Raw genomic sequence first — 281,534 nt, forward strand, 5'->3', positions numbered from 1 at the left:
AACGTATATCTTGATTTTAGAACTATCAAAGGTCAGTATGTACTCCAGTTGAAGCATTTTATATTTGATTTTTATGTATTATCAATACATTATTGTGAAGTCAGAACAGGGATATTAGCATCTCAACATTTTCTTAGAAAGTGATTTTTTTTTTAACACACCTGAGATGGCTAGTGAATTTGAACTATTTTCATTTAAATGTATATCTTCATTTTAGAACTATCAAAGGGCAGTATATACTTCAATTAAAGCATTTTATATTTGATTTTTATGTATTATCAATACATTATTATGGAATCAGTGCAGAGATATTGGCATCTCAGCATTTTCTTAGGAAGTAAAAAGCCTGAGAGTGAGGACGAAGGTAGCTTTCCCTCTGCTTGTCTCTTAAGGAGACTGAGCCCTCACCACTGTTATGTCGTATGTACTTATATATCATTCATTCTGTGTATGTATATATATATATGTTGATATATAGCAATACTTGTATGAACATATATATATGAATATTCTATGTACAGAGTATATGTTTTGGAGATCATCAAAATGCTTTCCATGGCTTTTAAATTTTCCAGGATCAAAAACAAATTGCATTCTTATACCATTTATTTTCTTAGATATGTGAAGTACTGTTTCACATGCTCATTATTGACTCTGAGATGGTCTACATCTTATGTACTCTGTAGATTGTTTATGTTCTGTACGTAACTTTCTAAGTATACTTAGAATAGTTAGGGACTGTGCATTTCCTGATACTAGTATTTCACTAGTAAGTTAATATCTTAATAGATTACTTAGAATCCTACTTTGATTACACATTCACTAGATTATTGTAGCACCATCTAGCTACGACTTGCAGATGTCTCAACGTTTTCCATTTATATTTTAGTGCAGAAAACTTACTAAGGAACAAAAGGGATATGTCTGAAATTTAATTTCTCAATGTTGGAGGTCTGAAGCGTAGGTAAACTGAGGGGTCAGTGAAGCACACGGTCTCGAGGCAGTGGGCGCAGAATCGCAGCGCCTCATCCTTGAGCTGCGCGGTCCCTCTCGGTGCGGCCCCCTCACCTGCACACGGTAGATCAGGGGTCACTGAGCGCAGCCCTTGGAGGCTGGAGATGCCCTGTGAGCCTTCCCCGATTCAGTCCCCCCCCTTCATGTGCGGTGCTGGCGTGAGGTCGTCTGAGGGTCGGAGCCTCTGACCGAGGGCGGCTGGCTGACTGCATCTCCTCTTTGTTCTCAGGGGACAAACCAGCAGATCAAGGCCCACGAGGCCAGCTCCGCAGTGCAGCATGTCAACCTGCTGAAGGAGTGGAGCAACTCCCTGGAGAAGAAGGTACGCCCCGCCGTTCCCGGCCTCTGCTGGCTTCTGACAATTTCTTCCTGTTGTGTGAAGAAGAAAGCCTTCTTTTTATTTAGTAATGGGTTTTGGATAAAAGAAACAGCATGAAGTGTCAAAAAAGTAAATTCTTCTCAAGCGATCTTGAGTTTATAAATGCAGGTGTGTGGTTTTGCTAGCTTGCTTTTTGTTTTTTAGTTGCCAAGTGTGTATAAAGTGCTTTTTAAAAAACTCACATGGTGATTCTCTTAGTATTGAGTTAGAACAGGGATTGTCGCTTCCAGTGTCCACCCCCCAACCCTGTCTTTTTGTAAATAAAGCTTTATCGAAACGGGGCCACGCGCACTCACTTCCCCATTGCCCATGGCTGCTTTCAGACCAGGACGGCAGCGTTGACACGGAGACCGTGTGGACTGCACAGCCCCCAAATACTACTCTCTGGTTGTTTACAGAAAGTCTGCCAGCCCCAGTCTGGAAGGGTACCGGTGTCACGTGTGTGACCCTGTAAGAGACAGGAGGAAGGGACGTGTCCACATCACCAGTGTTACTGTTGTTCGTTGTGCGTTTTTGTTTGTGGACCGTGCCGGGTCTTCACTGCAGTGCACGGGCTTAGCTGCCCCGCAGCATGTGGGATCTTACTTCCCCAACCAGGGATACCAGGGTTACAGTTAACTGTGGAAGTCTGGGGGGCCACACAGCCCCTCCCCAGACACACCTGCTCTCCTGGGCGTCTCCTCGAAGCCCCGCTGTGGGGTCTGCACTCCCCTCCTTATTAGCAGGCACCTGCCCACAGAACACTCCTCCCGGGGGCGGGGGGGGGGGGGGGGCGGGGTTTGTTCTGTGGTGCTCAGATTGCCAAGCCTGCTTTCCCAAAGAAAGGATGAAAACCTCCAAGGCTTGACAGAGAAGGTTATAGATCTCCCACTGTGGCTTATGGCTTGTATACAAAAATAAGAACTTAGTTTGATATTCAACAAACATGTGTTGAGGACGTGTGATGGGAGGACGCTGGGATGAGTTTCGGCAGCCCGGGGAGTTGATGTTTGCTTTCTAAAGGTTTGTAAAGATTTGAATATCTTGTTTTGAGTGTTAAACCCAAGCAATTTAAAATGTAAATGTGCTTGAAGGAGTGTAAAGTTTTAAATCAAAAAATGTTTATTAAATATGACATTAAATATTTTTTTAGTATAAATGCTTAAGCTGGAGATGAGAAGCTCTGAAAGGCTTTGTGTGCTGTGTGTACCACGCGTGGGACAGGAAGAGCCTTCTGTTTGACCGTGAAATAGAATCTGTGTCACATGAATGATTTATAACTTTCCCATGAGCACATATTTGCTCTGAGTTCAGCAACGGTTTACCTATGAATCCTTTTTTCTCCTCTTGTTGAAGAAGGCGTTGTTTCTGCGTTTTCAAACTATAGGCGTAGATCGCAGGGCTTTTGGTCTCTCACAGATACAGCTTCTCATGTATCTAAAAGGTTCTCCCTTTCCTGTGAAGTGTATTGGTTTTGTCCCAGCTGTGCTGGTTACATAGCTGCGGGCTGGGGGTGTGCTCACCCCCTCGGTTGTTGGTGGGGCTGTCAGGAGGGCTCCCTGGATGCAGGAGGGGGAGATGGGGGTCATCCCGTCCAGGATGCAGGAGGCGGAGATGGGGGTCATCCCGTCCCAGATGCAGGAGGGGGAGATGGGGGTCATCCCGTCCTGCGCCCTCCTGCCCTGCCACCCCAGCACCCTGAGGGCATCCTCTTGGCACTGTTGGAAACCCCGGGACCCGGCTACATGGCCCACACCCCCTCCCCGGCGATCCTCCCCCTTGCACAGCACACACCAGCCGGGGGGGCGGGTTTGAAACGTCTGCTCCCGTGGCTTTGCTCAGGGGTGAGCCCTTCCCTGAGCCCACCCCCCACTAGGGACAGCCAGGCCTCCGCCCTGCGCACCCTTCCTGTGTCCGTGAGAAGCTGGCATCTCTTCTCTGGGCCCAAGAGCAAACCTGGACAACAAATGGAGATGTTTGTGTTTTCTTCAAGTGGGAATTTGTTTCTCATCATAGAACTATTCAGTTGGATCTTGAGTTATTTTGTTCATCTAGGTTAGAAAATAGAACATTTGAGTTGATTCGGAAAGACCAATTATTACATGCACAGTCCAACTAAAAAAGAACAACAAAACTGTTTAAAGTCAGGACCTGAAACACCCATCCTACATTTTAGGAAAGCTTAAGTCACAAGGAAGTCTTAGGGTGCCCCCAACAGGCGGGGGTGGAGGGTATGTTCGGGGAGGAGGGTCTCGGGGGGACCCTGCTCGGTCTGCTGTGTAGATTCTGGGAAACACAGCTGCTGGTGGGCTTCCCTCTGCCTGTGGCGTCACCTGGTGGGCGGGTGAAAGCGAGGGTCTGCTGGCACCCAGGGGCTGGCATCCTTCATTAAAATATGTAAATAAAGGAAACTAAGTTTAAGGGCAATCCCTCTGTAAAGACATCAAGAGTGTGATGTGGCGGACTCCCCTGGGGGTGCAGTGGGTGGGAGTCTGCGGTCAGTGCAAGGGAAACAGGTTCAACCCCTGGGTCGGGAAGATCCCATGTGCCGCAGAGCAGCTCAGCCTGCGGACCCTGGAGCCCGTGCTCAGCAGCACAAGAGCCACCGCGGCGGAAGGCCGGAGCCCAGGAACTGTGTCCATCTCCAACGGATGGGAATGAGGGAGTGGTAACTTTAGAAAAAGCAAGGTACCACTGCCAGCCACCCATGCCCCAGGCTGGATGCTGCAGGCTGGTCCTTGCAGGAGGCCGAGGACCAGTGAGACAGCATAGTTTAGGAAAGAGAGTGCATTTGTGCTGAGTGAAACCCTAGGGGAGTTGAAATATATATTGCAGGTTTTGTATTCTTTTGTAAATATGTTTGTTATAAATAAAACAGACTGAGACAGCACCCGAAAGGTACTGCCTCCAAGCAGGACGCTGACTTTGGGCTGGTGGTTCCTCAGAGGGACGAGGTCAGGAATCCAGAAGTCACCTGAGATGCCCGTGAGCTGTCGCGTGGCTGGGTGGTCCTCAGGTGCTGGCAGTATGAGGGGGCACCTCCGAGTAGAGCCGCGGTGGAACGCACCGTCTTCCGGGCGTGGGAGGGCCATGTGAGAGGGACCCAGCGCTTGTGGGCGGAGATGGCCTTTGGCAGAGGAGGTTCCGAGGATTGAAGTGCCCTGGAGTCTCCTGCTTGGCAGGTGGGTTCTTTAACCACTGAGCCCCCAGGGCCGTCCAGAGTGCCCCTTGTGGAAGCATTGTGAGAAGACACCTTGTAGAGTTGTCCTTGAATTCCTCACCCCAGGGCTTTTAAGTCCTGTGTAAATTGGTTCTTGGGAGCTGATTATTTTTCAGAAAGGAACTTTGAAAATGTCAAAGGTGGGCTTGGAACTGCCCCCAGCAGGCCCTTCCTGGACCGCCGTGGTCTCCTGGCATCCCATCCCCTGGTGCCCCTCCCATCCCCCCAACACCGCCATTCCCTGGCACCCCCACTTCCCCCGTCCCCCGGAACCCCCATCCCCTGGCACCCCCACTTCCCCTGACACCCCCGTCCCCCGGAACCCCCATCCCCTGATGCCCCCAGCTCCCACAACACTCCTTTCCCCCGGAACCCCCATCCTCTGGCACCCCAGTTCCCCTGATACCCCCATCCCCCAGAACCCCCACCCCCTGGCAATCCCAGTTCCCCCAACACCCCTGTCCCCCGGAACCCCCTTCCGCCATCTGCATCCCCTCTCTGTGGGGTGGCAGCCTGCCCCAAGGACTCCCTGCGGCACATGTGAGACCCCTCCCTTCCTGCTCCCTCATTCTGCTGAGAGCTTCTCAAGGGTGGCGAGTGGCCCACTGGTGGCTGTGAAATAATTTAGTGGGTTGCAACTAGCATTTTTAAAAGTAGAATAAAATAGAAAGTGCCAGGTACGTTATAATTGATTAGGACGGGTTTGGTTTTGTGATCCTGTTTTAGGAATAGGCACATGTGTTCAAGGTACGTAGCGAGGAGGTGAGGTGCAGGGAGGGGTTTCCCACTGTTTCCTCATCAGAGTGTGAAAGCCACTCTGATAAAAGATTTATTTGTTTTCAGCAAAATCTTTAGAAAGTCCTGCTAATTCTGAAAGGCACTCAGCTCATCTTACTTGACTCCTAGGAAAGGTTCTGAGAACTGCGGTTCATGTCCCTGTTGAACGGACAGGACCCCCTTTCCTGTGGGGAGGAGCTTGTTCCTGGAACTCCTTCCAGTGAGCGGACCTGTTGTCGACATTTCATTACTCGTGCTAGAGTTGTTGTTAATTCTTGTTAAGATCATGGTGTTTGCTTAATTGGAGACTTTCTTTTTTCAGGTTTCCTTGCTGCAGAACGAAAGTGTAGAAAAAAACAAGAGCATACAGAGTTTGCACAACCAGATATGTAGCTTCGAAATTGAAATTGAGAGACAGAAGGAAATGCTTCGAAATAATGAATCCAAAATACTGCATTTACAGGTAAGAAGTGTAAGACTGTGGCTGGGTTGGAGGGAATGCGTCCGTGTTCTCCACCAGGACTGTCACAGGGAGGTGTCCGAGCCAAAGCCCTGACCTTGGTCCACAGGGCAGCTTGTTTCTCTTGTTTAAGTGAAACTCGGGGAAGTGGCCTGGGTTCGTGGGGTGCCCTGGGTTCGCGGGGTGGCCTCAGTTCACAGGAAGGCACGGGTTCGTGGGGCGCCCTGGGTTCACGGGTGACCTAGGTTCGTGAAGCGCCCTGGGTTCCTGGGTGACCTAGGTTCGCAGCTGGCCTGGGTTCGTGAGTGGCTTGGGTTCTCGGGGCAGCCTGGGTTCACGGGTGACCTAGGTTCACAGGGCAGACTGGGTCCACGGGGCGCCTGGGTCCGCAACTGGCCTGGAAGGCTGCAGGCACCCTTCCTGCCTGTTCCTGGAGGCCCAGCCCCATCCCCTCTCTCCTGTGCCTTTGCTTCACTGTTGGTGAAATAAGACCAGAGCCTTGGTTTTTTAAAATTAGCTTTTTATGAATATTATTTAAGATTTCATGTTGTTCCTGAGTAGCTGTGTAGTTTCACTTCCTAAAGTGAACTGAAGCCAAACTGTTCTGTTCTGAATCTTCCAATGACACAGGTACTCACATCACTTTATCTCACCATGGTGACCCAAAGGTACCTCCACCCCAAACACGGAAGCCCTCGCTGCTCTGCGAAGGGTGACGCCCAAACACGCCCGATCAGATTGTGGCTCCCTGTCTCTGTAACCCACTCGGGCTTCCATCAGGTACTTGCTGTAGGTTATTCTTCCAGACACTGTCCTCACATCGGCTGACTCGGGTGTGCCTTCAGGGTCATAGTTCCTGTGTGTATCACACACTCCAGGCGAGAAGCACTCCTGTGTGGCCAGAATGGTCTTCCAGTGCTTGTGCCCAGGGTTTCCCTAAATTACCTGGAAGATAAAATATTTCTAATAGCTCAGAGTCACAGCATCTTTGAGATCATCTTGCCTCCCATCTTATTGTCGAGGTTAGTTATAATGCTTTGAATTGCATAGGGACTTATTAATTTCATTTGTATTAAACTTGGTGATTGTCCAGAGACAAGGAAAAGCATAATGAAACATTAGGCTGTAGTAGAAGGGTGCCAGTCGCAGGTATTGAATCAAGCCAGAAAAGCGCGATGCTATGTGGAACAGCATCAGGGCTCCTGCGGGAGGCCCCCTGCGTGCCGCCACTGGCCCGGAGGCGCTGGTCAGCACGCCGGGACCGAGGCCGGCGTCTCGTGAGCAGGGCCCGTGTGCACAGGCTGGCGGAGGTGCACGGGAGGGCTGAGGAGGTGATGTAGTGTTTGAAATGATGTTAAGCCTGTCAGCAACTGAAGGAAGGATGAGTGGGCAGGGGTTTGTTTTTCTTTAAATTTAGTTCTTATTTTAATGTAATGGTTTCCAGTCTTGTGTCGGCTGCCGCGGTACAGCAGGCTGACTCAGTCATACATATAGATGTCGTCGTTCAGCCGCTCAGTCCTGTCCGACTCTGCGACCCCATGGATTGCCACACCCCAGGCTTCCCTGTCCTTCACCATCTCCCGGAGCTTGCTCAAACTCATGTCCATTGAGTCAGTGATGCCATCCAACCATCTCATCCTCTGTCGCCCCCGTCTCCTCCTGCCTTCAGTCTTTCCCAGCATCAGGTGGGAAAGTGGGTCTTTTCCAATGAGTCAGCTCTTAGCATCAGGTGGCCACAGTGTTGAAGCTTCAGCTTCAGCATCAGCCCTTCCAGTGAATGTTCAGGGCTGATTTCCTCCAGGATGGACTGGTTGGATCTCCTTGCAGTCCAAGGGACTCTCAAGAGTCTTCTCCAGCACCACCATTGGAAAGCATAAGTTCTTTAGCACTCAGCCTTTTTTACGGTCCAACTCTCACATCCATACATGACTACTGGAAAAACCATAGCTGTGACTAGATGCTTTTGTCAGTAAAGTGATGTATATACATTCTGCCTTTGTCTAACTTTTTATTTTGTATTGGGGTATAGCCAGTTAACAATGTTGTGACAGATTCAGGTGAACAATGAAGGGACATAGATATACATATACGTTCTTTTTTGTTAGCGTTCTTTTCTATTATGATTTATCACAGGATATTGCATATCGTTCCCTGTGCTATATAGCAGGACCCTGTTTATCCATTCTACATACAGTAGTTCTCATCGGCTAACCCCAGCCCCCATCCATCCCTCCCTCAACCCCGTCGCCCTTGGCAACTATCAGTCTGTCTCTGTGTATGTCGGAGTCTTTCTGTTTTGTAGAAGAGTTCATTTGTGTCTGATTTTAGATTCTACATATAAGTGATATCATATAATATCTGTCTCTTTCTGACTTCACCTGATAATCTCTATTTTCATCTACTTTCATCATGCCATCTGGCATTTCACTCTTTTTATGGCTGTGTAGTATTCCATTGTGTGTATGAAGTAGTAGGTTCATTTATAACCAAAAAAAAAAGAGAGAGTCCATAATGAGGTTGTGGATGCACTCCCCCACCGTTTCCACAGAGCCTGGCTCAGCCCTGCACCTCAGTCCTCACCTCAGAGCCTTCCAGCCACCAGGGGAGGGTCACTGGCTGGACCACAGCTCAGGACGCCGCCTGCCTGGCCGCTGTTGAGCGTGGCCGCCTAGCCACTCTCTTCGCGGCGGGCCGGACCTTCTCCCCGCCTCCTGTCCCGACTCTGGCTCCTCCTCGGATGGCAGGGTAGATGCCCCCTCCTCCAGGAAGCCTTTCCCCAGCCGGTGCCTCGGACCACCTACTGGTGACAGGCCTGTAGCTCTCTGCATCATGTCTTTCCCGTCTGAATCCTGCGGACTGGCCTGGAAGGAGTCCACATGGAGGGCAGTGTCCTGACGGCCCCGGGCCGAGCAGGCAGAGGGGCTTAAAGAGTGGAACCAAAGAGTGTGTGTGTTTCCATCCCTGGAAGGGTGGTTTCTTGATACTTCACTTGTGAAGACATTTCTGTTCTGTTTTCTTGCATGCCACGCGGCATGTGGGATCTGGGCTCACTGACGGGTTGAACCTGTGCCCCGGCACTGGAAGCGCACGGTCTTAACCGCTGGACCGCTGGGGAAGTCCCTTTCTCCTTACACAGTTGGATGACACAGTGGTCCCCCAGTCAGCAGGTCCCACCCTGTCCCCGGGCCCCTTGCTGAGCCCAGAACCCACCCGCGTCAGCCGAGTGACTGGCAGCGATGTAAGCGCCAAGGGGCCCGAACGCACGACGGAGGGTCTGGCGCCCTGTGAGCAGGTCTCCTGACGAGGGTGTGCGTACGTCGTGAGCGGTCTGTGCATGTCTCAGCTCCTGAGCCCTTTTCTCTAATAAAACCCTCACCTGCATTTAAGGTCTGTGTTTATAGAGACCCTGCGGCGGCTGGGCAGAGGTGGCTCGTCAACCATGAGGTCATGTTCGCCGCATCCTCCAGGGAAGGCGGGGCTAGGTCCACGTGCTGCCCTCACCCGCAGCCTCGACCCAGCAAAGGGGCTGCTTGACAACCGCGCATTCCCCTTCCTGTAGGTGGGGCGTGTGTGTGTGTTCACATTCCCCTTCCTGTAGGTGGGACATGTGTGTGTGTGTTCACATTCCCCTTCCTGTAGGTGGGGCGTGTGTGTGTGTTCACATTCCCCTTCCTGTAAGTGGGGCGTGTGTGTGTGTTCACATTCCCCTTCCTGTAGGTGGGGCGTGTGTGTGTGTTCACATTCCCCTTCCTGTAGGTGGGGCATGTGTGTGTGTGTGTTCACATTCCCCTTCCTGTAGGTGGGACATGTGTGTGTGTTCACATTCCCCTTCCTGTAGGTGGGGCGTGTGTGTTCACATTCCCCTTGCTGTGAGAGGAGCGCCTTCTAGGTCATGGGTGGGCCTTGCCTATATGTGTGTGTGTGCGCGCGCATGTGTGTGTGCCTGCGGGTCCCATGTCCCCTCCTGCCGGGGCCCGTGTGTGTGTGTGTGTGTGTGTGTGCGCGCGCGCGCGCGCGTGTGCACCTGTGGTCCCGTGTCCCCTCCTGCCCGGCCCCGCCCGCGGACTCCTCGCCCCTGGTGTGTAGTGGGGGCGTCGCGGTCGCTTCTGTCCCCAGAGCGCCTCATGGCCTCAGGCCGCTGTCCCGCGCGGTCCCCGCTGGGGGGCTCGGACGTGAAGAGCAGCTGGCCTCGGCCACCCCGCCCTGCCCCGCGCTCACCCCGGGCTCCAGCCGCCCCGCGGGCCCCCTCGGAGCCATGCTGAGCGTCTAGGTTTCTGTCAGCGCCCTCCGGCCTCATGAGCACCCACGTCAGCCTGGGTGGTCGCTTTGTCACTTGAGCGGGTGGAGAACAGTCAGACATGCATCGTGGCTGTGAGTGTTCACACGTGTCAACAGCACTGTCCCCAGAAAAGAGACTTTGTGAGCCAGCCGTGCCTCTCGCCATGTGTGTTTAAAATGAAGTGGTCTCAGTGTGGAAAGACGTGTTCTTTAGAGAAGTCATCCTTCCTTTTTAGATGTTAGCTGATATCAGGGTTTCTTGGAAAGAAGAGGAAGATTAACACTGTACTTTTTACCCGGAAAAGTAACCCATGCTTACATGTTTGTTCCTTCACAGCTATTAAGAGCCAGCAAAGGCGCTGAAACCTCGAGGTTTAAAAATAGGGCCCCAAAAGGAGAAGTGATCTCGGCAGGCCCCCGGGGCTCCCCCTGCTCAGCCCGCGACCTTGGGGATGGCCCCCTCGCCCCACAGCTCCAGGGGCTAAGCCGCCCCCTTTCAGGTGCTCTGTTTCAAAAATGCAGATTGTTTTCGAGGTGAAAACCCTTCAGGTCCTGGCTTCATCTACAAGTGGGCAGGCCAGACCTGCCAACTGGACCCCCCAGTTCAGCCCCAGGCCCCCCTCCAGTGACGGCTACAGGTGTGCTGGTCATGTGCTTCTGGAAAAGGGGGTTTCTGAGTGATTTAAATCAAGCCTCACAGTCGACAGCCAAGTGTTTGTCAGCAGAGCTCCTCTGCCACGGAGGCACAGGGCACTGGGCACCGAGCGCTTCGAGGGAGAGACCCCCCTGCCATGGGCACCGGCCTCTTGGCTTCACCCGGGGCCGAGGACCCACCACCCACTGGGGTCCTGTCCTGCTGGGGGGAGGGGTTCTCTCTGCAGCAGGGGCAGTGCGGGGACCCAGGGGTTCTGGTGCTCCCGGCAGCTGCAGAGACAGTGGCCCCTCCGGCCCTGGAGGCTCACAGTTCCACCCCTGCTGGTCACTTGACCTTTCATGGGACAGAGGCCCTCACAGACCCAGCTAAGACGCTGGGAGAGAGGGACATGGGGGTTGCGTGCCCTGCAGTTGGGGCTAGGGCCTGGGTCCCTGAGGGCCCGTGGGTCCCTGAGGGCCCGTGGGCCTGAGCGGAGGCGCCCTGTGGGGGCCGGCAGGGGTCTGCAGAGGCGCGGTGCTCACAGCAGGTCCTAACCGTGTTCTGCCTTTTTGACACTTTGATTTGGAAGCGAGTCATCGACAGCCAAGCAGAGAAACTGAAGGAGCTGGACAAGGAGATCCGGCCCTTCCGGCAGAACTGGGAGGAGGCGGACAGCATGAAGAGCAGCGTGGAGTCCCTCCAGAACCGGGTGACCGAGCTGGAGAGCGTGGACAAGAGCGCGGGGCAGGCAGCGCGCAACACAGGTGAGCCGGCGGGTCCCAGTGCTGGGGCCGACTGTGCGTGAGAGCGGGGCGAGCCTGGGGGTGACCAGCTTCCTGCGCTAGGCGCGGAGGGCAAGGGCGGACGCCGGCGGAGCGGGCCTGCGGGTGGAGGTGCGGAGCTGCTCAGGAAGGCCAGGGGACAGAAGACGACCAGCAGGCGGCGGGGGACCCGGCCAGCCCGGCAGCGTGGCTGATGCCTAGAAGCCGCCGGGCCGTTGGAGCAGGGAGAGGGGTTGCTGAGGGAGCGTCCTAAAACCGCCTGAGCAGGATTAACCGGGAGGAGCGCGATTACGGGGATGCACGTGGGGCCGGATTAAGCCGGCCAAGGACGCGGTGCGGAGAGCGGAGCAGCTTCAATTCCGGGGGGATCGCCCCAAGCTGGGGAGCCGGGGGCAGCAGGCCGGTGCTCCGGGGTGTCCCCGCCCCGCAGGCTGAGGCTGGGGGTCTGGGGCATGCGTCTCTGCCCCCACCCCGCGGGCGTGGGCGCACACCCCCCCCCCCCACCGCGGGCCGGCTTCCGTGGGTCACGTGCGCGCGCCCGCCGTGTCTCCCGCCAGGCCTGCTGGAGTCGCAGCTGAGCCGGCACGACCAGATGCTGAGCGTGCACGACATCCGCCTGGCCGACATGGACCTGCGCTTCCAGGTCCTGGAGACCGCCAGCTACAACGGCGTGCTCATCTGGAAGATCCGCGACTACAAGCGGCGGAAGCAGGAGGCCGTGATGGGCAAGACGCTGTCGCTGTACAGCCAGCCCTTCTACACGGGCTACTTCGGCTACAAGATGTGCGCCAGGGTCTACCTGAACGGGGACGGCATGGGCAAGGGCACGCACCTGTCGCTCTTCTTCGTCATCATGCGCGGGGAGTACGACGCGCTGCTGCCCTGGCCCTTCAAGCAGAAAGTGACGCTCATGCTGATGGACCAGGGGTCCTCACGGCGGCACCTGGGGGACGCGTTCAAGCCGGACCCCAACAGCAGCAGCTTCAAGAAGCCCACCGGGGAGATGAACATCGCCTCCGGGTGCCCCGTCTTCGTGGCCCAGACCGTGCTGGAGAACGGGACGTACATCAAAGACGACACCATTTTTATCAAAGTCATAGTGGATACTTCGGACCTGCCGGACCCCTGACGCGTCCCTGGGGAGGCGGATCGAGCAGAAGGCAACTCCTCCGGGGGGTTTGAACCGGCCGTCTCCGCCGAGGTCCTCGCGCTCCGAAAAGGACCTTGGGGGACGGAGGAAGCGGCAGAAGGCGGCCGCGGGCCGGCGGGAGGAGCCACGCGTGAGGACACACCCAACACGTTTTGTAATAGACTAGCAACACTTCACTCTGGAGAATTATTTATCCTTCGACGAGATAAATACTGCTGTCAGAGAAGGTTTTCATTTTCATTTTTAAAGATCTAGTTAATTAAGGTGGAAAACATATATGCTAAAGAAAAGAACCATGAATTTTTTTTCTTCCTTAAACTTGAACACCAAAAAAAAAAGAACACACCACACACACACACACACACACACACACACACACACACCTGGGGATAGCTGGACATGTCAGCATGTTAAGAAGAATTTATGAAATAATAATGCAATTCTGATATATTCATTCTAAAATTCAAGAGTGCAATCTTGTTTCAAATATAGTATATTGTCTATTTTTAAGGCCTCATCTGGTCTCTGTTTTAATAATTTGTTTGTCAGAAGACCCTGAAGTACACCTAGGTCTTTTTTGAAAGTCTCTAAATTCAGAATCATTTTTTAATTTAAAGTTCTAAGATAATTGTTACTGCAAACATTTTATTTTAAAACGTTGATAGACTGATATTTCTTGGAAGAAAATGTAAAATATCAAACACTGGTTATCACTTGTGATAGGAAAGAGAATATTCAATCTGTTGTTATTTCTCGTTAGAAATGTAAACCTTCAATATCTGTCGTAGTTAATGACACTACTTCAAAATTACTATGAAAGGAAAATTGCTCATGGATGCTGTGCATCATTTTCAGATTTATAATTGTTTTCACCCTAAAATAGGGCATTAGTTGAACTTTGGAGTTCTAAACAAAATCCTGTAGGTTTTTAAAATTCTGCCCCATGTGTTCAGACACGTTCTCTCTTGCTGACAACACCGACTTCCGTGTCCAGTGTCGGGGGGTGGGCAGGCGACTTCGCGCTGACGGCGGCCACAGCAGAAAACGTGTTCCCCATCCAGTCATAACTGCTGCATTCGCTCCGGCCTTTGCGTAGAGATGGTGGCGTCCTGTACACGTGCCTTAGATGTGACTTGCTGCTTCTCGACCCCAGCTCTGTGTTCCCCGTGATTCCAGAAGGCGATGGTTCAGCCAGACTCTCTCTTGACCACTAACTAGACCTTTGCCTGCTAGGGGGCCCTCCCACAGCCCCGTCCGCCGGGCCCCCAGGAGCCTCCGCCGCTTCGTCATCCCAGATTCCAAATCTCTCGGGCCCACGGGCTCAGGCAGGGCCGGGCAGGAGCTGCGCCTCTGTGTCCCGGGCGCGGGCGCCCCCACGCCCGCCGCGGGGCCCTCTGAGCATTCCAGAGACCGCCACCCCGGGCCGCGGAGCTGGGCCACAGGCATCCCGGGGCCACCCTCTGGCAGGGAGGGCGGCCCCGGGGCCCGTCGTCTGGCCCGCGCCCGCCTGGGGCGCCTCTCACCCCGTTTCCTTTCTCTCAATGGTCCAACTGTGAAGAGCGGGCCTGCCCTGCGCCCCTGCTATGCACCCCGCTCCATGGGTGCTCTTATACTGATGGGTGCTACACGTGACGGGTGCTTCTTAGGCGAAACCAACGTGTGTGAGCCGCGCATCTGTGCCCGCGTCCAAAAGACGCGCCCACGGCGGGCCAGCCGGGCCGCGCGCCCCAGACTGCCTGCCACGGGCTGCCGGCGGCCGCGGGGGCGGCCAGGGGTGCCCGGCGGCCCCGCGTCTCTGGTGCTGCCGACCGCCCTGGGTGTGCCTTCGCCCCAGTGCCTGCTGGAAGCACCTCCTCTCCACCGCCTCCCCGGGCTTCCATAAGTGACCTCATGGGTTCCCAGCACCCGCCCGCACACCCGCCGGCAGTTACCACTCCGTCGTCTTCATCTCCGTGTCTTTCCCTCCGCGCTCCCCCCACCCCCGCAGTTGCTTTGAGGGCGGATCGGCGTCCTCGGTCCCGCCCCCGGGTCCTCACGGAGGAGGGGCTCCTGCAGTTGCTGCGGGACCACCGCTCCCTCGAAGGTGCCTGGACTCCCGGGGGAGGGGGGCCGCCCGGAGGCCCCCACCTGGCCTCCAGAGGGTGTTCCCGGGAGGCCAGAGGTGACCGATGGGGACCGCCTGCCACTTCCTCCTGCTCCACTAGAAGGACGGACAATACTGACATAAGCAGCATCTCGGTCTGTTATAAAACAGTTCTTTCCCCGCCCTGGGTGGGGAGCCTGTTGGCAGCACCCCAGAAGCATCTGGCCGGGGATGGGGTGGCGCTTTCCAGGAGCTCCTTCTAGTGGGAGATGCCCCTCACCCCCACCCCGGGAGCCGTGGGACCCGGCTCACTGTGCCCGGGGCGGACACTGGGACGTGGTGGGAGCTTCAGGCCGTGGTGACAGTCAGCGGGAACCCGCGGCCACGCTGGGGGCAGCCCTCTCACGCTCCATCTGATGTTGGGCGCCCTCCGGCCCCCCACCCCCACCGGGCCCTGGTGACGAGGGATGGGTGTGGGACGCGGCACGCGGGTGCATTTTTCACATTAACTCAGTGACAAGTTCCCCACGGAACAAGCCGTTCCAGTGCTGTAGAGGAACCGTGGTGAGTCCCACGCAGGGTCACCCCGCCTGCGTCCCGGCCCCGTTGCCTGGCGTGGAAGCGGAGACCCGCCTGGGCCTCTGTCACAGGTTTTGTCGGCCAGGTGTATCAGTGGCACGGAGACAGCAGGGACTCCTGTGAATTGTTCAAAGGCCCGTCCCACGGGAGGGCAGCACGGTCACTGCAGGTGGACGAGGAGGGCCGCCGTCCACCCACCAGCCCCGGAGCCCCGCCACCAGCTGAGCAGGCAGCTCCTGGCCGGGCAGCCCCCCTTGCCCTCCAGTCGCCGCCCCCATCCTGGAGGTGGGCTCCACCAGGCCCTCAGGTGGCGGCAGGGGGCCCACGTGGCCACCCTGGCTAGGAAGAGGCAGCCGGTCTCCGGACAGCTCGTCTCCCACAGGGTCCCCAGCCGCCTGGGGGCCCGTGTCCCCGTCCACCCCCCGGCACTCGGTGTCGAGGGGACAGTCTCCCGTGCCAGGCCTGGCATCCAGCCTGCAGCCCGTGGGCAGCTGGCTGAACCCTTAAACACAGCAGGCGCAGGCCCCCGAGTGTGCCCCAGGGGCACACACCTCCAGCCACCCAGGCCCGCTGCACCTCCCCGCCCGCGCTCGGAGGGGCGACCGTCACCCCGAGCTGGGCGCAGACCGCTCCAGTCCCAGTGTCTCCGCCCGTCCTCGAGGCGCGGGCTGGGGACCAGGAGCCTCGTGGGGCTCAGCCACACCTCCGCCCTCCGAAACCCACCCCTCTGCTGGTGCTGACCACCAGGGCTGGAAAGGGCTCGGGCAGAGCTGGAAACCCCGCTTGGTAACTTCTAGTCCAGACCGTCAGTGACCGGGCCGCTGAGAAGGGCTGGGGGAATCCAGGCGCTCCTTTGCTCCGTGACCTGATGTTGGGTGGGGGGGTGTCCGTCACCGTCTGCTGCTCAGCCCAAGACCATGGTTCTGCCTTCTGTTCGCAAATCTCGATAGCTCTGTTTCTTCCAAAGTAGATCATGTCCCCGCCCGAGGGTCCAGGTCGGACGGGGTTGGCTCGGGGCTGCAGCCAGGGCAGCTGGCCGGGCCATCTCTGCTGGTGGTCGGGCAGCGCTGGTTGCCCCCGGGGAGCTGGGGCGGCGGGGGTGGAGGTGTTTTCTGCTGGCCTCGAAGAGCCGGGGCGCGGGGGGTCAGCCCCATCAGCAGAGGCCCGAGCGAGTGGCCCGAAGCAGGGCTCGCATTTCATTTCTGCTGCTGCTGCTGTGTCTAGTCTGTCTGTGAACTCGCAGCTAAAGAGGTGGAGTCCAGGATGGCTGCACCACTCCTGCAGTTAGTGGTGATCCGATCCCAACCAGTCCCCTTAGACCAGTAAGATAACTTCCACAGCAAACTCAACGACTTAATTGGTAAACACAAAAAGCTGGCATTATTTTCCAGGATTTCTATGAGAATTACCTGTAGAGTTAACAGAGTCTGTGGTCAAGAAAGTGTACATCCACGCAGACACTTTTGAGAATCGGTTCTTTCTCTGATGGCACACCTCTGCGTTCAGTTCTCTTACCCAAAACAAAGACCAAAGAAGGCCAATCTCTCGTGTGACTCTGTATTTTTAATCTGCCTGTTTTAAAAAAATTAAAAAAAAAAATTGCGTCTGTACAACCGCTCGCTGTGAGGACCCATCTTGACAGTCCAAGTGATTGTGACCAGTGATCACGTCCCGTGTTCTTCTGCTCTTCTGAGAAAAAAAACACAAAAGGACCGTGTAAGTTATTGCCCAGCAATAATCATGTTGTTAACTGTGGGTCAACAACATGTCTGACTTCCTGATAGCATTATTATGTTTGATATTTTTGTTTACTGTATATCGTGTGTGGTTTTATTTGGTATTTATTTGTGTTTTGAGGTCTTGCAACGTTTTTGTGTTCCTGATGCTAATAACTGAAGTTTGTAAGAGTGTAGAATGCCCAACTTTGAAATGCTGAAACTGTCTCATTAGAGGAAAATAAACCTGACTGAGGAGTCTCGGTTTCTTTCTCAGCTCACTCACGGAGGCCCAGCACCACAGGGCCAGCCTCCCCGGGTGGTCAGGGGGGTCCAGCCCTGGCGCAGGAAGCCCTGCTCATCCCACGAGGCTCCCCCCGAGTCAGCAGGCGTGGGGGCTGCCTTCCAGCACCCCAGGCACAGCGCGAAGGCCCCAGCTCCGCCCAGCCCTCCCCACCACCCCTTCCCGTCCGTCACCGCACAGCCTTGTGGCCACCCAAACCCACCCTGCGCTCTGCGGTCTCTGCGTGGCTGGCTTGTGGGGCGCCGGGGCCTCGCGGGGGTGCTTCCAGGTGAGGACTGACGGCCTCTGCATCCCCCTCCATGCAGCATCAGTGCTGCCCCGGTGGCGGCCCGCGTCCCGTGTCCCTGCAGAGCTCCGGCGGGCTGGGGGCCGCATCCGGAGCCTGGGTCTCTCCATCAGACGCTGGAGGTTGAGGGGAAGCTGTGAGGGGCCCAAACCCCGCGCCCAGAGGGCAGAGCTCAGAGACCCGGGATCTGAGGACCAGAGGGCAGCTGACCCCGGGTGGGGGTTCGGGGCTGCGGGCAGGGCCCCCGCTCCGGGCACCGCTGTTTCATCTGCTCCCAGACATTCGTGAGGTCGCACAAGACCCAGGGCAGGGGCGCGGGGGAGGGGGGACACGCTCCTCAGTGGGGCCCACACCCCTGGGCAGAAGCGCCTCCCGGCGACCTCGGCCTGCTGGACGGGGTGGGCGGCCTGGACGCGGGCTCCATCGTTCAGCTGCGAGTCCTCCCGCCACAGATGGCATGGGGGCAGGAGGGACCCTTGGCGTGGCATGGGGGCCCCCGACGCCCTGCCGAGTTTGGAGCCTGGTCACCTGTAGTTGGCCCTTGGGTCCACTTGCTTCTCGCGGCCCGGCCGGTCCCCGGGGTGACTCCCCTGGGCCCAGCGGCCCGTGGTGTTTCCCCTGACGGACCACCCCCCCAGACAGAGGCCGCGGGGGCAGGCGACAAGGTTACCCCCGCTGGAGGGGGCCCCTGACTGACCCTTGCCAGAACCCTCCCCAAGGTGGGGGTCTCAGCGACACGCTGGGCGCAGTCTCCCGGGTGTCGTCTGCCCGGCATCCGCAGGTGGAGAAGGGGCGGGCTGGCCAGGACTTAGGCCCTCCCGGGGCGCCCTTCACACGCCCCCCTGCCCCCCGGGGCTGTAAGCAGGCACTGCTGCCTGGCTCTGCAGCCAGGGGAGGAAACGGGCCAGCTGACCCGCCGGCCCACAGCACTCACACCGGACACAGCCTGCGTCCAAGCCTCCGTCTGAGCCTGCCCCCCGCCGCCATGGCTGAGCCGCCAGCCGCCCTCCGGCCCCCCTGGCTGACAGGTGACCAGCTCAGCCCCTTCCAAGCCGCGGAAACCCTGGTTCACTCCCTCCCGCGCTCCCCCACGTGCCCGCGGAGCCCAGCCCCCAGCACGCCCCGCCCACCCCTGTGCGCTGCTGCCTCAGGCCCTTTGCACCTGCTGTTTCCATCCAGGTGCCCCTCCTCACAGAGGCCTGCCTCCCACCGTGCCTGAGGGCTCGCACACGCCCTGCCCCTGCAGGCCTGGCGCCAAGCCAGGTGTGGATGAAGGAGCGCCCACCGAGAGGCCCAGAGGTTGGAGGGAGGCTGCAGGCCACAAGGAGGAGTTTCCCAGGGCTCAGAAGCCCTGGGCCGGCAGGACTGAGCGGACCGCAAGGCCTGGGAGGTGCCGGGCCGGCCTTGGGGGAGGGCCAGCCTTCCCTCCCCTTCGTGGAGGTCTGGTGTTCCAGGCGGTTCCCGGCAGTGTGACAAAGCCCCGGGAGCCCCACAGGGCAGCGGTGAGTGACAGACGCTGACAGTGGGTGTGTGTGTGGCCAGGGTCGGGGGGTGGCCCTGTGCGGACACCTGAGAGAAGGGGGCCCTGCAGATGGGGGTCGTCCTCACCCCTCCCCCCCGGATCCAGGAACCGAACCGTGCAAGCCGGAGCCTCGGGCCCTCCAGAGGGACACTAAGGCCCAGAGAGGTGCAGGAATCCGCCCAAGGTCACACAGCTAGTCAAGGACAAAAATGCGGGAGACGGAGCTGGGGAACTGGGCTGGGGGTGGATCTGTGCCCATGGAGTCGCGGTGCGGGGGCAGCCTGCGGACCATAGCTGCGGGCAGGGGGCCACCCCCACCCTGGGGGCAGCAGGACAGTCGCTCGCGGTGGCCTCAGCCAAGGGGCGCTGCAGTGGCTGCTGCAGCCACGGGACTGGCGCTCAGCCGGAACCCGGACCCTCCGAGGGCGCGCTGTGGCCTAACCGGGGCAGGGGCGCTCCAGCTCTGCCTGGGGAAGGTGACCGCAGAGGGCAGTCCAGCCAAGACACAGCCGGACAGACACGGGGACCCTGGACCCTCCCGCGCCCGAAGCAGCTGCGCGGTGAACCCCCTAGTTACTGGAAGAAGTTCCTCGAGATGTGCGTTTTTTCTCACTTCCGTTGGAGTCCTGACCAATCGGGAAGCACGTGCGCACCTCTGTGCGTGTGCGTGTCCGGGGCCTGTGCAGCTGCAGGCTTCCGGTGATCACGGGTCACCCGCACTGTGGTCCAGCCACTCCTTGCCGCGTCCTTGCTGCTGGGTCATCCCGGGGACCCTGTGGAGGCTCTGGGTCAGGGCCGGTGCCTGCCTGCTGCCTCGCCGTAGGCACCTCTCCGGGCTGGCCTCCGACATCTGGACCCTATCCTGCCTCCGCTCAGGATGGCGTGTTGGGCAACAGACGCTCCTACCCCGAGCCCAGCAGCTCCGGCTCCTCCTGTTCTGCCCCTTTCAGTCCGACCTGGAACTGCAGCTGTGACCTCATACTTCCAGTCTGGCTTTAACACCACGTCTTCCAGGAAGCCCGTCTTGACTGCTGTGAAGGATGGAGCTTCCCGTCAGCCCTACAGGTGACCAAAGTCAAACTCAGGACCGCAAAGACCCACTTTCCCTATCCCAGGCTGGACTGGGGGCCAACCCACCAGGCAGATCCTGCAGCGCTGAGCTCCTGAGTGCCCCATCCCACCCAGGAGAAAGGGTGGGACAAGCTGGGGGGCTCGCTCCCTCCCTCCCAGTCAGAGAAGTCCCTGTCCCATGGCAGAAAGTGATCTGAGTGCCCCCAGCGGTGGGCTCCATCCTTGGACGAAATACCTTGTGCCCGGCAGAAGCAGAGACCAGTCAGAGAGAAAAGCCCTCAGAACAGAAGGTCTGCAGGTGAGGGTGGCCTAGAGACAGGCCCGGGGGAGTGGCTGCCCTTCACCCCTTCACTCCGCCTACACACCCACCTCCACAGTCTGCCCTTTGACCCGTCTTGCATTTTAATTCATCAGCCACCAGGGCATCCTGAAGCCAGGGGCCCCACCGTTCCTTTCCCGTCCATCAACCACAACCAAGCAGGCATCATGCGTTGGTCTCCCACCATCCAGCGATCACTCCATTCATCTCACCATTCATTCACAGCCCGTCCCCTAACAATCACTTCACCATCCACCCGGTCACCCATAAACCCGCCGTCCAGTTTACCAAGCCCCATCCATCTGCCCACCCACTCCCTCTCTGCCATCCCATCATCTTCCACATCCCCCATCCTCCACCCATTCACCCACCCTGCACTCATTCACTCTGCTCACCTGTCCACCCACCCACCCATTTATATCTGGTCATCACTCTGTTCACATCCAGCCAGCCACCACCGTTCTACTGAACACCCAGGTTCATTCACCTGCATCCCGCTTGCCATTCATTTATCTGCCATCATTTCATTCATCCACCATTCAGCTCATTTACCATCCATTTCCATCCTATCACCATAAAAATATCCACAAACTTTTTTTCATCATTCAGGTATGACCTAAATCAAATCCCACTATACAGGGGAAGTGACTGTTTGAAGGAATTATATATATATATTTTTTAATATATGTATAAAATATACAATATATGTTTATATATGTATAAAATATACAATATAATCTATATTATATTATTTATATATTATATAATATATATTATACATTATATAATATATATTTATATAATATGTATAATACACACATATAAATATATATTCTATATATTACAAATATATTTATTATATTCTATACTATATATAGAATATAATATAAAACATATATAATATATAAATATATAATATATATATTTTATAATATATAATATATATCATATATACTACATATATGTACATATACATGTATTACATATGTGTATACATATATATTACATATTTATATTATGTATTTATATTATATTATATATAATATAATATCATTATATTATAAAATAATGTATAATATATATTATATAACAATATATAATTATATGATATATATTATTATATATTATATTATATATTTAATATATCAAATATTCAATATATATTATATATTATATATAATAATGTATTAATTATATATAATATATATAATATATTGGGGATTGGAATGAAATTATATATTTATGAAAATATATTATGAAAATATATATAAATGAAATTTTATATAATATATTGAATATTCAATATATAATATTATATAATATATAATATATAATTATATAATAAATAATATATAATAATTATATGATAAATAATAAATATATGATATATATAAATAATACATACTATATACTATATACTATATGATATATAATATATAATATGTATGTAATATATGTATATATGTGTATATATTACATACATTTATGTATTTATTATATACATATACAATGTATAATGTTTTGTTTTATATACTGTACAGTATATATATCATATATATATCATATATGTTATTATATAGGTTATATATATACATATAGATTATATATATATATATAGCGAGAGAGAGAAAGAGATTCAAGGAATTAGATCTGATAGACAGAGTGCCTGAAGAACTATGGACGGAAGTTCGTGACATTGTACAGGAGGCAGTGATGAAGACCATCCGCAAGAAAAAGAAACGTAAAAAGGCAAAATGGTTGTCTGAGGAGGCCTTACAAATAGCTGTGAATAGAACAGAAATGAAAGGCAAAGGAGAAAAGGAAAGATATACCCACATGAATGCAGAGTTCCAAAGAATAGCAAGGAGAGATAAGAAAGCCTTCCTCAGCAATCAATGCAAAGCAATAGAGGAAAACAAAAGAATGGGAAAGACTAGAGATCTCTTCAATAAAATTAGAGATACCAAGGGAACATTTTATGCAAAGATGGGCACAATAAAGGACAGATATGGTAGGGAGGTAACAGAAGCAGAAGATATTAAGAAGAGGTGGTAAGATTACACAGAACTACACAAAAAAGATCTTCACGACCCAGATAATCACAATGGTGTGATCACTCACCTAGAGCCAGACATCCTGGAATGCGAAGTCAAGTGGGCCTTAGGAAGCATCACTACGAACAAAGCTAGTAGAGGTGATGGAATTCCAGTTGAGCTATTTCAATTCCTAAAAGATGATTCTGTGAAAGTGTTGCACTCAATATGTCAGCAAATTTGGAAAACTCAGCAGTGGCCACAGGACTGGAAAAGGTCAGTTTTCATTCCAACCCCAAAGAAAGTCAATGCCAAAGAAACTTCAAACTACTACACAATTGCCCTCATTTCACACGCTAGCAAAGTAATGCTCAAAATTCTCCAAGCCAGGCTTCAACAGTACGTGAACCAAGAACTTCCAGATGTTCAAGCTGGATTTGGAAAAGGCAGAGGAACCAGAGATCAAATTGCCAACATCCGCTGGATCATCGAGAAAGCAAGAAAGTTCCAGAAAAATATCTATTTCTGCTTTACTGACTATGCCAAAGCCTTTGTGTGGATCACAGCAGACTGTGGAGAATTCTTAAAGAGATGTGAATACCAGACCACCTGACTTGCCTCTTGAGAAACCTGTATGCAGGTCAAGAAGCAACAGTTAGAACTGGACATGTAACAACAGACTGCTTCCAAATCGGGAAAGGAGTATGTCATGGCTATATATTGTCACCCTGCTTATTTAACTTATATGCAGGGTACATCATGAGAAATGCTGGGCTGGATGAAGCACAAGTGGAGTCAAGATTGCTGGGAGAAATATCAATAACCTCAGATATGCAGATGACACCACCCTTACGGCAGAAAGTGAAGAAGAACTGAAGAGCCTCTTGATGAAAGTGGAAGAGGAGAGTGAAAAAGTTGGCTTAAAGCTCAACATTCAGAAAACTAAGATCATGGCATCTGGTCCTATCACTTCATGGCAAATAGATGGGGAAACAGTGGAAACAGTGTCAGACTTTATTTTTGGGGGCTCCAAAATCACTGCAGATGGTGACTGCAGCCATGAAATTAAAAGACGCTCCTTGGAAGGCAAGTTATGACCAACCTAGACAGCATATTATAAAGCAGACATTACTTTGCCAACAAAGGCCCGTCTAGTCAAAGCTATGGTTTTTCTAGTAATCATGTATGGATGTGAGAGTTGGACCATAGAGAAAGCTGAGCTCCAAAGAACTGATGCTTTTGAACTGTGGTGTTGAAGAAGACTCTTGAGAGCCCCTTGGACTGCAAGGAGATCCAACCAGTCCATTCTAAAGGAAATCAGTCCTGAATATTCATTGGAAGAACTGATGTTCAAGCTGAAACTCCAACACTTTGGCCACCTGATGCCAAGAATTGACTCATCCGAAAAGACCTTGATGCTGGGAAAGATTGAAGGTGGGAGGAGAAGGGGACGACAGAGGATGAGACGGTTGGATGGCATCACCGGCTCGATGGACATGAGTTTGAGTAAACTCTGGGAGTTGGTGATTGACAGGAAGGCCTGGCTGTAGTCCATGGGGTTGCAGAGAGTTGGACACGACTGAGCGACTGAACTGAACTGAATTGATCCGGGTCAACAAGCCATCCATACATAGACACATCCATTTAACACTGACAGTTTATTTTTCACCCACCAACCATTCATTTATCCAATCACCATTCTACCGTCCACCCTTCCACTATCCTTCATCCAGCGACCATCTACCATCCATCACCTATCTTCCAATCTACTCTATCCATCCATCCACTGTCTGTGATCATCCATTTAGCCATCCACCACCCATGAACAGCTATCTGCATTCACCTGCCACTCTTCACATCTGTTCACCACCAACCATTGAGCATCTGTCCACCAGCCACCATCTAGTCATTCATGCGCCTCTCTACCATCCAACACTCATCAATCACACACCACTCATTCTCCACCCACTATCACTCCATTACTGTCCACTCATTCATTCCCTCACCATTTCCCATCAGTCCATTCCTCCTCATCCATCCAGCAGCCAGCACAATACCATCCACCACTCACCATGCATCCAGGGTCACCTGCCCACCATCCTCCACACACCGGACACCAGGTACCAGCCGTCTGCCACCATCCACAGTCCACCAGCCTAGGAGGCAGGAGGGCCCTTGCCTGGACCCGGCCAATGCAGGCAGCTGGGTGCAGCCAGCTGCATCTGGGGCAGGGAGGCGCCCCGCCCCCAACGCACCGTTTCCTTGGGAAGTGGTCCCCCACAAGCCCCCTTTCTGAGCGCCCAAGGTCCTCAGGTCCTGGAGCTGGGTGTGTGGGAGGGGCCCAGGAGTCGCTGCGGGCGGGTCGGAGGTGAACGTGTAACCCTCCCGGCCGCCCCCACCCCGCCCGGTCACGTGGGCCCCGCGGGGCAAAGTCTCAGGGTCCGAGACGCCGAAGTCCGGCGGGATGGGCGCCCCGGGCCGGGCGCTGCTGTGGCTGCAGCTGTTGGGTAAGGGAGTGGGGGGGTGCGCCGGGGGCCCGACGCACCCGGAGACCCCTGTCCCCGAGGGGCGCGCGGCGGGAGCGTGATGGGCTGTGAAACCCGGCGGCCGCCGGGCCCCTCCTCGCGCAGCGCCCGCGGGGCCGAGCGGGGGGCTCCTCGGAGACCCCGGGCCAGAGCGACGGCCGGGCGCGCCCGCCCCCCGCCGGAAGCTGCCGCCGCCGCGCCCGCCCCCCAACCCCCAGCCCCGGGGCGCCTCTGACCCCCGCGTGGCCCCTAGGCGGGGGCGTGTCCGCGGAGCGGCCCCCTACGCCCCGGAGCTGTAAGAACTGCAGCCCGGTCCCCGGGCCCCTCTCTGAGCCCCTGGCGACCCCTCCAGACGCAGCTCCCCGGCACAACCGGCCTGCCGCCCGCCCCCCGCCCCGTCCCCCAGTTCCTTCCACTGGGCCGAGGCCTCCCTGCCCCGACGGCCTCTGTCCCGTGGTCGCCACCATCCTGGCAGGGTGAACTGGGGGCGGGCGAGGAGGCGATCTGCGGGGGGCGGAGTCCCTGAGGAAGGCGCGTTTCAGCGGGCTCTGCAGATTCAGTAGAAGTTGGGGAGCCTGGGGCCAGGCTCCCGCAGGGTCCGGTCCCACGCCTGGACCCTCCAGCTCCAGGTCTCTCTGGATAAGGTCGTCCTTCCTGGGCACGGGGGGTTCCGGGCGGGAACCCCAGTGCTCAGCCGTCCCCTCCCCAGCCCTGACTCAGGCCGCCGACAAAGTCTGGGTTCCCAACACCAATTTTGACGATGCCACCAACTGGAGCCAGAACCGGACCCCATGCGCAGGCGCTGCTGTTGAGTTCCCCGCGGACAAGGTGCCTGACCCCACTCCTGGGGCCGTGGGGGGGTGTCCGCGTGGTCCAGGCCCCAGGAGCCCAGTGAGGGGGGCACTCGCTGACGTCCCTTCTGCCTGCAGACGGTGTCGGTCCTGGTGCGAGAAGGTCACAGCATCTCAGACATGGTGAGCAGGGCTGGGAATGGACCCCGGGTCAGAAGGGGGCCCGCGGGACCTGCCCTGGTCAGCTTGACGCCTCTTTCTTGCTTCCTGACTGGCATCCACTTGGGGGGTGGACCCTACAATCCGCCGGCCCTTAGCCTGTGGAGGGGTTTCTGGAAGGGTGGGGAACCACATGGGAGGGAACACTGGTCCCACAGTTGCAGCCCAGGCTGTGCCCAGCCTCAGAAGGGATGTGGCGGGCACCCTCTGTCCCTCCTGCCCCTGCCTCTGGGCCCTGTCGCCCAGGAGTCTGTCCTCGCTAAGATTTGCCCCAGGGAAGCCCACCTCCCTGCCCCACCAAAGCCTTTCCCTGGCCTGTGCATCGGAACTCAGGGGACCTTTTTCTCAAACTGATTCACAGTGTGAGTTCCAGGGTGGGGTCGTCACCCGGAGGCCACTGGACCTCATGGGTGAGTGGGGGCCGCCGGTGGCCTAGGAGGCCTGGGCACCACTCACTCTGCTGCCCAGATGCAGGGTCTGGGTGCGCCTTATTTCCACCTGGAGGCACCACCTGGAGGCAGCTCGGTTAATTGATGGTTTTCGAAAGCGGCATCAATTCTGGGAGTCTGGCCCCACTGGGGACAGGGCAGGAGAGTTAGAGACCCCAGCCCTCACCTGCAGCCTGGGAAGGGGGCCTCGGGCAGGATGTGCCAGTTCCTATAGATCCCAGGTCCAGACGCCCTTCCCACGCGTCCAACCCAAAGACTAAGGTGTGGAGGGGGCAGTGAGGGGGAGGAGGAAGTGGCGGAGCCAGCGAGGGGGGCCCAATAGCTGCACCCAGGAGCCCCCACAGCCCTGGTGACCGTGGCAACCAGACAGGGGCCTGGAGAAGGCGGTGGTGGTGGTGGGGCGCCTGGAACTGGCGGGAACCCACGAATAGAGGAGCCAGTTGGAGATGGGGGTGCTGGGACCTAGAGGTCCCTTCTGGCTGTCTTAGTTGCCTTGATGATCTCCTTGGAGAGTGCTTGGGGATCTCAAAAGAGACAACAGTCATGCATTCATTCATTCTTCACTCCCTCTTTCTGCCCTTTCCTTCCCCTGGCCCAGCCAGCCCTCCTCTTTGTCCCCGCACGTCTGTACCCCTTGCACAGCCCCGTGGGGCGCCCCCCTCACTTCCCCTGCCGATGCTCTGCCGTGAGAGGGCAGCCCCTGGAGGTCCTGGCTGGAAACAGCCCAGGGGCACAGAGACGGGGCCGAAAGCACCCAGTGTGGTCTGAGGGCCCTCCTCCAGCCCCACCGCGGGGCCCCAGTCCAGCTGCTGAGATGTCGCCTGTTAGGAGACACAGCAGCTCAGGTATTTAATTTGCATTTCTTCCCTGTGGCTCAGACGGTAAAGAATCTGCTTGCAATCCAAGAGACCAGGGTTCAATCCCTGGGTCAGGAAGATCCACTGGAGGCGGAAATGGCAACCCACTCCAGTATTCTTGCCTGGAGAATCCCATGGACAGAAGAGCCTGACGGGCTACAGTCCATGGGGTCTCAAACAGTCAGACACAACTTAGTCAGCAGCACTTTCACTTTTCACTTTGGTTTGGAACTTCTCTCCCTGGGATTTTTCTCTTCCTGAACACCTCCCCTCCCATTTCTGGGCAGATTGCCCAGGAATCTATTATTTTCTACCCATTAATTGTCGAGTTACTGCAAATGTCTTCTCACTATGGACTTTTGCCTGTGTTTCCCTTTGCTGATAAGAAACCCCCGTTATCAATCTATCAGATGCAAGATCAGTTGCTTTATACCTGTGTTTTCCGTGTTTTGTTTAAGCACCTCTTCCCTGCTTCTCAGTCACAACCATAATCAACCTTAGATTATGTCTGTCCGGTCATGGTTTTCCCATCAGGGGCACCTGTCTGAGTCGGACACTAACTAGGGAACCAGCTGTATTCTCCTCCTTGGATCAAGCCTGGTTTCTGATGTCCTCCTCCAGCCACCAGCCTTTCCCCTTGCTCTGCGGCACTGGGGTCACTGTTCGCCAGCTGCCCAAGGTGTGGTGGGGATTTTGCCTGCAGTTCCTTTGATCTTTCTGCCTGTTCTCCTGCCAGCACCACAGTGCCCCCACTCTGAGGCTCTGTGAGTTGTCTTAAAACCCACCGGGTCAATTTCCCCTGCCTCTCCTCCACTCTGAGAGGTCAACCCTCAGAGGACCCAGGTGGAAACCACCCACCCTGTGCCTTCTTCACCCTCTGGTTCAAGGCTGACTAGTTCTTTGTGGATCTGACTGTTGCAGAGAAATCATGGAGTAGGTTTATCAGGTAACACCACCACCACCCAAACCCTGGAATTTGATTGGGAATGACAACTTTATATATGCAAGTCATCCACTTGAGAGCATGGATTTTCTCTTCAAATATTTCAGGTCATTGGCCATAGAACTCTTTACTAGAGTCTTAAAATGGTGCACATAGAGGTTTTGTGTTCAGTTCAGTTCAGTCGCTCAGTCGTGTCCGACTCTTTGCGACCCCATGAATTGCAGCACGCCAGGCCTCCCTGTCCATCACCAACTCCCAGAGTTTACTCAAACTCATGCCCATCAAGTCGGTGATGCTATCCAACCATCCCATCCTCTGTCGTCCCCTTCTCCTCCTGCCCCCAATCCCTCCCAGCATCAGGGTCTTTTCCAATGAGTCAGCTCTTCGCATGAGGTGGCCAAAGTACTGGAGTTTCAGCTTCAGCATCAGTCCTTCCAATGAACACCCAGCACTGATCTGCTTTAGGATGGACGGGTTGGATCTCCTTGCAGTCCAACGGACTCTCAAGAGTCTTCTCCAACACCACAGTTCAAAAGCATCAATTTTTCAGCGCTTAGCTTTCTTCACAGTCCAACTCTCACATCCATACATGACCACTGGAAAAACCATAGCCTTGACCAAGCGGACCTTTGTTGAGGTTTTGTGTAGTAGTGACTAATTTATAAATCCTTTATATAGTTTGGTTCCTATTGTGAATGGTGCTCTATTTTTAAGAATGATATTGTCTAGGTGGTTATCTTTGTAAATAATGACCATTGTTCCTCTTCCTTTCCAGTCAGTCCCAACTCCTTTTATTTCTTTTTCTTTCCTTATATCATTGTCCAGGACATCTACCCCTATGTTAAACAAAAGTGACAAAAACAGGCATTCTTGTCTTGTTCCAGCATAAAAGAGAAGACACGTCGAGGTTCTCCACTGTGTGTAATGTTTGCTGTAGGGTTTTGCAGATAACTTTAATTGTGGAAATTCTAATCTATTGCTACTTGGTGGGCAGCTTTTTGAAAAATCATAAATGGGTTGTTGAACTTCCCAGTTGTTTTTTTTCTTACATTGACTGAGATGTAGCCCCCCCTCCTGTAGCCTATTAATTGGGTTTTCTGAGGCAGAACCGTCCTTGTGAGACGGACGCCTTCCTGGCACCTTCCTTCAGGTGCAGGTCTAAGCGCGCCTCTTCGACACTTGCCTTCCTTGTCACGCTGGTTTTGGTGGCACAAGACTCTCCACCGCCATCTGCTGGGACACCGTCATACACGCTGCGGAGAACGTGGGATGGGGGCTTTTCTCATCCTTCCTCCTTCCTGCGTTCTTGGGACGTGATACGTTATTGGATCCAATCAGCTAATATTTTATTCAGAATCCTCACATTTTTGTTGTAAGTCAGCTGAGCCTATAATTTTTTTTCACTTTGTCGTTCATTTGGTTTGGGTTTATTTATTGTTGGTTGCCGTGGGTCTTTGTTGCCGAGTGGACTTTCTCTCGTTGCAAGGGGGGGGGCTCCTCCTCTTTGTGGCGCATGGGCTTGTTGCAGTGGCTTCTCTTGTGGAGCACAGGCTTCAGGCTGTGGAGCACAGGCTGTGGTGCATGGGCTTAGTTGCTCTGTGGCATGTGGAATCTCCCCCAACCAGGAATTGAACCTGTGTTCCCTGCATTGGCAGGTGGATTCTTATCCACTGTACCACCAGGGAAGTGCCATCATTTGGTTTTGGAATGAAGATTACAGTGGCCTCATAAAATGGACTGGTGATTTTTCACTCTTTTTCTGTTTTCCAAAACAACTTCGGGAAGAAGAAATTAAGTTTTCCTTGGAGGTTTAGCAGAGCTCACCTATAAAATCCTTGGTTGGACTGGGAATTTGGGGAATAGGAGGTCTTTGACTGACATTTAAAATTCTTTAATGCTTACTTGTCAGTTCAAATTCCCTATTGCCTCTTGCATCAATTTTGATATTTTAAACTTTCCTAGAAATTGGTATATTTCATCTAGGTTTTTGGCAGTCTTACTGATTTGTTAACCTTTTCAGTATCTGTATTTTCCCTTGAACAAGTGAGGTCTTTACTGTATGCCCATGACCTTGCGGTCTCTCCCTCCCCATCACATTTTAGTCCTTGATTTAAACATTTATTAAGAGACAGCAATAAGTATTTTTGTTATTTCATCATTAAAGTATTTCACAAAAGTATTTCATCACCCTCGTTCCCATTTCTTTTCTTAGCATCTAGATTCTTTCCTTACTTCCTCCAAGCATGTTTTCAGGGTAGGTCTCTGTGTGGCAATCTTCTGAAGTCTTTATCATTTTATTATCCTTCAATATCTGACACACTATTCTGGGGGGCAGAGCCATGTCCAGGGCAGATGTCTTCAGGCAGCCTGTTCTGCTGTCTGCATGCGTCATTGCTGAGAAACCCAATCCTTGAATGTTTTTCCTTCCTGGGTGATTTCTCTCCCTCTGCCGCTCTTACGGCGTTCTCTTTGTCTTTGATGGTCACAGACATAGCATTCTGTGATTTTCCTTATTTGGCATTCAATGAGACCTTTCCTTTTTAAAATATTTTTCTTTTTCACATACATAATTGGCAGTGCTGTGTGTTAGTTCCTTGACCAGGGACTGGACCCCAGCCCCTATATTGGAAGCAGGCTTAACCACTGGACTGCCAGGGAAGTCCCCAGTGAGACCTTTCAACCCGAGGTTTCCCAGCTTTGGTCAGATGCGGAGAATTCCTCTTCACTGTCTCTTCGGACGCGCCCTGCCCTCGTATCTGAATGCTGGTGCGCCTGTCGAGCTCCCGCCGCCCGCGCCTGGTTTCTCTCTCTCGGCCCCTTCCTGCTGTCTTTCAACTACGGCATTCATCGTGTATTATTTACACTCCCCCCTTTGGTTGCGTTGAAAACCAAGTTCTTGTTGGAGCGTCACTGCGGACACCCACCGCCCCTCCCGCGGCGCCTGCGCCCCTCGGTCCCCAGGATTCGGCCCTGGTGCCTGCGGGGGGCTCTGCCTGGCTGGCACGGGACTCACCCCCAGCCGCGGACGAGGCTGGCCCGTGACCTCCACTCTGCCCGGCGTCAGCCTGCCGAGCAGGCCCAGTGCCTGGGGGACTGAAGAGCAGACCCTGTGGAGCAAGCTGGGGCCTCTCCCCCGAGGTGTTAAGCGTCGGGGACCCCCACACTGAGCAGCCCCCCGGTCCCGCCCTCACCGTCCGCCCCGACCCCACGGTGGGGTGGGGTCCCCGGGCTGGGCGTGGGGCAGCGGGGGAGGGCGGGCGGTGCCCCCCTCCGAGCCTTCACGCGGCCTCTGACACCCGAGTCCTGGGCGTCTGTGGAGAAGGAGCTGCCCGCGCTAGGGGGAGGCGCGCGGCTCCACGGCCCCACCGCCCCGGTTCCCGCTTCCCCAGCCGCCCCGCTGCCCTCCCTCACGGTCAGGGCTGCTCCAGGGGCCCCGGCGGCTTGGCTTCGTGGAGCCGACGGGCCCTTGAATTGTAGTTTCTCGTGGGGCACGGCGGCCCTGACGAGAGCCACGCTGCCGCAAACTACCCCCTCCCTCGGCCCAGCGGACCTCAGCGGCCCAGTCTGCGGCCTAGACTCTCCCGCCCACGGGGACGGGGCTCGGGGGTGGGCGCACAGCCGGACCCTCCAGTGCCCACCCGCCGCCTCAGCCTGTGCTTCCCGCAGCTCTTGCCGCTGGACGGGGAATTCGTCCTGGCCTCGGGAGCTGGATTCGGCGCAACGGACGCCGGCTCGCGCCCGGACTGTGGCACAGGTGAGGGGGTCGCGCCAGGGGGCGCGGAGTCAGGGGGGCGCGGCCGCGGGCGGGGCCGGCCGGGAGGGCGCGTTCCCGGCGGAGCTCAGGGTCGCGCGCTCGCCCAGGCGCCCGCGCGCGCTTCCTCGACCCCGACCGCTTCCTGTGGCTCGACCCGCTCCTGTGGCGCCCCGGGGACGCGGCGCGCGGCCTCTTCTCCGTGGACGCCGAGCGCGTGCCCTGCCTCCACGACGACGTCGTCTTTCCGTTCGACGCCTCCTTCCGGGTGGGCCTGGGCCCGGGCGCCGGCACCGTGCGCGTCCGCAGCGTCCAGGCGCTGGGCCAGGTGGGGCGCGCGCGCGGGGGGCGGGCGCGGGTCTCCCCGGAGCGCCTCCTACCCTGCTAGCCTGGTCGGTTCCGGGCGCTCAGACGCGGTCTCGTGCTCCGGCCGGTTCCCGGGCTCGCCGGGCCACCTGCAGACGTTCGCGCGCGAGGAAGACCTGGCGGCTTTCCTGGCGTCCCGCGCGGGCCGGCTGCGCTTCCACGGGCCGGGCGCTCTGAGCGTGGACCCCGAGGCCTGCACGGACCCGTCGGGCTGCGTCTGCGGCAACGCCGAGGTGAGGGCGGCCCGCCGCGGGGCGGCTGGAGTGGCGGGAGGTCGGGGCTGTGCCGCCGCGCCCCGCCGTCTCGCCCCGCTCTCTCCCCGGGCGCGCGGCGCTCTCTCCCGGTCTGCCCCTCGCCCTCACCCTAGCTCCCCGTTTGCAGGCGCAGCCGTGGATCTGCGCCGCGCTGCTTCAACCCCTGGGTGGCGGCTGCCCCCAGGCCGCCTGCTTGGAGCCCCTCCGGCCCGAAGGGCAATGCTGCGACCTCTGCGGTGAGCGCCCCGCCGCGCCCTTCAGAGCTGGGGTGGCGCGGCCACCCGGCCTCGCCCCAGCCTCAGTTTCCCTGCAGGGCTCGGACCTGCGGGGCTGACTCCTTCTTCCCTTCCTGCTGCAGGAGCTGTCGTTTCGCTGACCCACGGCCCTGCCTTTGACCTGCAGCGGTACCGGGCGCGGCTGCTGCACGCCTTCCTGGCTCTGGTACTGCGGCCGCGCCCCCAGCCCGGCCCCCACCCTTCCGCCGCCGGGGTCGGGGAGCACCCCCTCCGCCTCCTCCTTGATGCGTTCGCTCTCCGCCTGCAAAGCGCTTGTCCCTGCCCGCTTCGTCCCCTCAGGTCCGAGGGACGGAGTCCCTGGGCCAACTCTGTTCCCCTCTCTAGCCCCAGTACCAAGGGCTGCAAGTGGCCGTGTCCAAGGTCCCGCGCCCGCCCGGGCTCCGCGAAGCCTCAGGTGCGAAGGCGGACACGGAGATCCAGGTGGTGCTGGTGGAGGCCGGGCCCGAGACCGGCGGCGCGGGGCGCCTGGCCCGGGCCCTCCTGGAGGACATCGCGGAGCACGGTAACCGCGGCGCCCCTTTCCCAGTTCCCGCCCCGGTCTCGTCCCGCCCCGGGATTCTGAGCCGGCGTCCTCCGTTGCAGGCGAGGCCCTCGGAATCCTCTCGGCGACTGCTCGAGAGTCGGGCGCGCCTGTCTGGGGCGGCTCGGCGGCGGGGCTGAACGCGCCGGCGCGCGCGGGGCTGGCGGGCGGCTTGGTGGCCGCCGGGCTGCTGGTGCTGCTGGCGCTGCTGGCGGGGACGCTGCTGCTGCGCCGCGAGGGGAGGCTCAGGTTCGCGGGGCTCGGGGCTCCGGTACGCGGGGCGGGGGTTCCGGGATCGGGTGTGTCGGGCTCACACGCGTCCCTGCTCCAGGTGGAGGAGGCGCGACGAGGCGGCCACCGCGCGGGCCGGGGCGCCTCTGGGCTTCCACAATCCGGTGTTCTACGCGGCGGACTCCGCGGAGGCGGTGAGGGGCGCCCGGGGTCGGGGGTGCGGGACCTCTTCGCGATCGGGCACCCTGACTCTGCGCTTCCGCAGCTCCCGACCCCGAAGTCGGACCAAAGGAGCTCCAGCCGCAGCTACTTCCTTAATCCGCTGTTTGGCGAAGCGGAGGCCGAGGCCTGAGCGGCCGCGTGACCGGCCTGTCGCACCCCGACCCCAGCCCCATCCAGGGGGCATCGCGGGCCCCGCGGGATCCCCCACCTTCTGCTGGCCTAGCCCAATAAAGCGAATTCTTGCATCTGATGTCAGCGCGGACACCTCGCGCATATCATACGCCCGTCTGCCCCTGCCTGGTCGGAGCTGGGAGGGCCAGGTCGGATGGTGAAGGGTGGTCCTCAGAGCCTGTGCCCGCTGGCGCCTAGCCACCCAGGGCAGTCCTGGGTGCTGCCTGTAGGCTGGGGCGGCCCGAGGCTTCCGGCCTGAGAAGGCCCTCCCAGAGCCAGGACGGCTTACCGTGTTCTGGAGGAGCCCAGAAAGAAGCCCTTACTAGGGGAGGAGGGGTCGGGAGCTGCGCCGAAGACGGTGGCGGAGCCGGCTGCCAGCTGCTCAGGCCCAGGTTGCGTGGGCTGCGCCGGGGCCAGACAGTTGGGCCTGGACTTCCGCGGGGCTAGGGTGCCCAGCGGGCTAGCCCAGCGGCACAGTGGGTCTGTCCCCTCTGCAGGCGGGGGCAGAGCTGCCCGCTCGCTGTGTTCGCGAGTGGCAGCACGCCAGCGTGTGTCCTGCCGGGAGGGGGCTCTTTGGTGTTGGAGGCCTTGAGGCCAGGACTGGCCCGCGCCCCGCTCCTGCGGGCGGCTGAGGTCCGCGGTGGGTGAGGGCTGAGCCGCTCTGGGTAGGACCCTGACTTGGTAGGTAATGACGGGCCGGCATTGGGACAGTGATGTGTGTATGAGAGTGTATGGACAGCGTGACCAGCTTGAACTGTCGGGGAGACACCTTCGTGCTCAGCATTGGGAACACCGCCCCCAGGGTGACTGCCCGCGACCTTCTGACGGTGAATTCACTCTTACGCCCCCATCGCTCTGTGCTCCGTGGCCAGCACCTTGTGAAGCTCGCCCACTTCGTGGGCGGTGGTTACTCTTGGTGCTATTACAATAGCTAGTATTTCATTTAAAAACGGCTCACACTTGTGCACCTGTGTTTCAGGCCGGAAACGTGCTCCTGTGGGGCAGACGTCCGGGTGGGTGGGGCAGGGTGGGGGGCAATACCCCACTGCCCACCACCTGCTCACTGTGGGCCTGCACTTGCATTTTCTAGGCGCTGGACGTTGCCTCGGGGGCGTCTGCCTGTGCCTTGTGTAGGGATGGGGGGAGGCGGTTCGCGGGGCTCCTGCTCCCCCTGGGGCAGTGGCGGGCCCACTGGCCGCGCTGACTGGTGGAGCTGCAGGGGGCCCGGGACGCTCCCCAGGAACTGCGTGCCAGCTCTCTGCATCCTGCCCATCCTCAGCGCCCCCTGCCCACATGTCACCAAGAGCTTACTGTGGGTCAAACAGTGTACCCAGCCCGCCACAGGCTCCTGGGTCCCCAGAGCCCCTGAGTGCCATGTACCCACCCAACCTCCCCGTGAGCTCCCCCTCCTGGGGATGGTTGGCCAGTCCTGTTTTCTCTCTCTGAAGCCTAGCAGGGCCACTGGCCAGACAGACCCTCCCTCCAGCCAGAAGCCCACCCCAATGCAGGGCGTCCCTGGAGGCCCCCTGGGACCTGGGCAGGCGAGAGGTCCTGGCCTCCAGGCCCTGCCGTGTGGACTCCGCCCCCCACCACTGCAAGGCCAGCTGGTTCTTCCAGCACAGGCATGCCTTCCGGTGCTGGCGGCCCCAGGCAGCAGCTGACTGCAAGTGCATTCAGACAAACCACCGAGAACTTTAAAACTGCCGTCTTCTGCTTTATTGACAGGTAAATTGTTCAAAAATGTTCTCACGATTCAATAATTACAAAGACTCAGACTTACATTAAAAAAGTAAAAACCAGAACCCCCAGCAGGTGCCAGCCCCCGCGGAAGGCCCGGGGGGCAGGCAGGCAGGCAGGTGCTGGGCGCGTGCCACGCACGGGCAGGCCGTGGTGCCCACGTCACTCAGCGCCGACTCACGGGAAACGCACGTCTTCCACAGCGTGGCGAGGACGTTGGCTGGCAGGGGGCAGAGGGAAGCCTGCCGGCGGCTCCCGGCGAGCTTTCAGAGACAGGCCGCGCCGGGAGGGGAGGCAGAAGCGCGCAGGGTGCTGGGGGTGGAGTGTGGCGGCGTCTACAGCATCCAGTAGCGGGCACGAATCGCGGGCTCCATGCGGGGCGGGGCGCCCCCGGCGCGGCCTCTCGGCCTGTGGGCACGGGGCCCAGCACCCGCCACCCACGGGCTTCGGGGCGGGAGGCTGAGCTGTGGAGGCGAGCAGGACACAGAGCGCGGCTGACTTCACAGTAGTAGAGACGGGACACGTGTGGTGGTGACAGAGCGGACTGACGCGAGGGCCTCTGTCCACGGCTACGAGGTCGGCAGGAGGACTTCCGCCTCTGTGTATGGGCTAAAGGAACGAAAAGGCCACGGACTAACCTCCACGTTTCCTGTCTTCAAGACTCTAGTGACACTGGGAATGATGTGTACAACTTCCTACGATGCTCCTAAGCGCCTAGGAAACGGTTTCAGGGAGCAGGGCCAGACGCGGCCCCGAGGCCGTCCTGAGCTGCCTGCATCCGCGGGGGCCGCGGCCGGCCTTGGGTGGGCGGGAGGGGCCGGGGCGTCCTTCATGTGCAAACAAGCTGTATCGCCTCACAGCTATGCAGAGGGTGATCTGGTCTACCGCCAGACAGTGCGGCACGGAACTGATTGTTATCATAATAAAGCATTTTCTTCATCTCCGTATCTACACGTCGAGTCCACATTTCCTTGGACAACACTGGAGGCTCAGGTCAGTCTTGGCACTGGCACTGCAGACCACCTGGGCCCCGGCCCTGTGGCGGGAGCCGGCGGCCTCAGGCATCGCAGGACGGCTGCTCCAGGCCTTCGAGGGGCAGCTGGCTCCTGTGGGGGGAGTTGGGGCTCGGCGGGCCGCTGGGGTTGGAGCTGTTGGATGGAGTCGAGTGTTTGGTGGAATCTGAATCGGGCTGTGAAGACAGAACGGGGAGAGCGTGAGAACCACTGTGGAGGGGAGCTGTCTGGGCCGGGCAGCCCCTGCCGTCTCCTTCCGAGTTACGGCGACACGCCCTCTAAGGCTTGTCACGTGGTCCCTGCAGGAGAGATCGCAAACCAAGGCCCACCACCCCCGTGACTCGTGTAACTATTACCAAAAGGAGTAACTGCCATGAAGAAACCAGGCAGTGTGGCGACCAAGTGGGCCAAGGTCACAGACGTGCGGCTCTTTCGTGGTAAAAGCACGGGGAATAATAGAGAGGAACTTTCTCCACATGACAAAGGTGTCAGTGAGCAGCCCGCTGACTTCACGCCCAGTGGTGAAAGGCAAAGCTCCCCACTCAGAGCAGGAACAAGGCCAGGTTGCTGCCGTCACTGCTGCTCAATACCGTGCTACAAGGTCCAGCCACTGGGCAAGTAAAGACGGCATCCACCAGGGAAAGGAGGAAGTAAAAGCATCTCTGCTCACCGCTGACCCACCTCTGTAGGGATAAAAACACTAAAGCGCTTAACGAATTCAGTAAGCTGCAGAATGCAAGGTCATCACAAAAATCAGCTCTGCTTCTAAATACCAGCAATGAGCAATCTGAAAAAGAAACTAAGAAAACAATTCCATTTACAATAGCATCCAAAAGGATAAAATATATCTAAGAACAAATTTAACCAGAGATGAAAGATCTGTATACTAAGACTATAAACACTGCTGACAAAAATTTAAAAAGACCACCTGAAGAAATCGAAAGGCATCCCATGTTCACGGACTGGAAGACTACTGTTAAGATGGCAACTGTGATCAACCTACAGATTCAATGCAATCCTTACAAACATTCTAATAGAGTTTTTGGGGGAGGCATGGAACTGGAAAAGCCAACCCTCAAATTCACACAGAACTGCAGACGACCCAGAAGAGTCAAAAGAAAACTGCCTAAGAAAAAGCTGAAGGCATCACACTTCCCAAATTCACTGCTTCACAATGTACTGCTGGGACATCCCTGGTGGTCTGGAGGTTAAGAACTCGCCTGCCAATTCAGGGGACATGAGTTCGATGCCTGGTCAGGAAACTAAGATCTCACATGCCGCGGGCCAACTAAGCCCATGCTCCACAGCAGGAGAAGCCACCGCGATGAGGACTGGGCACCACGATGAGAGAGCAGCCCCCACTCACTAACTAGAGACAGCCCGGGCAGCAACCGAGACCCAGCGCAGCCACAAGTCAGTCAGTCTGAAGGAGAAGCTAAGAAACTGTCCTGAAAACGGGGAACGAACAGATGCGTTGTGCTCCCTCAGGTTACAGGTGGTGCAGCAGAGGCTCCAGGAATAGAAGCACGTAAACAAAAGAAGTTCACAAATACTAAAGGGTAAGCGTACAGGATGGCGGGAAGGAAGCGGTGCTGGGTGCTTTAGAGAGAAAGCGGCTCAGAGCCTCACCCACACACGCCAAGACACACTCTCACCCCTCAGAACACGGTGACACAAAGGAAAAGCCTGCCGGGTTCTCAGAGTAAGAGAGAATTTGTCTTAATTGAAAAAGATAGACTGTTCAAGAACTAAAAGTTTCTATGTGTTATAGTTCTATATGACAACACCCTTACAATTAAAGACAAAATTAAAATGTCAGTGATACTGGGAAAAGTACTTGCAGCAGGTAACACCCACAATCTATGAAGAGTTTCTGTGAACAAGTAGGAGACAGTCCCTCAAGAGCAGCCGGGTGAAGGGTGCAGAGGGGGACTTGGAAAGGGCTGCCCCACACGCCTCGAGTTCTGGGCATGCCAGGAAGGTGAGGGACTCTGTGGTGCAAGCCGTCTCTGCCATCACCGTGGCAGCCCCACGCCCCCGGCCTCCGTCACAGGAGTGCTGCCGGGGCCAGCCTCAGCACACTGCCTCCTGCTTTCCTTCCCCCACCACACGGGGGACTGAGGACACTGGATCCACGGGGCTGTTGGAGGCGGAGGAGAGAGGGCAGGACACACGAGGCCACCTGTGCACCTCCTGGGGTTCCAGCCATGTGTGCAAGGCTACGCAGAAACGTCTCGACGGGAGCAGCCTCCCTGCATGCTCCACACATCCGGCCGCCCGTCCAGGCAATGCCTAAGAGCAGCCCTTGGCCGCACCATCCTCAGCGAGGCCAGGGGGCCAGGCCACTGGCAGCCAGGCCTGAAGGAGGCCTCGGTCTCCCAAGGTCACGACGCGGAGGGGAGAACCCTCGTCTTTCTCCAACAGACTCACAGCCGCGGAGCCCGCGTCCTCCCGCTCTGGGCGCAGCCCGAGCAGCCCAGAGAGAGCGGTTCTGAGGGCTGCGGAGGCCCGAGGTGGCCGCTCCAGGGCAGATGGAGCCTCAGGCCTGGGGTGTCTGCCTTCACCAGGCGAACCTCACCTCTTTGTCAAAGTCCTGGTCAGGGTCAGACATACTCCTTAGTGGCACAGCCACTCCAGGTTCAGATCCCCCTGCAAAGTGAAGACGGCCGTCACCCTGGGGAAAACAGTCGCGAGCAGAGCTGCAAGCCCTGGCCCCGTTTCTAGGCCCCACTCTGGCCCCTACCTGATGAGGGCCAGGAGACGTAGGGCTTGTTCCTGGGCGGAGGGGGGCGGGATAGGCTGGCAGGGGCGGGGCCTGGCCTCTCCTCCTGGGCGGCGGGCACGGCGCTCTGCACAGAGAGGAGTGTGTCAGCTCGGGAACACGCACCAGCTGCCCGAGGCGGGTAGCCAGGCCCCGGGCAGGGCGCGCAGGCCACGTGGGGAGCCTGCGGGAGCACCAGGCTGGGGCCCCGGGCCTCTGGGGAAACAGCTGGGAAGGCCCTCTGGACAGCCCTGTCGGCCAGCTTTGCTCCAAGAACTGGCAGTGAGTGAGGGCAAAGTGTGCTACCTGCCCTTACTGCGCTGTTCCAGCAGTCATTTTTGACAGCGATTTCCTCCTGACACCGTAACAGACGGCCAAAGACCCTCAGGGCGCGTGGGGAGGGGTGCGGCGGGGCAGCCGGGGCTCACCAGAGGCAGGTCCATGAGCACCTGCATACCGTCTCCCGGGCCCATGTGGGCCACGTGGTTGAAGTTGGTGGGGTTGGAGATCATCTTGGACCGCAGCTCTGGGTCTCTGAGCATCTCTCTGCAGAGGGAGGTGGAGGGAGGCGGCGTGAGGCCCGGCCCAGCCTCGGCCCCGTCCCGCCCCTCCCCAGCGGCTCCTACCTCCGCTGCTGCAGCCGCTCCTCCTCCGGGACCTTGAAGACAAAGCGCCTTTTGCTCCGGGTCCGAAGCATCTGCTTCCGACTGTTGTCCGAGGTGTCGGGCACGTTGAGCACTGTTCCTGCGGGCCGGGGAAGGGTCGCACGGCTGCTGACTCCTGGGAAGTACCCCCACACCCCCCTCCATCCTCTGCTCCCTCCGCAAGAAGGGCTCACCCGAGGCCTTGCTCTTGAAATAGATCAGGCGGGGAGGCTCGCAGTTGAGGAGGTTGAGGCTGCCTTCCAAGTTCAGGGGCCGGATCTGTGTTGGAAACCAGACGGGTGAGGCGGCTGCCTGCGGGGGTCGCGGGCACCGCACACGCACCCCGAGCCTTACCCTGCGCAGGCCGACCGTCTGCACCCACTCCATGGTGCGCACGTCGAAGACGTCCACGCCGTACTCACTGTACACCGTGACGTGCGTGGGGCTGCAACCTGGCGCAGACGGAGCAGAAGGGTGAGCCCGGGCCGCCCTCCGTGCGCGGGGCGGAGGGCACGTGCACGCCCACTGCGGAGGGATCCTCCGCCCCTGACGCCCTGACAGCGTTTTAAACACCACGCGTTTAAAGTGTTGACGACGACCTGCTCAAAACTTCGTTTTGCATTTAGCTTGCTTGCTATACAGCTACAGCAGAAACTTCTTATTGTTACTTCAGGCTGAATGCCCCGCAAATCCAGGTAGGGGCCTAACGTTTTTTCCTTAAGGCAAACTCCTTCTTTGAGAGATGCCAGCAAGTCACACTTATGAGTAAATAGTTAAAATCTCCCCTAAGAAACGACCGCTATGCTCCGGGCGAGGTGCTGGCCTTCCCCGAAGGTGTCTGCAGGCCGCCCCCCTGGACACAGACGCGGAGGAAACGCTCACTCTCCTGCCACGGGCTGGGGACCTGCTGCTCTCCCCTCCCCCCGAGGGACGGGCCACCGCACCTCTGGATGGAGAACCCTCCCGGGACACCAGGGCTGGAAGCCGGAGGCCTGCGAGCCCACCAGCACCTGAGGTCCACGGGGACTATCCCGCCGTTAGGACAGCAGGGAGGACGTGTGAGCCGGCCCAGACAGCGCACTGTGGAGGGCGCGGCAAGGTGGGGGCCCGACTCAGCCTGGGTCCTCTCAAGTCCCAGGGCTGAAAGTTACTCCTCACCATGTCACACTTAACTAACCGAATTTCTAAAAACCTTCTGCTATGTTGCTATTAGATTCCAAATGGGCTGCCTGATCACCCCTGCTCTTTGGAGCACAAAAAAGAAAATACAATAGGATTCAGGAAACAAACAAAACATGCTGAAACCAGTCGCCAGACTGTCCCGGAAGTGACATTTCAGACAAACCGTGAGGCCTCCTGAGTGCCACACATGAAGATGGCCAGAGGCGCAGAGGGCCCTGAAGGACCTCGGAGGCCTCGCCCACATGGAGCCTCGGGGCGCTCCCCTCATGCGGGAGCACGTGGAGCTCCGCCTGCAGACAGTTTACCAACAGACTGATACACTGTGCTGCCCAGTTAAAAAAGACATAACCAGTTAAGTCAGCAGGAAGGCCCCTGCTGTGTGGTGGGCAGGTCACCTCCCCGCGTGGCTCCCAGGCTGCTCCTTAGAAGGATGGGGTGGTGTGTGTGTGTACACACGCGTGCTCACGTGGGGCTCGCGATGTGCAGGAAGCAGTGCTAGTTCTCCACCCTGAGAGCTCCTGAATGATTGCTCTAGAACTAGCTGGTGTCTGTACTGTGCATGGAGATGAACCGAGCACAGAGGACGAGAGAGGGCTGGACTTGGAAGAGAATCCAGCAACCTCGGTGCCAGCTCCCTCACGGCCAAGATCAGAGAGCGCGGCCCCAGCGACCTGCATCCCGCTGGAGTTACCAAGTGGCCGTGAGCCCATTCCTGCACCGGCCGCCCACGAGGACGAGGGGGCGCGGCGGGGGAGACCAGGAGGGGAGGCGCTGAGGCCATGGCTGCCCGCACCGTGCCCGGGCCCCAGCCAAGCGCGAACAAGGCCGGGGAACAATCAGCTCCCCTTGGGCCCCGGCTCCTGGTCCCAGCGCCCGTGGGTGTTCTGCCAGTTTGGTGAGGCCAGTGACGAGGTAGACCCAGGAGGGTACTTTTAGGTAATCAAGGAAAAACAGAACACCCCCTCCCACCCTGCCAGCTTGAAGTTGACGTGTGACCCGCAGGTGACCAGCTGCTATGCCCTGTATCGAGCAGGTGGAATCTGAGGTTAGAATCTTTGACACGAGAGCAGACGGCAGGCCGGCAGGGCGCGGAACACAGACTCCAGCGGCCGGTGCTGTCATCCTGTCAGAAGGGTGCTCGGTTGAGCCACCTGGCGCGGCTCCTGCCCGCAGCCTGGCATCTGTCCCGAGAGGACCCCGGCCCAGAGGTCGGGGCCGAGTGCTTTCTGCCCACAGAAACGTTTAGCTTGTTATCATGACCGTGTAAAGTTTACACGTCACCAAGAACGTCTTTTAAAAAGTAAAACAATGCAGGTCCTTCTCCCATCCACCTCGCCTTCCCCCCGCGAGGGCAGTCGTCTGCTCGGCTCCTCGGCTGAGGGCCCCCCGAGGGAGGGGTGGGCAAGCCCAGCTGGATGGCCAGGGAGTGGCCCCGGGCCCACCCTGTCCCCCGCAGCAAGATGGGGAGTCCGCCTCTCCTGCTGCCCCCCGAGCACTCGGCTGAGGGGCAGGAGGACAGACCGAGACAAAGAGGACACGTGCTGATGGCGGGCAGCAGCGGCGACGGGGTATGGCAACAGAAAACATATACATACTACAGGCAACGGGCGCCGCAGGCCACATGAGCTCCTGAGCGCGTGACCTCCGACCTTGTGGGTCCACGTACAGTCCCATGTGGCTGAAGCAAAGCAGGTACTCCTCACTTTTGAGCTCCACAGCACAAAGGGCATCGAAAGACTGCTGTGAGAGGAACGTGAGCGAGGGGTCACTGGGATTTACCAGGTTTAGAGCTTGCCCATCTCCCTGGGTGCTCAAGAGCGAGAACCCGGAAGGGCAGCCAACACAGAGCTTGTCCTTGAGCACGGCCATCCACTGTACATTGCCAGGCGCCACAAGCTCGCTGAGCTTCCTGTGGAAAGGCTTAGTTCTCTGGATCTCATAGCAAAGGACCAGCCGCTTCACTGCCACAAACAGGCAGGTGGGGCCGCTCTTCTTCAGCGTCCCGGTCGCTATGAGCTGGCAGCCTTTTGTCTCTGGAAGCTTGATGTCCACGTTGCTCTCTGCCCCATCGAAGGAGGACCATGGACAGAGGTGGACGTGGTGGTTCCGGCCACACAGGAGGACGGCGACTCTCTCTTTGGGGGCGAGCTCGATCTGGTACACCTTCTTGTAGTCAGCCACACGGACGATCACTGCGGGATGGGGTGGGAGCGTGAGGCCAGGGCTCTGCAGACGCCCCCCCCCGCCCCCTCCAGGAAGCCCTCCTGGTTCACACGCCCCGCTGTCTCTGCTGCTGCGTCGTCTCACTCACATCCCTGGCCCAGAACCCTGGCTGGGAGGTGCTGAGTACAGGGAGGCCCTGAGAATGCACCCTGGATCCCCCCTCATCCCTGAACCCAAGACCCCGCATCTGGACAACAAAGGGCTGTCTCCAGCTTCACTGGAGCCTTAGATACACTCACGGGAGGGACGCAGCCACCTGTTCCTGGGGGCCCAGATCAACCCAGGCCCCTCGACACCCTCCCTAGGTCAGGACCTCCACTGGGGTTTGAGTCAGAGCCCTGGGTCTGGATCCCGATGGGGAACAGCTCTGCAAGAGCAGCTGCCACCCCAGGGCCACACGTGCTCCCCATTCTTCCCCGGGGCCAGAGTGCTAAGACCCCAGGCTCCGGGGAAGGGGCCACTGCCCCCTCAGGGCAGCCCCCTGTTCCCGGGGGAGACCCCCGGAGCCAGGCCCGGGCAATTTTCCGGGAGACTTGGGGATATTCCTGCTGCTTCTTCTGGGGGGAATGAAAGGTCAAAATGTGAAGCGAAGAAAGGAGTGTTTTGTCTGATAAGGCCTCGGTGTGCCGGGGAATTAAGGACCCGTCTCCCCTTGAGGACTCTCGAGGCTATACTCGGCGTCTCACTGGACCAGGCGGACCCCGCCTGCAGCCCATGGGGCAGGCGGACAAGCGTCAGACAGCTGTCCACCGCCTACTTCATTTGTGGCCTGTTCCTCTCCTCTGTGAAGCTCTCTGACGCGGAGACTGGACTCTGCCATCCAGGGAACCCACATTAATGCCCGTGCATCCCCAATGCTGACCCTGCCTGTGGCCCCGCGGACGGCCCGAGCGCCCCATGCACTCACCGTCCCGGGTCACCTCTATGACGTAGAGCCCTTCCTCAAGGCCAATGGCGATTCGGTCCCCGTCTGCAGACAACACAAAGGAAGTCACGATCCTCTGTCCCCAGAGTGACTACGAGCTCCCACTCTGCCCACCCGCCCCGGCCCCCTGCGCGGGACACACACCCAGGATGGCGGCCGTGAGCACGGCCTTGATGAGGGGCAGCGAGCTGTCGTAGGCCTCCTGGGGCACGTGTACCGCCTGGCTCTGCAGGCGGTTCTTCTGGAGGATGGCCTGCAGGCCCTCCAAGATCCCCACCCACTTCCGCTTCTCGTTCTCGTTCTCCGTCAGGATGAGCAGCGAGCTGGTCTTGGAAGGGGCACCTAAGAGAGAGGCTGTCACCTTCAGGACAGAAAACAAGACAAACGAGTCGTAAGACAGTGGCACGCGGAGCCAGCGCCACGCGGCCCGGAGGGCTGAGCACGAGGCCGCTGCCCGGAGCGCACCCTCCAGGGGCCGCTGGGGTCCCGGCCCAGCCGCCCGCAGGGGCCGCAAGCAGCCTGACCTCTGAGTGCAGGGCACTCCACTCTCACCAAAACCGGCCGACTGTTCACTCTTAACTGCTCTTGTCACAGCCGGGAAACCCACTCTCAGAACGTGTCCAGCTAGGGTGGGAGCTCACTGGCAGTCCAGTGTTCAGGATGCCACAATCTCACTGCCAAGGGGCCCAGGTTCAACCCCAGGTCAGGGAACTGAGATCCCAAAAGCTGCACGGTGCAGCCAAAGCAAAGAAAAAAGACAAAAAGAAAGGGGAAAAAAAAAAGCATCCATGGACAATGGACTCTTGCACACCCACCTCTCTGGGGGCTCCCCAAACACCAGGGAACGCACACAACTCTAGTTGCTATAGAATCATCTGGGCACACAATGATGGCGATTCTCTGTATTACATACAGAAGCAGGTTCTCAATAAAGACGTGATTTAACAGAAAATGATCCGTGGTCTTGGTTTTGTGGTCAACCAAATTTTACTGTAGCTATGAAAATTCCCAGTGGAGGGGGGAACTCAGTCTTCTGGAAGCTTCCTGAAGCCACAGCACCCACCACCAGTCCAGCAGGGGGTGCCCAGTGGAAGGCGCCCTGCCTCCGCCAACAAGACTGCTGACAGCAGCATCTACCAATTTCTTTCCTGCTTTGCTCAGGTTAACGGCCAGTGAGTCCCTGGGAGGGAGACCAAAGGGCCCGTTTCCTTTATAGCCAACCCGTGAGGCAGCTTCAGCGTCCAGTACCCTGGATGGAGGAGCCAAGACAGACTGACCGAGGATGAGGATGGAGCTGGAAGGCCTGGCACTGGGGGACTGGTTGCGGGGAGGGGGGTGCAGTGGATGGATGAGCAGAGAGGCTGACAGTCTGGAGACACAGGAGGTCCCTTCACGCGAGCCCCTTGCTACCACACTAGGAAATGCTCATTAAAAACCCTTTCATTTTAACCACATGCACTTCTTTAATGATTAATGAAACATGTTGAAAAACCAGGAAGAAAACGTACCCTGAATATACATGGAATATCTCGGCGTGAGGCGTGTATGACGTCTGAAGCCAGGACGGAGCTCACAGAGAACTCTTCATCTCTGTAAGAAATAACACGATCAGAACAGGGGCCTGTCCTCCACCCGTGGGACCATGATGGGAGAGGACACCTCTGGGACGACCTTCCAGAACACAATAGCGGCTCCCTGCCTCCACCTGGATAGGAAACGCTGATACTGACAAGGCCAAGAGTAAGAATCCGAAGAGTAAGAATCTCGCGTGCGCTTCAATGGTGCGGGGTGTCCGGGACTAAACCCCTCCCTGAGTCGCACTGTTCTGGCTGGGCCAGGCCACTCGGCAGGTACACATGCCACGTCTCTGCCTTGTCCTCTGCTTGGTCATAAACAGGGCAATGAAGTCTGCGACAGCAGCCAGGGAGTCATCCCAGCTGCTCTCGACCCTGGGCTGCGAGCAGCAGACGCCCGGGACGCCCAGCACATCCCCAGCACATCCTCAGCACGGCTGTGTGTGTGTGTGCGCGTGCGTGCGTGTGGGGGGGTGGCAGGACCACCTGGGGACATTTCCAAACTACAGGTACCCCTGGTTACCCTGCCCCACGGGCCCCCCAAGAACCGATGCTGCTGAGGTGGCCCCAGGGCAGACGCCAGAGCAGGTGGCCAGGGCGGGGGGAACAGGCTCTCCACATGGGGGATGTGGCCACCGCGGCAGCTGCACCCCCAGGCTCTGAGCTGAGCTCGCCCTGTCTCGTAACTGGCTCAGTTCTCCCAGAGCCCCGGGCCTCAAGCATTGCTATTCTGCCCATTTCAAGGAGCAAGACATTAACCACGGGGGGGGCGGGGGGCGCACCACGTCTTCACGTGTCGACAGCAGGAAGGACCTGACGAGAGGCGAGGGACTTAAGAGAGGCACCGCTGAGCGGACGCTGCGGCCACAGGGAGTCAAGGGCTCGCGGAGACAGAGCACACAGGCGACCCCAGGCTGCGCGGTGCGTGGGGCATGCTCTCTTTGTTCCGGGGTACAGAGTTTTGTCATTAGATGCCTGTTTGGCAAATCTTTCAGGGCAAAAACATCCAGAGAAGGAAGGTTTCTAGCGGGCCCATTTCAGAGTGGCACGACAACTAAGGAGGTGAAGGAACGAACAAGGTTAACGACGACCAAGCAGCGAACCCGCTCACGACAAGTCAGGGGACACCGCTGGACGAGGGCGGGCGCACACTGACCTGAGGTCCAGGACTTGGCTGGCCAGGACGCCGGGCTGGGTGGACTTGCCCTCGGGCAGGTCATACAGGAAGAGCCTGCAGTCACAGACCACCGCGAAGGCTCGCTGCCACCCCTTCTTCACCCCGCTTGGTTTGGGGATCTGCAGATCAAAGTGACCGTGTCCGCCAGGGCCAGGGCGCCGGCCACACGCAGTGGAGGGGCAGGCCCGGGAGACTTTATGGAGGCGGCTGCCGTGCTGGGGTCCTCCCCTGCTGCTGCTGGGCCAGCCCGGGCTGGTAGCAGAGCTGTGTCTGGGCCCAGCAAAACTCAGGACACTGCTGGGGAGGGGGCCCCCCATGACCAAAGGGGTTGCAGGAGACAAGGTGGGTGACTCAGCGGACGGGCATGTTCACAGCAGACGTGGAGGGTCATGGAATGCTGGGCCCGGCACAGCGCCTTCAAACGGCACTGGGCTTAAAGCCCATCAGCCCAGGAGGTGGGACGAGAGGCCTCGGATGAGTGTTTCTGCGGGGTCCTGAGGACCTCAGGAGGGCAGGGCACCCGGAACCAGCACATGGGGCCAAGGGGAGGATTTCCAGCGCAGCCGGGCATGGCTGTGGTCAGCAGGCTGGCCGCCTGCCCAAGCAGGACCGTGGGTCACGTCCTACCTTCACGTAGCCCTTGTAGGCTGTTCCTATGCCTCTCTGCACGTCCACACCCAGAGGCCGCTTGGACTGCTCAGGCGGGATGGGGCACACCTGGGGGGCGCGGTCTCTGCAGGACACGTGGCAGGCGAACGAGCACACTGGAAAAGCACGGGACACGCCTGAGGCCTGCAGCCCCGAAGCAGCGGCCGCGGGGGACGCGTGCACACCCCCAAAGGGGACGGCTCCCAGACACTCGGGGACGCGGGTGTCGAGTAACGTCTGCACACACTCACGCACCAGCCTGGGGCAGGCACACAACCCGGAGCCGTAAAGCGCTAGTGACGACAGACCCGGGAGAACAGACACACACGGCGGCGCTTCTCTCCAGACGACTTGGTAGTGAAATATTTTAAAGTTTTTACTCTGCTTTCCCTCACTTCGGAGAATAGACGTGGATGTTACGTTTTACAGCAAACAGGGGTAAGCAGGTGCCCTGGCTGCCCCGGAGCAGCGCACTGTCTGCGGCAGCAGCACGTCAACCTTGGCTGGGCCTGGCTCAGCCAGCGGGGGAGCCTGTGGGGCCCCCTCCTGGTGGGGCCGCCCCGGGCTCCAGGCCTTCACCATACCCACCCCTGGGCCCTCGAAGCGGGCGAGTGGGCACACTCACCGTCGCAGGCATAGCCCTGGCGGATCAGGCCCACCATCAGGGAGGTGCAGTGGCTGCACTGCGTGGGGCTGGAGAAGGACTTGATGCTCAGCTGGTGCGCCTTTGGCTGTAGGAAGGATGTCCAGGGTGAGACAAGGAGGTGGGGGTGGGGCCACCTGCTCGTGAGCAAACGTTTCAATCTCCGGGGCGCCACCTCGAGAGGCTGAATCGCGTGCTTTTACCACGAGGTACGCGGTTTCCAGGGGCGCCATCCACGGAGAGGCTGACCCAGCGAGAACGAGTCCTTGCTGCCCACACCAGTGAGGCTGGCGGGCCGGGGCGCAGCAGAGACACCGCTGATAACACACTGGCACGAGGCCCTCGCCTGCAGGGGCTCCAGGGCTGGCCTGGGCCACGTTTTGGTGTGCACAGCCCCCCCACAGCAGCTCATTCCTCCCAGGAAGAGCTGGAAAGACCCAACACTCCTCATTGGGAGAGCGGACAGGGGACGCCATGGATAACAGAGTGAGAACCACAGCGCTGATGAAGCTCAAGGCAGAAAAGAGGAGGAATCAGTTCCCTTCAGGGCACAGAAGATGTAGAGCCATTTGCCAGAACGAGGGCTCGACCAGCACAAAACCCAGAGCCCTGCCTGCTCTCTGCCTCCCTGAGAGCTGCAAGCCCAAAGCCTGGCTGTTGGCTAGTCTCCAATGAAACCAAGCGCCCTGTCTCTAGCAGGCACGGTGTCTGCAGCTGAAGTCCTAAGAGAGGCCATGCCTACATTAAAGAAGAAAAGCACCCAGCACATGAGGCCAGACGCCTGCTGAGCTGGGAACCGAGGACCACCTCACACCCTGAACGTCAGGCTCAGCTCTCCACGACACAGTGACGAGCAAGACAAGTCAGGAAGTGGCACGTTGAGCAGCTTTCCATTTACGTGGAGGGAAAACTGCCTCCCATAAACCACATGGTTCTCTAGGGCTCCAAGTGCAGCCAGATACACGGGGATACATGTGAAGCAGGGACTGAACAGACACGTAACACGGAGTGGCACGTGAGTGGGGAAGGAAACGCGGTCTGGGGAGCTAGGGAAGAGGACCGGGGAGACCAGACTCCGAGATTTTCCAATTAAAATGCGTTCATGTGTCACTGGTTTAATTAAGAAAACACAGGGTCCTGACCCTTTATGGCTCAACACGCTACTCAGAACAAAACATTACTGTGTAAATGAAAATATTAAGTTCGGCTTGTTTACACAGAAGTCGCCTAAAAGCAAGAAACCCCTGCCTCCTCCCAGGGAAGAGCAAGGCCCCTACCTTTGGTCCCGTCAGAGTGAGGGTCTGTGCGGTGGGCAGCGGTGTGGCAGGTAGCCTCTGAGGGGCCCGGGCCATGTCCTGGGGACAAGCAGGGACAGGTAAGCAGCGTCCAGCTCAGCACGCCCCTCACTCAGCACACTGATTAGCAGGAACGGTTCTGCGGTCTTGATATACCGTGCTGTCGGGACAGCCGTGGAGCCACCCTGGGCAGGCTGAGGCCCCGACAGGAATTCTCAAATGAGCCAGCCTCAGAGGGACAGCTGTCAAGGTAGCGTCTGCGAGGGTCCGCAAGGCGCACAGACACGGGGCGGGGGGGCAGATCCCGCCTCTCCGGGGTTGACGGGGCGATGCTCACCTCCTGCGGCTCTGCGCCTGTGGTCACAGAAACCGCTAAGGACGCCTCTGGCTTTGGAGCTTGTGTTTCTTGCTCACTAGTGGAGCTGGTCTGAAAACAAAGGCAGAGAAACACTGTGGGGATAAGGGAAGTCAGAAGCTAACTGCACGTTCTTCATTTAAAGAGTGCGTTTCACTGGGGGCCTGGGGTCCCAGTCCAGACTCAGTCCTGCAATGTCCCACCATGGACCCCACCTCACTCACAACTGTCTTGCCTTCCCGAGACCACTGCCCTCAGCGTCCTGGGGTGGGGGGCGACTGTGAGGCAGGGTTACCACCAAGGCCTCACCCTCCAACCGCAGCCTGGCCCGCCTGCCCTCTGAGCTCACAGGCCGTGACCCACTCTACACCCAAGAGTCCTAAGCTGAAGTGGCCATGCGCTCCAGAACCTCATTTCTGGGACCGAGAATAAATTCTAACATCAAAAAGGGCTGTGGACCTATGACCAGAAGGAGGAATTTCCCTCTAAGTTCCATGACACAGGGAAGCAATGCTTGGTTCTAAGAATTCAAGACTCTCAAATTACTTTCACAAGCTGAAGCTAAAGCAGCATTCTAAAACCACCTACAGATGACCTCAGGACTGCTCCCGACTCGAATGTTCCCTCGTCACCAGCAACTATGTTTTACGAACGCACACAATTTATGTAGCCTCATCAACAGGTGACCCAGGGTGGCTGGGCAGGTAGTTCCACACCGAAATCCCATCAAACCACATCCAAGAAGCATTTTCCAATGGCTTGAATTAGTCAGGCTGCTGCCTAAGGAGCCAAATTCACCCGGGCAGGCAGGGTGCACACAGAAACACATGCATGACTACGTACTGCGATATGTGAATCTGTAAGCAAACTCGTAAGGGAAAGGCCAGATCAATCAGCCACAAATACAAGCAACTTTCCCCCATAAACAAGGTATATAAGTGAGTTAGAGCTGCATTTTCAGATAAACGAAGGGCAAAAGAGCATTTCGTAATTTAACTGTAGCCGAGGAACAGCCTCACTAGTTTCATTTAGCTAGACAACTAATCAAAAGGATGCAGATGGGATGGGGGAGGGGTCCGCACTTGGAGGCAAAGAGGGCGGGCCCGACGCTGGCAGTGACTGACTTCTTTCCAAGAGGCTGGCAGAGACGACCCGCGGGAGGAGACAGAGCCCTCCACTGTGCCAGACGGGAGGAGTGAAAACCATCATTCGCACCCGATACAAACCTCCAGGAAAATCTGCTGATTCAGTGCTGTGGCCAACATTTTAGTATAAACTACAGCTTCACATGGGGAAAGCAGACCACGAGCTTTTATCAGAAGATTCTCAGGTCTGCAAACCCTCCTAACACATCTGACTCTGACCAAGGAGTTTTCCTTTTCATCAGTAACTGTTCTTCCTAGTTAAGTCACGGGGTAGTGAGGGATGAAAATTAAATGTGAAAAACGGCAGGAGTGCTGGCTACAGGGGATGGGGTCTAGCGATCACGCGCAGCCTGCTCCTCTGGCCGCCCCCGGCGGCAAAGGGACGTGCTAGAAACCACCTGGCCCAGGGACTGCTACCGTCCACCAGTTCTAGAGAAAAGCCACTGCCTTCTGGCCACCCCATCCTGTCAACGACCCGAGTCTCAGCCTCTTTCTGTCTGGCTCTGTGGCGCTGGGAGGAGGCACAGGGCTGACCAGCAGCGGGTGTCTGGAAGAGCCGCCAACGTGAACAGTTATATGTATTTGCTTCTTAAAAACTGAGGACTTAAGGGAAAAGGCGGTATCACAAATTCAATACAAAACCCCCTGACAGGTGCAGGTAAATAGGTGGGTGCCCAGAACGCTGTGAGCAGCACAGCTCTGCTTGGGTTTTGTAACCACTGGTCTAGGCTAGGACCACAGTGGCCCGCTAACCCGCGGATGACCACTGGTGCCTCCTGCGTCCCGCTGGGGCAGGTCCGCAGACGCCACGTCCACCTGAGGGCCAAGAAGCTTAGCGTCCCCCGTGCTGAGCCAGGCGGCCTCCACTCGCGGGAACACACCATCTCCGGTACAGAGTTCACGTCATAACGTCCAACCCATGTCTAATCAAGAGGAAGAGTGGAGGACAATCTATAAGACAACTGATCTGGACACTACAAAAATATCAGGGTTATAGAAGCGGGGGGTGGTGGGGGCGCGGGTCCAGACGGAAGGGGACCAGAGAGGCGCTGGCTCCTGGGCAGAGGGGCGGCAGCTGTGCACACCGTCCCCGCGGGCGGCCGCACTGTGCTCAGTGGCCTCAGGAAGGAAGCACCAGAGAGTCTGGGGTCCGGGGGTCATGATGCCTGCAACTCACGCTCAAAAAGCTCCATGTGTACACACAGGGAGAGCAATGGGCAGAATGCCAGGCGAGAGGCATGTGTATGTTCACTGTGTTACTTTCAGCCTTCCTGCAGGTTTAAAGTTTCTGGTAAAAGGCAAACAAAAGCAATGACAAACACACCAGAGGTCCCGTTAGTGAGACTTGCCATCACTATGTTCACTGGCTTGTCTCGGGGTGGCCAGGAAGGGTCCACCCTGCAGTTTGGAGGAAGACGGACCGACTGCCCCACCTCCAACGGGTGCTGTGAAGAGCCTCAGTGGCCGAGGAGGATGGGCCAACTGCTCCCAGGAGCTGCTTCCTGCGCCACGGGGGCTCTGGCCGCCTCCGGTTCGGTCACCCCCGAGTGGAGGCGCTGAGCTGCATCACCAGGACCTCAATAGGGGGCCCGGAGCCGGGCTGTTCTTCCCTACCACCCACTCCATCCATCGGCGAGTCCACACAGAAGCCACTGTAAGGGTAACGTGACCGGCTGCAGGGGGAGAATGTGTGTTTTAAAAACTGCCTGAAACACTCGCTACCCAGGCGGGGGATGGCGGGGGTCTCTTCCCTGAAGGTGCCGAGTACTTCCTTCACCCCATGTGATTTGAGGAAGTGGGAACACTTCTTCGGGTACACTTCACGCACCTTAACCATCTCAAACCTCACACATTCAGCATCCCTGGTCAACAGTTGAGATAACTGTCACATGTTAACTTACTGGTATGTTTGTGATCACAAGTAGCCAAACCATATTAAACTATCAATATTTCTAATTTATCATAAATTCATTTGTCACTTAAAAAAATACTTACTCTAAATGTCAGATCATGTGCAAGAGGTGCAGTGTTGAAATACTCAAAGATAGAATCCTGAAAATCTGGAAGTTTGAGTCCTGTAAGAATAAAACGAGACTTGTCAAGGTACAAAATTTAAGACTATTTCTTAAGTTTTATGAGAAGACTCAGTATCATGAAGACAGCAATTCTCTGTAAGTGAACTGATAAATCTGACGTGATTACACTAAAAATACCATTAGACTTGCCCCAGAGCTGGACATCTGGAGTAACCAAGGAAGAGCACCTGGGAAGTCTCTAAAAATGAGGGGGTGGGAGGGGAGGAGACCTACCAAATACTAACGCAGATTCACTGAAGCACATGTTCTAATTAGAAGCATGGGTCCTGCCCAGGGACAGTGAACAGAGTAGAAATCCAGAAACAGCCCCCAGCCCCCATGACAACTCATCTCATCTGTGGTGAGACTGACATCTGAAGTCAGTACTGAGAGGAACTTTTTAATAACTGGCATCAGACAACTAACAAGTCTCAGAAAAAAGGCAGAATGGGTCCTCCTCAAACTGTATATCACAGTAACTTTCCAGTGGATCAGTAATCTAAATTTTAAAAATGAAGCCTTAGAAGTATCTGAAAAAAACATGGGCCAATTACTTGAACAACTGGGGATTTGGGGAATATTTCCCTATGACTTAAAAAAAGGGAAAAAACGAACAAATCTGACACACAAAAATTAAAATAACGAAACAAAATGAAAACAGTAACCAAAAAAACACCAAATGCTTGGCAAAAAAAACCAAAAAAACAGGGGGCCTCTCTGGTGGCCAGTGGTAAAGAATCTGCCTGCCAACGCAAAAGGCCTGGGTGTGATCCCCGATCCAAGAAGATCCCACTGGTCGAGGGGCAATCAAGTCTGTGTGCCATGACTACCACGCTCTGTGCTCGAGCCCAGGGGCCGCAACAAGGGAAGCCCGCGCGCCCCGGAACCCATGTTCCGCAGCAAGAGACGCCACAGAAACGGGAAGCCCGTGCAGCAGTGAAGACCCAGCACAGCCAAGAACAGACAAAAGTGAAAAGGAAAAAGCAAAGTAAAAAGACAAGCTAAGAAAAACATCTGCAACTTTTGTCAAACAAGACTCTAGTCCTCAATATATAAACAGCTTCTAAGATTAAAAAAAAGCCACAATCTGAACTTTTAAAACTGGGTAGAAAATACGTATCTATAAACCACAGAGTGAGGAACAAACTGCCCTCAAACACATGAAAAGATGTGCAGCCTCGCTCGTAAGAAACGTGAAGGTGGTGCCCCATCTCACCCACTCCGAGCGAGGTCGTCCCTGGCGGGCAAGGCTGCAGGGCAGGGACCCTCGCCTGCCCGGTGCGGGGGACACAAACCCACAGCCCAGGAGCAGAACCCAGACCCAGCACGGCTGAGCCTGAGTGTGCACATGCTCACCCTCCACCAGCAGCCCCGCAGCAAATGCCACACACACGCGGCATGCCCCGCGGCTGGGGACCGGAGCAGCAGGACGCCCAGCGGGCGCCGTGCCGGGCCGGCTGCACAAAGGACCTGGGCCAGGCAAGCGCCGTGGCCTCGCCCGAGCACAGAGCAGGGCAGGCCTCTGTGAGGCCCAATGATACAGACACAGGAACCTGCTTTATATGTTCACGATGGAACAAAGGAAGAATACACCGAAAACTGTGACTACCTTTTTGGGAAGGCATCTTTGGACATACCCTATTTCAGAATTTGGGCTTTGGGATTAGGGTAAGTGCTTTCCTTATAGAACTAAAAACCATTAAAATTAAAAGAAATTAAATCTAAAATAGAACCAATTCATTAAAAAAGCTTTATATGTAAACAATTCAGAAGCTTATGATCCTAATTTACCAGTATCTGCTCTAAACTTTTCTTCCATCTTCTTCTTCAAAATTTCCATTTCTTCTAGTAGTTCTCTGTTTTTGGCTTCAGAATCTTTTAGTTTGCTAAAATACAAAATAAAAGGCTTTAAGTGCCCTGAGCTCAGGTCATCTCTGTGCTGGCTCAGAGTGTCAAGGTAGGTAGTAGGGTGTATCTGTGTGGGTGGGTGGGGTGGTGGTGGTGGTGGTTTATCCCAGGTGTCTGCGAAAGCAGCCGGGTGTGTGTGTGTCTGTATCTGTGTGTGTGTGTGTGGGGGTTATCCCAGGTGTCTGGGAAAGCACCTGGGTGTGTGTATGTGTGCATCTGTGTGTGTGTGTGTGTGTGGGGGGGGTTATCCCAGGTGTCTGGGAAAGCACCTGGGTGTGTGTGTGGGGGGGTTATCCCAGGTATCTGGGAAAGCACCTGGGTGTGTGTGTGTGTATGTGTGTATCTGCGTGTGTGTAAGTGCTGGGGTGGGGGGCAGGGTGGGGGGGGTGGGTTGCGCAGTGTTTATCCCAGGGGTCTGGGAAAGAACCTGGGGGTGTGTGTGTGTGTATGTGTGTATCTGTAAGTGCTGGGGCGGGGCGGGGGGTGGGCACAGTGTTTATCCCAGGGGTCTGGGAAAGCACCCAGACCCACTGGACAGACACTCAAGCCCACTCTCGGCATCAGCTGCCACTCACTGCGTTATGGATCATACACGATCTTCACTTTAAAAGTTACAGTTTACAAAGTATATCTCACGAGGCCCTAATGGAGTCCCCGACGGCCCCCATCTCTTTCTAAATGCGTCCTCTGAGGACACGCGGCTCAATTACTCAGCTGTCAGACCCCTGAGTGTCTTCCCCGAAATGAGCGTGACAGCGGGCTGCACCAAAGGGCCACACCACTGCCCGAGCAGCGGGGCCTCTGCTCCCAGTGCTGCAAGGAGGGGCCAGAGCCGGGCCCCGGCGGGGAGGCGAGTGGCACAGCCCTCGCTCAGAGCCCTGTGCTGACCATGGTGACGCCAGGAGAACTGGCTCACCGCCGCCCCTCATCCCCCCTGCGTGAAGTGGGGGGTGGTACACGCGCTTGCCTCTCAGGGATGCTGGAAGGGTCATGTGCTTTCATAGAATAACGGTATCACGGCAGCTCCAAGCACAGAGGCAGTGTGTTAAATAGCAGCTGTTACCATGATCAGTTTTTCAGCCCCTAACTGACTGTTAGTGTCACCAGCACTTCCAGGTCTCCCCCCGCCCCCCCCCCCATGATGACATGTCAGAGCTTAGCCACCCACGTGGACAGGTCCACCGCAGGCAAGGTGGCCCGGCTTTCCTAAGGCTGCAGCTCATTACAGATCCTGAGGGAACAAAACAGAACCTGCAGACGGTGGGCTCTAATCAAACGTTTGCTGAATTCACTGCCTTGTCAGTGTTTTCTATGACTGCTTGAAGGTGGGGAAAAAATTCTGAATATTTTAGTGCGCTGATTTTAGCTTTTAAAGAAAAAAGCTAAGCTGAAGAAGTGGACAGGCCTGAGGTGGACAGGAAGGCCAGAGAGGTGTCCACAGACATGTGGGTCCTGTCACCCAGTTCAGGGCAGCAAGCACCCCACTCACACTCAGAAAGAGACACAGACGCTTCACAACTGCAGACTCACACACGCCCATTCAGTCCTGAACACCCTGCATGCGCACACCCGTGCCCCAGGCCTGAGCACCGAGCGTCAAAAACTCGCTCTGCGCGTCCCAACAGCCCCGGGTTGGCAGGCACCTTTCAAAGGAGAGGTTCACGTCCTTGACCTTCCTCAGCTCCTCCTGGACGAGCTGTTTGGCCCGGATCTCTGCCTCCAGGGCCGACTGCAGTTCCAGCCGTGCAGACATGTCCAGCTTCTGACTGCGGCGAACTTTCCAGAGGGGGTCCTGCAGAGGTGGTTTCAGATGTTAAAAAACACATTCTGAACCAACTCACTCCTTGAACAACATTAATGCTAACAGGTAATTTATCTTCACTGAATCTTAAGACTTTATTATGTTTAAATATTAACTCTTGGATGTTGTCCATGGGACCCAATTTTAGTTTTGGTATTTTGTGACTTCTTTCTTAGAGGTCTTCTAAAGAATAAAATTTACTTTCTTAAAAATTAAACTGACCTGACAGGGTAATTTGTCTACATGGCTCCACTACACTCTTTTACCAAGTTAAGCTATTTTCTAGGGTCCCAGTTACTCTTATTTTCATACATCTTGAAACATCGTGCCAGGTTATCATCTTAGTAATTACATCATTAAAAGACTAAAATAATAAGAAAAAGGAAGAGTGATGGGATGAACTGAAGGATGAAGCTACAGTGAAATAAACTAGTTGAGGACAGCATTCTTTCTTATTGAGATGCCAGATGTATTTCACTGACTTTCAAGAGTATAACAGAAATCTGGAGAGACTGTCTTGGTAGATTTTTATTTAAGTTTTCATTGAAAACAGTTAAGAATTTTTCATTTTTCCTATCTAGGAGGAAAGAGGAGAAAGCTGAGTGAGGGAGACAGCCAGGAGACGGCGGGGGTGGGGGGCAGGGTGAGGAGGAGCAGAGTGGGGTGCCACCGAGTGGTTACAGAGGGACCAGCCACGAGGAGGCTCAAACACACTTCTAAGGATGGAGCGGCGAGCGACCAAGAGGAGATACCCCACATCCAAGGTCAGAGAAACCCCAGTAAGACGGTAGGGTGCTGAGAGAGGGCATGAGAGGGCAGACAGACATAAACCACAATCACAGAAAACTAACCAATCTGATCACATGGACCACAGCCTCGTCTAACTCAATGAAACTATGAGCCATGCCATGCAGGGCCACCCAAGAGCATTCTGACAAAACGTGGTCCACTGGGGAAGGGAATGGCAAACCACTTCAGTATTCTTGCCTTGAGAACCCCATGAACAGTATGAAAAGGCAAAAAGATAGGACACTGGAAGATGAACTCCCCAGGTCGGTAGGTGCCCAATATGCTACTGGAGAAGAGTGGAGAAATAATTCCAGAGAGAATGAAGAGACAGAGCCAAAGCAAAAACAACAACCAGTTGTGGATGTGACTGGTGATGGAAGTAAAGTCTGATGCTATAAAGAGCAATATTGCATAGGAACCTGGAATGTTAGGTCCATGAATGAAGGTAAATCAGAAGTGGTCAAACAGGAGATGGCAAGAGTGAACGAACGTCGACATTTTAGGAATCAGCGAACTAAAATGGACTGGAATGGGTGAATTTAATTCAGATGACCATGGTGTCTACTACTGCAAGAATCCCTTAGAAGAAATGGAGTAACCATCATAGTCAACAAAAGACTCCAAAATGCAGTACTTGGATGCAATCTCAAAACAACAGAATGATCTCTGTTCGTTTCCAAGGCAAACCATTCAATATCACAGTAATTCAAGTCTATGCCCCGACCAGTAATGCTAAACAAGCTGAAGTTGAATGGTTCTATGAAGACCTACAAGACCTTTTAGAACTAACACCCAAAAAAGATATCCTTTTCATTATAGGGGACTGGAATGCAAAAGTAGGAAGTCAAGAAACACCTGGAGTAACAGGCAATTTGGCCTTGGAGTACAGAATAAAGCAGGGCAAAGGCTCATAGAGTCTTGCCAAGAGAACACACTGGTCATAGCAAACACCCTCTTCCAACAACACAAGAGAAGACTTTGCACATGGACATCACCAGATGGTCAACACCAAAATCAGATTGATAATATTCTTTGCAGCCAAAGATGGAGAAGCTCTATACAGTCAGCAAAAACAAGACTGGGAGCTGACTGTGGCTCAGATCATGAACTCCTTACTGCCAAATTCAGACTTAAAATTGAAAAACGTAGGGAAAACCACTAGATCATTCAGGTAATACCTAAATCAAACCCCTTATGATTATACAGTGGAAGTGGGAAATAGATTTAAGGAACTAGATCTGATAGAGTGCCTGATGAACTATGGATGAAGGTTCATGACATTGTACAGGAGACAGGGATCAAGACCACCCCCAAGAAAAAGAAATGCAAAAAAGCGAAATGGCTGTCTGAGGAGGCCTTACAAATAGCCGTGAAAAGAAGAGAAGTGAAAAACAAAGGAGAAAAAGAAAGATGTACCCATCTGAATGCAGAGTTCCAAAGAATAGCAAGAAGAGATAAGAAAGCCTTCCTCAATGATCAGTGCAAAGAAATAGAGGAAAACAATAGAATAGGAAAGATTAGAGATCTCAAGAAAATCAGAGAGAGCAAGGGAACATTTCATGCAAAGATGGGTTCAATCAAGGACAGAAATGGTATGGACCTAACAGAAGCAGAAGACATTAAGAAGAGGTGGCAAGAATACACAGAAGAACTGTACAAAAAAAGATCTTCACGACCCAGATAATCACGATGGTGTGATCACTCACCTAGAGCCAGACATCCTGGAATGTGAAGTCAAGTGGGCCTTAGGAAGCATCACTATGAACAAAGCTAGTGGACGTGATCGAATTTCAGTTGAGCTATTTCAAATCCTAAAAGATGATGCTGTGAAAGTGCTGCACTCAATATGCCAGCAAATTTGGAAAACTCAGCAGTGGCCACAGGACTGGAAAAGGTCAGTTTTTATTCCAATCCCAAAGAAAATCAATGCCGAAGAATGTTCAAACCACTGCACAACTGCACTCATCTCATATGCTAATAAAGTAATGCTCAAAATTCTCCAAGCCAGGCTTCAACAGTATGTGAACCGTGAACTTCCAGATGTTCAAGCTGGTTTTAGAAAAGGCAAAGGAACCAGAGACCAAATTGCCAACATCCGCTTAATCACCGAAAGCGCAAGAGAATTCCAGAAAAAAACATCTATTTCTGCTTTATTGACTATGCCAAAGCCTTTGACTGTGTGGATCACAAAAAACTGTGAGAAATTCTTCAAGAGATGGGAGTACCAGACCACCTGACCTGCCTCTTGAGAAACCTGTATGCAGGTCAGGAAGCAACAGTTAGAACTGGTCATAGAACAACAGACTGGTTTCAAATAGCAAAAGGAGTATGTCAAGGCTGTATATTGTCACCCTGCTTATTTAACTTCTATGCAGAGTACATCATGAGAAATGCTGGGCTGGATGAAGCACAAGTTGGAATCAAGATTGCCAAGAGAAATATTGATAACCTCAGATACGCAGATGACACCACCCTTATGGCAGAAAGCAAAGAAGAACTAAAGAGCCTCTTGATGAAAGTGAAAGAGGAAAGTGAAAAAGTTGGCTTAAAGCTCAACATTCAGAAAACTAAGATCATGGCATCCGGTCCCATCACTTCATGACAAATAGATGGGGAAACAGTGGCACACTTTACTTTTTTGGGCTCCAAAATCACTGTAGATGGTGACTGTAGCCACGAAATTAAAAGATGCTGACTCCTCTGAAGGAAAGTTATGACCATCCTAGACAGCATATTAAAAAGCAGGGAATTACTTAGCCAACAAAGGTCCATCTAGTCAAGGCTATGGTTTTTCCAGTGGTCATGTATGGATGTAGGACTTGGACTATAAAGAAAGCTGAGCACCGAAGAATTGATGCTTTTGAACTGTGGTGTTGGAGAAGACTCTTGAGAGTCCCTTGGACTGCAAGGAGATCCAACCAGTCCATCCTAAAGGAGATCAGTCCTGGGTGTTCATTGGAAGGACTGATGCTGAAGCTGAAACTCCAACACTTTGGCCACCTGATGGGAAGAACTGACTCCTTGGAAAAGACCCTGATGCTGGGAAAGATCGAAGGCAGGAGGAGAAGGGGACAAGAGAGGATGAGATGGTTGGATGGTATCACCGACTCAATGGACATGAATCTGGGTAAACTCCAGGAGTTGGTGATGGACAGGGAGGCCTGGCGTGCTGCAGTCCATGGGGTTGCAGAGTTGACACAACTGAGCGACTGAAATGAACTGAAGAATGAAAGGAAATATTTTCTCATCAAGTTAGTCCTTAGACTCAAAGAACTGTCCATACAATATTTTGCAATAAGAATCTCAACAATTCCATTTTGCTATAAGCTATGATAATATTCTTTCATCTTTTATGAAGTTTGTGCACAAAATGTATATAAATGAAGTTTTCTAAGTACCAGTGAATTTGCAAACACAATGGGAAGAAAAAAGTAGAAGTGAAAAACATAAATTGCTTACTCTAATTGGTGTTTATAAACATAAATATATTTTCCAATCACAAAGAACACAGTTGTTTTTTTTCCTTCAATAAGATTATGAACCATCAATGTTTTCCAAAGTATTGTGTTTTAATGATGGAAGCATGAGAAGAGCGAGAGGTGAGGATGTACTAGAACCCGTCCGGGATGGACTCCCGAGGTTCCGCGTCTACGGGCCGGGTGTGCTGCGGGCTGTGTGTGCTGGGACAGGCAGCTCAGTCTCCCCGGCCCCTGCCTCAAACCAGGAGAACACGGAATGAAACCGTGGGCCCACGAGGTTTAATTCTAGCTGGGATTCTAACGAAGCTTCCCGGCACTCGCACCCTGCGATTCTCACAAGGTAAGCCACACGTGCATGTTTAACCAGGGGGACCGAGGAGAAGAGAGGGACCAGCACCACCAGCCTGGTGCTGGCCGCACTCCGGGCTCGCAGAGTCACACAGGCCACCGGACAACGGATCATCACACTAACCAAGCGCCCTCTCCAAGGGCGGAGTCCCGTCCTAACTTAAGCCTGCTAACAGGGATTTGCTGAACAAGTGTGTGGTGGTGAAGCAACCTGTGATCCCTGACAACTGACAAGGTGCTGGCTGCGGGTGGTGAAGAATCCACCTGCCAATGCAGGGGACGCGGCTTTGACCCCTGGTCTGGGAAGACCCCACCTGCCGCAGAGCGGCTAAGCCCGGGCCCCACAGGAGACCCGCCACAACGAGAAGCCACGCAGCACAACGAGACAGCAGCCTGCACCGCGACAAAGACCCCACACAACCATAAACTATTAAATAAAAACAAAGACGCAGGCCTCACAGGAGCCTCTCGCATCACTGAACTCACGTCAAGGAGGAGCCACTGACAGCCACACAGCAACACAAATGCGGCTTCCAGACCCAGACCTACCAGTGTTCTTGACCCCAGGCTGGAGCTCCGCAGCGTCTCGAGCTCTTCGGTCATCTTAGAGGCCAGGGCCTGCAGGTAGCCCCGGGCGTCCTTCTCATCGCTGACCCTAGAGGGGAAAGGGCCGTCTTGTGAGCGAGCACTGCCTGCTGTCCCTCCTCAAGACACGGAGGCTCAGCACCATGCCACCCCAGGCACTGTGACCACCGACTCCTGGTCAGGACAGTCCCAGCTCCCTCTCCGGGCTCCCAGAAGCTCTGCTCCGGCTCCGCACGCAGGGGCCAGCCCAATCCACACCACATGGGTGTGCTGCCTCCCACCTGCAGTCCCATCTCACGATCACTGGACCGAACTGCGGCCCCCAGACATTACCGATTTGGGGGAGAGGGAGGCAAGCTGGGTACAGAGCCACAGAGGAGCAGTGTGAGGTGTGAAGGCGGGGGCGGCGGCTGGGGAACCGTGACTGGGCGTGGGCACGTACCACTGGATGATTTCCGCGATCTGCGCCTCCCAGTGGGCGACCGACTCCTTCTTGGCTGCCAGATCCTGCAGCTCGTCCTCCAGCTGCCTATTCTGAGCCGTGAGCTTATCCACAAAGGAACACAGCTGGAGGGAAACAGTCGGGACACACGACTCATTACTCGTTTACATGTGATGTCAGCACTGCAAACTGCAGGCTCTTTCGAACGGTCTTCACATTTTCTTTCCCCATCATGAGGGTTTGCCAACCTAACTTCCAATGTGGGGTTCCTGGCCATAGATAACTTAAGCCCCGTTTCAATACAAATGTGAGTGTCAAAGTGATCAGAGCTAGTGGTTTCAGGTAATCAGCAGCTTGTAACTAGATGAACACATCCCCCTTTAAAGAGCAAACATATTCCATCATTTAGAAATTAAGTTACTTAAAACACCCAACTTCTAAGACTCAAGAGTGAAAAGAATGACAGCTTCCAGAGAGCTACAGCTCAGATCCCTTCAAGCACCTTCTCGTTCTCGGCAGTTAACTTCTTGTTCTCCTCGAACAGCATCGCCCTCTCCCGCTCATACTTGTCCCTGACGGTGCCCACAGCCTCCTCCATCTCGCTGTGCCTGAGGACGCAGACAGGCATCAGGGGCCCCCCCGCGGGCGAGCGCTCCCGCCTCCCCCGAGCCGGCCCGGCCCCGCTCCGCTCCGCCCCGGCCCCGCCCAGGCCCGCTCCGGCCCCGCCCCCGTACCGCCCCGCCCCCGCCCCCGCGCCGCGCACTCACCGCTCTCGCCTGGACTTCTCCAGCTTGTCCTTCAGCACCATCACCTCCTTCTGCAGGGCCAGCTGCTGGCTCTCGGAGTCGTGCACCTCCTTCTTCACGTTCTTCACCTCCAGCACGTGGGAGGCCTCGCGTCTCACCAGCTCCTCTTCATAAAACAGGACCTTCTTCTCCAGCTCAGATTTTATCTTGGAAATCTCCTGCTGATGTTCTAGGGTGGCACCTGGCCCGCGGCCCCCCTGCTTCATCTGAGAACAAAGGTTGGGACAGATCACACTCCTCTTCGAGGGCCCCGCCTCACCCGGCCCTCAGCAGACACAGTAAGGGCTCCCCACAGTGGGCACTGATCCTTCCCAGGGATGCAGGGCGGGCTTTGCGGGGGGTGGGGGCGTTCTGCCCTGGAAAGGGTGAGTCCAGATTTGCCTGGGACGCTGAGGCCCTGCCTCACACTCTGCCGTGAATGGCCCTCAAGGTCTCCTTGTGCGGTCTGGAGGGCTGTGTGTCAGGTACATCCTGCTAACAGGGTCACACGGCCTCTGCTGTCACGGGTGGTGACGTGGGCAGTGAGTTGTCAGGCTAGGAAGGTCTTGAGCGTGGGGGTGAGGGAGGTGAGGAGAGCAGGGTGGGGGGTCAGCTGCAAGAGGCTGGAGAACAGGAGGGCGTTGGGGAGGCTGGAGGGAGGGGTTGGGATTATTCGAGAGCCATGGGAAGCCATCAGCGGCCAGCAGAGACCTGACGGGCTCCGACTCTGGAGTAACAAGCTGCCTGGAGAGGGCAGACTACAGAGGCGAAGAGAGGGACAGGGAGACGCGGTCACGGCGCCAAGTCCAGGCGAAGGGCCAGCTGTGAGGGAGAGGAGACCGCCGTCTCCACTTCACAGATGAGGAGACAGGCTCAGGAAGTGGAGGCCCGTCCCTGAGGTCTCCCAGCTAACAAGGAGCGCCTACAGCCCTCCCCATCCCTCTGCGGACGACCAGCAGGACCTGGGCTGTGAGGAGCCCTTCCAGAATGACCTGCACTGAATTCACAGACCAAGGCACAGAGAAAGCAAGAAGGGTTGGTGTACGAGGGCTGGCTCTAGGAGGTCAAGTGAAGGATCTGGTTCTGAAAAGGGAAAACGCCCACGACCTTCCAGGCTGGGCTCCTGGGGCTCCCACCCAGCGGCCCCAAGGACCCCGGCCCGGCCCCGCTCCCTCGGCGAGGAGACGCGCGGCACCACCTTGAGGGCCTCGAGCTCGCTCTCCACTTGCTTGGAGAAGTTCTCGCTGTGCTCCCGAAGCTTGCGCTCCTTGGAGGCCTCGGCCACCGCCTCCTCCAGCTGTGCCTCCAGCTGAGGAGGGAGAACAGTGCTGCTTACTGCCACCCGCTGGGCCCGCTGCGGCTGGGGCCCTCCCGGGCGGGCAAGTTCCAGGGAACCAAGCCTCCAGAAAGCTTCCTGATTCTTCACGCTCCCTCAGATTCCATCACAAGTTAACGGCTGAGAAATACACTTCGGACTTAACTGGAATGGCTGGTTAGCTTAAATTCTAATTTAAACTGATACAGTGAAACTAAATTTCAAGAAAAGATAGAAGTTCGTGAAAACAGGGACTTCTGATGCCTGCAGAACACAGCTTCATTGTCCAAATGGGAGATTCCAAACACACACAAGCGTGGAGGGTAATGAGGTCTGTGCACCATGATCCCGCCTCAAGCTGAGCGCCCCGGGCCCAGCTGCTTCAGCTGCATGGCTACCCCCAGAACCGAAGGGCTGTGCCCAACGAGGAGTTCAGTGAAGAGAGCTGCAGTTGGCTGTGATTAACACAAATGTCCTGGGGTTGCAGAACCAACTGTCTAAGAAGAAAACACAGGCATCTTGAGGCCAAAGGACTAAGAGCCCTGAACATGCATGGAACAGAGCAGGTACTTCCAGGTCCTCCTGGCAGCTTACTGAGGGAACCCCAACAGAAATTTACAGGAAGCCTTGCAGGAAATATGCTGCCTGTTAAGAGCAGAACATATGGAACCATCTAGGACAGCAGCTCTCCAAGTGGGGTCCTGAGGCCCTGAAGGTCTGCAACGCCTTCCTCCTCTAATTCCCTATCTTAGAAATTGGGTTTTCTTCATGTAAATTATACAGAAAAGGTTATCACTACAGACAACGAGAACACATATGAGAACCTGGGTGCTTTTTACTAAATCAGACATTAAAGAAATGCACAAAAATGATCATGGCATCCAGTCCCATCACTTCATAGCAAATAGATGGGGAAACAATGGAAACAGTGACAGACTTTTATTTTCTTGGGCTCTAAAATCACTGCAGATGGTGACTGCAGCCATGAAATTAAAGGATGCTTGTTCCCTGGAAAAAAAGCTATGACGAACCTAGACAGCATATTAAAAAGCAAGAGACATTCTTTTACTGACAAAGGTCTATCTAGTCAAAGCTATGGTTTTTCCAGTAGTCGTGTATGGATGTGAGTTGGATCATAAAGAAGGCTGAGCACTGAAGAATGGATGCTTTTGAACTGTGGTGTTGGAGAAGACTCTTGAGAGTCCCTTGGACTGCAAGGAGATCCAACCAGCCCATCCTCAAGGAGATCAGTCCTGAACATTCATTGGAAGGACTGATGCTGAAGCTGAAAGTCCAATACTTTGGCCACCTGATGGGAAGTACTGACTCCTTGGAAAAGACCCTGATGCTGGGAAAGAGTGAAGGCGAGAGAAGGGGATGACAGAGAATGAGATGGCTGGATGGTATCACCAACTCGATGGAATGAGTTTGAGCAAGTTCTTGGAGTTGGTGATGGATAGGGAAGCCTGGCGTGCTGCAGTCCATGGGGTCGCAGAGAGTCAGGTACGACTGAGCGACTGAAATGAACCAAACTGAATCAGTCTGTGATTATGTTGAACATTTTTCAGTTTTAACTCCTAAGTTGTTAAACATTAAGGCCCATAACCACATACACAAAAGCTCTCTAGGGCCTTGGTGACCTTCTGTGTGTCAAGGGTCCTAGAGTCAGTCTCAGGACGCTGCCCTGAGGTGAGCTGGGCTGAGACTGGCCCTCCACCCGCTTCTAGCCTTCAGTTCTCGGAAGCCAGGCCACGTCACATCATGGTGTGTTTCTATGGTACTTCTTGTGCACAAAGCCCTCTACCTTACTTTAAAATTTTACTACTACAGGGACCTGTTTTAATAATTTCACAAATATGTATGAAGGGCTGAGAACCACAAGAGAAACACTTGGCAGAGCAACTTACTTGGCTTCACATGAAATTTAAGATCCATTTAACTTTCCAGTGATTTACGGGATGCAACCTGAGCTCTCAAAGCCACCTTATGGGGACCCTCCAGGTGCCCCATCAACACAGCCCCGACACCCCGAGACGCTACCTCCTTCCGGCCCTTGTCGGCCCTGCGGACGTCCTGCCGCAGCGCGTCGATCTTCTGCATGGCCGCCTCCACCTCCTCCTCCCGGTCCCGCAGCTGCCGCGACACCTTCTGCTTCTGGGAGCGCAGCTCGGCCATGCGCTCGTTGAGCTCTGAGAACTCCTGCAGGGCCAGCTTCCGCTGCTGGTGGGCGTCTTTCAGCTCCCGGGCCTGGGACTTCAACCGCTCAGAAGCCTCGATCAGTTGCTGAACACAGAGAGTTACAGGCTGTTACGTTTGCCTAACAAGGACCGAAGGTGAGGAGCGTCACCTGTTGCTGTGGCGAGGGGCTGAAGTGACAGCAAATGCTGGTGAAAGGCTGCAGCCTCGGCCCCAAAAACTGAGCTCCTGGGAAGGCCCTCGGCCGGCCCCAGCACAGCCTGAAGGCCACCTGGGCCCAGGGAGCCCCCGTGAGGCACCCAGGCTTGTCTGCCGCGGGAGTCCCGACCTCTCCCGTGTCATCACACGATCACAGAGGCAGATGAGGCTTGCAAGTCTCCGACACCCCCATGAACACAACCGCACACTCTGCGAAACCACGAGCTTTCCCCACAGACGGGCCCGCCAACCTTGTGGAGGTCCTCCTTCTCCTGCCGCACCACGCGGTACTGCTTCTCCAGGCCCTTCAGCCGCTGCGCGGAGTCCTCGTGCTCCTGGCGGAGAGTCACCGTGTCCTCGAGCTGCCGCTCCAGCCTACTGGAATCTGAGAAAAACAGGTTCCCCTGCACACGCACGGCCACCGGCACGCCTGACAGACCCAGCAGACTTGGCTCTGACCTGTGTCCACACGCTCTCCCCGGGGACGTGAGCCCCGTCCCGCCCTGGCTCCCGTGTAACAAGCACAGCTGGGTGGTGAGGAGGGCTCCGGTGAGTAATGCTCTCAATGGCAGCCTTTTCTCAGATCAGGGTGGTGGGCCCCAGAAGGAAGCAGAGAGACGGCCACTGACTCGGGTTTGATTTGAGGTGAGTCAGGTATAGCGCCGACCCACGTGTCAGGCTAAGGGCTGGGACTTATAGGTGCCTTGAGTCTTCTGGAAGTTTTGATAATTGGGAGCCACAGAACATGCACTCTGGTGACACCAGATCTAGCACTTTAACACTGAAGAGGAAACCCAGCCGTGGGTGAGAGCTCCAGAAAGAGAGGAGTTACAGCAGTTCTGTCTCAGAGTGACAAAGAGGAGAATTAACAGAGAAAAATGTAAGTACTCAGAGAGGTCACAGATAAAGCATTGATTCTATAGACACAGCTCAAACCAGTTCCTACAGTGTTAAGCACATTAGAGAAATAATTTTAAATAAAGTGGCAAAACACCAGAACTCTTTGCTAAAGTTTAACTTTCCCCACCCCTGCTTTTCCATCCAATGGAAAGGACTCCGAGAATGTTCTTTGCAGAAAGGAAGATCTGAGAACAGAGACTAAGCAGGGTGACCTTAGAACACTCACCTGCTATCTTATTCTTCAAGCGTTCGATCTCTTCGTTCAGCCTTTTGATCTCTTTGTCCCGGGCTGCGCCGCCCAGGGCCCGGGCTGAACCGTGGAGGGACTGGACGGTCTGCGTGGACTCTGGGGAGGAGACGTGTGTGAGCACGGGCCGCGGCGGGGAGCGGGGAGGGGGCGGTCCCCACGCGGAGGCCCCGCCCCCTCACCCTGCAGCTTCCGGCTCAGCTCCAGCCGCTCCTGCTCCAGCCTCCGGATGCGCCTCTCGTAAGCCTCCACCTGCAGGCTGGCCTCCAGATCGCGCTGCACGCCCTCGTCTCTGGTCAGTGTGCTGGACTGCAGGGTGCTCTTCAGAGAGCCCCGGTCAGAGAAGCAGCTGCAGATAAAGCAACAGCATGTTCTCACCCACCGAGACTTTACAGGGACTTCATCAGCGTTTAGAAACTTCCTGGGGTAAAAGATAAGCCTTTTCAAATTGGCAAACAAAATCAGCTGTGAAAAGACTTTATTGTTTATGGAGCCAAAATTAGACAAGAGCCTTCCTTACTGCAAACCACTGGGTGACAATGGACAGTGGAGAGGACTGGTCAGATAAAGCACCTCTGGAGGGCTGGCAAGTATAATTCCCTTTCTTTTTTTTTATTGAAGTACAGTTGATTCTGGAGAAGGAAATGGCAATCCACTCCAGTATTCTTGCCTGGGAAATCCCATGGACAGAGGAGCCTGGTGGGCTACAGTCCGTGGGGTTGCAGGAGTTGGACGTGACTTACTGACTGAACAAACAACGTGGATTCACTTCGCTGTGATGGCGCAGTGTAATCTCTAAGTCACCCCTGAAAGGAGAAGGCCTCCTGCACGAGGACCTGGGCTGGCGGGGCCGCGGGCAGGGGCGCCTCGAGGCTCACCCCGGGGTGAGGGCGTGCTGGCTCTGCCCTGGTCGTCCCCCGCAAACTGTCAACAACCAACATGGCTCCTTCAGGTCCAGCCCCTGGACCAGGGCCAAGGTCCTCACCAACCATCAGCGCCTCACGACGCACCTGCGCGTGAGCGCTCTGATGCACAGATTCGGGCCAAGGAACGTTCTCTCCGTCGGAGCTGAACTTGGGGACAATCCACTTGGCTCCTCTTGCTTTTAACGTGATGACAGTGTCAGGGGCGTTTCTGAGTTCCACACAGTGAGTGAGTGTGTGCACACGCATACACACACACAGAAGGGCAGTCGGGCGTTTCTGAGTTCTTCACAGGGAGTGCGTGTGCACACACGCACATGCACACACACACACACACACACACTCCCTCTCTCACAGAAGGGCCTGGCTGGTGTTTCTCAAAGGTGGCCCAAGGGTGCTGTGCCAGCCAGTACTGCTGGGGTCTGTTTCAGAAGAGGTCCCTGGGTCAACCTGACAAACTTGGAGCCTTGCTGGGGGCCCAGGGCCCACAGGTGTGACAGACACGCAGTGCGCTGAGTGCAGTGGCAAGATCTAGAGCCTTGCAGAGGGGCCAGTAAGTCAACACGCCGAGCGCACCCAGAACGCCTCCTCTGGGCTGGACGGCATCCACCACTGCTCTGGCCTAAGTGCTACTAACTCCGGCATCTCACACCTGAAGAGCACTTGGGCTCGAGCAGAAGTAGGCCACTTCCGCAGAAACTTATACCAATTCACGCACCCGTGGCTGGAAGCAGCCAGGAATCAAGCTCAGTGACCTCGCTCCAGGCGCCGAGGCAGCCCCATTTGTCTTATTTTACCGCCTCTCTTCCTCAGCCCCCTCTTCTTGGCGCAGTGTCCTTTTAAAATCGAGTTAAGAGCACCACAGGCACCATGACTCTGCCAGAGGCCCCCCGGAGACAGGCCACACACACGACCCCCAGCCGGGGCTCCCAGGGCTGTGCTCACAGGCAGGGCTCGGCTCTCATCTACAGCCCCTCCCCGTTCCCCTGGAAACCCTGCAGCTGCAGCGAAAATCCCCACAAAAGCCAGCAGAGCCAGATGAAGGGCACGCCCAGCCGGGTGTGACCAGACACCCCACCGCCGGCCACGGCCCCTGGTGTCCCACCCGCACAAACCCTGCCCAGCTGATGGCCTGCAGGGGTCGGGGGTCAGCAAACGAGGGCCTGCGGCCGAACCCCCTCAAGTCTGAGGTAAAAATGGTTTTTACATTTTTTTTTTTTTTTTGGTTTTTACATTTTTAACGGGTTGTTAGAGGAGAAGCTCCCTCAAGCACGGAACAGGTCAGAGTCCCTGGCTCTGATGGGGCTCGGCCCCACACGGAGGACCCACCCCAGGAGGACCCCCGCCTGCGGGGAAGGCAGACGACGCACCTTTCCGTGGTGAACGTGAACCCGATGAACGGCAAGTGCAATCCAGAGAAGCCCGTGTGAGAACCTGGAGGTAACACTTCCTGCACGAGAACACACGACGCGAATGAAACCATGTTCAAACAAATGAGAACAGGAGGGGAGAGGGTCACTGGGAGCCAACGGCGCAGCGGGGAGCCCCACGGCACCTCCCAGAACGCTGCCCGCGTGGGGCCGGGTGCCGGCTGCTGGCTGGTTCCCTTCTCATTCCCAGCTTGACCAAAGCACGGGCTGTGAAGGGGACAAACACACTGCTTCTGAGACAGCGAGGCACAGGCTGAACCGGGATCAGGTAACTGCGAACCTTCTAAAGCGGCAGGAGCCGCCGCTCACCGTGACCCTGAGCAGAAGGGATGTGCGGCAGAGGCAGGGGTGCTGGGTTCCTGCCCTGAAACAGGCCACAGGCAGAAGCGGGGTCTGGAACCCAAAGGGAGACTATTTCACATGGGTTTACTGCTATTTTTCAGTTTGAGGGTCCTTCTCTATTAAAAATAAAAGCAAAGTTATTTATCTGGTAAATTTCAGTGTGGAAACACGTTTATCTGAAGTTCAGGAAAAATCCTTTCAACAATAATATTAACACTTTCCTCGGTCTTTCCTCACATCATCTAAAGTTCCACTCTTATTTTACTAAGAAAGAGCCTCTAAAGCCTCTAAATCAAACACATTTTTCTTTTCCCTGGTTAAACCTCAGTTTCTCTATCCCCAAGACTCACGTACAGAGTAATGCGTACTGAATGCTGAGTCTGATGAGAACAAAATAATTTCACAAGACATGAGCAAAACTCTCTGGGCCCAAAAGGTACAATGACGAGCTTATCAGCGGCCCTGTGAGACCAGGTCAGATACCAGATGGGCCCCTCGGCCAGCGCCCAATGTGGAAAACCCACAACCTGAGACATCAGCACCTCAAAATTGGCCTCTCATCCCTGTCGCTCCCGACCTCCGGCCGTGTGAGCAAACGGTCACGCACATGCTGAACACACGTGACGGCAGAAGAGCGGATGTGTCCTCAGGCACAGGGACAGTGAGGAGGAGTGGAGACCCAGAGACCCATGCCGCCATGGGGCCGTGGGCAGGCTCCTGGCCGGGGGACAGGGCAGAAGGGACACTGATGCGGCAGTGTACGTGACACTGTTTGCAAAGGCACAAAGGCATCAAAGTAATTCTGATGAATCCTAAAATAGAACAGCTATTTAAAATTGAGTAAGCCATCGCTTTAAGGACCAAGCTGAAGGCCAGGATGAGAGGTGCGTTCCTTGAGACAACCGCCAAAGCTTCTGGAAGCTGGCACAGCTCTCAGATTCACCCCCTTGATGAGCAGGCCGTGCGCAGGCAGACCTGTGACACAACGCGGGGGCAGGGCGCCGCCACACTTACGATGTTCCTCAGCACGTCGTCGTCCACGTCGAAGTTGGACGTGTCGGAAGGACTGCTCACGTCCGGAATGTAGGGCGCCTCCAGGTCCCGGATGCTCTCCCAGTTCAGCCCTTGGAAGAAGGCGTGCTGCTTGAAGTCCTCCACCCCGTTCTGCCCCAGCCGGCGCTCCCGGCTACAGATCAGCCTCTGGATGAGGTCTCTGGCCTCCTCGGACACGTCCGTGACATGGGAGGGGAACTGAAACCGCTCCTGGGGAGGGCAGGGGCGCAGTCAGAGGACTCCACGGTGCACAGACATCACGGGGAACAGAGCAGAGGCAACAGCTCCAGAGCCACAGTTACTTCCTATGTCCCAGTAACCAAGTGCAACCGAAGCTAATGAAGCTTCATTCCAGAAAACCCTTAGACTCGCCGGTTTTACTCATGGCAGCTTTGTTACCAAGCTGCATGTAAACTAAAATGGTGATAAATGTTCACCTATCAAGGTGGCAAAGAACACCAACAACAGGTTGTAGGTGGGAGAAAAACGGGCCCATCCTTCAGTACGCATTTTGCCAACAGTATCAGTGAGAAAACACGACATGTTCGTGACGCCATTCCACTCTGACCAAGGAAATTGGAAAGTACCTCAATGCTCATCAAAGAGGGACTTGTTACAACAAGATACAGTGCACACACACACATGGTAAGGTCTGCCTCTGAGCACTGAGTAGAAAGATGGCTGGAACCCTACCCATATGTGACCGTGATACCATTTATTTAGACAGTCCCCCTCTCCCACATGCTAGGAGGTTCACAAGGCCACACACCCACCACGGCACCGCGGACCTGCATGCCAAGCCGCCCCTGCTGTCCAGGCCTCACCTGTAATCTCTAGAAGGGACGGCAGCGCTGCCTCATGGTGTTCGGAGACCACCAGGTGGGCCCCACAGGTGGCAGGCGCTCAGGGACCGCAGGTCTTAGAATGTAACCAAGTCCCACTTGTTACCTTAACCACGCTCATCACCAGAAGTTCATGGGGTGACTTTCACCATCAACTTACTGCATGCACTTCGGCATGTCTGAAGTTTTTAATAGTATGTACTAATTTATAAATAAATATGTATTTCTACTTTGAAAAAAACTTTTTTAAGGCATAACTTTCCTTGATTTAAACAAAGATACTTTAGGACTTTAATGTTAATCTGCTCCTTATCTGAGCAAATACTGGGGGGCCAGGCTGGGGGAAGATAGCAGACAAATGAGCACCTGTCTGGGCGAGTGACCGAGCACGGGTGAAGGGTGCCGTGAGTCAATGGGCAGAGAGGCTGACCCTGGCGTCAGAAGGACGTGGGGCAAGAGGGGTAAAAAGAAAAAACACAGATGACAAAAACATTAGATGGAAGAATAAATAATAAACAGAAAATGAGGGAAATAGAAGTGAAAAATGAATAGCTGGGAAAAGGGAGAAAAACAGGAGGGAAAGAAACAGGCTCAACAAAGGACCAAGAGCACTACTGTGCTGAGACGTGTGACCCACTCCTGACTACGACTTTGGGGCAAGCAGGCTAGAGCGGCAGAGCCGACATCTAAGGGAAGGGGCAGGCACACAGGTGACAGTGGCCTGTGAGCCCCCTCGGGCAATTCCCACCCACCTGGCCCCGCACGGACCTGCGTCTTGCTCCCGAAGCCCACGTCTCCTGCAGGGTTCCGGCTCGATGGACCCGCCCCCCTCCACCAGGGAGTGGGAGCGCCCCCTCTGCCGTCATCTCCCGGGTCAGCAGCCTGCTCAGACACCCGTCTGGCCGCCCAGCCTGCCCCACTGTCCCTCTTCCACAGGGACTTGGACACACACGGGGCGGGGGGGCGGGGGCGGGGTGGAGTGCGACGGCTTACTTCATGGTTCATGATCTTCCCGTAGGTCTCCACAAGGGACTCGGCGTAGAACGGGGTCTCTCCGTACAGCATCTCGTACATGCAGACGCCCAGAGACCACCAGTCGCACTCGGGGCCATACTTGCCCATGCCGTCCTCCATTGCCTGCAGGATCTCTGGGGAGATGTAGTCCGGGGTGCCCACAGCCACGGAGGACTGCACCTTAGGGGAGAGGGCGGGCAGGGTGAAGGGGAACCCGAGGACGTCACAGGGTAAATCTTCACATGGTCATGATTTAAAAACCTCATAATGAAAAATTCAGTGCAAATAAATGTTCCTATAGCACTAAACTGGGGCTTCCCGTGTAACTCCGTCAGTAAAGCCTCTGCCTGCAATGCGGGAGACCTGGGTTCAATTCCTGGATCAGGAAGTTCCCCTGGAGAAGGAAATGGCAGCCCACTCCAGTATTCTTGCCTGAAGAATTCCATGCACAGAGAAGCCGGGCAGGCTACAGTTCATGGGATCGCAAGAGTCAGATACAACTTAGAGCTATCTTTATAGCTCTAAACACTGGGCAGTTTCCAGAATGCACCAGACTCTCCCGCCCACCGGGTTTTTTAGTCCCTAGATGCCCACCCAGCCCCACAGGGCAGTGGAGCCCCACAGCCCCCATCGCAGCTCACAGTGTGGCCCAGGCACCCAGTGCATCCAGGCCAGGCCTCCTTGGACTTGTACTTGCATAGACACCACATGCTTGCGAGACAGAGATCCTAAGACGCTGCCTTTCTGACAAGCTCCCAGGGGAAGCTCGGGCTGCTCACCCACACCCTACCCTCGAGCTCCAAACTGGAATGTCTGGCAGTAGGTCCAGGGACCAGCTGGGTGCTGGACACGCCCTAGGTGGGGAGCTGCAACCATCGCAGAGACAACCTGGGGGTTGGGTGTGCTAGGAGGTCACAGACCGGCCTCAGAGCACGTGGAGTCCACATGACTGGGGGTCAGCAAGACGCGACAAGAGCCAAGAAGGCCCGTCCTCGAAAAGACCAGCCTCTCCTCAATCACAGCCCAGGGCCCGGCGGCAGGACTCAGTGGGGAGTCCTCAGGAGTCAGACAGGGCGGCAGGGGACAGCTACCGGGAGGTAAGGCGGGTGAGCCCCTGGGAAAGGTGCCCAGCGCGTGGGCTCGGACCAAGGCCTGTGCTGCCTCGTTAGAAGACTGGCTTTGGGGACAGCACCAAGAGACCCATCACATTAGAAATAAGAGACTGGCTTTGTGGAGAGAGAGGGCGTAAACCGACTTGCTCTTTTTAAAATGCCGTCAAGTGCTGCCAGCTTTACGTTCTTTTACTGTGGCTTGAAAACCCACAGCAAGGGGTGGGCGAGGGGCTGCTCTCTCTGGAGAAGCAGTTACAGTAGACTTTATGACGTGTGTAGGTTTTAAAGAAAAGACTCCCAAAACACCGAAAACTCAAACTGCGACCGGGGCCACCGGAAGGATGCTGACGAGTCCCTGACGATCGGAGCCACGTGCTGGAGCCAGCGAGGCGGGGTGGGGGGTGGGGGGCCCACCGAGGCTGCAAGGCCAGGGGGCTCTGACCCGGCCCAAACCCAGCCTCCTTGGGGTCTGACGGCCACTCCAGGGGCGTCCTCCCGCTCTGCAGTGGGAGCGTCCACTGGCCCTTGGAAGAGGGGGTATGGAGGACCCCCGTTCAGGAAGTCCTGCCCCAGACAGAAACGAGAAGGCACTGACTCCCGGTTCAGGAGGACCCGAGGCTGCCTCTCCCTCACCCCGGGGCTGGCCCACCGGGGCCGCCTGGGGGGTCTGAGGACACCTGACCCCTCCTCTGCAGAAGGCACACATATCACTTCCGCGAACACAAAAAGCAATCAAGATGTTTTAACTGTAAACAGAAAATTTCAACTGTTTTCTAAATGGACTTATCTTCTTAATTTACATTAATAAACTTGGTTTCTTAATTGTATCTCAAATTGAAAATGTAAATAAGCCCCTTCTAACTGCAAGCAAACCACAAGACCAAATGAAAGAGTGTCAACAAAAATACCTACAGTTCCATCGTCATTCATCTTCAAACAGGATCCAAAGTCAGCCAGGCGGATATGACCATTTACATCCAAAAGGACATTGTCAGGTTTAATGTCTCTGTTAGTAAAATAAACACACAAATTAACGATTTCCATGCAACACGTTAGGTAGGTCACAGCCCTTCACTAGCAGAGAATCATCAGAGGAAGCACTAGTACGTCACGACAGGACCCAGGAGAGCGTCCCCTGCGGTGGTTGGTCTGCGGGCAGCAGCGGTGAACCCCCATTCACCACTGGGACCTGGCCACGGACCCCACCGGTCCCCACCCGCCAGCCCAGGCCTCCCCCGTGCTGGGCGCTGCTCTCGACCTGGGGCCACGGCAGGGGCTGGACCGCACCACCTGTGCTCAGGAAGCCTCCCTCCAGCCGGGACGTCGGGACATGAACACACAAGACCCCGCCACACAGGGTCTCGGCATCAATCATAGAGCACAAGCCACGTGGCAGCTGCTGCGAGGAAACGGGAGGGATAGCAGAGGAGGCAGCCCTGCGTTCACAGGTGTGAAGGGGCCCGGCGGCTGTGACCCAAGAAGAGACACCTGAGCGGGGACGTGATGCCTAACGGAGTCAGGTGAGGAGCTGAGGCAAGATGGTCGGTGTCCTACGGGTACCCTGCACCCCAGAGCACCACGGGCCCCGCCCCACGGTGCATGTTACAGACGACGACAGGGAAGCTCGGAGCGGAGCAGTCTGCCGGTTACCCTGCAGCAGGAAAGTGAACTGTCGCACTCAACCCGCCATCCTACTGCCTGTCGTGTGTGCTGCCCAGCACTCGGCGGGGAGTGCGGGGCGGGGCGGTGGACGTCAAGGGACTAGTCCTCCTTCCTGGCAGAGTAAGTGTGTGTGACCGGACAGCGTGACAAAAGAAAAGGAAGGTGTTCACCAAGAAGAGCGAAGGATGCTCCCAGCAGCACAGCTGGTAACAACCGCCAAGAGGGCCTGTGACAAGGCCAAATTCTGCATGGGGGCTTGAGCCTGGAGCACCTCAAGTCCACCTGCAGAATGGACCGAGAGGCCAGGCCACTCTGGCCTGACAGAATGCTACACCCTGATGCAAACACATGAAAGCCCCCGCTACTCCCAACAACACAGGTAGGTCTCACAAACACGTGCGAGCAAAAGATGATTAATTCAAAAAAAGCAAAGCAAAAAAAAACCCCAAAAAACCTCTAGCAAAGCACTCCAAACTGAAATAAATCTTAAATAAATACTCAGGAATGTGAAAGAGAAAACAAAAGAATCGCTCAATGAGTCAGAAAAATAAAAACTGCTTTCCTGGTGTTCTAGTAAGACTGAGCCTCCACTGCAGGGGACAAAGGTTTGATCCCTGGTCAGGGAACTAAGATCCCACACGCGGCGAGGTGTGGCAAAACAAAACAAAGAACAGACCTACACAAAAATAAGCAGAAGAGAAAACAGACTTGATTTAACCCAGGGGAGGAACAGAAGAAAAAGACAATCTTAACAGAAATGAAAACTAACGTGTAAGATGCCAAAGAAGAGTCAATTTAAATAAAGATCTAGGGCCGCTCTGGTGGCTCAGTGGTGAAGAATCTGCCTGCCAATGCAGAAGACACAGGTTCAACCCCTGCCCTGGGAAAGAGCCCACGGGGCCCAGAGCAACGAAGCCTGTGTGTGTGTGCGCGCCGCAGCTCCGGAGGCCCCGCGCCCTGGAGCCCGCGCCCCCCAACCAGAGAGAAGCCTGTGCGGCAACCAAGACCCAGCACAGCCAAAAATAAATTAAAACATTAAAAAAAAAATCTAATGAAAGGCACTGAAGAAACGGAGGAAAAGAGCGGAAAAGGTAAAAATGGGACAAAGAATTCAAAACGGTCGGGGACAAAGCACCGGAGGCTGAAACGGAAGACAGAGGCAAAGAAGGCACAACATACACGTAACAGGAGCCCTTGAAGAATCGAAACAGTAAAACATCGCATCTGAAGCTGAAGCCCGAGACAACCTTCCAGAAGTAAAAAAAAAATACCTGAATCTGCAGACTGAAAGACCCATCAAATTTAAAAATAAATAAGTGTCCTGCTTTTTTTGCAGCCAGACCAGTTGATATTGAAGTTGATATGCAACAACCAACATGTTAGAAGAGCTAGGAAAACACTAAAAAGAAAGAGGTGTGATGGGGGATTTGGCCCCATGGAGTTTCAAGCCTCCATGACGTGGTCCCAGAGCAGAGACAGAAAGACAGTGGAGCCGAATGTCCAGAACAGACCAAACTCATACAGAAACCGAGCATATCATAAAGACGCTACCTCAGATCAGTGGGCAAAGACACAGATAAGTTAAGTTTGTGCTGGGACAACTGAACAGCCTTTTAATTAAAGATAAAATCAGATCCATTCTTTATATTAGAATAAACTCCAAATGGAGTTTATGTAAAAATGAAACCATTAGAAGCAAACAACCAATAAATTTAACACGTTTAAAAAATCTGCCTGTGGGACTTCCCTGGAGTGGCTAAGACTCTGGGCCCCCAATGCGGGGGGCCTGAGGTCAATCCCTGATCAGGGAACTAGATCCCTCGTGTCACAAATAAGACCCGGCGCAGCCAAGTAAATATTTTTTTTTTTTTAAAACAAAGAGTTGAGTGGAAACGTTAAAATTAAAAACAAAACCCTGCCCGGCTGCAACCCCTGGGAGCCTGTGCCTCTTGGTCTCTGCTCTGCTACTTTCCGAGGCTGACCTCCTGGAAGGGCGGCGCGCACCGGGGAGCTCGGCTCTGGGTCGGAGGTCCCTGCTGCTTCCTGCAGTGGGCCTCGCAGGGGTGCAGCTGCCAAGGCTGGGGCGCAGCGGCTCTGTCTGCGGGAGCCGGGCTGGGGTGTGGCGGGCATTGCCTGAAGAAGTCGCCGTGGCCCACGTCCTCCCACGGGAAAGAGGCCCAAAGCTACGGTCCGAACCTGCCCGTCGTGTCCATGGTTCTGATGGGAGTCACTCACTCCTGGCCCCACCACAGGCAGCCTTAACTTACTCAGGCACACCCCTGAGATGGGGGTGGGACTGACTTCCTGTACCATCTAACTCTGCGAGCTCTTCTGTTTTTAGACTAGGTCATTCAAGCACTTAGTCTAAATATTGCGTTGACTTTAAGGGAAAAAACAACGTCAAATTATGTATTTTAATTTTCCTACTATGCCCTAAAGTTAAAAGATAGAGCAAAGCTTCTACACAACCAATTAAGAAAATGAGCAGAAAGCTATCTACTTAGGGAAAAACAGGAAAGAATAAACTGTTCAAAAGGCAGTCAAATTAATTTCCCTGGAGATCTGTGACAACTACAAATCTCTCTGTAGTGAATTAAGCAAAGTTCCATCAAGAAGAGTATAAAATCTGATATTGAAAACAAGAACAGTGACTGTTATAACAGCAGGCATAATGGCATTACAGAACACAGCAAAGAGAAGAGTGACTCTGGCCCAAACCTCACCATCCTGAGAGCAGCACCTGCTATGGGGGCGGCACCCTGGGCTGCCCATGACATGGAGACCTGCGCCCCGGGCAGGACAGCGTGGTCCCTGGCAAGCCGCCCCCGCCCAGGGCAACAGGGTCACACTCGTGGCAGGACTTGAAGGGCTGTTCCTTTGACACTGGGCACCATCGCTACCGCAGGAGCACAAACTGCATCTGGTCAGGAAAATCCCCGACAGGCTCAGAGGCACAGAAAGTACTTAGTGAAAGAAGCCGGTGTGCAATCTGCGACCTGTGCAGTTCACACTCACGGTGTCCGAGGGCGGAACTGCACGTTAACTGGGACCAGGTGGGAAGGAGGGTTGAGAGGGATGTACTCATGTGAAAGAGTCAAACCTCCACTCAGACAGACGCGCTCTGAGACCCCCGCCCCCACCCCACAAAACGCAGCAGCAAGAGAAATACATTTCTGTTAGCTGGAAATATGAAAGCAAATACCAGAAGAAACAACTACAAATTGATGGTAGTTACCTGTGGCAGGGGTGTCAAGACTGAACACTCATGTTTTGTTATAAGCCCTGTACACCTATTTGAATTTCTAAAACTATCGCCATGAAACACTTTGATGAAAAGAAGTAAAACAGAACCAACAACCCCCGCCACCCCCGCCCCCACCCTCACAGGACTGAATCCCTGTCTTAAACAGCAGAACGAGACGGACACAGAGGTGCAGGCTGGGCAACGACTAGGGCCGCGGTCCTGGTGGCGGGGGGCGGGGGCCGTGTGGCGAGCAGGAGGGGGCCTGCTCCACGCTGCCACCCCCGTCTGCCACGCAGGAGCAGTTACACTCGTTTGAGTCCTTTATGCTGCTGTGATGGGAGCCCCCTCAACTCAACCCCCCTAATGTTCTGTGGGTGACCAGGAAACGAGCTCTGGGGGGCGGGCAGGGCAGAGCACGAGCCAATGGCAGGCAGACACCAAAGGACAAGGGGACCTCAGCTGACCGCAGCGGCCACAGAGCTGCGACCTGGGAAGGCACCCCACATCGTGGCAGCCAAAGGGAGGACCCCAACCTCCCAAACTCTCCACAGAGCCTGGCGCTGGGGCTCTGAAAGGACTGCTTTAACATGTTAATGGTGGTTTCCATAAAACACATCAAGGTGATTACCTGTGCACGTAATGAAGCTGATGGATGGAATCGATGGCCAACACCATTTCACCAATGTAGAACCTTGCCATATCTTCTGGAAGTTTGTCCTCAAATTTACTGAGCAGGGTCAGTAAATCGCCACCTACGTAGTAATCCATGACCAAGTACTGCAAATGGGCAGAGAAGACAGCATCCATCACCACCAGACCTAACGATCAGAGGCCACGCTCCCGCCGCGGGGCTTCTGGACCCGCAGGGTCTGGAGGGACGGCTCCCGAGAGGCTCCTGTTGCCCAGCACGCGCCCCCGGAATGTGGACCTTGAGATACTGCTGGGTGCGAAGTGACACATCCACCAGGGAACAGAGCGCAGTAAGTCTCTACTCTTGCCAATAAAATTTCTGCCTGCACAACACAACCGGATGGTATCAGTATAGAAGCCACACTCAATTCACAAATTGATGAGAGGACTGCTGATTTCTTGATATCGCTACATCTTCCTATGCAAACTAGCAGTGTATTATTACTGATTTGTACAAATCTTTTTTTCATATTCTTCGAAATGTTTTACCCCAATCCCTTGTTTTTATTGAATGGTTCTTTTATTCTACAGTGCTTCACAAATTTCAAGTTTCATACATACAATTTTTACATACATATAATCTCAAAAAAAACCTCCTTCCTTAGTCCCTACTCTTTTATTACCCTTCCTCCTTCACTCTCCCTAATGGTAACCACTGGTTTGTTCTCTGTAAGACTGCTTCTTTTTTGTTATGTTTACCAGTTTATATTGTATTTTTTAGATTCCACATATAGGAGACATATATAGTATTTGTCTTTCTCTGACTTATTTCATTTAGCACAATACCCTCCAAGTCCATCTATATTCCTACAAATGACAAAACTTTATTCTTTTTTATGGCTGAGTAGTATTCCATTGTGCGTGTGTGTGTGTGTGTGTGTGTGCGCACGCGTGTGTGAGAGTGAGTGAGCGAGCACACACATACACACGACCACATCTTCTTCACCCATTCATCTGCTGATGGACACCTACGCTGGCAATTGTAGAAAAATGCTATGAACACTGGGGTGGGTGTATCTTCTCAAATCAGTGTTTTGCTTTTTTCCAGATATATACCTAGAAGGGGAACTGATGGGTCACGTGGTATTTCTATTTTTAGTTTTTGAGCAACTGCCATTCTGTCCTCCATAGTGGCCGCACCAGTTTACATCCCACCAACAGAGTACGAGGGCTCCCTTCTCTCCACAACCTCGCCAATATTTGTTATGTATGTTCTTTTTGATGACAGCCATTCTGACAGGTGTGAGGTGACATCTCGCTGTGGTTTTGATTTGCATTGCCCTGATGACTAGGGATGAAGAGCATCGTTCCATGTACCTGTCGGCCATCTGCATTTCCTCCCTGGAAAAATGTCTAATCAGTTCTTCCACCCATTTCTTAACTGGGTTAAAGAAGAGTAAACAATACTTGCAAAATATCTGAAGAATAAAAGAGAAGGAAGTCCCATAACATACGTTATAAAGAACTGGAAATTAAAATCGTTTTTGATTCATAGATAACGTGAGAGTCTAATGAGATACAAACTTGGAAAAGAAAAGTGTTTATGGAAGTTTCCCCTACAGCAAAGGCAGCCGAGGTAAGAGCAGATAGACACACATCCACGGCGTCTCACTCGAGGGCCCAGCCCACGGGCGTGAGCTGAGCCTCCGTCTCCCGAGGTCTGCTCCATGCGGGGCTGGTGCTCCCACACGTGTGGAGGACACTTCGTGCGAGACAGCGCCCCGGGCTCCAGCCCCGCGTGGGCTCCGCCGGCCCAGCAGGCGCTGCGGCCTGTTCACGGGCCACGCTCCCTGGTGAGCTGAGCGGCCACTACGCCAGTGAGGCTCTGTCGCCTGCACCTGACCTGCTTTCTCTGCCCGGGAGCCTCGGGGGCACTCACAGCTCATCTGAGTGATGCCAGCAGGAATTATACCAACTGCTGCTGGTGACTTGCCTGATTCTGGACTCCATGGGGGATTATTCAACTCCCCCAGGGCCAAGGGCGGTTAAGAGCTGTGAACAGTGCAGGGAGGGGAGCAAGTACGCAGGGACGGGGCGACAGGACGCCCAGCACTGGACGCTCTTCGAACGGACCACAAACTGGCATGGGCAGAAGACGCCAACTTCATTTTTTAAAAACGTGGAAATAACAAACTTCTTTGATTATGAAAAACAGACTTATCTTCTTCAGAAGATAGACCAGAATGACAACTTCCTAGAGGAAACTTTTTGTGAGAAATCCTCCCCCTCCAAAATTAGACGGACTTTACAAATAATGTTGAGAGGCGCCCACAAGCCAGCACAGGCAGGAGACACCAGCTCTTCAGGAGAAGAAGCACATGGAGGGGACAAACACCCTGGCTGCGACAAGAAGACCAGCGTAACGTCCGCTCACTCCCCGTCTCAGCAGCAGACTTGGTGGCACCTGCTCGGCCACGGGTCCCTCGTGGGGCTGGCATCACACGGAGGGAGGGGAACATGGAATTCAGAGCGACGGGCCAGGAGAAACCCAACCGCAGGTGTCAGAGGCCCCACCAGTATTTACTGCACAGGGACCCCTGTGTGGATCCTGGGGGCAGGGGGGTCTGAGGGCAGGAGGGAGCCGGCCCGGCCAGGGGCTGCCTGCCAGACAAAGGGTTTGAGAGAAAGGAGCCAGTGAGTGAGGCGCGTGCAGGGGGGAGGCCGCGCCCCACTCCGAGCAACACAGATCGTGGCTTCCCCTGGCTGCCCCGTGAGCACGGACCGGCGGGAGGAGAGCAGGACCAGAGCGGGCTGGGCAGGAGGTGAGGCTGACGGCGCGTGGGAGGGTGGAAGGGGAGACCACCCGACAGAGGGCGGGTAAGCCGGGAAAAGACCACGGCACCTGCCGCTGGACACGCGGGGTGAGGCAGAGCCAGGGAATGAGTGGCCAAGACCTTCGGTCCCTAAAGGTACTGGTCGGGGCAGGCAGCACCATGGCTGGCTGAGCCTCCACCGTTTCCCTGTCCACCTAGAAATCTGAAGAGAAAGTCAGAAAGTGTATCACAGCAGCGCTAGAAATGACTGGTGGGCTCCTAGAAAACAAGTTTACAGGAAAAGGAACCTGCAAGGGCTTATAGGCAGGCGACTAGAAACTCATTTCTGGAACCAGAGAAAGCGACCGGCTAGTTCGCCTGTCACGTAACACAGGATCCTGACTCCAGTCAACAAGGCAACGCCCTTTCAGACTGGTGAAACAGCTTTAATTTCTAGGAAATGCCCAGTTTAGATGCCCACAGCAGAAGCTGTGACGCGGACGGGCTCTGCAGGTGGCCTCCCCATCACGAGACCCCTCGTGCCCAGCGGGGCTCAGGCCGCCTGCTTCCCGCCTCGTTCCTCCTCACATCCTCCCCACAAGGCAATAACTGCTCGTGAAGAGCGCTGCTGGGTGGTGGAGGCAGGAGCCAAGCCCGGCCAGCAGCCCGGGGTTCCCAGCAGGCAGCGCTGGGCCCCGCCTGCCTCGTCGCGCGGCCCTCCCTGCACCTCAGAAGGGGCAGCCCCCCACACTCCCCCGGAATCCCTAACTGGCCATCGTGACTCAGAATAAGCCGGCAATACGCTGTGCTGGTTGCAGGAAAAGTATCAGGGGAAAAAAAAACGTGGTTTTCCTTCTTCCTAGTACTCCTTAGAGACTTCATTCAGTTCTTAACAAAATAGGAAGTGAACTGGAGACAGTCCACTCGAAGCAGCGACACTCATCTGGAAGCAGGGGCTGATAGAGAGATGGCCCCAGGCCCCGCTCCTGCCAGAGGGTGGGGACCAGGTCCCAGCACAGACCCTGGATCTGTGTGGTAACCTGGGATGAGTGATGTCCTCTCCCCTTGCCCCAGAAGCTGTTCATACAATGGTGAAAAACCACGGATGCCTGACTCACCTGGCCACCGGGAAGACTGACTGATAATCCACAGGCTGTGTCCAATAAACCCCAGCTGTCCCCCCCTCAAAACAAACATGTATGTTTTCAATTCTAAATAAAGAGTCTAACATACCATGTTACCTAGTCCTGGCCTACTGAATCTAAGGGATTTCTCTGAGGTCTGAAAGAGATTATTTTAAGACAAACAAAAAAAAATTCTACATCACCCCACTTCCTGGAAGCACAGGGAGTCCACTACTGAGAGTGAACTCACATGTCACCCGAGGCCCTGACCTGCAAGCCCCATGCGGCCGCTGCTGGGGAAATGTGCCGGCTGCTCCCCAGGCGGAGGAGCTGGGCTGAGACCGGTTTCCCAGGTTCATGCAAACCTGGAAAGTCGTTCTCAGAGTTCAAAGTCCTAACACAGCCATCATGAGTCACTCAGGACCCGAGCCAAAGGTCTGATTTACCTTTCACTCCAAACTGGTTGCCCTGTACCTGTTCATTTTTTTAATTTATTTATTGTAATTGGAGGCTAGTTACTTTACAACATTGTGGTGGTTTTTGCCAGACACTGACATGAATCAGCCACGGGTGTACATGCGTCTCCACCATCCTGAACCCCCCTCCCCCCTCCCTCCCCAGCCCGTCCCTCTGGGTGGTCCCAGGGCACTGGCCCTGGGCACCCTGTCTCAGGCATTGAACCTGGACTGGTCACCTGTTTCAATGCCATTCTCTCAAATCAGCCCAGCTCGCCTCCTCCAGAGTCCAAAAGTCTGTTCTTTTTATCTGCATCTCTTGGTATCTCACATATAGGATTGTCATTACCAGCTTTCTAAATTCCATATGCATGCATTAATATACTGTATTGGTGTTTTTCTTTCTGACTTACTTGACTCTATATAAAAGTTTCATTCACCTCATCAGAACTGATTCAAATGTGTTTTTTTTAACAGCTGAGTAATATCCCATGGTGTATATGTACCCCAGCTTTCTTATCCACTCGTCTGCCGAGGGACATCTAGGTTGCCTCCATGTCCTGGCTATTGTAAACAGTGCCGTGATGAACATCGGGGTACACGTGCCTCTTTCAATTCTGGTTTCCTCGGTGTGTATGCCCAGCAGTGGGATTGCTGGGTCATATGGCAATTCTATTTCCAGTTTTTTAAGGAATCGCCACACTGCTCTCCATAGTGGCTGTACTAGTTTGCATTCCCACCAAGGGTGTAAGAGGTTCCCTCTTCTCCACACCCTCTCCAGCATTTACAGTCTGTAGACTTTTCGATAGCAGCTGTTCTGACTGGTGTGAGATGGTACCTCACTGTGGTTTTGATTTGCATTTCTCTGATGATGAGTGATGTTGAGCATCTTCTCACATGTTTGTCAGCCATCCGTGTGTCTTCTGCACCTGTTCTCTTACACGTCCAAGCTCTTCCTACCCACACGCGCGAGTCACAAAGTGATGAGCTGACACTGAAGTGAGCCCCAGCTCCAGTGAGAACAGATGACAAGAACAGGGGGACCAAGAGTCACGCCCCAGCCTACGCCAGCAAGCCCCAGTGGGGAGGGCTGCAAATAGCACCTGCCGCCCGACGTGACCATCAGGAAACGCGACAGAAAAAGCCACTCGGTCCAAGGCTCCAACGTTCTGAATTTCCACAGAGTTTCTTATTCTTACATATAATTCAAGATAGAAAACCCCCATTTCATAAAAAACCAAGTGAAAAAAATAAGCGCGTTATCTAATGATCAGAGGGGAAAAGTTCACCTGATGACCACACTGAAACCAACCCTCAGTTTCACCGTCACACACACACTTAGGCAACGACAGTCCCAGAAAGCCGTACTTGTTTTCAGCAGCAGCACACAGGAGTCAGAACCCCTGGTAAGATGTCACGGGACAGGGTCCTCGGGGCCCACACCTACCAGGTAGTTCTCATCCTGGAAGGCGTAGTGCAGCGTGGTGATCCACTGACAGTCCCCATTCACCAGCACGTCGCGCTCCTCCCGGAAACAGGCCGTCTGTGAAGTGGGGAGAAAGCCAGGCTGTGTCCACTGGGAAAACACCTGTAGGGCGCAGCCCCAAGCAGACGCAGGCTCCGAGGCCACGGCCCCTGCCCTCCAGCCCTGCAGTGGATGGAGGCTCTGAGCAGACACAGGCTCTGAGCGGACGCAGGATGTGAGTGGACAGAGGCTCCCAAGCCACGGCCCCCGCCCTCCAGGACGCAGGGACCAGGCGCGTGGCATCTCCCCACAAGGGCTCCCACCTATTCCTGGGTGCCCACAGCAGCAGCGCGATCTCTGCTCTCTCCTGCCCCTGCGGCCCCACCCCGAGAGTGTCGGGGCTGCTGAGAAGTCACCTCCCCGCAGGGGGCTTGCACTCACCCCTCCATACGCCCCTTCCAGGGCCAACATGTGAGGTTCAGCCCAGCTCACACTTGGACTTGGTGCACAGTATGCCAATCATAGGTTCTGTGTAACCAGGTTTAAATTTAAAAAGCAATATTCAACTCTTTAAATGTGCTCATGCACCATGACTAGTGTGATAAGGTGAGTCATCTCCCCCTAAAGCTTTTACAATTTTTAACGTTCACGCTACATGCACATTTCACTCAAGATTAACATAACAAGTTACATTACATATGGCCCAGGTAGCATCTTTTATAAATCAATCACTTCCGTAAAAATTTAAACTGCAATACAACTTGCTACTAGTATTTCTTTCCCCAAGCACTTTATTCGGTCCCATAACTTTCAAGTAACAGTAGCTTTTCCCCCTGAGAACCGCTCCAGTGATTTTCCTGTGTTTGCCAACCTGCCAGCAATGACAGGAAGGAGGGCTGCTGGGGCCGTCGGTGATGGGTGAAGACGGAGGGGGGATGCGGAGTGGGTGGGGCAGGGTGGACGCAGAGTGGCCGGGGAGGGGGGGACGCAGAGTGGACGGGGTGGGGCTGGGGAGGGGGGTGACACAGAGTGGACAGGGCGGGGCTGGGGGGAGAAGCAGAGTGGACAGGGCAGGGCCGGGGCAGGGGGGGACGCGGAGTAGACGGGGCAGGGCCGGGGGGGACGCGAAGTGGACGGGGCGGGGCCGGGAAGGAGGCAGAGAAGGCCGGGTCATGGGATGCCTGCATTTTGAGTCCAGGTGACCACAACATCAGTGACAACTCAAACAACTCAATCACGTTTGAGCAATGACATGTGTAAGACCTTGTGATGGGTGTTGCAGCCGGAAAGAGGACACGAGTGTGGGCAGGGGAGGGGAGAAGCCACATGTGGTTTAAGAGGACAGACCTGACGCCAGCAGGGTGTGAGGCAGGAGGGACAGCCTGCGCTTAGGAGAGCCGCGTGGCCGTGAGCAGCGGTGTGCACTGTCCACACAGTGTGGCCACTAGCGTCGGCAGGTAAACCTCCAGGGAAAGGGCGAAGGGGCCACCTGGAGTGACCAGGAGGGCTCAGAGTGATGGGATGAGAAGGAATTTGCAGAGGAGGAGGTGGTGGTTCTGGAGGGGAGTGCCCGGGGCAGACAAAGGGCAGCCGCGGCCTGGGTGCAGAGGAGGCGGGTCTGCTGAGTGCCAGGGGGGAGCCTGAGCCCTCTGGGGGTGTGGGGGGGTGGGGAGAGCGAGGCCAGGGGCACGAAACAGCCGCCACCCAAGTGGACGAGGAAGAAAGAAACAGGCTGCCATGCAGCGGTCACCTACTTCTACTTCTAACCTTCCCTCCCCTAGAGGAGGGAGGGCAAAACATTCCCAGCTTCAAGAATCCCTTCTGCTCAAGGAGCAGAACTGAGACAAGACGCCCGAGGGTTTTTTCCTGGCTGCACCAGGCACGTGGCATCTCAGCTCCCGGACAGGGACTGAACCTACGCCCCGGGCAGTGGAAGCTCAGGAGTCCTAACCACTGGTCGCTGCCCCCGCAGACATACCCGAGGGGGCGCTCAAGAGAGAGGCAGCTGGTCAGGAGCTGACACGGGGAGGGTTGGGTGGGAGGGGCTGAGGTCCTGACCACAGAAAGCAGCGACTCTCGTCAAGGAGGGAAGGACGGACAGAAGGAGGGGAGGATGGACAGAAGGAAGGAAGGCCCAGACGTGTGAGGACTGCGGCTCTCACCTGCTGGGCTTCATCAGACCTCTCCTGACAGAGAAACCGCCTGTTTACCGATTTATTCAAGGCGTCACACTAACCTCTGCTCTTTTCAGCATCTCCCACTTGTTGAGGATTTTCATGGCATATATTCGTTCAGTGTTCTTCATTTTGACAACAGCAACCTGTCATACAAATGAGAGTTCAACAAAAATTCAGTTAACGAAGCACAAAAAGGTCAGCAGCACATTTCATTAATTACAGTGAAAACTCAGCTGCCTGGAAACCCTGGAAAATGAGCTGTTAAGCAAAGTAAAGTTTTCTATATAAGTAAAGATTTGCCCTTTTAAGCAACAAAATTTGACTTTAGGACTTCCCTGGTGACACAATGGCTAAGAATCCACCTGCCAATGCTGGGGACACAGGTTCAATCCCCGGTCTAGGAAGGCTGCACGTGCCTCGGGGCAACTAAAGCCTGTGCGTGATAACCCCCGAGCCCCCGCCCCGCACTCGGAAACAGGGGAGGCCACCGCAGGGAGAAGTCTGAGCACCACAACCTACAGCAGCCGCTTGCTCTCTCGCAGCTAGAGAAAGCCCGAGCAGCAGCAAAGGCCCAGTGTAAACAAAAATAAAAATGAATTGATTAAAAAAAAAGTCAGTTCTAGCCACACGCGGCCTGGATGACCTCGGTCTCTGGCTCGGCCCCCATCACTTTGGAGCTGAAGCACCGGAGCACGTGGTCTGCTGGCCTCTCTGGGGTCTGGGCATTTGCATAGTGATGGCTTTGCATTCTGTCAGAGGCTCCCAAGCTCCCCTCCTGCATTCTGGGGCTTCATCTCCCCGCACACCCACCCACCTCCACCTCTCAGTCCCACGGCCAGCCCTGCATGCACCAGGACTCGCCTCCGGGATTTTTTCTTCACGACAGCGGTGAGTAACTGGGGTAGGGGATGTCTTGCTGTATCTCACTGTTCGCTGAACCCAGTGTGGGTAAGGCGCAAGTGGGGAAACTGGAAGAAAACTAGAGGAGCCGTAGGAACCGCAGACATGTTCTCTCTGGGCTTGCGCAGCAGCCCCACCACAGACCACAGCGTAGCTGCAAGGGCTTTTCAGGTGGAGCTTATATATGTTTACAGAACAGAAGTGGCCCATGGGGTACGTCGTGACACGCATGTGTGGTGCTGTATGCGATCTCAGCTGTTACATAACCATGTATTTATAAACGCAGGGTGAGAGGCTATGGGACAAGAGCGCCTGACCACCACCGTCTTGGCTAATTTGCTCTTTCCCTACAGGGGGCCCCAAAAGTGTAACCTGGGCAGATTCACTTCTTTGTGCCTCAGTTTCTACAACTAGGAAATGGACAACAGCAGGACTAGCCTAAAACTGCTGTGTGAATCAAAAGACTTGACACGTTCAACATGGCTCAGGATGGTTTAGGCACATAGTTATTAGCCCTCAACATGCTGGCTGTCAGCCATATTCTTCAAGGGACAACTCAAATGCCACTTCGTCCAGGAAGTCCTCTTGGACTTCTGGTCCCCTTAGATGAAGTCTTCCATTGAGGCACATGAGATGTGATGTCTGCACCATCATATGGCACATCCTATTCTATATAAATAAATCACTCACTCACTGCCCTGAGTCCCCATCACAAAACCACAAGCAGTGATACTGACCCCTGCACCTGGGCTCTGCTGCCAGGGGCTGCCACACCCAGGGATGGGACAGAGAGTTCCGAAGTGAACCACTTATTCCCCTGCTTTCTAATCAACACCACACAGCAACATTATTGCAGCGGCCACAGGAGCTGACACACACAGAACACCGCCTGCGCCCAGAGCTGTGCCAAGCAGTGGACCCACCCTCTCTCAGCTAACCCTCTCCACGGTCCTAGATGGGGGCTATTTCTAATATCTTCACAGGTGTGCCATCTGAGGTGCAGAGGGGTTAAACAACACAACTAAGAAGGGGCAGAGCCTCACGCCCTCAGGCGTGTGCTGGGAAGGACTGTCTTGCAATGATGGTCACAACCAGATATAATCCTCCCAGAGCCTGCAGATGGTCGGAGGTGCGTGCCCTGCACTGCTGGGCTCCCAGCCAGGGCCCCCTCCGCACAAGTGCCCATGACCACCCTCTGGCCCTCACCCCCTTCACCCCATCACTGCCACCCCAAGAGCTGCTCCCCTCACACCACACCTAAGCTGCTGTCTGTCCACTGCCGAAAAGTTTAGAAACCGCTGACCAAACTCGCTACAGCTCTGAATAAACTAAGAATAACAAATAACAACAACAAATGAATGTTTAGTGGGCTCTCCAACATGTCTAAGAACAGGAACTCTGGGCACACACTCTGTCATCAAGTGAGGAGTGTCTATTTCTTCCTGGGAATTATATAATTATATAATCTGGGTGGGTGAGATATCAAGTGGAAGAAAACCCCAAAAACTACATAGTACTTAGTACAGAAATGGTCTAACCTGACAAGCTGGGTAGAGCTGCTAACCTTTGAGGGAAAGAATGATATTCTGAAAATGAGAAGCGTCAGTGACGATCCAGACCTTGCAGGAATGAGACGCAGATCACAAGAGAGCGTGGCTCTGCAGAGGAGCCCTGCCAGGGCACAGACCACTTTCAGATAACATGCACAACGGTTCTGTTAACACACACACACAGGCAGAGAAGGAGGGCGGAGGGAGCTCAAACAAAAGCAGCACAGTTATAATATGACCAAGAAAATGAGATAAAACGTCAACAAAAGGGCATCTGAGTAAAGGGCTGGACCGATCTCTGAACCGTTCTATACACACAGCTGTTCTGTTAATTTGAACCTGTTTCTAAACAAAGCTTTCAAAGCTTTGCTTCTTTAAGCCATCCTAGGAACGAGGGACAGCAGGGCAGGGTGGCTGGACACATAGGCTTTGGGTCAGGCAGGGTCAGTGCTGCCCCCACAGCCCACCCTGGGGCCAGGCCCCTGCTCTGTGCCTCCGTCTCGCATCTTCTCCGTGTCTGTGAAGCCACCTGAGGCCTGTGGCGGCCGGCACACGGTCAGGACCTGCCGTCACGTCCAAAGCCACGGCCCTGGGCACCGCACCTCGGAAGCTGGGGAGTGAGCCCCCATTGCAGTACAGGGTTGGAGGAACCTCCTGGGCCGCTTCTCCACACTGAGGGGAGGACAGAGACGTGTTCAAAGCTCAGGAATAAGCCAGCACCCTGAGACTCCTAGCCCTGGCTGAATAATAACCTAGAAATTTTGCTGAGCTCTGCTCCAGTTCTGAGGTAAGAGGGTCATACTCCAACTCCAGGCAGACTCTGCGAGTTCTTCCTATAGGCAGGGCTCTTGAATGGTGCCACCATGGTGTCAGAGGCACAGGTGCACACAGCTGCTTGTGCAAGGCGCACACACACCTGTCCGTGGACAGTTGCACACACAGGGCAGATCTGCACACAGACTCTCCCCATCCCTGGCTTGTCATGAGGAAACAATCATTCAATTAGAACCACGTGTGAAGAACACTCAGGAAACAGCAATGATTAGAGCATCCTCATTTCCACAATCTGCTTGGTGCTTTGGAGACAGAGAAACCGAAACGGGGCCACATTTCAGGCACGTGATGACAAGACCACCCCAGGGAGCAACAGGCGGTGGTGGGAAGGGGAGTCACAGAGCCCAGAACTCCGGCTGCGCTGGCGAGGGCGGCGCTCGTGTGCAGGCGAGCCTGATGGACACAGGACACCTGGCCAGACGAGCTGCGTGAGGAGGGCTGGTGTGGGGGCCCAGGCCACAGGGCCCAGGGCGGGCTGACTGTGTGCCTCATACAGAGAAGCTGCTAAACCCGGAGAGGGAGCAAAGGCTGGACTCCAAGGATGCGTCTCTCTTGATTTGGGAGGAACTGAAAGGTGATCAGTGTTATCCTCTCTGAAAATCAGAAACTGACTTTTGCATTAAGTTCTTTGGCAAAGAAGAGCACTAAAAATAACTGTCTACTATTCTGGCACAACCATGCCCTCTCCTGAGCTTTTGTCTTTTCCTCCCAAAGGCCATCCCTGTCCTGCCCTGGGGCCTCCTCCTGCCCTCCACCCCGACACCCTGAAGGGCTTGCTGTCAGCAAGGAGCTCTGTGCGGCCAGCGCTGGGCCCAGGAGACCGCCCGCTCCTGGTGCAGGGGAGATGGTCGGTGGGAGGATATACTGAACGGAGCTGGGTTTTAGTTTGAAGAGAGAGCTGCTGTTTTTCTGCAGAGCTCCCTGCTGGGGGAGGGCAGGGCTCCGGGGAGGTGGGGGATCTGGGGAGAAAGGGGAAGGACTTCCCCAGGAATAGGATGCTCCGTACTGACTGGGGAGCTGGTTGCAGAGGAGCAGACGCCTGTCATAACTGGAACCATTCACCCAGATCTGTGCATCTCACGGGGAGGTACACCTCAGTATCTGAAAGCAACAGCGAACAACCCCCTGTCCTGTCCCAGCCCACAGCCTATCCAGGGTCGCCCAGGGTCAGAGCTGCCCCCGGTGGCAGGCAGCCCCCTCCACCTGCGGCCTGGAGAGATCCGCTCTCAGGGCTGGGGGGGTGTGGAGGTGGAGAGGAAGGTATGAGGATGACAGGCCCCCCACAGAGCGTGGGGCTGGGGTCTGACCCGAGGCCGGGGGTTTCCAAGGAAGAAACAAGAGCAGGACACACAGCCACCCACATTCGCGCTAGCAGGCCAGGCTCTCTCCCTCGGGTATTCCGAAGCGTTTTCCCGGAAGCACGCTCTTTCTGTGCATTCTACCGAGGCCCTGAAGCTACAGCAGGGCTGTCAACACGTGCTCGAAGCGCAAGAACCATCAGAAACGCTGAGATGGTTTCGAAAACAAACGCCAGTCCCCAGTAGTCATGAGGCACTCCAGAGCAGAGCAGCCGTTGCATTACACCCCGCTCAGCTCCTTCCGCGCTATCTCGCCCCACGTGAAGTGTACGCCGCACACAGTCTGCAGCACTCGAGTCACGCCCAGCGGGGCCGCCGGCGGGCAGAGCACACGCACAGCTGGGGCGTGACCGAGCGCTTGGCTCACCAACACGGGCGGCTCCCGGCCCAGGAGCGCCGAGGCAGGACCGAAGGAGCGGCGTTACTGCAGCTCAGTGACGGGCCCGCTGCGGGGCGGCCCGTGGAGGGTGCCGGGCGCGAGACAGGGGGTCAGCGGCTCCGGCCAAGGACCACCTGGGGTGCACAGGCTGCTCCCCTCTGCACCCCCGACAGACACACACACACACACACACACACACACCCCGGCCAAGGACCACCTGGGGTGCACAGGCTGCTCCCCTCTGCACCCCCGACAGACACACACACACACACACACACACACACCCCGGCCAAGGACCACCTGGGGTGCACAGGCTGCTCCCCTCTGCACCCCCGACAGACACACACACACACACCCCGGCCAAGGACCACCTGGGGTGCACAGGCTGCTCCCCTCTGCACCCCCGACAGACACACACACACACACCCCGGCCAAGGACCACCTGGGGTGCACAGGCTGCTCCCCTCTACACCCCCGACAGACACACACACACACACCCCGGCCAAGGACCACCTGGGGTGCACAGGCTGCTCCCCTCTACACCCCCGACAGACAGACAGACACACACACACACACACACACACACCCCGGCCAAGGACCACCTGGGGTGCACAGGCTGCTCCCCTCTGCACCCCCGACAGACAGACACACACACACACACACACACACACACCCCGGCCAAGGACCACCTGGGGTGCACAGGCTGCTCCCCTCTGCACCCCCGACAGACAGACACACACACACACACACACACACACACCCCGGCCAAGGACCACCTGGGGTGCACAGGCTGCTCCCCTCTGCACCCCCGACAGACACACACACACACACACACACACACACCCCGGCCAAGGACCACCTGGGGTGCACAGGCTGCTCCCCTCTGCACCCCCGACAGACACACACACACACACACACACACACACCCCGGCCAAGGACCACCTGGGGTGCACAGGCTGCTCCCCTCTGCACCCCCGACAGACACACACACACACACCCCGGCCAAGGACCACCTGGGGTGCACAGGCTGCTCCCCTCTACACCCCCGACAGACAGACAGACAGACACACACACACACACACACACCCCGGCCAAGGACCACCTGGGGTGCACAGGCTGCTCCCCTCTACACCCCCGACAGACAGACAGACACACACACACACACACACACACACACACCCCGGCCAAGGACCACCTGGGGTGCACAGGCTGCTCCCCTCTACACCCCCGACAGACAGACAGACACACACACACACACACACACACACACCCCGGCCAAGGACCACCTGGGGTGCACAGGCTGCTCCCCTCTACACCCCCGACAGACAGACAGACACACACACACACACCCCAGCCAAGGACCACCTGGGGTGCACAGGCTGCTCCCCTCTGCACCCCCGACAGACACACACACACACACACCCCGGCCAAGGACCACCTTGGGTGCACAGGCTGCTCCCCTCTGCACCCCCGACAGACAGACAGACAGACACACACACACACCCCGGCCAAGGACCACCTTGGGTGCACAGGCTGCTCCCCTCTGCACCCCCGACAGACACACACACACACCACCACCCCACCCCACCCCCAGCCGAATGAGGACCGACGGGCGGGCAGGCTACCAACAGTGAGCACCGCCGAGACGATGGTTCTTTTTCTTTTCTAAAATGACTGTCAAGACTTTTTTCAGCTGACAAATGGATAATTTTAAAAACTTACTCTGTCAGAAAGAACTTTTCTGGTCCAGACAATATTTAGGGTAATTCACCAGTCACCACCTTTTTTTTTTCTTCTCCTTAATTCTATCTTTCAGATTTTATCCACCAAGAACTTTCCAAATGATACCAACAATTACCTCATCTCAAAATCAACATACAGGTCCCTAGAAACGCTAGATAAGAGTTGCTAGGCAAAACTGAAGGATGGGAGGGAGGGAGGGGAGGAGGGAGGGAAGAAGTCTACCTTACCTCACCAAAAGCACCTCTTCCAATCACTTTAATGATCTCAAAGTCTTCTCGATGAAGCTGCATTTCCTTCACCAGTTGTGTAAATGGTTTCGCTACAAATGAAAAGAAGTCAAATTAACAATTTATTAAGTTGATAACATAAAAATTTTATTAATTGGGGCATTCTAAGAAGTTATATTTTATTTAGAAGCAGTTTACTTTTTAAATGAATACTTTTTAAAACATGTAATATCTGTAAGGGTTTCCTTGGCAACTCAGTGGTAAAGAATCCACCTGCCAACGTAGGAAAAGTGGGCTCAGGGCCTGCAGAAGGAAGTGGCAGCCCACGCCAGTATTCTTGCCTGGGAAATGCCATGGACAGCCTGTGGGGTTGCAAAAGAGTTGGACACAACATAGCGACTAAACACCAACATCTGAGAAGTCATGGACATCTGGAGAGCCAGCATTTATGCCAGATTAAGGTGGGCATTCATACTGGACACGTACTTCGACTACTTCGACATGTGTCATAACAAACTCCGTCACACAAAGGCCCCCTGGGAAACTCAGGGCAGTGGGGCTCTCCGCACTGCAGTGAGCTGTGGATGCTCGACTCTCCTGCAGGAACAGCAGAGGCCCAGCAGGCCAGGTCCGTGAGCTCTGGGTGCCACCCATCAGCCTGCGGGACTGGCACTCTCCCGACTCCCAGTGACCACCTTGAGCCTCTGGAGCCCCTGGCGGTGCCGGGGGGCAGGGCTAGGAGCACTGTGCCCCCACGAGGGCCGCACACCATTCTCGAGGTTCACTGTGTGGTCACCCACACTTCAGGGAGAAGAAAACGAGTCAGGTTTCTGTGGAATGTGGACCGGGTTGAACAGTGTCTCCCCAACACCTGTGGATGTGACCTGACTTGGAAGTGGGGTCCCTGCAGATGTCATAAAGCTAAGAGGAGGTCCCAAACAGGAACGGGGTGGACCCTAAACCCACCATGACTGGCATCCGCATACAAACGACCTAAACCAGAGAGACCGAGGGGAGTCACGTGAAGACGGAGGCCCGGAGCCCAGGGATTCAGCGACAAGCGAGGGACGCCCCCAACTGCTGCCGCCGCCAGATGCCAGGAGAGGGAGGGACAGGCTCTCCCCGAGGGCCTTCAGAAGGAGCACAGCCCTGCTGACCTCCTGACTTGGGACTTCTGGCCCCAGAGCTGTGGGAGAACAGCAACTCTCTGCTGCTCTAGGGCCTCCAGCTGGTGGTGAGCTGTCAGAGCAGCCCCAGGGCCGGGAGCCCCACTGATGCAGGACACAGCGTGAGCGTCCGCCCCGCCCTCACCTGGCCCGTCACACCCCTCACACCTTCAGGCCTACAGCCCCGAGTCCCTGCCAACCTGGACTTGTTCTCCACAGCTCTCTTTCAGGTCCTCCATGATGACAGCTTCGCCAGCACTCCCCTGGGTGCACGTGGGCAAACGTACGAGGGTTCTCTCTGGGTTGTCTGTTATAACTGCATGTGCACCCACATTATCTCCCCCAAAACCTGCAAATCTCATCTTTTCTGGACTTCCAGGTGAGCTCCATATTCTTAATTTAACTCAATTATTTTCTCCTTAAATAGCTGCTTAGTCCACCAAGGTTTGACAAGCAAGGTTCGCTGATCCAAGGAACAAAGAGCAGCAGAAGGCTCTTGGCTCCTGCTGGTAGTAAATTACCACCGTCGCCACTGTAAACACGCATCAGCCCAAGGTTAGGGAACAGAACCCCCTGGGCCTGAATTATTTAGGGAGCAGAAAGCAAGGCTAAAGAAAACCCTGGAGCCAGAACTTAAAAGGTCACCTACGGCGCCTCGTGATGTATTTCAAACATCACCCAAAATATCCATTCCCAGGAATCCTCATGGAAATACAGACTTCAACAGCCACTGAAGACCATCACCTCTCTTGGCATCTTCTGGAGGAACCAAATGGTACCTTTATTTTACTGTGAAGAACACACTCCCGACAAAGCTGACGTGCCCTACTCCCCCAGCAGGAGAGCAAGCCTAGGAAAGCAATGCTGCAGCGCTCCTGGGAAGGAGCCGAGCTTGGCACGCGGTGTGCCCCGCAGACGCTCCTCCTGGCGGGGGTTCCACACAGTGCGGCACTCTGCTGCAAAAACCCCGGAGACTCATGCAGCCTGCTGGCCGCTATCATAAACGTGCAGGTCCAACAGCAGTGTTCATGGACATCAAAGACAACGCCACCCCTAACTGTGCCCCAAATCCTTGTAACTTCCATGTTCTCATTCCAGCCCTTGATGGTAGACACAGCAAATATTCGTATAGCTATTTTTCATATTTTGCTTTTCTCACATTTTTCATGTTTCTAAACCACTCAACTATTATTTTAACAGCTGAATAATATTTCAGTAAGTTGACACACACACAACTTAAAATTGTGTGTCTACCTAATGCAGAGGTTAAAGGTTTAATTCTTTAAAATTATTTCCTTATGATGAATAAATTTGCAATAAACTTTTCATGCACACAGATCTTTCTTGTTTTTTTGTTTTTTTTGTTTTTAACTATTTTAAGTTAATTTTTAGGATGAAATTCCAGGACTGTCCTCTGGGTGCTAACATTTTATCTGGTTCCTAACCTGCCTTCCACCCCACACTGATGCCTCGTCTTCCTTTGAAATTAAAAGATTCTTTGATGCCTGGTGAGGTAATGTTCTCCCATATCCGTTTGTAGCCCTGGGATGTTAACTACCCGTTCATGACATCTGCTCACTGACCTCATGATCTCATGACATCTGCTTCATCCTTTTTAATCAACTGCACTTCAGTACTTTACTCTGGCTTTGTCAGACATAACAACTGTAAACACCAGGCCTCCATTCTGCTGCCTCTTTTCATCTAAATTGTGCTATTTTTATTTTATAGCAATTACTACTTTTAATAAAACCAACTTCACTTTTCCTGTAATTCTACTAATAGGGCTTAGAAAGTTATAACTCTTTAAAGATCTGATAGTCAACCCTACTTTTGGCTAAACGGTTTTTTAAAACAGTCAACCCATCATTCATCTGTTGTTTATAGAGAACTCCGGAACCTGGTGTGAAGCGTCTGTCTTGCTTTCGAGTGGTAACGATCTATAGGCACATAAATGGTCCAGGGAAATGTCCCCGAGTTCTGCTCACTCCTCCCGTATTGGCAGGAGGCAGCCACGAAGCTGCGGGGACCAGGGATAGTCCTGGTTTCCTTCCATTCAGGGGAGTCAAGTTCTAAGTGGGACACCTGGTAGCCCTGCTATCTTAGAAAAGGCATCTGCTCCTCTGATTAAATTTTCCATAAAAAGGCAAAAGCCCCTCCTCCTCAGGGACCCATCAGCAGCGAGGGCTGAGGCAGGGAAGCGGGAGGCCCTTGTGGCCGAGGAGCCCCAGCTGGCTTTCTCAGCGTCCCTTCTTTCCGCATCAACGGTCCTACTTGATGTTCCTCAAGTTGTCCTCTTACTCTCTTGATAGAACCTATTTTTACTGCTTATACATTCTACACAGCTCTGAACAACTTTCCTGAAATGCATGAGCACGGATTTATCAGGTCCAGTCTGATAAACAGGCAAAGAACCATGGAAACACCCCAAATGAAAGCTTGAAAAGATAAAGGAAGAAAGACTCAAGCAATAGGAAATTAACTATGAGAACAAAATCTAGTTTTTAAAATAAAGAGCACTAAAAAGAATCCAGAAGGAAAGCGTTATTTCTGAAGAATCCTAAATATTTGCAAATAGTTCTGAAAACATAGTAAAAATATCACAATGCTAGGTAAACATCATTGAGACTGCATTAGCTAGAACCTGAACAGAAAATCACATCAGAGCAGCAGACCCCCTGTAACCACAGCAGCAATCAGAGGCCAGAAACCACTCCGACGGGAGGGGCTGAGAAAGACATGGAAAGGGGAAGAGCCACCTTTCAAACAGGGCGCCGGTGTCAGCACAAAGACACTGGGCCCCGCCGGCCGGACCCGGCAGCGTCTAGAGACAGAACGCACAGGGCTGTTTGAGGAAAATGCCACAGACAGGGCTGGTGGCTGGGTAACTGAAAAGATGGAGGCGCGCGGGATTATCATGAAACAGCAGGAGCAGGAAGCAGCCGACACACCTGGGTACCAGGAGAACCGCAAGGAGAAGCTGGACTGGTGAGGTCTGGGCACAGGGCTCCGCGCAGCGGGGACCCGGAGGGTGGGAGGCAGCTGGGGCTGGCTGCCAGGGTCTCTGAGCACAAAGGCAGGCCGTAGGGGCTGGAGCCCCGGGAGCTGAGAGGGGCACTGGCCATCCGCTGCTGGGGTCTCTGCAAGCATGGGAACACACCCAAACCGGGACCCGTGGCCCACGACCAGAAGACACTTCCTGCCAGGAGGAAGCCAGGGGCCAGGTGTCCCCTGCAGAGCTGAGCCCAGATTCAACTCTGAAACTCGGGAAGGAGTCTCAGCTGCGCGGAGCCCTCTGTCCAGGGTTCACAAATCCCCCTGGAAGGAAGAGGAGCCGGCAGGAAGCTGCCGGGCCCTTCTCCCTCCTCCAGCCCCCTCTATCTCCCTCTGGTGCGCCCTGGGCAGAGCCCAACAAGGAGCAGGTTTCAGAGCCCAAACTGGGCGATGCTGAGGTGAGGAAGACATCCATGCGGGGGACACGGTGACAGGGGGCATAGGGGGCTTGTTACACACGGAAAGCCTGATGGCCTCAGTAACCAGACCCAGGACAATGGGAGCCAGGGTCACGACTGTCAGAAAAGGGAGAACAAAGGCCCTGCAGAACTGGATTAGAAGTGGAGGCAGCGGTGAGAACTCATGGTTTTCAATGTGTGGACGTAACAAGTGTGCACACACACACACACAGAAGCCCCGCTGTCTCCATGGAGGGCCAGGAGGCAGCATCACCTCAACAAGAAGCATTGTTAGGGAAAGATCTTGGTTTCTAAACACCATTCTCCAACTAAGGAACCAGGGCTCCTCCGTCGATTCCAGAGCTGGGTCAGGCAAGCACGGGTGAGCCTGGAGCGCCCTGTTGTGCCGGAAAGTGAGCAAGCGCACCAAGGAGAGAGAACCGAAACACTCAGTCACAGATCATCCCGCCCAGTAAATAAACAAACTGAGGACACACACGGATAACAAATTAATCAAGAAGTTTTCAAATCTGATGAGAAATGGGATATTTACAGTTTCAAAGCACATCCAATCGAGATACTTATGGATCAAAGAGAGAAACAGCGACCTCACAGGGCAGCCTGGCCGACACTCGGGGATCGGAGTGAGACTGCGCCACCCAGAGGACACAACGAGAATCACCGCGTTCTGCGCCCTGAACTCAATCACCAGGACACAGGAGGGAAGCTAAGCTGTGGAGATGGTCCACGAAATGACTGGCCTCAGAGGGCTCAGCCGTGACAGTTAGGCGAAGCCAGGCACATCCCCGCAGAGGGAGGGAGACAGGATTGACGCGCAGGGGGCTGGGATCTCGGCCCCTCTGCTGAGGGAGAAGGTGGGGCGGCGGGGCTGGGGGAGCACAGGGCTACAATTCTGACCTGGGGGTGCAGACTACAGGGTCCAGGAACACACACTCAACCTTGGGAGGGGGGGCGGTTGTAAGCAATTCCCCCTCAAATTGTTGAGGGAATTCTTTATACTGCTATCTGCAGCTTTTCTGTAAGTTTGAGAATGTTTCAAAAAAATTTAACGTCTTTTTAAAGATCACCCGTTGGTATCAGGAAAGAGGGCGGGGCTGTGGGGCAGGTATGGTGGGGGGGCTGGGGGCGCCGCCTCCCACCACGGGAGGGAGCATGGGAGAGGATGACGGTGCCACCCCGGGTCACCCTCTGGAGGAGCACTGCCTGCGATGTGGGCGGAGCAGGGGGAGACTCCTGGGCGAATGGGTGGGGAGCAGTGATGGACAGGCTTCAGGGCTCCTGCTGCAGAGTCGGAGATACAGACCAAACGGACTGTTCTCACAAGAGTCTACTGCTGTTTCTGGTCTCCTGTTGGGAGGAAACTGGAGCTCCCTTGGAGGGAGCTGGGCAGCAGCATTTTGAAGGCTGCTCCACTGACTAAGCCTAGAGCTCCGGTGCTCCTCAGAACACAAGACGTTACGGCGAGGATTCTGTGAGCTGTGCCCACTGGGGAGCAAGCAGCTTGTCAGGACACTTAAAACAGTCAGGCTGCAAAGCAAAATCACGACAACCAAAACACCATTAGGGATTCATTGTAAACATAATTTACATTAAGATTCTCTCAGAAGTCAGATACTATGGGTAGCTTGAAGAAAACAGATTCATTATAATGCTTAAGATAACATTTGCTTTTTCATGGTAATAATGAACCACTGGATTCTGAAGTAAGGCAACACAACTACTCCGAATCTTAGAAACAGTAAGGTGACCTCTCCTCCCATGTAGCAACCGGCAAACACGGGGTGGGGGTGGGGGGGTTGGCCCTCTGCACTGAGGCAGCGGAGAGGGCGCAGGCTGGCTGGCCTGTGGGGACCCGCACTCAGCGACTGCTGGGGTGGGCACCACTCGGAGCCCCGCACCACACGCACGGCAACCTGCAGCTGCCGTCTGAGACCACCCCCAAGAGCCCACCCCATCAGGAATCACAAAGCCACCATCCCGCCCTCGCCTTCGGGTGCCCGCCTGCATGCACCCTCCAGCCCCCCAGCACCATCTTTTCCCAAACCAGCACCGTCCCATCACTTCCCTGCTGACGACTCCTGAGCATCCTTCAACAGAACCTAAAGGCTCACAGAGCTTGCTGCTGCCCCTCCCCCACAACACCCCGTGCGCCCCTCAGTCCCACGACACCCATCTTTCAGTGCCCCGGGCCTGAAGGTGGTGTTCCAAAGCAGGGCCCTGTGAGGGGTACCCCACTCCCCACGCCCCCCACAAGTGGAACACAGGGAACCAGCAAACACAGTTGCCTCAGCAACCAGTCATTAGGAAAGGTGACCATCTCCACTGAGAGTGCCTTTATTATTTTTTTTCTTTTTTAGAATACATTCAACAACTTGGGATATTTTCCACCAAAAAAAAGAAAAACAAACACCAGAATAAAGCTTAGCCCTTAGACAGGTAACCCTTGATTAGGAAAAAAATCTTCCTATTCTCTTCATTATTCTACAACCTAAGACTCTTTCTACAGAACTTCTCATGATTCTAAAGGGCAATGAATCAATCAACAAAGCAAGGACAACCACTGGCAAATGTGAGGTCCCAACTGCAAGGGAAAACGGGGATCCCTGTGTTCCCTCTAAACAGAGAATGGCTTTCCCAGGAAGGACTGGGGCGGAGGGAGACACTTTCGCTGAAAGTAACTGAAAATGTGAAATGAGAACTGATGCCCCGCCCTCTGGCTTGTTTATCTAGAGGAAAGAGCGGACCAGCTAGAAGGGGTGCCGGGAGGCGGAGGCGCGGCCTGGTGGCGCAGGGCGGAGCGTGCTGGGCCCCCACCCCGGGCCCAGCCTCAGCCCCGCCGCACTCACACCCGGGACCTGGCAACGGCCTTTCAGGTCACCTAGTCCAAACAGTACGCGTACCAGGGAGGAAACACGAGTCCAAGGGCCAGGCGCCACGCAGAGGACGCGAGGGGCAGCTCTGCTTCCTCTGCGAACAGTCAGCCCCAATCCCGGGGAGGCCCCCCACCCCCACCACTCACGGGTGCAGCATGGGCATCCCACGTGGGGGGAGGCGGGACAGCACCCCGAGGACCCAGGGCTGCGGCCACTGGAGGCGAGTGAAGCGCAAGGCGTGACCTCAGCGCCCTGCGCGCCCAGGGCAGGGCTCCGGGGCGGGCGGGCGGACCCCGCCAGGCAGGAAGCAAACGCCCCCCCCCAGCACCAGCTCCGGGGAGCTCAGGCTTCCAAGACGCGGTGACGGTCTGTCCCCACAGCACAGATCAGACACCCCGATGGGAGTCACACCTGTCCGAGTTTGTGGAAAATGTGCTTATGTTACATTAAATGGACGACTTGTAGCAATGAAGATCTTTTGTTAAATGACAGAATACTATACTTTCTAAGGAGCTGAGAAAGTGGAAGCTTCCAAGAAGCCCTGTTAACTCCCAAATAAAAGTTCTCCAAACATGAACTCTTCAGATAAGCTGATAATCAGGGTCCAATACTGTGAAGTGAACGAACATTAATTTTAACCTAAAGCAGTGTAAGATTTTTAGAGGACTGAGAAGGAAGTCCTTTAATACTCTGACTCAGAAGACAAGTAAGGTTCAGACTGAGTCAGTGAAAATCTGAGAAGCAGGGGTGGGGAGGCTGCAGTGAGTCAACAGAAAACCAGGAAAAATCTCATTCCAACAGCCTGCTGTCATGTGAAGGCGGCGAGCCTGCCCAGACAGACCCTGGGGTCAGTCACGTGACCCTGCATCTTTGCCTCCACTCCAGAGTTGATGGACTGCTTTCCTCAATTCCTCTTCATGTGGTCCCTCTTGCTTTGCCATCACTGCAATAAAACCCTGCTGCCTCACTAACAGCATCACTCAGAACTGCCTGCCTTCCTGCCTGCAGCTCCCAGTCGAGGGGGCAGTGACTCGGAGACTACGGAGTCTTCCCGGCGAGCGGCCGCGGCCCTGTCCTTTGGGGCTCCTTTGTCAAAGCAAAGACCCGTGTAAAGTGAGTGACCTTCACAACACGTGTCTCTTTTCTAAAGGCCGATCCCTCGAGGATGTGAATACAAATATATGTTTTGTTAAAAAAAAAAAATCCCAGTGTACAATGCCACGTTATGGAAGAGCCAACAGTCACACATGGATTTCCCGCTACCCAGAATAGAGTGCTCCCAGGAAATCTCCCCGGGGCTTCCCTGATGGCTCAGATGGTAAAGAACCAGCCTGCCACGCAGGACACCCTTCGATCCCTGGGTGGGGAAGATCCCCTTGGAGAAGGAAATGGAAATCTTTCCTAAGCTGAGATGCTATCGCCTCAGGACATGTCTGCTAACTGATCCACAGAGACGATGCTCACAGACACTGCTGAGCTGGGGGAGCTCCTGGGAAGGGAGCCTGGCGGGGCCCCCTCACTGCTGGGGGTGCTGCCTCTATAAATGGTGCTCTGCAACATAAATACTCATCAGTATTTTCACTTTTTGCCTTTTTTTTTCCTAAACGTGAAAACTGTCTGAGAATTTCTCTTCGTTACCAAGAACAGGTACTAGTGTAGGTCCTGCATAAAAAACCTAATTTTTGATGAGCAAGGAACACCCGTGCACATGTTGCAAAAACGTGACCTAAGAACAAGAGACGACGGCACGATGCTTCGACAGGTGCCCCAGGCAGGCCCTGCACGTCCAGGCCCTTCCATCTGAGTCACAGCCGTCCTGCCACCTACCTGCTAAATTTAAGGAAAAGAAAATTCAGGAGTCCAGAATGAAGAGTGGGTAACCAACTGGCGGGGGAGGGGAAGCTCGCTGAAGATCACTCTCCCGTCACTCAGTAACAGGCACACCCACATGGCCAGGCCAACTGCAACCACTGTGGTCCAGGGGTGAAGCCCCAACACCACAAGCCGCTGCAGGAGCCCGGCAGACTCACGAGGCATCTCCGAGGCTGTCCCCTCCCCTGCAGAAGGAGAGTAAGAGTGCGCATCCAAGGAGTTACAGGAGCATTAGACCCGACCAACCCACAAAGCTTTCAGCACTGGGCCAGCACACAGTATGTTCTCACTGCTCGGGAGCTCTGCCAGTACTACTGGGTGACACTTCTCTTTTTGTTTTTGTTTATATGTCATATTTACCAACAGGTCCCTGGGACTGCAAGGAGATCAAACCAGCCAATCCTAAAGAAAATCAATCCTGAATATTCAACTGGAAGAACTGATGCTGAAGCTCCAATACCTTGGCCACCCAATGCAAAGAGCTGACTCATTGGAAAAGACCCTGATGCTGGGAAAAATTGAAGGCAGAAGGAGAAGAGGGCAACAGGAGATGAGATGGTTGGATGGCATCACCGACTCGATGGGACAGGAGTGTGAGCACACTCCGGGAGACACTGAAGGACAGAGGAGCCTGGCGTGCTGCAGTCCATGGGGTCATAAAGAGCTGGACATGGGTTAGCGACTGAACAACTACAACCAGCAAATCAACAAATGATACCACCGCCTAAATTATCCTAGAACCCAGCTATATTACCAACCAAGAAGGGACACTCATTATGAACAAGCTCTACCAGGCAGGTGACACGTAGGTGACTCCTGGGTAGCACTCAGTAACGGCCACTAAGTAGCCCTGTAAACCAAGTACTCCAAGAGGGCCCTACACAGCCCTGGAGGATGGACTCTAAGGGCGTGATGCAACCCACAGGCATGCCTCACCCAGCAGGGCTGCCGCGGAGCAGAGGTTCCTGGAGCTGCTTCATCAGTGGAGGGAGGGCAACTTCACCCGAAAGGTCCAGACCCCCCGACAGCCTCCCTTCTGCCTCCCTCACCCCCAGGGAACTAGCCGTCACTGACCCCCTACTTTAATCAGCTTTTCTGCTGCCCGCCCGGCACACACCAGAGCAGCTGTGACTCGTGGGAGGCATGGCAGAAGCTTCTGACTGCTGTAATGACCTTCACATCTCCACACATGTAACTTACTTTCTTTCAGTTTAAGAACCTATTTCTAAACGTAAAACGCAAAGGGTCACTGCAGTAAAATTTCTGCCTGAGGCAGAAACCAATAGGCCCCTGGGTCAGGGCTTTCAGCCGCTGTCAGCTTCCCAGACCTGCTCAAAATTAATTACAGTACAGCGACCAGCAAAACGCAGGTGCTGAAGACAGGCCTGAAAGAGCACAGTGGGTATGGCGCCTTTCTGCTTTTGGGGAAAATGGGGCAAAAACCTTTTAAGAGATGCGTATTTTTTTTTCTGCAGTAAGTAGAATTTCTGATATAAGAGTTTTAGCTTTCCTTCTGTTCTGTTTGACCTCATTTTGGTAATGACAGGTCGAGGGCAGAGAGGAGGGCGAAGTCTTCAGGGAGCGTGACTCTGAAACAGGACCCACCGACTCAGAGCCTCTCCTAGTGCTCGCGAGGCTGAGCCAGCAGCCGAGTGGCCACTGAACGGAGCCCTGAGTGGGTGCCAGGCCTAAGCAGGCATGGGCTGAGTGGGGCGCGCCCGCCGCCCCACAAGCCTGGCAGCCTCACCCCGTCCTACGAGCAAGAGGACTATGGATCTGCGCTCTCACCCGAGAGCTTCTCGAACCCAAAGCCGGAGCAGGGCCTCAGGTCTGGGTCTTCTCAGGGCCCTGGGGTCAGGTTTCCGGGGCTGGTGGGGAGTGCTGTCTCGTCCTTCTGTGTCTTAGATAATCCAAGAGAAGAAAAACGAGGCGCCAGCTAGAAGCTTAGAAAGTGCTAGGACCGTGTCAGGAGGGTCAGTTCCAGTAATCTTCCCCAAGAGACCACCTAAGCTACCTTCTGGCTTTGGGGGATACACGGGAAAGACAGATATAAACGGAGAAAAGCTTTAGGCTTTGTTACCCTCTAATGTACCCCATTCCAGAATTTAACTCATAAAGTTTTCATAATTTAACAGAATCAGGGAAACAGAGAGTAGACTGTGGTTGCCAAGGGGGAAGGGGCTGGGAGAGGGCTGGACTAGGAGCTTGGGATCAGCAGGTGTAAACTATTCCGTACAGGATGGACAGACAATGAGGTGCAGGAAACTAGACTCAACATCCTGTGACAAGCTGTCTGGAAAAGAAGCTGGGCACTTAGTAAATTTCTAGTTAATTGATTCTGATTTTGCAACGTGTGAACAAAGCCCCTTGGGTTCTTACTGATCAGGTGGGTAGTCACTGTATCACCACAGCACGGACAACAGCATTTTTACACAGGACTGCGCCCACTATTTGCGGAGAACAACACTACGCGGCATGAATAAACCTGTGAACAAAAATCCCTAACATCATCAAGCTTACATTTTAGTGGAATGAGACAGAAAAAACACATATAAGGAACAAGTAGATGACACAGAAAATAGTAAACCCTTCGGATTGAAAAAAAACGGCAGGGAAAATGGGAGTGTGGGGGGGCAGGGAGATTCACACACAGCTCGCAAGGTGACAGCGGTCTGAACAGTCGGATCCTGGTTGTATTTTGAAGGTGGAGCGGACAGGATTTCCGCTGGACTGGATGTGCACCGGGAGAATTATCCGAGGAGTGGCCTAAGCAAGAGGGAGGAGAGAGCTGCCTCAGACGAGGCGGGGCCGGCGGTGCGCGGACCGCGGGGTGACCTGCTGTGTCCAGCGGGCTCTCCGAGGTGGCCGCTGCAAGAATCTGGATTCTGGAGAGGAGACCAGGCTGGGGGTGGGAACTGGGGTCTTGGGACCCGACTGCATTAGGGTCGGGAGCCTGGACGAGGCCCCGGGGAGTCAGTGGGGCAGAGGAGGAGGGCAAGGACAGAGCCCAGGGAGCTCCAGGAGGAGGAGGACGGGAGAAGAGAAGGAAGCCTGGGGGAGCGGCCAGCACGGGCGCAGGAAGCCAGGACTCCAACCTGAGGCTGAGAAGTAAGGGCCAGGGGCGGCCTTGACTAAGGCAGCAGTCTGAGGGAGCAGGGAGGGACAGCAGTCTGATTAGACTGAGTCTGAGAACCGGGAAGAGGGAGTGGAGACACAGAACAGACAACGCCACAGAGACTGCTGCTTTAAAGAAAGAAAAGGGGTGGGGGGAGCCCAGTTTAAATGTTTGAATTCTTTTTCACCAAATGTTTTGTTAAAAAACGGTGGGACCTCCTGTGGTCCAGTGGTTAGGACTCTGCTCTCACTGCCAAGGCCGGGGTCCAGTTCCTGGTGGGGATCCTAAGATCCCTCAGGGCACATCCCCACTCATCTCGGAGTGCTGGCATCACAGTGACCACCTAGCCCACTGGCATGGGGCTGGGGTGAGTATCAATGACATATCACAAGTTGTAAACAAAAAGTTCATTTTCACTGGCTTGGCTGTTAACAACCAACCATGACTCTAGATCACAAAGATCCCACCATAGCATCCCACAGAACACAGTAATTTCTTTAAAACGAACGGACGCGTCTCCGGCTAGTGCCAGGGCCCGGTAGTGCCCTTCCCTGACGGGCCTGCTCGCCTGCATCAGGCTCCCGCCCGGGCACCCTCACAAGCGCCTTGGGGGAGAAATGAGTGATTTTACAGAATGGTTTTCCTTCAGCTTTTCCTATTTGGTCTCCCGGTTGGGACGATCCCCTGGAGAAGGAAACGGCAGCCCTCTCCAGTACTCCCGCCCGGGGAAATCCCATGGACAGAGGAGTCTGGCAGCTACAGCCCGTGGGGTCGCAGAGTCACAGGGGAGCCACCCCTGAGCTATCAACGCTGCCCACGAGGGCAGAAGGTGCCCAGGGCACCCTGTGGTGACAGGCGCCCTGCAGGTCCTCTGGTCAAGGCGCGGCACACGCCCAGCGCTCAGACGCCCTCGGAGGGCGAGGCCGTCACCAGGAAGAGGGATCAGGAAATGAGCTGAGCTGCCGTGCGGAGCAGGAAGAGAAATCCCTGAATTCCTCACCCTTTCCCAGCACACAGCCAGACCGGCTGCCCTCCCACGCGCTGACAACGGGGCGGTGACCCGCGGGCAGGAAGCAGGCGTGAGCAGGACAAGGAAGTAGGTGTCTGCAGCTCTTCCTCCAGGATGCGTGGATTCACAAAGCCTGCCAGACTGAGACAGGACAGAGAGGAGGTCGAGGCTCCCGCCCCCAGGACCCTGCACCAGGGCGAGTCCGCATTCGCTCTTCCTGGCCCCGCTCCCAGCCTTGCTGGCACATTCCTAGAAGACACTACTCTTCAACAAAGGACGTTGACAAAAACAGTATCTGGGAAAGAAAGGGCAACTAAGAAGGGAGTGGGAAGAGTGAAATAAGAAGTTTGCAAATCACCAGCAAATTGATACATTGAAAGGAAAGCAACTTATTTTCACTAATCAGTCATTTGGGGGAACTTTTAGCAACCAAAAATATCCACTGGCATTCCGTTATGATTAAATCAAACTTACAGCATGGTTCAATTTAAGAAACCTAAGAACATAAAATCTTGACTTAATACTTTAAATTTGTCTTTTACTCTCTCTTGCACCCCAAATAGTTTATAAAATCATCACCACTTTCTGAACAGCTACATATGTTTCAGAAATTTCATAAAATAGTCTCTAAAACCTGCAGGATAGATATCATCTGCTTCTGATAAAAAAACCAAACTGAAACACAAAGCCCAAGTTCATATAAATATACGGCATTTTTATCCCCTTATTTATCTTTATTTCCCACATATGTGACTCTTCATGTTTCCTATAACATTAAAAATTTTCAATGTTAAAAACCAAAGGAAAAAATTAACTCCACTGTTTTTCCTGTTGTTCTTAACTTAATCATTGAGTAGGTAGTATTTTATCAAAATTTTGTGTACTATTGCTGGCAATTCACAAAAGCCTGGTTTTCTTTCTGCACAGGAAAGCACTAGCTGCTTCTAATTTCATGATTAGTAAATCTCCTGAGGACTAAGAGTCAGTGGTAGCCAGTATCATTTTAGGTGAAAATGAACTGTCTCTTTCAAATTCTTTGAAAACTGGTAATCCAAGTAAACTATTCTTTCACTATCCTCTAAACAGAGTATTTTATTTATTGCCCTTCCATCCCCCCATGTGTGTCTGTATCTCTTAAGTTAACATACCCTATGACCTAGTTAGTTACATCTACCAAAAAGATACAAGAATTTCCACAGCAGCTTTATTTATAACCCTCAAAAACTGAAAGCAACCCAGATGTTCGCTAACAGGGGAATGGAGAATAATCTGTGATAGAAGATTATTACTATAATAGTAATATTATTATTATAACAATAGTACCTGTGATAATAACAGTAACCCCATTCCTGCAGTGGGATACTTCTCATCAAGAAGAAAGAGTGACCCGCTGTGGCACACAGCACTGATGCTCCTCAAGGACAGAGCGGGACGCTCACGAAATCAGACACAGGCCTTCCCTGGTGGCTCAGTGGTAAAGAAGCCGCCTGTCAGTGCAGGAGACACGGGTCTGACCCCTGGTTTGGGAAGATCCCACATGCCACGGGGCAACTGAGGGGTGTGCCACAACCCCCGAGCCTGGGCTCTAGAGCCCGGGAGCCGCAGCTACTCAAGCCTGCGTGCCCGAGAGCCCGTGCTCCACGGGGAGAAGTCCCTGCAAGGAGCCCAGGGACCGCCACTGGGGAGCAGCCCGTGCCCGCTCCAACCAGAGAAAGCCTGAGAGCAGCAAGGAAGACCCAGCACCGCCCAAAATAAAGCACACACTATGATCCTAAAAAAAGAAACAAGTCAGACACAAAATACTCATAATTTCATTGTATGAAGCTCAAAACAGACACAACTTCAAGAAAACTCAAAGGGTTCAAAGAACAGTCTCTTCAACCAATGGTGCAGGGACAGTGGACAACCACACGCAGGAGAACAACTGTACTCCTACCTCAGACCAAAGATGAAAATCAACTAAGAATGCTAAGAGTGGGTCAAAAACCTGTAAGTAAGAGCTAAAACTATCAGCCTCTTAGAAAAAAAATGACATAAACCTTTGTGACCCTGGATTAGGCAATGAATTTTTTAAAGCACAAGTGAGAAAACTTTTTAAATTTTTTAAAAATTTTAATTAGACTTCATCAAAACTAAAAATGTATGCTTCCAGTCATAAGACGAATAAGTACTCTGGTGCAATGTACAACATTATAAATATAACATTGCTGTACATTATATATGCAAGATGTAAAGAGAGTAAATCCTTTTTTTAAATCTTCTCAAGTTTAAGGTGCAGAGCATAATGATCTGACTTACTTACACTGTGAAATGACGACTGAAACAGGTTTAGTAAACATCCATCATCTCACGGACATCTCAGTGACAGACTTTCTTTTCTTGGGCTCCAAAATCACTGCAGATGGTGACTGCAGCCATGAAATTAAAAGACGTGTGCTCCTTGGAAGTAAAGTTGTGATAGACCTAGACACTGTATTAAACCGCAGACACACCGCTTTGCTGACAAAGGTCCTTAAAGCTATGGTTTTTCCAGTGGTCTTGAATGGATGTGAGAGTTGGACCATAAAGAAGGCAGAGTGCCGAAGACTCTTCAACAGAGAGTCTTGGAGAGTCCTGTGGACTGAAAGGAGATCAAACCAGTCAATCCTAAAAGAAATCAGTCCTGAATATTCATTGGAAGGACTGATGCTGAAGCTGAAGCCCCAGTACTTTGGCCACCTGATGCAAAGAGCTGACTCATTAGAAAAGACCCTGATGCTGGGAAAGATTGAAGGCAGGAGGAGAAGGGGATGACAGAGGATGAGATGGCTGGATGGCATCACCGACTCAAGGACATGAATCTGAGCAAACTATGGGAAACAGAAGAGGAGAAAGGAGCCTGGCGTGCTGCAGTCTAGGGGTTCGCAGAGAGTTGGACATGACTTAACAGCTGAGTAACAATAATCATCTCATATAGACAGGACATTAAACAAATTTTAAAAATGTATTTTTCCCTGTGATGAGAACTCTTAGGATACATAATTATACATAATTACTGACTATATTCCCCATACTGTTCCTTTCATACCTGTGACTCAATTTATTTTATAACTGAAAGTTTGTGCCTCTTTATCATAAGGAAAATTTCTTTTCTATTTAATTGGATAAATGTTGTCTATCCATACAGTGGAATATTAGTAAGCCATAAAAAAGAAATGCTGATATACACTACAACATTGATGACTCCTACAAACGTTATGCTAAGTGAAAGAAGCCAGTTTCAAAAACCATGTGTTTTATGATTCCATTTATATGAAATGCCCGGAACAGGCAAACCCATGGAGACAGGAAGTGGACTATTAGCTGCCAAGGGCTGGGGCAGTGGGGATGGGGAGTGACTACTAACGGGTATAGTGATGAAAATGTTCTAGAATTAGGCAGTAGTGATGGTTGTACAACTCTGTGAATATACAAAAAAAGAAAAACATCACTGAATTGTATACATTTGAAAAAAAAAAAAAAACCCGGGCATGAACTCCTGTGTGATGCAGGTCACGCAGAGCTCCCCACTCTGGGGAGGAGCTGTGCACTGAGGGGTGGAGCGCGCACAGCAGGGCCTGCGAGGGTCCCTGACTCATTCATTCATTCAAAAGGCATCAGGGGTATTTACAGAAACTACTGGGATTTCCCTGGTTAAGGATCTACCTTCCAATGCAGGGGACACGGGTTCAGTCCTGGGTTGGGGAACTAAGATCCCACATGCCGAGGGGAAGCTGGGCCACTGCCTGCCACAACCAGAGAGCTTGTGCACTGCAACGAAGACCCGGTGCAGCCAAAAAAAAAAAATTACTGAGATGAAGCAGACACAGTGACTGACAGCACACACTTAAGACTTTGCGGGCCCGTTGATGTCGCAGGATGCTTGATCCGAGCCCTGGCTTCCTCAATGCAAATGAGGGATAATGCAGGACTGAGGGTCATCAGGAGAATTACATGAGCTGTGGACGGAGACCGTGAGCTCAGTGTCTCCAGACTCGGGTCACCGTAAGCGTGTGCGATCGCAGGCTCAGCAGAGAAGACTCACTGTGCCCCCCACCTGGACTCGCCTCCCAGGGTGAGCCCGCGCCCAGGCAGGCATCAGGCCGGGCCCTCTCCCGGATACGGGCCCTGCCTGGCCCCGCGGCACCACCTGCGCTGCTCCTCTCCTGACCACAGCGCTCAGCTAAGGGCCACAGTGCTCAGCTAAGGGCCACTCCCTGCCCGGCCCTGAGGAAGGGCCCCTGAGCACTGACCCAGTCTGAATAAAGCAAGATCCACTGTTTCCAAGAAGGCTTTCCCAACACCATCGTGTAACCCTCCTCCTCATACTCTGTACTTGTGATCTGTGCTTATGGTGTGGACTCTCCTGTCTGGGCCCAAGTGTGTGGAATTTTTGGTGAACGGGAGTGTTATTTATTCTTAAACTCATACAACTGAAAACAACAGAGAAACAAATTTATGTCACGGTTCTAAAAAAAAATTCTAGCACACATCCTGAGACCAACAGGACATGTTATTTAAGCTCCTAAACCTTCTCCACCTTAACATCAGTGTTCATAACAATTGTACAGAGCTGAATACTAAATGATCCAAGTCCAATCTGACAAAGTCTCTGAGTTGGACAGTTGATATACATGGAGTACTGTGATGTTTAAAAAAAAAAGTTAAATCTTTTCACAGGTAATCTTCTCTTATCAAAAATTCATTCAAGCTGTTTACCATACTTAGTGACTAGTTTTGTATATTTTTACACAAGGAATAAATGTCTCTGAAGGTAAAGAAGTGTGTCATATGCTTTTTCCAGAACCGAATCCTATGCCAGACATCTCAGGAGACAAAAATACTGTAGCCTGAAGCCCCCCGTGGCCAGACATGAAGAACAAGAACAATCAAAACGGCAATAGCAACTCGCCCAGCAACTGCAGTACTTAACCTACTCTCAAGGCAACTGCTTCTGAACCAGGGGAAGAACCAAGCAAGCGGCCCTCCGAGAGACACACTCACTTCCCTTCCAAAAGGGGGAAATGGGGAGCAGCCGGTCTTCCCGCCGCCCCGGTGGCTTTGACCTCTGACCTGCTGTCACCCACCTCAGTCCCACACAGGCTTGTGCTTCTGGGTACTCGAGGCAGTTTCAACACCCTTGCCCTGTAAGGTTAAGATGGAAACCGTGCATTTTCAAAATGCTCATGAATGTATAGAAGAACCAAACTGTGTGATTTTGTTTTTTTTTAAAGAAGCTTGTTTAAGGAGAAGTTGTATTTTAAATGTGACAAAAATAGCTTAACTCATGTTCAATGCTGTTTATTTGAACATCAACAATTAGATGTGTCCACGACTGGATGCCACACTATCTGCACTGAATTATCCAACTGAACCCATGCATTTATGAGGCACTTTTAAAAAAATAAGCAAACAAGCCCCCTGCTTGATATTTTTTCTATAATAAAATGTCAGCATAAAGAGAATGAAACACAAAGGAAAATAATCAAGCCACAAAGTAGAGAAAGAGGGTAAATGTCTTCCTTCGTCTTTTATCTTTAGCTCACCATCACAAAACAAATGAGTTAGTAAGTAGGAAGGAAGCTGTTTTGTACATGTCTTTTTGAAGTGTCACTCTGGTTTTATCCAGCCATTGGTAAATTGGTCATCTGTTACCAGCTCCCTTAGTAGCTTCCTCCATCTGGAGAAAGAGATGCCTCCACTAGCCGGCCAGAGATGAGACACAGTGAAAATCAGCAAATGACAAAAGCTTCCCATAAATCAACAGAATTTTACTGAAAGGTTGGCACATGTTTAACATTTCACAAAAAGAACACTTAGCTTTGTGGAGCCTACTTTTGCATGCTCTAAGAACCAATCAAAAAACAGCCTTCTTCTTAAACAATCCTTCAGTAAAAATGAAAGATTTATATTACAAGTGTTATTTGATTTTTTGTTGTTGTTTTGTTTTTTAATCACACCTTCCCAGAATGTCTGGTGATTCGGAGTGAACTAAATTTGCACACACACTCCTACATAGTTCTTTCCCTGAATGTTCTCAGCAGGAAGCTGCTTGGCTCGCCTAATATTTCCAGAGCACAGTATTTGTCCGGCCTGTTGACTTTTCAGAGCTGGGTTAAAGAAAAAGTAAGACCTAGATGAACTGGAGGGTACAGCATTACACCTACATCGACAAGTAGGAAATACTTTTTCGGAAGTCTGATTAAAAAAACCAAAAACTTAATTGAAGATATATTAAAAACTGAGAAGTCACAATGTTAATTCTGAAGTGTCTCCAGCAAACAACTGTTACGTTCTATGTAAGACCTGTCTTATAATAAATAAATACCTGACACTCTGAGCCCAAGGTGTCTCTCAGAGCTCCCTGCCGGTCACCGAAGCTGAATAAGCATCTGAAAAGGCAGCGTGGACGTTTCTGACACGAAGGACCCGGGAAGCGACACCGCACCTCTCACTTCTCACTCTGCGGCTTGGTCTCAGGACGCCATCCCAGTCCCCACGGGGAGGTGTCACTTTCTCCAGTGCAGATGACACGCACAACCTCCCAACCGGCCTCGTAGACTCGTCCCATCCTGACCCTAACCGTGCGAGCCCCAGTGTAAGAGGAGAGCCTGAGAGTCACCGTGACTTCCCTGTGGCACGAACCCCGCACACCTAGAGGCCCTGGACCTCTGCAGCGGGTCGGGGAATGGGAGCACCCGACCAACACAGGATGCTGAGCAGCGGGGTGGGCAGGCGGCACCGAGGGACCCAGAGCCCCGTCCACCACCGCCTCCGGCTGGGCTCCGGTCTGCCCTGCATCCCACGCAGTCCTACAGAATCCTAGAGGAAGACCGGTGGAGAGGGCGCCCGCCAAGTGCAGACCCGAGTAGAGGGGCCACACTGGCGTGAGAGGGCAGGCGGTGAAGGGAACGTGCGAGGTGACGGGAAGGCCAGAACGCCTCTCTACGAGACAAAACTGGCCAGAGAGGGGTCTGGAGTTGGGTGAGGGCGTGTGCGGTGGCACCTCCTCTCCCACGACCCCAGGGTCCCTCAGGGAGGGTCTGCCGGGGGACGGCTGGTGGGATGACCTGGGGCTGTCCTGGCGGCGGCAGGGGGGCCTGACGCAGGCAGTGACTTCCAGGCCAGACCTGTCTACACCTCCTTCCGCTCCCAAAGTGGCTGCCACCCTCTGAGGACGGCTCTCGCCCCTCCGTCTGGCCCTGACCCACCTTCCCTGCCTCAGGGTTCCCGGCTCCCAGCCCGCACCTCCATGAAACTCTTCGGCACCTTATAGTCACCGCCGCCACCCCTCTCCCCACAAGTCCTCCCCTTCACCCAGCCAAACTCCATCTTCCTCTGCGACCAGCTCACCTCAGCGAGGCCTCTCTTTCTCCAGATGGAGGACGCTACTAAGGGAGCTGGTAACAGAGCCTAGCTTACCCACCATCCGGCACAGAAAAGGAGCGGGCTGCACCTGGCACAGAAATGGGGGAACCCACCACGTGAAATGGGGCATCTGGCACAGGAAGTGGGGGAACCCACTCCAGGATGTGGGGCATCTGGCACAGGAAGTGGGGGAACCCACCACAGGAAGTGGGGCATCTGACACAGGAAGTGGGGGAACCCACACAGGAAGTGGGGAATCTGACACCGGAAGTGGGGAATCTGACACCGGAAGTGGGGGAACCCACCACAGGAAGTGGGGCGTCCCACCACAGGAAGTGGGGCGTCTGACACAGGAAGTGGGGGAACCCACACAGGAAGTGGGGCATCTGACCCAGGAAGTAGGGGAACTCACCACAGGAAGTGGGGCATCTGGCATAGGAATCGAGGGAATCCACCACAGGAAGTGGGAGCATTCGGCACAGGAAGTGGGAGCATAAGGCACAGGAAGGGGCCAGCACTGGAAACGTCAGACCCTGGCACCCTCCACTTCAACTTGCAATATTAAAACTAAGAACAAAACACCAATAAGTGCTGACAAAAACCAAAGGAAAACTATCAAGTATAGAATACAGAAAAGAGGCTAATTCCTCTAATATAACAGGGACATATCAGGGAATGTTAGAACATAAAGTTCTAAGAAATTTCTAGCAACAAACCAATATGATGCGTGGAGAAAGGGCAAGGATACCAGCTAGACATTAATCAACTCTTCAAATAGTCACACAGTGTTCATTGGGGGAGAGGAGCAAGAGGACAGGAGGGGCAAATCAGACAGGTGGGCTCCAGAGAAAGGCAGGTGCCCACTGTCAAGTTGGTGCCTCCACGTCTCCACAGGGACCGAGCGGGAGAGAGGCAGTAACTACCCCAGGCCCCACCAAGCCCCTGCATCACCCCCCAGACTGCCAACCACTGACCTCTGGCACAGCACCCTCGGGCACCCAGCCCACACTCAGGATCTTAGGCCAAGTCAGGTACTGACTGCGATACTCCTCACAAAAGGGGGGTTTCAAGCGAAGTAAGAAATACCTAATTTTTTACCTCAGTTTGGTCCCCTAATAGCTCTATTTTCCACAAAATATACAGGGCCAATAGTATAGGAATGATTTGTCAAAAGCCAAATTTGTCCAGCTAGAAATAAATTCAAACGGTAGGAGCAGAATAAGACAAGTGGTCTGGTTGCTTCAACAAATAAACTGCAACTGGGGAGAAGATGGAGAAGAAACCTATAGGTTAAAGGAGAACAGGGAGGTGGGCAGTCCAAACGCCATGAGTAACTTTGTTTTGGCCGCTACAGAACAAATTTACTGAAAACAACAGCAGAAAAGGAGAAATTGAAACCCTGACTGCGTATTTGATGGTACTGAGGAATTATAGTCATTTTTTCAGTGACATAATACTACTGTGTTTATATGTTATATGCTATATTTATATGGCTAAGGCCTTATCTTCCTGAGGCATACAGGGAAATATTTACAAATGAGATGACAGATGTCTAGGATTTTCCTGAAAATCACTCTTTTGGGAGGAAAAGGGTATCAAAATGAAGATGGACAGTGACTTAACAACTGTTGAAGGGAGTGACTGAAACAAGGGTTCACTAGTCAATTATCCCTACTTTTTAACGCGTTCAAGATTCCTATAATAAATTTTGTTTTTGGTTGCACTGGCTATTTGTCGCTGTGCAAGGCTTGCTCTAGTTTCGGTGAGCGGGGGCTACCCTTCGTGGTGGCGCGTAGGCTTCTCACTGTGGTGGCTTCTGTTGCAGAGCAAGGGTTCTAGAGCACATGCTCAACAGCTGCGTCACAGGGGCTTAGCTGCCCCATGGCAGGTGGGATCTTCCTGAACCAGGGACAGAACCTGTGGCTCCTGCATTGGCGGGTGGATTCTTACCCACTGTACCACCAGGGAAGTCCCTATTATAAAAATTTTCAATGGAATTATAATCAATAGCTATCACTTTTATTAGCACTAATTATAAAAACAAAGAGTATCAATATATGAAAAATTCAAGCCCCTCCAAAAAGGAACAATGACATTTTCAAACACGGTGTCCTTGACTATTTCACATCTAAATGGAGGACAACTGAAGGCATGACAAGGGATATTAGGTTAGAAGTTTCTGAAAGATTAGTTTCCTTTTACAAATACTCAAACCAATTGAATTCCAAACAGAAAGAATTCAAATCACCAGAGCTCTTCTCTTGTCACAAACCACACAGCAGTTTTCCTCACTGGAAGCATATCTGGGCACAAAAATCAACTACATGCCCAGGTTATTTCTTATGAGTTCGTTTGCTTTATTGCTGGAATTCCTTCTGGGTCATAAAACAGTTTTATGAGCTGGTAAACATTTCATACGAACTCTGAAAAGCTGCCATGACGAACAGCTTCAGTGTTCCGCGTAACAGATCTCTCCCCTGACCTGACCGATGCTAGTACAGCACTGAGTACTCTAAACTCCACTTTCAGAAGGGCCAGGTGACGCTCCGACTGCTGAACGTCTACCGAAGGATCCCCTCCACTGCGGAGAAATGAGAACACTATGGGAAAAGTGGGAAAAACAGTTAAATTTCTCCACTCCAAACTTCATTTTAAAGAACATTTAAAATCCATTTTATTGCCGGATATTTTTCTCAGATAATAAATGTAATATTTTAAGCATCATTAACCTTACAATTCAAAATAATTACTGTAGTGGGGAAAAAAATAAGCCATAAGAAAAGATAACACGGGTGGTACTGTGAAATGGATATTAAGAATGGTATGAATTTTTTGTTTTTTTATTCTTATGAAATCAAGTTATATATATATATGACAAACTAGAGTTGTTACAAAAATGCTATCAGAGAAGAAAATTATCAAACCTGATGGACTAAGGATCTAGCAGTACTCAAAAACATCACCCCTCAACAGAGACAACAAGTAACTCGATATTATTTTTAGGGAAGCTTTCTAAATACTCCAGGACAAAAAGAACAACAAAGGATTATCAGTAATTGAAGGAAAATCATTAAGAGGAAAAGTTCCAAGGTGAACAAAGAACTGACTCCAGAGGAAAGAGATAAATCAGGAAGAAGAAAACTTTAAAAAATTCTAATTAATGGACTTCCCTGGTGGTCCAGTGGTTAAGAATATGCCTGTCAATGCAGGGGACATGAGTTCAGTCCCTGGTCTGGAAAGACTTCACATGCTGTGAAGCAACTAAGCCCATGTGCCATGATTACTGAGCCTGCGCTCCAGGGCCCACGGACAACTACTGAAGCCGATGCACCTAGAACCCATACTCTACAACCCAAGAGAAGCCAGCAACTAGAGGAGCCCCCATTCACCACAACTAGAGAAAGCCTGCCTGCAGCAACAAAGACCCAGTGCAGCCAAAAAAAAAAAAAAAATCTGATTAATATTCTCAGAAAGAGGAGAGAGTCTAGCCTCCTAACACCCTGCACCTCACCACAATCAAAGAACAGGATCTTCTCCAAGAGGGAGACATTCTGACCCCAGAGTTCCATTCTCAGTCAGACACACACCACTAAAATGAGGGCACTGGGAGACATTTTTAGAAATGCAATAACTTGGAAAGATTACTACCCTTTAATCTTACATGGGGGGGAAATGCTATATACACTTATGTGTGTATGTATAACATATACATATCCCCTCCACAACCATGAAAAGCTTCCCAGGTGGCGCTAGTGGTGAAGAATCCGCCTGCCAATGCAGGAGACCTAAGAGCCCATGGGTTCGATCCCTGGGTGGGGAAGGTCCCCTGGAGGAGGAAATGGCAACCCACTCCAGTATTCGTGCCTGGAGAATCCCACGGTCAGAGAAGCCTGGCACGCTACAGTCCATGGGGTCACAAAGAGTCGGACACGACTGAAGCAACTCAGCATTAGTCCACCATGAAAAGACTCTAGCCAATCATCAAAATCAAAGAATCCAAGAAAGTGACGTGAGCATAAGAAACAGAGGCAGCTGCGTATGACCCAGAAGCAGCAAAGGAAGTTAGGAAGAAGTCCAGGCACTCTTCAGCACCAGCACCTGGATGACCCTCTCGCTCAAGACACAGGATAGGCGCCTTCTCTCTGGGTCCAGTCACACAGCTGGGTTTCACAGTGAATAACAGTTACATACCTATAACTATTTTAAATTCTATTTATTAGTTTCCAAATCGTACAACCAACTTAGACAAAACAAAAAAGATTTCTGTAAGTTACAACATAACATAAATGCTATAAATTCTAACAACATAAAATTGCTGAAAGTGAAGTGAAAGTGAAAGTCGCTCAGTCGTGTCCAACTCTTTGCAACCCCATGGACTATGTACATTCCATGGAATTCTCCAGGCCAGAATACTGGAGTGGGTAGCCTTTCCTTTCTCCAGGGGATCTTCCCAACCCAGGGATCAAACCCAGGCCTCCCGCATTGCAGGTGGATTCTTTACCAGCTGAGCCACAAGGGAAGCCATATTCCAACATTAATTTCTTATGAAACATTTTAAATAAATATAAACATATTTTGATATTACAAAAACCTTTCAAATCAATATTCAATTTCAATGGAAATTCTAGATTATGCTCTAAAATCTAAAAAGAAGTTATAAAACAACTAGAGGGAAAAAGACTTTTTCCTCTGTGACATACCCTTCTATACTGCTTGAATTCACTAAATCAGGAGCATACGTCATTTTTTATAATTTTTTTTTTTAAAGTATTTTGTTTATTTGGCTGCACCAGGTCTTAGTTGTGGCCTGCAGGATCTTCAGTTATGACATGTGGGATCTAGTTCCCTGACCAGGGATCGAACTTGAGCTCTCTGCATTGGGAGCATGGCGTCTTAGCCACTAGACCACCAGGGAAGTCCCCCATTTTTTATAATTTTAACACTACTTAAAATAAAAACAGTACTGGCCAAATACAATTTCTGTGATACAGGTGCTGACATTTTTAATGCTTGGTACAAAGGACAATCTTAAATGACAAAGAACTGTGACTTGGACCATCTGTGACCACCCTCCATGAACTATAACAGAATTCAGCGTTAAGGGAAACAGGCAGTGGATTTAGAAAAATCATTCATTCTCTCTGGAGAATTTTAAAAGCCAAAACAATTTCTGGTAGTATCACTCTTCACTAATAGCCCCAAGCTGGATAGCTGAGATGTACACTGAATGAATGGATAAACCGTGGGGAAGGAATTCAGTGGAATACAGCAACCAGAAAGAACTAGCTATTGTTACCTACACTCAATAACACGGATGGATCTCAATCACTTTCATTTGCAATTACTTTTTTGTTAGGGTAAAAGATATATAATATAAAATTTGCCATTTTAATCATTTTTAAAAAATAAAAGAGACTCAAATGGCTAAAACTGAAAGAAGGATATTATTGTAGATCTTACAGAAATAAAAGGATTAAGAAATACTACAGACAACTATATGCCAACAAACTAACCTGAACAAAATGAACAAATTCCTAAAAAGACAAAACCTACCAAACTGACTCAAGAAGAAACAGAAAATGTGAACAGATGTAAAAGTACAGAGACTGAATTAGTAATCAAAAGACTAATCACAAAGAAAGCCCAGCTGGCTTCATAGCTGACTTTTATCAAACACAGAAAAAAGCATAATTAATGGTGAAAGACTTAAGATGCTTTCTCCCTAAGATTATGAATAAGAATGTCTATGCTTGCCACTTCTATTCCACCCTGTCCTAGAGGTTTTTAGTCAGGACAAATAGGCAACAAAAATAAGCAAAAGGCATCCAAACCGGAAAGGAAGGAATAAAACAACCTCTATTCACAGGTAACATGAATTTGTATATAAAAATCCTAAGAAATCCACTTAAAAAAACCATTAGAACTAATAAAAAAGTTAAGCAATTTTGCAGTATACAGAATTGCTATTTTAAAAAAAAACAATTGTACGTGTATAAATTTGCAATAAACAATCCAAAAATGCGATTATGAAAACAATTCCGCTTATAATAGAATTTTTAAAAAGACATTTGGGAATAATTTAACAAAATAAGTACAAATCTGACATTTTGCATTGCGAATGAAATTAATGCAGCTAAATAAACACTTAAGAAGCTAAAATGGCAAATTTTGTATCATATATATTTTACCACAATAAAAAAATAAAAAGAAGTTAAACTCTGAAAACTACAAAATATATATATATATATATACACACATATATATACATATATATATATATACACACACACACACATTTCAATTTGGAGATCTAAATAAGCAGAAAGCCATATCATAATCATGCACAGCAAAACCTAATACTGTAAGATGGCAATACTCCCCAAAGTGACCTAGAGATTCAGCGTGGTCCCTCTCGGGATGCCAGACGGCTTCCTTATAGAAACTGGCACACTGGTCCTAAAATGCACATGAAAAGTCAGGGAGCCCAGAAGAGCGAAACCATCCTAGAAGAGAACAAAGGTGGAGAACTCAAACTCCCTGATTTCAACACTCAGCAGAAAGCAACAGTAATCACGAGAGGATGGTAGTATATAGTACAAAGACAGGCATATACATCAATAGAACATAACTGAGAGCCCAGAAATAACACATTTATGGTCAAGGGGGCCAAGACTATTCAATGGTGGGGCAGGGGAGTCTCTTCAACAAATGCTGCTGGGAGATCAGGACAGCTACATGAAGAAGAATGAATTAGAACTTCCCATCTCACACCTTATTTCTAAAAAAAAAATAAAATCATTGTGACCTTGGATTTAACAAATTCTTAGATATGACACCAAATGCAACAAAAGTTAAGTTGGATTTCATCAAAATAAATAACTTGGGCCTCAGAGGAAACCTGTAAGAACGTGAAATGACAACCTACAGGAGAAAATATCTGTCAATCACAGGTCTGATGTAGGATCTGTATCCAGAAGGTACATAACTTACAACAACAGAAAAACAGACAACACAATTAAAAAATGAGCAAAGAACCGGAACAGACCTTTCTCCAAACAACATATACAAACGGCCAATAACAAAACAATAAACAAGATACTCAACATCATTAGCCTTTAGGCAAAAGCAAAACAAAACCACAGTGAAACACCACTTCACACACACACCAGGACGGCTAGAATAAGAAAGACAAATAACGACAAGCATCTGCGAGGATGAGGAGAAGCGGGAACCCCACCGCTGCCGGCGAGAATGTGAACTGGGACAGCTGTTTCGGAAAACCACCTGGCAGGTCTTCAAAATGCTGAGCATAGTGTTACCAAAGGACCTACCAACTCCACTTCCAGGCACATGCTCAAGGGAAATAAAAACACACGTCACATAGAAACCTGTATGCTAACGTTCACAGCAGCGTTACTCAGAACAGCTCAAAGGGAGAAAGAACCCAAATGCCCATCAACCGAGCAATGTGTCAACAAAATGTGGAGTATCCATCCAATGGAACATTATTCAGCAATAAAAAGGAATGGAACACAGATATACCCTTGAAAACATTACACTAAGTGAAAAGAATGCAATCACAAAACACCACGTATTACATGACTCCATCTGTAGGAAATGGCCAGAATGTGCAAATATATAATAAAACTAGATGTTTGGCTGCCTGGGGGTGGTGTGGGAAAGGAGGAGTTAGGACCGATAGCTAAAGGGTTTAGGATTTCTTTTTAAGGTGATGAAAATATTTGGAAATAAATAACACAGATAGCTACCCAATTCTGTGAAATACTAAAACTACTGAACTCTACAATTTAAACAGGTAATTTGCATGTGGATTATATCTCAATAAAACTGTTACAAACAAAAGAAATCATTTGGTAACTGTAAATGGCAGAGAAATCTTCCTTTTTCACTAAAATAATCAGTTAGCTGTACAGTTCAATTCAAGCTTCATATTGTCGACAGACCTCTGGTTTCTGTTCAGTAACTTTCTTAACATATCATTTCACAAAGATTATCAAAACTTCATGAACACAAATCTTGCTTTTTTAAAATATATATATATATTTGTAGAAGAAAATTTATCCAGGCTTATCACTTTGATTACATCAAACCACAATAATGCCTGATGTCTTGAGAACATTTTTTATGTCCTAATACAGTCTAATATAAGTGCTACCCTTGACAGCTTAATTGGTGAAACTGGCATAGAGCATTCTCAATAATTTCCCAATCTGCTGCCAATTAGACAATAGATCCTACATATTTGAAAGCAATACCTCATCAGCATTCTCCCAGATTCATCTGAAAGATGATTTGTTAATATACTTAAAAATGTTTCAACAATCTGATTTCAAATACTCAGGGCTAAAAAAGAAATAAATCTGAGCTGCAAAATTATTTTTTTAAGAATTGCTGCAAAAAAAAAAAAAAAAGAATTGCTGCAAACCCATTAATTATAAAATCAACATCTTTCTCAACAAAGAATCAATATAGATGCTATTTCAAGTTAAAAATAGTAAGTTAAAAATTAAATTAACCCCCCTAATTTAAATTTTTTAAACAAAAAAGAGAGAAACTCAGTGTTTTCAATTGAATTCTTTCATATGAATGGGGTAAAGTACAAGAGAACAACAGTCTTAAAATGCAGTTTGAGTGTCATGGTTAATTAAGGGAGGTCTACCTACCTTTGGATTTCATTTATTTATGGTTTTAGAAAATCAAGACTGGCAAGAGCATTTCTTATTCTTTGTTTTAAATTAGCGATTTCTTCCTACGTACCAAAAGCCTCGGAGTTAAACAGAACCAGTCTGTGTCACCTCAAGAAAGATCCAGTTCATGCACAGGGTCCCTGAGGCACAAGCTGCCAGTTCAGACACTGCCCCTGCCTCGCCCCCAGTCCACCAGGGCGCTGCCCCAGCATCCCTCCTGCCACTTTTCAGCTCTCAAAACATCCAAATCCCCGTTTTCATGCCCTTTTACCCATTCTCCTCTCTCTCTCTTCCAATGCTGTGCAATTACTGGGAAAAAACGCTGCCCTCCCGCATTTGCATTTCTCCCTTCTACTTACAGGGGAAGCTTTCTAATACATGAGTAAATGTAACAGAAACACAATCCAGCCAAAAAAACTAAAATGGTAACCGTACACCCTGACTTCATTTAGAGATGAAAACCAGGGTACCTTTCAGTTACCTCTCGCATATAGAACAGCCTTATCTCTGCACCATCTGGAAGCTCTACTAAAATGATAGCATGGATTACAATGGGACGTAGCCTCAAGGATAACATGAGCTCCAGAGAACAGGAATTCTGTTCACCTCTGCAGTGCCTGGGCACTTCTTAAGTCCTGAAGAGTACTTGCTGAATCAATGACAGATGATGACAGTAGACTAGAAAAGTCAACACAATTTTTGCACAAAGGAAACGAACAAGCAGCAACTAATTCAGCCAAGATAGAAAAGCGGAAGTTAACTATGTGAGGGAGGGATAAGAAACAGGGATCACCAGCAGCACCAGTATCTTGCAAGCTAAACAGAAATGAGTGTCACCAGGCGGCACAGCAGGGAAGAATCCACCTGCCAACTCAGGAGACACAAAGATACGTGGGTTCAACTCCCGGGTGGGGAAGATCCCTGGGGGAGGGAATGGCTACCCACTCCAGTATTCTTGCCTGGAGAATTCCATGGACAGAGGAGCCTCGCGGGCTACAGTGGGTCAGACAGGACTGAGTGACTCAACACGCATGCAAACAGTAAGGGACAGAGAACAGAACGGGCTTTAAGTCTGCACAAGAAGCAGTTACCCTCCAGATATCCCCACCCCATCCCGTTGCCCCCCCACCCCAGCTCGCCCCACCTTCCCAGGATGCTGGCAGCGGGGACTGTACCACACTCGCCACCATCCAGGCTGGAGACCAGAAGCCCTGCTCTGGGAAAACCGACGGGCCCAGAGGAGGAACTACTCTAGCAACTCTGCTAGTGCCCCTCAAACGGGCCAGGGCCCCACCCTATTTCCTAATGGTGAGGCTCACATGTAAAGTTTATGCACACACAAGAGTTTCCAACCAGTCCGCTCATAACTGTGGAAGGCAGCCAATAATCACCAGGCATTTGACGAAGAGTTTCTGACATCAAAGACCAAAGTAGGAAACTGGATAAAAAGGACTCAGAAGAGACAGAAGACAACAAAGGAAACAAAAGAAAACGCCTGCATAACTCCAACGTGCCCATGTGCAGAGTACGTCATGCACAACGCTGGGCTGGATGAATCACAAGCTGGAATCAGGACTGCCAGGAGAAATATCAACGTCCTCAGATATGCAGATGACACACTTCAATGGCAGAAAGTGAAGAGGAACTAAAGAGCCTCCTGATGAAGGTGAAAGAATGAAAAAGCTGGCTTAAAACTCAACATTAAAAAAACTAATATCATGGCATCCGGTCCCATCACTTCATGGCAAACAGATGGGGAAACAATGGAAACAGTGTCAGACTTTATTTCCTTGGGCTCCAAAATCACTGCGGATGGTGACTGCAGCCACAAAATTAAAAGATGCCTGCTCTTTGGAAGAATAGCTATGACCAACCTAGACAGCATATTAAAAAGCAGAGACATCACTTTGACGACAAAGGTCCATCTAGTTAAAAGCTATGGTTTTTCCAGTAGTCGTCTATGGATGTGAGAGTTGGGCTATAAAGAAAGCTGGGTGCCGAAGAATCGATGTTTTTGAACTGTGTTGTTGGAGAAGACTCTTGCAAGTCCCTTGGACAGCCAGGAGATCAAATCAGTCAATCCCCAAGGAAATCAGTCCTGAATATCCATTGGAAGGACTGCTGCTGAACCTGAAGCTCCAATACTTTGGCCATCCAATCCAAGAGCTGACTCACTGGAAAAGACCTTGATGCTGGGAAAGACTGAGGGCAAGAGGAGAAGGGGGCAACAGAAGATGAGAAGGTTGGATGCCATCACTGACACAATGGACATGAGTCTGAGCAAACTCTGGGAGATACTGAAGGAAAGGGAGGCCTGGCATGCTGCAGTCCATGGGGTTACAAAGAGTCAGACACGACCTAGCCACTGAACAACAAAGAGAAATGGTTTTTAAGATGACTGCCTTCATGAAACAGAAACAAGATGTTATAAAAAAGGAATACTAGGGACAGAAACACTTAGAAATGAAAGATATGATGATGGCAGAAAGAAAAATGCAATGGACGGACTAGAAGATAAAGTTGGAGATCTCTCCCAGAAAAAGAAGGATAAAAGGTCAACAACTAGAAAAAAGTAGGAGAAAGGAAATTAACAGAAAACTCAGAAGATCTGACATATGAATAACAGGCAATCAAAAAGGCTAGAATAAAGAAATCAGAGCTCATAGAGAAATAATACAGGAACATTTTGGAGAGCCGAAGGACCCAAGTGCCACCCCCAGAAAGGACCCCCAAGGAACACTGGGGATGAAAATCTCACCAAGGTGTGGGGATCACAATGGTCTCGGGCTTCCCCTTGCAACAAAAGCCAGCAGACATCCGAGTCCGGCCTTCCAACTTCTGCAGGAAAATGACTTTTAACCTAGAATTCAATACCCAGGTAAACTACCATTCAAATACAAAGGAAGAAAAGGCATCTTCAGACAGTTTAGTTCTCAAAAATCTCTCTCTGATGAACTCTTTCCAGGGAAGCCACCAGAACATAAGACACGGGGTCCCGGAATTCTCATTCAACAGAGGAAGAGGCACAGAAAGAATTCCCATAAGGAATGAAGAGAAATCCCAGGATGGCAGCTAAGCAGCAGGCCTAGAGAAGACACAGCCTCAAGTGGAACAGGAAAATGAAAGGCTCTACAAGGGCTGAAAAGTGAGAGATCACTCGACGTGGCTGACTGCACTGGGGAGTTCTAGTTAAAACCTGCCCTGAATTCATTACTATACATTTGCATCCACGCTAAGGGAGAGAAAAAATAATTCATTCCAATTAACACAAAAATAATTCCTTGTCTTAGTAGACTGGGAGGGAATTAACTGCATCCTATGTGGCTTAGCCGTTAAGATGTTTACCCAATGATAATAAACACTGAATATCAATTTAAACTAATGATTATATAGCCAGATTTGGAAAAATGAAGAAGGAAGGGTGTATGTGTCTCGGCAATGCAGGGCAGTAGACACCTAAAGTTCTACGGTCTTCTCTTCCACAGAGAAAGTTAAAAGATAACATATAAAATGGAAAATCAGAAATAAGCAGCATAAGCATACTACAGAGACACATGAAATTTGAGGCAGGAATTGCTAAGTAAGTAATCATCAGCGCCAAAGACCTGATGCTTTCAAATTGTGGTGCTAAAGAAGACTTGAAAGTCCCTTGGATAGCAAGATCAAACCAGTCAGTCCTAAAGAAAATCAACCTTGAACACTCACTGGAAGGACTGATGCTGAAGCTTCAATACTTCAGCCACCTGATTCGAAGAGCCGACTCACTGGAAAAGACCCTGATGCTGGGAAAGATTGAGGGCAGGAGGGGAAGGGGACGACAGAGGATGAGATGGTCGGATGGCATCACCGACTTGATGGACGTGAACTTGGGCAAAAACCAGGAGACAGTAAGGGACAGGGAAGCCTGGCGTGCGGCAGTCCATGGGGCTACAAAGAGTTGGACACAACTTAGCGGCTCAAGAACCCCACCATCAGCACCCAAGGTTCTTCTCCCATCCACTTAATGGCACCTTCGCCCTCTGCCTGGAATGCAGCTAAAAGGGTCACCCTCAGACCAGACAGTAGACTGGGCAGGAGAGGGCAGGTCCCTGAAGACTTCTTGGAATTAGGCTGACAAACCAGCCCTGGACTGCTCACAAGTCGCATGAAAGGCAAATCAACCTTGATTTTGTTTGAAGTGAGTGAAACGTGCTCAGTCATGTCCGACTCTTTGCGCCTCCATGGACTATACCGTCCATGGAGTTCTCCAGGCCAGAATACTGGAGTGGGTAGCCTTTCCAGTCTCAGGGCATCTTCCCAACCCAGGGATCAAACCTAGGTCTCCCACATTGCAGGCGGATTCTTTACCAACTGAGCTATCAGGGAAGCCCTGATTTTGTTTAGGTCACTGTTATCTGATTCTCTGTCACTGGCAGCGTAAGCTTATTATAAGGAGAAACAGAAGGGTTAAAACTGGTTGCTTCTGAGAAGTGAGAACCCAGAGCAGGCTGGCTGGTAAAGGGACTTTGGTCTTTCATCCTAACTCTGTAGAACTACTTCACTTTTAAAACTGAGTAAATGCATTACTTTGATAAAAGTAAAATTACATTTAAAGAAAATCACTCCACAGGGTATGGTCAGATGTGCTGCTCATCTCAGCCTCTAAAACTAGGCTGAGCTGTATCTTTTTAGGTCTTTATTCTTTTCTCTTCTTTCTTTTTCTGTCATGCTGTGCGGTGTGCAGGATCTTAGTTTCCCGACCAGGAATGGAACCCATGCCCTGCCCTGGGGAGTACCTTCATCACTGAACCAGGGAAATCTCTCAGGTAAGTTTTATTTATTTACTTTGAAAGAGCAATGTTCATTTTTTTTTTTTTGGCTGCAGCAGGTATTAGCTGCGACACGCAGGATCGTCGTTGAGTCTGCAGCATCTGCTGCGGCTCACGGGCTCCAATTTGGGGTGTGCAGACTCAGCAGTTACGGCCCACAGGCTAGGCCACCCCACAGCACATGGGATCTCGGTTCCCTGAGCAGGGATGGAATGCAAGGTCCTGGCGTTGCAAGGGGATTCTTAACCTCTGGATGACCAGGGAAGTCCCCTTTAGGTCAATTTTAAATTCCAACGTTGGACCGCAGATTTCAGATCTGATTTTTCTCAAGGCAACAGAATCCAAAGTCATGGCAGACGTTTTCAAAAGGGGAGGGATGAAAGGCAAGGCAGTGTTGAAGACTAATCAGGCAGAGATGTTGAAATCTTCAAGGGAGAAAGGCTTTCATTTAGTTCTTGAGACCTTCAGCTAGGCCAGTGAGGATGGGAATGAAGGGAAAAAAAGGTTAAAATAAAACTGAGATATTACATAGCAGGTGCCGGCAAGGCGGCCCATGGCTGACCAGGAGCCCATGGAGGAGAGGAACCCTGGCTGGAGGGCTAGCTGCTCAGAAATGGTCAGGGGAAAAGTCCAGAGCCTGGTTTACCCAACAGAGAGGGGAGATGGGGGTGGAGGACAGACCATGCGCTCTCTCAAATTCCCAAAAGTTTTCGAACCCACAACTTGAAAGCAAGAGGAAGCATCATCACGTCAGTAATGTCAGCAGTCCCCTTAGAAGAGTAAATCTCATGTCTTCAAAGATGCTCCAGTATAAGAAATTATATAATTCAAAATTTTCTTCAAATCTCTAATTCTTTCCTAAAGATAATAAAATATCCAAGTCTATTATGTTACACAACTGATCCTTTTCACAGAGTTTTAATCTGAAAACAATTTTGTTGCCAGTTACCTACCACTCAATAACACTGACCAAATATCTAATATGGAACACATTTAAAATCATACTATAACGTGTGACCTTCATCTCATACATAGTACCTGTTTTATTGTCTTAACAAAATTTCTCTGATAGATTTTAAGCCTAAATAAAGCCTTCAAAAATTACCGTATGAAGTTTATATTGGCCAAACACTCATGATTTTACGTTTTTTTAAATTTTTAGCTACACCCCCAAGGACCATGGGACCTCAGTTCCCCAACCAGGGGTCAGTCTCTGCCCCCTGCAATGGAAGGTGGAGTCTTAACCACTGGACCTCCAGGGAAGTCCCCAAATACTTATGATTTTAAATCTAAGGAAAGTGTATTTTCCTCTCATGCATTTTCATTATTAAGAGACCTTCTCACACAAATTTCAGATGATGCTAACATACTGTCATTTGGAACTTAAGAATCAAATTCAGGGCAGGGACTAAAAGATGTCATATTATGGGGGTTGGGGTGAGGGAATTACAGGGGTTTTGTCTTTTTAATTCTTTCAAAATCTTCTTTACTTGCATTTTATCACCTTTTTGATGAGGGGAAAAAAAAAGGGTAAAAATATGTATTTGGTTTCTTCCAGCATGATCCGTTTACTTTATTACTCTCAAAAAAATACATTTTGCCTCTTTACCAGGAAAAGAGTTCAATGGTTTTGTTGTACTTAATACAGTTTGGAATTAACAGTCCTGTCTGTGCGCATGTTTGTCCGGCATCACCGACGTCAGCAGACAGGACCAGACTTCCAAGGGTGCCAGGTGCCACAACAGGAGGCGGGGCAAAGCCAAGGGGTGCTCCTGTCCACACTGCCGCCGTTTGGAGCTTTTACCTTATGTGCATTTGCGATTGAAGAGCAATGCACCGCACCTCCTAAGCTCTTTCAGGCAGTGGTATCTTCAAGTGAGGGCAACTCACTCCAACTCCAGTTTCATTTACCGCAGGTCTAGACTTAACAGAGACACCGCTGTCTATTTCAAAGCCCAACTGTCAATGGAGGAGGTTTCAAGAGAGAAAAGGTAAGGCTGGCTGGTTAATGTTTAATGGTTTCAGCTGTTCCGTCACAGTGCCATAATCAATATCACTCTGCACTTCAAATAGCTATTTACAAATCCAAATTGTGTTAACCTAATTTTTATTACACAATTCCAGTATTCCTCTACTAAGTTACATCTTATTATTCAAAAGATCTGTTTCTTAAAATGTTACTTAAAAAAAAAAAAGTGTTCCCATGTCATGCAAAAATTCTCTCTCGAGAAGCCACTAAGATTAAAATGTATGTTGAGCTATTTAGTACCATCAGTTAAGCCCCGAACACATTCAGTTTGGTAGAGACATCCCACTCACACTGGGCGCTGAGCATCCCCGTGCCAAAAGCTACAGGAATTCACACAGATGAGAGAGAACTCCAGACAAGGTAATGCTTCATTCCTAAGAAAAATCACCAATGAGGAAATTAAACAGAGGGCTACAGAGATGAATTCTACCACTTCCAGAGGAAGTATGGTGGCACAGAGCGAGAAGCGGGCCTGGACTGGGAATCGGGGAACCAGGCTGAGGTCTGCCTCCCGCCTGGTCTGCAAGCCACATGGGGGCCGGGGCAGAGGACCACTGTGGTCCATCTAACGCCAATGGGCTGGAACTTCCAACATCAGCTCTGTCCAAACATAATACCCGTCATTATTTTTTTAAGTCAGGGGAAAAAAATTTAACACATGTACAAGTATTTTTATATAATGAAGATGAAAGACAACTTCATTTAGTTGTCCATATTTGTTGCTGTTTACTTGTAGAAATTTCAAAGTGTTTCACATGCTCTGCTTCAAACAGTATCAAATTTGCATTTAAAAAATAGCTTAAAGAAATACACATGCAAAGCAGGGTACTTCCAACTTTTAATTAAAGTCCAGGATTTCACAGAGGAAACTAATCAAACCATAAACATAATCAAGGGAAAATTAAAGGCAAAACCTACAGTGAAGGCTAGGATGAATCTAGTCCCATGCAACCACTGTGGAAAATTCTCTTAAAACTTTATTACTTATACCTTCCAAATTTCCTCAAAGTCCCCAATAATTCTCAAATCTGGGCTGCATTGGGTATTTTTCTTCACTGAGCTTTAAGACTTCTACATAACTGTCAGGAGATACCTACCAAGGTTGGTCCTCTGCATGCCAGGACTCGACACATTAGAGGCTGCAAACATCATGCAGAGTGTAAATCAACAACTCGCAGTGTGACAGTCTATATATATGTTTCTTGAGTAGAGTAGAAGTAATTCCACTAGGAAGTCAGAGTACCTAATAATGCTCCATAAACAATTCCATTTGAAAGACCACTCTTTGCTTTCCAACACAGTAACTGGGCGTTCCAAGCAACACTAAATAATGACTGCCCACATCCTAACAAGTGATACACACTGGCGTTACAATGGTGCATGTGTTAACATACGTGACATTAAATGCCGCTTCTCAAATATATTACCATCCACGAAAAATGCCACCTAAATTAGAGTTCATTCTCTTATCTGTAATTTAATCTCAGTGCAGACTGAATTCTTAGGAGGTAATGCCATTTATTTGTAATCATAATTTCCAAAGAGTCAAAATATTTCTATATTACAGCACACAGCTTCTATTTAGACTTGGGGAAAAGTCAAACCTCACAACATAAGACCGCCTCACATGCTGAGAGCTTCCTCCAATGAAACCCACCAGTTCAGAGTGGCTGGTACCGTCTGGTGTTAAGAGGGCTACACGGGAACCCCTGGTGCGGCCTTGGGATGAGTAAGCCCCTCCTGGGCACTGCAGGTTCCCAGGCCAGAGGCCTCTGGGACCACACCTCACCTGCTAACTCAACCTTCCATCTGCTTCCTCCTTTCAGTCACACATTGACTCACATGCCAAGCACTGAGTTGAACCTGATTGTGAAACTGTCTGGATTCCAAGATCAAATGCTCAGCAAGGAAGAGCAAACAGGATCCTCAGAAGGCTGGGATGTAAGAGGCCCCAAAGACTTCCCTTTCAAAGCAACTGTGAAGTCAGGTTAATTATTCAGCTGACCATCACATCACTAATAAATGACGCCAGAAGATGAACAGTACTCGCATTTTATTGATACTGTATGTAACCAGGAAGGGTGGTCAGCACCAAAATGAAGACCCAAACAAAGCGAAACAGGCTGTCTTGGGACTGTGGGCCTCCTTTTCCTGATGCTCTCACAAGACTTCAAAATTTCGCTCAAGAGGGAAGAAGAGAAAGCTCTCTAAAAAATGTAACAACATAAGTTTTATTTGGTAAACAAAATCCCAAATTCCAATTACCATTTTGGCAGACCAGGGGTCCTAACTACAGAACACATTCATTTCTTTATGTAAAAAAGTCAGCTTTATCAGCCCCAAAGGTTAGAAATTACTGGTTCAAACCGCAGAGTCCGAGCCCAACGACACAAAAGACCCAAGGATAAGATTTCCATAGATTTGACCTGAACCGAAGCGTCTCATCTTCCTTCCAGGTAGTTTTAAACCAGGCTGAGGGTCTTGACAAGATGCCCAAGTCAGAGAGAGAGAAAGATAAGATGTCGCTTTACACGTGTAGTTGTTTCTGGGGTTCTAACCATTACACAGCTTAATCAAATTTCTGTCCTAGTAGAACATAATAATTTAGCTGACCAATGATTAAAAAGCATGCAGAGGTCTGATGAAGAAAGTTTTACAGTGACTTCCATAGACTAACAGTTCCAGCTGCCCTCCCCTCCGCCCCCCAAGCATTACCAGGGTCTGGCAAAATTACAATGAAAAAAAATTAACCGACTCCCGCATGGCGTTTCACTACAAGGCTTTCGACTTTAAAATTCCTTTGGAGGTGGTACAGTAAAATGGATGTTCAGGCCCTGGACACCAAGGGATGCGGACAGGCTGTCACCTAGGAGGGGCTCCCAGGAGACGCGCGGGGGTGGGGAGGCGGATGCAGAAGGCACGCGCCGCTGCCCAAACGACCCAGCAGGGCGAGTTTGGGGGGCGGGGGGGCGAGGAACTCGACGCGGACTCGAGACCCCAAAGGCGGGGGCCGGGGGCGGATATCCCGGGGAGGGCTGCAGGAAACGATATCCAGGCTCGGGGAGGGTGGATCTAGGAAGCGGCCGGGGCGCGGGGCGGTGGGGGCGGGGGTGGGAACGGAGGATGTGGCTCCGAGGGGCAGGATGAGGGGGCGGGACGGCCCAGCGCGGACGTGCGAAGGCCGGGGAGGAGGGCAGGGCCGGGCCGAGAGCCGCGAAGGGGCGCGAGGAGCGGCCGGGCGGGCCCGGGAGCTGTGACGAGGCGGGGCGGGCGGCCGCCCGAGGACAGGGAGGGCGCGCCGGGGCGGGGGTCGCAAGGCCGCCGGTCACTTACCCCACTCGAGGAACTCGGCCACGTACTTGTCGCGGCGCAGGGCCGAGTGGCTGCACTCGGTGTACAGGCAGACGAGCACGTCGAGCAGCGTCTCCACGCTCAGGGCGCTCTCGTTGCGCCAGGGCCCGTCCAGGAGCAGCTGCTCCAGCTTCTTGAGCCGCACCTTCGCCGACATGGTGCCGCGCGGCCCGCTCCCAACGCGCCGGGCCTCTCGCCGGCCCGCTCCGGCCGGTCCGTCAGGGCGCGCCCGCGGGGGCCCGGCGGCCGCGAGCCCCGGCAGCCGCGGCGCCTCGCCGCCGCCCCGTCCGCGTCGTCGCGCCCCGGCCTAGGCCGACCTCCTGGGCTAGGGCCCGGCGGCGCAGCGTCTGGGGCGCCGGGCCCCGCGGGTCCATGGGCCGCTCCCCTCCCCTCGGCGCCGCCGCCCGCCCCGCCCGGCGCCGCTCGCCTCGCCCCCGCCGCGCGCCCCGCGGCCCCCCCGCGGCCGCGCCCTCCCCGCCGCTCGCCGCCGCCGCTCGCTGTCTGCTTGAAGCAGCGCGGAGCCCAGCGTTACTGCGCAAAGCCCGGCCGGCGCCCGAGCCCCGACCCCAGGCCCCGACCTGGCGGCCCAGCCCCGCGGCCCGCAGCCAACCAGGGCGCGGCCAGCGCGGGCGCAGCCAACCACGGCGGGGCCGGCCGCCGCCGCCGCGCTGACCTCAGCGCGCCGCCCCGCCCCGCGCTCCCGGCTCCCGGCTCCCGGCGGGGCCGGACCTCGCCGCTTGCCGTAGCGGGGCCGGGATGCTGGGAAGGCCGGGCGGGCGGGGTCGGCGGGCAGCACCGCCCGGCGGGGGCGGGCCGAGCGAGCGGTCAGCGCGCCGCCGAGATTGCGGGGCCGGCGCGCGCGAGCGTGTGGTGCGGGACCCGGCCTCTGTGTGCGGGGCCCGCGCTCCCGCCGCGCGCGCGCGCGACGCAGCTCCAGGAGGGGACCCCGAGGCTCGAGGCGACGCCCTGGGCTCTGGCCTGCCCGGGGGCTTCGGGGTTGGTGCGCTGAGGCGAGCGTCAAGGCTGCCCCGCTGCCGCAGTGCTGGCGACCTCGACCGCACGACGTGGTGTTTTAAAGCCGGGCCTCCTCTGAGCTGGGAGCGGCCTTTGGGAGAAGGCGGGCCCTGCTCCGACTTGACGGGCGGGAGACTGAGGTCCGGGCTGGGTGGGGGCTGCCGGAGAGGGGCCACCCAGCGCCCCATGAATTCGTTATGCACCCCCAACGGCCGCTTCAAACTCTACTGCCCACCGTCCCCTCCACGCAAGCAGATGCCTTGGGATGGCAGTTTGGTAGGAAGCGGCCTGCCGTTTCCTCTGGGCTGGTACTAAGATTGCGGGTTTCTGCGTGTGTCTGGGGAAGGAGGGGGTGATGGAGAGTATCTGCACTCAGAGGAACCCTTGGCGTCGGAAGAGGAGGGGCAGCCTAGAACTCGTGGGGCGTCACTGAGGCCGTGGGGGTGAGCAGGCAAGGGCTGGGGAGCCAGGATGTAGGTTCAGTTCAGTTCAGTCGCTCAGTTGTGTCCGACTGCGACTCCATGGCCTTGCAGCACGCCCGGCTTCCCTGTCCATCACCAACACCCGGAGCTTGCTCAAACTCATGTCCATCGAGTCCGTGATGCCATCCAGCCATCTCATCCTCTGTCGTCTCCTTCTCCTCGTGCCCTCAATCTTCCCCAGCATCAGGGTCTTTTCCAATGAGGACGTAGGCTTAGGGAATCCCTTAAGTGGGAGGAGGGGAGAGGGGGCAGCTTCAGGAGGAGCAGGGCAAGCCAGGCGGAGCAGATGTGGTTGAAGATGGAGCACTAAAGAAGCCTGTGAAAAAATTAACCTATGAACATAAAATCAAAATAGCGGCTACCTCTGTTGGGGAGGCATTGAGTGCCATGGGTAGCAGGGAGCCTTCTGGGCTTCTAGGAATGTTCTGTAATTTGACTTGGATGGTGGTTATGCAGGACTCCATAGACGGAACATTTTTAAACTGTACACTTGAGTAGTGCCTGTCACTGCATACCTATTATACCTTATTTTTAAAAAGCAGGCATAAACAATCTTTGGTGTTAGAGGTCAGAGTAGTGGATATGTCAGGGAAAAAATGTGCTGCGGGACTAGGAACATTCTGTATCTTGACCCATCTTGCTATGTGGGTCTATGCATACACAAAGTTTAATCAAAAAAGGAAAAAATAAATTTAAAAAAAGTCAGTTAGTGGTGTCCAGCTCTTTGTGACCCCATGGACTGTACCCCACCAGGCTCCTCTGTCTGTGGAATTGTCCAGGCAGGAATACTGGAGTGGGTTGACATTTCATTCTCCAAGGGACCTTCCTGACCCAGGGATCGAACCCAGGTCTCCCGTGTTGCAGGCAGACTCTTTACCAACTGAGCCACTAGGGTACAAAACAAAAGAATAAACCATGCTCTTAAATATCTGTACACTTATTTGTGTCACGGAGCTTCCCCAGGCGGCTCAGTGGTAAAGAATCCACCTGCCAACGCAGGCGATGCATATTCAACCCCTGGGCCAGGAAGATCCCCTGGAGGAGGGCATGGCAACCCACTCCAGTATTCTTGCCTGGAGAATCCCATGGACAGAAAAGCATGGTGGGCTACAGTTCATAGGGTCACAAAGAGTTGGACATGACTGAAGCAACTCATCACACAAACACATGTATTATACCTCAATTAAAAAAATAAAAAGGCCAAACTGACGAAAATGGCCCAAAACCAAAGATGCCCCACTGGTTTTAGGGTAAAGACCAAATTCTTCACTTTATCTTTTTTTGTTTGTTTTTTGGAGTATAGTTGATTTAAAATTCTGTGTTAGTTTCCTCTGTACATCTTACATTTTAAGTGATCAAATGTCTGAATTTGTCTGGGACAGTCCCAATTTTTGCCATTGTCCCAGTGTATGTATAACAATGTCCCCATTTATACAGTATATTCTCTCACCCCCAGACACAGCAGGGTTGGCCTGGGCCTGCTCAGTCCTCTAGCCCCATCCTTACTCTCCTCTCCTGAATCTCCGACTTCAGTCTCACCGACTGCCTTGTTGTTCCTCTACTGTTTCTACTCCCTCCTGCCTCAGGGCCTTTGCACTTGCCAAGCCCTTTCAGCTGGGATGCCCCTCCCTGACCATTTTCACTTTGTCTGCTCAGCCCAAATCTGTTTCAGAATTGCCCTTTCAGGGCAGCCTTGCCTAACTCCCCAGGCCCCACTGCATAGTTTTCCTTAGCATTTGGCAAAGTGGGTAACTGTGAGTCTTGCCCATTAGTCTGGATACTAGAAATCTTCCTGTGCCTCAGTTTCTTCAAAGATAAAAAAGAGGAAAAAAAAGATAAAAAAGAGAATGATAATAGGACCTACTCCAGTATTTCAGTAAGTTTCTGGAAGAATTAAATTAATACCCCAAGAGCACCTTGAACTGCCTTTTGGTGCATGTGCTCACACACTGATAGCTGGTGTCATGCACTAGAATTGTTAGATCTAAAACCAGGGGCAGGGGCTCTGTGACCAGCTGATGGGTGGAGTGTCTTGGGTTCCCCAGAGGAGGGAATCCCAGAGTCCTCAGGCATCCTTGAGGTTCCTCTGTGTCTCCTGATCACTTTGGGCTGCTGTAACAAAGCACCATTGGCTGGGTGCCTTATAAACAACGGGAGTTTATTTCTCACAGTTCTGGAGGCTGGAAGGCCAAGATCAGGATGCCAGTGTGGTCTGGTTCTGGGTGACTGCGCTGTCCCTGGTTACAGAGGGCTGTAATTCTGTGCTCTCACATGATGGAAAAGGGTAGCTCTGGCCTCTTATAAAACAGGCACTAATCCATTCACGAGGTCTCCAGCCTCATGACCTAATCATTTACCAAAGCCCCACCTCCTAAAAAACATCACACTGAGCCTAGCCTTATCCCCAGGCCCTGAAACATGCATAACACGCAGCAGTCAAGCCACAACACAGTTTCACCTGATCAGTGTAACAACAGGTATGACTGTCAACACTCAGGGAACACTCTCGCCTGACCTCTTTTCTCATGAAATCGAACAGTGTGTCTTAAGAGCGTCTTTACACAGCTCTGAAACTGCAAGGAAACATGTTTTGAGATGAGGAAGCAGAGCTGAGAGTCTGGCAAGTAAAAGACTTGGGCAGAGTACCCAAGAGGAGTGAGCTGCGCTGAGAGAGACCCCTGGAGATCTGCAGGGGGTCCCCCGGGTTTCCAGCCGCATACTGACCAGCACTTGTGCAGAAGGAAACTATCAAAGGCTGGGGAAAGACCCACTCAGAAGGGCTACAGGAGACAGCGCCTGGTACTCACATACATTGGGACCAGTGTTGTCTTTCACCAGCCAAACTAGAAACGCTCAATCATTCGGTACTGGGCAGAATTCCCTAGAAGCCTGTGCTTTGGGTGTGGGAACTAGCCTGGGACTGAGGATTGCTCCAGGCCTGCCTACTAACAAATCATAAGAACAAGACCCCAAAGTATCAAACTGTTTCCGGGTAATTTAACTGCATCCCAGAACCAAGTTCCAGGAAATTTATAGGAACACAAAAATATCCAGCACCCAAAAAGATAAAATCACAATGTCTGATATCTACTCAAAGACTTCTAGGCATTTAAACAGTCAGGGAAACTCAACCCACAATGAAGAGAATTATCAAATAATCAAAACTAACCCAGAACTTCCACAGATGTTAGAATCAGCAGAGAAAGACACTAAAGCAGTTGTTATAGCTGTATTCCACATGTTCAAAACGTTAGTAGAATCATAAAAGACTTTTAAAAAAACCTAATAGAATTTTCAGAGATTAAAACGACACTTTCTGAGATGAAAAACATACTGTATGGGATTAATGCCAGCTTAGACATTGTGTAAGAAAATATTACTGAATGTGAAGGTACAGCAGTAGAGCTTATCCAAAAAAATAAAAAAGCGAGGGGAAAAAAAAAAAAGAATTTAAGGGGCTTCCCTGGTGGTCCAGTGGTTGGGAGTTTGCCTTCTAGTACAGGAGATGCGGGTTCGATCTCTGGTGGGAAAACTAAGAAACCCCAAGCCGTGGGGCAGCTAAGCTTGTGCATAGCAACTCCAGAGCTCAGACCACAGCTAGTGAGCCTGCATGCCACAGTGAAGACCCAGAACAGCCCAAAAAAAAAAAAAAATTCTTTAATTAAATGAACATCAGTGAACTGTGGGACAGTATCAAGTGATCCAACATATGGATTGGGGTCCCAAAGGAGAAGAACAAGAAAGAGAAGGGACAGAAAAAATCTGAAGAAATAATGGCTGAAAAATTTCCAAACTCGATGAAACCCATAAATCACAAATCCAAGAGGCTCAGTGAAACACAAGCACAAGAAATATAAGAAAAAACAAGAACCCCCCCCCAGACAAACAAGTAATACTAAAGCACATCATGATCAAATTGCTTAGAACCTGTTGATAAAGAGAAAAAATTAGCCAGAGGGGGAAAAAAGACACATTATGTGCAGAGGAACAAAGATGACATCAAATTTCTCATTGGAAATTGTGTAAATGAGAAGACATCTCATTGGAATGGCATCTTCAAAGTACCAAAAGAAAAGCAAAATAACTGCCACCCTAGAATTCTATTCCCAGCAAAAATACCTTTCAAAAATGAAGGTGGAAATGAAGATGTTTTCAGATATATGAAGGCCCACTAAGAAGGCAGAGGGACAGTGCCTGATTGCCTTCTTTGGCTTTTCTAGACATGTTTACTACTTGGGTAAAGTCCTCTGATTCATTTACTGAGTACCCATGAAGACTGTCAACTTTGAGTGAAACCCAGGGAAAAAGTGGGTTCAGAACAATGTAGGTCCAGACTTTGGTGCAAACTCCCCTGCCACATAAGCAGTTAAGCCCCAAGATCCAGCAGACCCTGGGTTGGTTTGTGTGTCTGTGGGGAGAGTGCGGTGCTGGGTGTTTGTTGCGGCACGCAGGGTTTTTCTTGCTGTGGAGCACGGGCTCTAAGGCGTTGGGGTTTCCATCATTTTGGCACGTGGGCTCAGCACGTGCTGCACAGACTTAGTTGCCCCATTGCGTGTGGACTCTTCCTGGACTAGGGACTGAACCTGGGTCCCCTGCATTGACAGGTGGATTCTTAACCACTGGACCACCAGGGAAGTTGCAGACCATGTCTTCTTCTGCCAACAACTCTTCTCCATTTTGAGGACTGTTCCTGGCTTGCTGTTGAATCTAGATGGAGACTTAATGCCTAACCATGGATAACCAAGAAATGATGACTCAAGATGTCCATCCTAAAATAGATATTGTCTTACCTACTAAATCTTAAATGTAGATACGTACATAACATTCCATTGTAAAATGAAGTGATCCCAAACAGACTTGGAAGGAACAAGTAAACTTCATGAGTAGATGACTTAAGACTCCTTGGTATCTGCTCCTGATGTTTTACCAACTCTTTAAAAACCCACAGCTATGCTCCCATGGGAAGTGTTGTGATAATCAATGGAGGACAAAAATGTGTGTCTGGTTTAAAGATTGGTCTGGCTGGTGTGGTGACTCCCACCAGAGAAGGATGGCTGTGGCTTTACAGACACACTCAGGAGAAGCCCTGAAAGACTATGGTGAAGAGCAACTCTTCCAGGAAGCAAATATATTGATGCTGTGTGGACTCATGGGCAGGGGTTAACATTGGCCAGCTGATCAGAGACTTGGAAAGAATGAACTTTTTCTTGGCGATCTGGGGGAAAGGCACACAGATGGAACTGTCAGAAAGGGCATGAAGTGAGAATGAATACTCACCGAAGGACATCTACCATGGAGGAAGTTCTCAAGTGTCGAGTGGACAAGACAATCTGTTTTTGAGGACATCAGCCTCTCCCCTCCCCTGCCTCAGTGAGCAACAGGTCCATGTACAAGTGACCAAGAGGGCAGAAATGGAGTCTATGCAGGGACTCAGCCACACAAACTACCCTCACCCTGGCTGACTTGGCTTCCATCATGGTTGAGTGTCCACCTTGTCACCAGCGGGGACCCACACTGAGTTCCTAATATGGTGCCATTTCCCACAGGGACCAGTCTGGTGGCTGGTGGTCAGCGTGATAACATAGGACCTCTTTCATCATGGAAAGGGCAGCAATTTGCCCTTGCGTATTTCAGGTGAGGCTTTTCTGGTTACATTCCTTCTACCGGCAGCACCATTTGTGGACTCAGAGAATGCTTTATTTATCCATCACCATGGCAACCCAGGCAACATTGCCTTGGGCTGAAGGACTCATTTTCTGATGAAGATAGTGAGGCAGAGAGCTCCTGCCCAACAAATTCCCTGGACTTACCCCATGCCCCATCCTCCAGAAGCAACTGGCCTGGGAGAATGGTGGGCTGGTCTGCAGAAGACTCGTTACTGCGCTGGGTGAGAGACAACACCCTGCAAGGTTTAAGTGATGCTCTCCGGGGTGTGGGGCGTGCCTGACCAACCAGGCATTACAGGGCGCCCTTCCCCCAGAGCCCAAACGCCTGGGTCCAGGAATCCAGCAGTGGGAGGTGGGAGTCGGCCCTCCCACAATTACACCAAAGAACACACTGGAGGAATTTTTGCTTTCCTTCCTGTGACCTTGGACTAGTGTCCAAGAAAGGAATGTCTCCATCAGGAAACGCATTCATGCTTTGGATGAATTAAAGCTGAGGCTGTCTCCTCCCCCAACTGGGTACTTCTGGTTCCTCATGCCACTGAACCAGCAGGCAGAGAAGGGCATACTGATACCAGTCATCAGAGGGGATCCTAACTGGCGCTACATGCTGGGGCCAGGTGGACTACATGTGGCGCCCTGGGATTTCACTGTGGTGCTTAATGGTTCTTACTGGGCAAAAGGAAGGGCGCTCCTTAAAGATGGGCTTGGAAAGCACTCAGGTCCCAAGGGAACAAAAGTTTGGGTCATCCCACCCAAAGGCTAAAAAATGAGCACTGCTGGCCTTCCCTGGTGGCACAGTGGATAAGAATCCACCTGCCAATGTATGGGACACGGGTTTGATCCCTGGTCCGGGAAGATTCCACATGCCATGGAGTAACTAAGCCCATGAACCAAAACTAGTGAGCCCGTGAGCTGCAGCTACTGAAGCCCGTGCACCTAAAGCCCGCACTCCACAACAAGAGGAGCCACCGCGATGAGAAGCCCACGCACCGCAACTGGAGAGCAGCCCCCACTTGCTGCAACTAGAGAAAAGCCCTTGAAGCAACGAAACCCAATACAGCCAATAAATAAATAAAGCTGCAACTAAAAAAAAAACAAACGTGCTGCTGAAGGGCTGACCCAGGGCTCAGTGGTTGCAGAGCATGTCAGAAGCAGGCTCTGTCCCAGCAAGCACCCACCCCCTACCCCCCCCCACCCCACCCCCCCCACCCCCGCCCCGAAGGGGTGGCTGTGTTCTTCTCAGCTGTCTGGCTCCACCCCCTGAGACCTTATTTGGGGAGGGGCGCCTCCAGCTTCAGGCCGGCCCCCTCCTCGGTTGTTATCACCCAGGGTGATCAGAGGCTGTGTCCTGAGTGTTGAGGACACACATCCCCCAGGGGACAGGGGTGGATGCTGAAGGCCGTGGGGTGGATGCTCCAGGGCCACTCTCCACCCTTCTCTGCCTGCTCTGTGCCCCAGACGGGCCGTACCCGTGGCGGGGGTAGCTTGAGAGAGGAAGACTGGGATCCCGGCCCCACCACCCCTATCCTATGGCTGCACCCACAGCCTGCCCCGGGCCCCTCTCTTTGACACACCTGCCCCCAGGGTCCAGCCACCCCTCCCTCTCACAGCCCCTCCCTGACCTACCTGTCACTGCCTTCGGGAGCCGCCATCCCTCCCCGAGTGTCCGGGATCCTGCTCAGACCCCAGGAAATAAACCCGCTTTTATGCTTTCCTGGATTCGCCCGCCTCTGTGTGCCTCTGCTGGGACTCTGATCAGTGCAGTCCCACGTACAGTAACACTCATGACCCGGTTACTTACAATTAAAACAATGAAAACGAAAGTGTCCTTCAATAGACAAATAGATACATAATGGTATCTCCAAAGTTTGGAATTCCATGGATCCATTAAAAAAATGAGGGACTTCCCTGGCAGTCCGGTGGTTGAGACTCCATGCTCCCAATGCCAGGGGCGAGGGTTCGATCCCTGTTCGGATGCCACATGCCGAAGAAATAGCAGCAGCCAAGACTGTCGCCTGAGCGTCCTCTCTGGTCCAGGGGCAGATTACAGAGCCGCGCACAGAGGAGTGGAAAGAGAGCATCTCAGAGAGTGAGGGCCTAGGGGGCAGTGCTGACAGTGATGAGGCGGGGGCTGCCTTGCAGATGGGGGTGACCCCTGTCGCCAGGACACTGTCGCTGAGAAGTGAATGGAAAGGAAGCAGAAGCAGCCCCGTGAGGCTTCCCCGGCTCAGAGCGGGAACCGAAGGCGGCCCAGGCGGACCAGCAGAGAGGCAGGCAGGCCTGCATGTGCGTGGTCAGGTCTTGGTGGCTAGGCCCAGCGACTCCCCCTTCCCTGCCAGTCGCCTCCTGGGTCCCTCGGCCACGGTGACCCTGCCAGTGGTTCCTGAGGTTTCCTGCTTCCCAGCTCGCTAGGCCACAGCCCTTCCTGAGGGGTGTTTCTCTTCCTCTTTGTCGGCCTCCCAGCTGACGACGTGGAGGACTTTGAAGGTCAGGGGCATGAACCAGTCCTCTGCCAAGGGTGGGCAGAAGAAAGTGCCCCCGGATGTGTGTGCAGGAAAGAGTGGGGCGGGGCAGCGACCCAGACCTGGTTTGCGAGCCCCCGCCCTGCTGGTCCCCCCAGGCACATCCTTGCAGGAAACGCCCCACTGCCGCCTGGAATGTTCTCTGCATCCAAAGGCACTGGCCCCCGTTCCAGCCATCCTCCGCAGCTGCCCACGTGGGGTGCTCCGAGCGCTGGGTGGGGGCATGAGACCCTGGCCGACTCTGGGAGCCCAGATCCCCGTCTGAAAGGGGGCTGGAGACCCTGACTGGCAGAGTCACAGGGAGACTGCAGCGCGGTCACGGGTGCAACCTGCTGCCACGCCGGGCACCTGAATGCAGCTCGCCCGGTCACACGACCAGGCCAGAGCTAATGGCAGTGACACCGGCGGAAGATGAGAGACTGAGGCGGCCCCCTCTCCCCCCGCCCCCACCCCTGGAGCCAGGAGTCCCCACCAGCCACTGGCTGCCACGCACACCTTCCCGAAGGCGGACTCTGCCCGCAGCTCTCTCTTGCATCCATGGCTCCCCACTCCCTCAAGGATAAGGGTGCCCTCTTGAGCCTTTAATCTAGGAGCTTCCCTGGCAGCTCAGTTGGTAAAGACTCCGCCTGCAATGCAAGAGACCTAGGCTCCATCCCTGGGTCAGGAAGACCCCCTGGAGAAGGAAATGCCAACCCACTCAGTATTCTTGCCTGGGAAATCCCATGGGCGGAGGAGCCTGGTGGGCTAGAGTCCATGGATCGCACAGAGTCAGACATGGCTGAGTGACTCAACCACCCCTCCCAGGGCCTACAGCGCTGCCCTGCCAGAGGGAATTACTCTCTGCTGGTGTGGAGGCCTGACCAGGAAGTCAGGGAGGAGGCGTGGGGTGGGGTGGGGTCGGGGTGGGGGGCTTCGGTGGAGACTTCAAGGTGTCAGAGCAAAGACTGCACACCCGATGCACAGCTCTTTACAGACTAGGCTGCTAAGAACCAATGAGGCAGGGGCAGGAGTCACCCCATTTCCCAGAGGCACAAACTGAGGCTGGGTGAGGCGAAGTAACTGCTGGGACATGGCAGGGCCTGCTTCCGAGCCCAGACACCCTGGCCCACCACTGTGCTGCCTTCCCTGCTTCCTTCTAGCCCGGGCTGGGGGCTTCTTCCTGGGAAGAAAGAAAAACTCCATGAGGAACGCTAGCCCCGGCGCTGTCTGTGTGCCAGCACTTTCCACAGGGCCTCACACTTATCTGCACACAGCTTGTCCTCCTCCCCACCGTGCAGACAAGGAGCTCACGGCTCAGAGTGGGTGAGAGACCTGTCTGGGGGCCCACAGGGAGTGGATGGAGGGGCCAGGGCTCCGTCTAACCCTTGGGAACTTGCTACAAATGCACCCCAGACCCGAGGACCCAGAACCGCCAGGCCAGGGGCCTCCATGCCGTTCTGTCCCATGATCGAGCCTGGGGACCGCCAGGGGCTGTTTTCCCTCCAGGGCCTCTGCCCTGGGCCCTGGTGGGCACTCGCCTCCCACCTACTCCCCTCAGTCCCCCAGAGCTGAGTGAGAAGGGGAGGGGGAAGCCAAGACCTCTGGGCGGACATCTAGTTTGGACATGCCCCAGCCAGTGCCCCCTTCACTTGATGGAGTCGGAGGGATGATCACATCTGACAGCCAATCCCCCTCCCCTGCTGCACGTTCCCACCTCCCAAGTTTGTGAGGAGTAAGGGAGGTAACAGGCGGAGTAAGCACAAAAGACTCCTCCTAAACCACCTCTCCGTCACCTTTGTTGGTGTTGCTCAATTGCTCAGTCATGTCTGACTCTTTATGACCCCATGGATTGCAGCACGGCAGGCTTCCCTGTCCTTTATCATCTCCTGGAGCTTGCTCAAACTCATGTCCATTGGGTCGATGATGCCATCCTACCATCTCATCCTCTGTCATCCCCTTCTCCTCCTGCCTTCAATCTTTCCCAGCATCAGTGTCTTTTCTAATGAGTCGGCTCTTTGAATCAGGTGGCCAATGTATTGGAGCTTCAGCTTCAGCATCAGTCCTTCCAATGAATATTCAGAACTGATTTCCTTTAGGATGGACTGGTTTGATCTCCTTGCAGTCCAAGGGACTCTCAAGAGTCTTCTCCAACACCACAGTTCAAAAACATCAATTCTTCGGCGTTAAGCCTTCTTTATGGTCCATCTCTCACATCCATACAGCTTCCTCAGTTGGTAAAGAATCCGCCTGCAATGCAGGAGACCCCAGTTCGATTCCTGGGTCAGGAAGACCCGCTGGAGAAGGGATAGGCTACCCACTCCAGTATTCTTGGGCTTCCCTGGTGTCTCAGCTGGTAAAGAATCTGCCTGCAATGTGGGAGACCTGGGTTCAATCCTTGGGTTGGGAAGATCCCCTGGAGAAGGGAAAGGCTACCAGTTCAGTATTATGGCCTGGAGAAGTCCGTGGACTCTATAGTCCATGAGATTGTAAAAAGTCAGACACTTCTGAAGGACTTTCACTTTCACACTTTCACATCCATACATGACTACTGCAAAACCATAGCTTTGACTAGACAGACCTTTGTCGGTAATGTCTCTGCTTTTTAATACACTGTCTACATTTGTCATAGCTTTTCTTCCAAGGAGCAAGTGTCTTTTAATTTCATGGCTGCAGTCACCACCTGCAGTGATTTTGGAGCTCAAGAAAATAAAGTCTGTCGCTGTTTCCATTGTTTCCCCATCTATCTGCCATGAAGTGATGGGACCGGGTGCCATGATCTTCGTTTTCTGAATGTTGAGTTTTAAGCCAACTTTTTCGCTCTCCTCTTTCACCTTCATCAAAGGGCTCCTTAGTTCCTCGTTGTTTTCTGCCATTAGGGTGGTGTCATCTATATTACCATTAAAATTGCTATTTTTACGGTGGAGCTAATACCCCCACCCCCCACCTTCCGTGGCTGCTAGCAGAGCTCAGGGATAATCTCCCCACAACAGCCTTCACGACCCGGGGGGGCCCCCTGCTGACTCCCCTGAGTCGGGGTCTCGGCTCCTGGGGCCTGCTGCCTGGTCACCCTTCCCAGACGTTCTTCCAGCCTTCCCCCACACTCCCACCCAACTAGGGAAGGGCCTGGAGCGTGGGTGCGCCTGGGGCAGCTGATTCACCCGGGCATGCGGTGAGTGGACACAGGAGGAAATGGTGGCCCCACGGCTGAAGGTCCAGCCGGAAGTGGGGGTGGCGTTGGGTGTGGGGAGACTGGTGTCCAGGCCTCGGCTTGCAGCTCCGCCGGGCCTCCAGGCCTTGAACCCCACTCCGCGCCCACCAGCAGGCAGGGCTGGGTCCCGGAAAGGAGATGGCCCTCGCCTGCTCCCCACCAGCCCCACCTCGGTTTTGCTCAGGGCTTGCTCCTGCCACAGTCAGGGCTTTGCCCCCAGGCGTGGAGCGGGGGTGGGGTCACTCGGAGGCTGTGTTTTTTTTTTTTAATTTAAAATTTTTTGTCTGCACACTTTGTGGGTGCTTAGCCCCCCATTAGTGATCAAACTCACATCCCCTGCTGTGGAAGCGGAGAGTCTTAACCACTGGACTGCCAGGGACATCCCACTGTAGCCGCTTTTAGAGTCCAGCTCTGGAGAACCAGTAAACCGAGAGGGAGCGGGGAGTGGGCAGTTTCCACGAGGTCAAGGACTTAACGTCCATCCTGTCTGCTCGCAGTGACTGGTCGCCCCTGGGGCAGGGACAGTGGGGGGAAGAGGGAAGGCTCCAGGGCTCCCCTTGGAAGGCAGGAGGGGCTGGGAAGACTCAAGTCCCAGCTTGGGGTCTGTGCTGGGAGCCCTGGGGCAGGCCGCTTTCCGCTCTGGTCTCTGGTCTCGGTGTCCGAGCCCCTCGATTCCAGGCTGCTGTGATGTCTGGAGGACCCAGTGGGCTGGGCGGCCCCGACCGGGCTGGGGCCCGACAGTGTTAAATGGATGTGTGGGGCGAGGTGTGCTGCCTTGCCCGCCCCAGCCCCACACCCCAGGACAGCAGCCTAGCCCAGGGGTTTGCAGCAGGCCTCACGTGCCCACTCAAAGCAGAGCCCCGCTTCGCAGCTCTGTGACCCCGGGCAGGTTCCTCAGTCTCTCTGTCCCTGGTCTCTTCATGTGTAGAATGAGATAATAATATGCCATCTCACAGGGGTTCCGAGATTACATGAGCTTGGCAAAGCACCAAACCATGTCCTGTACGCAGGAAGAGACATGCAGGCTCAGCTAGAACATCGCCGGGCTTCCAGAACACTTCAGTGCTGTACCAGCGTATACATGCATAAAAGGGCACATATTTTAAGCTTTCTGCTTATTACGCAAAGGGGCTCAGGACCGCAGGAGAGGCATGTTCGATCCCTGAGTCAGGAAGATCCCCTGGAGGGGGAAATGGCAACCCACTCTTGCCTGAAGAATCCCATGGACGGAGGAGCCAGGCGGGCTGCAATCCGTGGGGTCGCAAAGTCAGACTCAGCTTAGGAGCTGAGCACACACGGGGCCCAGGATGGTCGTTGCTAATGTCCCAGTGCGGGTGGGCTTCCCAGGCGGCACTAGAGGAACCCGTCTGCTGATGCAGGAGACGTAAGAGACGCAGGTTGGATCCCTGGGTTGGGAAGATCCCCTGGAGGAGGTCATGGCAACTCACTCCAGTATTCTTGCCTGAAAATCCCCATGGACAGAGGAGCCTGGCGGGCTACAGCCCTCCGGGCCGCAGAGTCGGACACACCTGAGGCAGGTGGAGCACATGCACCTGAAGAGCAATCCGCCCGCGGATCTGTGAGGCAGAAACTGCCGCTGAGCTGGGGTGCCGGTGGGGTGGCCACATGGGGCAACACCCGGAGCCTCCGGGATGCAGGCCTGCTGGGTGCTGCCCTCTGTTCCGGGCCGTGGGCGAGTCCTCGGGAGGCTCAGAGACTAAAACCCAGGCCCAGGAGCCCTGCCCAACCGCATCCTCGCCCTTCGGACAGCGTGAAGGGCTGCGGGGAGGCAGAAGGGCGGGGTGGGGGGGGGGGTAGGCGCTAACACCGTCCCTTCTGCAGGCGGAGCACTGTGGCCGGGATGACCGGCTGGGCCCTGCGGCCGTGGCCTCGGTCAGCTCCGCGGTGGCCTGCACTCTGGACCCCCGCAGTGGCCCTTCGCCCCTTTGCCCGCGGCGCCCTCCCGGACCTGCGCAGCCTCTCTCTCTTCCATCAGACCCCCACCCCCGCCTCCCGTCGCAGGTCACCTGTCCAGGCGCGGCGGGTGGAGTGGACCCGCATCGCCCCTCTCCTCCCGAGCGGAGCTCCCTGCGCGGGTCGCGGTGGGGGGTGGCGAGCGAGCACCCCAGGGCTCTGAAATGGGGAGCCAGCCCTTCCTCGGCCAGAGGGCGGGGTGTCAGGGCGCCCGTGCGGCTCCGCCTCGGGTTCCCAGGCGACCTGCGCTCCCCGAGTCTCCGTCTTTCAGGACCGGCCAGGGCGGCGGCGCTGAGCGAGGAAGGAAGGTCAGCCCGAGCCCCGCTCTGGCTCCCGCAACCGGAATCCCCGCCCTGCCCCGTGGAGGGAAACGGGGGCCGGGGACCCGGAGAGACAGACTGGGAGACAGACTCCGGGCCTCCCACGTCCAGGCCGAGAGCGCGTGTCCGGCGGCGCTGGGCGCTTCCTCCGCCGCCCGCCCCCACCGTCGGAGCGGGGCCTGCCGCCCGCAACCGGCCTGTCCCGAGTCCGGGCTCGCGGGCGCGAGCAGCCGGGGCCGCGCAGGGTCCCGGGATGGAGCGGGCGCTCGAGAGAAGGCCCGCGGCCCCAGGGACCGCCCCGCCCGCACCCCGGAGCCTCGCGGCCGTCGGCCGGTCCTGCCTGGCGGACGCCTGTCTCAGGACCCCAACCTGCCTGGTCTCGCGTCAGGCTCAGCGCAGCCGCCGTGCAGGTCAAGGGCGGCAGCTCGGGTCTGGGGGCAGATCCGGGTCCCCCCCACCCATCCCCACTGCAGCTTTTCTGGGAGGACAGGTTCCCCCAGCCCCTACTTGTCCTGGTCGGGGTGGGGAGTCTGTCCCCGCCTTGTCCCCGGGGGATCTGAGCCCCACTTGTCCTGGCGCGGCGCTCAGCCTGGGTGGACACGTCGGCGGCTCCTGGGGTCTTGGAGACGCTGGGAAGGGCGCCGGTGCCTCCCGGGGCTGCCTCTATTGGTGTGATTACCTTATTACTGCATTTAAAAGGTTGAAATCGGATTGTTTACGTTAAAGAGAAATGTCCAGAAACATTGTGCTGTCAGCCCGTCTAATTTCGGGGCTGGGAATTCAGTCAAGCTGGAGCTAGACGGTTGGAAATCCCTCCTCAGGGCCCTTCCCTCCAGCTCCGGCCAGGACTTCTCTCTTGCCTCATTGTCAACCCATCTCCAGGGCCGCAGCCACTCCTCCCTTGGGGTCATTTACTTAGGACCCTCCGCCCAGCAGCCCACCAAGGGCGAAGGGACTCCGTCCTGGCCCTGCCTCTCCCAAAGGATCAGCACGCGAGGACAAAGCCGAGGACCGAGGTGAAAGTGAGAAGTGTTCCTCTCCCCATGGTTTCTGACTCTTTGATCCCAGGGACTGTAGCCCGCCAGGCTTTTCCAGGCAAGAATACTGGAGTGGGTAGCCACTGCCCTACCCCCAGGGGATCTTCCCAACCCGGGTATCGAACTTGGGTCTCCTGCATTACAGGCAGAGTCTTCACTGTCTGAACCACCAGGGAAGCCCTGGACCACGCTGCTCACATTAAATTAACACCGAAATTTCCCTTTGCTCTTGTGTGGCCCTCGCAGAAGTCTGGGGTGTTTTACTCCAGAATCACCACAAGAGGGCGCCAAGAGCAAGCCTCCCTGGCCCAGAGCCAGGCCTCCACCGCCCTGAGAGGCCGCAGCGGCGTGGTGCCATCACCTCCATTCAAGCTTTGGAGGGTGCGTGTAGGGGAGGGGCCGGGAGGAGGAGAACTGCAGCCTCGCCGAGGCCAGGGAGCCTCAGGGATGGTTGGTCCTTACTCTTCATTTGGAACATCATTCTCTTACTGCATTGGCAGAACACCACTGCCCAGAGCAGGCAGGGCCTCCCGAGGGCACGCAGCAAAGGCTGGGGGCCATCGGGACACACAGCTCTCGCCTCCAGATCTGTCTGTCTGCAGTGGGGAAGGGCCCACGGTGGAGGGCAGCAGGGAGGGGGAGAGGCAGAATTGGAGGCTGGGGGCAAAGATGGGCCCCAAAGATGGACGCTGTGGGCTCAGCTCTGGGCCTCCAGGTCTGCCCTTAAAGAGGCTCCCCGACCCCAGTCTGCTGCTCCACCAGCGCTTTGAACCTCAGGGCCCCTGAGCACCTCCCGAGAGCCCCCTTTAGGAGCCCGTGTCGGCTAACACCTTGGGTGAAAGGCAGCGCCTTGGGTGACAGCGGGCACCCTCGTTAACGAGGAGGGAGAGAAAATCCCGCCCAGGTGGGAAGGAAGTGGCATGGCCTTTTGCGGGATGCGGGAGAGGGGCATGCCAGCACGCACGCTCCTGACACAGGGCGCCAGGGTGTTGCGATGCTGTAGTTGCAGCCGCAGAGCCTGCCCCAGCATTGCTGCCGGACCCTAAAGCAGCACCCCCACCATCCCTGAGGTTCACCTTCTGTCCAGTGAGGCGGTGGGGGTGTGTCTAGGGGTCCCGTCTCAGCACGTAGCTGACCGGGGTGCCCGCCTGCCTAAAGCCCTCCCAAAGCTCCCCGCTGTCACCAGGGACCAGTCCCTTGGCCGCTCCTCCCAGCATCGCAGCGTACCTGCCAACCTGTTTTCTCACCCTCACCATCATCGGGTCGCCCACACTGTGGCTGCCTTGCCCAGATCAGGCCTCTGCTGATCCTGCCCTGACGCCGTCTCCCCAGCCCTCCTCCTTGGAAACCTGTGCAAAGAGCTACAGCCAGGCCATGGCCAGAGGGTGGACACACCGAGATTCAGACACAATACACATTTTTACACCGATCATTCTCTGTCTGACCTGGTCCATTGTTTTAAAAAAAAAATTATTTTATTGACATATAGTTGACTTAAAATGTTGTGTTAATTTCTCCTGTGGAGCAAAGTGACCCAGATATCCAGATGAATATATATATATATATATATATATATATATATATATATATATATCAAGGTAGGGTGGCTCAGATGGTAAAGTGTCTGCCTGCAATGCAGGAGACCGAGGTTCGATCCCTGGGTCGGGAAGATCGCCTGGGGAAGGAAATGGCATACATATATATTTTTTCACCATGGTCTGTCACAGAACACTGACTGCAGTTCCCTGCGCTACGCAGTATGACCTTGTTGTTTCTCCATCCCAGATGTAATAGTTTGCCTCTGCTGCTCCAGGTTCCCACTCCCTCCCTCCCCACCCCACAACCACAAGTCTGCTCTCTGTATCTGTGAGTGTGTTTTTGTTTCCTACATCTGTTGATTTGCATCGTATTTTAGATTCCACAAATAGGTGGCATCATATGATGCTCCCTTCCCTGTCTGATTTACCCCACTTACTATATAATCTCTAGGTCCATCCATGTTGCTGCAGGTTACATAATTTCATTCTTTTTGATGGCTGAGTAGTATTCCACAGTATATATATTCTTCCAAGGTGGTGCTCGTGGTAAAGAAACTACCTGTCAATGAAGGAGATATAAGAGACACGTTTGATCCCTGAGATGGGAAGATCCCCTGGAGGAGGGCTTGGCAACCCATTCCAGTACTCTTGCCTAGAGAATCCCATGACAGAGGAGCCTGACGGGCTATAGTCCACAGAGTTGGACACAACTGAAGCGACTTAGCATGTGCATGTGTGTGTGTGTGTCTTCTTTATCCATTCATCTGTTGATGGAGATTTAGGTTGTATGTCTTGGCTATTATAATGTTTCCCTTTTTTGAACGATCAGACTTAATTTATCAGACTGAATATAGATGGGATCTTATTCATCTTGATTCCAGAATCCAGCACTAGCACTGAGTAGTATTTAATATTTATGTTTAATGTTAATAGTTATTAATAAATAAATGCTTAGTTTATGAATGCATGGACAGGAGACTGGTGAGAAGATGAGTGGATGGGTGAAGGGTGGAGATGGGTGGTGGAAAAAGAGAAGTGAGAAAGATTTACTTGTATTTATGTGTGTGGATAGCACAAATATAAGTGTGATAGATGAATGCACGGCAGAATGGTGGATGGGTAAGTCACTCAGTGGATAGATGGCTGGTGGGGGATGAGTGACTGGATGGGGAGGTGAACTAAAGGATGGATGACGGATGCAGAATGTGTGCGTGGGTGGGTGGTTGGTGTACACACAGTGGTTGGCTGGGTGCTGGAAGCATGGTAGACAGTGGTGCTGATGGTCGGACGATGGTGGGTGGTGGATGAATCTATAATGGTAGTTAAGTACGATGAGTGGATAGATTGATAGATGGAGGGCGGGTGAACTTGGACACTAAATTGGGTCTGATTGATACTGAAATAATCTATAGATAGTGCATTATAGGTAATAAGTGGTGAGTGGTGGATGCTTATTCAATAGCTGAATCATGGAATTATGGGTGGATGGAGGATAAATAGTGGCTGCTTATGAAGGATCTAGGCACAGAGAATGGAGGGCTAGATGGTATTAATAGATAAATGTGAATGGATATATGATTGATGGATGGATTGTAAATGGTGGAAAAATAAATGGTGGCTGAGTGGTGCATGGATGGCAAAAATGGATAGTTGCTGGGTCAGCAGATAATGGGTTGTGTGCTGTGGACATGTAGATGAAAGGATAGTGGATGGATAGATGTCAATTAGGTGATGAATGGATGATGGCTAAATGACAGATACATCTTGGAATATAGATGCATGAAAGGTGAACAGTGGAAGGGAAGATGGTGGAGAGATCATAGATGGATGGTAGGTGGTCAGTACTATATTATAAATCGATGACTTAATGTATTGATGGAGGAAGATTGGTAGATGGCAAATGGATGTGAATGGATGATAAATGAAGATGATATTGAGTGAGTAGTGAATAATGAATGGGGGGTGATGTACAGATAATTACTGGGTGGTTTGTAATGGTGGATGGATCTCATTGCTGTCTCTGCTCTATCCCCCGCATCTAAAATAACACTTGGTGTAGAGAGAGCACTCGATGAATTCTTCTAGAGTGGATGATACTTGAATGGGTTTTGAATGAATAATGAATTATGGCTGGATGATGTATGGATGGATAGAGGATATCGTGAGATGGGCAATGAATGGATAGATGGGTGGTGAACAGAGATATGAAGTGGGTGGATGGTAGATGGTGGCTCATAGAAGTATGAATGGGTTAGGGATGGGGTGTGACTGGTGACTGAATAGATGAATCCATGACCGGATAGATGAATTGTGACTCTGTGGTAAAGAATCCGCCTGCCAATGCCAGAGTTTGATCCCTGGGTTGGGACGATCCCCTCAAGAAGGAAATGGCAACCCACTCCTGTATTCTTGTCTTGGAAACCCCAGGGACAGAGGAGCCTAGCAGGCTATAGTTCATGGGGTCACAAAAATTCAGACAGGATTAGTAAGTAAACAACAACAAACTGTGACTGACTGGCTGGAGGCCAAGAGGTGAGTGGTGGATAAATTCAGATAAACGGACAGTAGCGGTAGATTTGGAGAAGGAAATGGCAGCCCACTCCAGTATTCTTGCCTAGAAAATCCCATGGACAGAGGAGCCTGGTGGGCTGCTGTCCGTGGGGTCCTGAAGAGTTGGACACGCCTGAAGCGCCTTAGCATGCATGCATGCATTGGAGAAGGAAATGGCAACCCACTCCAGTGTTCTTGCCTGGAGAATCCCAGGGACAAAGGAGCCTGGTGGGCTGCCGTCTATGGGGTCGCACAGAGTCGGACACACCTGAAGCGACTTAGCAGCAGCAGTGGTAGATTAGTGACTGAGAACCAGATATGTGGTGAATGAATAAATCATCCATAGATGGAGAGACAGTTGTTAAATACTGATGGAAAGGTGTTAGATAGTCAATGATGGTGGATAGATGGATGGTGACTTAATATAGGGCTGAAGGGTATTTCCACGGTGTACTGTTTCTTGGTGAATGGATGGATGCATTTTGTTGTTGTTCAGTCATTCAGTCACGTCTGACTCTGTGATCCCATGGGCTGCAGCACGCCAGGCTTCCCTGTCCTTCGCCATATCCCTGGAGCTTGTTCAAACTCATGTCCATTGAGTCAGTGATGCCATCCAACCATCTCATCCTCTGTTGTCTCCTTCTCCTCCTGCCTTCAATCTTCCCCAGCATCAGGGTCTTTCCCAATGAATCAGTACTTCACATCAGGTGGCCAAAGTATTGGAGTTTCAGCTTTAGCATTAGTTCTTCCAGTAAAATTCAGGACTGATCTCCTTTAGGGTGGACTGGTTTGATCTCTGTGCTGTCCAAGGGATTCCCAAGAGTCTTGTCCAACACCACAGTTCAAAAGCATCAATTCTTTGGCACTCAGCCTTTTTTATGGTCTAACTCTCACATCCATACATGACTACTGGAAAAAACCATAGCTTTGACTATACAGACTTTTGTCAGCAAAGTAATGTCTCTGCTTTTTAATATGCTGTCTAGGTTGGTCATAGTTTTTCTTCCAAGGAGCAAGCATCTTTTAATTTCATGGCTGCAGTCACCATCTGCAGTGATTTTGGAGCCCAAGAAAGTAAAGTCTGTCACTGTTTCCATTGTTTTCACATCTATTTGCCATGAAGTGATGGGACCAGATCCATGATCTTGGTTTTTTGAATGTAGAGTTTTAAACCAGTTTTTTCACTCTCTTTCACCTTCATCAAGAGACTCTTTAGATCCTCTTCACTTTCTGCCATAACGATGGTGTCATCTGCATATATGAGGTAATTGATATTGCTCCCGGAAATCTTGATTCCAGCTTGTGCTTCATCCAGCTTGGCATTTCACATGATGTACTCTGCATACAAGTTAAATAAGCAAGGTGCCAATATGCAGCCTTGATGTACTCCTTTCCCAATTTTGAGCCAGTCTGAACTGAAATGGACTGGAATGGGCAAATTTAATTCAGATGACCATTATATCTACTACTGTGGGCAAGAATCACTTAGAAGAAATGGAGTAGCCCTCATAGTCAATGAAAGAGTCTGAAATGCGGTACTTGGGTGAAGTCTCAGAAATGACAGAATGATCTCATTTCATTTCCAAGGCAAACCATCAATACAAGTCTATGCACCAACCACTAATGCCGAAGAAGATGAAGTTGAATGGTTCTATGAAAACCTATAAAACCTTCTAGAACTAAAACACACACACACACAAATGTCCTTTTCATCATAGGGGACTGGAATGCAAAAGTAGGACGTCAAGAAATAATTGGAGTAACAGACAAGTTTGGCCTTGGAGTACGAAATGAAGCAGGGCAAAGGCTAACAGAGTTTTGCCAAGAGAACGCACTGGTCATAACAAACACCCTCTTCCAACGACACAAGAGAAGACTCTACACATGGACATCACCAGATGGTCAGTGCTGAAATCAGATTGATTATATTCTTTGCAGCCAAACATGGAGAAGCTCTACGTTGCTGCTGCTGCTGCTAGGTCACTTCAGTCATGTCCGACTCTCTGTGACCCCACAGACGGCAGCCCACCAGGCTCCCCCGTCCCTGGGATTCTCCAGGTAAGAACACTGGAGTGGGTTGCCATTTCCTTCTCCGATGCATGAAAGTGAAAAGTGAAAGTGAAGTTGCTCAGTCTGTCCGACTCTTAGTGACCCCATGGACCACTATCTACCAGGCTCCTCCATCCATGGGATTTTCTAAGCAAGAGTACTGGAGTGGGGTGCCATTGCCTTCTCTGGAGAAGCTCTATACAGTCAGCAAAAACAAGACCAGGAGCTGACTGTGGATAAGATCATGAACTCCTTATTGCAAAGTTCAGCAAACTTAAATTGAAGAAAGTAGGGAAAACCACTAGGTCATTCAGATATGACCTAAATCCAATCCCTTACAGTGAAAGTGACAAATAGATTCAAGGAATTAGATCTGATAGACAGAGTGCCTGAAGAACTATGGACGGAGGTTCATAACATTATACAGGAGGCAGTGATCAAAACTATTCCCAAGAAAAAGAAATGCAAAAAGGCAAAATGGTTGTCTGAGAAGGCCTTGCAAATAGCTGAGAAAAGAAGAGATGTGAAAGGCAAAGGAGAGAAGGAAAGATATTCCTATTTGAATGCAGAGTTCCAAAGAGTAACAAGGAGAGATAAGAAAGCCTTCCTAAGTGAAGAGTGCAAAAAAATAGAGGAAAACAATAGAATGGGAAAGACTAGAGATCTCTTCAAGAGAATTAGATACCAAGGGAACATTTCATGCAAAGATGGGCACAATAAAGGACAGAAATGGTAGGGCCCTAACAGAAGCAGAAGATATTAAGAAGAGGTGGCAAGAATCCACAGAAGAACTATACAAAAAAAGGTCTTCATGACCCAGATAACCATGATAGTGTGATCACTCACCTAGAGCCAGACATCCTGGAGTGTGAAGTTAAGTGGGCCTTAGGAAGCATCACTACAAACAAAGCTAGTGGAAGTGATGGAATTCCAGTTGAGCTATTTCAAATCCTAAAAGATGATGCTGTGAAAATGCTGCACTCAATATATCAGCAAATGTGGAAAACTCAGCAGTGGCCACAGGACTGGAAAAGATCAGTTTTCATTCCAATCCCAAAGAAAGTCAATGCCAAAGAATGTTCAAACTACAGCGCAAATGCACTCATCTCACATGCTAGCAAAGTAATGGTAAAAATTCTCCAACCTAGACTTAAACAGTACATGAACTGAGAACTTCCAGATGTTCAAGCTGGATTTAGAAAAGGCAGAGGAACTAGACATCAAATTGCCAGCATCTGTTGGATCATAGAAAAAGCAAGAGAATTCCAGAAAAGCACCCACTTCTGCTTCACTGACTATGCTAAAGCCTTTGACTGTGTGGATCACAACAAACTGTGGATGGATGCATGGTGGATGGAACTTGGATTGTGGAAGTTAGGTGGTGGGTTGTATGGGACAGTTGTTGGTTTATTGGTGGTGGGGGATGCATGGCAGATGGCTGAGGTTGGCTAGTGGCTGAATGATGATTGGATGGTAGAAGAGACATGAATAGATCGGTATAGTAGATGACAGTGCCTGGGTAAGTGGATGCTGCTGAATCGTGGGTGTGGGCTGGGTGTTGGATGTTGGGTAGATGATGGTGGATGTTAGGTGTGGATGGTGTAAGGCTGGGTGGACCAGCAGGCGTGCATCCTGGCCTCAGGTATCAGGTCTACACGCCAGGCTGAATGAGACTGATTGTCCCTTTGCGGGAATGGAATCAGGGATGAAGAGGGGACTGGTGCGGTGACACTCTCCCTCCACACACACAATGGCCCTCACAGGTGTGATTCTTGTCCTCTTCACTCCCCCTTCCAACTGGAGGGTGTCCTCGCTCTGATGTATCTAGTCGCCCTGAATTCTGCACCCCTGAATTCCTGAACCTCAAACTTGAGGCTGTGTGCCTCGAGGGGCTAGGATCAGGTTCTGGGGTGCTGCGGTTTTGGCAAGCGGGGAGATGAGGCCGGGATGTTACCTGGGAGCGTGAGTGTGGATGAGGGGCCGGACGAGGGAGCGCCTGTGGGCGGAGAGCGCGCGGGAGGAAGGCGGGGAGCGAGCCAGGGCCGGCAGACGGCGAGCGGCGGAGCAGACAGTGCCGGCCGGCGCGAGCATCCGCTGGCGGTGAGTGTGAGAGAGACATGGGGCGCGCCCCTTCCCCACCCTCGTCCGGCCCGCGCCCCCCGGTGAGCCCGCGCGGCGTCTGGGAGAGCAGGAAGGGGCGAGGGGTGGGTTTGAGTCGGCGCTCACTAGAGAAGGGGACGGTGTGGGGACCACAGCCAGCCCCGGGCTGCCGGACGCCGGGCTTTGGGCTCGAGCAGCGTCTCTGCGGGCTGGCCGCCACACCTGACCGCCGCTGCAGGTGTGGGTGGCCGAGCCTTCGCTGCGGGGATGCCCCACTGGCAGGGGTCCCCGGTGCCAGGCTGCGGGGAGGCAGCCCTCCAGTGTCTGCCCGCTGCCCGCAGCCCCCTTGGCTCCACCGTCTTTCTCCATCAGCCGCCCTCTCTCCTGAGTCTCCATCATCTCTCACCTCTTTCTGTCGTCTCTCTGAATCTCGCCCTCCAGTTCTGTCATCCCTGCGTCCTCTCTGTGGCCCGCGCGTTTCTTTCTGCGTCTCCCTCCGGTCTTTCTCGCATCTGTCTGGATCTCTAAGTCCGCTTCCCTGGGTTTGGCCCTGGCTGCCTTGGGCTCCAGTTGAGCTTCTGGGATCCTGGGGTGGAATCCCAGGAATGGGTGACCCGGAGCCTTGGGCCTGGGGGAGGGCTCTCAAGTGCTCTGGGACTGGGTGGAGGCTCGGGTGGGTATGCTGGCTGCCCACTGCCCGGGAGGCCCCGTGCTGCCCGTGGCCCACCCCCCACCACCCAGCTTCCCTGGGTCCCAGCGGGACCCGAGCTGACCCGAGCTGGGTTTTGGTCAAAGGAGCTCATTTCCTGGAATAGCTGCCCCCCACCTCTTGCTGGGTGTGCCCAGCACCCCTCCCCCACGACCAGCAGGGCATCGGGAGCCTTGCAGCGGCTGGTCAGTGCCCTCCATCTGCCCAGTGCCCAGGAGGCTGCCTCCCAGCCGGTGCCACCCAAGTTAGCTGCCTGCCCGCCAGACCCAGCCCAGCCTGGCGCAGGTGGAGCGTCAGAGTCTGGTGTCCAGCAGTCCTGGCAGGGCCCCTCTTCCCAGCGCCCTCGCTGTGTGGTCTCTGGCCGGGCTCCCTGGCCCCTGGGCCTGGCCTGAGGGGAAGTGGCCACAGGCAGGCAGGAGGTCAGCCTCCCTTCAGCTGTGGGGGTTGAGGGCGGGGCCTCGGGTGTGTGCGGGAAGGGGGGAGGCGGCATCTGTTCTCCCGGAGGAGTGAACCCTCCTGCTGCAGCCTAGGGCCCCCGACGTGGGGCCTGTCCAGCGCCCCCCTGATGGTGGCTTGGCCGGGGAGCCGAGAGGTGGAGACCCAGCCTGGGCGGTTTCTGTGGGCCTGGGGTGGGGTGGGTGCGGGCTGGGGGTGGGGTCTGGGGCTTCCGGGAGTGGACGGGGCGCCACATCCAGGCCCTAACACGCACCCCGCTTCTGCTCCTTGTCTTCGTGCAGCCGGACGGCGGCCGCAGCATGCGTGGCCCCCAGCCCGCCGCCGCGCCCGAGCTGGGCCCAGACAAGGAGGCCGGAGGCCCCGCAGCAGAGGTATGTATGCGGTGGGGGCTCTGCGGTCTGCTGCCCTCAAGCCCTGGCCTGTGACAGCACGTGCCTCAGTTTACCCACCTGGGTGGGGGAGGCGCTTGCCCCTCTGCAGGAGTCTCACGCGCACAGTCGTTGAAGGCCCAGCTCTCCAGACTCGGGGAGACCCCAACCAGGCCTGGGGAGCCCAGGGCCTGCGCCCAGGTTGGTCTGCGCTCCGCTGGGTGAGGCCAGTCCAGGGTCCCCTGCTCTCACCTCAGCTTCTCCAGGAGGTGTTGATGGAGCTGACAAGGGATTCTTGCCCATAAGGCCCAGGCCTGCCGCTCTGAGTCTGGAGTTGGGCTCTTCTCCTTGTTGGGGCCAGCGGGCCACTGAGGGGGCCCAGCCCAGAGCTGCATGAGGCCCGGTCTGGGGCCTGGGGTTGCCCTCCTGGTGGGGAGTCTGGTGGAGAAGGTGGACACCAAACTCCACTGGCCCAGATCTTCCCACAGCATCTGGGCAGAGGAGTGGTCCTGGGTGGGACCCAGCAGGGCTTCCAGGAGGAGGGCGCGAAGGAGACTGGCGAGGTCAGGGAGGAGAGTGGTTCTGGGGTGGGGGCGGGAAACAGCCCCTGGACGGGCAAGGCCAGCAGGGGGGTCCAGGAGATCCAGTCCCTGGGCCATGGTGGGGTCGTCGGTCTTGTCCCTCTGATCCCACAGAAGTCCCAGCCTAGTGACACACTTCAGGATCTCTGCGGTACTTGGTTCAAAGGCTGATCAGACAGTGCACTGAAACACGTGTTCAGATGGTTCCGCTGAGGGGGGCAGGGAGGTGCGAGGGCCATTTAGCAAAGTCCTGCCAGCCGTGTGCCTGCTCTTCCCCGCCTTGACATGCCTTTGGGGAAGGCAGAGAGCGGTGGAGAGTGGGGAGCTGCGTTGGCCCCCAGAGTGCCAGCCTCCTGGGTAAGAGGTTGGGATGGGAGCTCCCGGACGGGGACCAGCCCGATCAACCGGAGGAGGTGGGTTGGCGCAGGAGAGTCAGGGCTGCAGGTCTGTGCATGGCACGGGGCGCCTCGGGGCCTCTACCTTGGAAGGCCTTGAATGGGAGGCGGAGATGCCGAGGGCCCCAGGAGGGCTTGGGGAGGCAGCCCCCACACGCTCTTGTGGGCACTGAACAATGAGCCCAGAGAAGTTACTCAGGTTGCCATGGGAACAGCTTCCCAGCTTCCCCGAGCTAGGAGGAGGCCAAGGGCCCTAAGAGAGACCCCAGGAAGGAGCCGGGCCTGATGCGGGAGGCTGCCTGCCGGGGAGGCACAAAGCCCTGAGCTCGCTCACCTTGGCCTTTCCCGCCACAGGCCTTTCTGTGAAATGGGCCTGAGGGCTGAGCCCAGGTGGGTTCTGTGTGGCCCGGGCGCCGAGTGCCCCAGCTCCAGGGGTGGGAAGGGGAGGGCCACGACCCTCTGGGGGATGTGCGCGCATGCGCAGGAACTCACCTGGCCCTGGGGACTGGGCAGGTGAGGGACCCCCATTCTCCCCGTGGACAACGCAAGACAGGCGAGGCAGGCTGTGGGGAGCTCAGGCCTGCCGTTGCTTTGACCCCCTGCCCACCCCCTTGCAGGCCATGGTGGGTGCCCGGGAGAAGGGCCCTCGGCTGGGCCAGCGGCTGCCCTCGATCGTGGTGGAGCCCAGCGAGCTGGGTGCGGTGGAGAGTGGGGAGCTGCGTTGGCCCCCAGAGGGCGCCCAGAGGGGGTCCGCCCGGAGCCAGGCTGATGCTGGTGAGTGAGGGGCAGCCCGTAGGGGTCCCGAGAGAAGTCAGACGCCTGGTCCTCCACCCCTCCAGCCAGCCCGCACCCCGCCCATCTGCCGATCCCATGAGCTTCTGCCGCCTGGGCACTGCCTGGCCTGGCCTTCCCTGCCACCCTCCCCGCCATCTGCACATGCGTTTCGCTCGTCCAGGTGTGGCCCCAGGCCTGGCACACAGGTGCTCCCTTGCTCTCACCTCTCAACACCCGGTCCCAGCCCCTCTCCCCTCGCTCTTACAACTCATCACCTCTGGGACAAGTGTGCATTGCCCACTAGGGCCTGGAAGGGGTAAGGGTGTGGGTACAAGGCAGGGGGGTGTTGCAGAAGCTGGTGCCAGGCTTCTGTCCTGGTGTGGGTGCCCTGGTTAAAGGCCGAGGGGCTGCCAGGGCCAGGGAAGTTTTGGGAGGAGGACGTGTGGGCAGGAGAGGGGTCAGCCAGGAGCCAGTCTGCCGCGTAGCAAAAGCAGCTGGCCGGGCCCCCGGGGAGGGTGCCTAAGGGGTTAGCCGTGCCCTGGGCAGCTTTGTCCCCTGAGCCCCCGAGGGGTCAGTCCCGGGGGATTCAGCCTCAGATGGGGCTGCTCCTCCCTGCCTGCCCTCCTCTCCTCCGACATCGGCCCCCGGCCCAGCCCTGCAGCCCTTGTGGTCTGCCGCTCCCCGAGCTTGGGCCCAGAGGAGCTTGTCTGCACCTTAACCAGCACCTCTCCCAAAAGTCCCCTCAACCTCCGGCAGGTCTGCCCGGGGCCCGCGCCTTGGGTACCCACTGAGACCTGGGCTCTGGGGAGGACCCCAGGTCTCCGCCCAGTCGGCCACCCCCGAACGGGTGGCCGTGCTGGGGACCAAGGTTCTCCTGCTCCTGGAGCCTGGCCTTACCCTCCCCCCGCACCGGGAACCACGCACCCAGTGACCCCCCCACCCCCCTCACCGGTGGGGAGCTTGTGGCCTGCCGACCCTCACACCTCTCCTGGCAAACCTGTCAGAAATGCATGCCCCACCGACACGGAGACCTGCGTGTTTCCTCAGACCCCTCACCGCGTCCGCCGGGAGCACCGGGGGAGGCTCCAGCTGACGCTGATGATGAGCGTGCCAGCTCCGCGGGCCAGGCCCCCTGCGCCCGGCGGTAGGACAAGGACCGGCCAGATCCTGCCATCCCCCGGCTCTGACAGCTGAGAGGGGGCCTCCGCCCCGGAGCGGCTGGGCTGACGCTTCGAGAGGCCTGGGCCTGCCCGGGCGCCCAGTGGGCACAGCCGATCACCACTCCTCCTGCCTCACCAGGCCCACCAGCACCGCCCCCACCCCTCCCGGCTGCGGCCCAGGGTTTGGATCACACCCTCCTGCTTCTCCGGTGGGAAGCACAAATAAAGGCTCATCCTGGTGGTCAGTGGGCACACTGGGTGGGGATTCCAGGGGCTGAGGACAGTTTGGGTCCTGCCAGTGGCCTTCCAGGCGAGGGTCTCTGCTCAGAGCCCAGGCTGACCAGACGAGAGTGATGGCTGGGTGTTCCATGCCGGGTGTGGGAGTGGTTGGTGCGGCTGTCATGTCTGCTCCTACGGCGCCCTGCCGAGACCCTCCGCTCCACTTCAGCTGAGGCTGAGACCAGCGTCCTCCAGTCCTGGCTGGCCCCTGAGGGCAGGACTCCTCCTGCCACCCTTTACCCACTCTGGCAGTAGGACACAGGAATGGTACATGGGTGGGGTGCACTGTCCCAGCTTGAAACTTTAAATCCTTGCATAGTCCCATTGTACAGATGAGGAAACTGAGGTGTGAAGTGAGGTGTCCGAGGCTAGTGCTGGCCTCAGCTAGCACAGGACCCCTGAAGTTGGGAAGCCACCCAGCCAGCCAGACAGTCCATGTGGGAGACTGGGTAGCCCCTCTTCCTGAGCCACCTGAGGGTCCTGTCCCTCCGAGGGGTCCAGCGACATGGCTTCTTGGCTCTGCTGACTGGTCAGGGTGGACCTGGGGCCCAGAAACCTGACCACTGCCTGGGTTCACTGTCCAGGTGTGCCACCCTCCCTCCCATCACCCCAACCTGGCCCTCTGCCCTTGGCCAGCCTGACCCAGGCCTGAGGAAGCTCAGGGCCTGGCAGGGGGAGCCCTGAGTAAATGTTAGCTCAGTAAATCCACAGGCCCAGTGGGTGGTGCCAGGTCGGGGTCAGCATGGAGGAGGTGGAGGGAGACACAGGCCCCTCTGTTCTCTCCCAGAGGCCTTGCTAACCTCCAGGATGAATAAGACACTTTCTTCAACCCGCCTGCCTTCTAAAAATAGCCCATCCCCCAAACGCAGGAGAGCTGGGAGGCAGAGGTGCAGAAGTTTGCCAGGCAGCCCGCTTTGATTTTAAACCTGTGGCCTGTGTATAGGCCCAGGCTGGCTCCTCTTGGGGTGGGGGTTAGGGGGGCTGGGCTGTCCTTCAAGGTCCCTCCCGTCCTCCTCTGGCCCTTCCTGTCGCCTCCACAAGGGGGCAGGGGGCAGACATTTCACAGAAAGCCTTGCCAGGACTTGTGGACACGGGGGATTTGGGTCCAGGGCTCGAGCAAGCCGGGAGTCATTCCCAGGTGGGGGGGTTCCGGGTGTGGAATGTGTGTGTGTGTGGCGGGGGATGGTGCTGAGATTTCATCCTCGCCCCTCCCGGGCAGGGTGTCACTGCGACCTTCTCGAGGTCCCGCGGCCAACAAAGAGCCGGGCTGAGGCGGAATTCCCGGTGCGCCTGGGACCTAAGCGCCCGAGTGCCCGCAACGCCACCCTCGAGCTCACCATTGACCAGGGCAGATCTGGGGAAGAGGCGCCGCCTCAACTAGGGGGGTCCCGGGACCCTGTCGTGCCCCAGGAGCAGGGGGACGGGGGAGTCGGGCCCAGGGAGGAAGCCAGGTGGGGACCGGGCAGAGCAGCCTCACCCTCTGGGCCTGCCCCGTAACGAGTAGAACCGGCTGAGTCCACAGCCACTGACCCGCGAGACGGCGTGGTAGGTGCAGGGGGCGGTGCCAGGCGTATGCACCGCCCACCGGCAGCCACGCCCCGCCGCCACGGCCCAGCTCACCGGCGGCCCCGCCCCGCCGCCACAGCCCCGCCCACCAGCAGGCCGGGCAAGGAATACCTAAGCATCGCAGCATCCGGCTCGAGAGATCCAGGCTCGGAGACAGACACTGTCTCTCGCGCAGGCCCACAGCCGGTGAAGGGTAGAGACCAGAGCCTCGGTGTCCTGTTCCCAGGCCGAGCTCTGTCCTGGGCCCCACAGCAGTGAAGGTGGAATTAGGGCACTTTGGGCCCCTATATTCAGCGTGCGGTAGCCTGGCTCCTCCCCAGGAGCCTCGAAGACGCGGGCAGGCCTCTGGTGGTGTGGTCCTTGTCCCTCTCCTTCCTGCTCTGAGCCCCAGATACTCTGCCGAGGTGAACCTACTGAATCCCAACAGCAATCCCGTTTTATGGAGAAATAACCTGAGGCTGGGTGCTTCCCTGGTAGCTCAGGTGGGGAATCCGCCTGCAAAGCTGGAGACCCCAGTTCGAGTCCTGGGCCGGGAAGATTCCCTGGAGAACGGATAGGCCAGCTGCTCCAGTATTCTTGGGCTTCCCTGGTGGCCCAGTTGGTAAAGAATCTGCCTGCCATGCGGGAGACCTGGGTTTGTCCCTGGGTTGGGAAGATCCCCTGGAATAAGCCATGGCAACTGACTCCAGTATTCTTGCCTGGAGAATCCCCTTGGACAGAGGAGTCTGGTGGCCTACAGTCCATGGGATCGGTCGCAAACGAGTCGGACAGGACTTAGCAACAGAACAACAAGAAGAAGAACCTGAGGCTGACTCAGGATTGCCTCTCCGAAGGTGGTGCGGTCCAGCATGAGGCAGCAGGACTTGTTCTCATCATTGGGTCCCCAGCCGTGCATGCCTTTCCAGCTGCCCCCTCGGCCCAGCCTTCTCCTGACCCAGGCCAGACCAGCCCTGCACCCAAGGCTCCTCTGAGACAAGGCTGGGACTTTTCTGAAGGGATTTCACTGAGAAAGTTGGGGAAAACAACCTAGAAATAAGACAAAAGAAACATCCCAGCCTCATGCTGAAAAGTGGACACAGGTTTGGGCAGGGGTGGGGTGCAGCTGGGAGCCGGAAAGAGCTCTGGGAGAACCCCCGCCCCCATCCTGGGCCCTGAAGTGGAGGTGACCCACAACGGGAGGTCCCAGCACCCAGATGAGCCTCGTTGAGCTGGAGAACAGGAGGGGCAGACTGAGGACCTTGCAGTGCACCACCCGTGGCCCCAGGGGAAGACCCAGTCCTCAGAGGCAGAGACCTGGACTCGCCTGCCATGTAGCGGGTTCCTGTGCCTTTCTGAGTTGGTGACCCCGTGCAACATGGGTGGGGACCGGCTACCCCACAAAGTCCCAGGGCTCCCACCAAAGAGTCCTGGGTAGTCTCTTCGAGGACCCCTCCTTCTGTCAAGGTTGTGTTCTGTTCACCTCTGACCGTTGGAGAGACACATGGGACCAGAAGCCAGCAGGCAGGCCAGCCTGAGCTGGGGGACGGCTCGCCCAAGTAGCCGGTGCCTCACAGGCTTGAGCTGGAACTCTGATGGCCTCACCTCACAGAGGGGAACCCAGGGCTCTAGGATCTAATGACTCAAGAGGAAACTAGAGGGCTTCCTGGAAGAGGTGCTGGCATCTCCAGGTACAGCGTGGTCTGTCTGTGGATGACAGCAAGGTGCTGCAGCATCTCGGGTGCCTTCCAGTCTGCTGAGGGCTGGATTTTGTCCTCAAAACTTCCTTCTGTTGAAGTCTTAACTCCCAGGACCTCAGAGTGTGGTTGTATTTGGAGATAAGTCTTTAAAGAGCCATGGGGTCACAGAGAGTTGGATATGACCTAGCAACGGAACAACCACAACAAGTTAAAACAAGCCCATTTTAGGGGGTCCTAGTCCAACATGGCCTTATGAGAAGGGGCGGTCAGGACACAGACCCACAGAGGGGTGACCGTGTGAAGACACAGGGAGAGGACAGCTGTCTACAGCCCAGGAGAGAGGCCTTGGGAGAAACCAGCCCTGCCAGCACCTTGATCTGGGACCTTGTAGCCCTCAGAACTTCGAGAAAATGAATGTCTGGGTTGGCAGCCTTGGGATGGCCCACAGGCTTGTGTCTATTCTCTCCAGGATGCTGTCTGGAGCACCTCTGCTGCTCTGCCCCACAGCTCTGTGGCTCCAGCCAGAGTGAACAGGCCTGGATCTGTCCTCCCTGGATTTTCCCTAAGTTTTTTTCCCTAGGACGCCAGCAGCGGAATCCCCCCAGGAAGGTGTAGGGCCTGCCTCTTCTGGGAAATCTCAGTGACCCTTCCCACTAAATGTCTTTAACTGGAGCCACCGTGGGGAAGTGGGCCGTGTGCTGGTGGCCAATCAGGCTGAGGCCCACCTCCGTGCCTGCCCTCGCGGGCTGACCCCTGCCATCCCTCCTCGCCCCTGAGTGCGATCCTGTCTGTCCTCTGGGCCCCCTCCTTCTCCCAGGTCCTGATGAGTGGCTTACAATGTTCCTTGTGGTGTCGCTGCATCGATCCCCACTCTCCGCTCCCCCACGTCTGCCCTCGGGGCTCTTAGCACAGGCAGGGCACCGGGGCTCTCAGGATGAGCTTGGCAGGGCGCAGGACTGGTGCTGACGATTCCGCCCTGGAGGGAAGGGTCCTTCTGGGCTTGGGCGCCATGGGCTGGGTGCCCACTTCCAGCCGGTTGGTGCCTGCTCCTTCGGGCCTCAATCTGACCACAGGAGGGACAGGCTGTGTAAGGTATAGTTTGGGCCGAGGCAGAAAAGGAAAGATGACCTCAACAGAAGTAGGTTACCTTTATTCAGGCATGGAGAGGCAACAGTTGGCCTAACGACCAGGCTGAGCACCAAGAGGGGTCAGGGAGGCTCCAAATTTCATCTCCTGCATTGGGAGGCGGGTTCTTTACCACTAGCGCCACGTGGGAAGCTCCCCAGAGGCTCCAAATTTATAGGGAGGTTTGTGGAAGGGATAAGGGAAACGTTAATCAGGCGGGATGTTTTGGGTATTCTTTAGTTGAGATGGCATTTGTAGTTGGGCAGGGGGTGATGAGTCTTCTGGGAGGGTGTAGGGGGTGGAAGGTTTCCGGACAGGGGGTGATAAGTCCCAGACAGATGCAACCAGCCTGGAGCATCAGGGTGGGACCTAAAGTTCTGTTTTGTTTTCTCCGAAGTTAGATGATTCAGTAAGGGCCTTTGAGACTGTTGTTTTCTTTTCTAGGCCCAAAAGACTCCTTCAGGCTGTCCCAGCCGTTCCCAGCAGGGTCAGCTCCCTACAGACCCCAGAGTGCTACCCCCTCATCCTCTCTTTCACCCTGAGAAATTGTTGTTGTTTAGTTGCTAAGTTGTGTCCAAACCTTTTGCAACTCCAGGGACTATAGCCTGCCAGGTTCCTCTGTCCATGGGACTTCCCAGGCAAGAATACTGGAGTGGGTTGCCATTTCCTTCTCCAGGGGATCTTTCTGACCCAGGAATCGAACCCGTGTTGCCTGCATTGGCGTCTTTACCGCTGAGACACCTGGGAAGGAGAGATGGAATATTTCCTGCCGTATCAGTAAACAAGGGTGTCACAATCGTCAGCAGTTGCAGCCCTCCAGTGTGAACCTGTGAGCCCCAAGGGGAAACAGGAAGGAGAAAAATACCTGCTGCCTAGCAACCATCAGATGACAGCCACCCCCGACGGTGGTCCTGAGGAAAGGAAGCTCGGGATGTGAAGGTGCAGAGGACCTGACAGCTGAGGTGCGATGAAAGGAAAGATTTCAGTGACAGACCCTTGCGTCTTCCCACACACAGAAAAGTGCCGAAGTCCGTGACTTGGGATATCTGGTTTTCTTTAATTAACAATAGCCTTTTGGTGTTCAGACTACTACCTTTCGTTGCAAAACTTCAATATAACCAGTCCCCCGCTCCCCTCCTTGGAGCAGTTCTCTCAGGGTACTTGAGGTGCTGCCTCCCAGGCTTGAAGTCCTAAAACTTCCCACCGAATGGAATGCACGTCTCAACTTTCAGGCTGTGAATATTTTTTAAGCAGACAGCCACCAGGGCCCCTGACTCTGACCTGAGCCTGGGCTGGGCTCCGCACGGCTGCAGGAATCAAAGGTTGGCATGATTGCCTCTGAGCAGGGCGGGGGGTGGGGGGAGGATGGCTGAAAGTGAAAGTGGGGCTCACGGTGGAGGGTGGGGCTGGGGGTGGGGCGGAGGCCGGCCTGCGTGACCGTAGCTGGAAAGCCCCAGCCGTGGGTCAATCCCTCTGGCTGCTCCAGAGGCCCCACCGCCCAGGTCCCGCTCTGAGGACCCGGCCCCGCCGGCTTCTCCTGGTGGCCCTGCTCTGCCTGGGGTCCAGCGTCTACTCACCCAGCAGGTATGTCCACGCAGGTAGAGGAGGAAGGCCTCTGGGGTGTTGTGGGCGGTAGACGGGGATTCGAAGGCGTGAGGACAATTCCGGTTCTGCCAGTGGCTTTCTGGGCCAACGGCTTCCGCTTAGAGCCCAGACCAGAATGCCAGCTCAAGTCACAGTGAACACACACACACACACACACAGGTAGAAAGCAGACAGATGCAGACTCACGGACAGAGCCACTCACAGACCCTCTGAGGCACACACACCCCAGGGGACGCCACAGTCACAAAAGTGTCTGCACACCCATGGGCTGATGCTCCTACGTGACATTGCTTATCTGTTTTCCTTGGGCACCTGCGGTGGTTGGACGCTGGGTCTGACCCACTCCCTGCCCTGGGGGGCTCTGGTCAAGGGCAAGATGCCCCAGACCCTGGACCTGCCCCTCAGTTATGGGAGAAGCTATGCACAGGTCAGGAACCAGGCGCGGAGCAGGAGGTCTTGACTGTGGTCTGGGGCTCAGGCGGTCAGGGACGGCGTCTTGCAGGAGGAGCCATCTTATGCTGAGCCGTGAAGGAGTTGGCAGCTGGAGAAGGTGAGGGTGAGGTCACTGCTGGCAGAGAGAACAGTCTGTACAAAGGTGTGGAGGACATGTGAGTGTGTCCGAGTGATCAGAGTGGGTGAGCGAGTGAGTGAGAGAGAGAGTGGGAGAAGAAACAGGAGGGGCCAGGTACGGCCTTGAATGCCGAGCTAAGGAGGAGTCTGTGCTTCTGAGGGTGATGGCAGCCTGGGGCGGGGACAAGGGTTATATTTTGTTGCTGTGTTGAGGGAAGTCTTTTTAAAATTTGTATTTATTTATTTTTGGCTATGCTGGGTCATCATTGTTGCATAGGCTTTTCTCTAGTTCTGGCCAGTGGGGGCTACACTCTAGTTGTGGAGGGCAGGCCTCTCTCATTTCAGCGGTTTCTTTTGTTGTGGAGCACAGGTTCTAGGCATGTGGGCTTCAGTACTTGCAGTTTGGGACTCTGGAACACAGGCTCAATAGTTGGGGTACAAGGGCTTAGTTGCCCCACCGCATGTGGGATCTTGCCGGATCAGGGATTGAACCCATATCTCTTGCATTGGCAAGTGAATTCTTTCCCACTGAGCTACCAGGAAAGCCTCAAGAAGGGAAGCCTTTTAAGTGCCTTTTTGTTGTTGTTCCGTTGCTAAGTCGTGTCTGACTCTTTGCGACCCCATGGACTACAGCACGCCAGGCCTCCCTGTCCTTCACCATCTCCCAGAGTTTGCTCAAACTCATGTCCATTGAGTTGGTGATGCCATCCAACTATCTCATCTTCTGTCATCCCCTTCTCCTCCTGCCCTCAATCTTTCCCATCACCAGGGTCTTTTCGAATGAGTCGGCTCTTTGCATCAGATGGCCAAAGTATTGGAGCTTCAACTTCAGCATCAATCCTTCCAATAATTATTCAGGATTGATTTCCTTTAGGGTTGACTGGTTTTGATCTCCTTACAGTCCAAGGGACTCAAGAGTCTTCTCCAACACCACAGTTCAAAACCATCTATTCTTCAGCACTCAGCCTTTTTTGTGGTCCAACTCTCACATCCATACATGACTACTGGAAAAGTTATAGCTTTGAGTATACAGACATTTGTCAGCAAAGTAATGTCTCTGCTTTTTAATATGCTGTCTAGGTTTGTCATAGCTTTTCTTCCAAGGACCAAGCATTTTTTAATTACATGGCTACAGTCACCATCTTCAGTGATTTTGGAGCCCAGGAGAATAGTCTGTCGCTATTTCTGTTGTTTCCCCATCTATTTGCCATGAAGTGATGGGACTGGGTGGCATGATCTTAGTTTTTTGAATGCTGAATTTTAAGTGAGTTTTTTCACTCTCTTTCACCTTCATCAAGACTCTTTAGTTCCTCTTCACTTTCTGCCATAAGGGTGGTGTCATCTGCGTAGCTGAGTTTATTGATATTTCTCCCAACAATCTTGATTCCAGTTGTGCTTCATCCAGCCCAGCATTTCACACGATGGACTCTGCTTAGAAATTAAATAAGCAGGGTGACAATATACAGCCTTGACGTACTCCTTTCCAATTTTGAACCAGTCCATTGTTCCATGTCCAGTTAAGAGCTTTTTAAAAATAGGCTTTTCTGGAGTTTAAGAAAGCTATTTCTAAGCAGGTAATTATATCACCTCCAAATAATGACATTTTTATCAGATCCTTCCCAATATTTATACCTCTTATTCATTTTTCTTGCCTTATTGACTTAACTAGTTCTTCTAGGCAAATATTAAATATTCTGAGAGCACACATGCTTGTCTTCTTCCTTATTTCAGAAGAATCTTACCTGGCAGAGAAGGATTTTAAGAGAGGTTTATATTTTGGCAAGACCCCCGACTGCTCTAAGGAGATGGAATCCAGGGGGTCTAGGAAGGAATACAGTTAGGACCTATGACCAGGTGATGGGGGATCACAGGTGGGAGGTACGAGGAAGACGCAGTCCTCTGCCCCAGGTGGCTACTTTGGAGCTTTAAAGGATGGAGTGATGGCCCAGGCCCGGGGGAGGTGGAAAGACTGGGACTGTGATGGGATACCTGGGAGGGGCTGCTATAGGAGAGCAGGCCTAGGAAAAGCGGGTAGAAGTTAAGATGGAGATACCTAGTGGTGAGGGGAGCCCAGACTTGGTCACAGATAGGGTGACCTCTAATGGGAGCTTCCGATAAGCTTGACTTCTGGGTGGTGTTCCCATCCCTGCTACTGGCCCTTCAGTGGGCACATTAGCCTGACCTGGAGAACATGGGCCTCAGGGCAGAGACTAGACCTGGGCCTCTTAGCTCCTGAAGCTCAGCTGAGGCCAAGGTGCAGGGGCCAGGGCCTCTGAACACTCAGGGCAACAGAACAGAGAGAAAGATAGCCAGGGAGAGGCCCCATGGGTGGGGAGGCAGGCCCGGGGCAGGGGCCACGGCAGAGTCAGCAGGGAGTTTGCAGTCCAGAAGACACCAGCATGATGCCTGAGAGGGCCAGCACAGGCAGGGGTGATTCTCACTGAAGGCTCACTGCCCGCCTGTTGAGGTCCTTTAATGGACCGGAACCTGATGGTCCAGAGTCGACGATAAGAAAGTGAAAGAAGGAAAGAGGCTAATATGCCCTGGGTTATGCAGCCGGCCTTCATGCCCCAGGGAATCAGCCAGAAATAGAGAGAGAGAGAGAGAAGGACACAGGTACCCAAGTCTCTGGTGGAGCAAGGGTGCTTTATTGAATTCTGTAAGAGTATATATACCGTATTACACGGTAGCTTCTTCAGATAAAGATCAAAAGAACTGACTTTACAAGTTACCAAGGAAACAAGGAGCAATAGAGGCTATAAGGCCAAAAGGCAATCCATATCACAAGAGGGTCCTAAGTAATCCCTTTCACCAAATGGAAAAGCTAATGAAGGAAATCCTATGCAAGCATCCCATCTCTATGATCTCAGTCCTGGGAGCAGCTTGCCAGCTCCTCTGGCCCCTGATAGGGACTGATAAGGAACAGAGGGCTCAAGAGAGATAGGAAACAGCACCCAGGAACCCCACTGTTAAACATTCCCTGACAATTTCCCCTATTTTATTATATTTGTAAAAAGTCCTGACTTTTTGAGTTTGTTTAGTTTTAACAATTTTTGCAGAAAGGCAACAGTAAACAACAAATATAATTGCCAAGACAATCGCCAGAGTTACAGTTCCAGACCCTATGCTGTGGGTGATGCTTTGAAACCATCCTCGTGGGTCTAGCCCAGATAATTCATCAGCTAGTTGTTCAGCTAAAATTTCCAGATTGGTGGATGAGGGCAGACTTTTAGAGAAGGTTTCAAAGATTTCTTTTTGCAATAATTGTCCATTCAGAGAGGCATTATCATGAATATTTTGTAAATGAAATTTGATTTGCTCCCAGTTATAGGCACTATGATTGAACAGAAGTAACACAGAATTGAGTAGAATTCCAATCACATTTTAATATCACTTGTTTTTGTACATCTGTTAATTGATCTGCAACTCATTTGATGGCTGTTTTTAGTTCCTGTATTTCATCTTGAATATCCTCATCTATCTGAGCCTGAGTGGCCCACATAGTGTGAGCATCTTTAGCCCAATTTTGGATAAAATCATGTGTTTGAATTGAAGTTTGTAAGCAATGTCAGCGGCAGCAGTGGTGCAAATAGCTATTAATCCCAAAATGCCAAAAATCAGCCATCCGATGAGTCATTTAGATCGTCAGAGTGATTTAGTAAGTACCCAGGAAGCAAGCCCGGCCATGGGACCTTCTTCCCAGGGCCGTTGTGTTGCAGGAAGGGGGATCCCTTCCAGGGCCCAAAACTGGGCTCTTGTCTAACACTTGGAAATGAATTGTCCAAGGAGACACGTGCTGACCAAGCAAGAGATTTTATTGGGAAATGGCACCCAGGTGGAGAGCAGGAGGGTAAGGGAACCCAGGAGAACTGCTCTGCGCGTGGCTTGCAGTCTTGGGTTTTATGGTGATGGGATTCGTTTCTGGGTAGTCTTTGGCCAATCATTCTAATTCAGAGTCTTTCCTGGTGGCGCACGCATCGCTCAGCCAAGATGGATGCTAGCAAGAGGGATTCTGGGAAGTGGACAGACACGCGGTGTTTCCTTTTGACCTTTCCCGAACTCTACATCAGGAACTCCTGTCATAAAACAACTCATGCAAATGGTTACTATGGTGCCTGGCCAGGGTGGGTGGTTTCAATCAGTGTGCTTCCCCTAACAGTTGGAGATTTACTGGTAACCACAAATTACGTTGAGATCAAAGAATCAAAAGGGATTCATTTCTTAAGACAGGTATACAATTTGCAATTTATACAAGTTACAAAACGTCTTATTGAATTGTAAGTTTCCTATAGCTAAAACAAAAGGAAGGGGAATACAAGCTTGTATGAAGTATGATTGATATAGTGAAAGAATAATTACTGTAACTACTATGACTGGTTCCTGTGAAATGACCAGTCCAAGTTCCAAGTTCTTCGTTGCTCGCAGCAAGTTTCCATAAGTCCCATTGTTCAGGCCGAATTTGTTTATTGAGAATGATCCGAGGACTAGGGGATGCCATTCCACCATCAAGCCAGCCAAGAAGTCCTTTGTCATGGTAATGTTCCATCCTAGTGTTAGTAACCCTCCAAGCTGCCTGAGTAGCATAATCACACACAGTGCCGTTAATATCATCCGAGCAGTTAGACAACCACATACCGTGGGGTCCCCAGTCGACAATGGTGTGGCTAGCCACAAATATTAGTTTTCCTGATTTGGCTTGACATTTGTCCCAACGAACAGGAGTATACTTAAAGTTCTTATAAGTAAACCCTTTACATATTGTTCTTTGTTCTATCCCTAACTCTTTCCCTAAAGTTTCAGTAGTGTAAACATGGTTCACAAAGAAAGGGCAATAAATAATCCAAGCAATGTCCAAAGGTCTTCTTTTGGAGGCAGGACGAAAGCCCAAGTTTGTCCGCTGAAGTTTATGCATAATTCCCCTGGGCCCAGGCACAAAGGAAGGACTTCATAGCCTAAAGAAATGTTAATTAGTTTTCCCTCCTCCCCAGGGTGTTAGGGCTCCTTCACGTTACAGGGAGGAGGCATATGGGTGTAGTCATTGGTTGATACAATCAGTCCTTTCTCCATTCATTCTACGACCTGCAATAAAGGGGGGTTGGGTAAGTAAACCCAGTAAGTCTGATTAGTTAATCTGGCTCGAGCTGGATGGGGAGGAGGGGGGTCACACATGCAAATGGAGCGAGCATAGCAGTAAGGTTTTCAGGACTCATAAGGTTGATGTCGCCAAGGGCGGTGCTTCCTGGAGATCTTTAGAGTCAACGTGGCTGGTATTGGAATTTCTTCCTCCTGGGGTTTTTTTGTTTCGTTTCCATTTTGAATGCTGGGGGCCCCTGTGGGTCGAGTCTTCCGAAGAGGAAGCCATGTGAGTTCGTTGGATCCATCTGGGGAAATACAAGCATATCCCTTTCCCTGTAAGATTTCCCTTCCCAGATTTCCATTGTTTAATGAACCCGTCTTGATACCAAATGGGCAGAGGAAGAGAAGGGTAGTGAAATCGCTCAGTCGTGTCCAACTCTTTGCGACCCCGTGGACTGTAGCCCACCTAGGTGCCTTCAATTCCTCAAAATGTTTCTCTGCTCTTGTCAAGATATCTCCTTGTGGTAAGTTTAAAAAATTTAAAACAAACAAAGCTGTATTAACAATAGTTATAGGTTTAGAGAATATCTTACGTTGGCATCTAGTAGAGTCTTCTTCAGAAAGGGAAGATAGCAATGTTCCAGGGTATTCCCCCTTTTAATTTTTTTTATTTGCAATTTTAGTGTGTGATGTGAATAAGAGCGTATAATTTGTTTTGCTGAGCAGAATGGAATTTAGTGTAAAACACTTTATATTCTTTGAGAGACCGGAATGAGGCTTTAGCGTTCTTAGTCCCATCTATATAGAAAACTTCAGCTTGAGGTATTGGCTGTGAGCTGACGACGCGGGAAATAATAAATTCAGTATTTTTGAAGAAATTCCATAGCTTGTTAGAAGGATAATGAAATGAAATTTCTCCAAAATATTCCAGAAAAGCTATTTGGAAATCAGTAGACGTTTGTAAGGCATTCTCGAATTGAGATTTATTGACAGGTGTTACAATTTTATGGGGATCCGAGCCAATTAGAGTTTTAGTCCTATTTCTTCCATTGATAATGATTAGAACAGTTAAATCAAGGTAGGGTGTAAGTGACTTTTATTCCTCTAAAATGGGTATAGATCCATTCTATTGGGTGTTCTTGTTGGGCAAGGAGTCCCATGGGAGAATGAAGAGAGGGGAGTACAAATAGTTCTAAAGGTAAATCTAGTCTAATGTGAGTAAGAAATTGCTTCTGTAATTTATTTTGTACCAAATAGAGTTCCTCTGGTGCCTCTTGAGAAAGTGATCAAGGGCTATTTAAATCATGATCTCCTTTCAAAGTATTAAATAGATTAGTCAGTTGATAATTAGCAATGCCTAAAGAAGGTCTAATCCGATTTATATAACCTAAGAGTTTCTGAAAATCATTTAAGGTTGATAATTTGTCAGTATGAATCTGAGTTAGTTGGGGAGTAATACATTGTCTATTAACAACAAATCCTAAGTAATGATAAGGTGTAGAGGTTTGAACTTTTTTCAGGGGCAATAGTTAGTCCAGAGTTTTTTAAGCATTGTTGAGCTAAATCAAACATGTGTTGAGTTCCTAAAACAGATGGAACCGAAAACAATATATCATCCATATAATGGATAACAAGAGAGTCAGGAAATTGTTTTCTCACAGGCTCAAGGGCTTTTAGCTATATAGTACTGACACATGGTGGGAGAATTCATCATTCCTTGAGGCAGCACAGTCCATCGGTGTCGTTTATGAGGCCCTATATGATTAGGATAAGGGAGAGAGAAAGCGAATCTCTCTGGGTCTAAAGGGTGTAGAGGTATATTAAAAAAGCAATCTTGCAAATCAATAATACTAATGTGCCAATTTTGAGGAATAGTGGTAGGCGATGGGATTCCTGGTTGTAATGCACCCATAGGTTTCATAGATGCATTAACTTTTCTAAAGTCTGTTAAGGGATGCCATTTGTTAATTTCTTTTTTATAACAAAAATAGGAGAGTTCCAAGGAGAGCAAGATTCCTCGATATGTTTCAATTCTAATTGTGTATCTATAAGTTCTTTAGCAGCCTGTAGTTTCTCTTTTGTAAGGGGCCACTGCTCTGTCCAAATGGGCTTGTTATACTTCCAAGTTATTTTATAATTGTATTATTTGTTAAATGAGCAGTGGCCCCTAGGAAAAATGTGGAATGTAAATCTGAGTTTGCCATTGCATAAGTAAATCCCTTCCTATTAAATTAAGGGGTGCATCTGTCACATAAGGTTTTAATGTTGCAGGTTGGCCTTTTGGTCCATCACATGGGTAGACTTGAACACTTTGATAAACTTCTTGCACTTTGGTTTGAGAAATTCCTGCAATTTGGCAAGAGATTTTTTTGTATAGGCCAGGATTTGGGCCATAAATGTTTGGATATAATAGTAATATCAGATCCAGTATCGAGGAGACCAGAAAATCTTTTACCATTAATTTTGATATTTATATTCAGTCGGGCAAATTCAGATACCAATGATGTCCATAAGGACTGTTTTTGACCTGTACTGCCGAATCCACCTGTCTGTACATCATTAGAGGAGTTAATAGAAATGTAAGGTAAAAGGAGTAATTGAGCAATTTTGTCCCCCTTTTTGAATTGCCATAAAATCTGAGATGACATCATAATTTGAATTTCTCCTTTATAATCTGAATCAATTACTCCAGGGTGAACAGTAATCCCTTTAGAAGTCAAACTAGATTGGCCAAGTAAAAGACCAAAGGTTTGTGGGGGCAGGGGCCCAAAAAGTCCGGTAGGTATTCTAGAAGGGACTGCTTGAGGGTAAAGGAGAAAATCATTTAGGGTTGGTATATCAATGGCAGCACTGCTGGATGTAGAGGGTTTGAGGGAAAAGATGGATTTTGCCCCTGGTTTTTCTTGAAGGGGACCTGGGAGTCCCTTGCTTGGAGTTTCCCAAAATAGGTTTTCCTTCAATATCAAACTTAGATTTACACGCTTTGGCCCAATGCATTCCCTACAGCATTGGGGGCACACTTTTGGAGGTTTTCTTATTAGCTTTCTTAGGGCAATCCGTTTTTAAATGGTTCTTATCCCTGCATATAAAACATCTCTCATTTCCCTTTTTAAAGCAAGCAGCCGTTGTTTCAGCTAGCATTTGCATTTTTTGAGTTTCTGATCCTAGATTTCGACAAGCCTTCAAATAATCAATAATAGTCCCTGTCTCATGACTTGGGGCTATAGCCTTTTGACATTCCTGATTTGCATTTTCATAAGCAAGTAGTTTCTCTAGTTGCCTTTTAGCTTCTTCTCCGATTACAGTACGGGAAATAGTAGTTTCTAATCTAGCTTAAAAATCAGCATAAGCTTCATTAGGGCCTTGTAATATTTTAGTGTAGCTGCCTGTAGGTTCCCCTTGAGGAGTAATTGATCTCAGGATTCAAGGGCCACTGTTTTTAATTGTTTATGCAACAAAGAGGGCATTGTATTTGAGCTTCTATAGCATCAAATTGTCCAGTGCCCGTTAACATTTCTAAAGTAATTTGGTTTTGGGGAGCTCCAGCTCGAGTGTTTTTGTTAGCATGATCTCTGGCTAAATCTTGAAACCACATTGTCGATTGAAGATATTTTCCTGGTTTAAGGAGAGCTTTTATTAAAATTTACCAATCATAAGGAATAAAGGTTCCAATAGAAGACACCATAGCATTTAGAATCTCTCTAGTAAAAGGCGAATTTGGGCCATACATAGTTACAGCCTTTTTCATTTGTTGCGTGTGAAAAAGGTTAATACCTTCATTTTGAGGTATTATTTGCCCTTGAGCGTCAGCATTTCTAAAAACTGGGAAGGGGGAAAAACCACCGGCTTCAGAGACTTGTGATTGCAAAGTCAGCAATTCAGAGAGACTCTGTCGTGAAGGACAGTGAGTAGGCAGCATTTTTTTGCAAATATGAGTTTGTGCTAAAGACTTATCATTATTATCCAGAAAAGTATTGCCAGCTTTGGTGTCACAGAGTATCTCAGGAGAGTCGTCAGAATCATTAGGTTCTAGAAAAAGAGAAACTTTTGGATTCGTGCCTGTTGGCAGAGGAGGAGCATTTGGAGCAGCCAGGGCAGGGCTTGTAGGAAAATTCTGAAATATTTTGTGTTGTTCTAATTGGGCCTTTTGTAAAGTTTCATCATCAAATTCATGTTCATGTAATAAGCATTCTGTCTGTTGTCGAATATCAGGAGGGCTAGAATTGCCTTGAAATGGCAGAATTACAGCTTTACTGAGAGCCCACAGGGGCCAGAAATCAATTGGAATATTTTTTCCCCGTCTGGCGGCTCGTTCAACATTCTCTTTGACCGGTTGCCAAATTTCTAAATCAAAACTGCCTTCATCAGTGAACTAGGGATTATGTTCAGCTATTGTTTGAAGGTAAGCCTCTACTCGTTGGCGCGAAACCTAAAGTCCCTGAACTTTAAATAAATGATGAAGTAAAGTAGAAAAGTGAGGGGGCTTTCCAGCCATTTGACCCATGTCCTTGTACTCACTGGCCTCAATAGGCCCTGAGTCACTCCGTCTGAAGTACTGTGTATACCAGGCCCCTGTTCTGTGCGCCACTTGTTGAGGTCCTTTAATGGACCAGAATCTGGTGGTCCAGAGTCGACGATAAGAAAGTGAAAGAAGGAAAGAGGCTAATATGCCCTGGGTTATGCAGCCAGCCTTCATGCCCCAGGGAATCAGCCAGAAATAGAGAGAGAGAGAGAGAAGGACATGGGTACCCAAGTCTCTGGTGGAGCAAGGGTGCTTTATTGAATTCTGTAAGAGTATATATACCGTATTACACGGTAGCTTCTTCAGATAAAGATCAAAAGAACTGACTTTACAAGTTACCAAGGAAACAAGGAGCAATAGAGGCTATAAGGCCAAAAGGCAATCCATATCACAAGAGGGTCCTAAGTAATCCCTTTCACCAAATGGAAAAGCTAATGAAGGAAATCCTATGCAAGCATCCCATCTCTATGATCTCAGTCCTGGGAGCAGCTTGCCAGCTCCTCTGGCCCCTGATAGGGACTGATAAGGAACAGAGGGCTCAAGAGAGATAGGAAACAGCACCCAGGAACCCCACTGTTAAACATTCCCTGACAATTTCCCCTATTTTATTATATTTGTAAAAAGTCCTGACTTTTTGAGTTTGTTTAGTTTTAACAACTTTGGCGGAAAGGCAACAGTAAACAACAAATATAATTGCCAAGACAATCGCCAGAGTTACAATTCCAGACCCTATGCTGTGGGTGATGCTTTGAAACCATCCTCGTGGGTCTAGCCCAGATAATTCATCAGCTAGTTGTTCAGCTAAAATTTCCAGATTGGTGGATGAGGGCAGACTTTTAGAGAAGGTTTCAGAGGTTTCTTTTTGCAATAATTGTCCATTCAGAGAGGCATTATCATGAATATTTTGTAAATGAAATTTGATTTGCTCCCAGTTATAGACACTATGATTGAACAGAAGTAACACAGAATTGAGTAGAATTCCAATCACATTTTAATATCACTTGTTTTTGTACATCTGTTAATTGATCTGCAACCCATTTGATAGCTGTTTTTAGTTCCTGTATTTCATCTTGAATATCCTCATCTATCTGAGCCTGAGTGGCCCAGACAGTATGAGCATCTTTAGCCCAATTTTGGATAAAATCATGTGTTTGAATTGAGGTTTGTAAGGCAACGCCAGTGGCGGCAGCAGTGGTGCAAATAGCTATTAATCCCAAAATGCCAAGAATCAGCTGTCCAATGAATCATTTAGATCATCAGAGTAATTTAGTAAGTACCCGGGACCCGGCCATGGGACCTTCTTCCCAGGACCGTTGGAGATTTACTGGTAACCACAAGTTATGTTGAGATCAAAGAATCAAAAGGGATTCATTTCTTAAGACAGGTATACAATTTGCAATTTATACTAGTTGCAGAACGTCTTATTGAATTGTAAGTTTCCTATAGCTAAAACAAAAGGAAGGGGAATACAAGCTTGTATGAAATATGATTGATATAGTGAAAGAAATAATTACTATGAGTACTAAGACTGGTTCCTGTGAAATGTCCAGTCCAAGTTCCAGGTTCGTTGCTCGCAGCAAGTTTCCATATGTCCCATTGTTCAGGCCCAGTTTGTTTATTGAGGATGATCTGAGGACAAGGGGATGCCATTCCACCATCAAGCCAGCCAAGAAGTCCTTTGTCATGGTAATGTTCCATCCTAGTGTTAGTAACCCTCCAAGCTGCCTGGGTAGCATAATCACACACAGTGCCGTTAATATCATCCGAGCAGTTAGACAACCACATACCGTGGGGTCCCCAGTCGACAATGGTGTGGCTAGCCACAAATATTAGTTTTCCTGATTTGGCTTGACATTTGTCCCAACGAACAGGAGTATACTTAAAGTTCTTATAAGTAAACCCTTTACATATTGTTCTTTGTTCTATCCCTAACTCTTTCCCTAAAGTTTCAGTAGTGTAAACATGGTTCACAAAGAAAGGGCAATAAATAATCCAAGCAATGTCCAAAGGTCTTCTTTTGGAGGCAGGACGAAAGCCCAAGTTTGTCCGCTGAAGTTTATGCATAATTCCCCTGGGCCCAGGCACAAAGGAAGGACTTCATAGCCTAAAGAAATGTTAATTAGTTTTCCCTCCTCCCCAGGGTGTTAGGGCTCCTTCACGTTACAGGGAGGAGGCATATGGGAGTAGTCATTGGTTGATACAATCAGTCCTTTCTCCATTCATTCTACGACCTGCAATAAAGGGGGGTTGGGTAAGTAAACCCAGTAAGTCTGATTAGTTATTCTGGCTCCAGCGGGGTAGGGGGCAGGGGGGTCATGCAGGCAAATGGAGCGAGCATAGCAGTAAGGTTTTCAGGACTCATAAGGTTGATGTCGCCAAGGGTGGTGCTTCCTGGAGATCTTTAGAGCCAACGTGGCTGGTATTGGAATTTCTTCCTCCTGGGGTTTTTTTTGTTTCGTTTCCATTTTGAATGCTGGGGGCCCCTGTGGGTCGAGTCTTCCGAAGAGGAAGCCATGTGAGTTCGTTGGATCCATCTGGGGAAATACAAGCATATCCCTTTCCCTGTAAGATTTCCCTTCCCAGATTTCCATTGTTTACTGAACCCATTTTGATACCAAATGGGCAGAGTACCGGGAGCCATTATGGGAGAGCCCACCCATGACGAAGTCATGAGGAGAAGACCTAACACGCAAGGCCGTTCAGGACATAAGGGACCCTCCAGGTTGGCCCCGGCCTCTAGCCCACCCTGCATCCTCCCCCCTTTTCTGCTGTTGTTCCTGTTCGCCCTGCTGCACATTCTTGTGTTGTCTGCTGAGAGCTCTCCCACTCCTCTTTCACTGAATGAGGACCAACTTAAAACCCTAACTAATAAATCTCCTGGACACTGGTACCCTATGAAGGGGCCAGGGATGAAAGAAATGCTTCAATTCAAACCCTTTTGCTGGCATTCTGGCTTGTTTGATAAATGTGTGCTCCCATTGCAAAAAATGCTCATGATTGTTCTAAACATCCTAAGCACAGGACGCTGACAAAAGAAACCACTAAGCATAGGTCCCTCCGCGGGGTGAGAGAGGCTCCACAAATAAAATAGCCACAAATGTGCCTAATAGAAAATACTTTAGATAGAGATTAGCTGGTGACATCTTGCAGGTAGTTACCTATTAGACTAAGAGCCTGTTTTGTGCTATATCTGCTGTTTTTGCAATCCTTCGCATTTCTGTTCTGTAAAAATGTGATCCTATCTGGTTCCCATAGAGATGATGCCTATCGAAAAGAAAATTGATTAACCACAAGAAAAACAGGGTCGGCTACTGAGGCTGCTTAAGTCACGCCTGGAGCAAGCCATAAAATGTTAACAGGCCTGAAGGCCAAATGATAAAAAGACTCTTGTAAACGAGAAGTATGTGGATGACATCCTGTTTCTGTTGAAGGTCAAGTTGCTGTAATATTTGAGCTGAACTTTGTGTAAGCGATATGCACCTCCCCCAAAAAATATGCTGTAGAGGATATAAAGGGGCAGTGCAAAAATAAACTTCAGACTTAGCCCTGAGCTTTGTCTCACCGTGTCTTTTCTCGCCGACGCTGTTCTTCCTGAGGGTTCCCCTGGATCCTGCTGGGGCTGGACCCCGGCAAGTGGCGCCCGAACAGGGACCCAAAGGTGAGTCTCTCATTGTCCAGTTTTCGGGATGGCTAGGACCCCACTAGGGCGCTGCAGGCCCCCCTGCATAAGAAAGGCAAGGTAAAAAATGTGGATAGGTTTCAGGTATGACCCCACTAGGATGCTACAGGCCCCCCTGCATAAAATAGTAGGGTAAAGATGTGGGTAGGTTTCAGGTTCCTTCTTTTCTAAGATAAGATCCTCTCCTTTTTCTTCTTCTAATTGCTAACAAAAATGGGTAACAGTGAGTCAAAAGAAAGGCAGCTTTTTATTGGAGTCATAATGTAACTCCTTAACCACAGAGGAATTATAGTTAAGACCAGTGCTCAGTCCTTTTTCACGTTTGCCCAAGAGCAATGTCCGTGGTTACCAGAAGAGGGCACTGTAAACCTAGAAACATGGGAAAAGGTAAGAAAACAACTAAAAGCTTATTATACCCTGAATGGCCCTGAGAAAGTGCCGACTGACACCTTTTCATTGTGGAATATGATTAGAGATGCTTTAGATCCCACACATTAGTCTAAAAAAATCAAGGAAGTTAAAGAAGATGAAGAAACTAACCCTAGTTATAGGCAGTTGAGGGACATGTTAGCCGCAATGAGTACTCATGATAATCCTGAAACTGAAGATGAACAGGAAAATTCATTGTCTCCCCAGGACGAGGATACATTAGAAAAAGCAGCAGCCTGATACCACTCTGAGGACGAATGGTCCTTCTTAGCCAGAGATGCTCCAAAAGACTTAAAAGAGCCCCTTTCAGCTAAGTCCTCTGTAAGGTTCAATCCAAAACCCTTGATAGATAAATCTCCTGAGTCACATAAAAGGGTGCTTAGATGCTCCCAGTTGCCTCTCCCTCCTCCCCATTATGGGGTAAAGGGGCCCCCCACGGGCCCCTTAAGGAGAAGGGTGCTATCCAGCCCTGAAGATGGATTTGACCCCCACCTTGAAGCCTGCTTCCCTGTATTATTTGATGAATGGGGGGAAGACAACTCATCCTGGGAGCCCCTCCCAATGAAGTTAATAGAAGAACTCAAACAGGCCTATGCTACATATGGAGCCACTGCCCCCTATACTTTTACACTACTTGATGCTTTGGCGGCCAAATGGATGACTCCTTACGACTGGAGGACAGTTGCTAAGGCCTGTCTGTCTGGAGGTCAATACCTGTTGTGGAGGACGAAATATGAAGATTTGGCCAAGAAACAGGCTAATGCTAACCGCAAACATGGTCCTAAGCATATAACGCAGCAAATGTTATCAGGTACTGATGATTATGAGTGTGCTAGGGACCAAATGAATTTAGATAAAAGGACTCTGGAACAGGTCACTGCTTGTGCTCTTGGGGCCTGGCGCTCACTCCCACAGGGAAAGGAATCAACCTCATCTCTGTCCGATATTAAACAAAAACCAGAGGAGCCCTACGAAGACTTTCTTTCCAGACTAATTGAGGGGATCCATAGAGTAATACCTAGTGTAGAAGCCGCTGTAATATTAACAAAACAACTGGCTTTTGAAAATGCTAACTTGACCTGCCAAGCTGTTCTTTGTCCTATAAAAAAATCCGGAAACATAGGAGACTATATCAAACACTGTGCAAATGACCCAGCAATGATGCAGGGTGTCGCTATAACAGCAGCAATAAAGGGTAAGTCTCACTAACAAGCAGTACAATCCTTTTTCACCTGTAAAGATACCCCTCAAAACGGAGGTCCAAGTGGTTTAAGGCAAAACGGTGCTGCAGTCAGAGGATGCTTTTCATGTGGACAGGTGGGCATTTTAGCAGGAGCGGTCCCCACAAACCAGTTAATCCCCCTTCCGCAAACGCTCAATCCTCTCCTGTAAATACTAATCCTCCTGGCCCTTCTAACTTGCCGAAAACCCCTTGCCTTCGTTGTCAGAAGGGGCTTCATTGGGCTAAAGAATGTAAGTCTAAATTTCACAAAAATGGGACACTTTTGATTTCCGGTCAACAGCCGGGAAATGTGTTGAGGGGCCAGCCCCAGGCCCCGGCAATGATTGGGGTGAGCACCTTAAACCCATTCATACCCTTCGTCCCGTCACAGAGCTCATCAGAGCAACCCCAGGCAGTGCAGGATTGGACCTCAGTTCCACCACCTCAACAATATTAACTCCTGATTGTCCCAGTGTAAAGATTCCTACCGGAATTAAAGGCCCATTGCCAGCAGGGTTACTGGGAATTATACTTGGCAGAAGTTCCATAGCAATGCAAGGCCTTACCATTGTCCCTGGGGTCATAGACTGATTATACTGGAGAAATTCACATAATGATTTCTCCTCCAAGTAAGACAATTCCGATCTACCAGGGGCAGAGAATTGCTCAGCTTTTACTTTTACCATATGCTGCCACTGTGGGTAATGTCACTACTCAGAGTGAGAGACAAGTCAAGGGTTTTTGCTCTAGTGATGTGGCCTTTTGGGTGACAGAAATTACTCAAAAAAGACCCATGAAAAATATTTTTGTCAGTGGCAAACCCATCTTGGGGTTACTAGATACAGGGGCAGACATTTCTTGTATTGCTGGAAAAGACTGGCCCAGTTCATGGCCTACACATAAAACTGAAAATGATTTAATAGGCTTGGGAAAAGCTCCCTCTGTAGTAAGGAGTGCAACAACGCTAAAATGGCAGTTTGACAATACCCATGGAAATTTCCAGCCGTATGTGGTCCCATCGCTTCCCTTTACTCTATGGGGAAGAGATGTTTTGTCTCAGATGGGAAGGCTTCTTTACAGCCCTGATGAAAAGGTCACTGCCCAGATGCTTCAGATGGGCTATGACCCCTCAAAAGGCTTGGGCAAACATCAAGAAAGAAAAATTGAGCCTCTTAACCCTGTGCCTTGGCGCAACGTCTTGGTATCAGGTATCCGAATTTATAATGGGGGCCATTGTCCATGCTGCCGACCCTATCACATGGAAGTCCCAACATCCGGTGTAGATAGAACAATGGCCCCTTACTACTGAAAAACTCAAGGCTGCTAGGACTTTAGTTTTTGAGCAGTTGCAATTAGGACATATAGAGCCCTCCAATAGCCCTTGGAACACTCCCATTTTCGTGATAAAGAAAAAATCGGGAAAGTGGAGGCTACTACAAGATTTGAGGGCCGTTAATGCTACTATGGAAGATTTGGGAGCATTACAACCTGAACTTCCTTCTCCAGTGGCTATCCCTGAGGGGTACAATATAATTGTAATTGATTTACAAGACTGCTTTTTTACTATTCCTCTAAGCCCCACGGATAAAAGGCGATTTGCCTTCAGTCTCCCTTCAGAAAATTTTAAACAGCCTTACTTAAGATACCAGTGGAAAGTTGCCGGGGTCCAGCCCCAGCAGGATCCAGGGGAACCCTCAGGATGAATGGTGTCGGCGAGAAAAGACACAGTGAGACAAAGCTCGGGGCTAAGTCTGAAGTTCATTTTTGCACTCCCCCTTTATACCCTCTACAACACTCTTTAGGGGGAAGTGCATACCGCTTACACAAGGATCACCTCAAAACATTACAGCAACTTGACCTTCAACAGAAACAGGATGTCATCCACATACTTATCGTTTACAAGAGTCTTTTTATCATTTGGTCTTCGGGCCTGTTAACAGTTTATGGCTTGCTCCAGGTGTGACTTAAGCAGCCTCAGTAGCTGACCCTGTTTCTCTTGTGGTTAGTCTGTTTTCTTTTCGATAGGCATCATCTCTATGGGAACCAGATAGGATCATATTTTTATGGAACAGAAATGTGAAGGATTACAAAAACAGCAGATATAGCACAAAACAGGCTCTTAGTCTAATAGGTAACTACCTGCAAGAAGTCACCAGCTAATCTCTATCTAAAGTATTTTCTATTAGGCACATCTGTGGCTATTTTATTTGTGGAGCCTCTCTCACCCCGCGGAGGGACCTATGCTTAATGGTTTCTTTTGTTAGCGTCCTGTGCTTAGGATGTTTAGAACAATCATGAGCATTTTTTGCAATGGGAGCACACATTTATTAAACAAGCCAGAATGCCAGCAAAAGGGTTTGAATTGAAGCATTTCTTTCATCCCTGGCCCCTTCATAGGGTACCAGCGTCCAGGAGATTTATTAGTTAGGGTTTTAAGTTGGTCCTCATTCAGTGAAAGAGGAGCGGGAGAGCTCTCAGCAGACAACACAAGAATCTGCAGCAGGGCGAACAGGAACAACAGCAGAAAAGGGGGGAGGATGCAGGGTGGGCTAGAGGCCGGGGCCAACCTGGAGGGTCCCTTATGTCCTGGACGGCCTTGCCTGTCAGGTCTTCTCCTCATGACCTCGTCATGGGTGGGCTCTGCCATAATGGCTCCCGGCATCTCCCCCTTTTTTATTTTTTAAAACAGCCAGATGAATTTCAGTTGCAAGCTTCCGAGTGCTCTGCCGAAGAGCTCTGACGATACAGGGAGGACAATGATAATAATAAGAATCAGCGCTATTACAGCGATGTAACTGAGAACAGTGGACAAAATACTTTTGGCGGAGATAAAGTTGGAGAAGTCACTGGCAGCTCCAGCGGCAGGAACATCTAATCGGGAATGCTCCATTGTTCTAATCTGTCCATGCAGTCTGTCTAAATCTAAACTTATGCTAGAGCTATTCCGTACCCCTGAAATATGATTTTTAGTTTTTTCCCAATTGTAATCAGTCTCATTAACCTTTAAGGGTGTTACACAAATCCACCGGTAGTCAGCGTGACAGGATAATGTTAACTTTACTTTTAAGGCCTGTAATTTAGTTCGAATATACATGACTGCTTTTTTTAGGGCGTCTACTTTTAATTTTAATTTTTTATCTATAATCTCTTGCGTAGCGAGACCTAAAGAAACATCTTTTGACATATCATTGACATATTGAGCAGTACGTACCTGGTGAGTCAATGATATTGCTGCCACAGTGACAGAGGTAATTGCTGTTATTAAAGCTGAAATCCCTAAGATAAGTAGTCCTAAAAACCATCAGGATCGCATGAAATCTTGCAGTTGTTGCAGAACGACTATACCATAAATGTCATACCAAAAGGCACTCACTGAGACGGGCACCATAAGGTAAGTTGGGCGTCGCAGCACCACAAAGGAACAAATATTATATTGAGAGGTCAGAAGATTGACGACGTTGAGCGTCAGGCTCCGATAGTCTCCCAGCATCATCAACAGCGGGCGCATGTGAGTGTGGATCTGGTCTACTTTCATGGTAGCACCTTTTAAAAACTTTTTCATGCAGGCTTTTCCGGCCTCCTGGAGCTTGCTATTGGTTGAATTCAGGGCTTTGAAGAGCGCAGCAATGATCTTTTTTCTGGACTGAGGAAGATAATTGCAGGCCGCAAGCGCATTTAAGGCTGCGATCTTGTGCTCCACCACGTTGAGGTCCATCGTGAAGAGCTGGGGCTGCAGCGTGGTGCAGAACGTGTTTTTGTTTATCAGGCCCATCTGGGCATTGGCGGGCTGTCTGTCACAGCAGGTGCTTCTTAGGGGGGGCCATGTCCTGGAGGACCTCCTTGTGAAGCTCCATGATCATGGTCATGCTTTCCCGGTGACCTGGGCCAGCACCTGGCAAGAAAGTAAAGCAAGCATAGCAATAAAAACCCTTTCAGGAGAGGCTGAAGATCCCTGTAGAGAAGCTATTTCCTGTGCTTGATGGCAAAGCGACTTAATTTGCCCCTCTGTGGGTATGGAGGCTTGTTGAGTTGCCCACGCAGGATGTCTTGGTTGCAAGTCATGAGGCATCTGATCTTCATCCAAAGATAGATTACTAAGATAAGCTTTAGAAACAAACTTAGGGTGTCTTTTTTTAAATAATTTAATTAAATCTGTTAGCAATATAACATAACAAGGAACTATCTCAGAAGTGAGTCTTAGTGAACACTAAACCTTAATTAACAAAACTAGAAACTTAGTTTAACAATTTACAAAACTTAACATTTAGTGATTTTTTAAATTATGGATACATTAACCCGGTAGCCAGGGAAGGCTTTAACCCGTCAAATAAAAATGAGGTTTGTCAGGGAGCTGGGAAAAGCCAAGCGGCTGTCTTGGATCTCCCATAGCCCCGACTCTTTGATTTTCAGCTATTGTTCACACATTTTTAATTCCCCAGTTTAGGAGTAGACTGTTGTCATGTTTTAAGACACTAGGATAGCACAAGTCTAACAGTAAGGGGTTATTTTTGGTAGAAGCAGAATGAGCCTCTACATGTACCATAATCTTAAATAACACTTATTTACTTTACTAAAGTAACAAAAGATTTTAAAAACAAATATAAATCACTTAAAGGCAAAGAAATTTATAATCTCATATTGAAAGATTTATTTTAAGAAAACTTTGTTTTCTTAACATAGAGAGTAGACTAAATTCCAGTCTGTTACCAATTTACCAGATAGCAAACAAACAAAATTTATCAGTTTATCTTAGAAAAGTCTTTTTTATAAATCTTGAAGAACTAGCAGTGTTTTTTTAAAGGCATGAGAGTGAAACCATACAAGGCATGTTTAAAATCTAATTAAATTGTAATTAACAAAGTAACCTGGTCATTGCTGTGACTTGTAACACTTTAACATGATAACTAAAATTATAACTGACAACATTTTACCAGGACATATCAGATTTTTATGAGTTTTATACAATTTCTAGAATATCTATATAAGTAACATCAACCATATAATATAACCTGAGAAGATTTATCATTCTTCCAACAATATTTCCCATGCAATTTAACATGTCAAATGAACTCAGGTAGTTTAATAGCTCTTTGGGATGTCTCAGGGGCCCTCTGAAGCATCCCAAAGTCAGCTAGAAGTCAAGCTATTTAGGCAGTTTTGTCAATAAATATCAAAAGGGTTTATAGTACTCTGTCAGGTAGAATCATATAGATCACTGTGAAATAATATATTTACTTACCCAAAGTAAAAAAGAAGATTTTAAAGTTAAACATAGAACAGATCACTTCAGAGGTAAAGAAACTTAAAATCAATTATCAAAGGCAGTTCCACATCTCAAGAAAACTTTTATTTATACACAAAACTCTTCCCTTGGGGTCCAGTTTTTATAAAATCTTTTTATCACTTTTTGTACCCATTTGTTCTCCCTTCCTGGAACAGCCAACTGTAAGTCAGACTTACTTCTTTTTTCCTTCATAAAATGTATCTTCATTCTTCATACCTTCTTTACTGAAAACACACATCTTACTTTCCTTAAGCAACCAAGAATTGACTTTTATATTAGCATTCTATAGATTGGTGAACATAAATACCAGTGATAATTTCTAAAAAAAAAATTTAGTGAACATCTCAGGATGGCATCAAATATTATTCATTTGTAGTCTCAAATCTCTTTAGTTTTTCTGTAAAAGGAAATCAGTATTTAGTAGTAAATGTTTCAAAATCTTATTTTATTTGGAAATGACCTAATTATTTAATAGACTTACAATACTTAGTGTAGCACAGCCCTTAGAAATTTAAGTTACGCCAATCTGGAGAGACTATTGTAGACAGATATTACTAAAGAATAATTATTTTTAATAGAATTTGTATATAAACTCATATCTCATTTACATTTTTTAGAAGTTTCTTCACTCGAGGTTATTTCCTTGTTGACAAACTTGTAACAGATATAATATTTAACTTATATTAAACTTAAGTACAATGAAAATATTTTATTTTATGTTAATTACTCTAAGACATGTCTATACTAGATAGGTCAACAAACAAACATTAATATCAAGTATTTAATACTGAATATTTCCCAGTTCACCTGAACCTGGAATTTATTGTTTAATTTAGAATTATTTGATTTGTTAGCACTTACCTTTCTTTAAGCCAATTAAATAGAGTTCATTTACAAATTAACCTAAAAAATATTCCCCAGAGACAAAGACATACCAAGACATATTTAGACAGACACAGTGCAAGATCTAGCTTCATTTTCTAAGTTTGGTCATGAATTAGATATTACAATATAAAATTTACTAGTTTATTAAAAAAGTTGAAATAAGTAAAATTTTTAAAGGCTTTTCAGATTCTTGCGTCCAGGACCAGGGGACTAGAAAAACAGAAGGACAGGAAGGGCTAAGGAGAGGGAAGAGAGAGGGAAGGGGAGAGAGGTCAATAATGTCTCTTGTTCCCCACCGGTCGGGCACTCTGGCCAGTTGTCCATGTCAGGAGGAGACCAGGGACAAAAGGGTCCCAGTTGCGGCCGCTGGGTCTGGTCCATTGGCAGGCAAGCTGGCCTCTGAGTACCCCGAGTGGTCCGGATGTCAGTCTCAGCGAAGAAGAGTCCCCACCAGTTGCAGGAAAGGGGACCCCCTTCAGGGCCCGAAACTGGGCTCTTGTCTAACATTCGGAAATGAATTGTCCGAAGAGACACATGTGCTGATAAACCAAGAGACTTTATTGGGAAGGGCACCCGGGTGGAGAGCAGGAGGGTAAGGGAACCCAGGAGAACTGCTCTCTTCTGGAAACCAAGGACATTGCTCTTGGACAAACGTAAAAAAGGACTGAGCACTGGTCTTTTTAACTTTAATTCCCCTGCGGTTAAGGAGTTGCATCATGACTCCAATAAAAAGCTGCCTTTTTTTGACTCACTGTTACCCATTTTTGTTACTAATTAGAAGAAGAAAAAGGAGAGGATCTTAATCTTAGAAAAGAAGGAACCTGAAACCTACCCACACTCCTTACCCTACCTGTCTTATGCAGGGGGGCCTGCAGCGCCCTCGTGGGGTCCTAGCCGTCCCAAAAACTGAACAATGAGAGACTTACCTTTGGGTTCCTGTTCGTGGCGCCACTTGCCGGGGTCCAGCCCCAGCAGGATCCAGGGGAACCCTCAGGATGAACGGCATTGGCGAGAAAAGACAAAGCTCGGGGCTAAGTCTGAAGTTCATTTTTGCACTCCCCCTTTATACCCTCTACAACACTCTTTAGGGGGAAGTGCATACCGCTTACACAAGGATCAGCTCAAAACATCACAGCAACTTGACCTTCAACAGAAACAAGATGTCATCCACATACTTCTCGTTTACAAGAGTCTTTTTATCATTTGGCCTTCAGGCCTGTTAACATTTTATGGCTTGCTCCAGGTGTGACTTAAGCAGCCTCAGTAGCTGACCCTGTTTCTCTTGTGGTTAGTCTGTTTTCTTTTCGATAGGCATCGTCTCTATGGGAACCAGATAGGATCACATTTTTACGGAACAGAAATGAGAAGGATTGCAAAAACAGCAGATATAGTACAAAACAGGCTCCTAGTCTAAAAGGTAACTACCTGCAAGAAGTCACCAGCTAATCTCTATCTAAAGTATTTTCTATTAGGCACATTTGTGGCTATTTTATTTGTGGAGCCTCTCTCACCCCGCGGAGGGACCTATGCTTAGTGGTTTCTTTTGTTAGCGTCCTGTGCTTAGGATGTTTAGAACAATCATGAGCATTTTTTGCAATGGGAGCACACATTTATTAAACAAGCCAGAATGCCAGCAAAAGGGTTTGAATTGAAGCATTTCTTTCATCCCTGGCCCCTTCATAGGGTACCAGCGTCCAGGAGATTTATTAGTTAGGGTTTTAAGTTGGTCCTCATTCAGTGAAAGAGGAGCGGGAGAGCTCTCAGCAGACAACACAAGAATCTGCAGCAGGGCGAACAGGAACAACAGCAGAAAAGGGGGGAGGATGCAGGGTGGGCTAGAGGCCGGGGCCAACCTGGAGGGTCCCTTATGTCCTGGACGGCCTTGCCTGTCAGGTCTTCTCCTCATGACCTCGTCATGGGTGGGATCTGCCATAATGGCTCCCGGCAGAAAGTGCTACCACAAGGAATGGAAAATAGTCCAACACTATGTCAAAAATTTGTAAATGCTGCCATAGAAGATGTAAGAGTTTAATATGAGCAAGTGTATATGATTCATTACATGGATGACATTCTAATAGCTCATTCCGATAAAGTTCATGTACAAACTTTTACACAAATTGACTCAGGCTTTATCTACACATGGTCTAAGAATAGCTTTAGAAAAAATTCAAATTAATCCCCCTATAACTTATTTAGGGCGTGTCATTCATTCTGACACAGTGACTCATGCCCCTATGCAGCTAAGAAAAGATCATCTTCATACATTAAACGATTTTCAGAAACTCTTGGGAGATATTAATTGGATACAACCCTACTTAAAATTAACAACAGCTGAACTTAAACCCCTGTTTAATATTTTACAAGGAAACTCAGACCCAACTTCAAAAAGAGAGTTAACCACAGAAGCTCAAGAGGCATTAAAAAAGGTTGAAAAGGCTTTATCTAATAGTTATGTAAAGAGAGTTAATATGTCAACTACTTGGCAGTTTCTTTGGCCATTCCGGTTGCACCTACAGGGGCTCTCTGGCAGGAAGGACCTCTAGAATGGGTCCACAAGCCAAAAAGGTAGTCTCAACATACCCAAGTCTAGTAGCAGCCTTAATATTAAAGGGAAGGAGGCGCAGTATAGAGCTCTTTGGCAAAGAACCATTAAAAAATGTGATTCCTTACAACAAAGATCAACTAGATGCCTTGTTGATGTTTGAGGAGAGTTGGCAAATCACCGTGGGAGGATTCACAGGACAGATATTACATCATTTGCCTTCACACGCACTACTAAATTTCCTTTCTAGACATCCCGTGATATTCCCTGTAAGATGCAAACTGTCCCCTATTCCCAATGTTCAGGTAATATTTACAGGTGGGTCAGCTAATGGGCATGCTTCTATTGTTACAAAAGATCAAAACAGAGTAATACACACCCAAGAAACTTCTGCTCAAAGGGCTGAACTCACTGCGGTCATAGAGGCTTTTATAATGTTTGCAGAAAAGGAATTTAACCCTTATTCCAATTCTCAGTATATGGTTAGGCTGTTTCCACACATTGAAACTGCGGTTCTGCCTGAAACTAAGGCTACAATTTTTTACTTGCTAACCAAGCTACAGCAACAGATCTGGAACCGAAACCAAGCCTTTTATGTTGGCCATATTAGAGCCCATTCTGGTCTGCAGAGCCCGTTAAATGCTTTAAATGACTTGGCAGATTCACCAACTAGAATAACTGTGGTTTCTGTTATAGAAAAAGCGAGGGCCTCTCATTCATTGCATCACCAAAACACCACAGCTTTAAGATGCCAGTTTCAGATCCCTGGAGAATCTGTTAGAGAAATAGTCTGTGCTTGTTCTCCCTGACCCACTATGATCCCAAATTTACCGATGGGAGTAAGTCCCCGCGGCCTTAGACCGAACATGCTCTGGCAAATGGACGTGATGCATGTCCCCTCCTTTGGAAAACTGTCTTTCGTTCACGTAACTGTTGATACTTTTTCTCATGTTATCATAGCCACCGCCCGGACGGGAGAGCACATAAAGATGTGGTTCAACACCTATTTGTTAGCTTCTCCTATCTCGGGCTGCTAAAAGCTTTAAAAACTGAAAACACCCCTGCCTATACATCCAAGTCATTCTGAGAGTTTTGTATGAGATTTCATGTAAAGCATAACACGGGAATACCTTACAATCCACAGGGCCAAGCTATAGTAAAAAGAGCCCACCAGGCCTTAAAATCCCAAATATTTAAATTACAGGAGAGTGAATTTAGGTATCGTTCCCCTCATCAGATCCTGCACCATGCTATCTTTGTAATAAACAACCTTTACATTGATTGATCGGGCATGCCTGCAATGTTACGGCACTGGAGTCCCGAGCAGTCAGGCACGAGGTCTCTGGTCAAATGAAAAGACCTCCTATCGGGACAGTGGAGGAGGCCTGGCCCGTTATTAACCAGCAGTCGAGGATATGCTTGTATATTTCCTCAGGATGCAGAATCACCAATCTGGGTCCCAGACAGATTGATTCGACATGTCGCAGATCTTCAAGCATCCGACCCCCTCGATGATCCGACCACAGAAAAGGAAGGGAGTTCCTCTACCTCCACCACCCCCACCTAATGGGACAAGTCAGATAAATCAGCCGCAGATGATGTCAGAAATTGTTAAAGAAGGTCAGGAAGACCCTCCCACCAAGCAGATGTCACGGCTTTGTTTAACTGCTCATGATCCTCCCGCGTCTTCACGCTGCAGGAGACCACCAAGATGACCAGCACATTCGACACGACAAGCTTCTCTCCCTACCTGGGGACAAGTCAAGGCGCTCTGTCAGCAAGCACAGGAGATAGCGTCCCCACAGGGGTCTCCATCCTCCCCTGAAAGAGTCTTTATTGCCATTCTTGCTTTACTTTCTTGTCAGATAAGCGCTGCCTCCCCCGAAACATATTGGGCTTATTTTCCAGATCCTCCCACCTTTCAGGTGGTGACTTGGAATAACGGTCCTATATGGCTTAATACCGATCAACCCCATCTTTTGGGGGGATCCTATACTTCTTATACTAATGATCATTATCCTATTAATTACAACCACACCTTTAAAGGACTGACCAATGGACTCCCAATGTGTTTTAATTTCCCTACCGGTTGCTCCCGAGACCTTATAACCCCTTCTAAAGAGGGATGCGTTGGGGCCTCTAAAAAACTTTTGCTGACAGATTCCCCTCTGACGGGTCCTGAAGATAAAAAGAGAAGCCGGCTGGCTTGGAAACTGCTGGCTCGTATGCCAGGAGTTCTTGATCCTTATGAGTCAAAATTTCAACTTGCTGTGCCTGGTTATCCGAATTGCAATGAGATAGTCTTTTCAGATGTGATATGGAAAACTATAGATAACCGTTTGGGTTATCCGAGCTGGAAATCCTGTACATATAACTCCAAAATTGATTATATAATCCCAGGAGGAAAAAATTTCTCAGTACAAGACTGGAGCAACCCAAATCCCAGACAAAAGCCAAAGTTAGTCCATGGCTATACTGCCAAGTTTTACAATTGGAATAACCAGCTTATTCACTGGCCCTTGGCAGCCAATAGATGGCATCATAACCAATTGTCCCTCCCATGCTATCCTACGCAATCAAAAATAAAATATTCTGGCAGCCTGAAATATGGAGGGCCCTTGCAGCCACTTCTCCTATCACATTGTCTCGACCCAAAAATGATTCTATATATTCTGCCCTGGCCTGTTTGTCCTCACCCTATGTTTTTCTCTTTACCAATAACTCAAAAAATCTTCAAATACACACGAACTATACGGGCAGACCTAACAAGGTTTCCCGTAAACAATGTATGCTATCCTCCTGTTTAAATCCTCAATACAATGTGTCTTCCTTTGCTGTATTACAGCGTCCGCCTTATCTTGTGGTACCGGTTACAATAACTACTCATTGGTATGATAATTATGGTCTAGCTGTGCTTCAACAATTACAAGATCTGATGCGCTCTTGATTTATAGGATTGCTTGTTTTAGAAATTTCAGCATTAATTACTGCCATTACCTCTGTCTCTGTAGCGGCAATTGCATTAACCCAGCAAGTACATACTGCACAGTATGTTAATACTATGTCAAAAAATGTCTCCTTAGCTTTAGCGACTCAAGAGGTCATAGACAGAAAACTAGAAATGAAAGGAGGTGCTCTAGAGGAAGCGGTAATGCATATTGGAACAGAACTGCAAGCCCTAAAATTAAAGTTAGACTGTCCTGCCACGCAGACTACTGGTGGATTTGTGTAGCACCCTTAAAGGTTAATGAGACTGATTACAATTGGGAAAAATTAAAAATCATATTTCAGGGGTGTGGGATAGCTCTAGCAGAAGTTTAGATTTAGACAGACTGCATGGACAGATTAGAACAATGGAGCATTCCCGATTACAGGTTCCTGCCGCTGGAGCCGCCAGTGATTTCTTTAAAGCCTTCTCCAACTTCATCTCCGCCAAAAGTATTTTGTCCGCTATTTTCAGTTACGTTGCTGTAATAGCGCTGATTCTTATTATTATCATTGTCCTCCCTTGTATCGTCAGAGCTCTTCGGCAGAGCACTCAGAAGCTTGCACCCTGCATCCTCCCCCCTTTTCTGCTGTTGTTCCTGTTCGCCCTGCTGCACATTCTTGTGTTGCCTGCCGAGAGCTCTCCCGCTCCTCTTTCACTGAATGAGGACCAACTTAAAACCCTAACTAATAAATCTCCTGGACGCTGGTACCCTATGAAGGGGCCGGGGGTGAAAGAAATGCTTCAATTCAAACCCTTTTGCTGGCATTCTGGCTTGTTTGATAAATGTGTGCTCCCATTGCAAAAAATGCTCATGATTGTTCTAAACATCCTAAGCACAGGACGCTAACAAAAGACACCATTAAGCATAGGTCCCTCCGCGGGGTGAGAGAGGCTCCACAAATAAAATAGCCACAAATGTGCCTAATAGAAAATACTTTAGATAGAGATTAGCTGGTGACTTCTTGCAGGTAGTTACCTTTTAGACTAAGAGTCTGTTTTGTGCTTTATCTGCTGTTTTTGCAATCCTTCACATTTCTGTTCCTTGAAAATGTGATCCTATCTGGTTCCCATAGAGACGATGCCTATCAAAAAGAAAATTGATTAACCACAAGAAAAACAGGGTCAGCTACTGAGGTTGCTTAAGTCACCCCAGGTACAAGCCATAAAATGTTAACAGGCCTGAAGGCCAAATGATAAAAAGACTCTTGTAAATGAGAAGTATGTGGATGACATCCTGTTTCTGTTGAAGGTCAGGTTGCTGTAATGTTTTTGAGCTGACTCTTGTGTAAGCGATATGCACTTCCCCCTAAAAGATGTTGTAGAGGGCATAAAGGGGGAGTGCAAAAATAAACTTCAGACTTAGCCCCTGAGGTTTGTCTCACTGTGTCTTATCTCGCTGACGCCGTTCATCCTGAGGGTACCCCTGGATCCTGCTGGGGCTGGACCCCAGCCGCAGAGGAAGAGAAGTGAAGTGAAGTCGCTCAGTCATGTCCAACTCTTTGCGACACCATGGACTGTAGCCCACCCAGGCGCCATCAATTCCTCAAAATGTTTTTCTGCTCTTGTCAAGATATCTCCTTGTGGTAAGTTTAAAAAATTTAAAACAAACAAAGCTGTATTAACAATAGTTATAGGTTTAGAGAATATCTTATGTTGGCATCTGGTAGAGTCTGCTTTAGAAAGGGAAGATAGCAATGTTCCAGGGTATTCCCCCTTTTAATTTTTTTTATTTGCAATTTTAGTGTGTGATGTGAATAAGAGCATATAATTTGTTTTGCTGAGCAGAATGGAATTTAGTATAAAAAACTTTATATTCTTTGAGAGACCAGAATGAAGCTTTAGCGTTCTTAGTCCCATCTATATAGAAAACTTCAGCTTGAGGTATTGGCTGTGAGCTGACGATGCGGGAAATAATAAATTCAGTATTTTTGAAGAAATTCCATAGCTTGTTAGAAGGATAATGAAATGAAATTTCTCCAAAATATTCCAGAAAAGCTATTTGGAAAGCAGTAGACGTTTGTAAGGCATTCTCAAATTGAGATTTACTGACAGGTATCACAATTTTATGGGGATCTGAGGCAATTAGAGTTTCAGTCCTATTTCTTCCATTGATAATGATTAGAGCAATTAAATCAAGGTAGGGTGTAAGTGACTTTTATTCCTCTAAAATGGGTATAGATCCATTCTACTGGGTGTTCTTGTTGGGCAAGGAGTCCCGTGGGAGAATGAAGAGAGGGGAGTACAAATAGTTCTAAAGGTAAATCTAGTCTAATGTGAGTAAGAAATTGCTTCTGTAATTTATTTTGTACCAAATAGAGTTCCTCTGGTGCCTCTTGAGAAAGTGATCAAGGGCTATTTAAATCATGATCTCCTTTCAAAGTATTAAATAGATTAGTCAGTTGATAATTCAGTTCAGTTCAGTTCAGTCGCTCAGTCGTGTCCGACTCTTTGCGACCCCATGAATCACAGCATGCCAGGCCTCCCTGTCCATCACAAACTCCTGGAGTTTACTTAAACTCACACCCATCGAGTCAGTGATGCCATCCAGCCATCTCATCCTCTGTCGTCCCCTTCTCCTCCTGCCCCCAATCCCTCCCAGCATCAGGGTCTTTTCCAACGAGTCAACTCTTCACATGAGGTGGCCAAATTATTAGAGTTTCAGCTTCAGCATCAGTCCTTCCAATGAACACCCAGGACTTATATCCTTCAGGATGGACTGGTTGGATCTCCTTGCAGTCCAAGGGACTCTCAAGAGTCTTCTCCAACACCACAGTTCAAAAGCATCAATTTTTCGGCACTCAGCTTTCTTCACAGTCCAACTCTCACATTTATACATGACCACTGGAAAAACCATAGCCTTGACCAGATGGACCTTTGTTGGCAAAGTAATGTCTCTGCTTTTTAGTATGCTATCTAGGTTGGTCATAACTTTCCTTCCAAGGAGTAAACGTCTTCTAATTTCATGGCTGCAGTCACCATCTGCAGTGATTTTGGAGCCCCAAAATTAAGTCTCACACTGTTTCCACTGTCTCCCCATCTATTTCCCATGAGGTAATGGGACCAGATGCCATGATCTTAGTTTTCTGAATGTTGAGCTTTAAGCCAACTTTTTCACTCTCCTCTTTCACTTTCATCAAGAGGCTTTTTAGTTCCTCTTCACTTTCTGCCATAAGGGTGGTGTCATCTGCATATCTGAGGTTATCGATATTTCTCCTGGCAATCCTGATTCCAGTTTGTGCTTCTTCCAGCCCAGCGTTTTTCATGATGTACTCTGCATATAAGTTAAATAAGCAGGGTGACAGTATACAGCCTTGACATACTCCTTTTCCTATTTGGAAACAGCCTGTTGTTCCATGTCCAGTTCTAACTGCTGCTTCCTGACCTGCATACAGGTTTCTCAAGAGGCAGGTCAGGTGGTCTGGTACTCCCATCTCCTTCAGGATTTTCCACAGTTTATTGTGATCCACATAGTCGAAGGCTTTGGCATAGTCAATAAAGCAGAAGTAGATGTTTTTCTGGAACTCTCTTGCTTTTTCGATGACCCAGTGGATATTGGCAGTTTGATCTCTGGTTCCTCTGCCTTTTCTAAAACCAGCTTGAACATCTGGAAGTTCTCGGTTCACGTATTGCTGAAGCCTGGCTTGGAGAATTTTGAGCATTACCTTACTAGCATGTGAGATGAGTGCAGTTGTGCGGTAGTTTGAGCATTCTTTGGGATTGCCTTTCTTAGGGATTGGAATGAAAACTGACCTTTTCCAGTCCTGTGGCCACTGCTGAGTTTTCCAAATTTGCTGGCATATTGAGTGCAGAACTTTCACAGCATCAGGATTTGAAATAGCTCAACTGGAATTCCATCACCTCCACTAGCTTTGTTCGTAGTGATGCTTTCTAAGGCCCACTTGACTTCACATTCCAGGATGTCTGGCTCTAGGTGAGTGATCACACCATCGTGATTATCTGGGTATTGAAGATCTTTTTTGCACAGTTCTTCTGTGCATTCTTGCCACCTCTTCTTAATATCTTCTGCTCAATGAAACTAAGCCATGCCGTGTGGGGCCACCCAAGACGGTCGGGTCATGTTGGAGAGGTCTGACAGAATGTGGTCCACTGGAGAAGGGAATCGCAGTTGATAATTAGCAATGCCTAAAGAGAGTCTAATCCAATTTATATAACCTAAGAGTTTCTGAAAATCATTTAAGGTTGATAATTTGTCAGTATGAATCTGAGTTAGTTGGGGAGTAATACATTGTCTATTAACAACAAATCCTAAGTAATGATAAGGTGTAGAGGTTTGAATTTTTTTCAGGGGCAATAGTTAGTCCAGAGTTTTTTAAGCATTGTTGAGCTAAATCAAACATGTGTTGAGTTCCTAAAACAGATGGAACCGAAAACAATATATCATCCATATAATGGATAACAAGAGAGTCAGGAAATTGTTTTCTCACAGGCTCAAGGGCTTTTAGCTATATAGTACTGACACATGGTGGGAGAATTCATCATTCCTTGAGGCAGCACAGTCCATCGGTGTCGTTTATGAGGCCCTATATGATTAGGATAAGGGAGAGAGAAAGCGAATCTCTCTGGGTCTAAAGGGTGTAGAGGTATATTAAAAAAGCAATCTTGCAAATCAATAATACTAATGTGCCAATTTTGAGGAATAGTGGTAGGCGATGGGATTCCTGGTTGTAATGCACCCATAGGTTTCATAGATGCATTAACTTTTCTAAAGTCTGTTAAGGGATGCCATTTGTTAATTTCTTTTTTATAACAAAAATAGGAGAGTTCCAAGGAGAGCAAGATTCCTCGATATGTTTCAATTCTAATTGTGTATCTGTAAGTTCTTTAGCAGCCTGTAGTTTCTCTTTTGTAAGGGGCCACTGCTCTGTCCAAATGGGCTTGTCATACTTCCAAGTTATTTTAATAATTGTATTATTTGTTAAATGAGAAGTGGCCCCTAGGAAAAACGTGGAATGTAAATATGAGTTTGCCATTGCATAAGTAAATCCCTTCCTATTAAATTAAGGGGGTGCATCTATCACATAAGGTTTTAATGTTGCAGGTTGGCCTTTTGGTCCATCACATAGGTAGATTTGAACCCTTTGATAAACTTCTTGCACTTTGGTTTGAGAAATTCCTGCAATTTGGCAAGACATTTTTTTGTATAGGCCAGGATTTGGGCCATAAATGTTTGGATATAATAGTAATATCAGATCCAGTATCGAGGAGACCAGAAAATCTTTTACCATTAATTTTGATATTTATATTCAGTCGGGCAAATTCAGATACCAATGATGTCCATAAGGACTGTTTTTGACCTGTACTGCCGAATCCACCTGTCTGTACATCATTAGAGGAGTTAATAGAAATGTAAGGTAAAAGGAGTAATTGAGCAATTTTGTCCCCCTTTTTGAATTGCCATAAAATCTGAGATGACATCATAATTTGAATTTCTCCTTTATAATCTGAATCAATTACTCCAGGGTGAACAGTAATCCCTTTAGAAGTCAAACTAGATTGGCTAAGTAAAAGACCAAAGGTTTGTGGGGGCAGGGGCCCAAAAAGTTCGGTAGGTATTCTAGAAGGGACTGCTTGAGGGTAAAGGAGAAAATCATTTAGGGCTGGTATATAGAGGTGTAGAGGTTTGAATTTTTTTCAGGGGCAATAGTTAGTCCAGAGCATTGCCGGATGTAGAGGGTTTGAGGGAAAAGATGGATTTTGCCCCTGGTTTTTCTTGAAGGGGTCCTGGGGGGGTCCCTTGCTTGGACCTTGCTATTTCCCAAAATAGGTTTTCCTTCAATATCAAATTTAGATTTACACGCTTTGGCCCAATGCATTCCCCTACGGCAGCGGGGGCACACTTTTGGAGGTTTTTTTTTATTAGCTTTCTTAGGGCAATCCCTTTTTAAATGGTTCTTATCCCTGCATATAAAACATCTCTCATTTCCCTTTTTAAAGCAAGCAGCCGTTGTTTCAGCTAGCATTTGCATTTTTTGAGTTTCTGATCCTAGATTTCGACAAGCCTTCAAATAATCAATAATAGTGCCTGTCTCATGACTTGGGGCTATAGCCTTTTGACATTCCTGATTTGCATTTTCATAAGCAAGTAGTTTCTCTAGTTGCCTTTTAGCTTCTTCTCCGATTACAGTACGGGAAATAGTAGTTTCTAATCTAGCTTAAAAATCAGCATAAGCTTCATTAGGGCCTTGTAATATTTTAGTGTAGCTGCCTGTAGGTTCCCCTTGAGGAGTAATTGATCTCAGGATTCAAGGGCCACTGTTTTTAATTGTTTATGCAACAAAGAGGGCATTGTATTTGAGCTTCTATAGCATCAAATTGTCCAGTGCCCGTTAACATTTCTAAAGTAATTTGGTTTTGGGGAGCTCCAGCTCGAGTGTTTTTGTTAGCATGATCTCTGGCTAAATCTTGAAACCACATTGTCTATTGAAGATATTTTCCTGGTTTAAGGAGAGCTTTTATTAAAATTTACCAATCATAAGGAATAAAGGTTCCAATAGAAGACACCATAGCATTTAGAATCTCTCTAGTAAAAGGCGAATTTGGGCCATACATAGTTACAGCCTTTTTCATTTGTTGCATGTGAAAAAGGTTAATACCTTCATTTTGAGGTATTATTTGCCCTTGAGCGTCAGCATTTCTAAAAACTGGGAAGGGGGAAAAACCACCGGCTTCAGAGACTTGTGATTGCAAAGCCAGCAATTCAGAGAGAACCTCTGTCTCGAAGGAGAGTGAGTAGGTAGCAATTTTTTGCAAATATGAGTTTGTGCTAAGGACTTATTATTATCCAGAAAAGTATTGCCAGCTTTGGTGTCACAGAGTATCTCAGGAGAGTCGTCAGAATCATTAGGTTCTAGAAAAAGAGAGACTTTTAGATTCGTGCCTGTTGGCAGAGGAGGAGCATTTGGAGCAGCCAGGGCAGGGCTTGTAGGAAAATTCTGAAATATTTTGTGTTGTTCTAATTGGGCCTTTTGTAAAGTTTCATCATCAAATTCATATTCATGTAATAAGCATTCTGTCTGTTGTCGAATATCAGGAAGGCTAGAATTGCCTTGAAATGGCAGAATTACAGCTTTACTGAGAGCCCACAGGGGCCAGAAATCAATTGGAATATTTTTTCCCCGTCTGGTGGCTCATTCAACACTCTCTTTGACCGGATACCAAATTTCTAAATCAAAGCTGCCTTCATCAGGGAACCAGGGATTATGCTCAGCTATTGTTTGAAGGCAAGCCTCTACTCGTTGGCGCGAAACCTAAAGTCCCTGAACTTTAAATAAATGATGAAGTAAAGTAGAAAAGTGAGGGGGCTTTCCAGCCATTTGACCCATGTCCTTGTACTTACTGGCCTCAATAGGCCTTGAGTCACTCCGTCCGAAGTACCGTGTATACCAGGCCCCTGTTCTGGGTGCCACTTGTTGAGGTCCTTTAAGGGACCAGAATCTGGTGGTCTGGAGTCGACGATAAGAAAGTGAAAGAAGGAAAGAGGCTAATATGCCCTGGGTTATGCAGCCGGCCTTCGTGCTCCAGGGAATCAGCCAGAAAGAGAGAGAGAGAGAGAGAGAGAGAAGGACACGGGTACCCAAGTCTCTGGTGGAGCAAGGATGCTTATTGAATTCTGTAAGAGTATATATACTGTATTACAAGGTAGCTTCTTCAGATAAAGATCAAAAAAGACCTGACTTTACAAGTTACCAAGGAAACAAGGAGCAATAGAGGCCATAAGGCCAAAAGCAATCCGTATCACAAGAGGGTCCACTTAGGGATTATTTAAATCCCTTTCACCAAATGGAAAAGCTAATGAAGGAAATCCTATGCAAGCATCCCATCTCTATGATCTCAGTTCTGGGAGCAGCTTGCCAGCTCCTCTGGACGCTGATAGGGATTGACAAAGAACAGAGGGCTCAAGAGAGATAGGAAACAGCACCCAGGAATCCCACTGTTAAACATTCCCTGACACCCCGCACAGGCTGGCTCCGGGGAGACAGGGAGGGGTGGATGGACAGAGGTCCCCAGGCCAGTGAGGAGACCCACGCCACACGGGGCCAGTCCGCGGGCCTGATGAGCAGGCAGGTGGTACAGCACAGGCCAAGGACTGCTCGGAGGTGGAGGCAACTGCACCCCAGCTTCTGAAATACAGGTCAGCAGGGGACCTGGGAGGCAACTGCACCCCAGCTTCTGAAATACAGGTCAGCTTTGGGGAGCAGAGGGAGAGGCTGGGAGAAGGAGCTGCCTGAGCAGAAGCTGGGAGGCTGGCTGGGTGCAGGCCCAGGAGGCCCGGAAGTGAGGCTGGAGGAAGTTCAGACCATGATGGAGGCGAGAGGGGCTTCAAATGCCAGGCTGTGGGGAGCCATGGAAGGGTTTAAAGCAGGAGAGTGACCTGATTGTCCTGTGCCTCATGAAGGTCAAGAATGACTCGGGAAGCTGCAGAAGCAAGATTCAGGGAGCAGGGAGCAGGGGGACCACCAGGGGGGCCTCGATGGGCTTTGGGACGAGGTGGTCAGGCAGGGTGGCTGAGTTTCAAGTCTCTGCCTCTGTTACCTCCCGTGAGACCCAGCTGCCAGCTGCCCCTCTTCCCCCAGAATTTTTCCCTAGGCTTCCTGGGAGAACTTCAACTCTGATCCCACTCCTGGCATCTGGCAGCCTGCCTACCTTCAGACCCTCTGCCAGAAGAAGGGTTCCCTGGGCAGCAACGCTGGGCAGCTGGTACTGGAAGACAGGGTTCAGCCTCTGCTCCCAGGTTCCTAGCCAGACCCGGGCTGGTCCTGACTCCCCGCCCCTGAGCTGTGTGGCTTAAGGCAAGACCCTGCCCCTCTCTGAGCCTGTTTCCTTATCTATGAAGTGGGGTGAATGACACCCTGTCGCTTTGTTGTCATGGGGATCTGACACGTGCCAGGCATTGGACCCAGCATACAGTAGGTGCTTACTAAGTGTGAGCGCTTGCCAACCAAGGTAGGCTGGCTTGTCCTGCCCCCACACTCCCTGGAGACAGAGCCCAGAGCGTAGCAGGCTGGACCCGGCTGGAATGGCTCTCTTCATCACCACTCCTGCCCCTGCTGGGAGCTGGGGGCACGGCGGGGGGTGGGGGGCACAGATGGCCGCTGGCACAATGCTCCCTGCTGCGTCGAGCCTGATCTGAGGGCATGGTCCCCGAGTCCTGGCATCCAGGAGAACCATGACCTGTGGCCAGGGCGGGGCTGATAAGGCCTGCATCGAGCACCTGGGCTGGCCCCTCCCTCGGCGCAGCCTCCTTCCAGCTGCTCAACTGCCTCTGGGAGAGGAAGGTAGGCCTCGGCGAAGCCCTGCATGTCTGTCCCCTGGACAGACATCTTGCTGGCAGGTGGAGTGGGGGTGGGTAAGGGTCTGGGCCCTTCCTGTCCTGGTGTCAATCACCCCAGGCACACTGAGGCCTGGCGAGAGGCCACTCCGGCCCAATACCACCCAAGGGTCGGGTGCTGGCTCCAGCCTGGCCTTTGTCCCCGTGGTGGGGGGTGACCTGGGGATGGGGGGTGGCTCGGCCTCTGGTTGGTCAGTGACTTCAGCAGGTCCTGCCCTCCTTTGGGCCCTAGCTCCTCGGGCTGAAGTGAGAACTTGCTAGCCCCCCACCACCTTCAACTCCTCTTTGCACAGTGGGGTGGGAGGTCCCAGAAGGCCAAGAAGTTTCTCTTCTTTTCCCCAACAGCCAGGCTGGGCTGAAAGGGGGTGAGGAGTGAGTGGAGCCTGGGGGTGCCTGGGGGTGGTGAGGGCCCTGACCCAGGCCCCCACGCCCTGGAGACCCCCTCCCCATCCTCTCCAGGGGGCAGCGGGCAGATTATGGGTGAGAATGGGTGCTGGGAGTCTCCAGCCCCTGGTTAAATATAGAACCAAGGCCCCTCCCACAGCCTTCCCTGCGGGCTGCAAGGCCTCGATAAGCCCCCGGTGGCCTGGGCCAGCCCCCTCCAGCCTGACCCCACCCCCATCCAGTGCTGGGACATCCAGGGAAAGGGGTGGATGTCCTCCACGGGGGCCCTTGAGCTCCGCTTTGAGCAGAAACAGTCGGCCTGATGGCTGAAAGAGGGTGAGCTGAGGGGTGAGGGGGGCAGTGAAGGGGCTGTGAGGGGGTGGACACGCTAGGCCTCAGGACCCGAGGTTCAGAAAGCCCTGGATGTGGTTGCTAGGCCCACTCTGGGGACTGTGGGCTGCTGGCTGGGCTGAGCCCAGGAATCTGCACGTTCGTTTCCCTCTCCAGCTCTGGTGGGAGGGTGTGGCCTGGCACACCCAGCGCAGGTGGGTACCCAGGGGAGACTGTCATGGAAAATGGTGTCAGGGGAGGTTTCCTGATAAAAGTAGCTGTCCGTTGTCTGCAGAAATAGCTGCATCCTGGCACAAAGATGGCTTAGGCCAAGGGAGCTGCCTCGTGACATTTCCTCTTGACGTTTTGACATTTCCTTTTGACATTTCTTTTTCCAGTTTTTCCTTTTCCAGTTTTAGGGTCACCTCTGGTGGAGGGGGAAGCTTCTCTGACCAGCGCCTGGGCCCCCACACGCCCCACGGGATCTCATGGGGTTTCGGTGTCTGCTCCCCGCGACTGGTCACTCCCCCACCACCCCGCCCCAGCTGCCTGAGCTTCCCTTTCACCCCCAGCTGCGCTGACTCCAAGATGCCGTTGCTGCAGACAGAGGCCTCTGGGCCGGAGCCGCACCGCCCTCAAGAGCCCGTGGAGCCGCACACCCCAGCCCAGGGCGCCCGTCGGGCGAGCAGCGAGGACGCACCCCGCGACCGGCCCGAGGGCTCCAGGCCTGGCCGGGGCACTTTGCAGCGGGCCTTCTCGAGGGTGAGCCAGCGGGCCTCGGGCCAAGCCCCCCGAGGTGACGCAGGGCTGCTCAGGCTCAGCGGCCGCTTCCTGTTCCGGTCTCTGCGGCGCACTTCAGACAACGGCCCCGCCGGGGACCAGACCGGGGCGACCTCTGAGCCAGGGCCGGCCGGCGGCAGGAAGGGGTCCTCCAAGGCCAAGGAAGGTGTTGGCCGGCGGTCGTCCACGGGGACTGGGCCTGAGGAAGCCGAAGGTGAACCCTCCTGCCCCCCCCCCCCCCCCCCACTGAGCAGGGGTGGAAACCAAGGCCAGAGAGAGAGGGGACAGCGGGGCCCAGGCTTCCTCATGGGCTACCCTCCCCAGCCACCCCAAACCCCTGCCCCTGCACAACTGCATGGTAAAATTCTTCCAGCATTTCAACAAAGGCAGCCGAGAAAATTGAGGCTCACAGAGGTTAAGTGACTTGCCTCATGTATCACAGCTGGGAAGTGGAAAAATGAGATTTGAATCCAGATCTGCAGGGCCCCAGAACTCCACGGGCTTCCACAGCTTGGCTCCTGCCCAAACCGGACTGGTAGTCAAGGCACTGCCCTACTCAGATCACATGATCATGGAGGGTGCCTGGGAGCCAAGACCTCCTGGAGGCAAGATCAGGGGGCCACCCAGGAGATGGGCCCTGAAGGGGGTGTGCAGGAGAAGGTGGAGGGCTCCCCCGGGGTGGAGGCTGGCCCAGAGCAGGGAACAGCTGGGAACAAGAAATGCTGAAGCTGGACACCATGGGCAGGAGCCTGGGCATCCAAGGACACGACCAGCCTGAGCTCTGGCCCCACCGGACCTGAGTCAGGAGTGCGCTGGAGGCCACCAGGTCCAGCTCCATGCAGGGAGCAGCGGCCGATGTAGGGGCTGAAGGCAAGGGGAGGACCATCCCAGGCTCGATCTGAACCAGGCTCGGGACCTGGGATCTGCCTCTTCAAAGGCAATTCTGAAGGACATAGGGCAGTCGGGGCCCTTGCTCCTGGAGCAGGCCTTCCGTAGCGCTCTGGGGCCAGGCAGCCCAGCCCAGGGTGTGTAGGGTCCAGGCCGATAGGCCTACCTGGAGCGTCCCCTTCACTGGCCCTCTTCTCGCCCGACCTTGCAAAAGGCACATCTGTGGCCGACCTCATCTCCAAGCGGCAACTCCTGGCCGCCTTCGAGCAGCTGTGGCACCTGGAGACGGGGCTACTGGCCGAGAAAGCCTCGTGCACCTTCCAGCAGGACCCTACGGACTTCGCGCGGCGCGCCATGGACGTGTGCCTGCACTACGACGGGCTGACCGAGGAGATCGGCGCCATCGTGCGCGAGACGCTGGGCCCGGACGGGGTGGACGCTGCCGCGCTCGCGGAGGTGGCCCGCGTGGTGCTCGCGGAAGAGGAGGCCCATCCGGAGCCCCCCGCAGACGGCGACTTTCTGCGCACGCCGCGCGGCTGGCGCCAGCACTGGGAGAACGCGGTGCGGCGGAGCGCGGAGGAACGTGTGCGGCAGGCGGGCGCGGGGGAGGCCCCGGGGGCGGCCGACGCTGCCCCCGACGTGGCGCGGCTCCTGGCCGAGCTCGGCGGTTTGGTTCGCCGCGACCTGCAGAAGGTGCAGCGGGAGGTGCACCCCGCTTACGCGGCCGCCGGCTTCCCGGCGTGGCAGACCTACCTGAGTGCCTTCCACGGCGCGGTGGCCCCGCGCTTCCAGGAGCTCACGCAAGACGCCCGCAGCTATAAGCAGCTCTACGTGCTGCTGGACTGGGCCACCAACGTGTACGGCAGGTGAGGCCCAGGCCGGAGGCCGCGGGGTGGGGTGAGGGCAAGGAGGGGCTGGCACTGCCCGCCCGCGAGGCCTTCGGGAACCTGCTCTGAAGGGCACAGGGCACCTTTCTCCTCCTTTTCTTCCCGGGGAGAGTACTGGCTGTTAGGCACCAAGATCCGAGATCCGGGAACCCTCTGACATTCTCTCCTCCCCATCCCAGACCCTGGTGCTCTCCAACTCGGGTTCCCGAAGCTGGAAAGCGCTACGGGCGGGGTTGCTTCCGAGGCGGTGAGCCCAGTGAGTCCCGCCTAGTCCACGCGGGGCCTTTGAGTGAACTGGCCAAGGGCGCCCCCTCCACCCTGGACACAACCACGGGCTCACCGCGCTCCTTGAGGGCTGGCTTTCACCCCGACTCTTGCTTTGGATGGACACCTCGGTTCAGGGCTCTTCAGAAAGTGATGGGGTGGGTCCCCCGTCCACCTGAGCGCTCCCCACCTCACCAGGCAGACGGGCAGTTGGAGGGGGCGCCAAAGTGCTGGGCTCCTTAATATTCTGTGTGGCTGCAGACAGGCACCCGCCTCGGAGTGGGCTGGATCCTATCTGGACCCTGAACTGCAAGGTCCTGATGGCGTTTAGAGCTCAATCTTGGGTGAACCCCGAGCGAGAGGGTGGAGGTCATTCCCGAAGCAAGCTGGTCGAGGTCCATCCGGACTGCCATCTTTATGCTTTCGGGCACGCTCCGCCGACTGCTTAGCCAGGAAATCCTGAGGTGGGAAGCCGGGCGGAGAGGAGTTTGGCACGGAATCTTGGAGGGCGGGGTGGGGGGCTGGGCGTGTGAACAGAAGCCCAGATTCCGGGCCTCAGCGATGGCGTTAGGCTTTGAGCCTATGCAGAGGGCAGTGGGGGCAGCTGCGGCGGCATCAGAGTCCCGCCCAGACCTTCCAGGCCCCGCCCTGCCTTCCAGTCCCGATTTCCTGGGCTCCCAGGACCAGACTGTGCCCTCGGGGCCTCTGCCCCCGCTCCTGGCACCGGACGTCTGGGCCAGACTGGAGGACCACTGCACCAGCTTCCTGGAGGTGAGAGCAGGGCGGGGCCGGGCCGGAGGGGGTGGGGTTCAGGTGGAGGGCGGTCGATGCCGCGGGGTAGGGAGGCGCAGTGCCCAGGGTCCGAGCCTCTCTGTGCCATGGGCCTGTGTCTCGGCAGGGGTGCCCCTGTCTCCAAGGGCGCGCCCTAGGGCTTGGAGGTAGGGGGGTCTCCCTCCTGGGAGGGTCTCACCGCGGCCCCTTCCCTGGCCCGCACAGACCGAGATCGCGAGCTGCTTCGATAGGATCCTGCAGCTGGAGCAGAACCGCTGGGCGGCTGCGGAAGCCCCCGACGTGCTGCAGGGCCTCTACCGCACGACGCTGTCCTCGGACGTCTGCATGGTGCGCCCGGAGGGAAGGACGTGTCGTTGGGCCTCTGGCGGTGGAGACTTATAAGACACAGTCACAACCGCCTCTCCCCGTCGGACGGGAGCCTGAGGCCCCACGTGGGGCGCGGTCGGAGGTCCTCGGGTCTCATGGCCAGGCTGGGAGCGCGAGGCCACAGCTCCCAGCTTAGCGGGGGGTGGTGGGGGGGGGGTGTTGGTGTGCGGAGCTGGGAGGACTGACCCCCCAGGAAGTCGGGGCTCCTGGAAGTCGGAGCCGAGACTGGGAGGCAGAGCGGGGCAGGGTGGAGACGTCCCCGCGCCACGAGGTGGGCGCTGGGGCATCGGGACCGAGGACTCAGACGCGCTCGCTCGCAGCTCGTGGCGGAGCACGCGAAGGCGGCCAGCGCCATCTCCACGAAGCTGGAGGCCACCACGTTGGGGATCTGCGCGCGGGCGCTGGGGCTCTTCCTGCCCAGGTGCGGGTGAATGCTGAGCCGGGATGTGGTGGGCGGGGTGGCCAGAGTGTGGACGCTGGTCGTCCCTGGGGAGGACCCACCCATCCCGTTTCCTCGGAATCCGAGATTCCGGACAACTGGGAAGGAGAAGCCTGGAGGGCGGACTCGGGGCCTTAGCAGCCAGGGAGAGTCTCCAAGGCCCCTGCGTACCTGCCCCCCAGGTTCAAAACGGCTTTTCTGGAGTCAGGGGCGGTGAGCGAGCCTAACCTGTGCGCAAGCATCAATGCCTGCGAGGAGCTCAGGTGGGTTTGTCCCGCTGTGCCCGACGTGACCGGCAGGGGGCGCGCGAGCCCTGGGAACCGCGGCGCCGACGCCGTCCCTGCGGCCCCAAGGCGCCTGTCCCCGGAGGCCTCCCGGAGGGGACCCGCCCTCCGTGTTCGTCCCCGCCCCGCCGTGGGGTCCTCCTGTGGCCCCGGCAGACCTGAGGCCCCTGGCAGGGACGCGGGGAGCTTCAGGGCTGAGCAGAGGCCAAGGTTCCAGCCACCCTTGCCCAGCTCATCCCTGCCACCCAGGGCTCCGCTCTCTCCTCCCTTCCTCCGGCTCAGCCTTCTTCCTTTTTAGGGACCCTCTCTCTTCTTGGAAGCCCTCCCTGACACTCCCCACTGCCCCCCAGGGCCTTGCTGGTGCTGGGGCCCGGGTTCCTCTCCCCTGTGGGCTGCCAGTGCCTTCAGCCCCAAGCCAAGCCATAGTGTCCCCCAACTGACGATGCATCAGCTCCTGCTGATGGTGTGATGTCCCCGCGTACAGACAGGAATGCAGTGTGGGGGCTCAGAAAGGCATCACCACTGGTCCACAGTCAGGCGGGCCGTACGTGGTGGATCTGGGGCTTGACCCAGGGCTCTGGGAACCCAAAGCATGACCGTGATGAGTCACTGGCTCTCTAACACTCTTTTTGTGCCAGGCTGGGCCTGGGGACAGGGGACTCTGGGGTAGGCCATCTCTGGTCAAGCCCCTGGTAGAAATTTAGCCTGCCTTTCTGTGTCCCTACCTTTCTGGAGAAGGAAATGGCAACCCACTCCAGTATTCTTGCCTGGAAAATCCCATGGAGGGAGGAGCCTGGCGAGCTCCAGTCCATGGGGTCACAGAGAGTTGGACACGGCTGAGTGACTTCACTTTCTGTGTCCCTGGGCTGCAAACTGGGAGAGCCTAACCCTGTCCCCTCAATGGTGAGATGGGGACATTGCAATATTTGGAGAGGCAGTTATGAGGCCCAAAGGGCTTCCCTGGGAGCTCAGATGGTAAAGAATCTGCCTGCACTGTAGGAGACCTGGGTTCAACACCCGGGTCGGGAAGATCCTCTGGAGAAGGGAATGGCAACCCACTCCAGTATTCTGGCCTGGAGAATTCCATGGACAGAGGAGCCTGGTGGGCTACCGTCCGTGGGGTCACGAAGAGTCGGACACGACTGAGCGACTATCACGAGCCTCTAAGGAGGGCCCCTGTGCCAGGAGCGGCTGTGCTGCAATGTTCCGTCACCAGGAGGGATGGAGGTCTGGCTCAGCCCTGCCGCAGGGGGGCTCTGCCAAGCGGCGGGACCACGAACCCTCCCCTGGCCCACCCCTCTGTGCTCGGCTCCTGGGCCGAGTGCTGCCCCCTCACGTGACTGCTCCCAGGGCTTCTCCACCGTGCGGCTCCAGGGGGCTGCCCTTCACACTATAGTCTGAGTGAACGGAGCTGGGGTGGCACCCAGCCTTCACGGCTGAATGCCAGGCCGTGACCCCCTTGCCCACTTTGCCCCGCCCCTGGCCCCTCCCCCTCCCCAGGACTCACCTTCTGGCCAAGTTCCCAGAAAGCTTTGGAGAGCTGGAGAAGCCCCTGGTGGCTGCCACCTGCGCCTTTCAGAAGCAGCTCCTCCAGGGCTTGCAGGGTGATGTGCAGGTGAGGGCGTGGGCCCTTCTCTCCCCACTTTCTTGCCCAGCAGGTGTGCCCTGTGTCCTGGAGCCTGAGGACCCAAGTCACAGCACTCATTTACCATAGGAGCGTGTTGGGGTGGTGTTTCGGGGGGCAGGCAGGGGACCCAGACACGTTCCCAGCTGAGCAACACTCTCCTTGGGCTTCTGTGGTGGCTCAGATGGTAAAGAATCCACCTGTAATTGCAGGACGCCCAGGTTCAATCCCTGGGTGAGGAAGATCCCCCGGAGAAGGGAATGGTAACCCACTCTAGTGTACTTGCTGGAGAATCCCATGGACGGAGGTACAGTCCATGCGGTCACAAAGAGTCAGACACGACTGAGCGACTAACTCTTTCAGTCTCCTCATCTCAGAGACGAACTCTGAGACTCTCTGAGGATGGCGCCTCATGCAGCCCCTCAAGGCGCTCCCAGGACTCCTGACGCAAGGCCTGGCTAGAGGCTCAAACTCCAACCGTGCCCACAGGGCCTCCCAGCCTGGAGGAGGCAGTCTCAGGGAAAGGTCTAGAGCCAGATGGGGCTGTCCGCAAGATACCATAGAGAAGGGGGTCAGCTCCCCAGACTTTCTTCCTGATGCCAGCTCGTCCTTTGGCCTGAATCGCCCCTGTCAGGAGCCATGCCCTGGGAGCCCAGGGGAGGGTCTAGTGGGTGCTGGGGGTCAGCCCTCGGAAGACTGCCCACCGCTCTGCCCCCAGCCGCTCTTCAGGGTCCTGTGCACCAAGGCCTGGCTGACCCAGGACCTGCTGAAGCCCCTCATGGACAAGGTGGTGGCCTTCTCCCACCTCCTTGAGCACATGGCCCCACCCCTGGCCCAGGTATCCGGGGGCGGGGCGGGCGATGGTGGGGGCATGCCCAGGGCTCCTACCAGTGACCCTGACCCCCCCCCCCCAGGAGACTCTGCAGGAGGTGCACCGCTACGTTGTCCGCGAGTACCTGGCACAGGCGCTGAGACCCCACCAGCGGTTCCGGGGTGAGGACCGCCTGAGCGGCTCCAAGAAGATGAGGTTCGAGGCGCAGGCCATCAGCAACACCTTCCAGGAGTTGGTAGGAGCATCGCCTGACTGCCCCCCAGGCGCTGGCCTTGAGGGTTCTCCAGCTGCAGAACCTCCAATAGCGCCCCCCTCATTCTGATTTCAGCTCGCCCCCTGTAAGAGACCCCCCCCCCATGGGCGCACTCCACATGCCGGGGCGGGGCCAGGTGGGGAGGACACGTTGCATATATTTGCGTTGATTTGTATACACTTTGTGGAGGCTGTAGGGGAGGGATGAGGGTCGCAGCCCCGTCTGATGGGCCGGGACTGTGTCCGACCTCTCCTCCACCCAACCCCCAGCAGTGCGAGCTCAGGCACGTCCTCCCCACACAGATACCCCTCATCTGGGCCGCTGGTCCCCGACTCCCCGTCTGGTTCCTGGCAGGCCTTCCCCGCGGGGCCTGGGCTCACCCCCTTGAGCAGACACGGAAAGCCTCCCCTGCGCCATGTCGTGGGGAGGGAAGAGAAACTCTGAGCCGGGGCCACGCCCCATTCCGTGGGGCGGGAGGCGGTCCCGGTGGGGCCGAGGTAGTGGCTGCAGGAGGGCTAAACGGGCCACTAACCGAGGGGCTACAGGTGGGAGCGGGAAGGGGGTTGGGGGCGGGGGTGGCCCACCGAGCCCGCGTCTCCCCGTCTCCGCAGGGCTCCGAGGCCAAGTGGCTGGGCCAAGCTATCCCATGCGTGGCTGACATAATGGGCGAGACTCGCAAGGACGACATCGGGCGGCACCTGGAGACGCTCATCAGAAGCTATCCCGACATCAGGTTCGTACCCCGGAGCTGGTTCTGGGGCCGGGGACCGGGCCGCGCGCCTTCAGGAGAGTTCTTGCGGCTGCAGGTGGGCCAGCGAGCAGCCCACGGGCGGGGGGAGCTGGTTCTGGGGGGAAGGGGGACGGGGAGGGGGCCTCCGGGTGGGGCTCGGACCTGCGGGGGCCCTGGTGGGATCGCGTGCCCTTTCTTGGTGATCTATTCTCACCGTCCTCATTCAGTCTTGTGGTCCCTGGAGTCTGAAGGGAGCCGGAGCCCTTCTTCCAGTGAGTCTTAGGGGAAGGCACAGGCCCCTAGCTCCGGGAGCAAGCCCTCTCTGGAAGCCCGAGACCTGCCAGGAGGAAGAAGGCTTTGATCCTAGGGTGTGTGTTTGGGGGTTGCTGAGTCATCACACACGTGGAAATCCCAGCTGAATCTCTCCATGGCCTTGGAGATTCCAGGATGGGGAGGCTACAGAAAACCCCAGGCCTAGCCCCTTCCCGGCCCCCGGCCCCCGGCCCCCTGCCCGGCCCCGCCCCACCGGAGAATCCTCTGATCCCTGCCCGCAGTGTCTGTTTGGCTTTGGCTCAGAGTAATTGTGCCAAGGCAGAAGGTTCCCCTTTTGGCCCCTCGGGGTTTTCCTGCACAGTCAGGCCAGCCCTTCCTCCCCCCAGGTGCCGCCAGTGCTTCCAGCTCCTTGGGGTGCTCGGGGCGGGAGAGGAGGCACACTGGGCCAAGCCTCCCACCCCCACGTGCCTTTCTGCTTGCCGCTGGGCCGGGGCTCCCCAGCATGGTTCTCAGGGGAAGAGACTTTGACTCCCCTGCCTGTCCCCGCTCCCAGCATTGCGGCATCGCGGCCCAGTGCAGCCTCCCTCGGTCCACTAGGTTTCCCGAACCTCTGCCTGGGCCTCAGAGGCCGTTCCCGTCAGGCTTGCCTCTTCCTGTCTCCACCGGGCTTTGCACCCTTCAAGACCCAGGCACGCCCCAGGAATGCTGGGTGCCCTAACGCTTCCCGTCCGAGCCCCGGGGTCCCCCTGGCCCTGGGGTCCGGGGTGTCACTGGAGCTGTTGAGTCTGCAGCGGGGGCCCGCGTGTCTCTGCAGGCGGGACCACGTGCTGGCCATCCTAGCGCTGCGCCGTCTGGGCCACCGTTGGAACCAGCACTTCCTGCGCCGCACCCAGGCCCTGCTGAGGGCTGCGGCCAAGGCCGGCGGCTCCGGGGCCACAGGGGGCCGCGTGCTCTTCGAGGAGATCGAGTTGTCCACCTCCGTGGGCATGGTGATCACCTGCATCTAGTGCTGCCGGCCTGAGACGGTGCTGACCCCGGTGGATGGAGGGGCGGCCACCTTCCCCTGGGCACCGGGCCCCAAGCTGGGGGCCCGGGAGGTAGCCTCAGCTCTGCCCCCAGGCCCGAAGCCCCGAGTCGTGGACTGTCCTGTCCATCCTCCTCCTTCTGATGACCAGGAGGAGGAGCCCTGAGAGGCATTCCAGGCATTTGGAGGAGGGTTTGGTGCAGAAGTTCCCTTCGGTACTGCCCACCCAGGAAGGCCTCCCTGCCTAACTGTCCCACACCACCCCAATATGAAAGTGAAGAACAGAGTATTTATTTTTAAAATAAACATGAATTAAAACGGCATCTCTCTAAGGAGGGGCGGGGCCAAGTTGACTTCAGACAGAAGGTCTGTGTCCCCATGCACCCAGGGGCCCGCCAGAAGTTCCGTGCTGACTCCCTTTTCCAGCCCACCGTACCAACGGGGAGAGTGAGGCAGGTCTGAACTGGGAAGGCCCACTGCCATGGTTACAGAGCAAAACAAACTTTGACCCTGGTTCCCCGGGGCCCCTGGCCTCACGTGCCAAGTGAGCTTCGCCCTGCAGGGGTGGGCACTGCTCTGTCCTGTTCTAAGGAAGCCTGCGCCCTGGCAGATAAGGAAAGGCCAAAGCGTGTTCTACAGCTTGAGGTATTTGGGTTAGATGCGAGAGGGACCTCCCAGCAGTGAAAGCTATGTGCTGCCACAGGGCAAGTGTCAACCTGGAGTGAGTGTGAGGAGGGGTGGACCCTGCAGGTGCCAGCTCTGGACATGAGCCTGCAAGGAGCTTACTCCGGCGTGACCCCTGCAAACCTTCCTGTTCATCCTTCTCTCACAAACACGTGGCCCTGAAATTTGGCTCCAGCCTGCAGGCGAGGCTGCTAGGAAACCCCATTTGCATTGGCAACCTGGGGCTTGCCAGGAAAGCGGAGCGCTGCGATGGGAGACTGACAGGGAGGCGCTGAGGGTGGCCACACCAGGTGCCTCCCCCCACCCTCCCCTCTGCTGGGATCCTGGGGGGGTCAGGAGCAAGTGCCAGGCACAGCCTGGCTAGGCACGGAGCAGGAAGGAGGAAGAGGAGAGGTTGGGGTTCCCCGGCCCCGGGAACAGGGGTGGGGTGGGGGCAGGGCATGTGAGTGCTGACGCTGACAGGCAGCCCTAGTGTCAGTGGGGAAACTGAGGCCAGCACAGGATGCAGGTCAGCGCTGCTTCACACCAGGCCCCAGCATGGGTGGCCTGAGGTCCTACAGCCGGCGGGGGCGGGGGGGAGGGGGGGTGGGCAGGTATCCAAGGGGTGCCTCTTTCCCTCAGGAGTGGCAGGGGACTGACAGGCCAGCCTGACCCCACGAGTCAGCCCGGTGGTCGGCAGAGGTCGGGGTAGGGGCCCTGGTTTGGTCCTGGCCAGCTTCTCCACAGAGAGCCCCTGCTACCCCCGACACCTCTGCATCCCAGGCCCCTCAAAGAGACCCCTCCTGCAGCCCCGGCCCCGGCCCCAACCAACGGGCCTGGCCCTGCCTGAGCCCCTGGCTGCAGGCAGAGTGTCCCAGGCTGCTGCAGGCAGAGGGTCCCGGGCTGCAGGTAGAGGGTCCTGGGCTGGGTTTCTGAGCCAGGCTAGTCCTGTTCTCTTACTTTCCACTCAGGAGACTGTAGGCAAGTTTCTTCACCTCTCTGCACCTCAGTTTTGTCCAGCTGTGAAATGGGGGTGCTGTCTGTGCCTCCCAGGCCAAGAGGAGTGAAGCAAAGGCCTGCCATAAAGCCAGGTTTGGGGCCCCCGTGACCCCCTGTTCCCATGGGCCTGGCATAAAAAAGCAGAAAAGACCCTGGGTGTGGGGGCGGGGGGCTCCGTCAGTGACTCCTGAGGTGGGTGGGGCCTGCAAGTGGGGAACACCCCCAGGGGGAGGCAGGAAGGATGTAGGCTGAGAGCCAGGCCCAGAGCCAGAAAGGCAGGGTTTTCCCGGCAGGACCCTCCGTGCCCCGGCGGCTCCGTATGCCCCGGCTGTGTTCCTGTGAGCCCAGCAGAGCGTGAGGGGCTGGGGTCGGCTTCCTGAGGCCAAGTTGGGGTGACTAGGAGGCCAGACGCAGCTCCTATGAGGGTGCAACCAGGGGGGCGGGGGACTGCCGGGAGGGCTGAGGCCAGGGCACCGCGGCTGGTTCGGCTCCAGGGCCCTGGCCATTGGCCATCCTGTCCCACGCTTGGGGGACTGTGCTCAGGACCCTGCCCACCACCAGGTCCCAGGAGGCCTCGCGAAGAGCCGGAGTGTTTCCCTGGCCATCCTATTGTCCGGGCCAAGCGTGGGGGGAGAGGGCTGGCTCTCTGAGCTGCTTCCGGACTTGAGGACCAGGTTGTCTGGCTGATAAGGAAGCCTGTGTGCATGTGTGTGTGTGTGTTCACGTGTGTGTGTGTTCACGTGTGTGTGTGTGTGTTCCTGGAATGTGCCAGCCCCTGTCAGCGCCCAGGGGTGGTGGTGGGGGTGCTCACCCAGTGCCTGTTCCCCTGGGCAGCAGGACATCCTGCGTGCCCCCAGAGCTCGGGTCCCAGGCCCCACCTCTGCCTGGCCACCCCCTTCCCCCTGTGTGGCTCCCTGCTGTTCCCCCTTGGGCTCAGCTTGGCTTTGCCATTGCCCACATTTCCTGGGGCTCCTTTGTGGACGGAGGGTCGTCTCTGGCCCTGAGCCTGTGGCTCCTTAATGAGGCTGGGGGTGAGAGGGTGCACGGGCCAGGCTGCCCAAGGCAGGATGCTCAGTTTCAAGGACAGGAAACCCAACCTGCTGACCCAACACAGCCTAGGTGACAGCAGGGACCTGGGTGTCCCCTCTTGCTCCACCTGGACATGTTCCCTCTGTGGCCCTTCGCCCAGCCCGGGGCCAACCCCGCTCAAGGGTGTTTGGGTCTCAGCCTGCTGTCTCCCGCAGCAGGTGACCTGGCCTGGTCCTCTCTGAGGCTGGGTCCCCTCCTCTGTGACACAGGAGATGCTGGGAGGCCATGCCCGGCAGGCGCGGAGCTCGGGGTAGGTGGGATCGGCCAGAGACCTGCAGCGGGGGCGCCGGGAGGGGCAGCCGGCCTACCACCTCCATGCCCACACGGCCTCTCCTGCCTCCTTCCTGGCCTGCTGACCCCGGCCCCTGCCTTCCTGGACTTCACGGGGCCCCTCAGCGGCTGGGATGCAGTCCTCACAGGGCCCCCATCGCTGCCCCAGGGGGAGAGGGGGCTGCAGGGTCCCTAGGGCGCTCTCCGCCCCCTCTCCCACCTCCTCCTTTTCTACCTCAGAGTCCCTTCGGGACCTCCAGCAGGTCAGAGGGTCCCCCTCCCACCAAGGTCAATGTCTGCCCACCGTCCATTGGCCCAGGGGGAGGAGCTGGGACTGGGCCGCCCTGGGCTAGATGGTGCTTCCCCAGCCGTCTCCCAGTGTGGAGTGTTGGGTGGCTGGCCTGTGCCAGGCAGGGCGATCAAAACTAATATAGATTAGCTGATTGCAGATCAATTGTAAACTGCAAATCAACTATACTTAAATTTAAAAAAAAAAAAAAAGGATTAGGCTGTGGATTCAGACACCTCCAGGCTGGGAACCCAGCTCTGCACCTTGCTAGCTGTGAGACATTGGGCAGGTTACTCCACCTCGCTGGGCCCCACCTCCTGGTGTAACATTGGGAGTATTACTGGTGAAAGTGCAAATGCACAGGAGGAGGACTGGCCTGCCTGTTTGCACTCCCTCAGGATGGCAATCATTGCTATTTATATGCACCCTCTCCCTGAAGCCCTCTCTGGCAGCTCCCTAAGTGAGTGACTGCTCTGTTTCCAGAAAGGATTGAGGCCAAAGGGGTGAAGCAATGTGTTTAAAGCCCCAGATGGGGGACTTCCCGGTGGTTCAGTGGTTGAGACTCTGTGCTTTCACTGCCAAGGGCTCAGGTTCCATCCCCCCCTCAGGGGAACTGAGCCCCCACGAGCTGCTCTGTTCAGCCAAAAACAGAAACCACAGATGGAGGTGGTAGGATGCCCCAGGGCCCAAGTGGAAGTGGTCTCCATGCCTGAGCCCCCACCATCGTGCCTTCCCTCTCCAAAGTGCAGAGGGCAGAGCTCCCCGGATGAGGAGGTGTTCCAGCACCCGGACTGGAGGAAGGGGAAGGCCTGGTGGTGGTTTGGGGCAGCTTCCCTCCGCCCTCGGCCTTGGCCGGCCCTGCGCAGCACTGGGATTCCCACGACTCCTGCCACGTGACCCACTCTGTCCCTGGTGGGACTTTATGTGGAGCAAGGCTGTTTTCCCGGAAACTGTGCTGTGGAGGAGAAGAGCCCGGCTTGCCGGGTTGGGGCAGCCCCAGGTCTGAAGCAGGTCATCTTGCCTCACCGCCAAAAACTGCTGTGGAAAGCCAGGCCCTTTTAGGAACGAGCCCAGGCCACGGGCTGGCGTGGAGATTCCCTGGTGCCCTGGAGGTGGTGCCGTGCTTAGCAGGCCACTGGGATTGGGGTCCTGGTGCCCAGCGGGCCCTGCTTTCTCCAGTGTGGCCCCACCTCTAGCACCTCCAGCCCTTTCTCCTCAGGCCTCATTTTCACAGAAAGGAGGCGGGCCCTGGTTTCCTCCCCGGAGGAAGGGAGGGCTATTAACAAGCAGACAGCTTGGTGGAGGCCTGAGGGGACACTGCCTGTCGGCACCTTCCCTGGCTCTCCTGGGAGGGGCTGGCCTGGGAGGGTGGCTCCTGGTCAGCTGACCTGACCATCCCGTGGTCGTCGGGGTGGTCAGGAGACTCGGGTCGAGGTCAGGTGCAGCTGCCAATCACCCTGAGCAAGTGACTTCCCCTTTGGGGGAGGCCGGGTGGCAGCAGAGATCCCAGCCTCAAGGCCTCAGCTTTTTGCGTCCATTTGTTTCCTCCAAGGCTTGGTTTCCTCACCTGTCAACAGAGGATCCGATGGCTCTGCCCAGCGCACTTCGGGAGCGAGCGGGACATCCCCGAGAAACTAGAGGCCCCAGCAAGGGTCCCGGGTCACCTGACCCTGCAAAGTGAGGGGAGAAGTAGCGTGCGAGCGGGGCCTGGGGCCGTGGGAAGTGCAAGTCATCCCGCGGAGGGAAGTGGGCGGGGCCATGGAGGAGCCCCGCCCCGGCCCCGCCCTCCCGCCAGGTCCTCCGGGGGCGGCCAGACCCAGCGACCCACAGCCCCGGTGTTCCAGTCCCATCCCGCACGCACCGGGCTTTCTTGCGCCTGCTGAGCCCTGTGGCAGGATGCGCCCCCTTCTGCCGTCCACTTCCCCTCGCCCTGGGAGCTCCGGGAGGGGGAATCGAGGGATGGCGGTTCATCACACACCACCCGCGTTATATTCCCTGGCCCGCGTCAGCCCCTCCTGCTGCTGCGCAGACAGATTGGGAAATACTTCTTTTTTTCAAAGATGAAAAAGGAGTAGAGGGCAGTAAAAAAAAACCCTTCCATTTCTACATCTAGGCTTCCTAGCCCTGCAGACTGTCCTTCCTTGCATCTGCCTTAATCGCATCAAGCTGTATTTCAATTGATCCACATTGTGTGTCTGCATACTCAGTCCTATCTGACTCTTTGCAACCCAGTGGACTGGAGCCCGCCAGGCTCCTCTGTCCATGGGATTCTCCAGGCAAGAATCCTGCAGTGGCTTGTCATTTCCTCCTCCAGAGGATTATCCTGACTCAGGGAGCGAACCCACGTCTCCTGAGTCTCCTGCATTGGCAAGTGGATTCTTTACCACTGAGCCACCTGGGACGCCCTCATCAACATGCTGGGAAAGATGGAGGGCAGGAGAAGGGGGTGACAGGATCAGATGGTTGTATGGCATTATCGACTCAATGGACACGAGTTGGAGCAAATTCCAGGAGATAGTGAAGGACAGGGAAGCCTGGTGTACTGCAGTCCGTGGGGTCACAAAGCGTCAGACACGACTGAACGACTGAACCACAACAATATGTTTAGCGTGGGCTCCCAGGTCCACCACTGACCGCCACGTGACTGGACCTATCTCTGCCTTGATTTCTTCATCTGTGGAAAGACGATAATTAAGGAGCACCCATTTCATCAGATTGTCTAATGCAACCAGTTAACGCATGCAAAGCACTTAGGAGAGAGCCTGACGCCTGTGGAGGTTGACAAAAGTCAGCTGTCTACTCAAAAGAACTGAAAGCAGGGACTGGGAGGGCTGGTTGAGTTCCCAGGCTCACAGCAGCATTATTCACAACAGCCAAGAGGTGGCAGCAATCCAGGTATCTGCGGACAGATGAAAAGATAAACAATGAAACGCTATTCAAGCGTTAAAAGGAAGAACATACTGACACATGCCGCAACATGGATGACCCTTGAGGATATTATGCGAAGTTATGTAAGCCAGTCACAAAAGGACAGATACTGTCCCTTCGATTCCACTTGTATGAGCTACTTTGAGTGGCCAAGTTTATAGAGATGGGAAGTAGAATGACGGATGCCAGGCTGCTGGGAGGCTGAGAAAGGGGAGGTCGTGTTTAATGAGTATGGAGTTTCAGTTTTGCAAGGTGAAAAAAATCCTGGAGATGGATGGTGGTGATGGTTGCATAGCAACATATAACTTAGTGTCCCGCACTGTGGACTTACAATGGTCCAAATGGAGCATTTGGTTACATGAATTTTACAACAACTAAAAAAAAAAAATCACCTGTCATTTCCAAGCAGAGGGAAGGCATGTGTCCCGGGCCTCCCAAGTCCTGGGTTGCATGCAAGGAGCTGACCGCAGCTCTGGGCCAGGTGTGGGGGCACTTGACCTCTGGGCTGGACTTGGGGGGTCTGCTGCCAGTCCACCCCTGCCTGCTGCCCTCCTGCCAGGTGGAACCGGCCTGCAGCCTGAGACCCAACCCCCCCCGGGGAGGTGGGTAATGGGACAGCAGCTGACCAGGGACACTCCCAACTCGCATCTGATGCTCATTTCCTGCTGAGGGTGGAATTCTTGGCTGGCCTTTTCCTCCTTCTGGAAGTGTCTGGTCTCCTGAGGACTGTTTCCTCATCTGTCAAGAGGGGGTAAGAATAGCTCCTGCCCCCTGGGCCCTACTGACAGTCACACCCCTTGGCTCTCCGAGCAGCCCTATTGTTAGAGGGTTGCCCTTGAGCTGGGGGCTTCACAGATGTGACCCTTGACCCTCATGCCTGAACTCAGGGAAAGGGGAAGTGACTGTGGCAGCCACAGGAGGGTGAGGCAGCTTCTCCCAAGCCCCGGTTGCAGCCTGGAGTTCGGGTGAGGCCCCAGAGAGGGAGTGCGGGCATCATGGCAGCTGGGTAAGGGGGTGCCGAGCCTGCCCGGGTGTGTTCTTCCTGCCCCTGCCCATCAGGGTTTGTCTGGGGCTCTGAGGGGGTGGTGGGTCTGTGAGCCTGACGCTGTCCCCTCCTCCATGACCCAGAGCACTTTGGATTCTCCAGCAATTTCCCAATCTGGGGTTAGAAGAGGAGGCTGGCAGGGAGGACTGGGGATTGCACAATGAGGCCACGGCAGACAGCCATGGAGGCAGTGGGCCAGGACCCCTTGGATCATGTCCTCATCATCCTCTCTGGCTGGATAAACTTGGGGGGGGGTCCTTTAGTCTCCCCATCTATGCACTGGGAGTAGCTGGATGACCCTCCTAGTGAGGGAGCACTATGACCGTTGGTTCAGATCTGAAAAATGTCACCCCTGAGGCCACGAGGAGAGAAGGGGGTGGAGTCTGTCTTACTGCAGCCTCCAGAAGCCCCCTCTTCCCACAACAACCCTCCCACCCCCCTCCTACCCCGCCCAGAGACAGGATCAATGTCCAAGCCCCAAACTAGCCCCCAGCCGCCTTTCCCAAGGAGGAAGAGGAAGTTCTCAGTGCCAAGGGGCACCCCCATCTCCCCCCTGCCTTGCCCACTTGGCCATATGCCTCCCAGGCTGCAGAGCTCTGTGCCCAGTTTCCAGGGGGAGCAGGGAACCAGAGGGGAGGGGGAGGGGGCACACAAAAGGGAGGGAGGAGCAGAAGCTCTGTTAAAGAGTGCCCAGACGGGAAATTCCTGAGCTGCACGGTCCTTTTCAGAGGGCAGGGATTTCTAGGATGTGAAACAGGGAAGAGATCCTCTTCCCCAGCCCCGCTCCGGCCCCTTGACTGACCCAGATAAATAGGCCTCAGATGGGAAACTGAGGCCCAGAAAGCAACATGACCTACTCCAGGCCACGCAGAGTGAGGACAAAGCTGGGCTGAGACAAGCCTGAGCTGTTGGGGTCCCCACCTGGTGCCTTTAGGAGCCTGCCCTGAACCAGCCTGGGTCTCACAAAGGGAAAGCCCTTCAGTGGGAGTCTTGCAGGCCTGGGTGTGGGTTCGGACCCCCATTTACTGCCTGTGTGACCTCGGGCAAGTCACTCACTTTTGTGAGCCATTTCCCCTTTTTCAGGAAGGCTGGGAGATGAGAATGTATGCCAGGCACCAGCGCGGGTGCTCTGTCAAAGGCTGACCAGCACCAGGTCCCTTAGGGAGCCTCCTCCATGGGGGCTGCCTCCCCAGGGATGTGTGTGGTCACAGTGACCCCCAGGATGGGAACACTCTCTCCGGAAGGGGTGATCCTCCGAGCGGTCAGCCTCAGTTAGGTGGGACTGTCCCCAGCACCCCGCGGGAGGAAGGGGACTCCCCACAGTTGGGGTGAGCTGGGTTGCCTAGGGGGTCCTCTGAGCTGCCCGAGGTGCTGGCTCTGTGACGCACGAAAGTGGTCCTGAGTGCACGGCCCCTTCCAGTCAGCCAATCAGAAGCTGTCGTCGGACAATGGGTCAGCACCGAACCCATCTTGTCCGCTGGGGGGTGCGGGTCTGGAGCCCCACTCAGGCCTGGCGACAGCCTGCCCCGACAGCCCGCCCAGGCTAGTGGGAGGGAGGGAGCGAGCCCTTCCCGGACCCCCCAGCTTGGCAGGCCTCGCCTCGCTCAGGGGGTGCGCGCGCGCGGCACCGGACGCGGGGACCCGGGCAGCCCCCCACCCCCGTCACACTCCCTCGGCTTTGGCCTCAGCCCGCGGGTTTTCCGCGGGGGCGGGGCGGGGCGGGCCGGCCCGAAGGGGGCGGAGCCTGCGTCTATTTCAGGCCGCTCCCGGCTCTGCGGCGACAGCTCGGCCCGGACACAGTAAGTGACCTGCGCTCGCGGTGCGTCCGGTGCGTCCGTCCCCAAACTCTCCGCGCGGCTGCGCACCCGCCCCGACGCGACCCGAGTCTCCGGCCGGATCCCGCTAGGGAGCGGCTGGCGCGATGGAGGGAACCCCGCGCGGAGAACCCCAGGTCTTCCGCAGCCCCCCTTCTAGGGAAACTGAAGCCCTTACGCTGAGCTGCTGCGTCAGGGTGCAGAGGGTCCGGTTAGATGCTCCCAGCGGAGGGCTCTGCTCTGGGAAAGCCGGGAGGAGGGGGCTGTGGGAAGGGGCCCTAGTGTCCCTTCCTTTGCAGTAGGAGGGGCGGGGGCGGCCCAGGGCGGGGTGGGGGGCGGCTGGCTGTGTGACCGAGGCCGAGTCACTTCACCTGCCTGAGCCTGAATGCCCTCATGCGCCGGGACCAGGGAGGCTGGCATGGACCTCAGCCCTGACCGGGGGGGAGGAGAGTGAGGGTGTGTGTGCCCGCATAGAAACTGGGGGAGCTGGGAGGACCAGGGAGGTGCCCCAGGCTGTGGCCACACGGTCTGACTCGGAGCATGCCCCTTCCTGTCCGAGTGTGCCCAGCCACCGGCTTTGGCTTAAAGGAATGTCTCTCCTGCCCTCTTATGCTGTGTCGGGGCACCAGGGTTAGCCTGACAGACACTGGGACGCAAGACTCAGACCCTCCCTGAGGCCTGGCCAGGTGCCAGCATGTGGCTGTGTGCTTCCCTCACATCCTTCTTGCAGCAGCACTGTGAGGTGGGGCTCTCCTCCCCATTGCACAGATGGGAAGACTGAGGTCTATGAAGGCAGGGTGGTGTCTGGTCTACACCCTAGCGGATGGTACAGCCAAGCCCACAATGGTCTGTCTTTCTGCTGCACCAGCTGCCTCAGAGTGAAGGCCTGGGCGGGGGCCAAAGGGGCTGCTGCAGACCTTGGAGGGGGAGATTTTATGCCCCAGAGGCGAGGAGGTGGCAATGCCTTGCGGGGACCTGCAGGAACCAGGTCTGAAGGCTGGGGGGAGCCTAGTATGCGTGGGGATGGAGGAGGCGGGGGCAGTGAGGGCAGAAGTGGGGCCAATGGGTCCACAGCTGCTCAGAAGGGCCCTCCCCCTCCCCCAGCAGCGGGGGTAGGGGGTGGGGGGGGCAGGGGGCGGAAAGGTGGGGCCTGGGCCCAGGGTGAGGTTGAGCAGCTCTTGCCAACCAGCCAGACCAGCTCCTGTGGGTGCTTGGCATGAAAGCGAGATGGATTGGGAGGGATACTGGGGGAAGGGATGGGCAGGGCAAAAGTGCCCAGTGACCTTGCACATGGGGACCCTCGCTTTGGGGCTCCCCGGAGGACCCTCAGCTTGGTTCTGGAGGGGAACTCGCAGTCCAAATGGCACCAGGAGGCAGCTGAGACCCAGCGGTGTGGGACTCTGCCCCCACATCTGGTGAGGCTGTGGGAGGGGAGAAAGCCCAGCTTCCTGGCCACTGAATGGCTCTGGTCAAGCTCAGGGCTTTGGGAGGAGTTCCTGGGAGGATGGGCGAAGGTGGCTGGGCTAGTGGGAAGGCAGCAGGGGATGTGGAAAGTCTGACAGGCCTAATCCCACCTCACCCCCCCACCTCCTGCCGCCTCAGTTTCCCTTTTTGGAGGGGTGGATCACCCTGTCTGCCTTGCAGGGCTGCTGCAGGGGCGTGTTGAAGTCGTGCTATATGAGTCACGACTTGGTATATTTACTCTTGGGTGGTGGGGCAGGCACTGTGGTTATGGGTCACCCCAGTTACCAAGGAGGCCCGTCCCCCTCTGCTCCCCTTTCCCAGCCCTGCCCTGCTCCCTCCTCTCCGGTCAGCCGCGTTCCCCTCCACCGGTCCTGGCCTGTCTTCCCCCATGGTCAAGGCGCTGGGGAGGGTGCTGCCTCTCTGGATGGTGGGGGTGCCCAGAGCCTGGTGAGCTGAGTTCCGAGCTGTTGACCATGGGGGCATTTTAAGCCTCTCTGAGCTAGTTATGTGAGATGAGGAAAATAACACCCCTCCTGGAAGGCAGTAGGGAAGTGATGGGATGGGCACTCAGGAAGGGCCCAGGAAATGGAAACTTCTGTGGTGGTGACGTCACCCCACTTAGGGAGCAGGCAGGGTGCGGTGGAGCTGGGAAGCTCGAGTTTCCCGTCTGAGCTGCTGTGTGACCTCAGACAGGCCTGTGCTTCGTGGGGCCCCTTGTCCCTCTCACCTGGGAACAGGCTTGAGGGGGCATTGTGGTTTCTGTAGACCTGAGCCCCAAGGTCATAATAGGGGTCTGGCCCTGCCTGCCTCGTGGTCCCAGCAGGAGCAGCCCTGTTTCTGCTCATCGCGTTCCTCTGGGACCCCAAGCCACACGAGTCAAGAGCAGGACGGAGGATGGAGCTGGGGCCAGATTGCTGCCTCTGCCCGGCCTCTTAGTGCCCATGACTGTTCTGGACCTTGGTTCTCGCTCTGTGCCATGGGCCAGCAGCCCGAGCTCTGTCCCCTCCCCCCGGCGAGCCTGTGGTCCCCCTCCCTGCCCAGAGGATGGGCTGACAAGGAAGGATTTGCCAAAACGAAGTCCCCTTCTGTCTGGAGATTCTGGGAGGGCCTGCGGGTGCTGCGGAACTGGCGTCCAGGGGGAGTGTTGAGTTGTTGGTCCCATCTGGGCCAGGAGACGGCCAGGGCCCTGGCAGTCATACGAGTGAAAACAGATCAACCTGGCTGTGTGCTTGGGCTGGGGAGCCGGAGCCAGTCCCCCCGCGACCACTGACCCTCTCATTCCCTCCACTTGTCAACCCACAGGCCTGAGTCGGGGTGATGCTGAAGATGCTGACCTTCTTCCAAGGACTCCCAGGCCAGCAGCCTGTGTCCGGGGCCCCTGACTTCCCCAGAAGCCCCCAGAAGTTGCCCTCTACCTCAGAGGCAGAGTCCGAGGCCTCCATGTCGGAGGCCTCCTCCGAGGACCTGGTGCCACCCCTGGAGGCCGAGGTGGCCCCAGACAGGGACGAAGAAGAGGCCGGCAAGAAGAAGAAGAAGTCGAAAGGCCTGGCCACCATGTTCAGCGTCTTCACTAAAGGGAGGAAGAAGAAGGGTCAGCCCAGCTCAGCAGAGACTGAGGGCGAGTCTGAGTGCAGTCCGCCGCCGCCTGGCCAGCTGCCCACAGGTATGCGGGCGCCCCCTCCCTCGGCGGGCAGGGTCTGGGCAGGACCGGGGCCCATTGGAGTGCATGCCCCGCTCAGTCGGGACAGAGGGGGCAGGGCGCGTGGGCGTCGAGGGGCCTCCCCTCCGTGCTTTCACCTGCTGCCCCCCGATCTCAGGATCTGAGCCTGGTGTCCCCCGCCCGGGCTGGGACACCCCGCATCTTTTGGGGGGTCTCGGCCCACGGAGGGGACCGGGGCGGGGGCCAGGTGAGTCTCAGAGCTAACGCCGCGTTCTGGCCGCAGTGGAGGAGCTCAAGGTCGACCTGGAGCGCGGGCGGCTGGAGGCGGCGGGGCCGCTGCTGGCGCTGGAGCTGGAGCTGCAGGAGGCCGCGGCGGCGGGCCGCGCGAGCGGGGAGGAGCTGGTGCGGCGCCAGAGCAAGGTGGAGGCGCTGTACGCGCTCCTGCGCGATCAGGTGCTCGGGCTGCTGCGCCGGCCGCTGGAGGCGGCGCCCGAGCGGCTGCGCCAGGCGCTGGCCGTTCTGGCCGAGCAGGAGCGCCAGGACCGCGAGGCGGCGGCGGCGGGGCCCCCGGGGTGCCCGGGGCTGGCGGCCACGCGGCCCCGGGGCTGGCTGCAGCTGTGGCGGGACGGCGTGGCGCAGGCGGCCGCGGAGCGCCTGGGCGGGCGGCCGGCCGCGGACGCCGAGGGCCGCACGGAGGCCGAGCGCGCCTTCCTGCACATGGGCCGCACCATGAAGGAAGACCTGGAGGCCGTGGTGGAGCGCCTCAAGCCGCTCTTCCCCGCCGACTTCCACGTGGTGGCCGCCTACGCCGAGAGCTACCATGCGCACTTCGCGGCCCAGCTGGCGGCCCTGACGCAGTTCGAGCTGTGCCCGCGCGACACCTACATGCTGCTGGTCTGGGTGCAAAACCTCTACCCCAAGTGAGCACGGGCGCGGAGTGCCGGGAGGGTCCCCCCGGGAGGGCAGGGCCTGGGTGTCATCAAGTGCAGGGAGTCCGCTGGGAGAACGGCCCAGGCAGGCCTGGAATCAAAAGGGCAGGGCGTCCACTGGGCCTGCTTTGCCCTGGGAATCCGCATCCCACAGCTGGGGAAACTGAGGCACAGAGAACGGGGGCAAGGGCCTCATCTTTGATTCCTGAGTTTCCAGTCTGGGTTAGGGTGTGAAGCCGTCCATGATCCAGAGTCAGGAAGGGCTGTGGCTAGGAGCAGGGGCCCTGACCCGGCCTGGGTCAGCCCAGGAAGCCAGCTCAGAGGAGGAGGTGCAGGATTCTACCTGCCGCAGGAGGCGGTGTCCCTGCTCTGGGGCCGCTGACAGCCTAACAGAAGTAAGGGAGTCGGGCAGAGGGGGAGTTGGGGGTGGTATTCCCAACAAAGGGAGCCGCCCTGCAGTGCCCAAGGCTGGGCCGGGAGGCCTTCTGGGGGTCGTGTGGAGCGCTCAGTGTTCAGTGCCCAGCAGCCTGAGGGAGCACTCCCAGGCAGGACGGGGGCACTGGGCCTGTTGGGGACACATCCCGGTTGTGCAGGGTCTTCCCCAGTGAGCCCATGGCAGAGCTGAGTTCTGGCCACCAAGGCCTGGAGCTCTCAGTCTGGGAGGCGCCTGGTGCTGCCGTGGAGAATCCCTGGTACCAGCTGGATTCAGATCCGGGCATCCCCTGATACACACAGACCTCATGCATCCCTGAGCATGTTGCTGCCAGTGTCTTGGCTTTCTCTGCCCAGAGAAGCTGGCTAAGAAAATCTGGAGACAGAGGCAAGAACATAGCAGGCTCCTGCCTCCAGAACTGTGTCCCCGCTTCCATGAGGAACCTAGGGGATTATATAGCTGGGGGCTCGCAGTCGGGTTGGAAATGAACAGAGGCATTAGGATCTTGGGTGCTTCTCCTCGCAGTCATCAGGCTGGCGTTGGGTAGCCCGGTAATTTGGGTCTGGCAGTCTGGTGGCCCGGTTGTTGGGTCCGTTGTCTTTTGTGGACTGTGCTGAGGCTTTCTTTCTGTAATGCAAAAGGACAGGAAAACTCTAAGGGGTGGTTTGCAGAGAGGGTGCTGTGAAGTTGAGCCCCAGATACAGAATGTTTTGAGGGGGCTGTAAGTGCAGCATGTAGTTCTCAAATCAGGTTTCATCTTTTGATAAAGAAACTTAGTTACAGACTACAGATCAGGAACAGGTAAAGAACTCAAGGAAAAAAACAACAGCAACACCTTTTTTCTTCTTTTTTCCCTTATTTTACTTCAACAAGCATGTCAGTCATTCGTACAAGCTGGGTGGGGAGAGGCTTAAACTGCAGTGTGGATCTGCTCAGGGGTTCTGGTAGGGGCTGGCCCTGGCCTGTAGCACAAAGCCTGCAGGAAGGCTGGAGGTGTAGACCATGTAAGCGATGTCTGAGGCTCTCAGGGACGTCAGGGGTCTCCGTTGGTGCTGGTGGGTCAGCCTCCAGCAGGGGCCCGAGGAAGGACCAGGCGGGGGTGGTGGGTGAGGAGTCAGGGAGGGCAGGGAAGCTGGCACAGGGCAGGGGATGCCAGAGAGTCCCGCCAGCCGGGCCGGTTCCTTCTTGTTGGTCCTGACTCACCAGGAAGTGCCAGGCCTGTCCCCTCTGCCCCTCCACCTTCCTGTCTGTGACCTCGGGGGCTTTAACCTGGGGCGCCCCGGTGTCAGTGCAGTGGGAGGCTGAGCCCTGAAACGGGGAGACCAGGGTGGCTCCGTGGAGGCCCATGTGGCCAGAAGTCTGGGGAGCAGAGGGACACAGCGCATCCAGGCTGGGGTGGGGGGGCGGTGGCGGGTGGCGGGCGGCAGAAAGGGCTATTCTTGAGCCCTGAGGAAGTGCCAGGGCTGGGCAGTCCCCAGGGGACTCTGGGACCCAACAGAAGTGCCGCAAGGATGGGTGGATATGCCTGTGTTCAGGGTGAGGTCAGGGAGGGGCAGATAGCCCTTCCTGCTGGGACTGGCCCTCCTCTGGGGGCAGCAGAGCCAGTCTTGGGGGGAAGGTGGGGCAGGGCTGGTGGAATCCAGGGTGGGAGCGCGGTGGGGGATGGTGGGAAGGAGACAGAGGGTGAGAAGGGGAGGAGGAGCCCTTGGAGCAGGGAGATCAGACCGGAAATGTGGTTCTGCCTGCAGCCGCCGGGGAGGAGAGGGACTGTTGGAGGCAAGACAGGGAGCCGGGGAAGAGTCCTGCGGTGTGCCAGGCGGGAGACGGGGCTGGGCCGTGGGGTGCCTCTGCGGGGCGGCTCGAGGCTGATGGGAGCATAACCTGGAGTAAGAGTGGACATGGCTGAGAGAGTGAACAGAGGCAGGGTGATCCCGCGGTTCGGGGCCTGGATCGAACTGAGATGGAGAGGCGGGGTGGGAGGCGCTGGAGGGAAGGCGACCGAGCTGTGTGCAGGGCTCTGGCCGGGGCGGGGGGACGGCACTGGTTTTCCTCACGCCAGCCCCTCTGCCTGCAGCGACATCCTCAACAGCCCCAAGCTGGCGCCCGAGCTGCAGGGAGTCAGACTTGGGACCCTCCTGCCCCCGACGCAGATCCGGCTGCTGGAGGCCACGTTCCTCTCCAACGAGGTGGTGAGTCCAGGGCCAGTGCCGGAGGGGCCGAGGGGGGGCAGGAAGGAAGCGGGGCGGGGGGGGCAGTCGGGCAGACAGGATGCAGGCAGGGAGCCTGGCAGGGACGCCCACGTGGGCTTCGCACTACCCTGAGCGGGCCCCTCCACCCCCCAAGGCCAGCGTGAGAGAGCTGACGGCCCGAGCTCTGGAGCTGGAGTCAAACCGCTGGACCCAGGATGTGGCCCCGCAGAGGCTGGATGCCCGCTGCCACAGTGAGCTGGCCATCGACATCATCCAGGTACTGCCCGCTGCCCCGCCACACTGGCCGCCGCGTCCCTGTGGGCAGACACGCCCGCCGCTGAGCCCAGACCCCCTTGCTCCATGTCTTATCCACCCCTGCCCTAGCCCTAGACCAGGCGGGCTTTGCTCATTTTCATCCCCCACCCCTGCAGATTATCTCCCAGGGCCATGCCAAGGCCGAGAGCATCACCCTGGACCTGGGCACGCAGATAAAGCCCTTGCTGCTGGTAGAGCTGGCCACGTTCCTCAGGAGGTGAGTGAGGGGCCTGCACGCCCGGAGAGGGGCTGGCGGCTGAGGGGTCCCTGCCGCCCCCTCTCTCAGAGCCCCAGCCCCTCTCTTGGACCCCAGGGGGGATCTTAGCTAGACCAGCGCCCCCTCCTGGCCCCTAGGATGTCTGTTATTATGAGCAGGAGTCCTGTCCCCCTGCACCACCCACCTGGGCGCTGAGAGCCTCAAGTCATCTGACCACCTTCCCCCGCCCCCGCCCCCCTCCCCCACTGCTCCCCAAAGCCCCCAGAAGAGCAGCCTCCAACTGCAAAGATGCCCCTCGAGGGACTGAGGCCTTGGCCTCCCCTTCAGGTGATGCCCCCGGTCTGCGCCCCCAGAGTTCTCTTGGCTGCCCGCCTCCCCACCTCTGCCTGCAGCTCTAGAGGGGCTTGGGGGAAGGTGTGGGTGCTGCAGAGCCAGGCAGGCGCCGTCTCCAGGAGCTCTGCAGGGGTCCTGGCCCTACTGGGCTGAGCGTGTGAGGCCAGGTATGGGATGCCTACTGCATCCGCCCTGTGCCGTGGGGAGCCCACGTGTGAAGCCGGGTGGCTGGTCAGGCAGAGGCCGTCGGAGGCTGCTATTGTCCCAGTGTTTATGCTGCTCCTACGGGTGCCCTTTCCCTTTCACCAGCTATCAGCGTGCCTTTGATGAATTTCTGGAGAGATGCAGACAGCTGCGAAATTACAGGGCCAATGTCATCGCTAACATCAACAACTGCCTCTCTTTCCGGTAAGGGCGCTGGGCAGTGGGGGGAATCACTGCAGCTGCCTGCCTGTGTTGTTGGCGGGGGGGCCTGGAAGCCAGTGGGGAGTGGATGGGGGGAAAGGGGGGTGCAGAGGGGCGGGGGGAGGTGCCTGGGATGGGGGAGGGAGGAGGAGCAGCTTAAGCAGAGATGTTGAATTAAAATGAGCAGGGTGGAAAGGAAATGCCCAGGGCTTACAGCGGCAACAGCAAACATGTATTTAGTGCTAGTGGGTCAGGCGCTCACGCAAAGGATTTCATTTATCCTGTTAGCAACCCTGTTAAGTACAGTGACTGTGTCCGTTGAGCCCGTCAGCACCGTGAGCTATGGAGAGGCTGAGCCATTCGTCCTTGGTTAGAACCGGGTGTGGTGTTAGGCGTGTGTTAGGTGGGAAGGCTGGGTCCTGCCTAGGGAGCCTGGATGGAGTGCCTTGGTCTTGCTCCCGCCGGGACTGGGGAGCCAGGGAGGGTTCTAGAGCGATGGTTTAGGGAGATTCGCCTGGGGCTCTCTGGCTCTCTGGCTTCAGGGCTGCAGGCTGGGCGGGGCTGGCGTGACCTCCCTAACTCCTGTGCTTCCAGGACGTCCGTGGAGCAGAGGTGGCAGACACCACCAGACCTCCGGAGCTCCCTGCTGAGCCCCCTGAATGAGCTCAAGAGCCACGGCTTTGACACCCTGCTCCAGAGCCTGTTTGGGGGCCTGAAGGTAGTGCAGCCTCCTGCCCCGCGGCTCGCACTGAGTCTAGTGCTGGAGGGGCTGGGGGAGGGCCTGGGGAGGGGGGCGGCAGAAACGAAGAGCTGGCAGGAGGAAGGCGTGGCACGGGGCAGCTGCAGGGAGGCTGGTGGCCCCCGTGATGGGGCCATGGCCCGCCCTTGATGTCACCCCCGCTTCAGCATGGGGCTTGGCCTCAGAGGGCCGCTTAGGGCCCTGGGGTGCGGAAGAGAAGCCTCAGCGCCCATCCCCGCTTTGGACTCCACCTAGTCCTCAAGTTTGCCTGTACATTTCCCCTGATGCCCCCAGACCCTCCTGCCCGCACCCTGCCTCCCAGCCGGGACGCTCAGAGCCTCTGGCGGCTCCCGCCACATCTGCGGGGGCCAGGGCATCCCCAGAAACCCTTAGTGCCTGTACTGCAGGAGAAGACGGGGGTCCTAGGGGAGGAAGGGGGGGCACTCCCTGCCTGCCCCCCACCGTGGGAGCCTGCCTTGTCCCCAGTGCCCTGCGGCTGCGGGTGGCCAGGCGGTGACCCTGGATGACTCAGCATGGTCATCATCATCACGGGCCCAGCCAAGCACACGGCTTTGTTTATGCAGGAATTTATTTATTTAAGGAGGGAGGCGGTGGAGAAGGCTTCAGGGAAGGCAGATGGCAGTCCCGGCTGGTCAGCCTCGGAGAAGGGGACGCAGACCCGGCCTCCACTTCCTGCTGGAGCGCCAGGGGAGTCCTTAATATAACCAGACCCCTGTCCGGCCCCATGTGCGTCTGTGTGTGCGTGTCTACCGGGCTGGCCCTTCCTCTGCCGGGCGTGGCCACACAGCCTGCCTCTCTGCTTTCCCAGCCGCTCTTCAAGAGGTTCACGCAGACCCGCTGGGCCGCCCCCCAGCAGACCCTGGAGGAAATCATCTCCGCTGTGGCCGAGAGGATGCCCGAGTTCTCAGAACTGCAGGACTGCTTCCGGGAGGTGAGGGGGTGCTGGGCTGCCAGTGGGGGACGCGCGGACAGATGTGTGTGTGCGCACACCCGGATGCGCCTTTCTGTTCTGGCATCCTCCCCTCCTTGGACCCTGGCCTTCAGGGATGTGCTGGGTTCCCATGGCCCTGCCCACTCGCCCACCCAGGAGCTGCTGGAGGTGGTCCACCTGCACCTGGTGAAGGAGTACATCGCCCGCCTCTGCAAGCGGCGCCTGGTCCTCAAGACGGCGGAGCAGCAGCAGCAGCTGGCGGGGCATGTCCAGGCCAACGCCCAGCTCATCCAGCAGTTCTGCACCCAGAACGTAAGCCCCCGTGTCCCCCCTCAACCTCCCACAGCGGTGGGCTGCCCTCCTGCTCCAAGCTCTTCATGGGCTTGGACAGCCCCTCTGGGCCTCTCCAAACCTGATCAGGCCCGACCTGAGCCTCTCTGGGCCTCCGGGCGCGCTTCCGGGCAGGGCCAGCCTCTCTCAACGAAGCCTGTGCCTGCAGGGCTCCCCGGCCACCTGGCTGCACCACGCCCTCCCCACGCTCGCCGAGATCATTCGCCTGCAAGACCCCAGTGCCATCAAGATCGAGGTGGCCACCTACGCCACCTGGTACCCCGACTTCAGGTGAGAACCGGGGCCTCCGAGCACCCGGGGAAGGCAGTGGGGCCCTGTGGTTCCCCGCTGCAGTCAGAGCCTTGGGGGCAGGGTGAGTCCCTGCAGGGTGGGCAGAGCTCAGATACTGGCCACTGTGCCCAGATCCTTACAGCGGCTGTTCACTCAGTCCTTGCTGCTGCCTGGTGGGGCTGACACTCTTCATCCCCGTCGTCCAGATGAGACCTGGGGAGTATGAGGAATGTGGCCAGGCTAACGCGACTGGTCAGTGGTAGAGCCGAGAGAAAGCCAGGCAGTCCGGATCCACACCGCATGCTCTGAGCCTTTCCTTCAGAGGGGGATCTGAGACCAGAGACACCACGGACCTGCTGGAGGCCATGGCACGTCCGTAGTGAAGCTGGGGCCCCTGGTCAGCCTAGGGGTCCTCAGAGGCTTGACCTGTGCCCTGGTTCCTGGGGTCTCTGTTCTAGAGTGGAGGCTCAGCCCCTGACTGCCAGGGTGATGGTGAGCCAGGGCAGTGGTCTCTGTGGGTTGAGTCCTCTGGTGTGGTCGGCCTGTCCCAGCATAGCCTGGTCCAGCCGCTGGCTGGTCTACTCCACGTATTCAGCCACCCATCCACTTACACACTCACCCTTCCATCTACCCACTCATACAGGCACCTACTTACCCTTCTGGATGCGCATCTAGCTATCTATACATCTGATCACCCACTCATCTACCCATCTGTCCGTCCTTCGATCTATCCATCCATCCACCCATCTAGTCATCCACCTGCCCACCTATCCATCTATCCATTCATGTATCCTTGTATCAACCCATCCCACCAACAGTTATCAAGTGGTCTCCTGCTAGGTACCGGGCTCTGTTTTAGGCCCCAGGACGCAAGGAGGTACAAGCAGACCAGGCCTCCTGACAGACAGACAGTCGGATGAGGGTTAGCAATGATGAGGTCATCTGGCGAAGGAGTACTACCTGCAAGTTTTAAAGATTGTTTAACCAAGGTTGTGAATGGCGGGAGGTGCTGACTTTAGAGCCGGAAAATCCTCTCTGGGGAGGTTACTTTTTTTAAAATTTTATTGTCTACTTTTGGCTCTGCTGGTTCTTTGTGGCTGCATGGGCTTTTCTCTAGTTGCAGCAAGTGGAGGCTGCTCTCGAGTTGCAGAGCGCGGGCTTCTCATGGTAGTAACTTCTCTTATTGCAGAGTACGGCCTTTAGGGCTTGAGGGCTTCAGTAATTGTGGCTCCCGGGCCCTTGCTCAATAGCTGTGGCTCACGGGCTTGGTTGCTTGGTGGTGTTTGGGATCTTCCCAGATCAGCGGTCACACCTGTGTCTCCTGCATTGGCAGGCGGCTTCTTGACGGGGAGGTGACATGTTAGCTAAGTGCTAAAGGGGTGAGAAGGAGCTGGTTACCTCAAGGGCATGGGGACGAGTGTTCCAGGGAGAACAGCCAGTGCAAAGGCCGGACTGAGCAGGAGCTTGGCAGCCTCTGGAGCCACACTGCGGCTGGTGCCGCCCGAGCACAGTGGTTTAAGCAGAGCGGGGCACCCTTGTGGGCACCCTCGTGGGCAGGGGGGTTGGCTGCTGGGCCCTGTGGCTCCGGCCAGGAGTCTGGGGAGCTGGGAAGGGGTGTGAGCAGGGGTGTTGGTGCGCGGGCCGGAATGACGGGACCCTCTCTTTACCAGCAAGGGCCACCTGAGTGCCATCCTGGCCATCAAGGGGAACCTGTCCAGCAGTGACGCCAAGAGCATCCGGAGCATTCTGGACATCAACACGGGGGCGCACGAGCCCTCCAAGGCCCTATTTTCACTTATAAAGGTTGGTTAGCTTTTCCTGCCGCCTGACCTCCTTAGGAGCGCCTGGCGAGCATGGGACACCACTCCATTTGGGGGCCGTCAGACCAGCACCAGCATCACAGCCCCACGCAGCCCCTCCCGGGGGTCCTGCCTTCTGCTGCTGCTGCTGCCCAGGCCTGGCCGCGGCATGGGCCCCTGGGCCGCTGGAACTGGACAAGCCGTGGCATGTTGACCCCTCCTGTCGGGGCAGGAGCCATTGGGGGAACTCTGTGGATCACAGTGGAGCTTGCACGGCCTGAAGGAGGGGTCAGGTGTGTGGCTCGGGGACCCAGCTCTGGGATCACTGCCTGTCTGCGGGCTCCTGCCACGCCTGCCCGAGGACCGCCCTGCTCAGGCTGGGTCTCTGGCCTCCCCAGATCCTGACGGGGGCCCGAGCCTCACCCCTCCTGCCTCCTCTGGTCCAGGGCTACGTAGAGCCAGGCTCAGCCTGTGAGTGGAATGGAAGGAAGAACTGGAGGAGGAAAAAGGGAAAGAAGAACTCTTATCTGAGAAGGAGTTGGGGGACAGGAAAAGGGCCTGTGGGATGACAAGGCAAGCGGGGGCAAAGCCAGTGTCCGAGCCCCTGACCCCCTCTCTGATTCCCCTCGGGTGTCCCCTGAGGATGGGCCCGGGAGGGCCAGGACCTGCTGGGTTTTCCCGAGCTCTGCCTCCCCTGACAAGGGGCAGGCCCGGGGACGCCTCTGTGGGTCCTCCCCTGGAAGTCAGGCTGAGGTCGGGGCAGGGCCATCTTGATCTCTGACCCCTTGGCCTCTGGGTCAGTTCCCTGTTGCCGCTCTAACAAACTTCCACAGCTTGGGAACCTAAAATGCAAACTTGCCTTTCGGTTCTGGAGGTCAGCAGTCTGACGTAGGTCTGGTGGGCTGAGCCGGGCAGGTTCCTCTGGAAGCTGTGGCGGGGAAGTTCCTTGCCTTTTCCAGTTTTTAGAGGCCAGCCTCCCATATTTCTTGGCTCGTGGCCCACTTCCATTTCCAAAACCAGCAACGGCCAGTCAAATCCTTTTCGCGTCTCAGCACTCCCCTCCTACCTCCCTCTTCCGGTTTAGGGTCCCTGGTGGTGACCTTTAACCCACCAGACAATGACCTTTGACCTACCCAGGCAGTCCAGGATCCTCTTCTGATGCTCAGGTCAGCTGATTTTTAATTCCACCTGACAACCTTAATTCCACTGCTGTGGAAACTAACGTGGTCACAGGCCCAGGGATTAGGATGTGGGCATCTTTATGGGATGGACGTTATTTTGCCCACCACAGCCTTCACCCATCCCCTGCCCTGCGGGGTGCCTCATCCTACCCAGCAAAGCACAGGTTCAGTCACCCTCCTCGGCCTGGGGCAGCTGAGAAGCAGGCGTGACCCCGCCCCGCCTGTGCCTGTGGGAACGCCCCTCTGTGACCCGGTTTGCAGCTGGCTCTCTTGGACTTGTAGCCCTCTTTCCCAGGTACTGTGGCCAGAAATTGGCCCGTGTAAATGGTGCACGAAGGCCTTTGTACATTTGTAGAAGTTTGCATGTTTGGTGTTATTATTATTTTTTGATAGTATGCTTTTGTATGTTTTTTTAAGAACAAACTCTTGGTTTTTATAGCTTAATATAAAGCTGATTTCAAAAGTGGCTGTGGAGTGATTTCTCTTGGGAGAGGCTTTCTCAGCCTCTTGGGGTCTGGCAGACTCTGTCCCCAGCGCCTCCTGCCCACCTCTCGCCTGTGAGCGTGAACTTTGGGAGGGTCTGCTGTGGGCAGTTTCCTCACCTGGGTGGTGATCACGAACCTGTCTGACCTCCCGCACAGTCCTTTACAGAGGAGGGGGACAGCAGGGCCTCCAGACGACATTTCACCTCTGTGCATCAGGCCCAGTGGGAACTGGCTCTCATATTCCTGGAACTGACCTTGAAGGGCCCAGCTGTGATCACAGCTGGCCCCAGCTCTCCTCCACACCCCCATCCTGGCCTTGGATTTGGAGGAGGGCAGAGTCCCTGGGAGGCAAAGGGGAACCTTGGTGAACTCATTCCACAGAGCTGGGGGCAGGTGGGGGGGGGCGGGGGAGGGATGACTAAGCCGAGGGTGGGCGGAGTCTGGGGTCCAGCTGGAAAGGCCTGGACATCAGTGACTGGAGCCGGAGGGAAGGCCCTTTCGGATGAGATGCGGGTGGGATGGACCCACTGATCGTGGGGAGAACCCAGGGGAGGGAGAGGGACAGAATGCCCCAGGCTGGGCTCTGAGTGTGGGCCTGAGTGTGGGCCCTGGGCAGGTTGGAGCCTCGGGGTAGGGGGATGGCCGGTGGGTTTCCACCGAGTTCCCCCTGCAGAGCACCGGAGGAGGGGGCAGGAGGGAAGGGGGAGCTCATGGAAGCTGAGGACCAGATGGAAAGTTTCTGATCCAGGCAGATATTCAGGGACCAAAGAATGGATTTGGGCCCAAAAATGCAGAGGGTGCTGAGACGCACCGCTTCCTCCCCCCGCCCCAACCTCCCTGAAGCAGGGCGGGCCAGGGTCCAAGGAGAATAGAGGTGGTCAGAGGCAGGACCCTGGGGTCAGGGAGCAGGCCAGGTGGACTCCATGCTGGCGCTGTGGGGGGCGCCTTGGCGGTCCATGCAGGAAGGAGACGCTGAGGTCCCGCGGGGTTACCAGCTCGGGCCCCTCCACCAAGGGCTCTGCATCAGTAGCTTCCTGGTCAGTCGCAGAAGGAAAATTCCTTTATAGGGAAGGATTCGCCCCAGAGGCGAGGAGTGGGTTGCTGGGCAGAGGGGACAGAGGGCAGGTCCTGGGTGTGGGCCCCCAGGCCCCAGACCCCATCCAGGCTCCTGTGAACTGGGAGGGAGGCCACGGTCGGCGGTGGGACAAGCGTGGATGGGACCCTCCAACCCCGCCCTGTCCCTGCAAGGGGGCGGTGAGGAGGGCGGGCCCGGGCTCTCCCTGAAGGGCTCACATCCCTGGGAGGCCCGGAAGGAACAGGGAGCAAGTTAATAAACAGTCCAAGTTCAAGTGCAGGGCAGATGGCGTGGGGTGATGCAGCAGTTCTGGGGGTGGGGCAGTCCCACTGTGGCCATGGGCAGTACTCACTGGGGGGCAGGGACCATGGCGGGGGTGGGACACGCTTGTGCACAGAGTGGGGAGGGGCAGTGCCGGAAGGGAAACAGCCTAGGGCCTGGGAAGGGCTCAGGTTGTAGGGAAAGAAAGAGCTCAAGGAGGGTTGGCCGAGAGTGGGGAGTCAAGCAGGACCCCCCGGAGTGGCAGGGTGGTGCCAAGGAGGGCTTGGTTGGGACTGGGCATTGGGGTTCACTCACTCCAGCTATAAAGGGGGAGCACCAGGGACTTTGAAGAGGCAGTTTGCTGGGATCTGTGACTCGGAAAGAACTCTCTGGCTGCTGTAGGGAGAGCAGGGGGCCGCAGGGAGGCCAGGAAGCCCTCGAGGAGTGCCAGGGTGCCCGGGGAGAGGCCTGGTCTGTGAGGGCTGAGACGGGAGGTGAGGCTGGCCCAGGGCAGGGAGGCAGGGGAAGAGTCATCCCCATCCCGACGGGGACCGCGGGGCCTCCTCGCGGCCAGGGGAGTCCTGGGGGGGAAGCCTGGGGTTTCTAGTTTGAAAGACTCGCAGGAAGGGAGGGTGGCTCATCTGGCTGCCCAAACCTCATGGAACTTCCCTGGTGGCCCAGTGGTTAAGACTCAGAGCTTCCACTTCGGGGTCACGGGTTTGGTCCCTGGTTGGGGAACTAGGATCCTGCACGCCACGTGACATGGTCAAAAAATTAAAAATAAAAAAGAATAGACTGCCCAAACCCCAAGTGTGTGGGTGACAACAGTGTCTGGTGAGGCCGATGGTCACCGGGAGCCGAGTGTGATTTCACAGCCCCCACCGAGGCCACTCAGCAAGATCAGTAAAACCCACTAAGATTCCTGGGAACCATTCTGCTTCTAGGAATGAATCTCATCAACTCTCTACCATCCATGAGAAACGACGCAGGAACCGGGACAGTCACTTCCATTGTAGTAGCAGAGCACTGGGAACTCCCTGAGTGTCCATCAGTAGACACAAGGGAAATTATTGCAGTGGTCCAGACAATGAAGTACTATGTGGCCGTGAAAGAGAATGAGGACGTTGTCTTGGTTCTGATTTGAAAATTGTCCCAACATAAACTGTTGAGAAAAATAACCAAAGAAACACAATGCAGAAGAGTTGATGGTCTGCAGCCATGGGATAAACAAAAGTAGGAAAAAATAGACATTTGTGTCTGCCTGAAGCTCCAATACTTTGGCTACCTGATGCAAAGAGCCACCTCATTAGAAAAGACCCCAATGCTGGAAAAGATTGAGGGCATGAGGAGAAGTGGGGGACAGAGGATGAGATGGTTGGATGGCATCACTGGCTCAATGGACATGAGTTTGACCACACTCTGGGAGATAGTGAAGGACAGGGAAGCCTGGCGTGCTGCAGTCAGATACGACTTAGTGACTGAACAACAATGTATGTGCATTAAGGCAGCCTGGAAGAGCATTCAAGGGACCAAGCACAGTTGCTGGTGAGTGCGTGTGCACACAAGTGTGTGTGCACTTGGGTGGGGGAGAGAGGAGGGGTGGGGAGGGGAAGGGGAGGGAAGCAGAGGTTGGATAGGAGATATTTCACTGTGTGTCCAGCTTTAATTTTTTCAGTTATTGAGCCATGTGAATGTGTTACACATTTTATAATCTAACATCTCATTGAGATGCTGGAGGTTCCAGGAGGAGATGAGACTTGTCAGTCTCGAGTGTGAGGTGGTCCAGCGATGCTGAGACCCTGGAAGTGATTTCGTCAGCGGCCTGAGATTTTCTCCAACCAAGTTCAGTGCTCAGGGGCCAGCCTGCAGTCACAGAGTGGGCTTCAAAGGAGAACATGTCTCCCTGGTGGCTTGGTGGTAAAGAATCTGCCTGCAATTCGAGAGACCTGGGTTTGGTTCCCGGGTGGGGAAGATCTCCTGGAGAAGGGAATGGCAACCCGTTCCAGTATTCGTATTCTAGCCTGAAGAATTCCCTGGACAGAGGAGCCTGGTGGCTACAGGCCATGGGGTCGTAATGAGTCGGACACAACTGAGCGACTTTCTTTCGTGGTTCGGGTCTTGTGATCACACAGAGGGTGAGCAGAGCTGAGATGTGAGGGTACCCCCATGAGAGGTTAGAACAGTAAACTGGGGTCTCAGAGGGCGGGAGGGCTGGGGGGTGTGAGAGGGGAGGGGCTGGGTCAAAGGATGGGGCCCCAGGGTGCTGGGCTGCAGGCACAGGGGTGGGGCACCCTTGAGCATCCATTCTCCTCGTCAGCTCTGGACTCCACCGTCTCTCCTCTGCTCGAGGTCTGCCCTCAACATCCTTCCGTGACATTGGCACAGGCTTGTAGCTGAGCACCTTTATGCTCTCGGCATCATTCAGGGTCCAGTCGAGAGGTGGAAACCACACAGTAATTGGGAGGGGGGCCGCTTAGGGATGGCAGCAGGGGCTCAGAGTGCAGGGGTGGCTACTGAGGATGGAGAAGATGCGGCATAGGCAGAGTGGGGCGCTGAGGGTTGAGCAGTGCCCCAAGGAAGGAAGCGAGTCTGGAAGAGCCCCCCTCGTCCTGCCCCAACCCCCGCACGGGCACTGGGCCTGGATTCAGGCCTCAGTGGGGAGGCTGCAGCCCCAGCGAAGTTCAGTGAGGTGCTCCACCTGCAGAACTTGCTGGAAAGGCAGGCCCTGGGATGCCAGGGGAGCCAACGCACTGGTAGGGGCTCCGCTCAGAACCAGTTGCAGGGCCTCCTGGGAGGTGGCGGGGGCAGGGGTCCGGGGTGAGACATGCCAGGTGGCAGCCAACAGGCGGGTGTGACCCAGACGACCCCCTTCCTGCTTCATGGTCCCTCCGGCACCTGCTACTGATGAAGCTTAGCCCTCTGCGAGGGAGAAAATTCCAGAATCCCCACGTGAGGCAATGACAGAGGAGTTTGGAGCTGGGGGACATAGACCGATGACAGGCGATTGGCTTCCAGATGCACCTCCTGCACGTGCACGTTTTCACTCAGCGCCGTCCACCCAGCCTTCCTGCACGTGGCGGTACTCACTCTTCCCCAGAAAGAGGACGTGCTGTCCCGAGTCCCCTCGTCTCTTCGCCGGCTGTGCTAACCGCTTCCCACACTCAGTCACGGCCCCCTGGATGCTCTGTAACCTGCAGTCTGAACTGTAGAGTTAACCTCCCACAGACTGCACGTACAATCACAAGGTCAAGGAGAGACAAGAGGGAAACAGTTTGCAAAGCAAACACAGTAAACTAGCAAAGACTTGGAGAAGGAAGTGGCAACCCACTCCAGTGTTCTTGCCTGGAGAATCCCAGGGACAGAGGAGCCTGGTGGGCTGCCGTCTATGGGGTCGCACAGAGTCGGACACGACTGAAGTGACTTAGCAGCAGCAGCAGCAAAGACTCTCAGGCGAAGCTCCCACAGCCCTAGTTTCTGTAACAGCTGGGAAGCCATGTCTGCCGACTCCTTCTCCCGTTACTCATTCTTCTTTCCTTACTCAGCCTGGATTTCCCCCACCTGCAGCCAGAGCCTCAGCTGGCGGGCTGGCTGGAGAACATGTACGTGATGAAATGACCTGAAGGAAGGTCCCCGAGGGGTCTGAGTCCCGGCTCCACTGTCACTGCTCTGGTTGATGTGGTTTTCCATTAGCCCTTCCTGCCGGTCATAGAAATTGTCGGAAGAGCTGCAGAGAATGCCCTGCTCGGCAGACCAGCCCTCCCGTCCTCACTGCAAAGTGGCCGCACCGCGTCCCCCCCCAGGAACAGAATCAGTCACACCAGCCATAGAGCAATCCCTTGCCGGCCTTTTGCATAGTAAACCCCAAAGGGCCAGTTGGTAGTATTGTCTTTCAATTTAATAAAGTTGCTGGGCGCCCTGTGACTGCAGTATTCCCCATGGAGGACTGAGACCCTCAAGTCAGCAGAGCTCAAGGTTGGGTGTAAGAGAGGGTCCACCGCAGCTCCACTCCCTGGTCCTGGACCTGTGCATTTTGAGTATTTATTTATTTATCTGGCTGCACCAGTTCTTAGTGGTGGCATGCAGGATCTAGTGCCTTGACCGGGGATCAAACCCTGCCTCCTGCATGGGGAGCTCAGAGTCTTAGCCACTGGACCACCAGGGGGGTCCCTGGACCCATGAATTTTGGATTGGCAGAAACAGACCAATGTAATTGTCTCTGACCCAAAACCATATGGAAGCCCGTGAAGCAGAGAGAGCCTCGTCCTTCCCGGATGTTGTCTCCCATCTGGCACCACAACCGAATCTTCCCTAGGTCACTCAGCCCCTCCATCAGGCCGGTCACTTCCAGGTGACCAGGTGTGCGGTGAGACCAGTGAAGTCCATGGCCGGGAGCCCAGACCGCTGCACCCCCTTGGCTGTGACATGAATTCCTTGTCTGAGAAGCCGTGCAGCATGGAGAACCACGATGTCAGATAAGGCATTTTGTGAGTCTGTGAATCATGGCGCTGATGGAAGTTATGGTCAAGGAAGCCAAGCCACATCTCTGTCCAGAATGCGTCTATTCCAGGAGGATGAATCATGGCCCCTGTGTGATGGGAGAGGGCCAGTGTAAGCCTCCTGCTGCCAGGCAGCCGGCTGCTGTCCCTGGGGAATGGTGCTACCAAGAGCCAAGTGCTGACCTCTGCCACTGTCGAAGTAAGGCACTGGGCAGTTGCCAGAGCTGCCTGGGACGAGGAAGTCTGTGTTGTTGACCCCAAGCAGAGCCTGCATCCCTGTCACTGTAGCTGTGTCGTTCATGGGGCCATAGAGAAACCACTGGGGCGGCCGGAGAAAGAGGCGCTTACGGGTTGAATTGTGTCCCCCTCCCCACTTCATATTGAAGTCCCGATGCCCAGTAACTGAGAAAGTGACCTCATTTGGAGACACCATCTTTACAGAGGTAATCAGCTAAAATAAGGTCGTTAGGGTGGGTCCTGGTCCAATGTGACTGCTGATCAGTAGAAAGGTGAGGGACTTTTCCGACAGTCCAGAGGTTGAGAATATGCCTTCCAATGCAGGGGACGTGGGTTCGATCCCTGGACCGGGAACTAGGATCCCACATGCTGTGGAGCAACTAAGCCCTACACAGTGCAACTAAATCACCTGCATGCCGCAACTAGGACCCAGCATAGCCAACAGTAAATTAATTAGTGTATATGTTTTAAGAGAGATTTGGAAACACACACACACAGACACGGAGAACACCATGTGAAGATGAAAACAGAGACGGGGGCGATGCTCCTACAAGCCAGGGAACACCAAAGATCCCCAGAGAGCCTCCAGAAGCGAGGCGAGAAGCGTGAACAGGTTTCTTGTTGGCACTCAGACGGAAGCACCCTGACAACAACTCAGTCTTGGCCTCCTAGCTTCCAGAACTGTGAGCACATATGTCTGTTGTTCACCCAGTTTGTGGTACTTAGTTAAGAAAATGTGAGCAAACTGTGACAGAGGCTGAAAACAACTACACAGACCTTAGTCCTCTCACCTGACTAACGAATCCCTTCCGAAGTGGATGCCCTTTGAGAAGCTTTCATAGAGTGCACAGATCTCTGTCTGCACCCACTTGGGGAGGGGGTCCATCGACACACTTCTTCCCCAGGCTTTGTCATCAGACTCCCAGTTCTATTTGGTGTCCTCCAGCCAAACTTAGCAACTGTCTAAATCCGCATAAATCTGTCTCTCTGGCCACCTCTCACTCTCCACATAGTAGACAGCCAGATGTGTTGCTCCAAGCTCTGCACCCTGGGTGCATGCTCCTTTGCCAGCGTCCTTCAGGGTCATTACTGAGTGGGGCTGCCGTGCAGTTGTCCACTTCCAGGTAGAACCAGCATTTCGACAGACCCCTCAGACGATCAGGCTTGAGTTTTCCTTACTCAACAGCCCAAGAGGCCATAAGCATAGGCTGAGAGAAGGGAGGCGAGGCAATGCAACAGGAATTGGTGTTGGAGTCACTTTCTACTCTTATTATTGGGTTGGCCAAGAAGTTCATCTGTAACATCTTCCAGGAAAACCCAATGAACTTTTTGGCCAATCCAATGCTTGTGCCTCCTGGGCCTGCCTGAGCTTGAAGTCTTTCATTCATACCATGTGATGATGGAAAAGCTACTGGACACAACTAACCTTCTGGCTAAGTGGATCTAACAACACTTAGCTCATAATGGGAAACTTGTGCTGAGTGGTCACTGGGTGTCCATGGATGGGGATTCAATCTCCACTGAATCCCAAATGCAAACCAGGAGCAGTTTCTCAGAAGGAAAATAGTCAGCTAAAGAAGAGAGCACAGGATTGCTCCAGAGATCTGGCTGTGCTTTACCTACTGATGCTCTCATGGATATTTTGAGCATCACTGGATCTGCCAGATTATAGGTGGTAATCTATACAACAGGGAGAGCGGCTTGTGTGTGGAAGAGTGGCCTCAACCTGCAGCGCCTTCCCTTGCTCTGGTCTCTTGAAACTGGCTACCATTCAGGGAACTCTGTAGATGGGTCATCTCACAGCACACCAAGATGTGTTGCTTCCAAAGTCTAAAAAGGCCTACCAGGAATTTGCCTCTTCTTTTTTCACGAAAGTGAAAAGTGAAAGTCACTTAGTCATGTCTGACTCTTTGCAACCCCATGGATTATACAGTCCATGGAATTCTCTAGGCCAGAATACTGGAGTGGATAGCTTTTCCCTTCTCCAGGGGATCTTCCCAATCCAGGCATTGAACCCAGGTCTCCTGCATTGCAGGTGGATTCTTTACCAGCTGAGCCACAAGGGAAGCCCTTTTTTCATGGTAGGTGGTAAAACATACAGCAATTTGCCTTTCATCTTAGAGGGAATGTTTTAAAATTCTCCAGACCAAATAATTCCCAGAAATTTAAAATCACAGGCCCCTAAATTTTTTTTGGAGAGGAGGGGTTATTACCCATCCTATTATTCACATGTATCTTATTAAGGTATCTGACTGCTAAGTCACTTCAGTCGTGTCCGACTCTGTGTGACCCCATCCCTGGGATTCTCCAGGCAAGAACACTGGAGTGGGTTGCCATTTCCTTCTCCAATGCAGAAAAGTGAAAAGTGAAAGTGAAGTTGCTCAGTCATGTCTGACTCTTCGAGACCCCGTGGACTGCAGCCTACCAGGCTCCTCTGTCCCTGGGATTTTCCAGGCAAGAGTACTGGAGTGGGGTGCCATTGCCTTCTCCTAAGGTATCTGAAGTACTTCCTATTTCCTGTTTATCAGATCTAATCAGCATGATGTCATCAATGTGGTCAACCAGTTGTAATGTTCAGTTGAATAAGATCTATTCACAGAGATGGAAAATAGAATGGTGATTGTGAGGGGCTGGGATGAGGAGGGAATGGGGAGTTATTATTTAATGAGTACTGAGTTTCAGTTTTGCAAGAGGAAAAAAATTCTCAAGACAGTTGGTGGCGATGGTTGCATAACAGCATAAATGTACTTAGAGCTAGTAAACTGTGTACTTAAAATTGGCTAAAATGGGAAGTTTTACATTATGCATATATTACCACAATTTAAAAAATAATTTCCTTCTGCAAAAAGTAAGCCAAGCATAGATTAAAATAGAATATTTTTGTGTTTTTGTTTGACTGTATTTTAAAAAGTCAGTGTGTTAAGACCTTGATACTATAGAGTGACCAAAAGATTAGCAGCATGGCATTCCCCTGAATATTTTTAGAAATGCAGAATGCCTGCCTTAGACTTTCTGGATTAGAATTCATAAAGGAAGAATTCCTAGGTGACTCATATGCAAATTAAATGTTTTCCCCAGCTTTTAAAAAAGCACCTGTTACAAATAATAAGAAAGATAGTAGAGATCTCTGTGGAATATATTGTGGCAGAGAGCAGGAGAATTTACACAGTTAAGAGGCAACATTGTTAAGGTATACTGTTGGCCCTGCCAGGTAAAAGCAAACTGTTTCTGATGGTCCTTGATAATTAGTACAGAGAAGAGGACAATAACGAGTCTAACAGGTACATGCCTAGTGCCAGGGCCGTTTTGATTTGCCCCAGTAAACCTACTACATCTGGGACAGCAGATACAAGTGGAGTCACCGCCTGATTACATTTATCACAGTTCAGAGTCATTCTCCAAGATCCATTCAACATCTGCACAGGCTAAGCTGGCTAGTTAGGTGTATGGGAATGTAACATGCATTCCCATTCCTGCTTCTTTCAGGTCTTCAATGGTGGTATTAATCTTTGCAATTGCCCAGGGACACAATCAGGGGTAGGACTAGGATAAAACAGTGAAGCACCAGGACACAAAATTTAAAGAGGTGCTCATCTCAGGATCATGCAAATACCAAGCCCACAGATAAAATTTGTGCCCTAGGTGCCTCACTCCTAAAATGACACTCACTCCCAGGGTTACGTGAGAAAAGTCTTAGGAATTAAGACATGCACCCACCATTGGTGTGACTGTAACTTAGCACAAAATTTCTCAAGGACATTTGAATATTTATTTTTTAAAATGTAATTCCAAGGTTTCAAAATTATCTTATAATTCCTCACCAAATTTGCTCTGTCTTGTGAAATTTTTAAGTTTCAATTTATATTTTTACCAGGTCAGCAATGTAACTATTGTTCAAAAAAGTCAAGTAACAGTTCTAAGCTCATAATTAAAAAGTCAATTCTCTGCCCCCTGCTACCCACCGCCCCCCTCCCGCCCCCCATCACAGGCAGCCTCTTTTACTCTACCCATGAATTCTGGTCCTCCTCCTTGATTTTTAGTTTTAAGTGTTCTCCACTGAGTTGCTATCACATAGGTCTTAAACAATTCTTTTCAAATTTGTTACTAGGCTTTCCATGGTTTTACCAATATTGTGAATCAGACCTTTTCCTATAAAAATTATCTTATAAGGTCCTGGGCATAAAGTGTTAATCTAATGAGTTTTGTACAGACATCTGTTTTCTAATCAGTGAACTTATCAGATTGTATTATTTGTTCTAAAGGGCTTTTAGTTTCTTTGATTTTCTGAGTGAACAATACTGTCATTTGGGGACATTATACATGTATATGTGCATTGTCTAATCTCTGTACAAAATATACCTTGGAGAAGATTCTGGGAAGATGATAGAATAAAAAGAACAAGAACTCTGTCTCCCCACCTAGACAACAATCACATGGACAGAGTCTTTCTGACATAATTATTTTGGAACTCTGGAGTGTGTTGAAGGTTTGCAAGTTCTAGGGGAATATTTGGTTGATAAACTTTGGTTGGCGATTAGTTTTGGCCAATTTCAGCTCTTAGCACAGTAGCAGCTACCCATGCTCCTCTCCCAGCCGTCCGGCAGCTAGCTACTTACATGTTCTTGGAGCAGCCTGCACATAGCATGTGGGAGCTTAGGTGGCCAAACAGGACTCTGCCCTCCAAACCTTGGGAACCTGTGCCCTCATCACTGACTGCTGTGTCTGATCACAGAGGTGCAGACAAAGAGGTGGCAGCCATTGTTGTTGCATACCTCCCTCTCCACTGTTGCAAGACCTGCCCCCGCTAGCTGAAGTGACTTGCAGAGGACTTAAAGAGCCATTGCCCTTCCCACCTTCATTTTTTTGCTTTTTCCCCTTTTCAGAGCCTGAACTGCATAGTTGGGGGAAATTCAGAACTGACAGCATGTACCCAGGAAAGACTCAGAAAGATATTATATTCGCACCTCAGGCTAATGCTCTGCACAGAGACAGCCTGCAACAATAAAATAAAAACAATAAAAAAAACCCCAGAAAACCCTGGGGAAGCAGGAAAATCTGATTTCCAGAGTTACTACATTATGAAATGGAAATGCCCACTGTACAACCAAAAAATCACAAGACAGAGAAAGAAACAGGAACATATGGCCTATTCACAGGAGAAAAGTAAACCAACAGAAACTACCCCTGTAAAAGACCTCATAGCAGATAAACTAGATCAAAGCTTTAAAACAATTATCTTAAAGAAGCTCCAAGAAAGGAAAATGTGAAGAAAGTCAAAAAAACAATATGGGGACAAAATGAAAACATCAGTAAAGAGAAAACCTAAAAAGAACTCCCTCCTCCCCAAAATTCTGGAGCTGAAAAGTACCATTTGTTGTTGTTCAATTGCTAAGTCATGTCTGACTCTTTGCAACTCCATGGACTGCAGCAGGCCAGGCTTCCCTGTCCTTCACCATCTCCCAGAGTTTGCTCAAATTCATGTCCAATGAGTCAGTGATGCCATCCAACCATCTCATCCTGTCGTTCCCTTCTCCTCCTGCCTTCAATCTTTCCCAGCAGCAGGGTCTTCGCCAGTGAGTTGGCTCTTCATATCAAGTGGTCAAAGTATTGGAGTTTCAGCTTCAGCACCAGTCCTTCCAATGAATATTTAGGGTTGATTTCCTTAGGATTGTCTGGTTTGATCCTGCTGTCCAAGGGACTCTCAAGAGTCTTTTCTAGCACCACAATTTAAAAACATCAATTCTTTGGCACTCAGCCTTCTTCATGGTCCACTTCTCACATCTGTATATGACTATTGGAAAAACCATAGCTTTAACTATACAGCAGACCTTTGTCTGCACAGTGATGTCTCTGGTTTTTAATATACTGTCTAGGTTTGCATAGCTCTCTTTCCAAGGAGCAAGTGTCTTTTAATTTCATGGCTGCTGTCACTATCTGCAGGGATTTTGGAGCCCAAGAAAAGAAAATCTGTCACTGCTTCCACTTTTTCCCCTCCTATTAGCCATGAAGTGATGGGACCAAATGCCATAATCTTTTTTTTTTTTTTTTTAATGTTGAGTATCAAGCCAGCTTTTTCACTCTCCTGAAAACAGCAAGAGAGAAGTAAATTATCACATCATCACACACAAGGGATTTTCAATAAGATCATCAGCAGATTTCTCATCAGAAGTTTTGGAGGCCATGGGACTTCCCTGGTGGTCCTGTGACTAAGACTGCATTCCCAATGCAGGGGCTCAGGTTCGATCCATAGTCAGGGAACTAGATCCCACAACTAAAGATCCCACATGCTGCAACTAAGACCTGGCACAGCCAAATATATATAAAAAGTTCTGTGAGCCAGAAGACATGAGCCAATATATTCAAATGCTAAAATTAAAAAACCTGTCAGCCAAGAATCGTATATCCAGCAGAACTGTCTTTCAAAAGTGAGAGAGAAATGAACATGTGCATATGTGCTAAGTTGCTTTAGCTGTGTCTGACTCTTTGTGACTCCATGGACTGTAGTCCACCAGACTTCTCTGTCCATGGGATTACTCAGGCAAGAATACTGGAGTGGGTTGTCATGGCCTCCTCCAAAGGATCTTCCTGACCCAGGGATCAAAGCTGCTTCTTTTATGTCTCCTGCGTTGGCAGGCAGATTCTTTACCACTAGCACCACCTGGGAAGACCAGGAATGAACATATTCCCAATAAACAAAATTGAAAGACTCCATGATTACTAGACCTGACCTGCAAGAAATGCTCAAAGGAGTCATCCAAGATGAAATGAAAGGGTGTTAGATGGTAACTTGAAGCCACATGGAGAACTAAAGATCTCAATAAAGGTAAATACATGAGCAATTATAAAAGCTAATATTATTGTAAGAATGGTTTGTATCTGTACCTTTGCTTGTTTTCTAACTAATTAAGTGATGGATACATTAAAAACAAACAAACAAACAAAAACCTGTTTCTAGTGTAAAGCTAGTGTTACTGTAACTTTGGTTTGGAACTCCAAATCTTGTTTTCCATGAAATTTAGGAGAATAATGCATTTAAAAGAATTAATAGTTTATATTTTGGGGAAGACAAATGTAGTGTAAATACATAACATTAAGCTTTTGATTGCAATGTAAGTGCGGAGGCATCCATTTCAGAAGACATCTATTTTAAATAAACATATTACCAGCTGTATGAAACAGCTACTATCAAAACAACAAGTTAAGGAACTAGGCCTTTCACACTCAAGAAGTTCCCTTTTTGGAACACTGTGGGAAACCTAGAAATCTGACAACTTGGAAGAAAACTAAACCCTAAGTCCTGCTCTCATGTTTCAGTGACGAGTGGCCCATAAAACCCCAGACACCATCTTTGGGCCACAACAACGGCAAGGCCCCATGTTCTCGTCTCGCTCTCTCTTTCTCTCCCACAGCCTGGGTGGTCCTCCGTGTGCTACGCGCCCTCCAGGACCTGTGAGCAATGAAGCTTGTTCCTCAAAGTTCCCTGACATGTTTTTGCTGAAGTGTGTCCTGCAACCATAACAAGAAACACAAGGCCAGCGCAGTCTCAACACTGGTCCTGGTGGCAGAAGGCCCGTGGTGTTCACTGTAACACAGCCCCCAGCCACTGCCTCAGATGCTCCTAGCCACGAGCACCCCATTAACAGGGTGGGACAGACACAACGACAACGTTGAATGATGTAATTCTGTGATACTGACCATGAAAGAAGAGTTGTAAGGGAGCAGAGCTCTGTATGTTATTAAAGTTAAGCTGGTATAAATTTAAGTTTGGGTGTTATAACTTTAGGATGTTAAATGTAATCCCCATGGTGACCACAAAGAAACCAGCTATATAATATACACGGAAGGGAATGAGAAAAGACTGTAAACATTTCATTATAAAAAAAAAATCAACCAATCATAAAAGAAGACTAGTGCAGGAAATGAGGGACAAACAAGCTATGAGACATATAGAAAGTTCTTAAGGATTTACCTAACCTAGGAGGTGTACAGTGAAAACTACCAAACATTGTTGAAAGAAGTTAAAGAAGAAACAAATAAGTGGCAACACACCCCATGTTCATGGATTGGAAAACTTAATATTGTTAAGATAGGAATACTATCCAAAGTGATCTACAGAGTCAATGCTATTCCTATCAAAATCCCAAATTCTGCAAACTAATGACATTTGTAGAATATGCAGAAGTAGAAAAGCCCATTCTAAAAATGGCACGAACTCTCAAGGGACCCTTAACAGTCAAAATAATCTTGAAAAAGAAGAAAACTGAGAACTCACACATCCTGATTTCAAAGTTTCCTACAAAGCTATGGTGATGCAGCTGTGGCTCTGGCATAAAGACAGACACAGGTCAGTGGAGTAAAACGGGGAGCGGAGATCGAAGCCCTCTGCGGGGAAATCAGGGGGCGTGTCTCGCCCACGCTCTCGCGCCCTCGGTAAACGGTGACTTTGCACGGTTAGGTAACCGCCGCGCTCACTCTCAGCACCACGCGTGCGCGTCATGAGCTACTCGCTCGCTCGCAGGCTCTTTCGCGCGGTTCGCCCGCATGAATTTCACCGTGAAAGCCCTGGCGGCTGCTGCGTTCGGGCTGCACCGGAGCGACACCGTGGCTGTGTTGTGTGAGCCTGTGTTGTGGCTACGTTATTGCTACATTATGGTTAAGCTACGGCTGCTGCCTCAGCCAGAGAGAGGCTGCGTTACGGCTGCCGTGCCTGCCCGGAGAGGATAGACCTTCCTACGGTTCCGAGCCTCCTTCCAGCCCCTTTGCCTGAGCCTCGCCTACGCGAGGTTCAGCGAACAGGGCAGACAGTGTGAACAGCAAAACAACTGGCATCATGAACAGGAGCAGCGATACATCCTCATACACAATGAGGTCAGATCATTTTTAATGAGAGCGCCAAGACCATTGAACAAGGAAGGGACGGTCTTTTCAACAAATGGTGCTCAGAAAACTGGATACCCCCATGGAGCAGAATGAAATTATACCCTTACCTAACACTGTTTACAAAGATTAACTAAAAATAGATCAAGACCTAAATGAGGGACCTGAAACTATAAATTTGTTAGAAGGATGCACAGGTCAAAAGCTTCACCGTACTGGACTTCGTAATGATTTCTTGGCATATTACCAAAGGCATAGGTAATGAAATTAGAAAGAGACAAGTTGGACTTCATGAAAAATTTTAAATTTGTCTTTCTTCAAAGGACACTATCCACAGAGTAAAAGTACTACCCATAGAATGGGAGAGAATATTTGGAAACCATATATCTGGTGAAAAAGCGAAAGTGTTAGTCACTCAGTCATGTCCAGCTCTTTACGACCCCATGGACTATATAGCCTGCCAGGCTCCTCTGTCCACGGAATTCTCCAGGCAAGAATACTGAAGTGGGTAGCCATCCCCTTCTCCAGGGGATCTTCCCCACCCAGGGACTGAACTCGGGTGTCCTGCATTGCAAGGGATTAATATCCAGGACATGTAAAGAATTTGTAAAACTCAACAATAATAGAAATAACCCTCCCCCCACACACACTACCTGGTTCAAAAATGGGCAAAAGACTTAGACATCTCTCCAAAGAAGATATATAAATAGCCAATAAGCACATGAAAAGATGCTCAATATCACTAATCCTCAGTGATAACGCAAATCAGAACTACAATGAGATATCAACCTCATACCCACTAGGACGGCTACTATCAAAAAATCAAAAAACAGCTGGTGAGGTGGGCACTGTGGGTGGGAATGTAAATGTACTGGGGAAAACATATGGTGGTCCTCAAAACTTTTTAAAAAGACTTCCCTATGATCCATTATGCTACTTCTGGGCATATACTCTCAAGTGAGAGGAGGGACTCACAGAGACGTTCTCACACGTGCTCACAGCAGCGGTATTCATAGTAGCTAAAGCGTGGAAGCAGCCCAAGCGTCCGCTGATGGACATGGGTAAGCAAAGCGCACCATTCCATACAACGGGATTAAAATCGAATTCAAAGGGGTTCCATTGAATTAAAGTAAAATTAATTATTCAGTCTTAAAAAGGAAGGAAATTCTGACACATGCTACAACACAGATGAACCTTGAGGATATCATGCTAAGGGAAAGAAGCCAGTCACAAAAAAAAAAACCCAAATATTATATGACTCCACTTAGAAGAAGTACTTAGAGTATTCAAAAATCATCGAGTCAGGAAGAGTAATGGTGGTTGCCGTGGGCTGGGGGTGGAGGGAGAGAATGGGGAGCTATTGTTTAGTATAAAGTACCGGTTTTACAAGATGAAAAGAGTTACAGGAATGGGTGGTGATGATGCTTCCACAGCGATGTGAGCATATGGATCTAATACCACAGTAACCTTAAAATGGCTAAGATGGTGAGTTTTATGTTATGTGCATTTATGTTATGTGCCACACACATGAAATACACACACACCTTAAAGGATGCGTGCACGGCATGTGTGTACCCTACTGGCACACAACCTCATTGTGGGGATGGCCTGCCTGGGCACAGCCTGAGTCTGGCAGGCAGGTGAAGATCAGAACATCCTCATGACTACTGAAAAAGCTGATGGGGAGGATGTGGCTTTCAGTTCAGGCTGTGGGCTGTCCAACACTGACCGCCACTCCTGGACACACAGACCCCCTTGGACGTGGGCAGTGGTGCTTCGCTCCAGGCAGATTCCCCGCTTGGAGACAGAAGGAGACAGTGGAACAAAATTAACAAACAAGAGAGAGAAAGAGGCTTAATACCACCACCCAACTGCCAGCCAGGGAAGTGCTTCCTCCTTCTCCCCAGGCAGGGGACAGGGCAGGGTAAGAGAGGCGCGGTCAGGGTCAGAGCTCTCATGATGTTCCGCAAAGAATGAAGAGGCATGCAGGCCACCCACTGCTCTGCACACACACTTTCCCCTTTATGTCGTATCTAGGGGTAATTTCTGCACCAGAACTAAGAAAGCTTCCTCATTCTGTTTCACGGCTGCATATTACTCCATTGTTCGAGTCTCTGGATTACTTCCCTGGTGTCTACTGGTGGACATTTAGGGAGTTTCCAGTGTTTTGCTACTAAAATTGAAGAGACTATCCTGGTACCTGTGTCCTTTTCCATGGATGTTAGAGTGCTGATAAGATTCATTCCTAGAAGCGGGATGGCTGGTTCAGTTGTGCATTTGTGACCTTCACTGATATTGTCACAGGGCCCTGCACAGAGGGTGTGAAATTACACTGGCAAAGCAGGAGGGGAAGCTCCTGGTTGTTGTCAGCCTCACCGATGAGAAGTGGTAGCCGATCTTGCTAAGAAGGAGTCTGTCCTCGCCTAGGGGTGGTGAGCAGGGTGGGCTAGGGGAGCGATCACAAAAGACTTGAAGAAGCTTTTAGTGGTGCTGGATGTGTTATCTTCATTGCCATGACAGTTTCGTGAGGATGTATACATATGAAAGATTACGAAACTGTAAACTTCAAATATGTGCAGTTTGTTACATGTCAGTTACATCTCAATAAAGCCCCCTTCTAAAAAGCAAGAAAACATGCTCATTTGGAGTGTTTGTGTCCCATCAGATTGTCCAAAAATAAACCAGATAGTTGCCTCCAATTCCAGCGAAATTGTGAGGAAACTGGCTCCCTATTGGCGGAAGACTGAATTGGCCTTAGTCTTTTTGGAATTAATTACTGTGGTATCCACTAAAAAGCTTTTCTATTCTTTGATGAAGAGAAATTATGTGTGCTCCTTATTCAGCTGTTATTAATTAAGATCTTATTCATTTATTTCTCTTTTTTGGCTCAGTAAAATGGAGCTCCACACATCAGATTTTTGCTTCTAAGGCCAACTAGTTAATTTCGAGAGCCCGGCCTTAAAAACGAAAGAGTATATAGTTAACAAAAGGAAGCTGAGAAAGAGTTAAAGATGTCAACTTTCCCCCGAAATCATGGAGGGAAAGATATGATTCTGAATTTTAAAACTTAATGGAGGACTTTCATTTGATAAACTGTTGAATTCAGACCTCTTACACATGTATAACTCTTGATTTCTGGTATAAAATGGGACTTGTCTGAACATTTATACTGTCACCAACTTCTCATTTCTCAGTTACAATGAATCTGTTATTTAAACAGAAGGATCTTAGAATGTTTCTAAGACTTTAGAATTTGTTGCCGTGACTCATGAGAACAACTTTCCGTAAAAAACTGAAGGCTGCTTACTGACCTTACCTGGTAACCATGTGTAATCACATTTCTGGATTCCGAAACAATGTTAAGTACCTAAGAGATTTCTCAGACAAACAGTAGACTGTTTGCCTCTGCTAGACTTCTTATCTTTAAAAAGAGATTAAGAGTCTTATCTTACCTTCAACAAGATCTTTGAGGTAACGATTCTACTTCTGGAAAATGTATGTATCAGAAATAATATACACAAGGATTCTTGCTGTAGGATAAACTGGAAAATCCCAAAAAATCCAGCAAGAGAGAAAGAGGAAAATAATTACATGACAGTGTGGCCATTTTGTACAAAATGAGCCTCGGTCCAGTGGGTAGGACTCCCTGCTTCCACTGCTTGGGTCCTGGGTTCCATCGCTGATCAGGAAACTAAGATCCCGCAAGCCGCAAAATGAGCCCGGTCCACTTCCACTCGTTGAAGAAAACATCCGTGACCTGACATTAAGTGACAAATGCTTGTTTGCAGTGCAGTATCTATGGCAGGATTGCTGCGTGAATATAGATGTGATTGGACGCCTGGGGAGGGGTTAGAGGAACAGACGGGCTGAGGGGGGAGTGGGCGCTGTCCAGTCTGTCCTTCACACGATCCTTTATTTTTTTTATTATTGTAAAGTCTTCATTGCCACAGGCAGGCTTTTCTCTAGCTGCAGTGAGCAGGGCTGCTGTCTGGTCGCGGCGCGTGGGCTCCTCATCGCCCTGACTTCTCTCGTTGCTGAGCACAGGCTCCGGGCTTTCGGGCTTCAGGAGTCGTGGTGCATGGGCTTGGCCGCCCCACAGCACGTGGGGTCCTCCCAGACCAGGAGTCCAGCCCATGTCCCCCACTGGCAAATTGTTTAAAACAAAAATAGTATTTTGGACAAACATAGCTGGGATAGGAGTTTGTTTAGCAAGTGCCCAGGGCTTCCCTGGTGGCTCAGATGGTAAAGAATCCGCCTGCAACGTGGGAGACCTGGGTTCGAACCCTGGATTGGGAACATCCCCTAGAGAAGGGAAGAGCTGCCCACTCCAGGATTCTTACCTGCTGAATTCCATGGGCAGAGGAGCCTGGTGGGCTACAGTCCATGGGGTCGCAAAGAGCTGGATATGACTGAGTAACTTTCATATATATGTGTCATGTCTGTAGTGCTTGAGTCTGTTGGAATTCTGTATGATTTTAAATTTATTATTTGCTATTTTATTCAACTTGAACATTTTCTACAGTGAAATACTTTTGAAACTAGAAAATGGTTTTTTTGTTCTTCTGGAGTAGGAAATGGCAACCCATTCCAGTATTCTTGCCTGGAAAATCCCATGGACAGAGGAGACTGGCAGGCTACAGCCCACGGGGTCACAGAGTCAGCCAAAACTGAGAGAGTAACACTTTCACTTTCAAGTCTACATAATAGAGGAAAGGATGCCTAAGGTTTTACTCAAAAATGAGACTCATCACACTGGGTGTTGTGTGAGGGCAGAGGCTGGAGCCGGAACTCCCCCCAGAGCGACGGGCCAATGCCTCTTCCAGTTATTCCATGAGAGTGGATCCAGGTGGAGCACTGAGGGGCTGGGAGGCCTAGGTGGGGGGACGGGGGTCCAGGGCCCCCCTAGAACTTGGCCGGACCCCAGGGCCGTGGCTTCCCAAAGTGCAGCCAGGAGCAGTCGGAGGGGACCCGGTTTGGGCCCCCAGAACAGACAGTAAAATCTCACCCCTCTCTGCCCGGCCTGGGCCCTGGGCTGGGGGTCGGGGTTAAGAGCCACCCACTGAAGGAGGAGCCCAGGCCGGGGGGCTGCCATGCTCCCCCCGGGGTGTGGGGCAGGGGGAGTGTTTGCCAGGAAGCTGTCCTTGGGGTCACAGGGTGAGAGGATGGTGGGGTCAGGCTTGGTCAGCAGAGGGGCTCCTGGATCCTGAAGGCAGCTGCGTTTCACCCCCAGGGGAGGGTGTCACTGCCTCTGCCCCTCAAGCCTTTCCCCGAGTGCAGTGAGCATCCCTGTCCAGAGCACTCTACCAACAGATGGAATCAGGGAGGCCGGGAGGGACAGGAACTCTGATTGTTTCCCAAAGGGACCCAAGGACTCTTCCCGAATGTTTAGCAAGCGCCGAGAGGGACTTCCGGAGGACTCAGGGCGCTCGGGGCTGGGGGGAGGCGGGCCAGGTGGGCTGCGGGTGTCCGCAGAGGGAGGTGGCTGCGAGGCCCAGGCCAGCCCCTCCACTTCGCATTGTGAGGAGGGGGCATCAGCGGGCAGGGCCACCCCTGGGGACACCGTGGAGAAAGGACGGGGTGGGGGAGCCCGCTGGGCCCCCCTTGGTTGTCCCTCCCACATGCCTTCCCCACGGCCCAGCGGCAGCAACACCCTGTGAGTCCCCGGCTGCCGTCACTCTGAGCCCCTCCAGAAGCCACCGCGGCGACATCTGGTGACACCGGTCTGCCCCAAGCCCACTCTGCTCCCATGACTCACGCCTCAGATCTCTGGCCCTGGGCACCAGGGCACAAAGACCTGCTGCCCAGCCTCTCCTGGGTGCCGTGTGCGGCCCAGGGGCTGCCGGCCGCCCTGGCTCCTCTGAAGTCCTAAGCTCCCGGCGACATCCCGGAAAAGGTGGGCCGGTCTCGGGGCCAGAGAGCTGCAAGGAGGGGGCCCCAGCAGGCAGTGGCCCCTGGGACTCCCCGGGACGGTGGGACTCAGCTTCACAGGCTGGGTGTCCGCGGATGCCATGTGTCAGTCAGCGGGGACCAGGACTGGAGAGAAGGCCCTGGAGGATGGAAGGGGGAACCCCTAGAGCAGAAGCGCCTCGGTGAGCAGGGCCCCCTGGGGGAGCGGACAGCAGCCCGCCTGGGCTCCGCAGGAGGCTCCCTAGGACTTCGAACTCCAGCCGGGAGCCGGGAGCTCCTCTTCCAGCGAGCTGGCTGCGCCCCCTCGTGGTGGCAACTAGGGATGGACCGCTCCTGGGCGCATGCCTGCTCAGGCCCTCCGCTGGCCGCCTCGGTTTCTTCTTTTCTCTCTCTTTTTAATTTTTAATTGGAGGATAATTGCTCTGCAAGGTTGTGTTGGTGTCTGCCCTGTAACAACGTGAATCAGCTCTAAGTGTACACACGTCCCCTCCCCCTTGAGCCTCCCTCCCGCCCCTCCCCATCTCCTCCGGGTCGTCACAGCACCAGGCTGAGCGCCCTGCGTTACGCAGCAACTTCCCACTGGCTATCTATTTCACATATGCCACTCTCTCGGTTCGTCCCACCCTCTCCTTCCTCCGCTCCGTCCACAGGTCTGTTCGCTACGTCTGTGTCTCTTCCCCTGATGTGGAGAAAAGGGAACCCTCTTGCGCTGTTGGTGGGAATATAAATGGATACAGTCACTGTGGACAACAGTACGGAGATTCCTTAAGAAACTAGGAATAAAATTACCATATGACTCAGCAATCCCACTACCGGGCATATACCGTGAAAAAAAAAAAATAATTAAAAAAAGACACATGGACACATGTACCCCATTGTTCATTGCAGCATTATTTACAACTTGCAGGGCCTGGAAGCTACCTATATGTCCACTGACAGATGAGTGGTAAAAGAAGTTGTGGTACATATAAACAATGGAATGTTACTCAGCCATAAAAAGGAACAAATTTGAGTTAGCTGTGCTGAGATGGACGAACCAAGAGTTTGTCATATGGAGTGAAGTAAGTCAGAAAGAGAAAAACAAATATTGTATATTAATGCATATATATGTGGAACCTGGGTAAATGGTACTGATGAGCCTTCGTTATTTCTTGCTTTGACTCCCTGAATCGGAAAACAGTTACTGAAAGAAAAGACCACAGCTTTAAATATTCTATCCAATAAAACTTTCAAAATGAAAATAAATACCTGAAGTATGGCTTACGCTGGGTTTTCTAGGAAACAGCCGGATGCAAAGATGAAGGCGGCATGATGCTTCTTCATGGGAGATGCCGACTGGGTGGAAAGGAGGTGGGGACAGAGGAGGGCCAGGGGGTGGGCACAGCGTGAAGCGATGGATCGCACCCAGGGGCCACTTCCCAGCAAGCCCAAAAGGACACGCCGACACTTGGCAGGCGAGTCTGCTTGGCTGGTGGGACGTCTTTGGATAGACTGGAAGGAGGGATTATCCTCAGCCCTTCGTGAGAGGGAAGAGGGGAGACACTGCCTAGACACCTTCAGTTTCCATTTGGCCGAAGTTTGCCCGACGAGATGTTCACTTTCTCACCCTTCTTAGCTTCTTCATTCGGCCTCCAGTGGGCAGTCAGGGTGCGGACTTGGGGTGGGGGGCTTCCCCCAGAGGAGTGGACAGAAGACCAGCCTTGCAGTTGTGTATCACCAGGTCTATGGAGTGGCAGCCCAGGAGGGGAGTCCAGCTTCTCCAGGGCACGTGACTGTTCTGTCCCAGGTGCCAGAACAATTCAGATCTGAGTTGACACAGCTGGGAGTGGAGCCACAGAGCCACAGAGACGGTCGGGAAGTGGGCCCCACCGAGGAGACCCAAGGGGTGTGTGACATTCGTGTCCACGACTGTCTTCCCCTTGCTCTCCTGGATCTATTAGTCTCCTTGCATGTTATAATATGGGGCTCATTTTTCCCCTTTTTCTTTTTTTCCAAAGTTAATTCATTTTTGGTTGTGCTGGGTCTTTGTAGCTGCACGTGGACTTTCTCTGTTTGCAGGGAGGGGAGGCTGCTCTCACGTGGGGGCTCTCCTTGTTGCCGAGCAGGGCTCTAGGCATGTGGCTTCAGTGGTTGCAGCTCGCGAGTTCAGTAGTTGTGGCCCATGGGCTTTGTGGTCTCACATCACATGGGATCTTCCCAGACCAGGGACCGAACCCGTATCCCCTGCATTGGCAGGCAGATTCTTAACCCCTGGCCCACCAGGGAAGTCCCTCCCCCTTTTCAATGACAACAAGACGGTGTCATTCCAATCAGTCACAGACTCCTTCTCAAGATGATGGCCCACAGCTATCTCTTGGAAGCCTTAAGACGAGCTGTCTCAGGGAATCCCCGAGTTGCAGACAATCCCCTCCCCGTCCCCATTGTGTAGGAGCTTCTCGTGGTAAAGAGGCTCTGGTACCTTTTCAAATTTGGTCCAATGGCATGAGGAGCTCGATGATAATTTGTGGAAACTATCAGTGGTAATTAGTAGCCAAGTGGTAACTGGCAAAACCTGCCTGTGTCCCAGGCTTCAGTGTTCTTTCCTGGGAGAGATCCCCGGGAACTCTAACTTGACACAGCTCTAGGGACAAGGTACAACCATTCTGCAAGGGGTCACTGGCCCCAAGGCCATAATTTTTCTGCCAGTTGGTGCCGGGAGCCAACACACGAGACCCTACCCCTAAAAAGGCCATAACAGAGAAAACCTGATGGGCAAGGCGGATCAGGTTTTCAGGGGTTTTCGAAAAGCTGCCCTCAGCTCTCACCTCAAAGATGATATCTGTCTTTCTGATGCCTGCCTCAATGGACTACTCCCTAATTTCTCTGACACAGGCAGGAAGGCCTTCCCCAATCTCTTCCCAAATAAGAATCAATTTAGAACTTTAATCAATAAGTTTCCCAGGTGGTGGTATTTTATGAGATTATTCAGGGTGAAAGGAGTGTTTTAATTCAAACTCCTTTGCTGGTAGTTTGTTAGCCAAATGCATTTATGTGCTTGGTACTAATATGCATGATTGCTTATAATATCCTAATCATAAAATAGCATAAAGAACCTGATTATATAAAAGCCCTAATAGACATAGAGCCTTTTTAAGGGGTAAAGAAGTCCTATTAGAAAACATAAGAAAAATTATTCTATAGGTGGTTATTGGGTTAAGATTTGCTATGTTTTGCTTGTTATGTTTTGCTTGTTGTGTTTTTGCTTTTAATGTGCTAAGGTTGTGTTATAGAAACCATTGTTAATATAGTTAAAGATCTAGAGAAATAAGGACTTAGCCCTAGTGTGGTAACAATGAGATGGTTGTTAATTGTCAGTCAGGAGTGCCAGGCAGAAGCTGCCTCACCAAAGTCGCAGAGTCAGTATGGGGTAAACTTCTTAGATAAACGCAACTGACAACTTTTGCAGAAAGATTAATTTTTGTATTAACAAGAATATAATTCTACTCTGTACTATTTCCCTATGACACTGTTACCTTTCAGTTAAGGTCACCATAAAAACAGAAAATAGGTTTACATTCACCTGACCTGCAAAAATGTTAATAGGCCCCAAGGCCAGAAGATAATGTGCAAGACCCTCATGCAGAAAACACCCTGGTTTTGTGAAGGACAAGGTGACGTAATGTTAAACTATCTTCTCCTTAGAAATATACTAACTTAGGGTATAAAAGCTATGGTAAATAATAAAGCATTGCCAGACTCTGCCAGACTCTCTGCACCCCGGTCTGGTCATTCTCTCTATCTCTCTCTCTCTCTCTCTCTCCCCCTCGCAGACTTGGCCCTATCAAGGCTGGTCTCACGTGTCTTCTATCTCTCGCCGACGCCGTTCATCCTGAGGGTACCCCCTGGATCCTGCTGGGGCTGGACCCCGGCAAGTTGGTCATCAGGAATTCCCTGGAGGCCTTGGGTGGAAAGAGAAGAGGTGGTGGATCTGTTGGTGGAATTTACTCCTGTCTTCTGCACTGGCTTGCTAAGTCACTTCAGTCATGTCTGACTCTGTGTGACCTTACGGACTATAGCCCACCAGGCTCCTCTGTCCATGGGATTCTCCAGACAAGAATACTGGAGTGAGTTGCCATGTGCCCTCCTAAGGGGATCTTCCCGACCCAGGGATCGAACCAGTGTCTTTTACGTCTCCTGGATTGGCAGGCAGGTTCTTTACCACCAGCACCACCTGGGAAGCCCCTGGCTTGAGCCTGATGCAAAAGCAGCACTGTCATTACATGACAGATGGCTCCTGGGCCTGCCTCCCATGACTCCCTTATGACTCAGTGGGTCCGGTAACAGTTCATGACAGGGAGCTCTTCTGCACAGTCCTTGTGGCCATGACCCTCCGCTGTCAGCCAACCAGGGCTGACAACTTCCAGAAGCTGTTGTGTAAGTGCTAGGGAGGCGTGGACCCGCCTCATGCTCTGGGAGGCTTTGCCGCAACTCTTACCAGAGAATCCAAATAGCATTCAAACCCAATCCTGATGCTTTTATTTCCACTGTATATGCTGGGTCTTGTGGCTCAAAAAGAATCCTGAATGTACGACAAAGCCTGCTTTTGCTCTGGGTCCTAGTCAAAGCCGGAAGTCTACGGCCATACCAGCCTGAACGCATCTGATCTCGTCTAGTCAAAGCTGGAAGTCTCTGGACCACTCAGTGAGTGGCTGCAGCATCTGTTGCCTCCAAAATACAAAGAGCCCCTGACCCACCTGTCGCTCTTCCTCGGCGGCGGAGACACAGCAGCCTTCCCCCTCCTTCTCTTCCCTTAGAGGGTGTTTTGGCATGCTCAGACCACTGGACCTGACCAATGTGGCTCGTGTGCCAGTCCACTGAGTAGTCTTTACTTTCCCTTATCTGGCACATAGAAGACCCACTAGAATATCCAAAGAACCTGCCTCTTCCTGTTTAACAGATCCAATTAGCACGGTGTCATCAACACACTAGTGAGTTAGCATATGCGTGCATGCTCAGTTGCTAAGTTGTGTCTGACTCTGTGTGACCCCATGGACTGTAGCCTGCCAGGCTCCTCTGTCCATGGGATTTTCCAGGCAAGAATACTGTAATGGGTTGCCATTTCCTTCTCCAGGAACTAGCATGACATCATGCAAAATATCAAAAAGATTAGATCTCTCCTGACCATGGAACAGAGGGCAGCGGAGTTATTATTAACACGGAGCTGAGGCGAGATGAGGAGGGGTATTGATTTCCTTAGCACATAGAGTTGAATTGCTTTTGCTTTTCTGTCTAAACCACTCACTGAATCAATAGCTGTATATCACATTCCAGAGGGCTGGTCAGTCTGTTTCAGCTAAAAAATAATCATGCCCAGCACATCAGCTATAATTGGAACTACACCTGTCTAAGTTCACATTAGTCCACCATCATCTGCTGTAATTCATCTAGGTTATGTGTCATGTAGATGCCAGACAGGTGAATCAAATGAATGTTTTGGAGAGACCACCATCCACACATCTTTTAAGTTTTTGGTGGTAGTGCTTTTACTTGACTCTTCCCACCATATAGGCCTATAAACCATCAGTTCAGTCGCTCAGTCGTGTCCGACTCTTTGTGACCCCATGGACTGCAGCATGCCAGGCCTCCCTGTCCATCACCAACTCCCGGAGTTTACTCAAACTCAAGTCCATCGAGTCGGTGATGGCATCCAACCATCTCATCCTCTGTCGTCCCCTTCTCCTCCTGCCTTCAATCTTTCCCAGCATCAGGGTCTTTTCCAATGAGTCAGCTCTTCGCATCAGGTGGCCAAAGTATTGGAGTTTCAGCTTTAGCAATCTATGCACCATAGGTTACAAAATTATTGAAAAGGTAAATCACAACAAACAAGCAGTTTTCAAGCCTCTGTTGGTGATATGTTGGCTAATATCACCTTGGCCAAAGCAAGTCACATGTCCAAGCCTGAAATCAAGGAGCAGAGAGATTCTGCTTTTTGAAAAGAGGAGCATGAAAGACTCTGTGGTCATTAAAAAAAAAAACAAAACACCTCAATAGCAGCTACTACAGGACTTCCCTGGTGGTCCAGGTGGTTGAAACTCCGTACTCTCAGTGTAGGGGGCACAGGTTTGGTCCCTGGTTGGGGAACTAAGACCACACATGCCACAGGGCATGGCCAAAAGCAAAATAAAGCACTTTTTAAAAATTCTTCCCCGCTGGCTCAGCGGTAAAGAATCTGCCTGCAAGGCATAAGCCACAGGAGACACGGGTTCTATCCCTGGGTCAGGAAGATCCCCTGGAGAAGGGCATGGCAATCCACTCCATATTCTTACCTGGAGAATCTCATGGACATAGAAGCCTGGAGGGTTACAGTCCACAGGGTTGCGGAGAGTCAGATACGACTGAAGTGACTTAGCATGCACAGCCTTGCCATAAGAATTGGATAAGTTGCATGGTACCTACTTGACTTGGGATGCTATCAACCTGAGCTTGCATGGAACTGCCTGTTACACTTGCAGCTAAAGACAGAGGGGGCTGGTGGTGAGGGACACAGGGCATCAGAGGTGTCACCTACGTACGGTCAGCTTCTTGCACCACTCAGACCCTCTCATGCCACATTTTAAGTCCAATTTTTCAGTTTCTTTCAATCTCCACAAAAGGCTAACTGCACAAAAATTAGGGGGTGAAGGCCGAGTCACTGATGAAAATGGACTAGAAATGCAATTGAAAGTCATCTTCCTCCTCCACCACTCACACGAGATTTTCCTCACCTTCACCAATCATTTATATTGGCTCAGGTTGCTTGCTTGGTAGGTTGACCACAACTTTAAGACTTGAGGAGTCGGAGCCTAGAGTTGCCTTCCTCTTGTCAAAATATGGTTGCTACAGTTGGCCATTCTCCATTTTCCCTTAGAAGATAAGCACCCAGAGTTGCCCCAGAGAATGCCCTGAGTTCAGATACGTTATGTTCCTCTCTGTCTTCACTGAATAGCAGCACTGTAACTTCTCAGGATAACCAGGGTCAGCTACTCCCACCAAGAAAGTAACTCCTTTCTTTGTTGGTCCATCAGAATGCAGAGCTCAAAGTGACCAGATGGTGTTCACAGGTTTAAGTTCAGAGGAACACTGTCCCTGGGGGAAGACTTCATCCCCTTGATAACAATGTAGTGGACCTAAATGTTCGGGGACCAGAAGTAAAGTGCTTCCCTTGGGTTTCCGGGAGTGATGAGAACGGCTGTTCCCACCTCCCCACAGTGTCTTCTACCTACTTGGATGTAGTATCACACACGGGCTGTTGGTTCAGGGCTCACCCCGCACGTTGGTGGACAGAGCCTCAACCCTGCAGGGTGACGTCCCCATCCCCATGTCTTAGCTGAAGGTAATGCTGATCTTCTCTCTGACCGGCTGCTTCAGGGCGATATGATCTGTATCAGAACAGAAGAGCCTGCCGTCTCACAGCCCGCCGTCACACCTCTTCTGACTCTGAGGTGATGCTGTGAAAGATCAGTCAGATGTCAGGTAACCTGGCAGAGCAACTCTGGGCACAGAAGAAAAATCTATATCCAGAGTAGGCATTGCTTCTGTTGAGGAAGCATTTCTCCATCTCCTGGTTGGAAGAGGTCTGGTGTAATAAACAGGCCAAGTGAGTGGTTTGTCTTCTCAAGGTACGGCGTCACACTGAAGGCCAGCAGCTCTTATGATGACAGGTCGGCCTTTGGAGGTGTCATCGGTGAGCTAAGTCTCAGTGAGAGGAAGCCCCGACCCAGCCTCCAGCCTGGCCACCACTGTCATCTGGTCACGGTCACCTGTGCAAGCCCTAGTGTGGTTGAGGACGGAGGCCCCTGACATCTACTAGACAAGCATCTTGTCTACCACGTGGCCAAGTACTTCCTTAAAAGAGGGGGAGGGGTCTCGGGTGGGCTCGGGTGGCACAAAGATCTGCCTGCTTTCCGCCCAGCCCCCTCACACTCATATGCCTCTTCCCCAGACCTGCTCATCACTAGTCTTCTAGTCTTGCCCCTTTCTTATCCCAAACCAGCAGCCAACCATTCACCACCGCCCAGGAATCAGTACATCCTTACTGCAGACCTCTCCCTTTCCACTCCAGCCTTGCCTGCTGGGAGAACTTCACCTCACCACTGTCTGTCCCTTGGGGACAGTCCTGCGTACAATGATCTACCAAAGATGTGAAGAGAGCTAAAACCAGTAGGTGAAATTGCTGAGGAACAGAATCTTGGCCAATGTGATGTGTGCGGGCTCCCCGGGTGGCGGCCCATCCCCGAGCGGGTGGCTCCCTGGTCCCCGGGAGCCGAGCCTGGATGGCCGCCCACTCCCTGCCCTGGCACCCGGTGGCCAAGATAACCTGAGCATCTTCCTCAACTTGACTAAGCTTCAGACGTTTCAAGGGGGCAGAGAAAGGGTGTACAGTGACAAGACTTCTAGAGCAAATACTCTAAGGAAAAGGAGGTCATGGGTCTCTCTACAGGCCTGTCCCTGTCCTGCCTGGTTACCTCCAAGCAGATCAACAGGACTAACCTAGCGTATGCGTGCACGCAAGCTCAGACGTGTCCGACTCTGTGCGGCCCCCTGGACTGTAGCCCGCCAGGCTCCTCTGCGCATGGAATCCTCCAGGCAAGAACACTGGAGTGGGTTGCCATGCCCTTCTCCAGGGGATCTTCCCCACCCAGGGATCGAACCTGTGTCTCCTGCACGGGAGGCAGGTTCTTTACCGTCTGAGCCACCAGGGAAGCCCAGATAAACAGGGTCAGCTTTGAAAGCAGCCCAGCAGGGAAACATCTTCTCTGGGAGCAAATCGCTTCCTGAGCAAAGGGCCCGAGGCACCTGAACTGCAAGAAGAGGACTCTGGGAACGGAGCTGGAGGGTCATGAGACCGCCAGGGGGCGGGGCGGGGGACGTTTACAGATGGATAGAAATGAATGGCTCACAGGGAGCCACTCACCGGGACTCCAGTTCAGTGCCTGGCAAGGACACAGTCAACATTCGCCGCTGGGAGGGCGGCCTGAAGCCTGTGACAAGGGCCTTCAGTAAGGAGGTGGAGACTCCGCGGCCTCCTTGGCAGAGGACTGAGGGAGGGGCGCTGAACGCCCTGAGGGATGGGCTGCAAGGTGAGGCTGGAGAGCTTCCACCAGACCCGATGTCCTGGAGAAGGCTCTGTGTCAGGCAGTGAGCTGGGCGGGCTTCGGCACCTGTTAGAGCCTGGGGATGGCTGTCGTCTGCAGACCGCGGTTGGCAGGAGAGGCTGCCTTGGCTCACCATCAGAGACAGGATGGACACGATTACTGAGATGAAGAGCAGGCCACGCCCGCAGTCAGGGTGCGGTGGGGCCCTTAGTGATGGCCAGGAGAGTGCCGTGCCTGGGATGAGGTAGCGTTTTGGACAGTGACAGCTTCCGGAGCCGGTAAGCAGAAGGCTGATGGTAACTGGCTCATCCATGGAAAAGTCACGGTTCCTCACAAGCTCTGGATGTAGGACAGTTGACAGGTCCAAAGGCAGCAGATGGACACAGATCTAGGGCCCGTGACCAGAGGCCCTGGGGCTCCCTGCCCTGCGTATACGGTGAGCTGTCCTCCGAAGGGCAGGGGCAGGGGGCAGGTCCAGACTTTGAGGACAGGGTGTCCAGAGCTTGTCCTGCGGCTCAGTCCTGGAGGAAACGCCCCCACAAGGCCAGCTCCAGGGGGCTCTGGAGCATGGGCCCGCACCGCCTCCTGAGAGGCTGACGGGCCATTTCCCTGGTGCCAGACATACACTCACCCTGGGCCAGAGCAGTACCAGCCCTTAGGGCTTGTCAACCTAAAGAAACACACAGCTTGAAAGTTGCGAGTGAAGTTTTATTTGGGGCAAAATGAGGACTGCAGCCTGGGAGACAGCACCTCAGAGAGCTCTGAGAGACTGCTCCACAGACATGGGGGAAGGTCAGGATACATGTGATTCTGGTGAAGGGGGATACGTGCCATGGCACGCGTATTTTCCCAGAAAGTCTCTACTGGCCTCATGAAGCCTCGTGCATCACGCAGAACAGTGGTCACCGTGGAGGACTTTAGTGCTTTTCCAATTATGGGGAGATACAAGAACTGGGCTCGTAAAATCGGCTCCGGAAAATATCTGACTATTTGAAGGCCTGTCCTGGCAGTTCCCCCAACCCCAGCAGAGAGTGCCATGGTTCCGCTCTGCACCCTGAACTCTTCCGGGGGTGTTGAAGGTCAGCAGGTACAGCAGGGCATGACTTAGTCCTTGGAGAGGCAGAAGGTGGGGCTTTAGTTGCCAAGCTGTGTCCAACTCTTTGTGACCCCACGGACTGTAGCCTGCCAGGATCATTTGTCCATGGGATTTTCCAGGCAAGAATACTGGAGTTGATTTTTCACTTCCCCGGGGCATCTTCCTGACCCAGGGATCGAACCCAGCTCTGCCGCATTGCAGGTGGATTCTCTGCCGACTGAACCACCTTGGCAAATGCCAGTTTGCAGTTGACAGGCTGGAACTGTTAAGAGGGAGGTGTGAAAGTGCCCGTATCCCTGCTCAAGGCAGAAAACTGGCAACTTCCCAGATGTCAGTGGGAATAGGTGTCACTTTAAAAGCTTCGTTTGAGGTGCCAACAGCACCCAGGGCTGGAGCTCTGTGTATCCTTCACCCAGGCTGGCCACTGCCTCAAGATCATGGGTCAGTCCTTATTGCCTTATTTATGCTGGGAAAACTGTATCTTGTTTACAGGCAGAATTCTCATCACCATGGCATTGAGCATAACATCATAGCATGTGTTTACTAGTTATTCAGAATTCCCTGGACCGCCAGGAAAGTCCCAGAAGTATGACTCTCATTACCAAATATTTGAGGATTGTTTTTTTCAAGAGATCTTCCTATTATTGCTTACTAATTTAATTCCACTGTGGTTAGAAAACATACTTTGTATGACTTAAATATTTGTATGACTTTAAAATTTTTTGACACTTGTTTTATGGCCCAGAATATGATCTGTCTTGGCAAATGTTCTGTGTGCCTTTACCAATAAGGTGTATTCTGCTGTTGTTGGTTATAAAGTTCTATAAATGTCAAATTTGTGGATAGTGTTAGTCATGTCTTCCATTTCCTTCCTGAATGCCTGTATCTTTGTATTGAAAGAGGGGTGTTGGGATGTCCTGCTGTAAGTGTGAATTCATCTATTTCAACAGTTCCATCAGTTTTGGCTTCATTTATGCGATATTTTGCAGCTCGCTGACAGGTGCATGTATGTTCAGAATTGTCATGTTCTCTAATAGACTCCTTTGTCCTCTGTCTCTGATAATATTCTTTTCTCTGAAATCTATCTTGCCCGATGTTGTAGGAGTCACACTGGTTTTCTTTTGATTGGATGTGGCTTATCTTTCTCCCTCCTATTATTTTTAAGCTGCTGTGTCTTTACATTTAAAGTGGGTTTCTTATAGGTAGCACACTGCTGGGTCTTGTTTTTTTAAACCAATTCCATAATTTCTACCTTTTATACAGCAGCGTAGACCATTGGGGTTTTTTTCTTTTAAATATATAGTTGCTTGACACCACTGTGTCAATGTCTCCTGTACGGCGAAGTGAATCAGCCATAGATACACAAATATCCCCTCTGTTTTGGATTTCCTTCCCTTCTAGGTCACCGCTGAGTGCTGAGTAGAGTTCCCTGTGTTTTACAGTAGGCTCTCATTGTTATCAACTTTTTGGGTTTTTTAAATTTCTAAATGTTTTCATTAGTTATTTAATTTTGTTGGTGTTCGGTCACTAAGTCAAGTTCAACTCTTTGCGACCCCATGGACCACAGCACGCCAGATGAATTCCCCGTTCTTCGGTACCTCCCAGAGCTTGCTCAAACTCATGTCCGCTGAGTCGGTGCTGCCATCCAACCATCTCATCCTCTGTCGTCCCCTTCTCCTCCTGCTCCCACGCCCTGAGTGTTGTAAATAGTGCTACAGTGAACACTTGGGGGGGGCATATATCTCTGACAATTGAGTTTTACGTGACAACATCCTTATCTACGAATTCTTTCAACTGTATTATCTATGGGCCCATTTTGATGGTTGCTTTTTCTCCTCCTTATGGTTCTATTTTTCTATTTCTTGCATGCCTGATACTTTCCGATGGGAAATCAGACCATGTGAAGTTTACCTTTTGGTGCTGGATATTTCTGTGTCCTGCAAATATTCTTGGTATTTGTTCTGGTTGCAGTTGAGTTACTTGGAAACAGTCTGACCCTTTTGGGATTTGTATTTAAGCTCTTTTAGGTGGGGTCCAGGGCTTCCCTGGTGGCTCAGATGGTAAAGAATCCACCTGCAAAGCAGGAGACACCGGTTCGATCCCTGGGTTGGGAAGATCCCCTGGAGAAGGGAATGGCAACCCACTGTTGGTATTCTTTCCTGGGAAATCCCTTGGACAGAGGAGCCTGGCGGGCTACAGGCCAGGGGCCACAAAGAGTCGGACCGACTGAGTGACTAATGTTTTCACTTTTCACAGGCGGGGTCCAAGAAGCATTTGGTCTGGGATAATTTCCCTGCTCCTGAGCTGAGACATGCCTACTCTGGCTGATGGTACAAACGATTACTCCCTGCCTTGTGTGAGCACCAGCTGCTGCTGTTTCCAGTCCTCATGGAGGCTCTTTCCCAGCCTGGGGTAGATCACCAGCCCCTCGGCCCGTACACCCCGTATCCTGACCCGGCATGTGCTCACTGGTGCTCAGCCGACACTACAGGGAGACCTCTGCAGAACTCTGCCCTGTGGGCTCCGACGGTGTGGTTCCCTGGACTCCCCTCAGGAGATGCTGGGTCCCGTCCTTGCATCTTGTCCTGGAAATACTCCAGACAGTACTCCCTTGTACAGCAGAGGGCGCACCTCCCTCGTTTTCTGTGGTCCTTGACGGCGTGATGCCCAGTGTCAAAAGCTGTTGTCTGCTAGCTTTGTTGAGGTTTTCGGGGGTTTAGGTCAGAGCACAAACCTGGTCCTTGCTCTTCCATCTTAAATAAGGTGAGATGTCCTCTTGCCTGTTTTTTTTTTTTTTCCTGAAAAGATTTATTTACTGGTTTTATTGATTTTTGCATTTTGGCGGCTCTCGATCTTCGTTGCTGGGCGGGCTTTCTCTAGCTGCAGTGAGCGGCAGCTCCTCTCCAGGTGCGGTGCTCAGGCTTCTCGTCGCAGTGGCTGCTCTTGTTGCAGAGCGGGGGCTCCAGGCCCTTGGGCTTCAGTGGTTGTGGGATCAGCAGTGAGGCTTGTGGATTCTACAGAGTGGGCTCAAGAGTTGTGGTGCACAGGCTTAGCTGCTCCGAGGCGTGGGGTAATCTTCCCAGAACATGGATGGAACCTGTGTGCCCCAAGTTGGCAGGTGAATTCTTAACTACTGCATCACCAGAGAAGCCAGCCTGTTTTTAAATAGAGTCTGGGAGTCTGTCTTCTTTTTTTTTTTTTTTAATTCTAGTTCACTTACAACGTTGTGTTAATTTCTGCTATATAGCAAGTGATTCAGATACACACACACACAGGAGAAGACTCTTGAGAGTCCCTTGGACAGTAAGGAGATCAACCCAGTCAGTCCTAAAGGAAATCAGCCCTGAATATTCACTGGAAGGACTGATGCTGAAGCTGAAGCTCCAATACTTTGGCCACCTGGTTTCAGTCTGTCTGCCCTCTGATGCCCTCTCTCAGCGCCTACCATCTTAAAACTAACCTTTTCCAGTCCTGCGGCCACTGCTGAGTTTTTGTACAAGGGTTCCCTTTTCTCCACACCCTCTCTACCATCTGTTATTTGTAGACTTTAATAGTGGCCAATCTAACTGGCATGAGAAGCTACTTCATTGTAGTTTTGATTTGCTTTTCTGTAATAGCTAGCAATGTTGAACATCTGTATGTCTTCTTTGGGGAAATGTTTATTTAGTTCTGCCCATTTCTCAATTGGGTTATTTGGTTTTTGTCATTGTTGAGTTGTATGAGCTGTTTATGTATTTTGGAAATTAAGCCCTTGTTGGCTGCGTCATTTTCAAATATTTTCTCCCAGTCTGTAGACTGTCTTTTTGTTTTGTTTACAGTTTTCTCTGCTGTGCAAAAGCTTGCAAATTTCTTAGGTTCCATTTGCTTATTTTTGCTTTTCTTTCTATTGGCTTGAAGACTGACCTAAGAAAACATTGTACAATTTATGTCAGAGAATGTTTTGTCTATGTTGTTTTCGAGGAGTGTTATGGTGTCTTGTCTTACATTTAAGTCTTTAAGCCACTTAGAGTTTATTTTTTTGTGTAGTATGAGGGAGTGTTCTAACTTCATTGATTTATATGCAACTGTCCAACTTTCCCAGCACCACTTGCTAAAGAGACAGTCTTTTTCTCCATTGTATATTTTTGCCTCCTTAGTTGAAGATCAATTGATCAGAGGTGTCTGGATTTATTTCTGGGCTCTCTATTCTCTTCCATTTATCCATATGTCTGTTTTTGGCCAATACCATGCCATTTTGATTACTGTAGCTTTGTAGTATTGCCTGAAGTCTGGGAGAGTTATGCCTCCTACTTTGTTCTGTTTCCTCAGGATTGTTTTGGCAATTCTGGGTCTTTTATGATTCCATATAAATTCTACGATTATTTGTTCTAGTTCTGTAAAATATGTCATGGGTAATTTGATAGGTATCACAATAAATCTATAGATTGTTTTGAGCAGCATGGTCATTTTAACTATATTAATTCTTCCAATCCAAGAGCACGGGATATCTTTCCATTCTTTGAATCATCTTCAGTTTCCTTTATTAATATTTTATAGTTCTCAGCATATAAGCCTTTCACCTCCTTAGTTTTTTGTCTTTGGTGCAATTTTAAACGGTATTGGGAACCTGTCTTTTAAAATTTGAATTGAGTCTGTTCAACTCTTAACTGGAAGACATTACTGATGACTTCTGCTTCAAAAGGAAGATGAGACAGTGACAAGTTTTCTTTCTAACCAGTTTTTCAAGTTTTCAGAGCTAAAAACAAAACAAAACAAAAACCAGACACTAGGAGGTGGAACTCTTCACCACCAACTGAATTCCACCGCTTGCACATGTCACAGAGTGTGTGGCCACGGCCTGGAGATTTGCAAAGACAACTTCTGCCTGAAGTCAGGCTCTCTCCCTTCCCCCTGGGTGCCAGGAGCATGGGAGACCTGAAGAAATGACTCAGTGGTTTTGCGTTCACCCTCAGCCCCTGGAAACACCCCGGGGCTGCTCATTGCTGCAGGGGCCCAGTGCTGGGCTGTGCTCCAGAACCCCAGGGGCTTCTCCAGGGCCCAGAACTAGGCCCAGGCAGCCACTGAATCAGAACAGCCCACGGGTGAGGCTGGGGCGGTTGGCACCCTGGCCCTGCCCACGGGGATTCTGATGACTCACGTGGCCTAGAAGGATAAGTCCTTGATGTCGGACGATGAAACAGACCCCCTCAAGGGCCGCTCCCTTGGACCTGCCTCCTGGGCTGCTGTGAGCTTCTCCAGCTACAGCTTTGTCCAAAGACCTTGTTGATTCATGAGTTCCCGAGGCCTGAAACCTGGGCTCCTGGCTTGCTGGGGAATTGTGGGGAAGGGTCTCCACGTCTCACCCAGCTGGGGCTGTGCTAGTGCAACCAGCAGACAAGGCTTTAAGTGCATTCGTGAAATTCTGCAGACTCACAAGCAGTGGAGCATGGACAGTGGAGCTGCTGGCATTTGCAGAGAGAAAGGGCAGGTTTGGGGCTGGGGGGCCCCAGTGACCATGCACAGGGGGACTCCCCCATCCCCAGGCTCCTCTGCCAAAGGGCTTCCATCCAGACACAGCATACAGGCAAACATGGCAAGGCCTGGGCCACGTGCCATCCCAGAATCCAGGGGGGTTGGGGTCCCTAGGAAGTTTCCTGAGGGAAACATTTAGAACTTTTGGATGAACTATAACAAAAGTCCTTTAATCCTTAATCAGTATCCTAGTAAAGAGAAAAGTCCATTGGCCAAAAATGAAAAAGACTGACAACCAGCATGCTGGGTAGCCCTGCTGCCACAGGCCCTGGGGCTGTTTGCTCGGCCGGGACACCAAGACCTTTCCATTTCAACAGCCGCGAGAGATGGGAGAGCAGGCCAGGACCTGGGCGAGGTTAGCACTGAGACTCCAAGACCAGGAAGGACTGGACTCTCGATGGGAGGGTGGGCTGAGGCGGGGAACTCCATCTAAGGGTGGCACGGAAGACATTTGTCCTGGCCCGAGCCCTGAATACTTAGAAAGTCTCCTCTGTAACTCGGACCCAGGGCCAGCTTCAAGTCAGCTTGCGATTCAAGCTAAAGCCACGTGCCTTGTCTTGGAAACTCAAGCTGAGGATCCAACAGAGATGTGAGCAGTTCCGACGTGGGCTTCTGGGGTCCTGATTACAGGAGGAGCTGACTTTATGAAAACGTTTCCAGCTGTACATTTAGGATTTCAATATATCTTACATATATATCATACTTCCGCTTACTAATAAAATCTTACTTTAACATCTGTAGGGTCTGGCTCTCCTTAGAAACTGTCACATCCTTGGATGCTGTTAGGGACTGAGGAACAGTTCGTTCCGCTGAAGACCCTGTTTCCTCTGGGATAGCCGCCAGCATGGGAGACCCCGGGAGCAGGAATTGCTCAGTGCTTGGGGCTGACAACAGGGAGAAAAATGCCAGCCACCACCAACAGCTGGGGCGTCTCCTCTTTTAAAAGCTCCCATCACCCCCACCTTGCTTCGTGGGGACATCTGGTCCAGGTCCTAAAAGTCAACTCAGAACTGTTACTGATCAAATCACTGGAAAACAAGCCTTCGGTCGGCCTTGGTCTATCCGGTGAGTTCTTTTTTTTTAATTGAAGTGTAGTTCATTTACAAAGTTGTGTTAGTTTAGGTGTACATCAGTGATTCAGATATATAGCTATTTAGATATATATATATTTAATACATATTTAGATTCATTTCCATTATCAATTATAACAAAATGTTGAATCTAGTTCCCTGAGCTATATGGTAGGACCTTGTTGTTTATCTATTTTATATATATAGTAGTGTGTCTGCTAATCCTAAACTCCTCATTTATCCCTCCCATATACCTTTCTCCTTTGGCAACCATAAGTTTGTTTACTATGTGTGTGGGTCTATTTATGTTTTGTAAATAAGTTCATTTGTATCACTTTTTTTTTTTAGATTCCAAAGAATCTATCTATATATCACATCTTCTTTGAGGAATTAGTCACTGGAATGCTCATGGACTCTAGGTAAAAACACAACGGTGATTTTAAACTGCTAAAAAAAAGGCAAACTATTGGAAACCACTTAGATGTGGAATTCATAAAATGTCTAAAGAACTATTACACTCTCAAGTAGAGTGAAATAAGTTTAAAACTGTGTTATAGAAAATATTTCTCCAACTCTGGGGTGGACCAGGTAACCGAAGAGAACAAAGCCACGGGCTACAGCTCCATGTTACCGGCGATCCAGGCAATTCCGAGGCACCAGACCTTTGAGACCACTCCCAAAGCTGGCCAGGGGTCTGGGAAAGAGCATGGAAGCTCATGTCTTTTCCCCATATCTTTGTTGTTGTTGTTCAGTTGCTAAGTTGTGTCCGACTCTTTGTGACCCCATGGTCTGCAGCAAGCCAGGGTTCCCTGTCCTTCACCATCTCCCAGAGTTTGCTCAGACTCATGTCCATTGAGTCCATGATGCATCCAACCATCTCATCCTCTGTGGTCCCCTTCTCCTCCCGTCTTCAATCTTTCCCAGCATCAGGGTCTTTTCAAATGAGTCAGTTCTTCGCATCAGGTGGCCAAAGTATTGGAGTTTCAGCTTCAGCATCAGTCCTTCCAATGAATATTCAGGACTGATTTCCTTTAGGATCTCCTTGCAGTCCAAGGGACTCCCAAGAGTCTCCTCCAACACCACAGATCAAAAGCATCAATTCTTTGGAGCTCAGCCTTCTTTATGGTCCAACTCTCACATGCATACATGACTACTGAAAAAACCGTAGCTTTGACTAGATGGACCTTTGTCTGCAAAGTAATGTCTCTGCTTTTTAAAATGCTGTGTATGTTTGTCATAGCTTTTCTTCTAAGGAGCAAGTGTCTTTTAATTTCATGACTGCAGGCACCATCTGCAGTTTTATTCAGCCCTTGTAGAGCCTTTCATTTTCCTGTTCCAGTTGAGGCTGTGTCTTCTCTAGGCCTGCTGCTTAGCTGCCATCCTGGGATTTCTCTTCATTCCTTATGGGAATTCTTTCTGTGTCTCTTCCTCTGTTGAATGGGGATTCTGGGACCCTATGTCCTATGTTCTGGTGGCTTCCCTGGAAAGAGTCCATCAGAGAGAAATTTTTTTGAGAACTAAACTGTCTGAAGATGCCTTTTCTTCCTTCATATTTGAATGGCAGTTTACCTGGGTATTGAATTCTAGGTTAAAAGTCATTTTCCTGCAGAAGTTTGAAGGCCGGACTTGAATGTCGGCTGGTTGTTGGTGCAAGGGGAAGCCAGAGACCATTGTGATCCCCACACCTTGGTGAGATTTGTTCATCCCCAGTGTTCCTTGGGTGGAACACTGGTGGGGGTTCTTGGGTCCTTCAGCTCTGCAAAACTTTCCTGTATTATTTCTTTATGAGCTCTGATTTCTTTATTGTAGCCTTTTTGATCACCTGTTATTCGTATGTTGGATCTTCTGGGTTCTCTGTTAATTTCCTTTCTCCTACTTTTTTTCTAGTTGTTGACCTTTTATCCTTGTGGTTCTGGGAGAGATCTTCGACTTTATCTTCTAGTCTGTACATTGCATTTTTCTTTCTGCCATCATCATATCTTTCATTTCTAAGTGTTTTTGTCCCTAGTATTCCTTTTTTATAACATCTTGTTTTTGTTTCATGAGGGAAATCATTTTAAAAACCATTTCTCTTTGCTGTTGTTGTTCAGTCGCTAGGTCGTGTCCAACTCTTTGCAACCCCATGGACTGCAGCATGCCAGGCTTCCCTGTCCTTCACTGTCTCCCAGAGTTTGCTCAGACTCATGTCCACTGAGCCAGCGATGCCATCCAACCTTCTCATCTTCTGTTGCCCCCTTCTCCTCTTTTCCTCAATCTTTCCTAGCATCAGGGTCTTTTCCAACGAGTCAGCTGGAAAAGGTGACCAAAGTATTAGAGCTTGCATCAGGTGGCCCAAGTATTGGAGCTTCAGCTTAAGCATCAGTCCTTCCAATGAATATTCAGGGTTGATTTCCTTTAGGATTGATTGACTGGTTTGATCTCCTTGCAGTCCAAGGGACTCTCAAGAGTCTTCTCTAGCACCACAGTTCAGAAGCAGCACTTCTTCGAAAGCTCAGCTTTCGTGACTACTGGGAAAACCATAGCTTTGACTAGACAGACCTTTGTCGGGAAAGTGATGTCTCTGCTTTTTAATATACTATCTAGGTTTGTCATAGCTTTTCTTACAAGGAGCAAGTGTCTTCATTTCATGGCTGTAGTTACAGTCTGCAGTGATTTTGGAGCCCAAGAAAACAAAGTCTGCCACTGTTTCCATTATCTATTTGCTGTGAAGTGATAGGACCAGATGCTGTGATCTTAGTTTTTTGAATGTTGAGTTTTAAGCCAGCTTTTTTACTCTCCTCTTTCACCCTCATCAAGAGGTTCTTTAGTTCCTTTTCACTTTCTGCAACTGGGGTGCATATGCTGTTGTCTATTAGGTTGAAATAATGAAGTCATCCAGACTCATTCCTTCACTGACTTCTCTGAGTCTTGCCTCATCTGTTTTGTTCATCATTCTTCTTAAATCCTCATTCCAGGTCCAGTTGCTTTTTTCCTAAAGTGCATACTTCAGTCACAGTCTGTTACTAACACTTTCAATTTTTGTTTCTCTGAAAATATTTTCACTTTATTCTCATTTTTGAATGGTAGTTTAACAGAGTATAGAATTCCATGAACCCTTCATGCCTTGGAGGGCCAGTAGACCTTGGCAAGCTCAGTGGGCGATAGTGGAGGCCTCAGCAGGGGAGTTGAGGGGCTGACCGCAGGGCACACACTGGCCTGCTAGGGACACTGCTGAGGCCTGGAGGTCACAGCAGAGAGCGAGGCCCAGGTGGACCAGGTGTGCACTCAGACCCAGCTGGAGGCGGAGACTAGCCTGCGTTGGAAGCTACAGTGAGGTCCTGTGCCACAACCTGAGTGTCCCCAGATGGGGGCCTTGGTACTGGCTGGGTAGAGGACTGGCCTGTGCCAATGCCTTGGCCTCCAAGATCATGGGCAGAGAACAGGGGTGCTCATTTGCTCCCATCAATGTGAAATCTGGTCCCTATCAATCAGCCCGTTAGCTTTCTAAGATTTTCATAATGGCCTAAATGCAAGGGATAGTGTTTAAAAATATAAATGATTTTCTGAATCACATTCTATATTTGTAATGAGTAAATTTTTGAGCTCAGAATTACCAGATTAATGCC

General features: G+C 52.7%; 7 protein-coding genes and 1 pseudogene across 12 annotated transcripts in view; 6 read left to right on the forward strand and 2 right to left on the reverse strand.

The window, feature by feature from the left end:
* The window catches only part of TRAF3 (TNF receptor associated factor 3), a 119,388-nt gene extending 102,078 nt beyond the window's left edge, over positions 1-17,310 (forward strand). For both annotated transcript variants that reach the window (XM_043921549.1, XM_043921548.1), the window contains 4 exons: positions 1,244-1,336; positions 5,692-5,832; positions 11,331-11,505; positions 12,081-17,310. In XM_043921549.1, the coding sequence (XP_043777484.1) occupies positions 1,244-1,336; positions 5,692-5,832; positions 11,331-11,505; positions 12,081-12,652 (981 nt within the window). In that variant the 3' untranslated portion in view covers positions 12,653-17,310. The remainder of the gene's footprint in view (positions 1-1,243; positions 1,337-5,691; positions 5,833-11,330; positions 11,506-12,080) is intronic.
* A 7,657-nt stretch (positions 17,311-24,967) lies between these two features.
* AMN (amnion associated transmembrane protein) lies at positions 24,968-34,259 on the forward strand. The gene is made up of 12 exons (XM_043921332.1): positions 24,968-25,092; positions 25,820-25,938; positions 26,040-26,084; positions 32,036-32,123; positions 32,231-32,448; positions 32,582-32,719; positions 32,868-32,976; positions 33,099-33,181; positions 33,361-33,538; positions 33,619-33,805; positions 33,888-33,981; positions 34,053-34,259. Exons 1-12 carry the CDS (start codon positions 25,050-25,052, stop codon positions 34,137-34,139), a joined length of 1,389 nt encoding a protein of 462 aa, XP_043777267.1. The 5' UTR covers positions 24,968-25,049; the 3' UTR covers positions 34,140-34,259.
* Positions 34,260-36,433: 2,174 nt separating this feature from the next.
* Positions 36,434-135,804, reverse strand: CDC42BPB (CDC42 binding protein kinase beta). The gene is made up of 37 exons (XM_043921331.1): positions 135,620-135,804; positions 95,848-95,939; positions 88,916-88,999; positions 86,662-86,757; positions 80,821-80,969; positions 76,199-76,292; positions 74,154-74,354; positions 72,280-72,528; positions 70,864-70,943; positions 68,753-68,919; positions 68,550-68,669; positions 67,675-67,808; positions 67,070-67,312; positions 64,913-65,023; positions 63,697-63,941; positions 63,432-63,537; positions 62,930-63,054; positions 62,452-62,557; positions 57,129-57,277; positions 55,369-55,463; positions 53,498-53,577; positions 50,340-50,429; positions 49,985-50,062; positions 48,690-48,795; positions 48,044-48,180; positions 47,396-47,535; positions 46,174-46,255; positions 44,810-45,026; positions 44,648-44,710; positions 43,113-43,709; positions 40,690-40,787; positions 40,530-40,614; positions 40,318-40,435; positions 40,120-40,237; positions 39,674-39,779; positions 39,509-39,579; positions 36,434-37,106 (listed from the first exon to the last, which is right to left on the reverse strand). Exons 1-37 carry the CDS (start codon positions 135,792-135,794, stop codon positions 36,975-36,977), a joined length of 5,139 nt encoding a protein of 1,712 aa, XP_043777266.1. The 5' UTR covers positions 135,795-135,804; the 3' UTR covers positions 36,434-36,974.
* A 1,033-nt stretch (positions 135,805-136,837) lies between these two features.
* Positions 136,838-164,758, forward strand: LBHD2 (LBH domain containing 2). The gene is made up of 6 exons (XM_043921568.1): positions 136,838-136,927; positions 150,351-150,610; positions 150,783-151,212; positions 161,523-161,612; positions 163,203-163,359; positions 164,407-164,758. The coding sequence occupies exons 1-6, from the start codon at positions 136,838-136,840 to the stop codon at positions 164,505-164,507; spliced, it is 1,128 nt and encodes a 375-aa protein (XP_043777503.1). The 3' UTR covers positions 164,508-164,758.
* A 5,779-nt stretch (positions 164,759-170,537) lies between these two features.
* EXOC3L4 (exocyst complex component 3 like 4) lies at positions 170,538-217,790 on the forward strand. Of its 3 annotated transcripts, none has more exons than XM_043922172.1 (12): positions 170,538-170,749; positions 208,604-209,025; positions 209,914-210,565; positions 211,510-211,621; positions 211,847-211,969; positions 212,329-212,429; positions 212,630-212,710; positions 214,232-214,346; positions 215,074-215,193; positions 215,270-215,422; positions 216,052-216,173; positions 217,258-217,790. In XM_043922172.1, the coding sequence occupies exons 2-12, from the start codon at positions 208,620-208,622 to the stop codon at positions 217,448-217,450; spliced, it is 2,178 nt and encodes a 725-aa protein (XP_043778107.1). In that variant the 5' UTR covers positions 170,538-170,749; positions 208,604-208,619; the 3' UTR covers positions 217,451-217,790. The 3 variants fall into 3 exon arrangements, with proteins under 3 accessions (XP_043778107.1, XP_043778105.1, XP_043778108.1); XM_043922170.1 differs by lacking the exon at positions 170,538-170,749 and adding an exon at positions 176,819-176,940; XM_043922173.1 differs by lacking the exon at positions 170,538-170,749 and adding an exon at positions 199,529-199,551.
* On the reverse strand, positions 183,012-193,461 carry LOC122706744 (transformation/transcription domain-associated protein-like). 2 transcript variants are annotated; one of them, XR_006344452.1, is made up of 3 exons: positions 193,364-193,461; positions 189,480-190,160; positions 183,012-183,472 (listed from the first exon to the last, which is right to left on the reverse strand). XR_006344452.1 is itself a non-coding variant. In XM_043922174.1 (3 exons), exons 2-3 carry the CDS (start codon positions 190,038-190,040, stop codon positions 183,290-183,292), a joined length of 582 nt encoding a protein of 193 aa, XP_043778109.1. In that variant the 5' UTR covers positions 190,041-190,160; positions 193,364-193,461; the 3' UTR covers positions 183,012-183,289. The 2 variants fall into 2 exon arrangements, 1 of the variants encoding a protein (XP_043778109.1); XM_043922174.1 differs by having other exon boundaries at positions 189,642-190,160.
* On the forward strand, positions 193,482-208,024 carry LOC122707008 (annotated as a pseudogene).
* Positions 217,791-226,495: 8,705 nt separating the features above from the next.
* On the forward strand, positions 226,496-240,267 carry TNFAIP2 (TNF alpha induced protein 2). Of its 2 annotated transcripts, none has more exons than XM_043922118.1 (12): positions 226,496-226,549; positions 229,331-229,691; positions 229,972-230,608; positions 233,125-233,239; positions 233,394-233,516; positions 233,671-233,771; positions 234,414-234,512; positions 235,104-235,227; positions 236,078-236,200; positions 236,357-236,512; positions 236,700-236,821; positions 238,492-240,267. In XM_043922118.1, exons 2-12 carry the CDS (start codon positions 229,346-229,348, stop codon positions 238,631-238,633), a joined length of 2,088 nt encoding a protein of 695 aa, XP_043778053.1. In that variant the 5' UTR covers positions 226,496-226,549; positions 229,331-229,345; the 3' UTR covers positions 238,634-240,267. The 2 variants fall into 2 exon arrangements, with proteins under 2 accessions (XP_043778053.1, XP_043778052.1); XM_043922117.1 differs by lacking the exon at positions 226,496-226,549 and adding an exon at positions 226,564-226,701.
* Positions 240,268-281,534: the final 41,267 nt, after the last annotated feature.

This window comes from Cervus elaphus, chromosome 13, assembly GCF_910594005.1.
Source record: "Cervus elaphus chromosome 13, mCerEla1.1, whole genome shotgun sequence".
Taxonomy (NCBI): domain Eukaryota; kingdom Metazoa; phylum Chordata; class Mammalia; order Artiodactyla; family Cervidae; genus Cervus; species Cervus elaphus.

Bases quoted from the DNA above. Each gene is read 5' to 3' on its own strand.
- AMN (XM_043921332.1), top strand. From the start codon at position 25,050: ATGGGCGCCCCGGGCCGGGCGCTGCTGTGGCTGCAGCTGTTGG. The intron at 32,720-32,867 runs GTGAGGGCGGCC...CCCCGTTTGCAG, and splicing joins GCGTCTGCGGCAACGCCGAG to GCGCAGCCGTGGATCTGCGC. The intron at 32,977-33,098 runs GTGAGCGCCCCG...TTCCTGCTGCAG, and splicing joins GCAATGCTGCGACCTCTGCG to GAGCTGTCGTTTCGCTGACC.
- CDC42BPB (XM_043921331.1), bottom strand. From the start codon at position 135,794: ATGTCGGCGAAGGTGCGGCTCAAGAAGCTGGAGCAGCTGCTCCTGGAC. The intron at 63,055-63,431 runs GTGCTTGAAGGG...GTTTCCCTCCAG, and splicing joins TAACTGCCGAGAACGAGAAG to CTGTGTTCCTTTGTGGATAA. The intron at 40,788-43,112 runs GTATGTATATGT...CGTCTGCGCCAG, and splicing joins TGCGGCGCCCGTTGCCTGTA to GTTGCAGCCCCACGCACGTC.
- LBHD2 (XM_043921568.1), top strand. From the start codon at position 136,838: ATGAATTCGTTATGCACCCCCAACGGCCGCTTCAAACTCTACTGCCCA. The intron at 136,928-150,350 runs GTAGGAAGCGGC...TCCCTTCTGCAG, and splicing joins TGCCTTGGGATGGCAGTTTG to GCGGAGCACTGTGGCCGGGA. The intron at 150,611-150,782 runs GTGGGGGGTGGC...GCGCTGAGCGAG, and splicing joins AGCTCCCTGCGCGGGTCGCG to GAAGGAAGGTCAGCCCGAGC.
- EXOC3L4 (XM_043922170.1), top strand. From the start codon at position 176,906: ATGTTTCTCTGCTCTTGTCAAGATATCTCCTTGTG. The intron at 212,711-214,231 runs GTGGGTTTGTCC...CCCCCTCCCCAG, and splicing joins AATGCCTGCGAGGAGCTCAG to GACTCACCTTCTGGCCAAGT. The intron at 215,423-216,051 runs GTAGGAGCATCG...CCGTCTCCGCAG, and splicing joins GCAACACCTTCCAGGAGTTG to GGCTCCGAGGCCAAGTGGCT.
- LOC122706744 (XM_043922174.1), bottom strand. From the start codon at position 190,040: ATGGGCCTGATAAACAAAAACACGTTCTGCACCACGCTGCAGCCCCAG. The intron at 183,473-189,641 runs GTGAGTGCCTTT...GTATTTCCCCAG, and splicing joins ACCTTATGGTGCCCGTCTCA to ATGGATCCAACGAACTCACA.
- TNFAIP2 (XM_043922118.1), top strand. From the start codon at position 229,346: ATGCTGAAGATGCTGACCTTCTTCCAAGGACTCCCAGGCCAGCAGCCT. The intron at 230,609-233,124 runs GTGAGCACGGGC...CTCTGCCTGCAG, and splicing joins GTGCAAAACCTCTACCCCAA to CGACATCCTCAACAGCCCCA. The intron at 236,201-236,356 runs GTGAGGGGGTGC...TCGCCCACCCAG, and splicing joins TGCAGGACTGCTTCCGGGAG to GAGCTGCTGGAGGTGGTCCA.